General features: G+C 40.7%; 4 protein-coding genes across 9 annotated transcripts; 3 read left to right on the forward strand and 1 right to left on the reverse strand.

The window, feature by feature from the left end:
• Nucleotides 1–8,634: 8,634 nt before the first annotated feature.
• eed.L (embryonic ectoderm development L homeolog) lies at nt 8,635–29,614 on the forward strand. Of its 2 annotated transcripts, NM_001096048.1 has the most exons (12): nt 8,678–8,793; nt 14,249–14,401; nt 16,361–16,453; nt 18,897–18,962; nt 20,227–20,352; nt 21,442–21,523; nt 22,355–22,446; nt 22,862–22,995; nt 24,839–24,944; nt 26,441–26,599; nt 27,797–27,870; nt 28,994–29,614. In NM_001096048.1, exons 1-12 carry the CDS (start codon nt 8,689–8,691, stop codon nt 29,118–29,120), a joined length of 1,317 nt encoding a protein of 438 aa, NP_001089517.1. In that variant the 5' UTR covers nt 8,678–8,688; the 3' UTR covers nt 29,121–29,614. The 2 variants fall into 2 exon arrangements, with proteins under 2 accessions (XP_041437032.1, NP_001089517.1); XM_041581098.1 differs by lacking the exon at nt 27,797–27,870 and having other exon boundaries at nt 8,635–8,793; nt 28,994–29,602.
• A 5,165-nt stretch (nt 29,615–34,779) lies between these two features.
• Nucleotides 34,780–42,163, forward strand: hikeshi.L (heat shock protein nuclear import factor hikeshi L homeolog). The gene is given in 5 exon segments (NM_001093543.1): nt 34,780–34,887; nt 35,275–35,512; nt 37,257–37,408; nt 39,012–39,130; nt 40,771–42,163. Coding segments are annotated over 5 exon segments (594 nt in total). The 5' UTR covers nt 34,780–34,857; the 3' UTR covers nt 40,826–42,163.
• Nucleotides 42,164–44,949: 2,786 nt separating this feature from the next.
• ccdc81.L (coiled-coil domain containing 81 L homeolog) lies at nt 44,950–82,260 on the forward strand. 2 transcript variants are annotated; one of them, XM_041582712.1, is made up of 16 exons: nt 44,950–45,083; nt 46,267–46,355; nt 51,442–51,503; nt 51,686–51,842; nt 52,900–53,156; nt 55,426–55,511; nt 57,507–57,655; nt 59,659–59,770; nt 61,212–61,341; nt 63,575–63,721; nt 68,225–68,332; nt 70,284–70,453; nt 77,722–77,800; nt 78,825–79,063; nt 80,563–80,688; nt 81,991–82,259. In XM_041582712.1, the coding sequence occupies exons 2-16, from the start codon at nt 46,289–46,291 to the stop codon at nt 82,127–82,129; spliced, it is 2,028 nt and encodes a 675-aa protein (XP_041438646.1). In that variant the 5' UTR covers nt 44,950–45,083; nt 46,267–46,288; the 3' UTR covers nt 82,130–82,259. The 2 variants fall into 2 exon arrangements, with proteins under 2 accessions (XP_041438646.1, XP_041438647.1); XM_041582713.1 differs by lacking the exon at nt 68,225–68,332 and having other exon boundaries at nt 81,991–82,260.
• A 3,405-nt stretch (nt 82,261–85,665) lies between these two features.
• me3.L (malic enzyme 3, NADP(+)-dependent, mitochondrial L homeolog) lies at nt 85,666–213,019 on the reverse strand. Of its 4 annotated transcripts, none has more exons than XM_041581067.1 (15): nt 212,947–213,019; nt 191,850–192,066; nt 169,421–169,554; nt 166,952–167,101; nt 149,985–150,060; nt 146,042–146,203; nt 143,849–143,952; nt 133,975–134,084; nt 99,824–99,921; nt 98,552–98,665; nt 92,409–92,514; nt 91,269–91,411; nt 90,671–90,844; nt 89,367–89,465; nt 85,666–87,400 (listed from the first exon to the last, which is right to left on the reverse strand). In XM_041581067.1, exons 2-15 carry the CDS (start codon nt 192,057–192,059, stop codon nt 87,239–87,241), a joined length of 1,842 nt encoding a protein of 613 aa, XP_041437001.1. In that variant the 5' UTR covers nt 192,060–192,066; nt 212,947–213,019; the 3' UTR covers nt 85,666–87,238.
• Between the last annotated feature and the right edge of the window lie 75,339 nt (nt 213,020–288,358).

Consider the following 288,358-nt stretch of genomic DNA (forward strand, 5'->3'; position numbering starts at 1 on the left):
ATAACTTGCTTCCACTTCCAGTTTTTAACTTTATCAGACACTCCGGAGCAGTTTTCTTTTTAAAATCACAGTGACTGTCAGCAATCCTGACATGATTATTTCCTATAATTTTCCTGCTGAATTGTGCTTAGTACAGAGGAATACCTATGCTGCCATAGTTTTATGGGATCTCTCTGTACAGACTATGAGCAAACTTAGGGGACTGTTCCTGCTAAATTGTGCTCAGTACAAGGGAATACCTATGCTGTAATAGTTTTATGGTATCTCTCTGTACAGATTATAAGAAAACTTACAGGGCTGTTTCTGCTGAATTGTGCTTAGTACATTGAATACATAGTTTAATTCTACTGTACAGGGTATAAGCAAAGGGGGCTGTTCTTGCAGATTTGTAGTTGGTGCATAGCAGTAAGTTGCCATAGTTTTGATATCTCAGTCTATAACTAAACATAGAGATTTATCCCTGTGTTGAATGTGTTTTCATATCATCTCAAGTGCCAGTACCCCAGTAAAATAGCTTCTTTTAATGGAATCCAAAGATGAAAACTGACACTTACATACTACCAGGATGTAATATCAGTAACGATGACTAATGTGGCCATACACGACCATGTGAATTCATCCACAAACGTTATAGATTTCAGATGGGGGAGTTATTTGTCTTAATACCATGAAATAATTCAAAATGATCGAGGGCTTTAATCAAAGGTTCAATGGAAATATTGAAGAGTAGTGGAGATAATGGACAACCCATTTTGGTTCCTTTGTATATTTTAAATGGGTGCATTGTATAAAAATTTGACAAAGTTGCTAAATCCAATTTCAAAAATTTCTTATTAGTGCTTGACCAGAATGGAGAAACAATTAAGGATCTACATTTTCCCTTTAAATAGAGGTCTGTTGACCCCCTCTAAGACAGAAGTTATCAGAAAGAAGAGACATTTCAGATAAAGTAAAGATGACAATGAAGAATTAAGATTCAAACACCATGGTGCAGATTCACTAAAGGCAAAGTGGCTAATGCTAGCGACCTTTCCCCAGAAATCACATCTGCAGGGACATCACTAATTTACTAACCGGTGTAGGTGACAATTTGCTAGTGAACGGGACAGCTTCTAGCATTCGTTCGCACTGTATCTAAAGTCGACTTTTCGCTCTGGTGAACAGTCAATCCGAAAATTCAGTAAAGTGAAAATTTTACTGAACGTTACCTCTTTCGCCAGAGTTGACTTCACCACCTCAGACCAGGCAAACTGATAAAATGAAGCTACATCTTCCTCAATCTTATGTCCGTGACATTATATTCTGTCTGCTGGAAATGCAATTTAAGTTCTAAAAACGCTGACTACTTGTCCTTTTTTTAAACTGGATATCCTGCAAAAGTCCTAACTATTGAACTTTTTTGTGATAACATTTTTCCCCAGACATTTGAGGGGCATGGAACATTCATTTTAGGGCTCATGTGTAGGGCATTAGAGGATCTCATGTCTTTATTCAGGTTCCTTGGACGTTTGTAATAAAAAAGTGGCCACTTAAAGCATTTGCACCAACATCTCTAATAAAGACGTCCATACAACTTTAATGTACCCACCCTATTCAAATTGACCTAAGCATAAGAGGACTAACAAAGTTTCGCTAGGCAGAAGCGATTGCTAGCATCAATTTGCTTTGAAACACTCATACCGTTGAAGTAACGCTAGTGAAAGTCGCCAGCGTTCAGCGCCCAGGGCGCAAATTTGCATTTTAGTGAATTAGTGTAGTAGTGAAGTGTGGCGAATTGGATGCTGGTGTCAATTCGCTCTTTAGTGAATCTGCCCCATGTCATCTTCACTTAAAAGTGTTGGAGATACTACTAAGGATGAGAGAGGTGATCTGGATCTTTGCTTAAATTCATGGACTTGTCTAGACTCTTTGGCGGGTATTTGGGTTAATTGACATGACATTTCTCGCTTTCTTCCTCTCTGGGCGAAAGAATTTACACTATCCCGGGTTTTTGTTAGAACTAGTGTTTTGAACTTTTAAGGGGTTATTTATTACATCCAAAGGTAAAAAATTCGAAAATTTAGTTTTTTTTTTACTATAAAATCCAAATTTTTAGTGGAAAAAACCCTCGAAATTTTCAGTATTTATTAATTAAAGCCCAGTGCTGCACAATGTCCAAATCCGAAAATCCCGCATCTCAGACCTGCCGAGGTTGTATATAAGTCAATGGAAGAGTTTTTGGGGAAAAAGCCTGAAAAAATCGAGCAATTCGGCAAAAAAAAACATATGATTGCGATTTTTGCTTGAGTTTCCCAATCCAAAGAAATTGTGCTTTTTTTTTAATAATAATAATAATAATAATAAGGTCAAATCGTGGATTCTAGTTTGGTCTGACTTTTTTTAATGAAATACTCCACTTCAATTTGGAATTTGATAAATAAGGCCCTAGATATCCTGATTTTCCAGATGATCCACAAAATGGGTAGCCATTTTTTTTTTTCATTTAAATGGAAATTCCAGTGGGCAAAACTAAATCGGAGATTAGCTTTAGAAAATTCTTTCTTATTAGTGAAGAACTTATACCGTATATACTTGTGTATAAGCCGACCCGTGTATAAGCCGAGGTACCTAATTTACCTAAGAAAACTGGAAAAATGTATTGACTCGTGTATAAGCCTAGGGGCCCCATGTCAGATTTCAAAATGTGAATGTGACCTGGCCGCAACAATTGGGGGACACTGGGCAGGTACCTGTTAAAGGGTCCTCTGTCTACCCCTATTTCATGTTTGCTTCCCTCTGCCACTTCCCCCCCCTGCCCTCCCCATCTGTCGCTCTCCCCACCCCGGCCCTCACGTCTGCTGCTACCCACGTGGCGGCCATGGGCGCCGCCATTTTGGGAGCGAACGCCGGCAGGGAAGGACGCGCCGCCCGGAGCTCCTGGACCTGCTCCGGGCGGCGACACAGTCAGTCACAGACAGTCCTGCTGGGGCCGCGGAAGGAGGTATGACCCGCGTATAAGCCGAGTGAGTTTTTCAGCACATTTTGGGTGCTGAAAAACTCGGCTTATACGCGAGTATATACGGTAAGTATTGTAGTGAATGCTCCTGTAGAAAAATCAAGGAATTTAGCAATGACAAATCTAGGCTTGGTGTGATGAGAACCTTTTGAGTGATCCAATTCTATGGAATCTTTATAGTTTCATAGTATTAGATCTATTCTCAAGATCATCAACCTTCAAAAAAAGCTCTGGAGATCTTTTTTCCAAAAATTCTATTTTCCTGTGCACTATGCTAGATTTATTATTAATAGATGAAACAGTTGTTTCTTTTTCTACTTTAAATAAACTCATTTATGAAACAAATCAAGATATAAAGAACCCGATTGTATACAATCGTGGAAAAAACTGAAATACCTTGAAATTGTGAGTTTACCAGCTCAAAAATCTTGAATTTGTGAGAGTTTATAAATAGTGATGGGTGAATCTGATGCGTTTCACTTCGCTGAAAAATTGGCGAAATGCATTAGTCTTTGGATGACAACATTTTTTTTGACGCACTACATGTTTTTTTGACGCACTACAGGATTTAATAATCTCATCACTTCAGTTGCTATTAATGAGTATTCCTCACCAATAGCTGCTTTCCGTGATAACATTTTTTGGGGCTGTACAAAATGTAGTTGGGTTGTCTGTAACCATTCTCACAATCCTCCGCATATGCCGCTCCTGTATTTTTCTTGACCTGCCAGACCTGGGTTTTACAGCAACTGTGCCTGTGGCCTTCCATTTACTGATTACATTCCTTACAGCTAAAACTGACAGTTTAAACCTCTGAGATAGCTTTTTGTAGCCCTCCCCTAAACCATGATACTGAACAATCTTTGTTTTCAGATCTTTTGAGAGTTGCTTTGAGGATCCCATGCTGTCACTCTTCATAGGAGAGAACAGAAGCACAACTTGCAATTGGTCTTTTCTCATGATTTTTCACACAATAGACATAGCAGGGGACCTTTTTACCCATAAAGTGAATCACCGTACCAGAGGCCTCCCCTTTAGACTAGAAGAAAAGAACTTTCATTTGAAGCAACGTAGGGGGTTCTTCACAGTCAGGACAGTGAGGTTGTGGAATGCACTGCCGGGTGATGTTGTGATGCTGATTCAGTTAATGACTATAAGAGGGACTTGGATGATTTCTTGGACAGACATAATATCAAAGGCTATTGTGATACTAAACTCTATAGTTAGTATAGATATGGGTGTATAGAATTTATGTGAAAGTATGGAGGGGTGTGTGTATGGATGCTGGGTTTTCATTTGGAGGGGTTGAACTTGATGGACTTTGTCTTTTTTCAACCCAATTTAACTATGTAACTATATAAATTGCCTATGAAGTTCAAGTCTTAACGAGCTAATCCAACCAATTTGGTGTTGTCAGTAATCAGTATTGAGCAGTTACATGCATTCTAATTAGCAAAATTACAAGGGTACCCAGTTTTTCACATTTGATTTAATTTCATATAACTGAATTCTGCTTCACTAAAAATCTTTGTTCAGAAAACACCCCAGTACTCAGATGCAGCAGCGATTCTAAGATAAGGGCCACCTGAGGGGAGGGAAGGCAGGAACACTAATGCGGAGAGCGCCAGTGCTCTTAAAGGAAAATTCGGCTCTTAAAGGTACCATGAGCGGCTTTTTGCCGCCCCTGGAAACCTCTCCGGTGTTGCCGCCTGAGGCGAGTTTCTCAACTCGCCTCATTGGCGGCGCGCCCCTGCTCAGATGTTCCTGGGAAATGAAAGACATTCCACTGTTATCTTTTTTTGTTGAAAGCGGAGTAAATTTTTATGTAGGCTGAGAGGGGTTCCCAAACTTTTTCACATGACTGTACCTAACTAAGCTAGTCCTGCCATTTCCTTGCTGCCCCCAGTCAGTCCTTAAGCTGCAGTTTTGATAGAATTGAAAAGCGACAGTAAAAACAGATTTTCAGTAGTTGCAGATTCCAGGAACTCAATGCTGATGTCAACTTTCTTTTCTGCTTCACTTATATACAATAGAACCCACATTTTACGTTTTTCAGGGGAGCAGAAAAAAATTGTGTAAAATCAGGAAAATGTAAAATGAGGGAAATGTATTATGCATAATATATAGGTGGGACCACAAAACAATAATGTAAAATGAGGGAAAACATAAAATCAGAGGATGTAAAATTAAGGTTTCACTGTACACTGTTTTGTGCAGTTTTTCCTGCTTTTCAGCTGCACACATGTATATCTGTATGTAGAATTTTCTATAAGCTCAGTGTATCAAATATGGCATTCTTATTCCTATTAATTTTTAGGGTTTAGTATTTACCAGAAAGCATGGTAGGGATGTTACCAGTGGATGAACAGATTATTTTAGGAGGATTCTAGCAGCCGCCGCAATGGCATACAGGAAGATTTGTTGCACGCAATTTTTTAGACGATGCTGCAGGTGACAAATCTCCAGAAAATGCCTCTCTATTGGCAGTAATTGAAATCACTGGTGCTATGCCCAACTGATCGCTAAATCACCAGAAGATGCCTCCTGTCAAAACTTCGGGTGATTTAGCGATCATTGGACATACTGCCAGTGATTCCTATTCTGGCAATGGCATACCTCCCAACTGTCCCATTTTCAGCGGACAGTCACGCTTTTGACAGCTCAACCCATAGTCCTGCGTTTGTATTGAAAAGTCCCGTCTTTCTCTGTACTGAACAGCCAGAAAAAGAAACAAAGTTTGTAACTTAAAAGGGACCCGTCACCCAAAACAATAATTCAGAATCTTATTTTATCACATTCGTCAAGCAAAATTAACTATAATTACACTGTATAAATTATTTGAATCTTGTTTCCTTCAGTCTGGGAATTCATAATTATAACAAGCAGACAGGAGTCATTTTGTGGACACTGTTATTAAGCCAAGCCTTGTATCATCTCAGAATCTTGTTGTGCCCCAGAATGGGGGACCTGATGTCCATCCCCATGCCCTGGCTACCACCTCTATGCCTAAGAAATAGAGTAGAGGCAGAAAATATTTGACTGACAGCTGAGATTTTTTACAACAGCTAAGACTGCTTTAATAAAAAAATTGAAATTGGATTTCATGTTTAATTTGAAAAGGACTTTTATTATACAGCTTTTTGTGTCTGGTCCCCTTTAATTGGCTTTTGGCAGAGAGCCCAGAACAGCCACAGCTGCAGATAAGATACTTTGTAACAATTTTAACATAAGCAAATAAGTAATTGTAACAATATAAGATAACAGGTCCCTTGGGGAAAAGTTAGACTTGCAGCTTAAAGGGCAATTCACCTTCATTAGCAAAACTGTAAAAAAAAAAAAAGACAAAGAAATGTGTTCTTTTTATACTTTTATAACCTGCCAAATTTTGTAAAATGAACATGGTAAATAGGGGGTGTGGCCACAAAAATGGGCGCAAGGAGCGCCAAATGTTTTGTCCCTCTTTTTATTTCCAAATTATTGGGAGCTATGCAACAGAGAAAAGTTAAGTTCCAGGGGATGGGGGGCAGGCCGAGGGGTCTTTTTAACTAATTACAAATTTACTGGCAGCTACATTGCCGGTGAATTTGTAATACCGGCCCCGGCCTTAGCAGGTGTTTTACCGGCTAGGCCACTAAAATACCGGCCGGGTGGCAACCCTAACCCCACTATATTCAGCAGAGTTGCCAGGTTGGCAGTTTTCTAGCCAAATTGGGCTACTAATTTAAAGCCCAGGAGGGTTTTGAAACTACAAACTAGCCAAGGTATGGATTTGGGCTACTTTTTTGGGCCTTTGGCTGGTTTTTACTTTGGAAAGCAGTCAAAGTTTTTTTTCTTGCCCTAATGTGCCTAGGGTTGCCACCTTTTCTGGAAAAAAAATACTGGCCTTCCTATATATTTATCTTTATTTCCCTATTAATAACAATGGGACCGACCAGGTGGCAACCCTAAATGTGCCAAGCCCGTGTCTCCCAATACATGTTGGTTTTTGTTTAACAAATTGCCGACTGCCAAGGTTTAATGTAAGACTACAATACCCAGCATGCAGTGGATCAGGTGTAGGTAAATGGCCCTCTTTTTGTCCTTTCAATGTTAGGTTCTTCCAACAGAGTATGGGAGCCGCCACTTCTCCTTGTCTTCATAAATTAAATCACAACTCTGGAGAACCAGTATCATCAGTCAAGTGATATTTTTATTTGGTAGCACTACATGTTTCGGATCTCTCTGATCCTTCCTCAGGTGCCAGTGTTCACTGGCACCTGAGGAAGGATCAGAGAGATCCGAAACATGTAGTGCTACCAAATAAAAATATCACCAGCATGCAGTGGGACTGACTTGTGTAGAAGTCGGGAGTTATCAGATTTTTGGCTCTGTAACTCAGTCTCCCGTCCCTCTTAAGTATCCTTGCATTTTCTAGTGACTTTCCTCAATTTTAGACAATTTTGGGGCAAAAATCAGCTGGCCAGCAAAATGTCTAGAGGTTGAGCTGTTTTACCAATATTGATTGAAATTGTATTTGTATTAGGGCCTCATGGGGCCCCTATACCTCCTGGGCCCCCCTCTGTAGTTACTAGCATACCTCCCAACATTTTGGAAGTAAAAAGAGGGACAAAAAAATTTTTTCCGCACGTAGCGCAGCAATTTTTTGGACCACACCCCTTTCTGTGGCCACACCCCCTAATTACCATGTTTGTTTTACAAAATTTGGCAGGTTATGAAAGTTTGAAAATATTTCTCCTTATCTAAACTGTGTTTTTGTGTCTCAAAATTGTTACAAAGTATCTTATTTGCACCTGTTAGCTGTTCTGGGCTCTCTGCTAAAAGCCAATTCAGTGAGAAACTTTGTTTCTTTTTCTGGCTGTTCAGTGCAGAGAAAAGAGGGACTTTCCAGTACAAATGAGGGACTGCGGGTTGAGCTGTCAAAAGAGGGACTGTCCCTCTGAAAAAGGGACAGTTGTGAGGTATGGTTACTAGGGTTCCCACCTTTTCTGGGAATAAACACCGGCCTTCCTATAGTATTGCCATTTTTTCCTATTAATAACATTGGCACCAAGCATCATTTTTACAGGCCAGGCCGGTAAGTAGTAGTTACACCCCTGGTGACGGGCGAATGCTTCATGGAAAAATGTGCAAATCAGTGAGAATTAAAAAAGGCGTATTTTCACATATATTCATTTAATTATTAGACTTTTTTTCACTGCACATGTTGTGCTATTTTTGGGCTACTGTTGAAGGGTCTCTTGGCTGGTTTTGTAGCCGAATTTGTGTGGATTTGAAAATTAGACACCTGGCAAACCCTGATATTCAGTTCTATGGCGGCCCTCCAGCATCAACCCTGCTGCTACTCCCTGACGCACAAATACACAACTACAACTATAGCACGTGATTATTCTTCTCTCAACCCGGTCACGTGCCTCTCTCTCACACTCATTACGCTGCGCCATTGTGTCAGGACATTCTCTTCAGGGTATAATTACCCAGTCCTGGATTTTTTGTTATACACTTGGCACTAACACATTTCTGTATGTATATTTATGTATAAAGATCCCCTTGTGTATATTCGCCGACATTTCTGCACCCTAATCTTGTACAAGTAGAAGGCGGCATACGCATGCGTAACAAGCGCCGGATCACGTGTTCTCTCTTAATGCTTGGCAGCGTCGCGTATCTTTGACGTCACGTCTAGGCGGTGGAACATGTCGGAAGCTTCCGGTCGCGCGGCGGGAAACGAGATGCCGGCCAAGAAACAGAAGCTCAGCAGCGATGAGAACAGTAACCCGGAGTTGTCCGGAGATGAGAACGTAAGGAGGGGGACATAGTAAGGCACAAACTCATAGTAAATAGGAGGCAGGTTGCTGGAGGTGGGATCATGGGAGGAGTAGAAGTTGCTGGAGCAGATAACATCAAATGTGCTGCCAAGCGAGGCGGCAGGGCGAGTGTTGTTGAAAGGTTTGTGGATAAGTAGAAGGATTGAGTGAGGAGCCAGGGAGGCACAACTCACACGGCAGAACTATTTAAAGTTGGCCATAGACGCAAAGATCTGATCGTACGAATCGAGGATTCCTACGATTTTCGGACCGTGTGTGGAGAGTCCTGACATTTTTCGTGTGCCAGAGATCAGTCGATCAGACAGGTTAAAAGATTTCTGTCCGCTGCAGATAATATCTCTGCGTGTATTGCAGATCGTACGATATCAGTGGGAGACTGTCACCAGCTTTTGTCAGACATTTTTTTTGCTGTCAGGGGCAGAACATCGGCTGATCTGTTCTTTTACTACTTTATTTCATCTGAATGGTTAGTGGCAGGTCGGGAGATGGGGAAGTCCAATTGTACGATGATTCCTATGATCGGACCTTTGCGTCTGTGGCCAACTTTAAGGTGCTGGAGGTGGTGTTATTAAAGCTGGCACAGACGTGCAGATTTACCTGCAATATCGGACAATCGTTCTGTGCCATGTCCCGACCTGCCACTAACCTTTCAGATCAAATAAAGTAGTAAAAGAACAGATCAGACGATGTTCTGCCCCTGACGGCAATCGTAGCTAATTGTAGATTAAAAGGTGAAGTTTATTACATAATCTTTAAAAGTCAAACGCATGCCTCAAACATCCCGTTTTTATGGAATTCTTCAAGCAAAGACTGGGAAATAGGAAGTTTAGATGAACAGGGGGTGCTAGGGGCATATATATATATATATATATATAATTTTTTTTGTATTATCTATTTAACTATTTATATGTCTATCTTTATTATATTAACATGGCACAGTATCACTTTAACGTTTGGGTGTACCAATATGTTGATACTTTGCCCTCCTATGGTGTACCAATGTGGCTCCTAATTGGAGTCTAGGTGGTAATCTTTAACCACACCTATCTATATTGAACAGTAATTGGTGCACCGGGGTAAAGCTTCTCTGATTCTTCTTTTGTCTTAATTGGTGCATTGTTTTGATTGGTGTATTTTTGTTTAAAATATTTGTGACATGGCTCCGTAAAGTTAGCCTATGATTAAGTGTTTATCACGAAACACGTAAGGCAGTGGACGCAATCAACTTCACTTTGATATGTATCTGCCTGGTGGAAGATTGCCTTCATTGAGTGCCTGCTAAATAAAGTTATTTTAGGGGCAGCAGTAACCCAGAGTTGTCTGGGGATGAGAACATAACGAGAGGACTGGAGAGTTCTGGGGGGCAGGTTAAAGCTGCTGAAGGTATTGGGGTGAAGGCAGGAGTTACTGGAATACTGTCAGAGGGAACTGGCTGGATAAACTCAATGGGTGAGGAATCTGACAGTGTTGGGGAAGAAGATGGATTAGAGATTGTTGATCAGGAAGGATGAGCTGCAGGGGAAGGTGCTATTAGTTTTTACAAAAGTGGTGGGAGAACATAAACCAGTGAGGGGCAGGCAGATTGAATTATAGGAGCAAGTGTAACGGTGTAGATGAGCAGGGGTTGCAAAGGTGTTCATCACAAATCACTGCAGTCTGATGCTGAATAACAACTTTGCTTCAAAAGAAATTCATGTGCACAGCTGGCCTCTCCTCCAATGATACACCAGGTACTCTGAGTATAGGGGACGACACCCCCACAAGTACAAGCAATAGAAGACTCCAGCACACGAGTACCTTGCAAAATAGCCTCTGTTTACTGTGTCCAGCCAAACAATACAACATTTTGGGATTGTACCCTCCTTACGAAGGGGTATGCCCTTGAAATGTATTGTTTGGCTGGACACTGTAAACACAGGGGTTGTATGATATTATGGTATTGTTTAGTAGTTAGATCAGTGATCCCCAACCAGTAGCTCGCGAGCATGTTGCTCTCAGGGTCCTCAAAGGAGGTGCTTATTTTTGAATTCCGAGCTTGAAAGCAAGTTTTAATTGCATAAAAACTAAGTATAGGGCCAAGTAAAGCCTCTTGTAGGCTGCCAGTCCACCTAGGGGCTACCAAATAGCCAATCACAGCCTTTATTTGGCACCCTAAGGGACTTTTTCATGCTTGCGTTGCTCCCCAACTCTCTTTACATTTGAATGTGGCTCACAGGTAAAAAAGGTTGGGGACCCCCTGAGTTAGATGTATGGTATTTCCTTTACTCTCCTTGAAGTGGTACTGTGTATTGCACTCATGATTCAACTCTCTACTCTCCACATGCATGTACCCAATTATGGAAGCCATACATTAAATAAATCACTTTCAGTTGATTTTGCTGTTGGCCGGTTAATTCATTTCAGTTTTTATATATGTTGTGTTCCACATTTTTTTCTAAATGCTGTGGAATAGGTTAAAGCTTTACGTGATAATAATTATTGCAGATAAAGAGTGAGACGTAGATACGGAGTCTGGATTTGAGGTTCCTCTTTCGCAGTAGGACACAATTTAAGCTGGGCTTGAGGAATGGTTGCGAGACTCGTTAGCGTGTAGTCTTGGTAATTACCGCCAGCTAACATCAGGCCCTGAAATGAATCCGTGCAGTCATGCATGTTATACACTGAGCCGTCACTTTAATAGCTTATTATATAGTATTACTCATTGCTTTACTGAAAAGAGTTAAAGGGGTTATTCACCGTTCAGATAATTTTTTAGTATGATGTCGAGTGATATTCTGAGACAATTTGCAGTTGGTTGCTTTTATTATTATTTGTGGGTTTTGAGTTAAGATTGTTAACCAGTTTGTAATTTCAGCCATCTGGTTACTAGGGTCCAAATTACCCCAGCAACCATGCATTGATTTGAATAAGAGACTGGATCATGAATAGGAGAGGCCTGAATAGAAAGAAGAGTAATACATAGTAGCAAAACAAATAAATTTGCTACTTTTTATTTTATCTTTTTATGCAGGTTCTCCTATTCATGATCCAGTCTCTTATTCAAATTAATGTATGGTTGCTAGGGTAATTTGGACCCTAGCAACAAGATGGCTGAAATTGCAAGAGGCCTAGACCTGGTTAAGTAGTGGCAACCAGTGCTTTTCTAGTTTTTCTGCTTACCTGTAATGTGGAAAACTTTTATTCTATAACCTGAAACTGCCAAGACACATTCTGTTTGCAGTTGCTGCCGATTTAATTTTTGAGTTAAAAAAACTGGTTGGGAACATTTGCTTTTCTCTCTGTACCCTGTTTTCGAATGTCAGGAAGGCAGCGAACATCTCCAAATCGATCCGCGGACCTCTCCCATTGACTTAAACAGCAATTCGGCAGGTTTTAGGTCGCGAATAGTCGAATTCTTAAAGTGCCAGAGTATGATAAGTCTCTGAATCTAATTCTTAAAAAAAACTTTAATCGAGTTTGGATAACTTCCTATTTTAATTTGACAGTTTTTGACATTGAAAAAATATTGAATTTTTGATTCAAACCTTAATAAATCTGCCCCTCAGTGTTCAGGTGAGATGAGTTTTTTTTTTTACTACTCATTAACAAAAGTAGCCTTGTCTGTGCAGTCTTGTAGTTAATGACAGACTGCTAATGATGCCATAGTTCTCATAGGATTAATGTAGAGTTTCAGGTAAGAACAAATAAGCTTTTGAGTCCTAATCTGGTCCATGGTCAGCCTGCCCAGAAGCAATGGAACATTTAACTACATTTAATGGAAATAATCCTTTTATTTCCAACTATGAAGGGGTTATAGAGCAGTTATTGCGTGTGATGGTTGTTGCATGTGATGGTTATTGCATGTGATGGTTATTGCATGTGATGGTTATTGCATGTGATGGTTCTCGCATCTGATGGTTCTCGCATGTGATGGTTCTCGCATGTGATGGTTCTCGCATGTGATGGTTCTCGCATGTGATGGTTCTCGCATGTGATGGTTCTCGCATGTGATGGTTCTCGCATGTGATGGTTCTCGCATGTGATGGTTCTCGCATGTGATGGTTTCTCGCATCTGATGGTTCTCGCATCTGATGGTTCTCGCATCTGATGGTTCTCGCATCTGATGGTTCTCGCATCTGATGGTTCTCGCATCTGATGGTTCTCGCATCTGATGGTTCTCGCATCTGATGGTTCTCGCATCTGATGGTTCTCGCATCTGATGGTTCTCGCATCTGATGGTTCTCGCATCTGATGGTTTCTTGGCTCGCATCTGATGGTTCTCGCATCTGATGGTTCTCGCATCTGATGGTTCTCGCATCTGATGGTTCTCGCATCTGATGGTTCTCGCATCTGATGGTTGTCACTGTAGCAGCAGATAGTACATTTCCATGCATGTGCCGTACTTCCTATTTACAGATGCTTAGTTATTACAAGTATAGCTTGATAAGCCCCAGTGTGTGCTATGAGAGGGTGGAAAAAAGAAATGTAGATCAATCTGATATGCAAAAGATATAATCTATTTCAAAGGAGCAACACCCCAACCAAAACAACTCACCCCCCCCCCCGTGCGCGCTTCACGTGTAACCTGTCCCCCACAGGTGCATGTATACATTGGAAATATCAAAAAACACGGAGCACTAAGAGGCAGTAAATTGATAAAATTTCACCTTAAATAGTACACCTTTAAACGAGTCCAGTACATCCTATCGTTGAACCGTGGATCATACGTTTTGTGGCCTCTCGCCACTTTCCCAGAAGCGATCACACGATTCCCCCCCACACCAGAAAAAGTTAAATATCTCCAAGCCCCACCTCTAAAAACATTAACTTTTTAATCACCAAGATAAATGAAGCCACAAAATAGCAAAATTATCCTTATAACCCAAAGAATGGGTATCCAATTCATGCTTAGTCCCATTAAAAAATGCATATTAATTCAAAGAAGCCACAAAACACGTAAAGTATATGATCCACGGTTTATTGATATTATGTATTGGACTCGTTTAAAGATGAACTATTAAAGGTGAAATTTTATCAATTGTCTCCCTTTTAGTGCTCTGTTTTTTGATATTTCTAATGTTGACATGCAAAAGATGTTGGTGCAGAATAAATAAAGGATAATAATAAAAGGACAGTTCAGTTTCTGGCTTTTTCAGCAGGATTCGGATCTGCCTGAATCCTTCTGCTTGTCCGAACGTGATCGGACTCCTAATTTGCATATGTAAATTAGGGTGTGGGAGGGAAATCAGGTGACTTTTTGCCACAAAACGAGGAAGTAAAACATTTTTCCACCCCTAATTTGCATATACAAATTAGGAGTGGGGTTCGGTATTCGGCTGAATCTTTCGCAAAGGATTTGGTTGTTCGGCTGGATACGAAATAGTGGATTTGGTGCATCCCTACTTTTCAGCTTTAATTTTTTTTATTTTTTTTCATTTTAAATATTTAGGATGATTCTGTCAGCATAGAGAGTGGTACAAACACAGAGCGCCCAGACACCCCGACAAATGCAGCAAATGCCCCTGGAAGAAAGGCCTGGGGCAAAGGAAAATGGAAGTCCAAGAAATGCAAATATTCCTTCAAATGTGTAAATAGCCTTAAGGTGAGTGTACAATTGGTTTAACTGGGAAAGAATGGCGAGTTATAATAACTGCCCGTAGGATGAATTAGTTCACTTGAAAGCTTTGCTGCAAATACTCGGGCAATAGGAAAGCTACTGGGGTATTTATGATCACCATGGTCCACTCAGCTGCCAAAATCAATGGAACCCTCTACCAGTAACATGTGCTTGCTAATTAAAGGGCTTGTTCACCTTTGAGTTACCTTTTGGTTTGTTGTAGCGAGTGATATTCTGAGACAATTTGCAATTGGTTTTTATTTGTGTTTTATTTAGCTTTTTATTCAGCAGCTCTCCATTTTGCAGTTTCAGCAATGTGGTTGCTAGGGTCTAAATTGCCCTGGCAACCATGCATTGATTTGAATAAGACACTGGAATTTGAATAGGAGAGGGACTGAATAAAGAGGTGAGTAATAAAAAGTAGCAATAACAATACATTTGTAGCCTTACAGGAAATTTTTTTAGATGAGTTGGTGACCCCCCCCCATTTGAAACCTGTAAAGAGTCAAAGGAAGAAAGCAAATAATTCAAAAACTATAGAAAATAAATAGTAAAGACCAAATGAAAAGTTGGTTACAATTGGCTGTTCTATAATATACTTAAAGGTGTGAACCACCCCATTAAAGGGCACGTAAAGGCAAAAAAAAAATAAAATCCCATTTTTACTTTCTTTAATGAAAAAGAAACCTACCTCCAATATACTTTAGTTAAAAAATGTTTTCGCTTTTTATAAGAAACCTGACTGTATGAAAGTGAAATTCCCCCCTCATTTACTGCTGTGGATAGGAATTGTCAGACGGTCCCTAACTGCTCTGCAGGGAAACAATCGTACTTAGGAATATGGATGGGCGGTTTTTACCCGTTTCACCAAAAACTCACCGCCGGCGAAATGTTGCCGAAGCCCATTAAAGTCTATGGGCGTCAAAAAGATTGTCGAGCAGCAAGTCTTTTTGGCACACGTCTTTTTATTATGACGCACAACGCCATATAACATATGACGCCTATGGGCGTAATTTTTTCGCCAAAACAAAGTAAACATTCGCCCATCCCTACTATGAACAGCAGGGGGAGCCCCCATCTTCCCAGCCATGCAGAACTCAAGCAGCTTTGTTTGTTTCCCTGTAGAGCAGTCGGCGACTGTGTAGAGATTTGTATTGGATTTTATTTTGCCTTTACATCCCCTTTACTGATTCCAACTCCAGCTGCAGAGACAAAGATCATGGAGCCAGATTTAAACAGATAAACTTGGATTGTATTTGGAGGTTTATTTTGCTGCAGCCACTGGTTCTGCAGAGTTGGAGAAAGTTTGTATTAAACAATACAAAAACTATAAAATCCACATTAGATTACATGACAACACAGGACCCAGTGCAGTCTGTATATTCTGATTATTAATCAGTCTTGCTGTATCGGCTTCTGGCAGATATTATTTGACTTGTGCTGTTTTGATCATTTATGAAGATCCCTAAGCAGCCCAGACCACACTGAGCATGTGCACAGTCTTGGTCTTGCAAAGATGTATAACAAAGTTACAAGATGGTGACCCATTGTAGCCAACTTTGAATGTATAAATCATTTGTTTGATTAGGCTTGTGGTGCAGTAAGTTTATGTTTAGTATACAAAATACAGCCTTTCTAGCCTTATTCTATTTTAGACTTTAGTTGCCCTTTAAGGAGCTGCAAACACCTAATAGCAAAAGGTAGGCATGTGATCCAAAAAACATTTTTCACATGAATAAAAATAATTAGCTCAAAGGCCCTTTAAATTGAAGCGTGTTATTCGGCAAGCTGATAATTGTGCTATTTGTAGGGTATTCATTGCTGAAAGCAAAGGAAACAGAAGCAGCAGTAAAGTATTTGTCTGAAATGCACATTTGCAAGAAGCAGTTCATACATTTAATTTGTGTTCATTATACATTTTTTTTATTTGCTTTATCTCTGCAGGAAGATCACAATCAGCCACTGTTTGGGGTTCAGTTTAACTGGCACAGCAAGGAAGGAGACCCATTGGTTTTTGCTACTGTCGGGAGTAATCGAGTATGTATGAAATGATGAGTGAATACAAACAGACTACAGTGAAGGAGTAGCTGGTGCCCTGAAATTTTTCCTGTTCTCCTTAGTGTGTTTTGTTTGTGCTACACGCTTTGGAGCTGATCGTTTTCTGTTCTATATCCCTGCCTACAGTGAATACTCTTTATTACACACCTTAAAGGAATAGTTCAGTGTGAAAATAAAAACTGTGTAAATAGATAGGCTGTGCAAAATAAAAAATGTTTCTAATATAGTTAGTTAGCCAAAAGTGTAATGTATAAAGGCTGGAGTGAACAGATGTCTAATAAAACAGCCAGAATCCAACTTCCTGCTTTTCAGCTCTATAACTCTGAGTTAGTCAGTGACTTGAAGGGGGGCCACATGGTACATTTCTATTCAGTGAGTTTGTAATTGATCCTCAGCATTCAGCTCAGATTCAAAAGCAACAGATATGACCCATGTGGCCCCCCCTCAAGTCTCTGATTGGTTACTGCCTGGTAACCAGGGCAACCAGTCAGTGTAAACCAAGAGAGCTGAAAAGTAGTGCTCTGACTGACTTGTTATACATCAAATCACTCCAGCCTTTATACATTACATTTTTGGCTAACTAACTATATTAGAAACATTTTTTATTTTGCACAGCCTATCTATTTACCCAGTTTTTATTTTTACACTGAACAATTCCTTTAAAGGACATGTAACATGTAACCCCCCCCCCCCCACATACACACAAATTTAATCAGTGAACTGCCTCTTTGAAATCTAGGTTCCTGCCCCTCTGGTTGTTAAAAGGTTAACAGTAAGGCTGCAGCTTCCCCATAATCACTTAGAAATCCTTCTCCTCCTCTAACCCACTCTGCCCCCTCCCTCAGGAATTTCCTTTGACTGTTGGCTCATGAGCATGCTCAGTCCTACTCACCTCAGATTCCTAAACACACCCTCCAGTCTATTTTCTCCTAACCTTCTCTTCTGATTTCAGCTTAACCATTACATTGCTCAACCCCAGCAGAACTTTTTATCATGTATGTTGTGCCTGTGTAAATCTGCATTGCATGAACTTTATAGCATACATGTATCAATCTTACTGATGATGTGTCAGAGGGAAAATAGCTGCCTGGTGATCGCTACCAGTGAATAATTTAATTTACAGTACAAAAACTTTGTGCCTCTCTTTAATGCAGTCATATCAACTTGCTGCTATGCATAATGTTTTGATAGTTACTGATAAAAACACCCATTGTTTCAAAGTCCTGCGGGGATACCCTATTCAATGAAATAAATGAAAACGTCTGGACAGATGTTAGAGATACTGTCATTGAATTTTTTTTTTACGCATCATTTAAAGGCATGTAAAGACAAAAAATAAAATCCCATTTTTACTTTCTTTAAAGAAAAAGAAACCTATCTCCAATATACTTAATTAAAAATGTGTACTTTTTTAATAAGAAACCTGACTGTATGCAGTGAGATTCTCCCTTCATTTACTTCTGTGGATAGGAATTGTCAGACGGTCCCTAAATGCTCTGCAGGGAAACAATCATACTTATGAACAGCAGGGCAAGACCCATCTTCCCAGCCATGCAGAACTCAAGCAGCTTTGTTTGTTTCCCTGTAGAGCAGTCGGTGAGTGTGTAGAGATTTGTATTGGATTTTATTTTTGCCTTTACATCCCCTTTCCTGTTTCCAACTCCAGCTGCAGGGACAAAGATCATGAAGCCAGATTTAAACAGATAAACTGGGATTCTATTGGGAGGATTATTTTGCTGCAGCCACTGGTTCTGCAGAGTTGGAGAAAGTTTGTATTAAACAATACAAAAACTATAAAAGCCACATTAGATTACATGGCTTCTGGCAGATATTATTTGACTTGTGCTGTTTTGATAATTTATGACGATCCGTAAGCAGTCCAGACCACACTGAGCATGTGCACAGTCTTGGTCTTGCAAAGATGTTTAACAAATTTACAAGATTATGTACCCCTGTGGCCAACCTTGAAAGCATAAATCATGCAGTAAGTTTGTTTAGTATTCAAAATACAGCATTTCTAGCCTTATTCTATATTAGACTTTACTTCCCCTTTAATAGTGCTGATCCAGCAGTATTCTGCACGGAGATCCGTTTCTCAAAAGAGCAAACAGATTTTTTTATATTTAATTTTGAAATCTGACATGGGGCTAAACATCTTGTCAGTTTCCCAGGTGCTCCCAGTCATGTGACATTTGCTCTGATAAACTGCAGTCATGACTACCATGGTGCTATCCAGCAGTCATGTTTGCACCAAGGATCAGGCAAGTTAGTTTGCTGACGCCCTCAGGAAAATGTCCAACTGGAAGTTTTGGACATATTGAGCACTTCTTTATGTTTAGGAGATGTATGTTTAGGCTTTCTGTGAGTATATTTCTCCAAGATATTGCTGTGCATATTTTCTAATAATGTCATTCTCATGCAGGTAACACTATATGAATGCCACCCGCAGGGGGATATCAGACTGCTGCAATCATATGTTGATGCCGATGTATCCTTGACAAGTTTTGCTGAAAATATTTAAGGGGAACTATTGTAAAAATGATCATTTTAAATAATATAAGCTTCATCTCGCTGTAATAAGACTTTTTTATTTTTTTTTTAAATATAAGCAATTAAAAATTCTGTGCCGTTTGAAAAAAATTAAGTTTCTCTTCAGTATCTCGCACTCATCACTCTCAATACTCTCTTCATGATGAGCTCTGTGTCAGATTTTGATTAACAGGTAAGTCTAATATGTCTAATAACTCTTTCTTAGTTTTCTGAGGTTTTAGAGCTCACTTAAATAAATAACTTCAGCACAAACAAAAAGCTAATAAAATAATCGACTGCCACGCACCCTTCATGCAGCAAAACAATATTTCCATCAGAGACCGTTATTTTTAAAGACTGAGCTGTAATAAACTAGGCAAATGGGGCAACCCTCCCAAAGGATGTATTAGACTAAAGCTCCCCATAGACGCGACGATTCTTCTTGCCGAACGACCAATTCTAGAGAAGTCCGACCAATCCTTCGAAATTATCGTGCGGTTAGTGGGATTCGAACCATCATACATTTTACGATTTTTCGGCCGACATCTGTCAGGAAATTGATCGGCCAGGTCAAAAAATCTTTGTCGGTCCCAGTACAATCTATCTATGTTTGCAAGGCCAAGCAGGCAGCTCCCCTTTGTTTTCCTGGCAAATTGGTCTTTTTAGTTGATGGTCAATTCGTACGATTGTTCCGAGAAAATCGTGGTCTCACGATGAGGATCGGATCTTTTAAAAATCTCAACATTTATGGCCATCTTAACTGTCCATCAAAAACTGACTCCACCTACTGCATGAATAAAAAAGAAAGAGACTGGTTGTGGAGTGTGGGAAGGGAGTAACTTGGTTATTTCATGAACAGTACAGAATTTTTAATTGATTATATTTAGAAAGTTTATTTCAGTGAGATTAAGCTTATATTACATTTTTATCTTTGCAATCCCCTTTAAGTAGAATTGTTTTTTATACTTTGCTTTTATACTTGTGATTTACAGTTACACCTCCCATACCAGCATTCTCAAACTATGATGTGACTAGAACATGACTCCTAAAAAAATTAACAGTCAATGTGCTATTGACCAGTGCAAGCCGTTAATTACGTGGTACAGACCTAATTGTGTCTCTCCGTGGTTCTATTTTTGAAGAACTGGAGTATCTCCTTCCTTGAGTCTGGGTTGGCTAAACATTCCATGTAAACCATTTCTCTCCTTAATTCTTAAACTTAGGCAGATGAGAACTTTTACACTTGTGCTTGGACTTATGACAGCAACACAAGTCACCCGCTTCTAGCAGTGGCTGGTTCTAGAGGAATCATTAGGATAATTAATCCTATTACTATGCAGTGTATCAAGGTAAGAGAATTTTCCTTGCATTTGTCTGACATTGGTTGCCCAATTTTGGACTGAAGTCTTGCTGACTAAAGAGAACATTCATGAGCTGAGCTGATAATCTCATTTAGATGTGTTGTACGTTCAAGGCCGCCCCCATTGTTTGATAACCGTCTCTTTAACACTATTCTTGTATGATCAAGTTGAGTAGTCTTTACTTCATATACATTCATAAGTCTCTTACACTAAAGGTGGCCATACACGGGCCGATAAAAGCTGCCGACAGACCGAGTCAGCAGCTTATTGGCCCGTGTATGGGGCCCCCCGATGGCCAGATCTCGATTGGATGGGACAAAAAATCCCGTCGGATCGCGGCCGCATCTGTTCGTTGATGCGGTCCCGTGATCCGACCACCTGTTCCCATTCGTTAGGATCCGATCGTTGGGCCCTAGGGCCCACGATTGGATCAGCCCGATATTGCCCACCTCAAGGTGGGCATATCGGAGAGAGATCCGCTCGTTTGGCGACATCTCCAAACGAGCGGATCTCTCTGTATGGCCACCTTAAGTGTGGTCTTTGCTTGGCTCCATGTTAAATAACTGGGAAATCTCTTGCTTTTCAAATCATTCTCATTTTCAGTCCCGGATTTCCTTCTTGAGGGCCCTAGGCTGCCAGGTCCTAGCTCCCGTCTGCTTTCTCCCACACCCTTGTTTCATGAGTGTCTTTACAAGGACCTTTATTAATTCATAGCACATGGGTGTATATGGATAGATAGACTGACAGATAGATGATTGATTAATTGATAGATAATGATTGATAGACAGGCAGATGGATAGATGGTAAGACAGATAGACAGATAAAAAGATAGATACAGGGCCGGATTTACATAGCAGGTGCCCCTAGGCCCGCTGTCATTTGTCGCCAGGTCCCCTCCATTTTATTCAATCAAATTTTCATCATCGGGACCAGAGCAATGGTGACCTCTCCACAAATCTGGGCATTCTTATTTTATTACTTTGTTTGTTAAATGTAGAGTTGCAAAGAGCATTGTACTTGGATAACCATGTATAATATCTTTAAATTTGCAGTGTATTTCCTTCCACTCTCTTCTAGCACTATGTGGGTCACGGCAATGCTATCAATGAACTTAAATTTCATCCACGAGATCCAAACCTCCTCTTATCAGTAAGCAAAGGTAGGTGTAGAGTTGAACTGCATCTGAAAGGGGTGATGGAATTGTAGTGTCCAGTGGGTCATCTTATTTTTGTACTGATCAAACGATAATGTGCAGAACTGAATTAATATTATAACCAAATTTATGTACTGTGGTTAAAGGATCAGTAAACCTTAAAAAATAAATGAATGTAAAATTAATGAGGGTGCTGTTCTAAGCACTTTTGCAATGTACATTCATTATTTATAATTCCAAGATATTATAGGACACGTATTGTTAATATGAATGAATTTTGTTACAACAACGCCACCTGCTGGTCAGTTTCCCACCAGTCTGACCACCAAGTAGTCAAGGAAGTCAGGAGAAAGAAAGAGGCTGCTCTAATGTTCTTCTGCTTGAGATAAAAATAGAAACTTTTCTCAAAGAAGAACATCAGAGCAGCCTCTTTCTTTCTCCTGACAACCTCCTTGACTACTTGGTGGTCAGACTGGTGGGAAAATGACCAGTAGGTGGCGCTCTTGTAACAAAATTCATTCATATTAAGAGTACATGTATCCTTTAATATCTTGGAATTAAACATAAATAAATAATGAATGTTCATTGCAAAAGAGCTTAGAATAACTCCCTCATTAATTTTACATTCACTTATTTTTAAGGTTTACTTATCCTTTAAGCCTTGTGCAGTATCTGCAGACTAAAGGACAAAAGACTTGTGTTTGTAGTGTTCAAAAAGCAAAATCTATTCATTCTCAGAGATTTTCTTTTCCTGGACTGAAGCATGGCAGTGGGCACAGGAAGTAAAGGGTATGGCTGGATGTGTCATTTTTACACCATGTTTTATGCCTCCTACAGATCACGCTCTAAGACTGTGGAACATTCAGACAGACACGCTTGTAGCCATTTTTGGTGGAGTGGAAGGTCACCGAGATGAGGTGTTGAGTGCGGTATGTACACTACATTTGGAACTCGGGGTGGGGGTGCGTTAGTGATGTGGAGACCCGTTAAGAGAGGGTCCTGTGTTTCTTGCCTGACCAGATTTTCCACCTTTCCAGGTTAATATATAAATTCATCCCGGTCAGATATTGATTTGACTTGCTCAGAAGAAGTTCATATCACCCCATATACAACTTGCCTAATGGGGGTTTATTCGCACCAACAGTTCCCCTTTAATTTAGTTTAGGGCACACTGCTTTGTTGATTACTTTAGATGATACCCCAGTCTGTGGCTTTCTGTTTCTGGTATATGTTTGTGAAATAGATAAAGAGCATGTAGAATATATTTTCTATTAAATCATATTGTTTGACGTTGCTATAAACCAGCATTACATTGTAATCATGCTGCCTCTTGATTTGCCTTAGGACTATGATTTGCTCGGTGAGAAGATCATGTCATGCGGTATGGACCATTCCCTTAAACTCTGGAGAATTAACTCTTTAAGAATGAAAACCGCCATCAAAGAATCGTATGAGTACAACCCCAGTAAAACAAACAGGTAATGCAGTACTTGACTGAGCTTCATTCTGGACACAGGGCAGGATTTGATATCTAAGTTATATTGCCTATTATGGGCATACAATTAAAATGATGGCTTAAATGCAGCAATAGCTGCAGTGGGGCAAATACACTAACTTATCCTTGCAGCTGCACTTCTGGTTATTGAGTGTTTATAGCAGAAGTGCAGCTGCAAGGATCAGTTTGTGTATGTGCCCCACTGCAGCTATTTATTTATTGTATTTAATTAAAGGAGAACAAAAGCCTAACTAAAGAAGTAGCTAGAAATGTTGTAAATTGTTTTTTGCTTCTGTACCAGCCCAAGGCAACCACAGCCCTTTAGCAGTAAAGATCTGTGTCTCCAAAGATGCCCCAGTAGCTCCCCATCTTCTTTTCTGCTGATTCCCAACACATACTCACTTACTGAGCTTTGGGACTAACTCACAATATACAGAATAAAAATGTCACAATATAATGCTGATTATTACTTAAAGAGCAACTATCGCAAACATGAAATATTAATATGTTTCAGCAATATAAGAAGTTTTATAAATATAATCAATTAAATTCTGTACCGTTTCTGAAATAATTACATTTATGTTCACTATTCCTCTCTCAGCATCTGTTTCTCTTCATTCTGCCTTCATTCAGCAGTTGGGTGTCAGATATTCATTGACAGTTAGATCCAATATATCTTATAGGGGGGCTCCTTTTGCCTAGAAGATGTATTAGAGCTCACTCTATTAAAATCACCAGACATTATGTCTCTCTACATGCAGGATTTGTGCAAAAGGCAGTTATTTTGTTAGATTTTGTTTGTACTGAAATAGGTAAATTGAGTAAGCTCTAATTCATCTGCTAGGAAAGGATTTGGTTTATTGATTATTTCGGAAACAATGCAGAATATTTAATTGATTATATTTAGAAAATTTCTTTCAGTATGATGAATTATATTAATTTTTTGGATATTTCCCCTTTAATATAGATAATTACTACATGTCTGTTCAGAAACCAGTGTAGTCCTGTAGCATCAGCTTATATTATAGGAGAACCTCATTTTCTGCTTGATAATTAGTGACGAGCCCTAAGCTTCGCTTCTCAACAGCCAATCAGAGCCCACTGAGCATGTGAGTGTCACAGACACTTTCCAAGATGGTGACCCCCTGTGACAAGTTTGAAGTCCTGGATCATTGCTGCTATTGACAAGCTAAAACTTTAGGCTGGTGCAATAAGTTCACTATATAAAATATGGTATTTTTAACCATATACATTTTTAGTGTTTAGTTCTCCTTTAAGTCCTCTATTTCCCAATAGCCTACATGGGAGGAAGAAGTTATAGAAGTGGCTCCTAGTTTTGATACTACTTGAATATTTTTTTCTTCCCCTTTTGTATTACTAAATGGAAGTGAATTGATCTTTTAATTACCTTTATCTTCTCAAAGCGTATCTTCCTTTGGCATCCCAGTGTTCTAATCCTATTTGTTGAAAACAGGCACACTCACGTCAGAAACTTGTACAGAAGTGCCATATAACTATGCTGCACATATATTTCAAAGACCCCAGTTGCTTCCATGTTATATCCGACCCAGTCACAGTAGCTTGTAAATCCTAATCATCTACTGCTGGTCCAGAGCTGCAACACACTATCTGTTATGAGCTCTACATTTGGCCACCCCTAAGTGTGAACGCCTTTCCTTTTCCTTTATTAATGGGTCTTAAAACATTGGCTTTGTTAGTCCTTTAGGATCCCATATATTCATTTTTAGAATGAAACGTTGATTGTTTTACATTAGATTTGTGTTACAGATCAGTCAGAAAAATCCACATGTATTTTCTCATTGCAGGCCATTTGTCTCACAGAAGATCCATTTTCCTGATTTTTCTACAAGGGACATACATAGAAACTATGTTGACTGTGTAAGGTGGTTAGGAGACCTTATTTTGTCTAAGGTGAGTGTTACTTTCAAAAGGACATAAGGCTGAAACTTGTATTCTGTAAGTCATTTTAAGCCCACACTAGGGGTATTTTTTTGTTCCTTTAAAGTTGAATTTTAAAGAGAGAAAAAATTAGATTTTATTTTTTGCCTTTACATCCCCTTTAAGGCATAATAATAATCATATGTGGGTTAAAGGGGTTGTTCACCTTTGAGTTACTTTTAGTATGATGTAAAGAGTGATATTCTGAGACAATTTGCAATTGGTTTTTGTTTTTTATTATTTGTGGTTTTTGAGTTATTTAGCTTTTTATTCAGCAGCTCTCCAGTTTACAAATCCAGCAATCTAGCTTTTAAGGTGGAAATGACCCTAGCAACCATGCACTTTTAGAAAAAGAGACTGGAATATGATTAGGGGAGGGTCTGAATCGAAAGATGAGTAATAAAACAGCAATAACAATACATTTGAAGCTTTATATTTGAAAGCTGGAAAAAGTTAGAAGAAGGCAAATTATTAAAAAACTATAAATAAGAAACAATGAAGGCCAATTATGAATTTGCTTAGAATTAACATACTAAAAGTTAACTTAAAGGTGAACCACCCTTTTTAAAGGAGATCTAAAGCCTAACTAGAGTAGCTAGAAATGTTGTACATTGTTTTGTGCTTCTGTACCAGCCCAAGGCAACCACAGCCCTTTAGCAGTAAAGATCTGTGTCTCCAAAGATGCCCCAATAGCTCCCCATCTTCTTTTCTGCTGATTCACTGCACATGCTCTGTGCTGCTGTCACTTACTGAGCTTAGGGACCCACTCACATTATACAGTACACATAGAATAGAAATGTCACAATATAAGGCTGATTAGTAATTAATACAGATAATTACTACATGGCAGCACAGAAACCAGTGCAATTAGCATCAGAATTTAATAATCAGCAAACCTGTAGCATCAGCTTATATTACAGGGGAAGCTCATTTTCTGCTGGATAATTAGTGACGAGCCCTAAGCTTAGCTTCTCAACAGCCAATCAGAGCCCACTGAGCATGTGAGTGTCACAGACACTTTCCAAGATGGTGACCCCCTGTGACAAGTTTGAAGTCCTGGATCATTGCTGCTATTGACAAGCTGAAACTTTAGCCTCGTGCAAGAAGTTCACTATATAAAATATGCCATTTTTACCCATATTCATTATTAGGTTTTAGTTCTCCTTTAACACCAATGGGCTAGAAGTGGACCCCCTTATGTGTTTAATTATTATGTATAGGGTGGATCTGGAGGAGCCTGGAATGTAAGTGTACTTTGAAGAGGGAGTTCCTACCTAAGCAATCATCTCTGTTGTTATTATATATCTGTAACCATTTTATCTGTCAAAACCAAAATGTTGGAACACAGAGCGGTGGCTCTTTAAATGAAAAGGAATATTCTGTCTAGATCAAAATACCACTCCGAAATTGTGAACTGAGTAACAGATATCCGTGTAGAAACGCTTAATAAAACAACTCTGTAATTTCAGTCTTGTGAAAATGCGATTGTGTGCTGGAAACCTGGTAAAATGGAAGATGATATAGACAAGATCAAACCCAGCGAGTCCAATGTGACAATTCTTGGGAGATTTGATTACAGTCAGTGTGATATTTGGTATATGAGGTTTTCCATGGACTTTTGGCAAAAGGTAAGTTACATCGCATCTTTCTCATGAAAAAGCTCTCCTGTTATAAGGTTTTTTGGGTGTTTTTTTTTTTTTTTTGCTATTTTCTAAAAAAAAAAAATCAACAAATCCCTCCCAGCTGAAACAACTCTTAATCGCTTTCAATTAGTTGCTGATATTTCTCAGCACCAGAAATGCCTGCAGCTAATGTATAAAATTGTACAATTTGCTTTCATGGATTTCAGTAAAGCTTTAACTTGGGGAGCAGAGTCCTGGTCAGGTGCCTGCACACATTTTAGGATTTTGTGGGGAAAGGCCTGATTCCCTGACCATGCAAACATCCCACCTGTTTTACAGATAGCTAGAATCTCAGCCATAAAGCAGGACAGGACTGCTGCTAACAATGGGGATCAGATAGGATCTGTGCAGCCGCTGGGACAGAATGCTCTGTTATACAGATAGCTAGAATCTCAGCTGCCATAAAACAGGACAGGACTGCTGCTTACAATGGGGATCAGATAGGATCTGTGCAGCCACTGGGACAGAATGTTCGGTTATACAGATAGCTAGAATCTCAGCTGCCATAAAGCAGGACAGGACTGCTGCTTACAATGGGGATCAGATAGGATCTGTGCAGCCACTGGGACAGAATGCTCTGTTATACAGATAGCTAGAATCTCAGCTGCCATAAAGCAGGACAGGACTGCTGCTTACAATGGGGATCAGATAGGATCTGTGCAGCCACTGGGACAGAATGCTCTGTTATACAGATAGCTAGAATCTCAGCCATAAAGCAGGGCAGGACTGCTGCTTACAATGGGGATCAGATAGGATCTATGCAGCCACTGGGACAGAATGCTCTGTTATACAGATAGCTAGAATCTCAGCTGCCAAAAAGCAGGGCTGGACTGCTGCTTACAATGGGGATCAGATAGGATCTGTGCAGCCACTGGGACTGAATGCTGTTTCAGAATGCTACACAATCCTCTGCTTCAGTTCTGCCAGGTATGCAAGGAAACGGATACAATGCAGTTTTTATAAAAAAAAGAAAAGTAAAATTGATCAGTAATGCAAAAAGCGAATGCAAATGATGTAATATTCCTGTAATCTTTTCTGAATGGGGAGGGTTGTAGAAACTGTATGTGCAGCAGACCTGCAGTATAGTTCCACTGTGCCCTGCCCCTGGTATGTATCGTTGTACAATGTCTTTTTCTTGATAAGATGCTGGCCTTGGGTAACCAAGTAGGAAAGCTCTACGTTTGGGACTTGGAAGCAGAAGATCCACATAAGGCCAAGTATGTTTTTTCAATTTTATTGCAGTATGTTTTGTAGTTACTTTGTGCCTTAGGTGTGTGGCACCACGGCTATATTGTGCTATGCATGTCATTGTCATTAAATGTTATCTTCATATTGCCCTATTGCCAGGGATACAATTTGAGTGACATAACGCTGTATATTGTACAAATGGCAAAGTAAAAAGACCGGATTAAAGGAGGCAAAACGGGTAAAGTCTCTGTTATATGGAGTGTCCAAATAGTGCGGTACCTGAGGGTTCTTTAAAGGAACAGTTCAGTATAAAAACCGTGTAAATAAATAGGTTGTGCAAAATGAAAATGTTTCTAATATAGTTAGTTAGCCAAAAATGTAATATATATATATATATATATATATATATATATATAATATATATATATATATATATATATATATATATATATATATATATATATATATATATATATATATATATATATATATATATATATATATAAAAAGGCAATTGATCCTCCACATTCAGCTCAGATTCAAAAGCAACAGATATGACCCATGTTGGTCCCCCTCAAGTCTCTGATTGGTTACTGCCTGGTAACCAATCAGTGGAAGCCAAGAGAGCTGAAAAGCAGGAAGTAGTGTTCTGGCTACTATGTTACACATCCAGTCACTCCAGTCTTTATACATTACATTTTTGGCTAACTAACTATATTAGATACATTTTTATTTTGCACAGCCTCTCTATTTACCCAGTTTTTATTTTTATCCTGAACAATTCCTTTAAATTCAGTCCTTTTTGTTGGCAATTGTCAACTTAAATGCAACCAATCAGATGGCCAGTTTTAGATATTTTTTAAATGTCTTCCATATTTGTATGTCCTATATAAAACACAACCATCCTGCTTATGGTTATGTCCCTTTACAGAGACTCTTCCATTATAAACAATTGTAGTATTCATTGTGTACTTCTCCGAATACGCAAGACAAGCCTTGATATACAATTTGAGAGAAAGGAGTCTGCTAATGAGACAGCCTGTCTGTAGAGTGAGACAGAGAAAGAGACATATTTATTTATCATGGCTGAGTGTAGCACAAGGAAGAGTTGTCTAGATATGAGGTAACCATTCTTCATTATTCTTTTTGTAGGTGTACAACACTCACGTACCCCAAATGTGCATCGGCGGTGAGACAGACAAGTTTCAGCAGAGACAGCAGTATTCTCGTAGCAGTGTGTGATGACGCTACCATTTGGCGCTGGGACAGACTCCGGTGAATGTTCTTCCTGCGCGGGACACTCCCAATTCACCGTTTTGGTATAAAGCACCGTCGTGTTTGTGTTGACTGTAGCCGAGTGTAGTGTGCGCCTCTCTTTCGCCTTCTCCATACTGTTTATCCTGCTACAATTCAGCTGCTTTTAATAAAGATTTATTTTTGTACAGTTTTCTGTAATGTCTATGGATTTTAATGTATTTACTGTAAAATGTATATGACATTTGCTATGTTTCATACAGGCATGTCTGAAGCCAGAATAAGTGGATGTGTTTTGTAAATATCTTGCAGCATTTTTTTTTTTAAATAACGTAACTGTTTATTTAAATGAAAGTCTTATTGTGATGGTTATTTGCAATAACTGCCAAACTGACTGAGTGGACTAAATAAATGTGACGTCGTTGAAAATGCCCCTTTAGAACTGACCTGAAATACAATGTTGTGGCTTGTTCTGGAGAATTGGTTAAATAAATGAAGCAATGAAAACCTTCCTCTCTATCTTGTAGCAGAAGATGCTTCCAGCACACCTCCGTATCTGTTTGGGAAACTCAACTGTGTGTTAAAGGGGTGGTTTACCTTTCTGTTAACTTCTAGTATGTTCTCAAATGGTCCGTTTTAAACAACTTTTTAATTGGTCATCACTTTTTATAGTTTCTTAATTATTCGTCTTTTACTTTTCAGCTTTCATATGGGGGTCACTGACCCCATATAAATAACAAATGCTCTGTAAGGCTACAAATGTATTGTTATTGCTGCTTTTTATTACTTTCCTCTTCTTCGGGGCGAATAATCTCCGCAAACTGCCTTCCCGCCGGCTGGAATGTAAATCACCGGCGGGGTGGGCACATCGTTATCGACATTAGTCGCCCCACAAAGTGATTTGTCACAGGGCGACTAATCTCCCCGAATCTGATTGTCTCTGCCCTAAAACCACGAATGTCATCACATTTATTAGTTTTGAAAAGTATGCATTAAAAAAAAAAAAAGCTGAAAAAACGATCTGAAAAAAGAAATTCCAAAACCTCAGTCTGGATTGATTAAAAAACAATCCAATAGGATCAATGTAGCTCCCATTGACTTTTGTAGGACCTATACAACTTTTGTGGTTTTTACACATAACAAATCTCAATTTTTTTTGTTTTAGAAAAATAGGAAAACCACAAATTTAGTAAAAAAAAAAAAATAGAAATTTAGTAAATTGGCCCCTAAGACTGAACTTATATATTATTCACGGTTTTGTTTTCATTTTGGGAATGTGTCTGTGTCGGACTGGGGGGGGTGGTCTTGGCCCACCACGGCTGCCTTATTAGGGACCCGCAAGCGGTTCTCCTGGTCCCCAACTCCCCCCTCGCCAACTTCAGGGCCTCCACCCTGCCCAACGTGTACTTGCAATTTTTTTCTTTCCGTAGAGGAGGAGCAGTTGAGTGGCCCAGTCCGACCCTGCCAATAGTCCTAAAGGTTGACTCTTTCACTGGATCTTGAAACTACGGGTGTGCCACATGGTCACTGCTTCACTAGCCTATTCTTGGTTCCAATGTCTTCCTTGTAAATAACATTGGAACCAAGAATAGGCCTGCTATAGAAAGATTTTTTTTGTTTTGTTTTTTAGCAGGAAAGGTGCCAACCTTGCTCTCTTACTGTTGTTGGAAAATGCTGCAGAGGAGAATTCAACCCTACGTTAAAAAAAACCCTACTCTCCCCCCACCCTACATAGATCCCCTCCTCCCCCCCAGCCAAAGTGTTACCCCAGGCAAATGCTCCTAATGTTTAACTTAATTTAACTTCAGGCATTGGAGTTCACTGGCGCCATCTTCAGCCTCTTCAGTAATCTTCGGAATAAAACTGGCGCTTCGGCAATTTTCGCGAGTGTCGGTGCTACGCTGGTCTCATTCCGAAGAGAAGAAGATGGCGCCTGTGAACTCTGTCTGAATCTTAAGTAAAATGTTAGGGGCATTTGCCTGGGGTAACACTTAACGCTGGGGCGGGGAGGGGGTCTATGTAGGGTAGGGGGGGTTAGGGTTTTTTTTAACATTAGGGTTGAATTCTTCTTGAATAACAGTTGTGTTGAAAAATACCAGTAGTTACCAAACTGTGAGGGTACTCCCCATGTTAGGGTTGCCAGCTAACTAGTAAATAATGCTTGATGCTAAAGTTATTAATTGGCAAAAATTTACAAAGATCGGTACAGGAGGCAAGCTTATCCCCTTGGTGGGGCTTAGCCTGAAAGTCAGATGGGTAAACATATTTGATGGCCTAGATATTCTCGAAGCTATGGCTTATAGCAATTCATATATATTTATAATACACAAGCTATGAATGTCCTGTAAATGATATCCTTATAAACAGTGCTTAGTGATGTCATCGATAATCTGACCTTAGTGATGTCATTTTGATCACATGACTCACTGAAACTTGTGTATTATAATAAATAAAGTACCCCCTGTTGCAAAATACCCCCTTTTTCCAAAAAAAAAAAATAATTTTTTCCAGCACATTGCCTAATGATTTTTGCGCATTCGCGATGCACCACCGCCTAAGAGTTCTTAGCGGCGCCTTCACGTCACAGTAGGGGGGCCGGAAGGGGGCCCGGGACTGCAGTCCCGGTGGGCTTCGGGCCCCCCAGTCTGACCCTGCTGAAAACAGTGGGCCATCGGGCCAGTGAAAGTGATGCTTGATGCCAAGAAAAATACATTTCCAGAAAAGTTGGCAAGTTTAACAGTGGGTATTGAATTATGGACATTATACAAACTATTAAAACAATGTTTTGTGTGTTGCACAATGTACAGGGTAATGTGTTGTATTTACCGCACTCCTGTAATTCACTTCAGCTGCAATGGTGGTGCTGGTTCTCCATTGATCCGTCAAGGTCCCTTGGCAACAGCGATTTTTGAATACGGATCCGCACTTGCTCAATATTCTGCAGTATTTTTTTATTACATTATCACCAAAATAGTATCAACGTTTCGGAGAGGGTTCCTTCATCAGGATACAATCACATGTGCACCAATCACCTCTATAATCACAACCCCGCCTCTTGCCTCACATTCCAGTGTTCACAGTGAAAGGGAATTTTTTTTTAACCCTTGCATGACTCCAAATCCAAAACGAGTATAAGTCCATATGTAATTTTAAAGTCTTTCAAGAACATAAATCACATCTAGTTCACCAGAGTTGTATTAATAAATAGTAGAAAAATAGTTACATGCATAAATTACACAACGTGATTAAATATGGTTATAAAAGATTGAAAGCAGTTACTCACTACCAGTGCGGTTGTTATTTGTACCACAATCATTTGTATTCCCCCCAGTATTTCTCATCTGTGAAAAGACATACATAAAAGAGGTAAAGGTCAAAATACAAAATTTCTTAAAGGAGAATGAAAGGCTAAAACTAAGTAAGCTTTATCAGAAAGGTCTATATAAATACCAGTTAACACTCAAAGTAATGCTGCTCCTCTGTCAAAAGAAACACAGCATTTCTTTCCTTCTATTCTATTGTGTACTCATGGGCTTCTGTATCAGACATCCTGTTTTCATCTTAAAGCTCCAGGGCAGGGCTTGAGCATGCTCAGTTTGCTCCTCTCCCCCTCCCATCTCTGCTGTAATCTGAGCTCAGAGCTGTAAGTGACTCAGGCAGGAAGTGATGTCACACCAAGCTTAAATGGCAGTTTCTATCCTAAACAGAGACAGTGTCTAGAGTTGTTTACTCAGGTATGGTAAAGCATTCTGCTGAATAAATATAGCATTCTAGCTTGCACTATTGTGGCTAATCTATTGGCAATAAACTGTCTTGGAGCTTTCCTTCTTTAAAATACCAGTTACAAAAAGCAAGTTAGACTAAAATTCTCATTGAGGCCCTTTGGAAAAAGCGTTTTCAATTGCCATATCCAAAAGGCCTCACCTCTTAGTAAGTAAGGTTGAAAAAACACACACGGCTTTGAACTCTGTTTTAACCTGTCTTAACTGCCAGTTGATCCAGAGGAAGGCAAACAACAAACACACATTAGAAGCCTCTCCAATTTGCCTGAGAGGGGAAAAAATTCCTTCCTGACTCCAAAAGGGCAATGGGACCAGTCCCTGGATCAACTTGTACTATGAGCTATCTCCCATATCCCTGTCTTCCCTCACTTGCTAAACACATCCAACCCCTTCTTATACCTATCTAATGTATCAGCCTGTACCACTGATTCAGGGAGAGAATTCCACATCTTCACAGCTCTCACTGTAACAAACACCTTCCCAATATTTAGGCGGAACCTCTTTTCTTCTAATCGGAATGGGTGACCTTGTGTCAGATGGAAAGACCTACTGGTAAATAAAGCATTAGAGAGATTATTACATGATCCCCTTATATATTTATACATAGTTATCATATCACCCCTTAAGTGCCTCTTCTCCAGCGTGAACATCCCCAATTTGGCCAGTCTTTCCTCATAGCTAAGATTTTCCCTTTACCAGCTTAGTTGCCCTTCTCTGTACCCTCTCTAATACAATAATGTCCTGTTTGAGTGATGGAGACCAAAACTGTACGGCATATTCTAGATGGGGCCTTACCAGTGCTCTATACAGTGGAAGAATGACCCCCTCCTCCCGTGACTCTATGCCCCATTTAATACGGCTCAAGACCTTATTTGCCCTTGATGCTGCTGACTGGCATTGCTTGCTACAGACAAGTTTATTATCTACAAGGACTCCAAGGTCCTTTTCCATAATGGATTTGCCTAGTGCAGTCCCATTAAGGGTATAAGTGGATATTTTTACATCCCAGGTGCAGGACTTTACATTTATCAACATTGAATCTCATTTGCCACTTAGCTGCCCAGATTGCCAGTTTGTCAAGATCCTGTTGCAAGTGCCACATCCTGGATGGAATTAATTGGGCTGATAGTTTTGTGTCATCTGCAAACACTGATACATTACTTACAACACCCTCCCCTAAGTCATTAGTTGTTAATGAACAAGTTAAATAAAACGTGTTCATTAAACTGTGTTTTTGTGTCTCAAAATTGTTCCAAAGTATCTTATTTGCACCTGTTAGCTGTTCTGGGCTCTCTGCTAAAAGCCAATTCAGTGAGAAACTTTGTTTCTTTTTCTGGCTGTTCAGTGCAGAGAAAAGAGGGACTTTCCAGTACAAATGAGGGACTGCGGGTTGAGCTGTCAAAAGAGGGACTGTCCCTCCAAAAAAGGGACAGTTGGGAGGTATGTATATTTGTCTCACATCACATTATATAAGGTCTACACCTACAGCACAGGGAATGTCAGACATTTCTGCTTGAAGCCCACTTGTGAGGTGTAATAAATAGCTGAGCACTGCTGCACCTCTAAAATCAACATATGAATAACAGTAATCCCTTATGTGTCCCTCTCCCTATCTCATTTCTCACAATAAAGATGGCCGACACCAGGACGAATACAAGGCGTTTTCTGTTGCCTGCGAGACAAGCGAGCCACTATTTTGCCCAACTCAATCATGGCGGAGCCGCGTTAATGAATAGTTCGCCTTATTCCAGCGGGCGAAATCTTCTCATTTGATCTAGAGGACTGCCATTAACAAATATGGCGTCGAGGGGCATTGGCTGTGGGCGGTACGTGAAGGCTGTTGTGTGCTGTACGTTGTGATTTCATGTGTCCTAAAGCGACCGGAGCATTCTGGAAGTTTCTGTCTGGGTTTAAGTGTGCGCCAGCGATCTGGGAAGGGAATTAAGAAGCAGATATTAGTGCGGGCTCGTGGGAGCAGACATGTTCGGGTGCCTTGTGGCCGGGAGGCTGGTGAGTGACAGGAGGGAGCAGAGCCTACTGGGAAATATTGTAGGCCTTTTTCATTTGCATATATGTCATAATACCCAAGGCTTGGGCCCTAGATACTGTTGTGTTCCTGCAGTGTGTCAGGCCTTTACACAGTACATCAGAGATACTATTCGACCTGACCTGAGTCCCTTAGATTTTAGGGAAAGTAGAATAATTGGATATTTACAGTATATACTTTAGGGATGTCCAACATGTGTCCTTCCCTGTAGTCTAACAATAACTGGACATTCCCAGATTGGATAACCCTGATTGTCCTGTGGATAGTTCACCGGTCAAAATAGACCAACTGCACAGACGCACGATCATAACATCGTTCTCTCGACGGTTTCTTTGTGCGTTTCATCGCAGGTGCAGACGGACGCCCAGCAAGTAGCAGAAGATAAATTTGTGTTTAATTTGCCCGACTTCGAGAGCATCAATCACGTGGTGGTGTTCATGTTGGGCACGGTCCCTTTCCCAGAGCGCATGGGAGGATCCGTTTACTTCTCATTCCCTGACCAAACTGGCATGCCCGTCTGGACGTTACTTGGATTCATCACCAATGAAAAGCCCAGCGCCATATTCAAAATTTCTGGCCTAAAGTCTGGTAAGATGAAGAAGAAGAAACTGTAATGATGCTGCAATTGGACCAATGTTCCTCTCTCTAACAAAATACATTTCTATGGCCAATGTGTTATTTTCCAGTACACTCCTGTTGTTCCACGGACTTAGGGAGCTAGCACACGGGCAGATTCGGGGAGATTTAGTCGTCTGGCGACTAATTGCCTCTTCTGCGGGGCGACAATCTCCCCGAACTGCCTGCTATAATGTGAAAACGCCAGCGCCAATTCACTTGCGGCACTTTGATTTCCGAAGTCACCCGAAGTTTCCTTGTGAGGTGACTTCAGAAATCGAAGTGACGCGAGTTCACTCGATTCCTTCTCCCCTCCGTAATACCTATTTTGGCATAGTTTTATGGTATCTCTCTGCACAGGCTATCAGAAAAAGTAGGGGGATGTTCATGCTGAATTGTGCATAATACCATAAAACTACCGCAGCATAGGTATTCCCACACAATTACAGGAACAGCCCCTAAGTTTTAGGGATACACCGAATCCAGGATTCGGTTCGGGATTCGGCCAGGATTTGGCCTTTTTCAGCAGGATTCGGATTCAGCCAAATCCTTCTGCCCAGCCGAACCGAATCCGAATCAGGGTTCGGTTCGGTATTCGGCCGAATCTTTTGCAAAGGATTCGGGGGTTCGGCCGAATCCAAAATAGTGGATTCGGTGCATCCCTGCTAAGTTTGCTCATAGCCTGTACAGAGAGATCCCATACAACTATGGCAGCATAGGTATTCCCCTGTACTAAGCACAATTCAGCAGGAACAGCCCCCTACGTTGCACATAGTCTGTACAGAGAGATCCCATAAAACTATGGCAGCATAGGTATTCCTCTGTACTAAGCACAATTCAGCAGGAACAGCCCCCTAAGTTTGCGCATAGCCTGTACAGAGAGATCCCATAAAACTATGGCAACATAGGTATTCCCCTGTACTAAGCGCAATTCAGCAGTAACAGCCCCTAAGGTTACTCATAGTCTGTACAGAGAGATCCCATAAAACTATGGCAGCATAGGTATTCCCCTGTACTAAGCACAATTCAGCAGGAACAGCCCCCTAAGTTTGCTCATAGCCTGTACAGAGAGATCCCATAAAACTATGGCAACATAGGTATTCCTCTGTATTAAGCACAATTCAGCAGGAACAGCCCCCTAAGTTTGCTCATAGTCTGTACATAGAGACCCCATACAACTATGGCAGCATAGGTATTCCCCTGTACTAAGCACAATTCAGCAGGAACAGCCCCCTACGTTGCACATAGTCTGTACAGAGAGATGCCATAAAACTATGGCAGCATAGGTATTCCTCTGTACTAAGCACAATTCAGCAGGAACAGCCCCCTAAGTTTGCGCATAGCCTGTAAAGAGAGATCCCATAAAACTATGGCAGCATAGGTATTCCTCTGTATTAAGCACAATTCAGCAGGAACAGTCCCCTAAGTTTTCGCATAGTCTGTACAGAGAGACCCCATAAAACTATGGCAGCATAGGTATTCCCTGTACTAAGCACAATTCAGCAGGAACAGCCCCTACATTTGCTTATAGCTTATGCAGAAAGATAACCATTGCTGTATTTGGAAATGTTCAGCTATTGGCTTCTCTTAGATATGTATAAATGAAAATTGGGAGAGTATGATGTATTCTGTCCTCGTTTACAGTTTACTCAAGATAAAGATATGGCAGATGTAAAAATAGGTTGTATTTTCCTTTTAATGTGCTGTGGTTTTTTAGGCGAAGGCAGCCAGCACCCATTTGGAACTATGAATTTACCTCAGACGCCCTCCGTAGCTCAGATTGGAATTTCTGTGGAGCTTCTAGAACAAATGGCTCAGCAAACCCCTGTAGCCAATGCTGCTGTTTCCACTGTAGACTCATTCACCCAGGTAACTTGTGCTGCCTGCCAGAAAGTGGAGTGGAAGGTTATGTGTTGCAGAGGGTATCGGATACCTTATGTTTAACATATATGTGAAAAAATGTCATCCATCTATTATGTATTTGATATTAAGATGTTAAAGGGGAAGTTCACCTTCAAGTTAACTTTTAGTATGTTATAGAATGGCTCATTCTAAGCTATGTCCTAATTGGCTTTAATTTTTTGTTTTTTTTTATAGTTTTTGAAATATTTGCCTTCTTCTTCTGACTCTTTACAGATTTCAAATAGGGGTCACTGACCCCCTCTAAAAAACAAAGGCTCTGTAAGGCTATAAATGTATTGTTATTGTTACTTTTTATTACTCCTCTTTCTATTCAGCCCTCTCCTATTCATATTTCAGTCTCTTATTCAAATCAGTGCATGGTTGCTAGGGTAATTTGGACCCTAGCAACGAGATTACTGAAATTGCAAACTAGAGAGCTGCTGAATTAAAAGCTAAATAACTCAAAAACCACAAATAATAACAAATAAAAATCAATTGCAAATTGTCTCAGAATATCACTCTGTACATCATACTAAAAGTACATTTAAAGGTAAACAATCCCCTTTAACATCCTTTAAGGGGTTGATGTAGAGCTTGATATTCTGAGACAGTTTGCAATTGGTTTTTATTTGTGGTTTTTGAGCTATTTAGCTTTTTACACAGCTCTCCAGTTTGCAGTTGCAGCAATCTGATTACTAGGGTCCAAATTACCCTAGCAACCAGAGAAAGAGATTGGAATAGGAATAGGAGAGGCCTGAATAGAACGAGGAGTAAGACAAAGTAGCAATAACAATAAATTTGAAGCCTTTCAGAGCATTTGTTTCTTTCTAGATGGGGTCAGTGACCCCATTTAAAGGCTGGAAAGAGTTAAATGCTCAGTAAAGCTACAAATGTATTGTTATTGCTACATTTTATTACTCATATTTCTATTAAGGCCTCTCCTATTCATATTCCAGTCTCTATTTGGGCCCAAGCAAACAAATTGATGATATAAAATAAATAAAACAAAAAACACATCACTCTCTCTACATCATACTAAAAGTGAATTATGTGTACTGGCCCGAAACGTTGCATTTTTCCTGATCAAAAGCCATGTAATGCTAATAAAAGATTTTTAATATATTTAATAAATTGGTGCTATCTTCTACATTGTGACTTTAAAGGTAAACAACCCCTTCATATAAGCATTTATCCCAAATTTCACCATCCTACAGACTGGTCTCAACATACAGTTCTTTGTGCCTACCAAGTGTTGCAGTTCCTCTATGTTAGCTGGTCATCAAGCATTGGGGGTCTTTGTTTGTGCTTAGACCTTTTATCTGTCATATCCTGCACATTGTTTTTGTTCTAGACATTATTTGTCAGTGTAGAACTCAACTGGGACATCAGCAGTGAATCTTCTGGATTTATATACCGGACTACTCCTGGCACCAAAGCTACACTAGCTGTAACTAAATCTCTTTAATCAGGACCAGGCTGAAAGTGAAGTGTATTCTGAGCTCAAGGCAGCAGCTTGGCGGAGACCATTCCTTAACATTTGTCTTGTCTCTTTCCTTTGCTTCTTTCTCAGTTCACTCAGAAAATGCTGGATAATTTCTATAACTTTGCCACGTCGTTTGCTGTGTCGCAAGCTCAGATGATCCCCAACCCATCGGAAGTCTTTATACCTTCCAATGTTGTCCTTAAATGGTAAGTTCAACGGTTCACCCACTTCATGGTACAAAAATCACTGGGAAAGTCTGAGGGCTATTACCACAGGCAACAAGAGAAATAGCCCAGTCTGTGATCACGTGGTGATACAGTTCAGTCAGTATATTTTGCCTTAGGTAGGCAAGCAGTATGGCAACTGAAATTAAGAATGCAGTATATCATCCTTTCTACCTTATGTTGCTCAGCTGGGTAATACCACAGAGAGGTCTTTGACTTAAAGGCAGGCCCGGACTGGCAATCTGTGGGTTCTGGCAAATGCCAGAGGAGCTGCTATAAGGTGCCATAGAAAGTCAGTATTTAGTGGGCTGGTGGGAGATGTTTGGGCCTCTCTGTGGACTGATTGGGCCTCTGTGTACCTAAAATGCCAGGGCCTATTTTAATTCTCAGTCCGGACCTGCTTAAAGGGCACATGTTGGACAAAAATTATCTCCAACCAAAGGTGCGTGCTAATAGAGCCCGCACTCTGGTTGGGGGGAACAGTATTTTTTTTTAATTGCCCCTGGAAGCACTAGGCCACCCGGCCCAGGAAGTAGCTCCCAGTAAGAGCTGCCATGTTGGGGCACACGCATGCACATAATGAGTGAATGCTACGACTTGCTCATTATGCACGTGACATCAGAAGCGCATTGTGTACATTTGGGCTCCAAAGCTCCCCAAACTATGAGGCAGGGAGAATGAAAGTTTAATAGGAAAAGGATTTCACATTTTTTATGGTCAAAAATCTCAAATTCGAATTATTATCCGAAAGTTTTAATTCTAATTTGAGATTTATCATACTCTGGCCCTTTAAGAACTTGAATTCGACTATTATTTCAATGTGAGAGGTCCAGGGATCAATTTGGTGATGTTTGCAGCCTTCATGAAATTCGAGTTTTCTAATTCGAATCGAGTTTTTCTAATTCGAATCGAGTTTTTCTAATTCGAATCGAGTTTTTCTAATTCGAATCGAGTTTTTCTAATTCGAATCGAGTTTTTCTAATTCGAATCGAGTTTTTCTAATTCGAATCGAGTTTTTCTAATTCGAATCGAGTTTTTCTAATTCGAATCGAGTTTTTCTAATTCGAATCGAGTTTTTCTAATTCGAATCGAGTTTTTCTAATTCGAATCGAGTTTTTCTAATTCAAAGCAAGTTTTCGGGGTTGATTAAATTCGTCCGAGCTAAGAAAATTCAATTTCGAGTTGGGAGTTTTAAATAACACATGAATTCGAAATTCGACCCTTGATAAATCTACCCTAGTGTGTCTTTCCCTCCTCAATATTTTTGTATACACTTTTTACTACTCATCTTTCTACTCTGGCCCTCTCCTATTTATCTTCCAGTCTTATCAGTAACACCGCTGCCTGGTTACTAGGGAAAATTAATACTGGACCAGGCAGCCAGATAGTTGCTGAAATTTTAAACTGGACAGTAAAATAATTGAAAAACCATAAATCCCAATTAAAATCAGTTCGCCTAATAAAATAAATGTATTTTATTTTTGTTGCTTAGCATATGCCAAATTACTATCAAGGGCTAAAGCATGTTTAAAGCTGTAGTTGAGCAACAACAGGATGGGTAAAAAGCCAATCCTATTAAGCAATAGAATTTTATTGATAATAAACGTTATATTTCTCTTTAGGTACGAGAACTTTCAAAGACGTATGGCACAGAACCCATTCTTCTGGAAGACATAGACGGGACAAGAACTTTATCAAGCTGTGCTGCTTCGGCAAAAACTACATTGCGTGCCTCTTATTTTCTTTATTTGCTGAGCAGGTCTTCAGCTTGATTGGCTCCTTTTCATCCGAGCCGATTCATCTCTTGGCACACCAATATTGATGGCTGATCTGTCGGCTGAACTGGCAGCCTTTGCTTAACGTACAGGGCTGAAATCCTACTCTTAACAGTGGAATGGGTTAATTCAATAAAAGTTTTGCTATGACAGCCGCTTCAGCCAAGGGTTAAGGTTAACCTTTAAGATGTTTAAGTGTCTTTTTTCAGATTTAATTTTTTTATTAAACCTGTTTTAAGGTTACCTTTCTGGTATTAAGAGTCTTGGGTCAGTATAGTAGTCGCTTCTCATGGTTTTAATTGATAATGTGGCTTCTGCTTGTAGATTTTTGGAGTGCTTTTTATGCGTTTTTTGTACATGTATGGTCTCTTATAATCTAGTATAAGAAGGTATCTTACAGTATCTCATATTATATTTATATTCATTTATGGTACAGAGGTGACATTTACTTATTACAGACTTGGTTCTATAACAAGGTCTGGTCATGTCGTATGAAACCAGTGGCTTTACCTAGGTCCTGTATTAGAGTTGCAGACTATAAAACATGAATAAACATCAGAATCCAGTACTCTAGTGTTGGTTCATTATATAAAGGTCTGAGCAAAGCAAACCTGGTTCTTCACCAGACCAACAAAGCCTCTATGTGTACAGGAACAAAACTGCAAATATTTGCTATTTAAAGGGGTTGATTCACTTTGCCTCAGATCCATTGTTTTTAAAATATTCTACACTCTTGCAGGATAGGATTCATTCCCTGCCAATCTTTTTTTGTTCCTCATATCACCTGTAACTAGAGTAAATTTTGACAGAACTGTCTAACATTTTTAAACTAAAAGGGTCGGTTCACCTTTAAGTTAACTTTTAGTATGTTATAGAATGGCCAGATCTAAGCAACTTTTCAATTGGCCTTCAAAATGAAAATGTAATGTTTCCACTGACACATGAGGAGAGAGGGATAGTGCATTGTAACTTGATTATTTCACACAATACGGAATGTTTAACTGATTAAATATCATATTTTATTTCTTATTTCAATGAGAAGATACATACATTGTTATGATAATTCCCTTTTAAGTCAGCAGAGCTTACAGGTTTACTGACACCTAGAATGAAAAAGGTATTTTGCAGATGTCCATATTTAGCTATGAAAAAAACTAAAAATCTATGGAGCTTTACCTAATGTATTTATGTTTCCTATAAACAAATATTCACTGCCTAAATAAATTGTATTTGTGTGGGATGATTTGAGTCTTTTTTTTTTTTTATGCACGGTTTTGGGCATTTTGATGCCACATTGTTATCAAGAAAACCCTTGCAGGCAAATTGGCGGAAACCATGTAACCATATTATAAGGGTATAACAAATCATATAATATTGTATTGCTTATTGCACACAAACGCTCCTCTGTATAACTGTATTTATTAAGACTGTTTTGAAGATAAGCTCTCTTTTATTGAAGCGTTTCGGGGACAAGCCCCTTCATCAAGTTGTATCTATTTTTCTGAGTCTATGGTAAAAAGGGCTTTGGTTCGCCGTAGGGCCTGCATTTAGCACCTCCCAACAGGAAACAAACAAAAGAAAGTTTTTTTTCCACTAAAGACAGCAAGAAAGAAGTTAATTGTTTTGTGTTTTGAAGATAAAGGACAGTTAAAGGGTCTATTATCTGTAATACTTGGGACCTGGAGTTTTCTGGATTAGGGATTTTTCCATAATGGGAATCACCATACGTTAAGTCTGTTAAAAAATATTTAATTATATAAATATATTATGTAAAATTATTAATAATTTTATAAAGCAAATAGGATTATTTGGCCAACAATTTGGATTGATGCAGCTTAGTTACCATCAGTGGTGTAACTAGAGTGCGCCAGGCCCCCCTGCAAAATAAATCTTCAGAGGGGCCCGGCGCACTCCTATCCCCATCCACCCGCCTACTTCCTGTCCTGCCTCCGCCACTTCCCACTGTGCCTCCTCCCATATCCCAGCTTCTGCCCGTGTCTCACCCCGACTTAGGGTTGCCATCTTTTCTGGGGAAAAATACCGGCCTTCCTATATATTTATAATTTTTCCCTATTAATAACATTGGGATCAACCATCATTTTTACCTAGGGTTGCCACCTTTTCCTATTTTTTTTGCCGGCAGGTGGGGGGCAGGAACAAAAAGGGGTGGGTGTGATGTCAAAAGGGGCTGGCCATGTCATCAAAAGGGGCATGCCGCGACACGGATATTTGAACACAGGACAAAAGCTATGTTTGCAGGGGATTGGGGCCTGTAACTTTGTAATACCAGCCCCAGCCTTGGCAGTTGTTTTACCGGCCGGGTGGCAACAATACCCCAACTCCACCCACATGCTGCCCTGACTTGCGCCCAGGCCCGGACTGGCAATCTGTGGGTTGCTATAAGGTGCCATAGAAAATCAGTATTTAGTGGGCTGGTGGGGCCTGTTTGGGCCTCTGTATGGGCTGATTGGGCCTCTGTGTACCTGAAATGCCAGGGCCTGTTTTGACTCAGTCCAGCCCTGCTTGCGCCCACCTTTCTCGCAGGTAAGAGAGCGGCTGGGGAAAGGGAGTTTTCTTATTAGCTATAGAGGGAGCAGACCCCACAGTCCAAGCCCTCCTGTTCCCCAGGCCTTCCTGCGACTGCGGGATCTGCTTCATTAATAGTTACGCCATTGGTTACCATAAAGTAAGGATGCACCAAATCCATATTTTTAGGATTCGCTGAATCCTTCACATAGGAATCTGCCAAATGTGGACCCTAATTTAAATATGTGTGAGTCATTTTTTGCAAAATAAAATTTGACACATGCATCAGTTTCTCATAGGGTTCAAATTCAGTTTGGGCAGACTCGTGGATTTTCCTAAATCCAAGTCCTGCTAAAAAAATGCTTGGATCGTGGAGTCGGTGCATCCCTAACATCAAGTACATCAAGGCACTTTTGTATTATGTCTATTTATATATTCCTCTGAATTCACTTATATGTTTTAGATTATTGTTGATGCATGGGAAGAAAGATCTTTTTAAAAATTTGAATTATTTCATTCAAATAGAGCTCTCCAGATTTTCATTTAATGGCTCCCATACCTGTTCCATATTGTTTCCCTTAGACCAGAGATGTCTGCTGTAGGAACGCATGGTGAGATTATAATGGCCTCCCGTGTGCTCAAGATTTCCGTAGGCCTCTTTACATGACATCAGGGCAGCCATCAGGGGGGGGCAGTTGTAGGGGGCCGCGAGGGTAAGGGGGGCCCGGCCACGCCACACTTACTTGATTAGCCGGTCCCCCATCTTTCTGAGAGCTGCTGACTTCAGGAAGGCATGGACGTTTAAGGGGCCCTGGCCACCAATTTTCTTATAACGTGGGGGAGCCCTGGCCACCAATTTTTTTTTCTCATGTGGGAACCCTAGCCACCAATATTTTTTTGTTTTTTTTACTGTGTGGTGGGGGGCGGACCTGTGGGGTGCGCGGACCTGTAGGTGGGGCTTGCAGTGGCGCAGCCCAGGGGCCCCAGGAAATTTTGTCGTATGGGGCCCTGTGATTTCTGATGGCGGTCCTGCATGACATTATTGCTTTATAATAATCTGTCAATACAGGGGAAAGAGTAAGGCTTCTGTTATAGACGCCATATTGTTTCTCTTTAGGCAGAACTGTGTGAGTATAGGTGGCGGCCATTTTGTGTACTGCGAATGTTACGTTTTCCTTCTTTCATGTGTGTTAGCTAGTTTTGCCTTGATGTTCACTGTTCCCAAGCTTTTTAATAACTATTTGAAAGGGGTTGTTTGCCTTTAAATTAACTTTTAGTATGATGTAAAAAGTGTGATATTCTGAGACAATTTGGTCTTTATTATTTATTTATTTTAAATTTTTAGCTTTTTATTCAGTGGCTTTGCACACCGGTACCGCCAAGTAAGTGCCCATCGCTTGGCCCAGTGTTTATTAAGAGCGGACTAAACAGCCAATGTGCGCCTACAGACTGCAGCCACTTCTCTCAGTGCTTCGCCCCACCCACTCCATAGAGCGCGGGATCTAGATCAGGGGGTGGGACGAGTGCGCGCATGTGACGTCACGCACAGCAACCGGGAGCGACCTTGGCGCATCTTAGTTACAGGCGCGTCCCCGAAAGGAGAGGGAAGAAGACAGGAGCATACGGGCAACCGGGTGAGAGACGAGAGCAAAAGAGAAGGCAGGTGCGGGGTGATCCAGGGGTAGTAAGACTGGAAAGAGAGAGAATTGGGAAGGAGGAGAGAAAGTTGGGAATAAGAAGGGGAGAGAGAATAGGGAAGGGGGAGAGAGTTGGGAAAAAGAATGGGAGAGAGAATTGGGAAGGGGGAGAGAAAGTTGGGAATAAGAATGGGAGAGATAATTGGGAAGTGGGAGAGAAAGTTGGGAAAAAGAATGAGAGAGAGAATTGGGAAGGGGGAGAGAGTTGGGAAAAAGAATGGGAGAGAGAATTGGGAAGGGGGAGAGAAAGTTGGGAATAAGAATGGGAGAGAGAATTGGGAAGTGGGAGAGAACGTTGGGAAAAAGAATGAGAGAGAGAATTGGGAAGTGGGAGAGAACGTTGGGAAAAAGAATGAGAGAGAGAATTGGGAAGTGGGAGAGAACGTTGGGAAAAAGAATGAGAGAGAGAATTGGGAAGGCGGAGAGAGTTGGGAAAAAGAATGGGAGAGAGAATTGGGAAGGGGGAGAGAAAGTTGGGAATAAGAATGGGAGAGAGAATTGGGAAGGTGGAGGGAAAGTTGGGAATAAGAATGGGAGAGAGAATTGGGAAGGGGGAGAGAAAGTTGGGAATAAGAATGTGGGGGAACAGGGAAATATTTGGGAATAAGAATGAAAGAATTGAGAAAGGGAGAGAAATTTGGGAATAAGAATGAGGGAGAATTGGGAAGGGGAGAAATTTGAGAATAACAATGATATAGTGAACTGGGAAGGGGATAAAAAGCTTGAAATTCCAATGAAAAAGAATTGGGAGATGGAGAGAATAATGGAATTGGAATAAGAATGAGAGCATTGGGAAGGGGCATAGATATTTGGAATAAGAACATGAGAGAGAACTTGGGGGCAGATAATAATAGAGAGGCCGACAAAGGGCTGGGAAGAGGAGAAAGAAGAAGAAAAGAAGGCTAGGGAGGGGCAATGGAGAAGTAGATCAGGAGAGAGGAAGGGAAATCTGAAAGAAAGTTGGTGTTAAAGAAAGGGAAGTTTGGGCTACTCATGACTGTTTGTGAGAATGTTATTGCATAGAAATAATTCCACGAGATAAAGAACTGAGCACTAGCAGTTTAGTGCCACACTATAAATCTCACGCAACTGTTACATATGTTTTACATTTATGGTTAAGGTTCTCCACCCAAGTCTGAAAGATGCTGGATTTTTTGCTCGAGTCCAGCAGGAGCGGCTTTCCTACCCTCCCCAAACTCACAGAGGATGGTAAGTTTTACATTCTCTATATATAGAGTTTGGCAGTTACCATTTAAATTCATGCAAAGATGTAAAACATATTTTTCTTCTGCTGAAACATTAAGAAATGCTGATAAAATAACTGGGATGGGGTTTATTTTGCTAATTGTACTTCAGTAAGGGGTGGTTCATCTTTATGTTAACTTTTAGTATGTCATAAAATGGCTAATTCTAAGCAACTTTTCAATTGGCCTTCATTATTATTTTTTTTTTTTTTTATAGTTTTTTAATTATTTGCCTTCTTCTTCTGACTCTTTCCAGCTGTCAAATTGGGGTCACCGACCCCATCTAGAAACGAATGCTCTGTAAGGCTACAAATATATTGTTATTGCTACTTTATTACTCATCTTTTTTATTCAGGCCTCTCCTATTCATATTCCAGTCTCTTATTCAAATCAGTGCATGGTTGCTAAGGTAATTTGGAAACTGCAAACTGGAGAGGTGCTGAAAAAAAGCTAAATAACTACTATAGGTTTCTTCACTATTTAATAAGTGTTTAGTAATGGAACTATTATTTTAGGGGAACAACCATACTGCTTGGAATACTGAAGAATATTAAAATAGCCTGAGATCATTTGAGGAGAATAATGAAAATTTAGGGAAGCGTACATTCCCCCCAAATAGATGATATGCTGTATACATTCATATATAATTATAAGTAATCTAATGAGAAGGCTTTTGTTAATAGCCTCCCAAAACAAATATTTCAGCCTCCACCCCTGGCAGCCTCCTTTCACTTTACTACGACCCAGACAGAAAGTGATGTACATTTAAAGGGATTGTTCACCTTTAAATTAAATTTAAGTATGGTGTAGAGAGGAATGATAAAATTCAATGGCACTTTGGCAAGTTTCTATATGTTTGTTAATTAACATTGTGGTGTATTTAAAGGTATACTGTAAGGGCTCATTTACCAACATTATCCAAGTTGGGTTGCCAGTAGCAACCAATCAGGTCTTGACTTTCATTTTCTAACTTGCATCAAAACGTATTGCTGATTGGTTGCCTTTGGCAACTGCATGTTTATCAACTTTGTTCTTGAATCAGTTGCCTCTCCACTCAGAAGTCAGAAGAAGCTTTGAGGAAGCCAAAAGAAGCTTTGAGGAAGTCAGAACAAGCTTTGAGGAAGTCAGAAGAAACTTTGAGGAAGTCAGAAGAAGCTTTTAGGAAGTCAGAAAAGCTTTGAGGAAGTCAGAAGAAGCTTCGAGGAAGTCAGAAGAAGCTTTGAGGAGATTAGAAGAATCTTTGAGGAAGTCAGAAGAAGCTTTGAGGAGGTTAGAAGAATCTTTGAGGAAGTCAGAAGAAGCTTTGAGGAACTTAGAAGAATCTTTGAGGAAGTCAGAAGAAGCTTTGAGAAAGTCAGAAGAAGCTTTGAGAAAGTCAGAAGAAGCTAGGGAGGAAGGAAGCAAGAGACTAATCCTGAATCAGAATATCTCTGGCAGTGATTGACTTACTATTTGGGTTCAAGCTCCTCTTTGAGGTCTAGCGTTTCTTTGGAGCCACCTTTTGCTGATGTATGTGCAACTCAAAAGACTCTCAAGTTGGATTTCCAGAAGTATCTATGAGACTAAATAGCATTCTCGCTAAACTGCACCCTATCCGATCTGCAGGCTGGGACCCTCCAGACACAGCTCTGGTCTACCCAAGCAGGCCAGGCCCACAGTTTAATATTTGGGTGATCCAGTTTCATCTGTCCTTTTAAAGAATTCCATCTTCCTATCCTCTTCTTTACCCTGAATCTCATTTTGGTTGGCATATATGCACCACTCATGTCAAGTCAGAATATATATACGTAGTCCATAGATTTGTGACCCACTGGAACCAAGCCATAACCAAAGGGTTTTATTTATGATCCTAATTTTTTCTCAGCCATAGCAACTGTGTGTTCAGTAGAGTTCATTGTCTGTATTTCTGGGGCCTTTTATTCATATACATTGGACTTAGAAGTTGAAAGTAAATAAGTATCTTAGCCCCCTATGAAATGAAAGGCACAAAGTTTGCCAGGAGCAGTAACCCACAGCAACCAATCAGATGTTTGCTTTTAAACATGTGACCAGTGAATTCTATTTGCTGATTAGTTGCTATTAGTTATTGCTCCAGGACAAAGTAGTGCCTTTTATTACATAACCCTATTAGTTTGTGAGGCTTTTGATGAAATAGACCTTAAGCTGGCCATAGATGTAAAGATCCGATTGCTCGAATCCTCGAACGATCGGACTTCCCCATCTCCCGACCTGCCACTAACCATTCAGATCAAATAAAGTAGTAAAAGAACAGATCAACCGATGTTCTGCCCCTGACAGCAATCGTACAAAAGTTATGTCCGACAAAGCTGGTGACAGTCTCCCACCAGCAGCGTTCCTAGAGGGGGGCGGGCCCTGGTGCGTGACGCGCAGCCGGACCCTGCCCCCCTCCTTACGGCGCGCTGCTGGGGTGATTTCAGTGGCGTGCGGCGCTGCCGGGGGGCCCTGAGGGGGTGCGGGCCCTGGCCCGCTCGCACCCCCTGCTCACCCGGTAGTTCCGCCACTGTCTCCCACTGAAAATCGTACGATCGGCAATACATGCAGAGATATTATCAGCAGCCAACAGAAATCTTTTAACCTGTCTGATCGACCAATAGACCGATCTCCGTGGGGCGAAAAATGGCGGGACACTTCACACAGGGTCCGAAAATCGTATCGATTCATACGATCGGATCTTTGCGTCTATGGCCATCTTTAGTCTGTGAATCTGATAGGGAACTTAGTCTGTAAGCTCCACTGGAGCAGGGACTGATATGTAAGAGCACTGAGTAAATGTGTTGGTGCTGTATATATAACAATACAGTTATAGGATTTGTGTTCTGAAAACCCATTATCTAGCCGTCTCCCATAGACTCTGTGTCATCCAAATAATCCAAATTTTTAAAACTGATTTCCTTTTTCTGTGTAATAATAAAACAGTCGCTTGTACTTGATCCCAACTAAGATATAATTAATCCTTATTGGAAGCAAAACCAGCCTATTGGGTTTATTTAATGTTTACATGATTTTCTAGTAGACTTAAGGTATGAAGATCCAAATTATGGAAAGATCTGTTATCTGGAAAGCCCTAGGTCCCGAGCATTCTGGATAACAGGCCCCATACCTGTAGTTAAGAGAATCCTCTTTGGCTGCATTTGCTGATAGTAACAGCTCCGCTGTATCTGTTCCTTATTTCTGCTTGTGTCTGTTCATTATTCTCAGCAGCGCTCCTTTTGTTTACTAAATTGCCATATCACATTGCCGCCTGGTAATAAAGCTTCCTTGCATGACTTAAGCATTCAAAAGGGAGAAATGTAAAACCCATTAATTAAGCATTGGATGGAGCACACATGTTTGTGTTCTGCTGTGTAATCAGGTTATTCACAAACAGAAGATACTTGGGCAGGACACGGGTACACATAAGTACCATAGCCACTCACTGCCAACCCATCCGCTTCATCCTCTGAGTGTCCTACTCATACATTTATCTTTAATTATTTCAATAATTAAACACCATGTCAGCACTATAGAAATAAAAGATAATGAAACACACAAAAACAATGAACCATGTGTAAAACATGTTCTAATAATAATGATGTCTTCTATTTTAATCAATGCTTTCCCATGTCACTTTTCTTAGAGCAGGGGTGCCCAAAAGGTAGATTGGGATCTACCAGTACATGAGTGATACTCAGAGTTCCCTGTATAACTCACCCTGCAGCCTTGTGCCTTTATATGGTCACAGAACCATTCAGTGACTTCTAATATCCTTATCATTTACAGTAGGGGGTACATTATCCCTTATAATACATGAGTGATACTCAGAGTTCCCTGTATAACTCAGCCTGCAGCCTTGTGCCTTTATATGGTCACAGAACCATTCAGTGACTTCTAATATCCTTATCATTTACAGTAGGGGGTACATTATCCCTTATAATACGTGAGTAATACTCAGAGTTCCCTGTATAACTCATCCTGGAGCCTTGTGCCTTTATATGGTCACAGGACCCCTCAGTGACTTCTAATATCCTTATCATTTACAGTAGGGGGTATATTATACCTTATAATACATGAGTGATACTCAGAGTTCCCTGTATAACTCAGCCTGCAGCCTTGTGCCTTTATATGGTCACAGAACCCCTCAGTGACTTCTAATATCCTTATCATTTACAGTAGGAGGTACATTATCCCTTATAATACACGATTGATACTCAGAGTTCCCTGTATAACTCAGCCTGCAGCCTTGTGCCTTTAAATGGTCACAGAACAACCCCTCAGTGACTTCTAATATCCTTATCATTTACAGTACGGGGTACATTATTCCTTATAATACATGAGTGATACTCAGAGTTCCCTGTATAACTCAGCCTGCAGCCTTGTGCCTTTATATGGTCACAGAACCCTTCAGTGACTTCTAATATCCTTATCATTTACAGTAGGGGGTACATTATCCCTTATAATACGTGAGTAATACTCAGAGTTCCCTGTATAACTCATCCTGGAGCCTTGTGCCTTTATATGGTCACAGGACCCCTCAGTGACTTCTAATATCCTTATCATTTACAGTAGGGGGTATATTATACCTTATAATACATGAGTGATACTCAGAGTTCCCTGTATAACTCAGCCTGCAGCCTTGTGCCTTTATATGGTCACAGAACCCCTCAGTGACTTCTAATATCCTTATCATTTACAGTAGGAGGTACATTATCCCTTATAATACACGAGTGATACTCAGAGTTCCCTGTATAACTCAGCCTGCAGCCTTGTGCCTTTAAATGGTCACAGAACAACCCCTCAGTGACTTCTAATATCCTTATCATTTACAGTAGGGGGTACATTATTCCTTATAATACATGAGTGATACTCAGAGTTCCCTGTATAACTCAGCCTGCAGCCTTGTGTCTTTATATGGTCACAGAACCCCTCAGTTTCTTTGATAGTGGAATTCAAAAGCCAGTGGGATCTTTGGAAGTTAGATCTTTAAATGTGTTGAGTCAGACAATGCATTTTGTATTTTTATTGGATTGATTAAATCTGTTAATACATTTCAGAGGTCAGCTCCATATGGGCGAGTGTCTCCGAATTTATTTCACATCAAATGGCTCTGCAGAAGGTAAGAAATACATTTTTTTCACCACCCAATTGTGATCAATTTGAGAAAAATGCCTGATATTGATTGTGAGGTTGATTATTTTTGGGTGGCAGTGGGATGGGGGAAGATTAGTCAGGAGGCAATTTATAGTCACCTTTAGACTGACCCCCTCATGGCAAATACTAAGATTTCTATTTATTTAGGGAGTCCATATCTCGGGACTTGGAACATTTACTCTGTCGAGGCACACACTGAATGTGGGTAACAACAAATCCATTGTCATTCAGCGGCCCGTGTTTCTTTTGTCTGAAAAAGTTACTCAGCTTCATGGTCTCAAGTACAACAAAATATTCACAACTGGTAAGTACTAACACTGTATATTGTGTACCTGAGTCTGTACTGTCACTGTATATTGCGTCCCTGAGAGTAAGGGAGGTGGGAGTGGTTAACAGAAGGTTGCAGTATTCCAGGTGGGATAGATAAGGGCATGGATGAATGAGACATTGCATAGAAAAAAGGAACAGGTGTATAATATATAGTGGATGATGTACCCCCTACTGTAATTTATAAAGATATTACGTGACTTCTAATATCTTTATAAATTTCAGTAGGGGGTACATTATGCATTATAATCTACATTTTGTGTAAAATGCCGGGAGGGGGGTGGAGGGGTCGGCATCCAATTACGGTCGCCGGCATCCAATTCGGGCGCGCCGGCGTCCAATTTGGACGTGCGGCCTCAAATTTGGGCACACTGCGTCAAATTTGGTTGCGATATGTCAAATTCGCTGGCCGGGACCCCCTGTTATAAACGGCGCGTTCTGACGTCAGAACGTGACGTTTATAAGGATATAATTTACAGTCTGGTCCCATAGGGAAATGACCAGACTGTAGATTATATAGTGAATAAAGTACCCCCTCTTGTAAAATATAAGGATATTATAAGATACCGCGGAGTTTCATGACCTCATATTTTGGAACTGGGGGTACTTTATTTATTAAAATACACAAGTTTCAGTGAGTCATGTGACAGAAATGACATCAGAACTCACCGTTTATAACTGATGAAATCAGAACTCACCGTTTATAAGGATATAATTTACAGGATATTCATGGCTTTTGTGTATTATATACAAATATACAGTAGTCAAGTTTTATTGTCATACAAGTACACAGTTGAGAAATTATAATCACATTTGCTACACATTCCAACAGTTCCAAATAAAACACAAATACTGACTTTCTTCAATTGCTTTTTTAATATACTTTTTTTATATTTTATAAACTGTTTAAAAAATAAATTTGTTTTGTAAATAGGTAAATTAAGCTGGAGTAAAGGCTAATATACAGAGGAGGAAAGTTGTGTACAAACAACCAGCTTTACCGTCATATTTATAACCTTGTCTTTGTTTTTCAGGAGATATTCCCATCGGGCCACTGAACTTTATGACACTGTCGTTTGGCAGCTCCTTCAGCAGAGACATCATCGAGGGCTGTGTGAGAGAAACCCTTAGTGCTTTCTCACGCTCCATTGCTACCAAGCAAAATGTAGAGTTTAATTTGAAGGGAATAGGGGCCCTCGTTATCAGAGACCTCAAAGCCAAAATGAAGTTTTACAAGGACTTTATTAATTCTATGGATGGAACCGGAAATCTTGTCAAATCCCTTGCAAATGTAAGTGTGTGTCATGTATTCATATTATAGAACCTTTGCTTTGTTCCTGAGTAAATTCTTTACTAGATATTACTAACCCATTACTCTTGGCATCCAAACAACTAGTCAGCAAGTTGGAATCATGGGAGCTGTAGTTCTGCAACACAAAACTATGCCTCGGACGACATTAATTTTTTTAAAGGGGTTGTTGACCTTTAAATTAACTTTTTTTGTGTAGAGAGTGACATTCTGAGACAATTTGCAATTGGTTTTCATTTTTTATTATTTGTGGTTTTTGAGTTATTTAGTTTTTTATTCAGCAGCTCTCCAGTTTGCAATTTAAGCCATCTGGTTGCTAGGGTTCAAATTACCCTAGCAACCATGCATTGATTTGAATGAGAGACTGGAATATGAATAGGAGAGGCCTGAAAAGAAAGACGAGTAATAAAAACTAGCAATAACAACACATTTGTAGCCCTACAGAGCATTTGTTTTTTAGATGGGGTCCTCCCCATTGAAAGCTGGAAGGAGTCAGAAGAATAATGCAAATAATTCAGCTACTATAAAAATGAAGGCCAATTAAAAGGTTGCTTAGAATTGGCCATTCCATAACATACTAAAAATGATCTTAAAGGGCATGTAAAGGCAAAAAAATAAAATCCCATTTTTTTAATGAAAAAGAAATCTATCTCCAACATACTTTAATTTAAAATGTGTACCGTCTTTATAAGAAACCTGACTGTATGTAGTGAAATTCCCCCCTCATTTACTGCTGTGGATAGGAATTGTCAGACGGTCCCTAACTGCTCTGCAGGGAAACAATCATACTTATGAACAGCAGGGGGAGCCCCCACCTTACTTCCCAGCCATGTAGAACTCAAGCAACTTTGTTTGTTTCCCTGTAGAGCAGTCGGCGACTGTAGAGATTTGTATTGAATTTTATTTTGCCTTTACATCCCCTTTACTGTTTCCAACTCCAGCTGCAGGGACAAAGATCATGGAGCCAGATTTAAACAGATAAACTGAGATTCTATTTGGAGGATTTGCTGCAGCCACTGGTTCTGCAGAGTTGGAGAAAGTTTGTATTAAACAATACAAAAACTATAAAATCCACATTAGATTACATGACAACACAGGACCCAGTGCAGTCTGTATATTCTGATTATTAATCAGTCTTGCTGCATCGGCTTCTGGCAGATATTATTTGACTTGTGCTGTTTTGATCATTTATGACGATCCCTAAGCAGCCCAGACCACACTGAGCATGTGCACAGTCTTGGTCTTGCAAAGATGTATAACAAAGTTACAAGATGGTGACCCCCTGTGGCCAACTTTGAAAGCATAAATCATTTGTTTGATTAGACTTGTGGTGCAGTAAGTTCATGTTTAGTATACAAAATACAACATTTCTAGCCTTATTCTATTTTAGACTTTACTTCCCCTTTAAAGGTGAACCACCTTTAAGGTCAAGTTGTGAAATCTCGAAAAATTCAAGTTTTTTTCACTAGAAAATCTGAATTTTTCAAGGAAAAAAAACTTTTTAGAGATTTATTATATCCCGTTGCTGCAATAAGCCCGAATCCAAAAATCGACCATCTCAGATCTGTCCAGGTCCTGTATAAGTCAATGGGAGGGGCACTTATCTCAGTATGAAGTTATCATGGTCTGCTCTAGGTTTAGCACGAAAATCTGACTTTTCTGGGTTTTCTGGCAAAAACCCGTAGAAATTGAGCGATTCGGAAAAAAATCCTGAAATATTTGAGCGACTCGGGTTTTTACCCAATTTTATCGAGTTTTGCTGTGATCTGATTAATTCGGGTTATCTTATGACTAAATAAGTTCAAATTGAGTATGGGAGTTTGGTCGTGATTTTTTTAAAATAAAATATCAGATAAATTTCGGATTTTATTAAATAACCCCCTTAGACTGCACTGCGGTTCCGAATCTGTGGCTGGGGGCAGCCAAACCCCTGTGCTGAGGAAACCCAGGAAATAATGGCTCCTCAAGGCAGGTCCCATTTAAGCGAGTGGCCAATTTTTGTTCCTATATGAGAATTCTTCTTTTATCTCAAAGCTCAACATGATGACGGCCATTATAGCAAGGTTCAAAGATGACATTAGTTCCATTTGGTTTTAATTTTGCCAACTTTCCTCTTGGACCAGCCTAATTGTGTTCTACAACCACATACCTCACACTTGTAGTAGGGACTACTACAAATAGAAATAGCTAGAGTTTTGTTATCATTCGAGAACTTAATCATCTGGTTATTCTGTTTGTCGTTACTGAACAGAGACCTGGAACGTGTGATTCAGTCATGTCAGAAAGAGACAGTCCTGTTCATCGGCCCCGGACATGCAGCACTCTCCTCTTCCCGCAGTGAGTTGTACAGACATAAATGTGTATTGCGCAACATTACATTGGCTTATTTTGCTCTCCCGTGTAGAATCATTTAACTTATTATTAGGGATGCACTGAATCCAGGATTCAGTCCGGGATTCGGCCAGGATTCTGCCTTTTTAAGCAGGATTCAGAATCGGCCGAATCCTTCTGCCTGGCTGAACCGAATCCAAATCCTAATTTGCATATGTAAATTAGGGGTGGGGAGGGAAATCACGTGACTTTGGTCACAAAACAAGGAAGAAAAAAATGGTTTCACCTTCCCACCCCTAATTTGCATATGCAAATTAGGGTGGCATATGCAAAATTAGGGTTCGGATTCGGTTCGGTATTCAGCCGAATCTTTCGCAAAGGATTCGGGGGTTCGGCCGAATCCAAAAAAGTGGATTCGGTGCATCCCTACTTATTATTTAGCATATTAGCATATTAAAGGTGATCTGTCACCCAGACATAAAAAGCTGTGTAATAAAAGTCCTCTTCCAATTGAACATGAAATCCAAATTTTTATTAAAGCATTCATACAGTTTATTGAGCCTGTTGATTTGCTACTGAGTGCTGTGAAGACTGATTGCTGAAATTTAAAGGAACAGTAACACCAAAGAATCAATGAAATTGTAATATAATGTACTGTTGTCCTGCAGTGGTGTTTGCTTCAGATAACAGTAGATAACAGATAAGTACTACTATAGTTTATATAAACAAGCTGCTGTGTAGCCATGGGGGCAGCCGTTCAAGCACAGGATACACAAAAGATAACAGATAAGTACTACTATAGTTTATATAAACAAGCTGTTGTGTAGCCATGGGGGCAGCCATTCAAGCACAGGATACACAGTAGATAACAGATAAGTACTACTATAGTTTATATAAATAAGCTGCTTTGTAGCCATGGGGGCAGCCATTCAAGCACAGGATACACAGTAGATAACAGATAAGTACTACTATAGTTTATATAAACAAGCTGCTGTGTAGCCATGGGGGCAGCCATTCAAGCACAGGATACACAGTAGATAACAGATAAGTACTACTATAGTCTATATAAACAAGCTGTTGTGTAGCCATGGGGGCAGCCATTCAAGCACAGGATACACAGTAGATAACAGATAAGTACTACTATAGTTTATATAAATAAGCTGTTGTCTTGGGGGCAGCCACTCAAAGCTGAAAAATGAGAAAATGCACAGGATACACAGCAGATAACAGATAAGCTCTGTAGTATACAATGAGATTCTTCAGAACTTATCTGGCTACACAGCAGCTTGTTTATAAACTATAGTTGTGTTTCTGAAGCAAACACACAGCTTTTACCAGAGCAGGGCAACACTACATTATATTGTCATTCCTTTCAAACATTTTCATTTCTTGATGTTACTGAAGGAGTCCTTCTCTTGTAGAAGGCTGCAATCCTTTCTTCAGTACTAAAACAAACTAAAAACAAATACGAATCAGTCCTAAGGAAGTCAATTTAAAATACATTATAAACTCAGCATATAACCTTTAGCTTATACAGGTAAGGGACCTGTTATCCAGAATCCTTGGGGTTTTCCGGATAAGGGGTCATTCTGTGATTTGGATGACATCCTTAAGTCTACTAAAAAAATCATTCAAACATGAATTTGAGATTATTCTGCCCCCAGTAAGGCTTAATTATATCTTGGTTGGGATCTAATACAAATTACTGTTTTATTTATGAGAAAAAGCAACATTCTTTAAAAAAAATTGAATTATTTTATTAAAATTGAGTCTTTGGGAGACAGCCTTCTCTTAATTTGGAGCTTTCCGGATAACAGATTTCTTAAGAACGGATCCCATACGTGTACAACCAGCTGAATCTAGTAAAGCTCACTTGTCTTTGGTTGCAAGGAAAACTGAGCCTGGTCCAATCCAAGAGCATGAAAGAGGATATGGATATATGTAATACTCTTATACTGAGTTGTTCATTAACTGGGCAATATATGCTTCTGTCTTCTTTAGAATTGAAGGAAAGGGGGAAGGCCACACGACAACAATGGAAACAATTGCAGAGGAGAATGGAGACCCAGAATGCTTAGGAGTGATACCAAGCCCAAGAGAAGCAGCGGAGAAAGAACATGAGGGAGAAGAAGACAATACCAGCAGAAGAGGTTTGCCGTTTACTAAAAAGACCCAACATAAATGAAACATAAATCTATACTACAGATGTTCCTGTCTAGTATTTCTGTTTTCATTCATCCAGATCATGATATACACTTTATACAGTATCTAGTGGAGATAAGTCAAGAATACTCAAAGCCCAGTTGCTTTAGACTTATCTCCACTTGATACTGATCAAGTCTGGCTTAACTAAATGCCATTTATGTAACTTAACTCACAGAATGCTTGAAAATGTAAGCAGAATTGTGAAACAGATGCATCATTGCTATAACAGATTTCTCTGGACAAGTTGAATGTATTTCTTCAGATACAAAGAAATGGGCCACAGCTGTCAGTAAGAATTACGATTTTTTTGTTGTCATAGAATGTTGTCATAGAATACCCGTTAGAAACGTGAGACTGGCAGTAGAGACAGCTGTGGGATGATAATATCATTGCAGGACGGAACTGAGTTCAACGTTCGGTCATTGTATCTGTTTAAGCAGAGTGGGACAGATTAAAAAATAGATTATCAAGGGTTGAGTGTTTTTACCTCGAATGAACTTACAATTCGTATGGTATCTTATTTAAAGGAACAGTTCAGTGTAAAAATAAAAACTGTGTAAATGGATAGGCTGTGCAAAATAAATAATGTTTCTAATATAGTTAGTTAGCCAAAAATGTAATGTATAAAGGCTGGAGTGACTGGATGTGTAACATAATAGCCGAGTCTGCAGCTTATTGGCCCATGAGTGGGGCCAATCGGGCTAAGTTAATAAAAAATCGCATCACATGGGCCAGCTAATCACTGATTGGTTTCTGCCTAGTAACCAATCAGTGTAAACCAAAAGAGCTGAAAAGCAGGAAGTAGTGTTCTGGCTATTATGTTACACATCCAGTCACTCCAGCCTTTATACATTATATTTTTGGCTAACTAACTATATTAGAGACACTTTTTATTTTGCACAGCCTATCTATTTACCCAGTTTTTATTTTTACACTGAACAATTCCTTTAAAGGAGATTATTTATCAAAGGTCGAGTGTTAGAGTTGTTTTTACCTCGAATGACCTCGAATGAACTCGAAACTCAAATTTTATTTTATTTAAGAAAAAAATCAAACGGCAAAAACCTGGTTCTGTGAGTTTGAGTCCCGGAACCAACTCTAATTGATCGAGTTTTTAGTTCGGGCAAAACCCTCCTGAAAAAAACTCAAACATCAAACAGGCTGTTAACATCTAAAATATGGTTCAAGGTGGTGATGTGTGGGTCGGGCTTTTCCCAACCCGCCCTAGAACCACCCGCGCCTGACTTCCTGGTCTCTTTTAAAGACCCGGGAGAGGCACGTGTCTATAAAAACTGAACCCGGAAGTTGGAAGCTGACATTTGTAAGGTCGCATGCATGGTCAGCCCGAACCCGCGGGTGCCAAGGGGTCCCGCGGGTATCGGGTCGGCCTGCACATCACTAGTTCAAGGGACCTCTGCCATTGACCCCTACATGACCTCGAGAAATTTTTTGGATTTGAGCTATTTACAGGGTCGGGGTATAATCAATCTTGAATATTCCAGTTAAGAAAAAAAAAATAAACAATTCGAGTTTTTTTTTAACCAGAACATGTGAGTTTTGACCAATAAATGCAACTCGAAAACTCAAATTTTTGTGTATAAAGCAACTCGAACCTTAATAAATCTGCCCCTTCGATGTATTAGAGATGGGATCGTGGTCTATCTTGTGGGATAAGTAAACTGGGCACCTATACAAGAAAAAATGGAGTAAATATTATTCTATTTATGAAAACTGGCTTTTATAGGGTCAGATTATTTGGCTAATAAAACCTGACCATCTGGGTGTGTACAGTCAAGGGGCAGTTCCTGATGGATCAAGGATTATCTGTCCAGGAGGATAGTTTCCACTGCTTGGCTGATAGGAAATAAAAATGTGACGTCCAAGCAGCAACATCAAGTAATATTAATATAAGGTCTTTACAATTCACCATATTCTATCTAATTCACAGATGTTTCATCACCGAAGCGCCTAGTCAACAGACCGTGTATTGTGCCTGCTAAAGTGACCGGCATTAGTCTGGACATGGAGAGAATCATGAAACCAAAAACTGCTCCAGAAAGGTGTGTGAAGCAGGGATGGTTTTATGTTAGAAAGTGCATAAAAGGGGCTCTTGTGAGTTATTTAAATATGTCTAACCTGCATCCTATTTAGCCAAATAGGATCCAGAGGAAAGAACTACATTTTCTCGTCTAAATGTGATCCTTGTGAACCGGCCGTATTACGAGCAGCCTCCCATCTCCCTTTCATTCATAAACAATTAATGGGGACGGACAAAATGCTCTCCTAATGGGCTTAAATGTTTCAGCGGCCTGCCTGAGCTTTATTCAAAAGTATCAGTTGGCAGCGAGATGTTGAAAAGTGTATAAAGAGGATTCAGTCACAGGAGATTAAACATGCAGGCGGCTTTTGTATCAGCTCATAGAGGAGTTCCTGTTACTCAGTCAGAAGGATCCTCATCTCTATAACCCAAGTTTTTACATGAAGTACTTGCACATCACAGTCGCTGTGTATCCCGTCGTGTTGTGGTTTCCATACAGTAGGGCCCCCCCCCCCCTCAGTGAGCCCCAGAGCATTGATTGGGTGATATTTGAAGAGAATGCCGACTTGCTCTCTGTAATGCTTCTTAGGCCATAAAGGGACACGGTCATTGGAAAAAAATTTTTTCAAAACGCATCAGTTAATAGTGCTGCTCCAGCAGATTTCTGCACTGAAATCCAATTCTCAAAAGAACAAACAGTTTTTTGTTTTTTTTTAATCTGACATGGGGCTAGACATATTGTCAGTTTCCCAGCTGCCCCAGATATGTGACTTGTGCTCTGATAAACTTTAGTCACTCTTTACTGCTGTACTTCAAGTTGGAGTGATATCACCCCCTCCCTTTCCCCCCAGCAGCCTAACAAAAGAACAATGGGAAGGTAACCAGATAGCAGCTCCCTAACACAAGATAACAGCTGCCTGGTCGATCTAAGAACAACACTCAATAGTATAATCCAGGTCCCACTGAGACACATTCAGTTACATTGAGTAGGAGAAAGAACAGCCTGTCAGAAAGCAGTGTCATCCTAAAGTGCTGGCTCTTTCTGAAAGCACATGACCAGGCAAAATGACCTGAGATGCACCTACACACCAATATTACAACTAAATACACTTGCTGGTTCAGGAATGAAATTTTATATTGTAGAGTGAATTATTTGCAGTGTAAACAGTGTCATTTAGAAATAAAAACTACACCATAAAAATCATGACATAATCCATTCAGCTATGACTGGTTGACTGATAACAGCAAGGTGTTAATATCTTTGTTTTCTTGTTTTCTGCTAAGTGGGGGTCCTGACTAAATGTTGGACAGCAAAGTGAGCAATATTGTCTTTTAAATTAGGGTTAAGAAAGGAAAGCTTTTGTTTGCTGCTAGTGACTGCAGGGATCAGTCGTACCCCTGTTAATATCTGTCAGCTTTTGCAATGATTATTTCTATTTATGCTTACTATTTTTTTTATTCAGGCTGGGGACATCACTTTCTGCTAGTTTTCCAAAAGCTGTTACTGAAGGAGGCAACAACACAACTAGTTTGCTGGGAATAAGAGTTCCTCCACCTGGGACACCATGCCTGGATCACTGCCGAGCTGGGCAGGTAGAGAAATTGTCATTTTTTACTCATTATTTGTCTGTAACCACATAGCATTTACAAAGCAGCAATAGATATCACAACGGAATGCAGGAAAAGTAGGACATGTAAAAATACTAGGGATGCACCAAATCTAGGATTCGGTTCCGGAATCCGAATCCTTCGGCCGAATCCACGGTGAAAGATTCGGCCAAATACTGAACAGAATCCTAATTTGCATATGTAAATTAGGGGCGGGTATGGAAATCACGTGACTTTTCGTCACAAAAGAAGAATTTGTTCCACTTTTTTCTTTTCTGCCCCTAATTTGCATATGCAAATTAGGATTCGGTTCAGTATTAGGCTGAATCTTTCACCAAGGATTCGTGGATTCGGCCGAATCCAAAATAGTGGAATCGGTGCATCTCTAAAAAATACATACACATGTTAACCAGTATAAGGGCAAGGCCAGACATGGCGTTTTTGCAGCGTTTTTACGTTGCGTTTTTTAAAAAAGAACAGCCAGGCGTAAATAGGCACTACCACTGAAACTAATGGAAAACGCACTATGGCAATTCACAAAGGGCGCTTGCAAGCCGAAATCCGCCACAGGACGCCAGTATTGGCGTTTTTTAGCAGAAACGCCAATACGTCAAGAAACTACCAAATCAATAGATTCTATGGGATCTGCAAGTTTGAAACCACACTTTACGTAAATACGCAGCGTATTTTAAATATGGCGTCCAAATTCAATGAGAACAATGAGAAATGCATGTTGGGAAAAGAATCCTACGTGTTGAAAAACGTATTAAAAACGCATGTTGACGGTCGCATGTGGTTTCAGTGGCGTATTTACGCCTGGCTGTTCTTTTTTAAAAACGCAACGTAAAAACGCCGCAAAAACGCCACGTCTGGCCTTGCCCTAAGGTGTGAAGAGAGCTCATTTATAAACACTGGGTAAATTTGCACCTGGACAGTATCCCATAGCAACCAACCAGTGATTAGGTTTTTCCAGCCAGCTGGAAGGAAAACAATGAAAGCAAACATCTGATTGGTTGTTGTGGGTCACTGCCCAGTTACAACAATGTGAGTGGTAGCTGTACAAAGTGTACAGATTGGCATTCTCTGTTGAATTTGTGCTCCTCTACATACTTGATTATTACATAATCTTAAATGGTGCTTTTTTTAGATAATGTTTCTTTGTTTTTTTTGCAATGCGTACACCACCCAATACTGGTTTCTTGCACCTCTGTATCTTTATTGGGATTTACAAAAACAGTTAATAAAAACAGAGTGGGAACTGTTTAATTGGCAACATTAAGGGGATTATTTATTAAAATCTGAATGTTAAAATCTCAAAAAATTCTATTTTTTCACTAGAAAACTCAAAATTTTTGAGGAAAAAAAACCTTTTCTCTCAAGGTGGCCATACACGGGCCGATAAAAGCTGCCGACAGACCGTGTCGGCAGCTTATTGGCCCGTGTATGGGGGCCCCCGACGGGCTTCCCCGATCGAGATCTGGCCGAAAGTCGGCCAGATCTCGATCGGATGGGATTAAAAATCCCGTCGGATCGCGGCCGCATCTGTTCGTTGATGCGGTCCCGCGATCCGACCGCCCGTTTGGCGAACGCTAGGATCCGATCGTTGGGCCCTAGGGCCCACGATCGGATCAGCCCGATATTGCCCACCTCAAGGTGGGCATATCGGAGGGAGATCCGCTCGTATGGCGACATCGCCAAACGAGCGGATCTATCCGTGTATGGCCACCTTTAGACCTGTCGAGGTCCTGCATAAGTCAATGGGAGAGGCACCTATCTCAATTTGAAGTGTTCCTGGTCTGTGTTGGCTTTAGCACAAAAATCTGTCTTTTTCAGGGTTTTTGGGCAAAAACTCGAAACCGTTGAGCTATTCGGGAAAAAAGCAAGAAAAAACTGATTTTATTAAACTCCAATTAAATTGAGTTTTTTTAATTAATAAGTAAGTTAAAATCAGGCATGGGAGTTTTGGTTTTTTTTAAAAATAAAATATGAGATAAATTTGGATTTTAGTAAATAACCCCCTAATATTTAAACGGTAACTCTAAAAGCTAAAGAACAAAAGGCAAACAATAGCAGTTGTATTGTATATAGCTACAACGTAATCTAATTCTTGTTCACACCTGGATGGTGACAGTCCCTGTCCGTTTGCTAAGTGACCTTTAATGTGCAGAAACACTGATCCAGTTATTAATATGGACTCTATTCATTTCTGTTTCTGTAGGAACTTTGCTACCTGTGTATGCAACGAGCCCAAAAGAACATCCCCGTGTACTTTACAGAAGAGAGGAGACTGAAAGAGCAGGAGGAACAGCGAATACTGCAAGAGTACCAGCAAATGAAAGACCAGGAAGCTTTGCTCAAATTCCAGGTATTCTCTAAAGTTCACATATACATTTTTTATCCAGCCATTAATTGTTGGTTTGCATTATTTCCAGCCACCGTTTCCATTTACGTTTAGGTAAACAAGTATAAAATGGTATACAAAAAAAAATGATGCTTGCTTTATATTATGGATGCACCAAATCCACTATCCTGAATCCCTCATGAAATTGCAATTAATCCGAACTCTAATTTGCTTATGCATTTGTCTATGCAAATTAGGGACAGGAAAAAAGTGGAAAAAACAAAATTTTTACTTCCTCTATTTGGGACAAAAAGTTGTGATTTCACTTCCCGCCCCTAATTTGCAATTAGGATTTGGATTCGGTTTGACCCGGCACGAGGATTCATCTGAATTCGAATCCTGCTGAAAAAGGCCAAATCCAGAACCGAATCCTGGATTTGGTGCACCCTCAGGACCGCCATCAGAAATCGCAGGGCTCCGCGGACAAAATTTCCTTGGGCTGCACCCACCGCAAGCCCCACCTACAGGTCCGCCCTCCCCACCCCACAGGTCCGCCCCCCCCACCACACAGTAAAAAAACAAAAAAAATATTGGTGGCTAGGGTTCCCACATGTTAATAAAAAAATAAAAAGATATTGGTGGTCAGGGCCCCCCATAAAAAACATTTGTGGCCAGGGCCCCTCCATTAAAAAATATTGGTGGCTAGGACCCCACATGAGAAAAAAAAATTGGTGGCCAGGGCCCCCCCACACACATTATGAGAAAATTGGTTGCCAGGGCCCCTTAAACGTCCATGCCTTCCCGAAGTCAGCAGCTCTCAGAAACATGGGGGGCCCGACTAATCAAGTAAGTGTGGTGTGGCCAGGCCCCCCTTACCCTTGGGGCCCCCTACAACTCTCCCCCCCTGTCCCCCCCCTGATGGCTGCCCTGTGCACCCCTACTATATATAATTTCCCCTTCATTGTTGGAAGAATTTACATGGACACATTGGTTCACTAAAGATATGACCCTAATTTTTGCCTTGAAATTTAAAAAAAATCTATTATCGGTAAACAAAAAAAGTGGCGAATTCAGTTGTCCATACCCTTAAATACACAAATGTAAGGGTTTTGGATTTGGTTGGGCTGAACACGAAGAATTCCATGCATCCCTAGCGATAAATAAAGGCTGATCTGTAAAACAGAAGCAGAAGAGAAAAACCAGCGTATATTCCTGGAGACGCACATGTAACGGAGAGCAAATGACATGCCACTAGCAGTGAAATGAGAAGCTTTGTAATACTAGCAGCTCAATGAAAGGGATCAGGTTGGGTTTCCCCAGCCCTTACAGAAACATAATGCCAAAGGAGAAGTATCACTAGAATCATAAACTAGACTAATGAGCCATGGATAAAGAACAGGTAGAGTGCAGAATATACAGTATCTTATAGAGACAAGTACTTGAGAAATTGCTTTTGGGTGTGGGCTTAATATATCATTGCAGAGTTGCTCCCAAAATTGTGTTTTTAGGAGCTGTTGCATCAACTGGTACAATTTTAAATAAGTGATTGTGTTTAGACTTGATTAAATAATCCATCAATGGTATGATATTAAAGGAACAGGTCAGTGTGAAAATAAAATCTGGGTAAATAGATAGGCTGTGCAAAATAAAAATGTATCTAATATAGTTAGTTAGCCAAAAATGTAATGTATAAAGACTGGAGTGACTGGATGTGTAACGTAATAGCCAGAACACTACTTCCTGCTTTTCAGCTCTCTAACTCTGAGTTAGTCAGCGACATGGGACATATCTGTTCAGTGAGTTTGCAATTGATCCTCAGCATTCAGCTCAGATTCAAAAGCAACAGATATGACCCATGTGGTCCCCCCTCAATTCTCTGATTGGTTACTGCCTGGTAACCAATCAGTGTAAACCAAGAGAGCTGAAAAGCAGGAAGTAGTGTTCTGGCTATTATGTTACACATCCAGTCACTCCAGCCTTTATACATTACTTTTGGCTAACTAACTATATTAGACACAGTTTTTATTTTGCACAGCCTATTTATTTACCCAGTTTTTATTTTTACACTTAACAATTTCTTTAAAGAATATGAATTCATGCAGTGCACATATATGTATATCTTACCAGTGGCTTCCCATGCCTCTAGCACAGTTATAATTGAATTTGTCAAACACAAAACTGAAGTCAATCAGATCCTAATACAAAAAGAAAGAGAGGTCTCTGGGCCTCCAGCTAATCAGTTCAGATATCGTCGAGTCTCTATAAATAAAAAGTAACCTTTAATACCCATCACATAAACACAAACTCAAGATGCATTGCTCCTCGCACTTGGGAGCAGTGTGGCTGTGTCCCTAAAATACCCTCATGGATAACCCCAGGTACCCTCCCTTCCAATAGTGAAGGTGCCAAGATTATGGCCGCAAGAGCCGAAGACAAGACTCGCGCATGCACGCTATATCTATGGCGGAATAGTAAGCCTATTTAAAGATGGAGGAAACGCGCCAGCCACTTATGCCCCTGATGAAGCCGAGCGATCGGTGAAACATGTAGGGTGGTATAGGTGGATAGAGGATGACTAGCTCCCACTCGTTCCCCATGTATACAGGCAGGAAATCGTGGGTGGCACGATTGGAAGGGAGGGTACCTGGGGTTATCCATGAGGGTAGCTGAATATGCGACTTGCGCAAGAACTTTAACTCAGAAGTGATTGCTTATCATCACCACCATTCCACCTTTTGCTTCGATTTTAATATTTGTGGTTTTTATGGACACGGTCCCACACTGCTCCCTAAGTGCGAGGAGGAGTGCGTCTTGAGTTTGGGGCAGCGTGCTTTTTAGTTATGGCTATTGTTATGGCTATTAAAGGTTACGTTTTACTGATAGAGAATCGAAGATATCTGAACTGGTTAGCTGGAAGCCCAGAGGCTATACAAGCCCTCTCTTTCTTTTTGTATTAGCCTCTGATTGACTTCAGTTTTGTGTTTGATAAATTCAGTATATGAATACTAACCTGCGGATACAACATATAAAGCTTAGTTTGAGACTCACATTAAGGTTTAACAGTTATAACTTAGCATTATTTGAAGGAACAGTAACATCAAAAAATGAAAGTGTTTTAAAGTAATACAAATATAAAGCAGTGTTGCCCTGCACTAGTAAAGCTGGTGTGTTTGCTTCAGAAACACTTCTATTGTTTATATTAATTAACTGCTGTGTAACAATGGGGGCAGCCATTCAAAGGAGAAAAGGCTCAGGTTACACAGCAGATAAGCTCTGTAGAACATAATGGTGTTATCTGTTAGCCACTATTTAACCTGTGCCATATAGACTTTTTTCAATTTCCACCATTGCTACACAGCAGCTTGTTTATATGAACTATAGTAGTACTTATCTGTTATCTACTGTGTATCCTGTGCTTGAATGGCTGCCCCCATGGCTACACAGCAGCTTGTTTATATAAACTATAGTAGTACTTATCTGTTATTTACTCTGTATCCTGTGCTTGAATGGCTGCCCCCATGGCTACACAGCAGCTTGTTTATATAAACTATAGTAGTACTTATCTGTTATCTACTGTGTATCCTGTGCTTGAATGGCTGCCCCCATGGCTACACAGCAGCTTGTTTATATAAACTATAGTAGTACTTATCTCTTATCTACTGTGTATCCTGTGCTTGAATGGCTGCCCCCATGGCTACACAGCAGCTTGTTTATATAAACTATAGTAGTACTTATCTGTTATCTACTGTGTATCCTGTGCTTGAATGGCTGCCCCCATGGCTACACAGCAGCTTGTTTATATAAACTATAGTAGTACTTATCTCTTATCTACTGTGTATCCTGTGCTTGAATGGCTGCCCCCATGGCTACACAGCAGCTTGTTTATATAAACTATAGTAGTACTTATCTGTTATCTACTGTGTATCCTGTGCTTGAATGGCTGCCCCATGGCTACACAGCAGCTTGTTTATATAAACTATAGTAGTACTTTATCTGTTATCTACTGTGTATCCTGTGCTTGAATGGCTGCCTCCATGGCTACACAGCAGCTTGTTTATATAAACTATAGTAGTACTTATCTGTTATCTACTGTGTATCCTGTGCTTGAATGGCTGCCCCATGGCTACACAGCAGCTTGTTTATATAAACTATAGTAGTACTTATCTGTTATCTACTGTGTATCCTGTGCTTGAATGGCTGCCCCATGGCTACACAGCAGCTTGTTTATATAAACTATAGTAGTACTTATCTGTTATCTACTGTGTATCCTGTGCTTGAATGGCTGCCCCCATGGCTACACAGCAGCTTGTTTATATGAACTATAGTAGTGTTTCTGAAGCAAACACACCAGTTTTACCAGTGCAGCTCAACAGTACGTGATGTTTTCATTTTAATTTTTTAGTGTTACTGTTCCTTTAAGATACTGTAATTGGAACAAAACAATGTGTAAAACTAGCAACTTTAAAAAAAGATGATCTCATTTTATATTGTTGCATTATCTTCACATATTTCCTCTCTCTCGCTCAGCTGGCTTCCCTTGCAAACAGAAAAGAGTACGAGAAAGATGCCGCCTATAACATGGGAGTAGCCGAAGCTGTGAGAAATGAAAAGAATAAAAGAAACACTGATTTCTATGTAAGAACATTTGACTGTTCCCTGTAGCCGCTGCCAGTGGCATAATATGAAGTTATAGGGCCCCACAGCTAAAACCCCCAGGACCCCCCAGCAGTCACACTCTGCTTTCTCTATTGTTACATCCCTGGCTACTATTAGGCAGATGATCTGCTGTATGTTCTATATCCTTAAACGGGTTGTTCACCTTCCAAACACCTTATTCAGTTCAGTTGTTTTCAGATTGTTCCCCAGAAATAAAGACTTTTTTCAATTATTTTCCATTATTTATTTTTTGCTGCTTTTCCAAAATCTAAGTGTAAAGTTGAATGTTTGTGTCTCTGGTGTTTGAGTCTGGCAGCTCAGTAATTCAGGTGCAGATTCTAAGGGTAAGGGCAACGCTGCTATTTCAGGAGATTAGTCACCCAGCGACAAATCGGTTCTTCTTAGGGCGACTAATCTCCCCAAACTGCCTTCCCGCTGGCGATTTAGATTCTGGTCGGCGGGAAGGCAGTTTGGGGAGATTAGTTTCGTTTTCCGAAGTCGCCCGAATTTGCCTTCTGGTTCTTCTGGGACTAAGGTTGATCCAACTGCCATTCCGCCGTTGATTTACATTCTAGCCGGCGGTAGGCAGTTCGGGGAGATTAGTCGCCTGAAGAAAAACCGATTTGTCGCTGGGCGGCTAATCTTCCAAAATGGCAGCGTGTGCCCCGGTCCTAAACTGTTACAATTTTGCTACATTTCAGCTGCCTGTAATTAAACCCAGAGATTCTGCTCAGCAGGGGCAAAGATAAGAAATGGATCAACTAAATGTATCAATTTAGAACAGTTTACATGGTCGGCGACCCCCCCCTCCCAGAGCTGCTTTAGAAGGTGAAAAATGACGCTTTACACTTCAATATTAAAAAAACAATGACAAATAGAAAATAGAAAGTAATTGGAAAAAAATTATTAATGGTGATCAATTAGAAAACACCTAGTTGTTTGAAGATGAACAAACCCTTTAATTATAAAATTCAAATTTTTAGAGGGAAAAAAAACCTTGAACATTTAGAGATTTATTATACCCCCAAAGCTAAAAATCTCAATGTGAAAATGCTCCATCTAAAACCTGTCGAGGTCATGTAGAATTCAATGGCAGATGCCCCTGAAGTTGTTTCTTGACATTGTGATTGGCTCTGGATAATCCAATAAAGTCGGAAATTTCGTCCAATAATCTGATAAAGTCGAATTTTCGCGGTAACAATTTTATTAAGATGAATTTTTGAATCATACAATTTAAATTCATGCATGACTTTGTCACAATGTTTTTTCGCTCAGACTTTTTCGAGAAGAATTATTGATAAATCAGTTCAATTAGTGAATGGAAGTCTGGTCGACTTTGTTTTAATAAAAAAAATGCGATTAATTCGAGTTTTAGTAAATAACCCCCTAAGTCTCACATACAGAAAAGTCAGATTGTTGATTTCACGTAGGGGGTTATATATCGAAGGTCGAATGTTAGAGACTTTTTTTATACATCAAATGAACTTGAATGAACTCACAACTCGAATGTTTTCTTCTCTGCGAGTTCGAGTAACAAAACCCGAAAACTCAAATTAATCCGCTCGAATTATTTGAGTTTCCGGCAAAATCCTTAAAAAAAAAAAAACATCATGAAGGCTACAGCAATTCAATGACAACTTCATATGGTTCAAGGGACCTCTGCACTGACTCCTACAATTTTAGATGTATTTTCGGATTTAAGATATTTCCAGGGTCAGGGTATAATAAATTTCGAACAATTCGAGTTTTTTTGGAAAAAATTCAAGATTTTTTTAACCCTGAAAATGTTTCACCAAAAAAAATCAACTCGAAAACTTGAATTTTCATGGAAAACACAACTCGAACCTTAAAAAATAACCCCCATAATGTTTTCATTGATTATTTTCTACTTTCAATCTCTCACAATTTATCTCTATCTTTTTACTTTCAGAAATCCTACTTTTTTCAGAAAAGGCCTCTGACACCCCCAGCACTTCTCAAGCAAGGGCAATGCTACCAGTCATTGACAAAGCAAATAGCAGAGAAAAAATCCAAAGAGTTGACGTTAAAACAGGACAAGGATCTGCTGGACAGACTGGAACGAGTGCAGCTTTCAGAGGAGTAAGGACCTGACTTCTTATTCTTAAAGGGGTTGTTCACCTTCCAAACACTTTTTTCAGTTCAATTGTTTTCAGATTGTTCACCCGAAATAAATACTTATAAATACCCTTAATAAAGGGCAGATGGTCTGGCCGGTTGTGCACGAGGTGAGTAACTTCTATTAAGCATAACAGCTCACTTCGCTCCCTTGGTTGGCAGCTCTCCCCCCCCCCCCCGGGTCCTTCCTAATGCTTCACTGCCTGTTCCTCCGCTTCTTCTCTAGGCTATAGCGCCGTACACTTCTTACAAAGCTAAAGCCTCTCTCCCCCGACTCTTTCTCAACACAAGCAAAGTCTTTTGTTGACTGGACAGCCTTTTTTTCAATCAGTGCATCGGCGCTTACACCTTAAGGGCAAGAGAAAGCATGGGGGGAGACTTTGTGCACGCCGCAGTGGAACGCAGCATACTTCCGAGTTCCGGCGGCCATCTTGCGCACCTTTTCTTCACCTTGTGGCGCACCGGCTCACAGCACCGCTCCAGCGCACACGGGAGCAGAGATAGGAGCCCTGACTAGAGCCTTCTCCAGCTGAAAGCTCATGTGGCCACCACCCCTCACCCTCGCCTTCTACTTTCAAGCACATGACAGAAGGTAGACCAGCGGGGTTATTCACCAGGGCAGGGGGAGGGCTGCCAGAACAGCGCAGGCAACATTTTTTGCCTGCACTACATGCCAAATTAAGCTGCCCGGTGGACAGGGGGAGCCACTTTGCAGGTTTTGCTTAGTGGGGCAGGGAATAGCACCCACTCCAGGTGTTACCACAAGCCCAGCAGCAGCATTAACAGAGAACTCTGCTGTGGAATGTACTTCCCAGGAACAAGGGCCCAGTACTTTTTCTGACATACCAGCTCCACTGTGAGTAGGGTTGCCACCTGGCCTGGCCAGTAAAAATGATGGTTGATATTATTAATAGGAAAAAAAGATAAATATATAGGAAGGCCGGTATTTTTTTCCAGAAAAGGTGGCAACCCTAACTGTGGGCCATTCAACTAACTCACTCACTAGCTTCTCTGCAGGGACTTCCCTCCATCGCTGACAATCTGGGTAGGGTGTTGGCCAAACTAGACCACAAAACAAGGAGCAAACGCACGCGGGCAGACATCGCTAAAGCTGACACCGCTCCCGACGCCCTATCTGAGGAATCATCAGCTGAACAGGCCTCTTCTCACTCGGAGGGAGAGCTACCACCATCTGACATCTCATCAGGTGAAGAGGAGGAAAATTTAGAGGACCGCAGAGACTGTGATACTCAGCATGACGTGGAGGGTATTATTAAGGGTGTTAAAGAAGTGTTAAATATATCTCAAACACCCAAGTCGCAGGAGGATTCTGGCTTGTTCAAGAGAAAGCATAAGTCCAAAATCTGTTTTCCCTCTCACGAACATCTCCTTAGCATAATTCAGGAGGAGTGGAGTTCACCAGAACAAAAATTTCAGGCGACCAGGAAATTTTCCAAATCTTATCCCTTTCCGAAAGGAATTGGTGGACAAGTGGGCTAATCCCCCAGCAGTGGACGCACTGGTGGCCAAGTCCACTTGTTTGCCGGTCACAGATGTGGCGGCCTTCAAAGATCTGTCCTACAGATGAATGGAGGGATTCCTAAGGTCAATTTATTTTTCGTCTGGCTCATCCTTATGCCCATGCCTTGGCTCGGCCTGGGTGGCCAGAGCTATACAAGCTTGGTCAGAAATCCCTTATCAAAGACATTCAAGAGGGGGTTCCTAAAACCGACCTCTTACCATCAGCACAAGCAATAGCGAAAGCATCGGCCTACCTGTGTTGCGACACCGCACTAGACACATCACAAATTACAGCTTGCACTTCGGCTCTTTCCATTGCGGCATGCAGAACACTGCTTAAAAATTGGTCTGCAGACCTTAGTTCCAAGAAGTCCTTGACATCACTTCCTTTCAAAGGACAACACCTTTTTGGGGAGGAGCTCAAAAAGATTATTCCCCAGGCCACCGGAGGAAAAAGCATGTTTCTCCTACAAACCAAGAGTAGAGCTACTACATCCGCCAGATGCAGAAATTTTTTTCGTGGCACAAGTGGCCGTTACACACGAAGAAACAACTCACCACAGCGCTCACACTTTCGAGCCAAAGCAAATGACAAAAATCGCACACACTGGAAGTCCAACCGACCCAATAACAAACCCACTACAGACAAGTCTACGTCGGCTTGATGGGCCACCCCTTCCGGAGTCGTAGGAGCATATTGGGGGTAGGTTGCTTTGATTCCGGGAGGTGTGGAACAGCCATTGTTCAGATGTGTGGGTAAAAGAGATCATATCCGAGGGATACCACCTAGATTTTTCAGCCAAGCCCCCCAAAGATTCATCATGTCCAGAGTACGCTCAGACCCAACAAGGCAAGTGCCCTCTTAGAGTGCATCACCAGCATGGAACAAGCCAGGGTGATTCTTCCAGTACCATACTCGGAGAGATTCTCTGGATTCTATTCCAACATTTTCATAGTGCCAAAGAAAAACGGATCATTCAGACCTGTTCTGAATCTCAAGCAGCTAAACAAGTTTATCAGGTCCATCCAATTCAAAATGGAGACCTTGAGGTCGGTGATTCGGGGGATGGAGTAAGAACAACTGAGGATGTCTATCGATATCAAGGACGCATACCTCCATGTACTGATCTGGGCCCCGCTGCGCACCACTGTTTCCTTCAGTTTGCATTCATGAACCGCCACTACCAGTTTGTAGCACTACTGTTTGGACTCTTGTCAGCCCCCAGAGTGTTCACAAAACTAATGGCAGTTTCAGCAGCAGCCTTACGTCTGCAAGGAATTTCAGTCACACCTTATCTGGACGTTCTACTTTTGAAAGCCAGATTGGAGGAAAAGGCCAGGGAGGATTGGGAACTGGCAGTCAAGCTTCTACAAAGCTTCGGCTGGACCATAAACTGGTCAAAGTCCAATTTGCAACCCAGTCACCAAATGACATTTCTGGGCCTCGAATTCAACACCATCACTCAAATGGTGCACCTCCCCATAGACAAACAGAAATCAAGATCAGAAATCATGTTTGTCTACTTCTCCGCAACCGGAGACCAACAGTACATCTTGGAATGCAAGTTCTGGGGCTGATGGTTTCGGCCATAGAAGCCACCCCGTTTGCTCAAATTCACTCACGGCCTCTGCAAGCGAACATTCTAACTTCATGGAAAGGAGGAAATCTGACACGCAAACTCAATCTGTCCCAATCGACAAGAGTAGCCCTCCAGTGGTGGCTACGACCAACCAACCTCGCCAACGGGCAATACTGGGCAACGCCAAATTGGAATATGATCTCCACGGACACCAGCCTGAAGGGCTGGGGCGCAACATGGGACAACCACTTGGCCCAAGGGTGGTCTCCAGGGGAGTCCAGACTCTAATAAACATTCTAGAGTTGCGAGCGGTAAGGCTGGCCTTAGTCAAATGGACAGAACTACTGCAAACAAAACCAGTTTGAGTGCAAAGCGACTGCCACCGCAGTGGCGTACATAAACCGCCAGGGAGGTACTCGCAGCAAAGCTGCACTGACGGAAGAACAACAAATTCTGAGTTGTCAACGGAGTGAAACTATCTGTCATCCACATCTCGGGAGTGTTAAACACCAAAGCAGATTATCTAAGCAGAAATCACCTGGATTCGGGAGAATGGGAACTTCACCCAGACGCATTCTCAGAACTAGTAAACCAATGGGGACAGCCGCAGATCGATCTAATGGCATCCAGAGACAAGGCAAAGGTCCCTCGATTCTTCGCTCGTTACCGAGAAATGTAGGCGGAAGGGGTGGATGCCATGACGCAGCACTGCCAATTCAGTCTAGCTTACATATTTCCCCCACTTCCCATGTTACCACGAGTACTCAAAAAGATCAGACAATCCAACATCACAGTAATAGTCGTGGCCCCATACTGGCCTCGAAGAACCTGGTTTTACGACCTTCAGGAAATGTCAATAGCACAACTGATATGTCTTCATTACAGACCGGATCTTCTGTTGCAGGGACCCATCTCACATCACAACCCCGGACTGTTCGCTTCTACGGGATGTCTCTTGAAATGGCCATCTGGCGGAAGCAGGGCTTAGCAGAAGAAGTTATCCCTACAATGCTAAAAGCTCGCAAGCCAACATCCTCGAAATCCTACCACTGAGTTTGGCAATCCTACCGAAGTTGGTGTGAAGAATCCAATCTACCATTCCTTGATCTCAACATTCCTAGAGTTCTATCATTCCTGCAGCAGGGCCTCTGGTTGGGACTAAAGCTCAGTTCTCTGAAGGTACAAGTGTCAGCTCTGTCTGTCCTATTCCAGTCCCAATTAGCCCTAGAAGACACAGTTCGTACATTTCTACTTGATCCACTGGGATCTGTGTCAGACACGTGGCTCACCTGGAAAGTGGTGTTTCTAGTGGCAATATCATCAACCAGAAGGGTGTCTGAACTAAGTGCACTGTCATCTGATCCTTCTTTCCTGATATTCCACAAGGATAAGGCAATCCTACGCATGGTCCCTTCCTTCCTTCCTAAGGTGGTATCATCCTTCCACATCAACCAAGAGATTGTAGTTCCTTCTCTCTTTCCGGATCCGAAGAATGACAAAGAACGACGGCTAGACCACATAGATGTAGTTAGAGCATTACGATGGTACCTTGAAAGGTCAAAGTCTTTTTGACGATCTCAATCACTGTTCGTACTACCAAGTGGTCCCCGCCGGGGTCAGGCTGCATCAAAAGCCACCATTGCAAGATGGATCAGGGAGACCATCTCTCAGGCTTACCTATCCAAATGAAATGCCCCACCTGAAGGTGTTCAGGCTCATTCTACTAGAGCAGTGGGCGCTTCCTGGGCATGGCACAACTCTTCTTCACTGGACCAGATCTGCAGAGCGGCAACCTGGTCCTCCGTGCAGACCTTTATAAAATTCTATAGAGTTGATACGTTTTCTTCAGCTGAAGCATCACTTAGGCGCAAGGTGCTTCATTCAGTTCTTAAGTAATGGTCAATTCTACATTCATTCCCTCGGTGCTGTTCTGGGGCTGCTTTGTTAAGTCCCCATAGTCCATGTGTCCTCATATGATGATAGAGATAACAACATTTTTTATACTCACCGTTAAAATTGTTTTAATAGGGGGACACAGGGCTTCCCACCCTGAAATTAATGTTGACCATTGGTCGCAACGGGATAATTCCCTGATTTACCTACTACTTATATTTTTTAGTAGTAATTGTCCTGCCTTCTGGAGGGTGGAGCTTAACCCCATGGTCCCTGTGTCCCCCCTATTGATCACAGAGAAACAATTTTAACGGTGAGTATAAAAAATTTAGTTTTTTCAATTACTTTCCATTATTTATTTTTTACTGTTTTTAGTTGATCCATTTCTCAGCAGCATCTCTGGAGTATTAAGAACTATTGTATCAATTCTAACAGCTGCCTGTAATGAAACTGATAAGAAATGTATCAATGTAGAACAGTTTACAGGATCGGCGACCCCCCCTTCCAGAGCTGCTTTAGAACGTGAAAAATGACACTTTACACTTCAATATTAGAAAAACGGTGACACATAGAAAATGATTGGAAAAAGTCTTTATTTCTGGGGAACTATCTGAAACCAGCTAGGTGTTTGAAGATGAACAACCCCTTCAATGCTGACCTGCGTCTATTATTGGGAACAGTAAATGTTCTTAGTTTTTCAGGTTTTTTGTTAGAGGGTATATTTACAACTGCAATCATGGTTCTGCTTGTGCAAATTTCCCTGTAATCAGTTGTGTGAATTGATTCTCATTCATTTAAGATGCATAAAAATGCACTCTTTGCACTATAGTTGTGCTTAGCACTATTCAATTTCTCCCGAAATGGTCAAATTTTTCGAGTTTTTGACCGAAAACTTTTAAAAAGTCAGATTTTCAAGCTAAACCCAGCACAGACCATTAAAATTTCAAATTGATATAAGTGCTTCTCCAACTGACTTATACGGCACCTCGGTGGATTTTTGCAGCATCGGGGTATAATAAATTTTAAAAAAAATTTAGTTTATTTTTTCCTCATGGTGATTGCACTTGAAATTGCGCTACATTGTCAATTAACCCTTTGATGTGCATTATCCGGCAATTATGGCCAAAGTTTTTTTCCAGGAATCACCCTGTGATACAACGGTTTCATGGTAAATATATCAGAATAGTGATAAGCGAATCTGAGCTGTATCAGCTGATCAAAAAACTGTAAATTTGTGAAATGCATTGAAGTCAATGGTTATATTCTCATTGCGAGTTTTACAGCCTACAATTCATTGGGGTTTATGGTAAGTGACAGCAGCACAGAGCATGTGCAGCGAATCAGCAGAAAAGAAGATGGGGAGCTACTGGGGCATCTTCTGGGGCACAGATCTTCCCTGCTAAAGGGCTGTGGTTGCCTTGGTACAGAGGCCTTTTTGAATATTTTGATGTTTTTCAAACCAGTGCCTGGTTGTTTTGACCCCAATGTGAATGACAAAACAGCTGACAGCTGAAACAAAAGCTGAAACTTTATGAACTCTCAGAAATTGCAAATAATGTTTAGACTGTCGATGTTGACCATCTACTTTAAAGGACCAGTAACAGCAAAAATGTTTTGTTAAAAAATTCGTTAGTATGCTACGGAAAAAAGACACCAACACATATTAAACTTTAAAGTCGCTTTATTAAGAAATAACTTACTGAAACTCCACTTGCGCTCCTCTTCAGAAAAGGTGATCGGCGATCCATCGTGCGGCACTCGATTTCTCCTCCCTGCCTTCCTTATAGGAAATAGCCAGGCAGGAGAAATCGAGCGCCGCATGATGGATCGTCGCCGTTTCTGAAGAGGAGCGCAAGCGGAGTTTCGGTAAGTTATTTCTTAATAAAGACTTAAAAGTTTAATATGTTGTGGTGTCTTTTCTTCGTATACTAACAAATTTTTTTTTCTGTTACTGGCCCTTTAAAGAAGATGGTCAACATCTAAAATCGAAACATTATTTGCAATTTCTGAGAGTTCATATAGTTTCAGTTTTTAATGGAGAAATAAAACTGTACATTGTTTAAAAAAGTGTTCCATGCCAAACGATGTGAGTTGCTTCAGCCAGATTACAAATGAGTTAATAAACCGGCAATCTCCGCTTGCATTGCTGGTGGTGGGTTTAACCCTGTAAGACTGTAACATTTAATGTTTGTCTGATTATGACTCAATTAATGCAACTCTCACTGTCATTTTCTACAGGCTAGCTGCTCAGAGGGCTAAATTCCTCAAAGAGAAGAATGAACAAGTACAGAGCTATAAATCTGCATTGGATACTCAGGTAATAATACTGTTTTGCATCATGGGTCTTAAAGGAGAACCAAACCCTTGCTAATAAAAACCCCACCCCCCTACACAGACCTCCTTCCTGCTCCCCCCAGCCTAGGTGGTACCTTTGTTAAATGCCCCAAACTCTTTACTTACCCCTCCGTGCAGATTCAGGGCATCAGAGTTCATGGGCGCCATCTTCTCTGCGGTAATCTTCGGGAAGAGAGTGGCGTGATGGCGCATGCGCAGTTGGCACAATCTGTCGGTCCGGAGCAACTGCGCATGCGCCGAAAACCAAGGAAATTCCCGAAGCGACGGAAAAAGACCCAAAGATTACTGAAGAGAAGAAGATGGCGTCCGTGAACTCCGATGCCCTGAATCTGCACCGAGGGGTAAATAAAGAGTTTGGGGCATTTACCAAAGGTACCACCAAGGCTGGGGGGAGCAGGGAGGGGGGTCTATGTAGGGTAGGGGTTTTTATTAGCAAGAGTTTGGTTCTCTTTTAAGGTGGCCATGCATATGGAGATCCGCTCATATGGCGACCTCTCCCTGATATGCCCACCTTGATTGGCAATATCAGGCTGATCCGATCGTCGATCCTAGGGCCCAACGATTGGATCATAACGGGGGTCGGAGTGAGGACCTCATCAATGAACTGATACCGTACTCGATCTGCTGACCCAGCCAATCAACATCTGGCCAACTTTTGGCCCAATATCGAGCAGGGGAAGCCGTCGGAAGGCCCCATACACCAGGCTATAATCTGCCAATTTAATCTGTCAGTTTATATCTACCTGTTTATGGTGGCTTTTAGGTAATTAGACAAAAAATCATATTGTATTATTTCTTATATTCTAAACTTTTCATCCCCCTACTGGGATTTTGCCTTCCATTATGTTGGGAATATGTCAAATATGGCAGAAAAATGTTCTATATTAGAAGTTGTCTGCATTGGAGTCTCTTGGCAAACAAGGTTGAATGGCAGTTGCAGTTTCTGGGAGGCTGAATGTCAATTAATCAGACTTCTCTTTGTTCAGATAACAACACAAGGGAAAATGAAGCCGACTTTTTTACTGTCCTCTGAGCCTGACACAAGAGAACCAGTGTTTGGTAGGAATGACATGACCAACGAGAAACTGGCCGAGAAGAGGCAGAGAGCCCTGGAGGTGTCCAAGCAGCAGCTTCAAACATCAACAGAGAGTAAACGGCTGGTCGTACTGAATGAACTGCTGAAGCAGAGGCAGGAGGAGGACATGCTGCTCAAGTCAAAGCAACAGTAGGCACATTGCTACATTAATATGGGATCACTGGTATAGACTAATGGATTGACTAGGTGGTCAATCATGGGCAGATAGGACTGAGGCAGATCCAGTGGAATAACTATAGAGGAAGCAGAAAATGGAGTCGCAGGGAGGTCCCGGGAACAGCGGGGCATGGACTGCTTCCTCTATAGCTAATAAAGAAAACCCCTTCCTCCCCAGCCATTATCTTACTGGTGAGGAAGGGGACACAAGATGGGGTGGGACATGGTTGGAGTCGGGGCGGGAAGTGGGCAGGGCAGAGGCAGGATGTGGGCGGGGTGGGAGGATGGGGATCAGCACACTCTAGTTACACCACTAGTTACTAGTCAGCACACTCTAGTTACACCACTAGTTACTAGTCAGCACACTCTAGTTACACCACTAGTTACTAGTCAGCACACTCTAGTTACACCACTAGTTACTAGTCAGCACACTCTAGTTACACCACTAGTTACTAGTCAGCACACTCTAGTTACACCACTAGTTACTAGTCAGCACACTCTAGTTACACCACTAGTTACTAGTCAGCACACTCTAGTTACATCACTGCTGGGATCCAGATCATGAATCAGGGCTTCACACATGAGGAACCAATCAAACATTAGCTTCAGTCACACAGTAAACACTAACTGCTGATTGGTTGCTGTGGGGACTGCACTCTATTTCGGCACCTCGTTTATAGAATGAAGAAGGGGAGAGCACCGAAGGTAAGTGGAGGAAAGTAGGAGAAAGTTGAAAAGGTTTTAAATACCAGGGGGTGCAAAGATGAAGAAATTAATAAAAAAATAAAAACAGGAGGAATAGAAAACCAGTAGGACACTAGGCCTCATACACATCACCGGGACCATACAAAATATTTATACAATTTTTATTGGGTAACTTTAACCTAGTTCATACTTTCCTGGCACTACCCCCTTAATTAAAGAGGTGGTTCGCCTTTCAGATAACTGTTAGTATGACATAGAGAGTGATGTTCTGAGACAATTTGCAATTGGTTTTCATTTTTGAGTTATTTAGCTTTTTACTCAGCAGCTCTTCAATTTGCATTTTAAGCAATCTGGTTGCTAGGGTCCAAATTCCCCCAGCAACCATGCACTGATTTGAATAAGAGACTGGAATATGAATAGGAGAGAGACTGAATAGTAAGACGAGTAATAAAAAGTAGCAATAACAATACATTTGTAGCCTTACAGAGCATTGGTTTTTTAGAAGGGGTCAGCGACCCCCATTTGAAAGGCCGACCCCCATTTGAAAGCTGCAAAGAATCAGAAGAAAAAGTCAAATAACTATAAAAAATATATAATGAAAACCAATTGAAAAGTTGCTTAGCATTGGTCGTTCTATAACATACTAAAAGTTTCCTTAAAGGTGAACCATCCCTTTAAGGCTCAGGGGCAGGTATAAAAGTGATTGGGGCTTGGCTGGCCAGTATTCAGATCATGTTATCATGTCATATGGTGAATGTGTGTTGCAGAATGCTGTCTGATAGAGCAGAGCAGTATAACAAGATGTACCGTATACAAAAGACGCTACAAGATGAGTGGGCCAAGAGCGCCGAGCTGAAACGGCACAAGGACAACAAGGAGGAGAAGTTCATCCAGTAAGTATTTCAGAGATTAGGCACAAGTCAAATTTAAGGGGGTTATTTATTAAAATCTGAATGTTCAAATCGCGAAAAATTCTAGTTTTTTTCACTAGAAAACTCGACTATGTAGAGGGGAAAAAACCTAGAATTTTTGGAGATTTATTATTATTAAATTATGCTGCAAAAAGCCAGAATCTGAAAATCTGCCATCTCAGACCTGTCGAGGTCCTGTAAACGTCAATGGGAGAGGCACCTTCCTCAATCTGAAGTTTTTATGGTCTGCGCTGGGGTTCACACATAAAAATCTTGACTTTTTGGCCAAAAACTCCAAATGTTTGAGCAATTCAGGAATAAAGCTTGAGAAATTTGGGAAAAAGCCGGAAAAATTTGAGCAATTGGGGTTTACGTTGGATCTGAGTTTTTCCGCAATCCAATTAAAAACTTTTTTTTATTAATAAATAAGTTAAAAATTGGGCATGGGACTTTGCTCATGTTTTTTTTGAAAAAAATATATGAGATAAATTAGGATTTTAGTAAATAACCCCCTGAAAGGACATTATTGATGCAGATTTTGCCTTCCTTTAGCAAATACACCACCCACATGTGACCACTAGGTGGTGCCTTGTTTATAAACGCATTTCATCATCATTTTATCATGATTGAAATCAATACTGTGTGCAGCCAAGCAACTATGAATTATACTGTATTTTTTGGAAAAGAAGAATACAGTTTGTGCTTGCTGAGTTCATAGGAACATGAGCAAGTTCTTCAGCACCGCCATTCACATCCGCCTTACTGGCACTAGGAAACTTCAGCCCCATTTATCAAAGTCCGAATTTATCTCAATATTTTCTTCTAGAAACTCTGATCAAATCCGCTCGGGTCTTTTTACGCTTATTCATTATTAAATTTTCCCGAAAATTTGCTGTGTGGGGGAAAAAAAATAATCAGATTTTCACGATTTTTCTGGATTTTTGATCCGATTTTCATTATTTTTCAAAAAAATTTTGAAATTTTCACCCGAAAACTCCGGGGTATTGCACAAAACCCAGCGCACATCAAAAAATCATTGGGACTTCTCCCGTTGACTTATATGCAACCTGGACAGGTCTGAGATGCCAGATTTTCAGATTCTGACTTTTCCATCCTCGGGGTTTAATAAATTCCAAAAAAATCGTGATTTTTTAAAAGTCCGTTTTGATAAAAAAAAATCACACATTTTTCATGATTTTTGCATTGGGAGTTTAGTAAATAAGTGTTGCTGAACTATAATTGCAAACGCAATGACTGATGTACTAATATACTGACTCTTTGCAGAGCTGGAAGTCACCTGCTCCTGGATCAGTTTGACATGTATCGCCGATGCTTCCAGTGTAAGAGACGCACATCAAATCGCGGGGAATCCAATATATGGAGCGAGTCCCGATATATCCCAGGAGCCAGGATATTCATTTGAAAATGACCCAAACATTTTTGTCAGAATGTGCTAAATTATGGGGCAGATTTATCAAGAGTTGAACTGAAAATTCGAATTTCGAGTTATTTTTTGTGTACTTCGACTGGGGAATAGTCCAAATTTGATTAAAATTTGAAAATCGAAATTGTACTGTCTCTTTAAAATTTCGACCATTCGCTATCTAAAACCTGCCGAACTGCTGTTTTAGCCTATGGGGGACCTCCAAGAACCTATATGGAGTCAATTGTTGTATTTTAAAAAATCTAAGTTTTTTGGGGCAAATCCTTAGATTCGAATTCGATCGAATGAGCTAAAACTTCGATACGAACGATTCGAATACAGCCTATTCACCCGCACTTAAAAACGTTGATTTTTTCAATTAATTTCGATTGGTCTTTTTTTATTCTAATTTATAAGTTATGGGAGTTCAAAAAAACTCCCATTCGTTCGAAATTGGACCCTTGATAAATCTGCCCCTATCTGTTGCAATGTGATTTTGTGTTGCTTAGGGATGTGCGGAACTGTTAGGGCAGAGACACAGGCTCAGATTCGGGGAGATTTAGTCGCCTGGCGTCAAATCACCTCTTCTTCGGGCGACTAATCTCCCCGAACTGCCTCCCGATGGCTAGAATCTAAATCGCCAGCGGGAAGGCACTCGGAGCACTTCATTTTCCGAAGTCGACCGAAGTTTCTACGTGGGGCGACTTCTGAAAACGAAGCGCTCCAAGTGCCATCCCATTGGCGATTTAGATTGTAGCCGGTGGGAGACAGTCCGGGGAGATCAGTCGCCCGAAGAAGAGGTGATATGTTGCCAGGCAACTAAATCTCCCCAAATCTCTAAGTGTGTCTCTGCCCTAACAGTTGTAGGAGCTGATTAGCAGATAAAAGGTTTGTTCACCTTTAAATTAAATTTTAGTATAATGTAGAGAATGATCTTCTGAGACAATTTGCAATTGGTTTTCATCCATCTGGTTGCTAGGGTCCAAATTCCCCTAGCAACCAGGCATTAATTTGAATAAGAGACTGGAATATGAATAAGTGAAAGCTGGAAAGAATCAGAAGAAGAAGGCAAATAATTCTAAAACTATAAAAAAGAAAAAATGAAGGCCAATTGAAAAGTTGCTGAAAATTAGCCATTCTATAAGGTACTAAAATGTAATGTAAAGGTGAGCCACCCCTTTCTCTACACTTGCCAAATGAGCATATGTATTACAGAATAGCCTCATCTGCAGCCAACATTGTTATTCACTAATCCTTCCCAGCCCAAAAAAATGTTAAAATGTACTTTACTGTTGCCATGGACACAGGGGACTAGCAAAACACACAGGGGTCTTGGAATCTGGATTCTCCTAATCTTCTAATATAAAGAGGGGGACATAAGGAAATGAATAATGGGGATTCCTAATGGAAGGTGGTTGGAAGCCATAGTACTCATGTCATAAGAGGCTCCTCTCCACTGGACCTTCATTAAATTTAACAGATAACACTGGATGAAGGTAATCCCTCCCCCTCTTTGTTGTAAGGGAGGCCTTATTAAAGGATAAATAAACCTTTAAAATAAGTGAATGTAAAACTGATGAGGGGGCTATTCTAAGAACTTTTGTAATTTACATTCATTATTTATATTGTTTTAATTCCAAGATATTAAAGGATACATGTGCTGTTAATATGAATGAATTTTGTTACAACAGCATCACCTGCGGGTCATTTTCCCACCAGTCTGACCACTCAGTAGTCAAGGTAGAGTACTGCGCAGGTCCATGTTTTGGAACCTGTACCCGCAACCTACAATCTGCAACCCGGATCAGCAACCCGCATTCTTACCCACTTGGACCCGCTACCCGACCCACAAGTACCTTGTCCGCAACCCGGACCCACAACCCACTGACCATCAAGAATCAGGAAGTGATGTCATTGTAAACCAGAAGTGACATCATCAGAAGTAGGCGTGATCAGAAAAAAAGGATTAAAAATCAATATTGAGAAGACCCGCGGGTCCAACCCACAAACCCGCAGAACCACCGACCCGTGTCTGTACTCACACCCGAAACTTCTACTCGCAACCCACAGGGTACCGGAGGTTTTTACGGGTAACCCGGGGGTAACCGACCCGCTGCAGGACTCTAAGTCAAGGTTGTCAGGAGAAAGAAAGAGGCTGCTCTGATGTTCTTCTGCTTAGGAAAACAATTAGAAACTTTTCTCACATCTTTCCTAAGCAGAAGAACATCAGAGCAGCCTCTTTCTTTCTCCTGACAACTTCCTTGACTACTTGGTGGTCAGACTGGTCAGAAATTGACCAGCAGGTGGAGCTGTTGTAACAAAATTCATTCATATTAACAGTACATGTATCCCTTAATATCTTGGAATTACAAGAAAATAAATAATGACTGTAAATGACAAAAGTGTTTAGAATAGCCCCCTCGTCAATTTTACATTCACTTATTTTAAAGGTTTACTAATCCTTAAATTTCCAAGTGCTGGGATTCTATCAGGGAAACTTAGGCTGTGGGAACACGGGCTCAAGGGCTCTGCTGCTGTCAGCCTGCTCATTCTGTTGAGAGAAGCGGATCACCTATTCCTTTGTATGCGGCTGTGACTGGGGCCAGAGAGGGATGTCGAGACGGCAACAGAGCCAGGGAGGGAGGTAAGGAGAGTCGTGGTGTAGGGAGCGGGGCCCACCAGAGCCAGGGCCCACCAGATTTTTTCCCTGTATGAAGCCAATGTTGTTGCAAGTGATGTCAGCTTTGTACACAATTGCCAGTTGATTACATACTGCTTTAATAATCCTCAATGAGAAAAATCTTGAAAAAGTGCAACCTTTCTACCTCTCACCCTGTCCAGCTTGTAGAATTACCCCGTGAAACAAACTGGATGTGTTTCATTATAATGGGGGGAAAGCCCCATTTAGCAGCTTTGAATGTGCTTTGTCAAAAATGAAAATAAACCTTTGTCAAATGCCCTTGAAAAACTGATCGGATCCTTCTCACTTTGTTACTGCGGAGGCACCAGAACGAAACCGGGACTAAAATCATCATAACGGATCTCATGTGTAGACTGAATTTGTTGATGCTTTAAGAGCCGAATTTCTGGTTTTCAAACCGGAAATTCGGCTCCTCTAGCGCAGTTAGACTCTCTTCACTAGCATATTGACCCTCTCTGCCGCCCTCATGGACCCCCTCTGGCGCAAAAATGTAAGCGCAAGGGGGGGGCGGCAGCAACTGCTGCTGCCTCAGGCACTGGAGGGGCCAGGATCGCCCCTGGAAGTAGGCGTGATCAGAAAAAAAGGAGTAAAACTCGCTATTGAGAAGACCGCGACCAAACCGAGAACCGCCGACCCGCGTCTATACCCGACCCAGCGGTTCCAATCGGGTAAGTATGCAGGTCGGGTTTAACAAATCGGTTCCGCACAGGACTCCACCTTAAGTGACTTGCACTAATGAATCCAATGAACTTTTTGCTAATGAGCAGGTGTAAATAGCGTCAATGCACTTGATAAATAAGCCCTTTCAGCAGAAATCAAGAGATACACAAGCCAGTGAGACACAAGGAGATTTATAACTCAAAGGGAGAAAATAAAAAACATCTTTCCATAAAATCACTTGCACATTTTTTTTTCTTTACAATCTCGACAGCAATTTAATACGTAGAGAACAAAAGTTAAAAGTGGGAGAGATACAGTAGAAGATGGAGGAGTCATGATTAAGAGAAGAGACATAAAACAGCTCAGTGCAGATACAGGACACAAGTCCCCCCCCATCATCCACATTGATACGCCCCAAAAGGGGAGACTTTTCAAGGAAAAGGGCAGGACTTGTAGGTTGCGCTGGGGGGGAATATTAATATCATCTAATTTACTGGGGAACATAATCAAACAGCTTTTAAAAAAACGCTACAGGACGGCTTCTCGGCTTCTGTTGGATACAGGAGGCATTTATTTTAGGTTTATATTAAGGGAAAAATAAACTTCATTTAGAACGACTGATTAGCAGCTGCACAACAATATCCATATGATCCATGGAAAAATATATTAATGTCCACTTGCTGGTTCTGATTAAAAAAAACCCTTTACTCCAAATTTATCCCATTATTTTCTGAAATATACTCTGACCAAATCGCACGGGTTATTTCCCGTTATTTTCCCCAAAAATTCCAGTTCGGGGAAAAAAAAATAGGGATGCACTGAATCCAAGATTCGGTCCGGGATTCGGCCTTTTTCATGATTTGGATTTGGCTGAATCCTTGTGTGTGGGCGAAACTGAATCCGAATTTGCATATGTAAATTAGGCGTGGGAAGGTACATCACGTGACTTTTCGCCTCAAAACAAGGAAGTAAAGCATTATTTTTCCTTTCCTGCCTCTAATTTGCATATGCAAATTAGGATTGGGTTCAGTATTCAGGCGAATCTTTAACAAAGTATTCGGGGATTCAGGCAATTCCCAAATAGTGGATTCGGAGCGTCCCTAGAAAAAAAACATGAAAAAATTGTGAAAATCGTCCGAAAATTCTAATCGTGTGAATTTTTTCTGAATTTTCGCCCAAAAATTCAGGTTTTTAACTGAAAACCATGAAATCTTCGGATTTTGGCACGAAAACCAGCACAGATCAGGATATATTTGGGACTTCTCCCTTTGACTTAGATACAACCTCGTCAGGTCTGAGATGCCGTAATTTCGGATTCAGACTTTTCCCATTCTTGGGGTATAATAAATCATGAAAAATTCAAAGTTTTTGGCATTCAGACGTTAATAAATAGCCCCCTAAGAGTCATCACGTGTGGATCTGCATTCATTAGTATGCGTCTGAAGCTCTCGGAGTGTTGACTTTAATGTCGCACAAGGCAGTTTCCCCACCAGTGTATTTCCACCAACAGAAAAAAACCGCCGACCATTCAAGTTAATGGAGATCACCTGACCCCAGTGGTGCTTTATCATGTTGTAGAGCAAGTTGGGGCAGAACCACCATTAATGGCAGTGGGAAGCCACACGAGCAGTTTCGATTTTTTCCATCAGCAGAAATACAGCGGCGGAGAAACGTCTTTGTTGGACATTATCTTAATAGTGTGTCCTCAGAATGAAGAGAAAGAATAGAAAAGAAAAGTTTGCATAGAATTATACGTCTTGGATTTCCATCGCCTTAGTGGGCCAGTGGTAACTGTCGATGGTGAATGAGTCGTAATCGGGGCTGTAAATGAGGGAGCGGACAAAAGACTCCTTATCCGCCGGCTCGGGGTACCAGGAAGCCATGTTGTTTTTGTAGGCGTAATCTACAATCTAAACAGAAAGAAATGGTTATAGTGCGGCCATGTTGCTTTCCCATTGGTATTTGTTGCTTAGAGTAAAAGCCGGTGGATACAGAAGGAGAATAAACCCATAAAACAATGTTATGCCCGTGCTATGGACACGGTGTCACCGGGATTACAACATTAAACCATAAATATATTACAGTTACACATTTATTTGGAAGCTTTCTGTATAACAAATAGAATGCTAAAGGCCAAGCAATGGTCCGACTGATGGAGAAATGTTGGCTTGCTGTTGTTTATAAATGGAATCTCTTGCTAAGAATATGGTTTATAATGTTATCATAATACTGTCCTATACAGGAGCCATCAATAACCTGTAAAATATAAGGAGATTATAAATTACGGAGGCAACAAGTGCACACGTTTTTATACAGGTCATGGAACTCCCAGGTGACTTCTAATATCCTCATATTTTACAACTGGGGGTACTTTATTTATTATAATACACAAGTTTCAATGAGTCACATGACTGAAATGAGATCAGAACTCACCGTTTATAACTGATGACATCAAAATTCACCGTTTATAAGGATATCATTTACAAGATATTCATAGCTTTTGTGTATTATATCCTTATAATACACAAAAGCCATGAATATCTTGTAAATGATATCCTTATAAACGGTGAATTTTGATGTCATTTCAGTCACGTGACTCCGAGTTCCATGTCCTGTATAAAAACACTCGGCCTTCGGCCTCGTGTTTTTATATGGTTATGAAACTCCTCGGTAACTTATAATATCCTTATATTTTACAAGAGGGGGTACTTTATTCACAATATTAATAATGGACATGTTAGAAAATTTCCTTCCCACACCCCACCCTTTCCAACACGTTTCCAACTTACCGGTATTCCCAAAGTCCTCATTTTAACCCTCACTCAGCCTGACACCCTCTAATAAACCCACAAATGGGCAGAGTAGGCATGTGACTTCATGGGAGGGGGATGGGATGGTATACGTGAACGATGGATTTACCCAGAACTGTAATTTAAGTAGTCTGAAGATGAAGGGATCTCTCTGTACCCCCAAAGACAACGTTCTAAGAAGTTCTTTAAATCAGTGACGTAACTAGAGGGGGACGGGCCCTGGCGCGGGACGCGATGCCGGGCCCCCCGCCCCCCTCTGTACCCCCGGAAACGGCCCGGGAATTGTGGTGCGTGAGCTGCCGGGGGGCCCTGGCCCAATCGCACCCCCTGCTCCCCCGGTAGTTACGCCACTGCTTTAAATTGAGTATTTTGTGTAAATACATTACATGTTCTGCTTTTGTTTGTTGTGGGCTGTTGACTTGTAATACATGTGCGCTACTTATGTGCCTCCCCAACGTTTTTCACATTCAATGAAACACATGACACAACGAGACACATGACACAATGAGACACATGACACAATGAGACACATGACACAATGAGACACATGACACAATGAGACACATGACACAACGAGACACATGACACAACGAGACACATGACACAACGAGACACATGACACAACGAGACACATGACACAATGAGACACATGACACAATGAGACACATGACACAATGAGACACATGACACAATGAGACACATGACACAATGAGACACATGACACAATGAGACACATGACACAATGAGACACATGACAACGAGACACATGACACAACGAGACACATGACACAATGAGACACATGACACGAGACACATGACACAATGAGACACATGACACAATGAGACACATGACAACGAGACACATGACAACGAGACACATGACACAACGAGACACATGACACAACGAGACACATGACACATGACACAATGAGACACATGACACAATGAGACACATGACACAATGAGACACATGACACAATGAGACACATGACACAACGAGACACATGACACAACGAGACACATGGTCCATATAGTTCATGGGGTTGGGGTCGGCACAGCTACTCACTTTGACAGCAATTTTGAAGGACACGTCTCTGATGGAACTCAGGGGAGGATAAAGCCTTCCTTCTGCTAAATTTTCAGCTGTAACCATCTCTGCGATCATCTAGAAAGGATACAAAAAAGAGCATTTCAATTTGAAAAATGTAATGGAACGTGAACAAATCTTACTTTATTGGGCACATTGTAGCTGACGCGTTTCGTATCTACCGATTGGTGACCTATGACTACGTATCAGTGGATACGAAACGCGTCAGGGAACGGATGCTTTTAATATGTTGGAAATAAACATTTACTTCTTTTAATTCAACGGGTGAATGGAGTGTTGTCAAATTGTTTCTAGTGACATTGGAACACAAGAGTAACAGAGTGCAGCGTAAACAGGCAGAGTATCCATGGGCCCCTGTAGAGGCTCCGACATTAAATCATAGGGACAAGCAGGGAAAGGAAATTCTTGTATTTGCTAAAAAGGATTTTCAAACCTAGAGATTAGGGAAGCACCGAAACCAGGAATCGGCCTTTTTCAATAGGAATTGGCCAAATCCAAGTGCCTGATCGAATCCAAACAAAGAAGCCAAAAACCTTTTTAGCCGCATACATTTCTCTTTCCATCGTACTGACCCAATAAACATATGCAAATTAGGGTTCGGATTGAGCCACGTTTTTCACAAAGGATTTGGGATTCAGCCGAATCCTAAAAATATTGGATTCGGTGCATCGCTACTAGGGATAGTAGATCATCTTTGGCTGTTAGACTTGACCAAAAACGGCTGCAGATTGGACGGCACTGATATAAAGTTTTACTGTGCGGCCATTTTGCACCGCTGTCACCATTTTTGCCCAACTGTGCCTACTACTATTTTATTGTACAACGCTGCTGAATATGTTGGGGTTATACAGACATAATTAATAATAATAATTCTATCGCATACTCCTCTTGCCAATTGTTGGTGTTGTGTGGGGCCTTCACATTCAGGCCACTGGCAAGTCACACCTCTATGGGCCACTGTAGAAACAAGTAGTGCAAGGACACTCCCCATAGTGCTCATTCAGCCTGCACTTCCCTTCCCTTATGAATACAGCAATGGCAAATACAGATTTATATTCATTGGGGCAACTACTGGTCTCTGTGCCTCCGAAAAAGAGTTCAAAGTGCAAAAAATGTTAATTTTTGCACTTTGCATTCTGGCTCTGTTATGTAAATGACCCCTGGTTATTCATGCAGTGACATACACTAGTATTTCGTTTTCCAGCCAATCCGATGGCTTCTACCTTCTAGCTATATTTATATATACAGTAATGGCGACATACCTCAGCTGTTGTGAGGAACAAATCCTCTGAGATGTGACGGACTCCGCATGCAATGACGCCCAGCGCCACACCAGGGAATACGTAGGCGTTGTTACCCTGCCCAGGGTAAAATGTTTGGCCGTTTGCAAGAGTCACCTTAGAGAAAGGGCTTCCACTCGCGAATATTCCCCGACCCTGGAGAAAGATGGATAGGAGAACAACTGCTTTCAGAAACCAACAAAGCCAATGGGTTTTATAGCAACTGTGGTTGGATGAGAAATTTTACACCTCAATGTTTTCAGCAATACCTAATAACCTAAATAAGGTCAATAGAATTATTACAATGGTCATAATATGACCCTTAAGAGTTTCAAATCCGGGTACAACACCTTTACATGTGTTTAAAATGCTGGGGAATTCCCTACTGCTGCTGAACTGAAGAAGACCCTTGGATGAGGGTAAAACGGTTTCTAGGTTACTCATCAGTTGCTTCAGACTATTTACTACTACTAGATAAAGTCACAATACTGATTTTTACATCTGGTAAAGGTGAGAGACCCCAGTGTTTCTCTCCTACAAGAACCAAAGGAATACAAGACAAAAGGAACAAAGGAATCACCTCAGTCAGCTGGTAACACTGCTCTGCTGTACATTCGGCCTTACTCGTTGGGTTGCTAAGAGCGAATATTATTGGTCGTTCATTGAAAGCGGCCATGTCCTTTATGATCTTTTCTGTAAAGGCTCCGCTGATTGCAGCTACACCTGAAATAAAGATTAAGGTCTGTGGTGCTGAATGTGTTTTTCTAGTAGGCAGCATGAAACAAGGACTAGGGAGACACCGAATCCAGGATTCGGGTCGGGATTCAGCCATGATTCGGGATAACAGAATCGAACTCTGCATATGCAAATTAGGGGGGGAAATCGCGTGACTTTTTGTTCACAAAACAAGGAAGTAAAAAATGTTTTCCACTTCCCAGCCCTAATTTGCATATGCAAATTAGGATTTGGCATTCGGGCAAATCTTTCGCAAAGGATTCGGGGGTTCGGCCGAATCCAAAATAGTGGATTTGGTGCATCCCTAACAAGGACTGAATCCAAGTAAAGAACCCAAAGATTGTTTAGGCCCACATCTAACTAGCTATGAATTGTCTGCCTAACATAGGGGTTCAAGGCACAATATACTCCGATGAACATCTAATGAGTCAATGCAAACCAATCAATCAAGCTGTGAAAGTTGGCGTCATGCTGGAGCTTTGGCCACACCTCAATCTCGTCCCCATTTAGCTCTATGAAGTTGAAAAGTAGAAGGATCTCAACAGATGCAATTTTATTTTAGAATTGTGTCTGAAGGCAACATGCAAAACTTTTACTACGAAGGCCTATGACTAAGTGTTGTGAACACGAAACGCGTAAGGCTGTAATAATGACATAATACAGACATATTTTACTTTAATACTTTGCTCATTCGAGTGTCTGCTCTACATTTTTCCGGTTTTGAATCACTCCCTTTGCTGACGGCTCAGGGCGGTGCACCCGGGCCTCTCCCTTCATTTGGTGAGTTATGTTGATACTAAGGACTACCTGTATATGTAAGGCTACTATTAAGGCTGTATGTAATGTCTGTGGAATTGAATTTATTCACATTAGGGGTAGCCAAGCTGAAGACCACTAACTCATTTCTCAGTCTGCTTCGTAATAGATCTGATAGAGGAAGAGTTTCTTTACTGCATGTGACTACATACGGGCTACCTGCACTTACCTATGATAGCAGTTGGCTTCAGGATCTGCACAGCTTCCTCCAAGGTTTTTACTTGAGGGTGATCTTGGGCAAACACTTCTTTTTCATGGTTGAGATTGCCCCTTCCCTTTAAAAGAATAGAGAGTCCAAGAGTTAGGCATGTGGCAAACTGTATATGTTGTGGGGCTTGAGGAAAGAGAGGAAAGAGTGTTGTTAGTGGAGTAACACAGAGGTCTGTCCTTGGCCCTTTGCTTTTAAACTTTATTAATGGCCTTGAGGTGGGAATTGAAAACACTCCCTCTATATTTGCTGATGATTCAAAATTGTGCAAAACCATTGATTTGGCAGTGTATTGGGGGGTTTTGTGGATAACACGCTGTGTAGCTCTAGGCAGTGTCATTCAGTGGCTACTAAAGCAAATGAGGTCCTGTCTTGCATAAAAAAGGGCATTAACTTGAGGGTCCCTGGTAAGGCCTCACCTGCAATTTTGGATTCTAGTCCTTGAGAAGGATATTAATGAGCTGAAGAGAGTGTGGAGACATGCAACTAAACCGTTTAAAGGAGAACTAAAGCCTAACTTAAGAAGTAGCTAGAAATGTTGTCCATGATGTTTTGTGCTTCTGTACCAGCCCAAGGCAACCACAGCCCTTTAGCAGTAAAGATCTGTGTCTCCAAAGATGCCCCAGTAGCTCCCCATCTTCTTTTCTGCTGATTCACTGCACATGCTCTGTGCTGCTGTCACTTACTGAGCTTAGGGACCCACTCACAATATACAGTACACATAGAATAGAAATGTCACAATATAAGGCTGATTAGTAATTAATACAGATAATTACTACATGGCAGCACAGAAACCAGTGCAATTAGCATCAGAATTTAATAATCAGCCTTGTAGCATCAGCTTATATTACAGGGGAAGCTCATTTTCTGCTGGATAATAATTGCATTTTTTTATCGGTGCATCTATGGCACCTTAAGTCGGCAGCTTGTTGGGCAGTGTATGGGGCCCTCAGAAGTGCTTCCCTGATCGATATCTGTCCGAAAGTCTGGGAGATCTGGATCGGGCGGGTTTAAAAATTCCGTCAGAACAAAGAATGCATCGATTCGTCGCTCCAAGCACCCGTATTCTCCTCATTGTGATCCGATCGTTAGCCCTAGGGTTCACTACTGGATCAGCCCAATATCGTCCGTCTTAAGGTGAGCATATCGGGGAGAGTTTCACTCATTTGGCGACCTTGTCAAACAAGCAGATCTCTGTATGTATGTATGTATGTATGTATGTATGTATGTATGTATGTATGTACTGTATGTATGTATGTATGTATGTATGTATGTATGTATGGCCATCTTAAGTCTATTCCGGTATTGTTTAACAGAGTTTCAGAGGCATATGCTCAGATTTCCAGATGAAACAGCTGGAGAGCCACCTAGTTACTATTCCTGCAATGCAACTTGTAACCTACTCTACTGAGAAACAGGCAAGACAGACAGAAATCAGCCTTCCACTCTGTTCCTCCCTTAACCAAAACAATATGAATTTATTTGCTAAACTTGGTTATATGCCTGACTTTTAAAAACCAGTCCTACAGTGTCAGATGAATAAATGAGATTGTTCCCCTTTAAAGAGGATAATTGTGCCTACAAATGAATGAGTATTGCAATACATACAATACATTAGAGCAGAATATAGACTATAGCTCCAAGAATATCTGAGACACAACCCAGAGCAGATGTCAAGCTTATATCTAACCCACTTGGCTGGTCTGCCCTGGGTCTACGGTTTGGTAACTCCTCGGCTTCACCAAGAAAAGCTGCAAAGTGGTTGAAATAATTCTTTATTACTGTACAACAGGTCTGACATTCCTACGGGTGAGTCAGGAAGACCTGCCTTGGATTAGAGACAAAACTATCACTGCTATTGTTAATCGGTGGAGACATCCTCATATACAGTATTAGTAATGTTGGACTGATTGATCTAATATAGAGGTTAGCTCTAGTCTTTGGCTAACGGGTTACCTCTGACAATGCAGTTGGCCACAGTTTACCGAATGATGCTCCTTGAGAGAGAAACAAAAGCTATTAAAGCCCTTACCCACTGCAGTGCCCCAGAAGGTATATACTAATGGAACAGGGTGGGGAAAGGGTTGTTACTGAGATTAAAGTGATGGTTCACCTTTAAATGGATCTATAATGAAGAGAGTGATCTTCTGAGATAATTTGCAATTGGTTTTCATTTTTTATTATTTGTTGTTTTTGAGTTATTTAGCTTTTTATTCAGCAGCTCTCTAGTTTGCAATTTCAGCTACGTGGTTGCTAGGGTAATTACCCTAATAACCATGCATTGATTTGAATAAGAGACAGGAATATGAATAGGAGAGGCCTGAATAGAAAGATGAGTAATAAAAAGTAGCAATAACAATACATTTGTAGCCTTACAGAGCATTTGTTTTTAGATGGGGTCAGTGACTCCCATTTGAAAGCTGGAAAGAGTCAGAAGAAGGCGGCAAATAATTCAAAAACTATAAAAAAAAAAATAATGAAGATCAATAGAAAAGTTGCTTAGAATTAGCCATTCTATAAAAAACTAAAAGTTAACGTAAAGGTGAACCACCCCTTTAAAGAGGGTTGAAAAAAGAAAATGGGCATAAAGAAAAATTATAGATGAGGAGGAAACAAATGGAGAGGAAAAAAAAGAAGAAGAAGGAAGAAGGAGGAAGAAGAAGAAAACACAGATAAATCTATGGCAAAAGAAAATGAAGAAGATGGTGAAAATAAGGGACTAAATGGAAAAAGAAACAAAAAAGAAGATAATAAGAGTAGAGAAAAGAGTAAGGACTGACAGGAGAAAAAGTAAGTGAGATATTGGAAAGTACTAGCAAATGGGCCCCTGACTCTCCAACAATGATTTAATGTCCATATTAAACCAACAACACTGAGCTGTTATGATTTAGGGGCCGTGACCAGAATGGTTAGAGAGGTTGTCAAATGACAAAATATTCCACTCACATCTGGTTGCCTCCTTGTGTTGTGCGGCATTTCATTTTCATTCCATAATAAATGTGCCCTTTATATTTCATGTGCCGCACATGAAGCAGCTCAGTGGGTTAGGGGGTAAGAAGAAAAGTGCCTGGGATTGCTCTATAGGCTAAATAATACTAATATAAGCAGCTGTCATTATGCAGAGAGTAGCTGCACTGTATAATCTGTGTTCTGAAAGTCTAAGGGGCAAATTCACTAAGATTCGTAGTTGCGACAGCCAGGCGTATTTTCACCAGCGCTACACAAATTCACTAAAACCCGAAGTTGCGCACAGGGGAAGCGTAAGGTTGCGAAGTTGCGCTAGCATTAATTTACCAAGCAAAGTGAAGTTACACTAGCGATGCTTAATTTGCATACGGCGCCAAATTGAAGTTACAATGGAGTATGTATATAATAATATATGTAGCAGCACTACACAAGCCTGGGAAACCTTGAAAACAGCAAAAAAAATTGTTATTTTGCCCTACACATGTGCCCACTGTATAGTTAAGGTGCCACGAGTTAGGAAATGTAGGGGGGAAGGAGGGGAGCCCCACAAAAATGTTCGATCTTTTTCAGCCTATCACCCAGCGTTTTTTGGGACTTAGAAAATGTTTTAACTTTTTTTGAAGCAATCCCTATCTACTCTATTGCACTTCACCTGGTCTGAGGTGGCGAAGGAAGTCTGGCGTAAAAGGTAGCGTTCAGAAAAATGCACGCGTCAGTGAATTTGCGTAGTTACGTCCGTTACGCAAATTCGCCAGGCGTAAGGGTGCGAAGTAACACTAGCGAATGTACGCCAGTGTCCGTTAGTGAATCGGCGAATTAATGAAAATGCGATATGCTAGCGAATTAACGCTAGCGTTAGGCGCTTCGTCCTTTAGTGAATTTGCCCCTAAATGTCTGTGTCTTTACGTAATAAAGAATGAATGATGCTTCTGACTGCTTAAAGGGCATGTAAAGTCTAAAATAGAATAAGGTTAGAAATGCTGTATTTTGTATACTAAATATAAACATGAACTTACTGCACCACAAGCCTAATCAAACAAATGATTTATGCTTTCAAAGTTGGCCACAGGGGGTCACCATTTTGTAACTTTGTTAAACATCTTTGCAAGACTAAGACTGTGCACATGCTCAGTGTGGTCTGGACTGCTTAGGGATCGGCATAAACAAAGCTGCTTGAGTTCTGCATGGCTGGGAAGTAAGGCGGGGGCTCCCCCTGCTGTTCATAAGTATGATTGTTTCCCTGCTCAGCAGTTAGGGACCGTCTGATAATTCCTATCCACAGCAGTAAATGAAGGGAGAATTTCACTGCATACAGTCAGGTTTCTTATAAAAAAGGTACACATTTTTTAATTGAAGTATATTAGAGATAGGTTTCTTTTTCATTAAAGAAAGTAAAAATAGGATTATATATTTTTGCCTTTAGACGCCCTTTAAGAAAAAACTTGAATGGAAAAAACCTGAATCAGCGAGTTTTGGATTTACAAACGGAAAACTTGAGTTAATCGAGGTTTCCGCGGGAAAAAACTCTAATCGCTCAAATTATTCAAGTTTTCGAGCAAACCCTCTGAAAAAAACTGGAACATCATAAAAGCTATTAACATCTTCAAGTGGTTCAAGGGACAGGGACAAATGTGGATCCAACTGACACGCAGATTTGAGAAGCAGTGTGTTGTACAATGTCCATGGCAACACTCGGCATAGGAATAATTCATAAACACTGTATTTTGAGTCATATATATATGTATATATATATATATATATATATCCTGATGACGGTTCCAGGTGGACCGAAACGTTTCGATGTCTAACTTTGTTATAATGCAGTAAAGCATTGATTTTGCCACAATTATCATTTCTGCTGTGAGTACTTTCATCCTTCATATTTTGTACTGTTTTTTTTGTAAGCACCCGGCCTGTGCTATGAAGGAGAGGTGAGTGCTGGTATCGAACTTCTTATATATATATATAATTTATCAAAGACCTATGTTTAGTGCAAAAAAATCAGTATTTATTCATACTTGTGCATCCAACGTATCGGCCCGTATTTGGGCCTTTATCAAGGATCGAATTACATATATCAAATATATATATATATATAGGATTAATCAGCACTCACCAAGCACATAATTATTTGCCGGGTGCTAACCAAAGTCATTCACAGCAATCCACGTATGCACTCACAGCAGTCGCCATCAAGCTTTTATATTAATATGTCTTTATTCGTGCATGGTGCATCAACGCGTTTCGGCTCACATGGAGCCCAATTGAAAAGTTGCTCATAATTAGGCATTAGATAACATACTGAAAGTTAAGGGGTGAACCACCCATTAATAGATCAGACACCAACGTGTACCAGGCCCTAGTTTATTTATATACACCTATGGCCCAGTTCAGCCAGGGACTCTCTGAGAAATGTAATTGAACAACTGGGTGACAAGCTGTACGTTCCTGACTTAAATAGTAAAGAAAATCTAAATCTAAAAAAATTATTATAAAATTTAGCAATCTGTTGATTGTAGTTTTACCAAGGACATTATCTGCCCAATTGCCCCCCCTCTCTGACTGGCATTCCAAAGCAAATTCCCTCTGCGGATCTCTGCACCCCACTTTATTTGGGGTAATGTAATGAAACGTACCATGATTTGCCCACGGACAGCTACTCAAAGTGACCAATCTTATGTTTGCTTTCAAACACCAATCAGTTAATGGTAATTGGCTGCAATGGATTAGGTATGGGATCCCTTATCCGGAAACCCGTTATCCAGAAAGCTCCAAATTAAGGAAAGGCCATGTCCTATAGACTACATTTTATCCAAATAATCTGAATTTTTAAAAATGATTTCCTTTTTCTCTGTAATAATAAAACAGTATCTTGTACTTGATCCCAACTAAGTTATAATTAATCCTTATTGGGAGCAAAACCAGCCTATTGGGTTTATTTAATATTTACATGATTTTCTAGTAGACTTAAGGTATAAAGATCCAAATTACGGAAAGATCCATTATCCAGGAAACCCAGGTCCCAAGCATTCTGGATAACAGGTCCTGTACCTGTACTAGAATAGGAACAAACTGTGGACATTTTATTAGGGTACCCCAGTATTTATAGGACATGCAGCTTCCCACCCTGTACTTACCTTTACTATCAGTCCCTTTGAATCAACCATCCAGATCTTCTTTATAGCGTCTTCCCTGGAGGTTCCTTCTTTTTCCATAGCCATTGTAATAAGTGTTGCAATCCCCATAGCAGCCTAAAGCGGAGAAAGCGTAAAATATTTGAAATATTTGAAATTGGGATTGATGTGTAAAGCCCAGACTCACAGACCAGTTCAACTGAATCCATTTACAAATGGCCTACTAGGGAATGGGACAACTCCTCAACCCTCTTGACCAGGGAGGTTTGAGGAGTAGCTCCCAAATACGTCAGGATTGCGGCTGCTCATTTACCAGAGTCATGCAAAGGGCAGGCTTAGACTCATGTCTGACCACTGGAAAGAGAGCAGCACATAAGCAGGAAAGCACATAGAGTCATACTTCACAAACAGGCCAGAATTTTTAATTGACTATAACTGGAAAATTATTTTTTTTAGTACGATGAAGCTTATATTAAAGGAAAACTATACACCCAAAATGAACACTTAAGCAACAGATAGTTTATATCATATTAAGTGACATATTAAAGAATCTTACCAAACTGGTCTATATATTTAAGTAAAAACTGCTCTTTTACATCTCTTGCCTTGAACCACCATTCCGTGATGGTCTGTGTGCTGCCTCAGAGATCACCTGACCAGAAATACTGCAGCTCTAACTGTAACAGGAAGAGATCACCTGACCAGAAATACTGCAGCTCTAACTGTAACAGGAAGAGATCACCTGACCAGAAATACTGCAGCTCTAACTGTAACAGGAAGAAGTGTGGAAGCAAAAGTCACAACTCTGTCTGTTAATTGGTTCATGTGACCTAACATGTATGGTTTGTTGGTATGTTTGTGTGCACAGTGAATCGTACGATCCCAGGGGGCGGCCCTTATTTTTTAAAATGGCAGTTATCTATTCATGATTACCCAATGGCACATACTACTAGAACATTATATTATTATGAAAATGGTTTATTTACATGAATCAGGGTTTTAAATATGAGCTGTTTTATCCAATATCCTTTTATAGAGACCTACATTGTTTGAGGGGTATAGTTTTCCTTTAAGTAATAATTTTTACAATAGTTCCCCTTCGAGAATCTCAGGGAAGTCTACATTCTCTTTCCCAGCGAAGTTTCATCCCAACTGGATTATTGGATTTGACTCATAATGATAACGACTTTGGGAAAGCAAAGAATCCATTGCTAAAGGTTTCTCCAACAGCAAAACCACAGGAGAGATCACATGAAGACACAAAGCATCTCTTACCTCCCCAGCTCCTTGGAACACAAATTTATGATCAGAAAGCTTATTATTTGTGATGCGAAGTGCTGCCAGTATACCCGCAACTGCCACCGAGGCCGTCCCTGTAAAAGAGAGTGTTATATCCAGGAACGAGTTAAAGGGGACCTGTCACTCAGACATAAAAAGCTTTATAATAAAAGTCATTTTCAAATTAAACATGAAATGGAAATTCTTTTTTTTATTTTAGACACCCATAACTGTTATAAATGTATTTAAAAAATCTCAGCTGTCTCTCAGCTGTCAATTATATATTGCCTGCCCCACTCTATGCCTCAGGCATAGAGGCGGGGCATGCAATTATTTTCACTTTCATTTCTGCATTTCAAAAATATCACTGCACTCCTCTCATTCCTCTTCCCTCCTCACTGTCTATAACTGTGCAGCAAGTGCATAAACACAGACATCAGGTCCCCTATTCTGGTGCTTAAACAAGATTTTGGGATGATACAAAGCTTTGCCTTAATAACAGTGTCCACAAAATGGCAACAAAGATTTAAATAATTTACAGGTGTGGGACCTGTTATACAGAATGCTCAGGACCTGGGGTTTTCCGGATAACGGATCTTTTCATAATTTGTATCTCCATTCCTTAAAGGGATACAGTCATGGGAAAAAATTTTTTTTCAAAATGAATCAGTTAATAGTGCTAATCCAGCAGAATTCTGCACTGAAATCCATTTCTCAAAAGAGAAAACAGATTTTTTTGTATTTTATTTTGAAATCTGACATGGGGCTAGACATATTGTCAATTTCCCAGCTGCCCCAAGTCATGTGACTTGTGCTCTGATAAACTTCAATCACTCTTTACTGCTGTACTGCAAATTGGAGTGATATCACCCCCCTCCCTTCCCCCCCAGCAGCCAAACAAAAGAACAATGGGAAGGTAACCAGATAACAGCTCCCTAACACAAGATAACAGCTGCCTAGTAGATCTAAGAACAACACTCAATAGTAAAAACCCATGTCCCACTGAGACACATTCAGTTACATTGAGAAGGAAAAACAGCAGCCTGCCAGAAAGCATTTCTCTCCTAAAGTGCAGGCACAAGTCACATGACCAGGGGCAGCTGGGAAATTGACAAAATGTCTAGCCCCATGTCAGATTTCAAAACTGAATATAAAAAAAATCTGTTTGCTCTTTTGAAAAATGGATTTCAGTGCAGAATTCTGCTGGAGTAGCACTATTAACTAGTGCGTTTTGAAAAAAACATGTTTTCCGATGACAGGATCCCTTTAAGTCTACTAGAAAATCATTTAAACATTAAACAAACCCAATAGGCTGATTTTGCTTCCAATAAGTATTAATTATATCAAGTACAAGCTGCTGTTTTATTATTACACAGAAAAAGGAAATAACTTTTAAAAAAACTGGATTATTTGGATCAAATGGAGTTTATGGGAGACGGCCTTTCCGTAATTCAGAGCTTTCTATATAACGAGTTTCCGGATAACGGATTCCATACCTGTATATAGTGTAAATAAACTTTATACAGAATAGAAAAGAATTTGGAAATATATCAAATGGTGGCAGGTCTCCTTTTATATAGTCTTAGCCCCAGTGTATTCAGAGAACTTTAGTCAGTACAGAGAAATAACTTGGGACAGAAAACCCTACACATGGAAACATAAATCACGCCAAATAGTTCATGTATAAGTGCATACAAGCATGGTCACTGTTTAATGAAGCTCTTTAGGTAAATATAACATGTACTTTTAGGCTAGGGCCACATCATTAAGTTGACTAATTTGGGAGTCAGCGCAGGGATGGAACTACTGGGGGTACAATTGCACCAGGGTCCGTACCCCCTCAGGGCACATCGAGCAGGCGCAAAGCCCTAAAAAAAATGGAGGGGGGTGGGAGGCCCGGATGCATGGCCTGCACCCTGGCCCGGGAACTACTTGTTCCGTTCTGTCAGCAGAAAGCTCATGTCACCCCCATGTGCAGCCGCAGGGCCACCATCAGGGGGGGCACAAGACCCCAAGTCATGAAAACAGACAAAATTGAAGTCCTGAAGCGACGAAGACCCAAAGTCACAAAAACAGCTGAAATTGAAGTTCTGAAGCCACGAGTTCAAGTCTACTGAACTTTTATGGTGGGCCCTGGCACCAATGTTTTTTTTTTTTAACTTATAGGGGGGCACTGGTCACCAATTTTTTTTTTAATTTGTAAGGGGGGCCTGACCACCAATTTTATAAAAAAAAACTTTTATGAGGGGCCCTGGCTGCACAGGTTTTTTTTTCTTATAAGGGGGCCCTGACCATTAATAGCTTTTTATAACTTGTGTGTGTGGGGGTTACCTTTTTTAGCACTGATGTCTGTGTGGTCTTTTAACTGTGGTGTGGAGTGGGTGGGATATGGGGTGGGACTTGGGGCCAGGGTGGACGGGGCCCCCGAAAGTTTTGTTGTACGGGGCCCTGTGATTTCTGATGGTGGCCCTATGCAGCCCCCTAGCAAAAGCAGCACTGCATACTGGAGGGGCAGGAGTACCCCTGGAATCCCTCTACCCTGTACATCATTAAATAAGTGCAGGTAATTAGCATCAGACAATGCTCTACATCTATAAGAGAACCCAGAGGCACTTGCTATGACCTCTGAAGTGGGCAATTTTGCACCTCTTAGCACTCCAGCCCTCTGTCCATAGCAAATGAGCCCTTTTATGCAGAAAATAAGCAATGGGTCATTATTTTTGCTAAGAGCTGCTGAAAAATGACAGATAATGTAAGGAAAAAGGGGCAATTTTCTTTACAGTTACTGTGCTGCATTCATCTGAACATCCCCCAAAACTAGAAATAAATGGTTAGAGAAACGTTTACATGCTATTGGAAGCTATTCAGCTCAATGCAGCTGTTGAGTTTAATTTCCCTTAACAATCCACCAGCCATCAATCAGTAAATAACGGATCATTATCCAGTCCATTTGCCCTGTTTGTACAGTTCAGGGAACTCGCTCAGTCCCATCCATATACAAGGCTCCTGGCTGTTAGCAGAATTAGGCAACAGAAGGATGGAATTAGCGAGTTTCCCCAATAACTGGGTATTTCACTTAGCATCTTGTGTTGGTAATGGTGATGTGCGATCAGAAAAGGACATTATGGTCCGTCACATGGGTCAGCTCAAATACCATTATCTGAAGTATTTAAAGGCAAAGAAGATGGGTGGCCAAGAAAAGAGGCAGCCTGCAGAGGATCAGCTATGCAGTTGGTCTATTTTACCTATTTTACCAGTTGTAAATCTGTGATCTGCAAAGCCCTATTTCCGGCTACAATGTACTAAGTGATTTAGATTCTTTATCCAATTACTGACATCATGCCAACTGAACTAATGTCAGAAGCACATTGAAAGGAGAACTAAACCTTAAAAATGTATAATGACATATTTTATATAGTGAACTTATTGCACGAGGCTAAAGTTTGAGCTTGTCAATAGCAGCAATGATCCAGGACTTCAAACTTGTCACAGGGGGTCACCATCTTGGAAAGTGTCTGTGACACTCACATGCTCAGTGGGCTCTGATTGGCTGTTGAGAAGCTAAGCTTAGGGCTCGTCACTAATTATCCAGCAGAAAATGAGCTTCCCCTGTAATATAAGCTGATGCTACAGGTTTGCTGATTATTCAATTCTGATGCTAATTGCACTGGTTTCTGTGCTGCCATGTAGTAATTATGTGTATTAAAGAGGAAGTCAAATCTAATCTGTGCTGTTACTGACATTAAGGAGAGAGAACAGTTTCTACTCCAGTCAGAACACTGCCAGATGCTGAAGACACACAGTGTAATTGAGGCTCTGTTGTTACTGACACTGAAAGGATAAAAGAGTCTCTCCTCCAATCAGAGTGCTGCCAGAAGCTTAAAACACAATTTAAATCAGGTTCTGTGCTGTTACTGGTATTAAGTAGATAAAAGAGTTTCTCCTCCTATCAGAGCAATGCCCGGCGCCTAAGACGACACAATGTAATTCAGACTCTGTGTTGTTACCGACACTGAGCTGATAAAAGAGTTTCTCCTTCAATGACAACACTGTCAGAAGCGCAATAAAAACAACGCCATGTGAGTCAGTACTGTTACTGACACTGAGCTGATAGAAGAGTCCTCTAGAGTAGTGATTTTACAACCAGTGGCTCGTGAGCAACATGTTCCTCACCAGTCCCTCGGATGTTGCTCCCAGTGGCCTCAAAGCAGGAGCTTATTTTTGAATTCCAGGCTTGGAGGCAAGTTTTGGTTGTATAAAAACCATGTGTACTGCCAAACAGTCTCCTGTAGGCTGCCTGTGCATATAGGGCTACTGAATAACCAAGCAAAGCACTTATTTGCCACCCAGGAACTTTTTCACGCTTATGTTGCTCCCCAGCTCTTTTTATATTTCAGTGTGACTCATGGGTAAAAATGGCTGGGGACCACTGTCAATCACATTTAATGAATCAATATGAGATTAGGTTCAGTAAAAATTTGCATTTGGTTTTTATTTTTTATTTTTTGTTTTTTTTGGAGTTATTTACCTTTTTTATTCAACAGCTTTCCAGTTTGCAATTTCAGCCATCTGGTTGCTAGGGTCCAAATTACTAGGGATGCACAAAATCCAGGATTCGGTTCGGGATTCGGCCAGGATTTGGCCTTTTTCAACAGAATTCGGCCGAATCCTTCTGCCCGGCCGAACCGAATCCTAATTTGCATATGCAAATGAGGGGTGGGGAGATATCGCATGACTTTTCGTCACAAAACAAGGAAGTAAAACATTTTTCCCCCTTCCCACCCCTAAATTGCATATGCAAATTAGGTTTCGGATTCGGTTCGGTATTTGGCCGAATCTTTCAGAAAGGATTCGAGGGTTCGGCCGAATCCAAATAGTGGATTCGGTGCATCCCTACAAATTCCCCTAGCAACTACGCACTGATTTGAATAAGACACTGGGATATGAATAGGAGAGGCCTGCATAGAAAGAGGAGTAATAAAAAGCAGCAATAACAATAAATGTGTAGCCTTACAGAACAGTGACCCTTCAAAGACTATGAAAAAGAAAAATGAAGACCAATTGAAAAGTTGCTCAGAATGAGCCATTCTATAAAATACTAAACGTTAAATTAAAGGTGAACCACCTCTTTAAAATATCTGTGGATAAATACACATCTTCTATTTGCTTCATTCTATTCCCAATCACCCAACTGAACTGTGCAGCGTCTGTTATCTGCAGGGCTCCCAATGATCCGTTCTAATTCATTTCCAAAGATAAAGACGATTAATCTGACGGAATGTGTTGAGTACAATAAACACAACTACAATGTATGTCAGAGAAAGTGCCTGAGGGGGGTCTCCGCTAGCCAAACCTGGTTTATGTTAAAGGCAACAGATTGCATTATACACGTGATTAATTGGCAGCAGGACAATGCTTTGTTATGGCAACTGATAAATAATAAAGTTTTCAGAAGAGACAAATGAATCCCAGAGCACAACACCGAGCTTTCCCCCTTTTCCATGTGTAACGGCCAAAGAATGAATTGCATTTGTGGGACCATCTGCTGCCTCCCCTGGAACCAGATCTGATAGAGACAAGTCGCATTGTTCTGGCTATTATCTTGTAGATGGAAAAATACTGTAAAATATGGAAATGCCAAATCTTTGAGATTCCTTAAAAAGGGCACTTGGACTTCATAGTAAGAAAATGACTCAATAGAAATGAATTTGTATCTCTGTAACCTGGCAAAGTCCAGTAACAACTCATAGCAACAAGTTAGCTTGTAACCGGCCTGATGGTGGGTATATGATTTAAGTGCTGGAGGAACCTCTAAAAATCATGGGGTGAACTCAAAAGGGTCTTCAAGACATTGCCCTAAGGATTGAACCCTAGAACTATGAGGAGGGGAGTTTAACAGCAAATTATCTGTACTTTACTTTAAAAACAACTTCATTTGATGCCTCTCCAATTTGCCTCAGAGGGGGGAAAAATTCCTTCCTGACTCCAAGATGCAATCGGACCAGTCCCTGGATCAACTTGTACTATGAGCTATTTTCCAATACAGGGTTATAAGAGATAACTCAGAGTAGTTGATCCATCTTGGAGTCAGGAAGGAATTTTTCTCTAAGGCAAATTGGAGAGGCTTTCAAGGAGAAGTCAACCCTTTAAGAGAAAACCCCGTACCCCCACCCCACGGAGACCCCCCCTCCCTCCTCCCCCCAGCCTAACTGCCCCTCTGGGGGAAATGCCCCATACTTTATACTTACCCCTCGGCACCGATTGTGGTATTGGACTTCCGCGCAGCCATCTTCCGGGTGTCGTGTCTTCTTCCAGCGCTTCGGCAATTTTCGTGAGTTTCGGCGCATTCGCAGTTGTCACAAATCTGCAAATTGCTCTAACTGCGCATGCGCCAACATTCCGATCTCCCACTCAGCTTGCCGAAGACCCAGAAGATGGCTGCATAGAACTCCAATGCCACAATCTGTGCCAAGGGGTAAGGATAAAGTATGGGGCATTTCCTGGGGGGGGTGGGCAGTTAGCCTGGGGGGAGGAGGGAGGGGGTCTCCGTGGGGTGGGGTACGGGTTTTTTCTTAAAGGGTTGACTTCTCCTTTAAATGGGATTTTTGCCTTCCTCTGGATCAACTGGCAGTTAGGCAGGTTATAAACAGACTTAAGGTTAAACTTGATAGACGTGTGTCTTTTTTCAACCTAACTTACTATGTTACTGTATTATGCTATACTAAAATATGAGCAATTTAAAGTAGAACAAAATAATTTATAAAAAATTAATACCCCTGGAGACTCCTTCCTGAACCGCACCACTTACCTGTTCCATAAAAAAAGCACCGTGGGGTTGGTGGGCACCATCTTGAACCCCTTTATCTTCCCTTCGTTCCAGGTTCATGGACAGTTGAACTGACCTGGATGTGCATTTTCCATGTCAGCAATCACTTGGAATGGAAGATTAATCCATCTGTGCTAAGCTGCTATTTTTGAAACAGGTATGGCAAACGGGGCAGTGGTGAGGATTGAGAAGGGGGGAGGTCTCTCCAGCGGTACTAACATATAAAATACATTTGGTTCACCTTTAACAGCAGATGAAGCTGTGAAATATTCCTCTTTTTGAATTAAATCTACTGACCCTAAAGTCTTGGCACAATTTGTTAAGAGTATTTTGGTTCTTCAGTCTGCTCGTATACAACCAATTAAATGGTATTAGAATCTCAGCCATGGGGAAGGGGGTCCTCCAGTGGTTTAAGACGATAACTTCAAATAATGTCTGTTATTATTTACAGCTACTTGAAGGCTGAGCTCTGACCCAAAGACACTAGACACTTTATGGAGAATGGAGACTGAAAGGGTTGTTCCCCCTTGGAGTTAACTTTCATTATGATGTAGACGTGATATTCTACAACAATATGCAATTGGTTTTCATTTTTTATTATTTGTGGTTTTTGAATTATTTAGTTTTTTATTCAGCAGCTCTCCAGTTTGCAATTTCAGCCATCTGGTTGCTAGGATCCAAACTATGAATAAGAGACTGGAATATAAATAGGAGAGGCCTGAATAGAAAGATGAGTAATAAAAAGTAGCCATAACAATACATTTGTAGCCTTACAGGCTGACCCCCATTTAAAAGTTAGAAAGAGTCCGAAAAAGAAGGCAAATAATTAGTGATGTGCTGACTTATTTGGCAGACATGGATTTATGGCCGAAAATTTGCTGCAACAAAAAAATTGTGGCACGCTTAAAAATTGCTGCGCGTCAAAATTATTCTGACTGCCATTGACTTTAATGCATTTGGACAAAATAGTCGCGTGTATGAAAATTGCAAAATTGTTTGAATTAGCCACTCTAAAACCTCTTTAAGCCCAGCCCCATAACTCTAAAAAAAATGTCCCTTTAATTTCCTCATCATGAAAATGCCCAAGAAATCTTTCTAAGCAACCCCCAGCAAAGGGATTAGATTCTGCATAAATATCAGCACCTCGTGGCTCTAAAGTTGGCCACAGACTCAAAGATCCGATCGTAGGAATCAACGTACGATCGGACTTCCCCATCTCCCGACCTGCCACTAACCATTCAGATCAAATAAAGTAGTAAAAGAACAGATCAGCCGATGTTCTGCCCCTGACAGCAATCGTACGATATCTATGTCCGACAAAGCTGGTGACCGTCTTCCTCTGAAAATCGTATGATCGGCGATACACGCAGAGATATTATCGGCAGCCGACAGAAATCTTTTAACCTGTCCGATCGACCAAACGACCGATCTCCACCAGACGAAAAATGTCGGGACTCTCCACACACGGTCCGAAAATTGTACGAATCCTCGATTCGTACGATCAGATCTTTGCGTCTATGGCCAGCTTAATTGGGGAATAATGATTTTTAACATCCTTCAAAATTCTAAGCAGCTCGTTGTACTGATTAAAATGTATCTTATCACCACTAGGTGGCAGTATTATTTTAGCTACAGCCAAGAAAATACATGTTTCATGTTTTGAACCTGAAGGTTTACATTGTCCATTCCAATTAATAAAATAACATTATTACTATAATTATATATATAAACAAACTTATGGCAGTGCTTGCCTTAGAAAAAACTATGGTTGGTGCACAGCCTTACATATATAAAATATTTTTTTAAACAAGAAAAGGGGCCACTCAATTTTTTATACAGCAAAAAAGTATATTCAGTTCATCAAAGCACAATATACAGCAACCTGAATAGAACTGGGTTGACAGAATTGTGAGTGATCTACAGGTATGGGACTTGTTATCCAGAATGCTCATAAGGGATCTTTCCATAATTTGGATCTTCATACCTTAAGTCTACTAGAAAATCATGTAAACATTAAATAAACCCAATAGGCTGGTTTTGCTTCCAATAAGGATTAATTATATTTTAGTTGGAATCAAGTACAAGCTACTGTTTTATTATTATAGAGAAAAAGGAAATCATTTTAAAAATCTGGATTATTTGGATAAAATGGAGTCTATGGGAGACATCCTTTCTGTTATTTGGAGCATTGTGGAAAACGGAAAGACCAGGGTGTGATTCCCATTAAATAGAAGACAGGGTTCGAATCCCATTAAAGGAGAACATAACCCTATAAATGAATGTGGCTAAAAATGCCATATTTTATATAGTGAACTTATTGCACAAAGCTAAAGTTTCAGCTTGTCAATAGCAGCAATGATCCAGGACTTCAAACTTGTCACAGGGGGTCACCATCTTGGAAAGTGTCTGTGACACTCACATGCTCAGTGGGCTCTGAGCAGCTTTTGCGAAGCTAAGCTTAGGGGTCGTTGCAAATTATCAACCTGGTTTTATTCAATTCATTGCATGGTTGCTAGGGTAATTTGGACCCTAGCAACCAGATTGCTGAAATTACAAACTGGAGAGCTGATGAATAAAAAGCTAAATAAGTCAAAAACTACAAATAATAAAAAATGAAAACCTTTTGCAAATTGTCTCAGAATGTCACTCTCTTCATCATACTAGGGGCATGTTATCAGGAATGTTGGCCTGGAACATAGTATTTGTACCTGGATAGAGAACTGGCTAAAAGATAGACTACAAAGAGTGGTGGTAAATGGAACATTTTCTAATTGGACCAGTGTTGTTAGTGGAGTACCGCAGGGCTCTGTACTAGGTCCCTTGCTTTTCAACTTGTTTATTAATGACCTGGAGGTGGGCATTGAAAGTACTGTTTCTATTTTTGCAGATGATACTAAATTGTGCAGAACTATAGGTTCCATGCAGGATGCTGTCACTTTGCACAGTGATTTGTCTAAGTTGGGAAACTGGGCAGCAAACTGGAAAATGAGGTTCTGGCAGTGTGTTGGGAGTTTCCTTAAATGAGAAGGATCTTGGGGTTTTTGTAGATAACAAGTTGTCTAATTCTGGGCAGTGCCATTCTGTGACTACTAAAGCAAATAAAGTTCTGTCTTGTATAAAAAAGGGCATTAACTCAAGGGATGAAAACATAATTCTGCCTCTTTATAGGTCCCTGGTGAGGCCTCATCTGGAGTATGCAGTGCAGTTTTGGACTCCAGTCCTTAAGAGGGATATAAATGAGCTGGAGAGAGTGCAGAGACTAAGTGCAACTAAACTGGTTAGAGGGAGGGAAGACTTAAATTATGAGGGGAGACTGTCAAGGTTGGGGTTGTTTTCTCTGGAAAAAAGGCGCTTGCGAGGGGACATGATTAGACTTTACAAGTACATTAGAGGACATTATAGACAAATAGCAGGGGACCTTTTTACCCATAAAGTGGATCACCGTACCAGAGGCCTCCCCTTTAGACTAGAAGAAAAGAACTTTCATTTGAAGCAACGTAGGGGGTTCTTCACAGTCAGGACAGTGAGGTTGGGGAATGCACTGCCGGGTGATGTTGTGATGCTGATTCAGTTAATGACTATAAGAGGGACTTGGATGATTTCTTGGACAGACATAATATCAAAGGCTATTGTGATACTAAGCTCTATAGTTAGTATAGGTATGGGTATATAGAATTTAGTTAAAAGTAGGGATGGGTGTATGTATGGGGCTGGGTTTTCATTTGGAGGGGTTGAACTTGATGGACTTTGTCTTTTTTCAACCCAATTTAACTATGTAACTATGTAAATGTTTACTAACATTGGAGATAAATATCTGGAGCGATTGCTGGAGAAGTTGCCCATGGCAACCAAACAGCCACCAACAAGTTAATAAACAAAAGCAACGATCTTATTGTTGCTATAGGCAACAGCTCCAGAAATATCTCCAGATATTTATCTCCAATGTTAGTAAACATGCCCTTAACCCTTTCGCTGCCAGCCAATTTGGCCAAGTTGGAACTTCTATTGCCAGACCGTTTTTGAACATTTTTTGCTCTTTCACTTTAGGGGACTTTCCTGGGGGGGTCTTTTAGTTTACCCATGAAAACAAGATATTGTTTTTTTCAGGACAACCTAAGCTTTCAAAATATGCTAGAATTTAGTTGTCATTCCAGTCCTGTAAAAAGATATGGGCTTCTAAGTGTATAAAAAAACCAAAAAAAAACAGTTTCACATGATACAAACGCATATATCAGAAGCATAATTTATTTTATGCATGAGAACATGGCAGATTTGGAAAGTTCTGTGTCTCCCGAACAAACCAATACCAAATATATATAATTTTATGGAGATTTCTCACTTCGATAGTTGAAAACTCTGAAGCAGTAAACTACCAAATTTCCAAAGCACCGCTCCACAAAACAGCATACATCTGATTTCAAGGCCAAACATTCCACTTACAGTAGGTTTACCCTAAAAAACTACCCCTCATTGGAAAGAACAGATTCCAACGAGTTCAAAATGGGTAAATATATATTTGTACTCCAAACTACCAAGTTGCAATTCTTTCCTAAAGTTAGCAGTTTTTATAAAAATGTGTTACATTTTTGAAAAAATGACCTCAAAGTGTCCAGTCTACAGCATTGTATCTCCCACATATCATTATATACCAAGATACAACACCCCAAATATGAAAGCCCAGGGTCCGCTGAACAGTTTGATGCCCAATATGCATAGGTGCACCTAAATATGTGGAGTATAGGGGCCCCAGAACGAAGACACCCCATATGAGTTATCAGTTCTGGAATTCCAGATACTGCAAAATCCGCACATTTACATCATTTTTCAAGGGGCAAAAGTACAAAAAATGTATGTTCACCCCAGAAAACCATATGTTTTTGGAAAGTACACATTCTGACGAATCTAATATGGGTATGCACGTCTTTCTACTCCAAAGTACCAAGCCGCAAAGCTTTCCTACATTTGGCAATTTTTATGACATTACAGAAAATCACCTCAATATTGCAACTCTGAAGCATCGTATCTCCCACATATCATTACATACCAAGATAAAACTCCCTAAACATGAAAGCCCAGGGTCCGCTGAACAGTTTGATGCCCAATATGCATAGGTGCACCTAAGTATGTGGAGTATAGGGGCCCCAGAACGAAGACACCCCATACGAGTTATCAGTTCTGGAATTCCAGATACTGCAAAATAAGCACATTTACAGCATTTTTCAAGGGGCAAAAGTACAAAAATGTATGTTCACCCCAGAAAACCATATGTTTTTGGAAAGTACACATTCTGACGAATCTAATATGGGTATGCACGTCTTTCTACTCCAAAGTACCAAGCCGCAAAGCTTTCCTACATTTGGCAATTTTTATGACATTACAGAAAATCACCTCAATATTGCAACTCTGAAGCATCGTATCTCCCACATATCATTACATACCAAGATAAAACTCCCTAAACATGAAAGCCCAGGGTCCGCTGAACAGTTTGATGCCCAATATGCATAGGTGCACCTAAGTATGTGGAGTATAGGGGCCCCAGAACGAAGACACCCCATACGAGTTATCAGTTCTGGAATTCCAGATACTGCAAAATAAGCACATTTACAGCATTTTCAAGGGGCAAAAGTACAAAAATGTATGTTCACCCCAGAAAACCATATGTTTTGGAAAGTACACATTCTGACGAATCTAATATGGGTATGCACGTCTTTCTACTCCAAAGTACCAAGCCGCAAAGCTTTCCTACATTTGGCAATTTTATGACATTACAGAAAATCACCTCAATATTGCAACTCTGAAGCATCGTATCTCCCACATATCATTACATACCAAGATAAAACTCCCTAAACATGAAAGCCCAGGGTCCGCTGAACAGTTTGATGCCCAATATGCATAGGTGCACCTAAGTATGTGGAGTATAGGGGCCCCAGAACGAAGACACCCCATACGAGTTATCAGTTCTGGAATTCCAGATACTGCAAAATAAGCACATTTACAGCATTTTTCAAGGGGCAAAAGTACAAAAATGTATGTTCACCCCAGAAAACCATATGTTTTTGGAAAGTACACATTCTCACGAATCTAATATGGGTATGCACGTCTTTCTACTCCAAAGTACCAATCCACAAAGCTTTCCTACATTTCGAAATTTTTATGACATTGCCGAAAATCACATCAATATTGCAACTCTGAAGCATCGTATCTCCCACATATCATTATATACCAAGATAAAACTCCCTAAACATGAAAGCCCAGGGTCCGCTGAACAGTTTGATGCCCAATATGCATAGGTGCACCTAAGTATGTGGAGTATAGGGGCCCCAGAACGAAGACACCCCATACGAGTTATCAGTTCTGGAATTCCAGATACTGCAAAATAAGCACATTTACAGCATTTTTCAAGGGGCAAAAGTACAAAAATGTATGTTCACCCCAGAAAACCATATGTTTTTGGAAAGTACACATTCCGACGAATCTAATATGGGTATGCACATCTTTCTACTCCAAAGTACCAAGCCGTAAAGCTTTCCTACATTTGGCAATTTTTATGACATTACAGAAAATCACCTCAATATTGCAACCCTGAAGCATCGTATCTCACACATATCATTATATACCAAGATAAACCTCCCTAAACATGAAAGCCCAGGGTCCGCTGAACAGTTTGATGCCCAATATGCATAGGTGCACCTAAGTATGTGGCGTATAGGGGCCCCAGAACGAAGACACCCCATACGAGTTATCAGTTCTGGAATTCCAGATACTGCAAAATCACCACATTTACAGCATTTTTCAAGGGGCAAAAGTACAAAAATGTATGTTCACCCCAGAAAACCATATGTTTTTGGAAAGTACACATTCTGACGAATCTAATATGGGTATGCACGTCTTTCTACTCCAAAGTACCAAGCCGTAAAGCTTCCTACATTTGGCAATTTTTATGACATTACAGAAAATCACCTCAATATTGCAACTCTGAAGCATCGTATCTCCCACATATCATTATTATACCAAGAAAAAGCACCCTAAATATGAAAGCCAAGGGTCTGCTGAACAATTTGATGCCCAATATGCATAGGTACACATAAGTATATGGCATATAGGGGCCATAGAACGAAGACAGTTCTGTAATTCCAAATACTGCAAAATCAGCACATTTACAGCATTTTTCAAGGGGCAAAAGTACAAAAATTTATGTTCACCCCAGAAAACCATATGTTTTTGGAAAGTACACATTCTGACAAATCTAAAATGGGTAGGCACGATTTTCTACTCCAAAGTACCAAGCCGCAAAGCTTTCCTACATTTCGCAATTTTTATGACATATACAAAAATCTCCTCAATACTCCAACTCTAAAGCATTGTATCTCCTACATATCAATATATAGCAATATAAAACTCCCTAAACATGAAAGTCTGGGGTACGCTGAACAGTTTGATACCCAATATGCATAGGTACCCCTAAGTATGTGGCGTATAGGGGCCCCAGAAAGAAGACACCCCATACGAGTTCTGTAATTCCAGATACTGCATAACCAGCACATATACAGCATTTTGCAACAGGCAAAGGTACAAAAAACTAGGTTCACCCCAGAAAACCATATATTTTTGGAAAGTACACCTTCTGCCGAATAAAAATTTGCTAAAACTGTCTTTCTACTCCAAACGTACATACTGCAAAGCAACGCTAAAGGCAGTGGTTTTTATGATATTTCTGAAAATCTCCTAGAAATATTGCAGTTGGTCGCATTTATCTCACCCAATTTCTTATATACAATTAGAAAACACCATAAATATTGACGCTAAGGGTCTACTGAACAGTTTGATGCCCAATATGCATAAATATACCAAAGCAGGTGGGCACGTGCGGACCCCAAATGAAAATCGTGCTTAAGAATTTCCTCGCTGTCAATTCGCCTTCTGTGAAGATAGCACTCTGACTCCATATAATGTGCCGTAAGACCCCCTAACAGTACGAAGACCCCCCAAAACCATATATTTTTGGAAAGTACACCTTGTGCCGAATAAAAATTTGCTAAAACTATCTTTCTGCTCCAAATGTACATACTGCAAAGCAACGCTAAAGGCAGTGGTTTATATGATATTTCTGAAAATCACCAAAAAATATTGCAGTTGGTCGCATTTACCTCACCCAATTTCTTAGATACAATTAGAAAACACCCTAAATATTGACTCCAAGGGTCTACTGAACAGTTTGATGCCCAATATGCATAGATATACCAAAGCAGGTGGGCACGTGCGGACCCCAAATGAAAATAGTGCTTAAGAATTTTCTCGGCTGTCAATTCGCCTTCTGTGAAGATAGCACTCTGACTCCATGTAATGTGCCGTAAGACCCCCTAACAGTACGAAGACCCCCCAAAACCATATATTTTTGGAAAGTACACATTCTGCTAAATAAAAATTTGCTATAATTGTCTTTCTACTCCAAACTTACATACTACAATACTATGCTAAAGGCAGCGGTTTTTATGACATTTCTGAAAATCGCCTAAAAATATTGCAGTTGGTCACATTTATCTCACCCAATTTCTTACATACAATTAGAAAACACCATAAATATTGACACCAAGGGTCTACTGAACAGTTTGATGCCCAATATGCATAGATATACCAAAGCAGGTGGGCACGTGCGGACCCCAAATGAAAATAGTGCTTAAGAATTTTCTCGGCTGTCAATTCGCCTTCTGTGAAGATAGCACTCTGACTCCATGTAATGTGCCGTAAGACCCCCTAACAGTACGAAGACCCCCCAAAACCATATATTTTTGGAAAGTACACATTCTGCTAAATAAAAATTTGCTATAATTGTCTTTCTACTCCAAACTTACATACTGCAATACTATGCTAAAGGCAGCGGTTTTTATGACATTTCTGAAAATCGCCTAAAAATATTGCAGTTGGTCGCATTTATCTCACCCAATTTCTTACATACAATTAGGAAAACACCATAAATATTGACACTAAGGGTCTACTGAACAGTTTGATGCCCAATATGCATAGATAAACCAAAGCAGGTGGGCACGTGCGGACCCCAAATAAAAACAGTGCATAAGAATTTTCTCAGCCGTCAATTCGCCTCCTGTGAACATAGCACTCTGACTGAATATAATGTGCCGTAAGACCCCCTAACAGTACAAAGACCCCCCAAAACCATATATTTTTGGAAAGTACACATTCTGACGAACACAGAGTTGCTAAAAATATGTTTCTATCCCAAATTATCAAAGTGTAAATGAGGCTAAAACATTACATAAGGAAAAACAATGCAAGCATAAAACTGCAATAAAATCACAAAAAAGCAAATACAATTAGGAAAAATCAACGAAATAACAAAATAACTGATCCGACAGCGTGGTTAGAGGTCAGAATGCTTGATCCAGTAGTCATGCTGTGAAATCTAAAGTTTTTAGGGAAATAACATAAGGGAAACTTAGAAAATGAACTAAAAAAACAAAAAAAAAACCCCTATAAGTGTGTGTTTGTGTATGCATGGATGTACAGCTCTAAAAGTGTATAAATATTTGCATATATGTATTTGAGTATGTAATATATGTGCAAAAGTTTGAAAAATCAAAAAAATCAGAAAATCAAAAAAAAAAAAAAAACTACTTTTACTAGTATGTGTACTGTGTATATGTAAATGCCTGTAAATGCCTGTAAATACCTGTAAATACCTGTAAATAAGTAAAATAAGGGGCACTTACCAAATCTAGATGAAGAGGAGTCCTTTTCAGTGCTTTTCAGTTGAAACACGCTGAGTCACAGCACCAGGAAGTGCGTGGGCGGAGCAGGAACATGTGCTGTGCTGATGCTTGGGACATGGAAGCTGCTGAATCGGTTGCTGCTGTTGCTGCGTCTCTCTGCGACTCTGGAGTGGAGGATCGCCGATCTTTTTCAGGTAAGCTCGTTGCCTAGGGGGTTCTGCTGCTAGCTGCTCCTCTCTGCACGCTGATTTTGCAGTGTGTGCAGAGAGAGAGCTGTTTTAGTAAAGAACGTAGCTCCTACGTTCTTGGCACTTAAAGCCTTTTTTCAAAGAACGTAGGAGCTACGTTCTTGGCAGTTAAAGGGTTAAGGGCCTTATTTATCAAAATCTGAATTTTTCTGATTATTTTAATTAAAAAAGTCTGTCCAAACTAGAATCCACAATTGGACCTTAGTTATTATAAGAAAAAAGTCAAGTGACATTCCGAATTGTACCATTTTTCCCGAATCGGACGATTTTTTCGGGCTTTTTCCCGAAAAGCCAGAATTCTTCAGATTTCAGAAAATCCGACTATTTCGGGTTAATTCCAGTGCAAGACCACAGAAACTTCCAAATAGGATCGGGACTTCTCCCATTGACTCATATACAACCTCGGCATGTTTGAGATGGAGTGTCTTCGGATTTGGACTTTTTTCTCCCTCGGGGTATAATAAATATCGAAAAATGTTAAGGTTTTTTTTCCCACTAAAAATTTGGATTTTGTAGTAAAAAAAGACTCATATTTTTGGAGTTTTTGGCATTCAGACTTTAATAAATAACCCCTTTGACTTTCCCATGTGGAATTATATATGTAATGGTGACGACCCAGATAGTCAAGTCATCTCAACATAAATCCTCTATTTACCTACGGAATGCCAAGTTTCCAGTATCAAAACATTCTTTGGATATGGGTCATAAAGAAGACCAATGGAAATGATGGGTTTGGAAGGAATTCCAACCCTCAAATATGGAGGGAATCAGGGGCTTAGTTCAGAGAGAGGTTTGGTGGATACATAAAGTACAATCATAAGCACCAGAAGGATTAAACAGAGATTATGACCTGTATCTGTTTCTATGCATAGTGTGATTAGTTTTACAGCGCTCTGTGTTCACGTTTAAGATCTTAATCAAGCAACAGGGAGCTTGATGACAGAATATGGTGTAACATAGCGTTTATGTGTGTTGCTAAGATACCATGATGTCACTTCCTGCTGGAGACATGCATATCTATGTTGTTATAGAAAGCAGTTCTTTGTTTTACTGCCCCAATATATCTATTATAATTTTAACAAGGGGTAATCCAGGGATAAACACAGTGCCGTAACTAGATATTACTGGACCCCACAGCAAATTATTTTTCAGGCCCCCAAAATGTCTAGAGGTTGACCTGTTTTACCAATATTTATTGAAACTGTATATGAATTAGGGCCTCATGGGGCCCCGCAGGGTGTGCTTCATCTGTAGTTACACCCCTGGATAAACCAATGAATAAAGCAGACATTGTGTAATCTGCGTGATTGTGGGGTTCTAGTCCGATAAAGCAGCTCATGCCTCTAGGTTGTATTAGTTAGAGTTAACGTAGATTTGTTGTACAAGTTTCCAGGCCATGAAGGAGACCCTCCAACTGTTGGGGGGCCCAGGAGGTACACGGGGCCCAGTGGGGCACTGACACTAAGCAGTTTCAATATATGTACATGAAAAATCTCTTATACCCCAAGTTTAGAGGGGCTCTAGAATGATTTTGCTTTGGGACCCAGTAACATTTAGTTCCCCCACAGATTCCAGGACTGCCAAGGTAACCACAGAACTGTACAAGTTCTAGAACTAAAAGTTGATTCCCTTAAAGATTTATTAGTACGTGACTCATGGCTTTGCATAAGGAATCTTTTGGATTCATCCTTGAGTAGAAACATTATGACTCAGAATATTATGTGCTGGAAAGAGTAAGAAGGTATCCCCCGGGAGAGTCATTAGTCATGCACTTGTTTAGCCATTCACAGGGAAAGAGATTAGTCATACACAGCACAAGGTACGTTTGGTTCCAAGGCCAGATATATCAGACTCCGGTGACAGCAAGAAACAGAGACTAGAGAACTCTGGGCACAGAGCAGTATAAATTGATTGTGAACTGTCATACAAAAAGCCAGGGTTTGACTCCCATTACATAGAATACAGGGTTTGATTCCCATTAAAGGAGAACAAAACCTAAAAAAGAATATGGCTAAAAATGCCATATTTTATATACTAAATGTATTGAACCAAAGTGTAAAGTTTCAGCTTCTCAATAGCAGCAACGAACCAAAACCACAAAGGTTCACCATCTAGGAAAGTGTGTGCGACATTCACATGCTCAGTGGGCTCTGAGCAGCTGTTGAGAAGCTAAGCTTAGGGCTCGTCACTAATTATCCAGCAGAAAATGAGCTTCCCCTGTAATATAAGCTGATGCTACAGGTTTGCCGATTATTAAATTCTGATGCTAATTGCACTGGTTTCTGTGCTGCCATGTAGTGATTATCTGTATTAATTACTAATTAGACTTATATTGTGACATTTCTATTCTATGTGTACTGTATATTGTGAGTGGGTCCCTAAGCTCAGTAAGTGACAGCAGCACAGAGCATGTGCAGTGAATCAGCAGAAAAGAAGATGGGGAGCTACTGGGGCATCTTTGGAGACACAGATCTTTACTGCTAAAGGTCTGTGGTTGCCTTGGGCTGGTACAGAAGCACAAAACATAATGTACAACATTTCTAGCTACTTCTTTAGTTATTAGTTCCCTTAAATGGAAGCACAGGTCTGCTTCTCATTACATGGAAGCCAGGGAGACCAGGGTGTGATTACTATTACATGGAAGTCAGGGTTTGATTCCCACTACATGGAGGCCAGGATTTGCCTCCTATTTTACATGGAGACCAGGGTTTGCTTCCTATTACATGGAAGTCAAGGTTCACTTCCCATGACATTAAAGATAGGGTTCGGGGGGCGTGGCCTGACGCTAGATGTGAGCAGACGTGTCGCGAGTTGCTCCTCTCTCTGGGCCCGCATAATTCTGATCTGAACTTATCCTAATCCTTCCAAAACGGCTTCAGACGAATCGGACTGGTTGCAGTTACCCCAGAGGATACTAATGGGGCAGAACCGAGCCCAGAAAAGGGCCTCAGGGACAGCCAGTAAGCTTGAAAAATTTGCCCGTGGGGACAGGCAAGATGGCGCCCATGCCTCGACAAGGAGCCCTCCCTCCTCTCCCACGCTGCAGCCTGCGGCTGAACCTACGCTACAGGAGATATTACAAGAGATAAGGGAGTCCAAAGATGCATGCACTACCCTCATAAATGCTAAAACAGACGAAATAAAGCTGGACCTCTCGATAATAAAGCAGGACCTGCAGAAGGTTAGAGAGAGAACGGCGGCTGTGGAGCAGCGGGTGAGCACCCTAGAGGATGCATGTGCACCGATGCCGGAGCGCATAACTGAGGCACACCGACTGGCGACCAACAGCATCGCAAAAATCGATGACCTCGAGAATAGGCTCCGTCGCAACAACCTCCGCTTTGTTGGCTTCCCCGAGAAAGTTGAAGCGGATAAGCCAGAGAGCTTCATCGAGGAATGGCTGCGGGAGAAATTCGACAGTGCTAACCTCTCCACTACATTCGCAATAGAGAGGGCCCACAGGATCCCGACGCGGCCTGGACCACCTGGAGCCCCACCGCGGCCACTGATAGCCCGTTTGCTCAACTCACGCGACAGAGACGCCATTCTTGCGATGGCGCGAAAACAAGACGCCCTGTCCTTCCAAGCGGCTTCGATCTCTATCTATGCTGATTATTCCGCTGAAGTCCAGCGCCAACGCGCCAAGTTCCTTGAGGTTAAGCGGCGGATGAGAGCCGCAAAAATGATCTATGCTATGCTATACCCGGCTCGCTTGAGGATCATACAAAACGGGGCCTCGTACTTCTTCACGGTACCGCAAGAGGCGAGTAACTGGCTGGATGCCCAAAATGTTCCGGCTCTGTAAGCTGAGGATGCCTGAATGCTTCTGGACGGTAAAGGTAACCAACTACGGCTGCTGGACTGTCTTCTTTTTTTCTCTTTGCAAGTTGATACGTTTTCTCATTGCCATGTATCTGACAATCACTGAAATTGGAGGCCACCGTACTATAACAAGGATGTTTAGTATCCGTCCATGGCATTCAGTGCTGTCCGGGTGGAAGGGGCAATATCCTCTGGGCTGGAGAGAGGAGGCGACCTGAACTGAGCTGGACTATGTGTTTTCCAACAGCTCACGGCCTGTGTATAAGGTCAGGTGTCTCGGCCACCACCGTGCACACTATGTTTTTTTCAGGGATTAATTCTGCCCCCAGTTGGGGATGGGGTAGAAAGGGTGGGGTGGCGAGATGGGGAAGGTTTGGTACTGTTATTTGTGTTCTACTAAGGTTAATGCTCAAGCTGAATTCAGTTAGGATGTCCACTGTATATGCATGCAACTGCTACACCAAAGCAGAGGGTAAATGGATACCAAACTAGTTAGTTGGAATGTCAGAGGTCTTAATTGCCCTATAAAAAGGAGGCTGGTACTTGATCACCTCAAGCAGAATCAGGTTAAAATTGCATTTCTCCAAGAAACCCACCTAACGGGGGGAAAGGTCCTGGCCCTTAAAAAACCTTGGGTGGGCTGGGCCTACCACTCCACCTACTCCAACTACTCCGCTGGTGTGGCACTGTTAATACACAAAACTGTGCCATTTGTGCTGCATGAGCTTAAAACAGATGTTAAGGGTAGATACGTATTTGTTCACTGCCATTATTAGTAATAAGGAACTTATCCTAGCCAGCATATACATCCCCCCCTCCATTTGATAGGGAATCCCTATTGGCCCTGGCCCAGTTCATGGCACTATACCCCCATGCCAACACAATCGCCATGGGTGACTTTAACACTTTACTCGATGCTGACCTAGACAAAATGGTGAAGCCAGGTCAAATTGCACCATACAAAAAGAGGGACTTACAACTCCTCCTAGATGAGCTGGGCCTGGTGGAGAGCTGGAGATATATGCACCCAGGCATCAGGCAATATTCTTGCTTCTCATATTCCCACTCCTCCCTATCTAGAATTGATTTTGCCAATGCTGGCTAGTCCCCTGTTGCCGCTTATCAAGGAAGTGCGTTACCTCCCCAGGGGGATCTCTGACCACTCACCATTAGAGCTGAGGATCCAGATCCAAACCTCGAGCCAGCCCCCCAGGTGGTCCTTGAACCCGGTTTGGCTAAACATCTTAGATAATGAAAATACGCTGGAAGCCACAATACAAGAATTCTTTACTATCAATGTAGGGTCCGCTGATCCTCTGGTAGTGTGGGATGCCTTTAAGGCTTATCTCCGGGGACAGCTAGGGGCAGAAATTGCTGCATTTTAAAAGACAAAGTTTTGTGAGGCAAAATAGTTTGGAGAGCGAAGTAGTTGCAGCGGAACAGCTGGCGACTCTACAGCCTGTTGCGGAAAACCTTGCAGCCCTTAAACTCAAACAGCAGGAATATAATCATTTTATGACTCAAAAAGCGCAGAGGAAACAACTGTTTACGAAAGCTCACATATATGAACAGGGGGAGAGAGCTGGTAAAATGCTGGCCCATCTCTCTAGACAGCAGTCCACTCCACCAACCATAATAGCCCTAGCAGATAGTAGTGGTAACGTTGTAACAGATTCAGACGGAGTAAGCCGTACGCTGGTCCAGTTCTATACGGATCTATACTCATCCAAACTCACAAGGCCCATAAAAGACATAGATACATTCCTCGATGGGTTAACTATCCCCATCCTGCCCCCTCAATATAGTGCATACCTAGAGGATGCCATTACTAAAGAAGAAGTGATCGAGGCGATTGAGTCCTTCCCAATGGCAAGGCTCCGGGAGCCGATGGGCTGCCAATTGAGATATACAAGAGACATGCTAAAACTTTAGCCCCCCATCTTTTGACAGCTTTTAATGCCGCCCTAGAACAGGGAGTACTCCCAGTGTCAATGTATGAGGCGGCGATTGCCTTACTTCCCAAAGCGGGTAAAGACCCAAAGCTATGTGAGTCCTATAGGCCCATATCTCTCCTGACGGCGGATGTTAAGGTGCTAGCCAAACTACTTGCCAAAAGGCTTGCAAAAGTTGTTACATTGCTAGTCAACCCTGACCAGACAGGATTCATCCCAGGGAAATCAGTAGTGCTCAATACTAGAAGGCTGTTTGTTAACCTAACCACTGAACATGTGAATGCAGGGCAGAGGGCCATAGCAGCTCTTGACATAGCTAAGGCCTTCGATACAGTCGAGTGGCCTTATCTTTGGAGAGTGCTTGGAAAATTTGGGATAGGTCCCAGGTTTCAAAGCCTTGTCAAATTGTTATACCACTCCCCCCGTGCATCGCTCAGGGTTAACTCCACGCTTACTCCATCCTTCGGCCTCGCAAGGGGAACCAGGCAGGGGTGTCCCCTGTCCCCCCTCCTTTTCGCCTTAGCTATCGAGCCCTTTGCACAGGCTGTCCGGCAGTCTGATGGAATCGTAGGGTTCAGAACCCATGACCTCGAAGAAAAAATACAGCTGTATGCTGACGACACTCTAGTATACTTGGGGGACAGGGGGCCCCTCTTTGGGGCACTTACTGAAGATTACCAAACTGTTTGGGGAACTGTCTGGCCTTAGGGTTAGTCCTACGAAATCGGTGCTATTCCCAGTAGACCCTCTGGGAGTGGAGGAGCAGGTGGGCAACACTGCAATGCCCATCGTTGATAAATTCACATACCTAGGAATTGTGATAACCAGAGACTTGCACCAGTATTGTAATAATAATGTTGATAACCAGGTAAATTGGCTGGTCGGTAAAACCAAAATTTGGCAGCATCTACCCCTGGGCCCTGTTGGGCGGATACAGCTCATTAAAATGTTGGTCATGCCCAAGATCTTATATCCATTATGGCATTCCCCTGTGTGGGTGCCCTCCAGGACCTTTGAGTCTATCAATAGGCTGTTAAAGAAATTTATTTGGGGTAAATCCAGGCCAAGGCTGAACTTCCAGACTCTTACCAGACCAAGAGATGAAGGGGGAATGGCCCTGCCCAATATGCTACATTACTTCTTAGCTGCCCAACTTACTCATCTGGTTACAATGTTGCAGCCGAACCACTACCCACCGCTACACCAGTTGTGGAAGGGAGCATCCAATACCACTGTCTTCCCATGGGGAGCAATCCTGGGGGCTAAAGGCCAAGGGGGGAACCACATCCTGCTGACTCAGAGGAGGGCCTTGGAAAAAGTGCACGAGTTGATAGCCTTTGAGAAAGTTGACCCCCATGCACCTCTGTGGGATAACGTCAAATTCCCACATCTGGCCCGTATTGTTCCCTTTCAACTCTGGATTAGGAATGGTATTACAAGTATAGGGGATGTGTGGTCAGGTGACTCTCTGAAACCATTCGCTGAAATAAAATCTCAATTTAATATACCCAATTCCCAATGGCTTGCCTACCAACAAATCCGAAGTGCCTTGCTCAAACAGAACAAGGCAAAGCCTATTAAGTTGGCTACTTCTAGGCTCATAGCAACCCTCCAGAGGCCGAATCAGAGGGGTCTCCTCTCGGGGATGTATAAGTTAATACAGGAGTCCTTGGTTAAACGCAACCCGCTGCGGGCACGGGAGGGTTGGGACAGGGACCTACCCTATTTAACTGATGGTCAGTGGGTGGAGGCTCTTAGAGCTTCGAAACAGGTATCATTCAACTACAATGACAGGCTGCTGCAGGTATATATGTTACATAGAGCTTACTACACCAGAGTGAGGCTGCATAAGATCTACCCCAATGTCTCCCCTATTTGCTTGAGATGTGCATCACAGCAGGCCACCATGATGCATTCAGTGTGGCAGTGTGCGCAATTGCGGCCCTACTGGGAAGGAATCATAACCCACCTCTCCACCGTAGTGGGCTCGAAGTTGCCTCTTGACCCAAGCCTTTGCCTTTTGGGCATAGACATCGGGGAGTGTACCCCGAGTGCACATAAGCAGTTAATAGCTAGAGCATTGTTCCAGGCTAGGAGGCAAATTACACTAAACTGGAAGAGCAGCTCCCCACCATCTGTTATGCTCTGGCATCAGGCAGTTACCACAGTAGCTAATAAAGAAAAGATTATTCTGACCAGAAGCGGATTGCTGCCTAGGAGGTGGGGAAGCTGGCAGTTATGGCTAGACACTGAGTTAGCGTATAGTTAGGATGTGTGATCCTAGGCACTGGCATTGTACCTGGTAAATGTTGACTATGCTGATTTTACTTCATATGTACTTCTGGAAGTCTATTGTATTTTATGTTCTGCAATTTTTTGCTAACGTGGAAATGCTGATTGTATGTATCTGTGATTCCTAATAAACTTGGCTTGAGCAAAAAAAAAAAAAAAGATAGGGTTCAATTTCCATTACATGACATGTCAGACAAATAAGGCCCAGCATGTGATTACATTGTGCCCCTGGTAGTCAGTATTTAGGAGCAAGTAGTCAGGATCACACACACATAAAGTGCTGCAACACATTTAGTGTAAAACAACTGTGGAGTTGTCTGAATAATACACAACTGCGTTGGGTCCTGTAGAGCAGGGTCCTGTGTATGTAGGAAAAATGACAAGGGCATTTATATCACTTTATATCACCTGCCAGACCTGCTGCCCTTCAATTGTAGACCAATAACAGCTGATGGGCATAGGTTATCCATTATCCATCACTGTAACCAAGTACCAGCATTTAAAAAATACAACATTAGGCTCTGAAATGTTCCTTCAGATATCTGCTGAATATCACCATAAAAATGGCAGCTCAGAAATGGGGCTGTGATTACTGCTGATTTATAACAGGTCTCATTAAAGGGCTTTGAAGGAGCATTAAGCTTTGACATGTAAATATAAACAGACCCTAGTGCTTAGGGAAAACACACTAGGGACTGAGCAAAACTGAAAATGTCCAATATCATACAAAAAGAATTCAATAAATACAAATTACGGAGCAAAAGCAGCAGATAAAGAACAGATGTACACACACAGAGGGTCAGCGTTAATAGGAGAAGGCATTTATAGGGGATCTTCACCCAAAAACATAATTAAAGCAAAGGAATTGTCAGGATGTTTTCAATATCCATTCAATAATAATGCCCAGAGGTTTTCAAGTTCTTTGTAAATGTAATGCCCTTACCTGTAGGGTTGATAGGTCATACATATTTAGCATGGTGTGTATAAGTATAACATGGAAATAAGTGTTTCTTTTATCAACCAGCACATATGAATTTCATAAAAATATATTATCAGGTATTTTCAGATTCATACCATACATCAGATTTTTGTTGGACTTTAATATATAAAGCATACAGTCACTTTATTAACCCTTTGGCCAATTACAGGTGGCTGTCTCTATTATGGGTGCCAAAAGAAATGACTACTCACTCAATATCGGCTCCTCTTCCCTGCAAAATGTTTCTTCCTAACTGAACCAACAAGGGGATTTCTTCTTAAAGGGATTCTGTCGTGATTTTTTTATTTCTAAATTACACTGGCAAATAATTCACTCTACCATTTAAAAATGTATTTTTGGAACCAATAAATGCATTTTCTAGCTGTAATATTGGTGTGGAGGCGCCATCTCAGTGCATCGTGTCTGATCCTGAGCTTTCAGAAGGAGTCAGCACTTCAGGATGGAACTGCTTTGAGACAACTATTGTTTCTCTCCTTCTCATTATACCTCAATACGACCCAAGTGGAAAACATGAGAATAGCACCCAAGCAGGAAAAAGCAGGGTTTTAGCTTTTAGCAATGCAAAGGAATCTTTCTTCAGCAGAGGTGTCAGATAACTGCTAAGTGGTTAGCTGCCCATTGTTCTCTTGATAGGCTGCTGAAGTGATATCACTCCAACATACAGTACAGCAGTAAAGAACTGAAGTAAAGACTGAAGTTTATCAGAGAACAAGTCACATGGTTTGAGGCCCACGGAAATGGACATCATGTCTAGCCCCATGCCAAATTTCAAAATGAAATATAAAAAAAATCAGTTTGCTCATTTAAAAAAACGGATTTCAGTGCAGAATTCTGCTGGAGCAGCACTATTGTCAGGAGGGCTCTGTCACGGAGCGCTCCAGTTTGTGTCAAAGATGGAGTCACCCAGCACCAACGTTGTCATGCCAGATGCGTGATGCGCCGAAAATTGCATGAAAATGTATAATTTAAGGGCGCCAAGGTCACGGGTTCAATGCCCAATTATAGGTTGCAATCCTGGGTGCTGATAATTGTTATTCTATCGATTTCTGGAATTTTTACTCCTTGCTTTATTCCTGACTTCGATCCTGTGTTGCCTGCCTTTGAACTCTTGCCTGAATCCTGACCACGCTTATTCTTGCCCCTTTGGCTACCGCAAACTGGACTTTCTGCCAGGTGCGTCCTACTAGGTCCAGACTTCTCCGCAGTCGGAGCTGCAAGGCCCTTGACAACTATTAACTGATGCATTTTGAAAAAAAACTGTTTTCCCGTGACAGTATCCCTTTAAGGGGTTGGGCTGTTACCGCTAAAAGTTAATTAGAGCTGCCATACTTTTCACACCTGTGACTGGGCTGTTTTGTGCCTTTTTATAGGCATTGGAACAAATTAAGAGGAATGCTAATATCAGGAACGCCCGTTGGCGCTCCTGTCTCCTACAGTGTCGCATCCAAGATGGCGGCGTCCATGACCCACGTGGGCCAATGTCGGCGGGATGACTTTCAAAAATTTGAAAATAAAAGGATTCCAAGTCACAGGTTCAATGCCCGATTATAGGTATTGCTGAATCGTTTTCCTGGGTTTCTAAATTCCTAATTTACTGTTTCCTGACCCTCTGCTAGACCCTGATTCTTGCTGCCTGCCTTATTGAACTCTTGCCTGAACTTGACTTCGCTTACGCCTGATCCCTTTGGATACCGTGAACTTGGACTTTAACCCCTAAGCTTCCTCCTTGGTCCGAACTTCTCTGCTAGGAGCCGATAGGCCCCTGACACTAAATTAGCTATTGATCTTCTCCTCCTGTCCTGCTGCCTGCCAAAGTTTATACATATATATACAAATATATATATATATATATATATATATATACGTATACAGGAAAAAAACACACTGTCACTTAGATCCTGGAGACCTGAGGCCACGGGCTCACTCTCAAACCATAAAGTACATAACATACAAACAAATAGGAAGAGGATGGGGCCTGGGTTCCTTCCTGAAACCTTCTCTGGGGCTAGAGATGTCCTCATTTTCTGTGACATGCATGATTATGGTATGGAATCAAATAGCAGGGGAAGGTCAGTTCAAGACTCTTTAAGATAAGTAATAAGAAATGTCATTTCATTTAAAAAAATAAAAATACTAAAGAATTGGTAATCATCAGACCCTTGGGAAAGAACACAGGGTGTGAAAGTCTGGAATGGATGTGTGGAATCAATGTACAGAATGAATGAGCCCATCTGTATATTTGCTTGTTAAGCACAGCACAAACTTGGCAAGTAGGGTTTCCCCATTATTCAACAGTTTGGACCAAGAGCCAAATTTAATGAAATTTGTCCTACGCCTGTGGTTGTTTGTACATCCAGGAACTTCCCACCTATACTAATAAAGGCATCTGATTGGATCCCATCTTAGTCTCATACAATAATGCTTTAAGCCCCTATGATGGCGCAAAGGTAGACCAACTGGTGGAACTTGACCAAATGGTACATCTGTGGGTTTCAAGCAGACATAAAGGATAATTTAACAGGTTATGTTCAGAAGCAAAAATGGCAAATTATGTCATCTGATCTCTTCTTCAGCTTTTGTTGAAGTCCAAGTCTCTGCTGTATGGTTCCTACGGAAAAATACTCAGAACCATTTAGCAAGGCATGGGGGCCTAAATCCATTAAAGGTATTGTTCTGTATAAAAATAAATACTGGGTAAATAGATATAGACTGTGCAAAATTAAAAATGTATCTAATATAGTCAGTTAGCCAAAAATGTAATGTATAAAGGCTGGAGTGACTGGATGTGTAACATAATAGCCAGAACACTATCGCTTGTATGGCCTCCATTCTGATCTGACCATAGGGCCCACAATCGGATCAGCCCGATATCGCAAACTTCAATGTGGGCATAGTGAGGGGAGATCCTTTCATTTGGCAACATCGGCAAACGAGCAGATCTCCCTGTGTATGGCCACCTTAACTATATACTATAAATGGCTCAACAAAATGGAAACCAATTCATGCATCAGTGAAGGATAAATATATAATGGACAGAAGCCAGTGTGGGGTTCTATTAACACTGAATAAGCACTGCGGTGTAGAGTCTGGGGCCCATCATCTAGGGAACTATTTCCATAAGGAAAAGCTAAATCATTTTGTATATGAAAGGTCTTTCACAGAAGACACACGGTGCTTGAAGTAATCTGCCATCGCTCTGCACACTTGTTAGGTTCATTGTTCCCAGTTCCTCTAACCCCACTGTGTCAATGCCAAACTGGACAGGACACTAAAGACTCTCTGGCTCCAAACTCAAGCATCTAATATTGTACATTCCTGTGCCCTAAGCATTTCCCCTGAAACAATCCTTTGCACGGAACGATACGGAAGAGCGATGCTGAAAGGACTGCTATGTAGGGTTATTAATAAAGGCTCCTCTTGTAACACGCAGCAAGTGTTAATTGCTTATTGGCAGCCAATAGCACCGTTCTGCTCCAAGCTCTCAAGGCTCCAACCGGTCATTCTTCTATAATAAATATCCTTTCAGCTAAGTAAGAAATACCCATTGCACCAAAAGAGATCATTCTGATTTCCTTCTAATCGTCTATATCTGCTGCCACAATATTTTACCATAATTATTAATTACTTGTCTCTCAGCAGCGGCATACTTCCAACAATGATCCATTTCACTATAACTTTCAGATTACATTTTAATTAATGATAAATGTAGGGATGTTCTCGTTTGCTTTTTTTTGATATGCCTAGAGGTTATTTATTGCCAACAAAAAAGTATAGTGTTTTTAAAGGATTATTAGAACAGAGTTTCTTTGAGGCTGCACCCCCGAGGGAAGAGTTAAGGAGTGTAATTATAATCTTTTTAGGCATTTACAGTGAGATTTGGGGTGAGTGCTTATTTGTACTCTGGGTACCCCTGGAACTATAGCAGGGTGACTGTTACCCCAATGTTTCTACATATCTGTAACCTTGTTATGAGCTAAGGGGGCCCAGCATGAAGGCCAGTTAGGGGGAGATTTGGGGTGAGTGTTTATTTGTGCCCTGAGTACCCCTGGAACTATAGCAGGGTGACTGTTACCCCAATGTTTCTATATATCTGTAACCTTGTTATGAGCTAAGGGGGCCCAGTCTGAAGGCCAGTTAGGGGGAGATTTGGGGTGAGTGTTTATTTGTGCCCTGAGTACCCCTGGAACTATAGCAGGGTGACACCCCAATGTTTCTATATATCTGTAACCTTATTATGAGCTAAGGGGGCCCAGTCTGAAGGTCAGTTAGGGGGAGATTTGGGGTGAGTACTTATTTGTACCCTGGGTACCCCTGGAACTATAGCAGGGTGACGGTTACCCAAATGTTTCTATATATCTGTAACCTTGTTATGAGCTAAGGGGCCCAGCATGAAGGCCAGTTAGGGGGAGATTTGGGGTGAGTGCGTATTTGTGCCCTGGGTACCCCTGAAACTATAGCAGGGTGACTGTTACCCTAATGTTTCTATATATCTGTAACCTTGTTATGAGCTAAGGGGCCCAGCATGAAGGCCAGTTAGGGGGAGATTTGGGGTGAGTGCTTATTTGTGCCCTGGGTACCCCTGGAACTATAGCAGGGTGACTGTTACCCCAATGTTTCTATATATCTGTAACCTTGTTATGAGCTAAGGGGGCCCAGCCTGAAGGCCAGTTAGGGGGAGATTTGGCACGAGTGCTTATTTGTGCCCTGGGTACTCCGGAACTATAAAAGGGTGGCTGTTACCCCAATGTTTCTATATATCTGTAGAAGACTGAATTATCAATATGGACAAAAAGACTTCAATCTGTTAGGATCTTCAGTCAGCCTATCCAAACTATCTGTCTAGTTGCTTGCTTCTCTCTCAATATCTCTCTCCCTTGATGTTTCATTTAGGGTCTTTCTCCCTCTATCTGTAAATATTTAGTTATCCATTTATGTCAATAGTAACATAGTCGTTGAGGTAAAAAGACTTAATTGAGTTCAATCCTTATATATTACTGTAGAAAGCTGTTCTATATCCATCTACCTGCCCATCTATTCTTTATGTGTGTATACAAGACAATCTGTCTCTTTTCCCTCTGTCTGGCTGTATCTATGTATTAAGTCTGGCTGTACCTAGAATAACTCTATCTGACTTTCCCATTACACTGGATAAATGGCCAACAGCTGTATTTCTGCTGTACATAAATCATGGGATTTAAATCGGAACGTGTTGGACAGTAAGGGCTGTAGCGCACGGCTGATAGGTTGAGTTGGCATTGTATTCACTGAGCTATTGAGACTGTTAAGTCATAAATTAAATGTACACTGCAATCTCATTTGCTTTTATTTTCCATGCTGCATAATTCAGTGTCCAATCCCCTAATCTATTCCTGTGCTGGACATCTGCACGGAATATTAAATTTATAGCCGAGTCTGCTAACGGCGCATTATGTTCTCTTCCGTCCTGAAACTCAATTTTTCCTACCTTTCTATTACTTTCTATGCATGTTATTAAACGGTGTTTAACTCTGGTGAACTTGTGTTTTTGGCCAATGGAAGGAACATCAGTCAGTTTGGCTCTTTCCAGTTCTGTTCCACGCCATCGACAGCAATGGAGAAATGAGACCTTGTTGTATTTGCACATATCAGGCTAATAAAAGACAAATCTATCAAGTTCAGCACAATGCAGAGGAAGGCTGGTACAGAAATCCGTATGTGGCATAGCTAGTTTAATTCTGTCTTGAGCTTTAGTTGCCCTTTAATAATTTTAGGGGTCATTTAGTACACGGGTCCCCAACCACTAGGCCGCGGCCCAGAACCAGACTGCGGACAGTCCTGAACTGAGTAACCGAGCCTAGCCCGCAATTAAAGGCGGTGCGCCAAATTGGACGTCCGCGCACCCGAATTGGACGCACAGTTGCTGCTAACCCGCCGACCCCTCCTGACCCCCTCCCCCCCAGGTCCTTGCAAATATATTTTTCCTTTACACCGTTCCCTGGGCCAAAAAGGGTTGGGGGCCGCTGATTTATTATGACCCGGATACCAGTGCTAGAGCACTAAGGAGTATAAAGGTGTGTTCGGGGTCTGGCTGCACTCTCTGTCTAGGGTCAGATTAGGAATCGGGCACTAGGCGTAGAACATGGTACCAGCAGACATAAGGAGGCCCTGTCCTAAGGAAGCATAATAAGTCCAAGCAGTAAGTGCATCTGCAACTGTCAGCGCTAATTTAATTTATAACATTAAAATGCCACAATAACAATCCATAGCTCAATACTTGTATTGCCAAGTTTCTTAAGCTTTATTTCTCCTTTAATCATTCTAGACTTTCTAAAATGCAAGGGGTTATTTAGTGCTTATTCAAGAAGCACTTGAGGTCTGGCTGCACTCAATGGATTGGAAATTGCCAATAGGTGCAAAGCATGAATGTCCTAACTGCCTGCCAGGGACAATTCCTAACTGGCGTATCTTAATGAAGAGCATGTTAGGAGATGGGGAAGGAGTGGGAAGATGGATGCCTATTTGCCTCCCACCCCTGAATGTAGGCAGAGTCCTGTTTTATATTCATGGGGAAGGTCTATGAATTCAGAAAGGCGCAGGACAGGGAGCAAGTGTGCACAAAATATGGCAATTTGCACCTGAGTACCCTGTCCTTTATTTAGTAAATTCCAAATGCATTTATACCCTAAATTCTTCTCTTGGTGCTTGATGATAGAGCACAAAGGGGCACGTCCCCGAAATGTTGCACAACGGAATTAATAAAATTGCAAGGGCTTGCCCTGCTAACTCAAGTCTCGTGAGCTGGTGAATTCCTTTTCTACTCTGTATTTAGTAAATGACATATGCATTATTGGAATTATATAGTGTGGTGGGCCATGAAAAGAGACAACATTGCTGCAGGAATTGGCTGCAACAGTTACATACTGGGGAAGTTCAGAGCTGTCTTAGAACCCTGGAGGTGTATTAAAACTGTGAATCCAGATTTGACATGAATCCACTTCAATGACTCTCTGGACTCAATACAATATCCCTAATCTCCCAGACTTTGTGTATCTCAGAGCACATAATACCAGGCAAATCTGTTCCCATTGTTCCAAATGTGTTTTGTTAATCTGGAAATCCATCCCAATCCCCCCAGCCCCCTACAATGGAGAACTCGCCTGCGCTTAATGGGAAGCCCAGATGTCAGGAGAAAGGAGATGTAGTGGTGGTAACACAGAAAGTATGATCTGTTCTTCAGGTATTTGCATTTTATCCCTTGTTACCGTGACTCAGCCTGAATAGTTTAAATCCTTTTCTGACAGGTCTGTCCCAGTAGGTCCCATTAGTAAAGCAAATGCATAGCCGCCCTAAACACAAATGGCATGTACAGCTGTAAATTCTTCAGCTCCAATCCCATTGGAATGAGCGCTCATCCCCTAAGAATAATCTGTCGTGCTTAAATGATATCCCTTACTCAGGGGTCCCCAACCATGGCAAAAAGTTCCTGGGGTGCCAAATAAGGGCTGTGATTGGCTATTTGGTAGCTCCTATATGCACTGGCAGCCTACAGGAGACTCTGTTTGGCAGTACATCTGGTTTTTATACAACCAAAACTTGCCTCCAAGCCTGGAATGAAAAAATAAGCACCTGCTTTGAGGCCACTGGGAGCAACATCCAAGGGGTTGGGGAGCAACATGTTACGCATGAGCCACTAGTTGGGGATCACTGCCCTTATTGGTTATTTATGCCTCCTCTATGGCTCGTAGAGTCCTCACTGTAGGCCGAGGCTCCAGGCTATGTTCCCACTCCATTATGCCATGTGCCCTTTAGAAGAACTGCAGGGGTTACTTCCTGACCTTGACCTTTTGGGGGCAACACAAGTCAACACAATGTAGTAATAATTTAACGCTATAAGAACTATTAAAGCAAGGTATTCCTGAGGCAGTGGACTGGCAAAGACTGTGGTTCTGCAGGTGGCATCTTGGATACAGTAGATGCCAGGGCAGTGAGCTCTGTGGGTTAGGAGAAGGAATCGAAAAACAGTCCAATCTGTTTTGCCTTCCCAGATTTGTGAATTATTGTGAGCTGATAACAAACACACAGCTTTCAAAATAACTTCTGCCTACGCTGCACCCAAATAAACTGCCTGCAACTGAAGCTCCTTCCCATGTCCCCCCATAATAATCAGGGAGAACAGCTAGAAGAGCTGCACTGATTGCATTCACTCTATAAGCCTCGGACGTTGTGGGTTCAGTTACAACTTTATTATAAACATAGAAATCAAGATTTGTACCTTATTTGTGGCTGCTGGCTTGCACTTACCTTGAATATCATCATTGAAGGTGCAGTACTTGTTCCTATACTTGTTCAGCAGACGGAATGCATTGGAGTTGGCAAAGTCCTCAAACTGGATCAGGCAGTTCATCCCATACCTGGAAAAAGTTACATTCAGAGCTTCATTAGACAAGTGCTGTAATACAAAGTTAACTGTATACAAGGAAGACAGGGGGCAGAGAGGAGGGGTGGCATTTTCTAGCCAGGGAAATTCTTATCATTCTACAACAGAGCAAATACAGCAAATGAAATTAAAAAGTAAGAGCCACTAAAGAGGTTACTTTATCTTGGGCACAAAGGAGATCTACATAGAGCCCCATATCTCTGTATAGATGAATAAAAGTCAGTATTAGCTGAGCAGATCTCTGTTTGGTTCCTGCTAAGAGACAGTTAAATTAGGCACACACACCTTTAAGCAATTTGCCGGCTGTGAAGGGATTTAGGCTTATTTTCTAAAATGAAAATCATAAATCCCACCGGTGGGAAATGAGCAGAGATTTCCAAGGAAATGTAACGTGCGATTTTTCAGTTGAAGCGAGGCCTCGATATGTGCTCATTTAATAAGCCGGTCCCCGAAGCAATCTGCAAATCCACGCAGTCATGGAATCAGGCACATGTTGGCAGCCAGCGAGACAAGGGGATTAGTGGAAAGCAGGGAATGAAATATCTCTTCAACCCCCCCAAGTTGCTACAATGGAAATGCAAACGCGAGTATGTCATACACCTAGGGGCAAATTTATTAAGGGTCGAATTGGAAATTCAAATTAGAATTTTCACATTTTGTTATAGTCAAAACTGTCAAATTTAACTAAGGAATAATCCAAACTCGATTCCACCTAAAACCTGAGGAATTACTGTATAAGTCAATGGGAGAGGTCCAGGGTTAAATTTGGAGATGTTTGTAGTCTTCCTGACATTAGAGTTTTTTTTCGGAGAAAAAACTTGAATTGAGTTTGATCGAATTCTAATCAAATTCGATTTGAGTTTTCGGTTTATTTAAATTCGGCCCGAGTTTAAAAAATTCAATTTTATTAATAGATTTTCCCAAGTCAAATTTGAATTCTATTCAATTTAAGGGAGTTTTAAAAAACTCATATAAATTCAAAATTCGACCTTTGATAAATGTGCGTCCTATTGTCGCTGCTCATTTAATGCAGGAGGATTCCCATTTGGGTAGTAGTTGCCACCAAAACAAGACCCTCAGTCATTCCTGTCCCTGTGTACTCAGCTCAGTAACTGACACCTAACAGTTTGGGAGAATGCACCCTCCCTAAAGTCCCACAGTTAGCTTTTTCTGGCACACCCTGGATTTTGCATTGGCAAATTGTGTGCAAATTGGGGTTTGAGCTTTGTTGATGTCATCGGGAGTGCAAATTACGCCATGTTCTGGGTACAATAAACAGCCTATTAGTGTGCAGCATATGAGGTGAGAGCCAGCTGTGTGTAGACCAAACCCACAAAAGGAGCCCGGGCTTCATTGCATCCATGTGCCTCTACTTTGCACCTTGCACCCTATGCAGTGATGGGTGTACAATTAAATCCTTTGATTCATGGGTGCACTGTGCAAAGCAAACAAATGGATGCGAAGGTGAGCATGCATGCCAGGGTGAAACAGAGGAAGCAGACACTGCGGCTACAGGGGGCCCAGGAGATATAGGGGCCCCATGAGGTCCTAATTTATATACAATTTCAAAAAAATATTGGTAAAACCAGGTCAACCACTAGACATTCTGGGGGCCTGAAAAATAATTTGCTGTAGGGCGCTGTAATATCCAGTTACACCACTGCGTGCTTGGACACTATTCATAAAGGTCGATTTGAACAAACACGCTCCTTTAAACACGCACCAACATGTGCCAGGGTGCCCACCCATCCTGCACAGGTGAAATGCAAGCAAATAAACTTATGGAGCTATTATTTCCATTTGTCCAAAGTGATATGAGGAAGTCGAGTCCGTTTCGTTAAACTGCCACGCACGTTGCATTGGACACAATTCTGCTTTGTGCGTTAAACCTTTGTGCTGCCTTTGTAAATGAGGCTTCTGATGTTTTTCCGTGCGAAGCACAAGCACAGAGAACTGTATGCAATTTTGTGCTTTGCACTTATCTAGTAAATGAGTACTTAAAGAGTATTAATCCCAACAACTTCATCCTTTCTAATATGCTAAAAAGACATCCAACCATTCTTTGAAATGATCCACTATATCTGCCAGTTTAAGTGCTAGCCCAGCTGCACAAATCCCTTCCTACTCTTGAACATGAAGTTGTGTTTCTTCTAATCTGAAGGGTATTAAAGAACAGGGAATCTGCTGTATCGGTGGGTGGCCATGTCCCTTTATAACAAGCAGTTCAAGGAGGATTACTTGATAACAGATGAGAGTCTTTGCACTAAGCAAGAAACTTAACTTTAGTTACAGCCGCTGTGCAAGTTCTTAACAGTGAATTCACCAGCTGAGATGTTGCAGCTCCAAAGCTTGAACATCAAGAGTTCCTTGATTTACAACTCGGTGTCAATGCAACATTCCCAAACTAACCCTTAACAACAAGGCTTTGTTATGCAAAGTAAGCCACCAGCCTGGAATTGGATCACTTTATGTATAAAATAGGAATCATGGAGTTTGGTGCATTTTAGATTTTTTTTTCAGAAGTCTGACTCTTGCAGAGAAATTAAAAGAGCTGATATTGGCACTGGAAGAAGGATAAATTACTTCAAAGCCAGCGTTCTCGCCACGCAGCAAAAATCTGCATCTTTGATAAATTACCACCATATTGGGAAAGTTCAGACCGGTCTCGTGTCATTTATTTTAAATGTTTCATTTGGATCCCCGGCCAGCGAGAGTCCTGAAACCGGAGACGTGGCTTTGTTCGCTGATAAACATCAGAACAGATCTGGAGAGAGATTCAACAGTATTTGGGATATCTTTTTTTTGTAATTATTGGATATAATTTGACCTCTTTAATGTGGTTTTTATTTTTGCACAGAAATCTGTAAATCTGTTCCAAGATAATAATTTCTTGGTCGCTGAAATGTTTTCGGCATTCCAGAATGCATTTCCATGGACATTTTTCCATGGGGCCACACGTGGACCATACACGGGCCAGCCATAGGATAATTTGACCTTTCAGCCTTTCAGGATCTAAGAGAAATGAGCTAGAGGTAAAGCTCCTCATCTAATCCTGTACCCAAGAAACATCAACAAACAATATTTTTGTGATATTTTTATAGTGATCCAACAGGCTCAGAGTCAAAAGTATGGCTAACCAAACCTTTCAACCATGGTCAGCTTTATGGACACACCTAAGATCCATGATGTTATTTTTATATCTATAACAAACTGCATTTCAAAATTTTTCATTAACTATAGGTTAAGGAAAGAGTGCAGACACAGAACTGATTTCTAGACATAGGATCAATTCTTCTGGAAAGTTGGTCACATCTAAAGGAATACAGGGATATTTTTAGGTGCAAACATTACCAAGGACAGGGAGGGAAAATCAATAACTGTCTCTGAAAATGAGAGACAGTTGGTAATGTATTGGGACTTATTAGAGATACTGAACCATAATTCCATGAATCTCAGTCTTGCAGATGTCAGGTGTATCTAAAAAGCTTAGGTGCACCTGCAAGATGTCTCTTTTTTTAGGTGGAACCAACATTTCTGTTCTCGATCTTTGTAACATGGCATATGAAATTCTACATTGCTTGCGTCAAATCACTCTACAGGTTGATTTTTCATGAATGTGTATCACTATCTTCTGTTTTCTTAGATCACTTTCTGACTTGTAGCTTATGCTACCCCTAGCAATCACATATCAGATATCAAAGTGGAAATAACTAAAAATTACACACATATTAAAAGAAACTCAAGACCAATTTGTCCAAAATGTTAATGTTACAAATTCGATTGGGTTCAGGCTACTGGGAGCCAAATGAATGGATCAGCTTGAATTGGCCCACCACTTAAGTAGTCAAATTTGCCCATCTCACCAAATGGACAGACCTCATACTGACATTAAAATAAAGGTCCCCCCCCACTAATTTTCTTCTTCTTAATGTCAAAATATGCTTTGCTTAGTCTGCAGACAGCAAATGTACAAGAAATGACATTAGGAAAGAGCTATACAATGTTTATTACTGTACAGTATAATGCAATGTATATATACCGTACCAGTACCATTGTAAGATGTCATTATCCACACTGCCATTATTTCTATGCATTTTTTTCCTTTCTGTAAGTTATTGCAAAACAAATTCCAAATATTATTTAAAATAAATAAATAAATAAATAAAGGTCCCCATAGACGCAAAGATTTTTCTTTGGTGAACAACCGATTTTAGTGCAATCCAACCAATCCGTCAAATTATAGTGATGTTAGTGGGATTCGAACGATCGTGCCTCTTACAATTTTTCGTCCAACATCAGTCAGAAAATTGATCGGCCAGGTTAAAATATTTTCATCGGTCACAGTGAAAACTATCTATGTTTGCAGGGCCAAGCAGGCAGCTACCCTCAGTTTTCCTGGCTTCAACTAGACAATATCGCCTGAAATGGTCTTTTTAGTTGATGGACAAATCGTACATTTAAACGATCGTTTCAAGACAATTTTGGTCTCATGATAACGAAAAGATCTTTTAAAAATCTTTACATCTATGGCCAGCTTTAAGCTGGCCATAGATGCTGAGATTTTTAAAAGATCAGATCCTGATCGTGAGACCACGATTTTCTCGGAACGATCGTACAATCGTACGAATTGACCATCAACTAAAAAGACCAATTTGCCAAGAAAACAAAGGGGAGCTGCCTGCTTGGCCCTGCAAACATAGATAGATTGCACTGGGACCGACAAAGATTTTTTGACCTGGCCGATCAATTTCCTGACAGATGTCGGCCGAATCCCACTAACCGCACGATAATTTCGAAGGATTGGTCGGACTTCCCTAAAGTCGGCAAGAAGAATCGTTGCGTCTATGGGGAGCTTTACTCTACTATGCAAGAAAAGAATAGAATGCACCTCCAATTTTATCCTGATTGTCTTTCAGGCTGGAACCCAGAGGATGAAATGACTTGTTTCCAAAATTGCTATGCTAGTTTGAAGCGGTCAGCATTTTTAAGACCCTCTTACCCTCCTTGTCAAAGATAAACAGCAAGTACAGAATACCTATGTAGTCTCTAGTTCTGCAGCCCCACTGTTACACCTTGCTTGTTTAGCAATGTGGCTTTGGACATTGTGCCTGGTACTCTATTTTATGTTCTGATGCCTCCATAAGTTTTATCCTTTTAAAATGAGCAGTTTTGGTTCTTGCAGACAAAGCAAAAAAATCACAGTAAATGTCCATTAAATCCAATAGTTCCTTCTGTGCCAAGAACCAGTTAAATGCAATGTAAACTGTGATTTAGCGACACAGAGGAAATGATACTGCTGGCCAGTAACCCACTGGCAGGCCTTAGCGAGAGGGGAAGCAAGGATAGGTTCCCAGGATAACTGGGCTTCAAGCTAACCCACAGTTTATCAACATGCAAAGTTGTGTCTCTCTCTGCTGTTTATCATGTTTTGTATGGATAAACTCTGTACTCCTCAAGGTCTCATTACTGGAACCTTTCAGCTAATATTGCAGCAGGAACTGCGTGTGGGCAGGAGCCAACTTTTAGCACCTACAGACGTCCGCCACACACTGTAACCATTCACTTCTGGAAGACACGGTGTGTGGCTGGGGGATATTTGTAATCAGAGAATTTTTTCAAAAACACAAGCTAAAGAAAGGCATATAAAAATATTTAAATAGACTTTGAAACAATAGCCTTTCTTGCAAACCATTTCTGTAGGTATATGACAATGATCCACCCAAATCCTAGAAAAATCTTAGATCCAATTAACCAGCAGAGATTAAGCAATGGTGCCAATCCCCATTATATGGCAAGAGTTTTTCATTTCACACATCCCTGATCTGGCACGGATAGAATAGTTGGACACCGCACAAATGTAGAGTGAGTCTATGTGCATTAGGGAAAGGCTTAGCTGGTAGAATCATCTAAAATAATTTAATGCAGCAAAAAAAAAACATATTGTCTTATTAAGGGAGGTTGATTGGCTGAAAAGTATTCAAAAACTCCTATGGTGAAACGATGGAAAGAGCATCAGATGTATAAGAAGGTGAAACCTTTGTGCATTCACTGCAGGGGCACCTCTTAGATGATTGGTTTGATGGTCGGTTTGATGATTGGTTTGATGGTTGGTTAGATGATTGGTTAGATGGTTGGTTTGATGATTGGTTTGATGGTTGGTTAGATTGTTGGTTTGATGGCTCGTTAGATGGTTGGATTGATGGTTGGTTTGATGGTTGGTTAGATGGTTGATGATGGTGGTTTGATGGTTGCAAGCCCAAACCATTATAAGAGGCATACAACGAAACTGGAGCAGGAGAACCCATCAGACAGAACCAACAAACTAATTTAGAGCCCACTACTCAGTCAAATCAAGGCAGTAGGGAACCAGCAGCTGGTGGAGAGATGCCCCACAGGCAAGTACCTCCATCTGATAAAAACACCTGCCAAATTGGCTGGAAGCCCTGTGGACCATAGAGGCTGCAGGGAACATTGTTACATTGGAAAAGAATCGTAGTGGAACTTCAAGAATACTCTGCAGCATCCCACTGTTGGCTGCAGGTTATATACAATAGCTTATGTTTCTATTTGTCACCCCAAATGAACCAATTGGTGGCTACCCAATAAACCCAAAAACCTGTATTCTGTTACATGAAATTAATAAAGGGACAACTGGTGTTTATTCAGGCTACAGTAAAAAACCTCTCTAATTAATTATCTCACTGTAACCTAATTACACTCGTATTCTCTATAAACACAGAGTTCCTGTGTCCGGCTATAGTATTTTTGGACAGCGCCATTAAGAAACGGTATCAAGTATTTCCCAGGGGACAAGCTCAATAATGCGAGGATGCAGCTGTTTATGACCAGATGACTTGGATGTCAGTTCAGGATTTTTATTTTAATATTTTGTTGAACTCCCCAAGCAATGGGGGTGACGCAGCACATGTCTGTACCATGCATCAGATGTTTGCAATCTGACTCAGCCTAATTGGTAACAGGATTAAAAGAAAAGAAAAAATAAAGAATTCTGTGCAAGGCTGGGAAATCCCTGGAAGCCAGAAATAACAGTGGGAGATTCCCATACCCTGTGCTGCATTCCTGCCCTCCATTTGTCATACTTAGAATAATCAGGAGTTTGAGAATCCTGGGAACTGTAACAACCCGTCAGTTAGAAATGATAGAAATACTCACAAAAGTGAATTCTGCCAGAGCCAGGCCAATGTAGAAGGGTGCCCAAAAGCAAGCTCCTGACGGGACTCGTCCCTACTCAGCAACTCTCAACTGAGCCCCACCACCACCTCATTCGGCAACTTTCCTTCGACCATGACAGACCCTCATGCCCCTTTTTAATCTGAAAGTGAGCTGAAGTTAGAGGCAGCAGAGCTACATGCAGCTCTGGACTAGGATTCGAAATAGGCCCTGGCATTCCAAGTACACAGAGGCCCACACAGCCCCCACCGGCCCACTAAATAGTGACTTTTTATGGCTTCTACCTGCAGCCCCTCTGGAATTTGCCGAAACCCACACATTGCCAGTCTGGACCTGGGTACATGCCTAGGTATCGCCCAGTTACCACCACCATGGTTGCCTTGGCACATGCCTCTTCTGCCTACCCCTAGTTCCAGCACTGATACTTGCCACATCAAGTGAAACCTTTATTCACATATGAAAAACTTCATCATAACCATCTCACAACTTCAGAATGTTTGCAGTGGTCTTAGAAACAATTTCAAATCCTTATGGTGGATTATTGAAGATTGTGGCTCAGTTACACACCTATTTTACTTCCATAGGCATTATCATCCCCAAATCACCACCCAACTAATTAGTTCTACTTATCTACGATGGGACTGGAGGCAGGGTCAGACTGGGATGTGCAAGGCCCACTGAGGCTGTTACTCCAGGGGCCCCCCACAACTAGGGTTGCCACCTGACCGGTATTTTACCGGTTGATCCCAATGTTGTTAATAGGGAAAAAAGATAATTATATAGGAAGGCAGGTATTTTTTTCCAGAAAAGGTGGCAACCCTACCCACAACCCCTTGGGGCCCCGCTCCTGCTCCCCCACTGCCAACTGCCCAGCGCATATTATATTTACTTTTGCCATGATTGAAAAGAGGAAAGTGGGGGAGTGATCTAAATCTGCCCATACACCCCATGATGCTGAGCTATGCACCTCCCCCAGATTTAATAGGCTCACAGTGCAGTCAATGCCCCCAGAGGAAACCTAAATAACCCCTTATTTCAACTTTTATCTCTAAACCCACTTCCATCCCTGTTTTGACATAAATGCATTCCATTCAATCTGTTCTGTAGAAGCTCATGTTCATGGGTGGTGGGTACTCTAGTGGGTCTCTGCGCTCAGCGCACCCATCCTAGCTGTGGGACACCATGATAATTACTCAACATTTGTCTCTGTGGGCGCATGGAAATATTTTCTTTATTATAGGGATGGAAAAAGCTGGCAATCTATGACATATGAAGCATCATTAGATGGGGTGGGGGAAGCTATTACTTCCAAAGGTCAGGCTATTTTTCAAAAGCGGATCATTACGTATATATTTTACACTAGTCTCAGTAATGCACTTGGTACCTGCTATTTTCAGGGAGGAAAATATGAAAGGGGCAATTTCACTAGTTCCAAGCACAGTCAAGCCAAACGCTCCAAAGCTTGAAAATGCTCTGCTCGGAAAATGTCATTGAGAGCCCTTCTTCGTGCTGTAACCGTCCATAAATGTGTGTGACCTGGAACTGCTAATTCATGCCCAATTTCCTTTCAACAATATAATATTTATTTGTTACTTCCAGAACATATACGTCATGCTGAGCAGGATGCATATTTTACAATGAGGATAAATATATAAATTCTCCCTGGCTATCTAGTTCTGAAATTTTGCCTTTCCTCTCTCAGGTTTCATTTGTAGAATTAACTACAGATACTACAAAATTCTGGTGTTTATGCTTTTACAGACTGGACAATGCCTCGTTCCTGTAGCAGAGCTTACATGCAATAAACGATTGGTCCTACACTGGGGACTGCCTTGTGTCACATATATGGTGAGGTCCCACAGAGCACCACCTGTAGGGTAAGCTGGAGGATAAAGTGACACTTTATATCAATATTGTTCAGTCTGCTGGCCTTCGGCTGTGGTTCAAGACAGTTGCGTAACTAGATATTACTGGGCCCCACAGCAAATTATTTTTCAGGCCCCCAAAATGTTTAGAGGTTGACTTGTTTCTCCAATATTTATTGAAATTGTATATGAATTAGGGCCTCGTGGGGCCCCTATACCTCCTGGGCCCCCCTGCAGCCACAGGGTCTGCTTCCTCTATAGTTACGCCCCTGGTTCAAGAGCAATACTCATTACTCAGCTATATCCAAAGGCCAAAACCTTTGGCCTTGTTGAGTTGTTGCCACATAGAGAAGAAGGCAACTTTTACCCCTTTTGCTTCATCACAATAAAATTAAAACTTCGGCTTGCCCTGGATCAATCACCTGCCGGACATCCACTTGAAGATGAAGTATGAAAGTTTGACTGTACATATATTTAAAAGAACTGCTCATGCAGCCCAAAGGGCACTGCACCTTTAAAGTCACAGACCTGTATCCTGTTATACCTGAACAAGCTACATTGTGGGTAATTGAGGGTGAAGAAGAGATAATGGATATCATTCATGTAAAAGATCGCTGGTCACATGTACCAAAGTATTCAGAGGCTTCACACATTAGGTAGCAACCACTTGCAACCCACTTACTTGTTAGACACCGCTTGCATAAACTCATCAATCAGCTCATCGTACTCCTTCCCACGAACCCGCTTGTGCTTTAGCCCAATATATAGGGGATCATTCAAAAGAGCCTGCAAAAGGGAGAAAATGGGGCTTAAATATGCATCTGCTGTCCTACTGGAAGCCCAATTTAATGGGCCAGTTGACTTGGATATTGGCAACACTTATGTATCAGTCCACCTAACAATCTGGATGAATCAGTGGATAGAAACCATGAATGGGGCCCAAATAAGCATGTGTATGTGGTCATCATCCTACTATACTGTTTATAAGGGTGGGCCTTAAACAGCACTACCTATATGTACTTGCACAAAAGGAGAAGGTGTGCAGGATGGTAACTTTTACTGTAACCTTCTTAGTCCTACTATCCCCATTTTGTCTTGCTGTCACTTTCCAAACCAACTATATCAACTATCCCCAGGGTCGGATTGGTGGGTGCAGGGCCCACCAGGGCTACTGCCCCAGGGGACCACCAGGGCTACTGCCCCAGGAGCTTCCTGTAGGAAAGCTGGAGGGGTTCGGATCTGAGCCGAAGGGGCCCACCGGGTTTTTTCCCAGTGCCCCGTGGTCCATTCCGACCCTGACTATGCCCTTAACTTTCCTAAGTACAACTGCAGCTGTGTCAGGCCCATGTCCAGGGTCTGTTGTTGAACTGGAACAAGGTAAAGCTGAGCACACTCCCTCCTTTCCTCAGATGGCCTGGTGCACAATGTAAGAGGGTAGGGCAACCCCCAAACAGGACAATTGTATAGAAATACACTGGCACTCAAGGCGAATAAAGTGCAGGGTTACCCCTTGCTGTTTATTTCGTGCGAACGTGCAACGTTTCGGGGCAAGCCCCTGTTGTTCCAATTTGCAGCCCAATAAGGTCTGAACAGAAGACAAACATTTGATGACTGTATCCCTTTCACTGGTAATTGTTTTTTAATATTCAGAGAGGCTCTAAGTATCCCGACAAACAGAATTAAAATTCAATTAAGATTAAAGGGAGCAGGAATCCCAAGAACACAACCTGCCTCTCTCCTCACACGCTAGATAAGAATGATGTGCACTTAGGTGAGTTCAAAGAAAAACTTTATATCTTAAGGGCACATATGGCTGCAGTTTGCTCATATTACTGACTATACAACTGATTTGTTTTGTCCAGGGAGAGAGTAAAAACATGTTACGAAACAGTAGGATTGATTTATTATCGTCCATAAAATAAAAGATGGCCTCTATATATCTGATAACAATAAGAGAAAGTAATAGTAACTGACACAGTTAACTGGGACTGAATATTACCGGGACTACATGGAAAGAACCATGATTTTTTATTTTATTTTCTGAACTGACTTTAACTGGAAGGTTGAATGTTGGAAAATAATATTAGCCCTCTTCTGACCAGCCCAGGGTCACTGACCCCAACAAGACTCAAGTGTGAATCTAATGTTACAACATTCAATTTCTTTTTCAACATTGTGTTTATTTACAGTTACATGTGTTATAACACAAAGCAAATTTAAGAAAACAAATGTTAATTGCAAATCAAGGTAAAATTAAACAAAATGTTAAAGGAATTGTTCAGTGTAAAAATAAAAACTGGGTAAATAGATAGGCTGTGCAAAATAAAACATGTTTCTGATATAGTTAGTTATCCAAAAATGTAATGTATAAAGGCTGGAGTGACTGGATGTGTAACATAATAGCCAGAACACTACTTCCTGCTTTTCAGCTCTCTAACTCTGAGTTAGTCAGTGACTATAAGGGGGCCCACATGGGACATAACTTTTCAGTGAGTTTGTAATTGATCCTCAGCATTCAGCTCAGATTCAAAAGCAACAGTTATGACCCATGTGGCCCCCCATCAAGTCAGTGGAAAGCAAGAGAGCTGCAAAGCAGGAAGTAGTGTTCTGGCTATTATGTTAGACATCCAGTCACTTCAGCCTTTATACATTACATTTTTGGCTAACTAACTATATTAGAGACATTTTTTTTATTTTGCACAGTCTATCTATTTAACCAGTTTTTATTTTTATACTGAACAATTCCTTTAAAACATTAAATTTTTTGAAATGTAAATTTTAAAACCAAAAAAAAAAAAATTTATGTAAATTACTACACACTTTTGCTTTGTATATTTCATATCTATGAGTTCATCAGATAAAGTGGAAGCCATACCTCATTGTCAGTGCCTACGTCAAGAAGTACGGGAAGACACTGCTGCGGGTGGACGCCGCCGCAAGCCGTGTATAGCGCAAGCTTTCCAACAGGGATTCCCATGCCGTAGCCTCCTAGATCGCCAAGGCCGAGGATGCGCTCTCCATCTGTCACTACTATTGCCTGTACGGAACCGAAGAAGGAAACAGAGCTCATGAATACCAGAGGACTTCATGCATTTGAATATATTTTCCATGACGAACATCTTTATAGCATCAATCCAGATTTATATATGTCAGACCTCAAACACACACATATATATATATATATATATATATATATATATATATATATATATATATATATATATATATATATATATATATATATATATATATATATATATATATATATATATATATATATATATATATATATATATATATATATATATATATATATATATATATATATATATATATATATATATATATATATATATATATATATATATATATATATATATATATATATATATATATATAATACACAAAAGCCATGAATATCTTGTAAATTATATCCTTATAAACGGTAAGTAGTGATGTCATCAGTTATAAACGGTGAGTAGTGATGTAATTTCTGTCACATGATTCACTAAAATTTGTGTATTATAATTAATAAAGTACCCCCAGTAGTAAAATATGAGGATATTATAAGTTACCTCAGAGTTCCATGACGTGGATAAAAACACTCGGCCTTCGGCCTCGGTAACTTATAATATCATTATATTTCACAAGAGGGGGTACTTTATTCACTATATATATATATATATATATATATATATATATATATATATATATATATATATTATATAAAGGAGGATTTGGGGCCATCAGTCAACTAAACCAGTGGGCTTCACAGACAGGGCTATAGACAGCATAAAGCTGTTTTACTAAACAAGAATAGCCATAAAGGACACATATTGTATTAAATATGCCTTTAATTTTGGGTTTCTTGCATTCTCTCGGGCAGCATTGTTTTCACTTGCATCTGTTTCTTGTTGTGTACATGTTGTCTTGTTTTAATGCCTTTCTCCATTTGTTTCTGTTTGTCGCAATGGTCTAATCCAAGGGTGTTAACCTCGCAGCTATTGAGCTCTTGTGAAATACCACTCCAAACATCAGCAAGCCATCAGCTTTTGAAATATACGCTAGCATGAAATGAGGAGCCCCATGCTTGTTAAGGGAAAGCCACCCAGGATACACTCAACAGACCCCTCCTTTGTTACCAATGAGTCAACCAAGTGAAGGAGGCCTGTGTGTAAACAGGCAAATGAAATGGTACAGTCCTCCCCGGATGTTCTTCTTCTTCTTCCCAGCTACAGCTGCCAAAGATCAGGGCCAGAGAAAAAAAGCTGAAGGCCTATCGCCCATAACTTGGGTGGCTTGCGTGACCAATGCAACAAACATAAACAGAGAAAGAAATAAAGAATGGACATAAAAAAACCTGAGTCTGGAAGAGCCTTTATGAATGAGCTCACTCAACAAGGATAACTTCAAAACCATCTAGGGCAGGGGTCACCAACCTTTTTTTTTTTAACCAGCAAGCCACCTTCTGATGTAAAAAGAATTGGGGAGCAACCCCTCAGTGACTTCTAATATCCTTATCATTTACATTAACAATTTCCTGGGTGGTGCCAAATAAGTGCTGTGATTAGCCATTTGGTAGCTCCAATGTGGACTGGCAGCCTACAGGAGTCTGTTTGACAGTAAACCTTGTTTTTATACAACCAAAACGTTCCTCCAAGCTTGGAATTCAAAAATAAGCACCTGCTTTGAGGTCCAGTAGGAGCAATATCCAAGGGGTTGTGGGTAACATGCTACTCATGAGTCACTGCTTGGGGATCATGCCCTTCTGCTAAACAAGCATAATAATAAACCTAGGGTTAGGCACTCCAGCGGTAATAAAAAAATAGGATTTTTCTTATTTAATTTATTACTAATAGATGATGCCAGTGGTTGGACTGTGGATATATACAGCAGTTAGATCCTCCAGGTTAGTTGGCCGTGTAGCCTTAATTTTGCCTGCATGATTCTTGGAGCATTCTGAGTGCCTGGATTAAGTTCGGGTGCCTCTTGCCAAGCCATTTAGTAGAGAAACGGTCTACTTATGGTGCAGCCACATAGAAATTTTCCAATGGTGCGGTATTTAACAAAATAAATCTCTAGGAGCTAAAATTCTTTCTATAAATCACAATATTAGATATGGCATCGCTGCTTGCTTTTGATGGCTTGAAGTATAATGAATATGTAAGGAATTCTGACAAAGGAGATTGCTTTTCATGGAAGACTCACAGCAGAAAACCTTGGGGGAGGTACAAATAAAGAATAAAGTGAAAAGTAATGATCTACAGAAACACAGATGTATCTCATTACTTTCCTCCCCCAACGCGTTCTGTCATTCAGCAAAACACAAGTCTGCTGCCAACAAGGCCCTGACAGAGAGAGAAGCTTTGTGTCGGGCTCATACAGCACAAAAGTGGCCTCCACTGCACCACTTGCCATTGCCAATGTATATGACAATGTATAATCACAGGCTGCGAGAGAAATGACTGTGTGTTACTCCAGCCAAACATCCTACAAATGCCAAAGTTACGATTTTTATTCGGCAGACAAAAATCAACAGTGCATGCATCTGGGGAAAACAGGGATAAGAGGCTTTCTCTGTTATATTCTTCTTATATTCTTATCATAGGCACCTTTATCATAGTGGCACCAACAGAAACAACACCTGCCACCCTTGTTTGTCAAGATGGACAGTGTGACAGCTGAATACACAACACAGATACTACAGGGATATCCCTTATAATACATGAGTGATACTCAGAGTTCCCTGTATAACTCAGCCTGCAGCCTTGTGCCTTTATATGGTCACAGAACAACCCCTCAGTGACTTCTAATATCCTTATCATTTACAGTAGGGGGTACATTATCCCTTATAATACATGTGTGATACTCAGAGTTCCCTGTATAACTCAGCCTGCAGCCTCGTGCCTTTATATGGTCACAGAACAACCCCTCAGTGACTTCTAATATCCTTATCATTTACAGTAGGGGGTACATTATCCCTTATAATACATAAGTGATACTCAGAGTTCCCTGTATAACTCAGCCTGCAGCCTTGTGCCTTTATATGGTCACAGAACAACCCCTCAGTGACTTCTAATATCCTTATCATTTACAGTAGGGGATACATTATCCCTTATAATACATGAGTGATACTCAGAGTTCCCTGTATAACTCAGCCTGCAGCCTTGTGTCTTTATATGGTCACAGAACAACCCCTCCGTGACTTCTAATATCCTTATCATTTACAGTAGGGGGTACATTATCCCTTATAATACATGAGTGATACTCCGAGTTCCCTGTATAACTCAGCCTGCAGCCTTGTGCCTTTATATGGTCACAGAACAACCTCTCAGTGACTTCTAATATCCTTATCATTTACAGTAGGGGGTACATTATCCCTTATAATACATGAGTGATACTCAGAGTTCCCTGTATAACTCAGCCTGCAGCCTTGTGCCTTTATATGGTCACAGAACAACCTCTCAGTGACTTCTAATATCCTTATCATTTACAGTAGGGGGTACATTATCCCTTATAATACATGAGTGATACTCAGAGTTCCCTGTATAACTCAGTCTGAAGCCTTGTGCCTTTATATGGTCACAGAACAACCCCTCAGTGACTTCTAATATCCTTATCATTTACAGTAGGGGGTACATTATCCCTTATACTCGGAGTTCCCTGTATAACTCAGCCTGCAGCCTTGTGCCTTTTTATGGAGAGAGAGAGAGAGAGAGAGAGAGAGAGAGAGAGAGAGAGAGAGAGAGAGAGAGAGAGAGACTATATAAACACATAACAATGAATATTTGATTACAGAACCATAAAAACAACCTTACCTTAATATCTTCTTCTGGCCATGAGTTCAGCATGGTTGCAATGTGACCTTTGTCATGAATAGTAATAAATAAACCTCTGGGGAAGAAAAAAATTAAATTAACATTGGAATATTGTGCATTTTATTTAATAAAATAACACATTGCATGCCAAGCCTATAGAGAACACACAATATACAGATGGGGTAGATCAACTGGAGGCCCATGGGCTGGATGTGGCCCTTCAATGGATTATTATTCTTCCTGCTCAAGAGCTCTACTGCCTTTGAATGACATCATCATTGTAGTACAATCTGGCCTGTGAACATGGAGTATAATTAATAGAACGATTGGGTCACTATATGGAAACAGCTGGACTGCACTGGAGAAAACTTTTGTTTGATTTCTGGCATTCACTGCCTCACTTTTTTCCCACTGAAAGGAATATTGTGCTGAGAGCGGCGTGTGAGCCAAAACAAGTCTCTCCACCTGGTCCATTTAGTCGGTTAAATCCTTAAATTGTTTTGTTTTAACAATTAAAATTGCTTAATATCTATCAAGGGTGTGTTTGAATTCCTTCACCGAGTCCTCACATCGTCGGCATGAAAGCTATTCCATGTGTTTATGACTCTTCCTCTATTGGAATGTCTCCCTTTCTGCTCTAGATCTAGAGGGACCACCAAACTAAAAATGCCAATACATGGGAAGAAACTGTCCACTAACTTAGCAGAGAGCTGCTTTGGTCCATTTGTAAAGCCCTCTACTGTTTTTAGGCCAAGTTGACAAGCTGTGTATCAGCAGCTGAACTTTGCCCCCAGGTGCATTTCTACACTCCCAGTTGAATCTCACCAAGTAGTAGGTTATGGGATGGAGATGGACACTAAAATATTTACCATCTAACTTCCTTCCCAGCAGCTTAAATTACACCAGTATTAAAAGCAAATATCAGGCAACATCTCCTGCACTAGTGGAGTATAAAAAATAAATAAAAAAATATATATGTCAAAGGGTGACAAGGGCATTTCTCAACAAAAGAAATACAAAGAATAAATAGATTAGATGGATATGATATAGAGCTCCACCAGATGAATAAAATGAGGAGTCTACCGTTTCTGGGGGATACTTCAATCAAAAGTTATGCCAGACAAAGCTCTGATAGTGACCCCCCTGTTCTGCTCCAGTCTCCTTTTCTATGCCCACTTGGTCCTTCTCCAGTCTGTCCTATTCTATGCCTGCTTGGTAAATCGCCAAGCTGTCCTATTCTATATCCACTTGGTCTATTTCCAGTCAGACCTATTCTATGTACACTTGGTCCTTCTCCAGCCTGTCCCATTCTCAGGCCCGGATTTGTGGAGAGGCCACCAAGGCTCAGCCTAGGGCTGTAGGATTTTAGGGGGCGGCATGCTGCCCAACCACACCCACATTGGTTAAAAAACACTGAGGAGGCGCAGGAGATATGATAGTTTTTTAAACTTCCCGTATGCCAATACCCATTGCTCTGGAAGTTTGCATGAATAAGGGGGGAGATGGGGGTGACGGACAACAGCAGGCCTAGGGGTGCCCACTATGTAAATTCGGCCCTATATATTCTCGGTCCTTCTCCAGTCTGCCCTATATATTCTGTGTCCACTTGGTCCTTCCCCAGTCAGTCCTATTCTGTGTCCACTTGGTCATTCTCCCGTCTGTCCTATTCTATGCCCAACTGGTCCTTCTGCAGCCTTTCCTATTCTATGTGCACTTGGTCATTCTCCAGTCTGTCCTACTCTATGCCCAACTGGTCTTTCTCCAGCCTGTCCTATTCTATATCCACTTGGTCCTTCTCCAGCCTGTCCTATTCTATGTACACTTGGTCCTTCTCCAGTCTGTCCTATTCTATGTCAAAACTGGTCCTTTTCCAGTCTGTCGTATTCTATGTCCAACTGGTCCTTCTCCAGTCTGTCCTATTCTATGTCCACTTGGTCCTATTCTGTGTCTATGTCCTTTTCCAGTCTGTCCTATTCTATGTCCAACTGGTCCTTCTCCAGTCTGTCCTATTTATGTCCACTTAGTCCTTCTCCAGCCTGTCCTATTCTATGTACACGTGGTCCTTCTCCAGCCTTTCCTTCTCCAGCCTGTCCTATTCTGTGTCCACTTGGTCCTTCACCAGTCTGTCCTATTCTATGTCCATTTGGTCCTTCTCCAGCCTGTCCTATTCTGTGTCCACTTGGTAATTTTCCAGTCTGTCCTATTCTATGTCCAACTGGTCCTTCTCCAGTCTGTCCTATTCTATGTCCACTTGGTCCTATTCTGTGTCTATGTCCTTTTCCAGTCTGTCCTATTCTATGTCCAACTGGTCCTTCTCCAGTCTGTCCTATTTTATGTCCACTTAGTCCTTCTCCAGCCTGTCCTATTCTATGTACACGTGGTCCTTCTCCAGCCTTTCCTTCTCCAGCCTGTCCTATTCTGTGTCCACTTGGTCCTTCACCAGTCTGTCCTATTCTATGTCCATTTGGTCCTTCTCCAGCCTGTCCTGTTCTGTGTCCACTTGGTAATTTTCCAGTCTGTCATATTCTATGTCCAACTGGTCCTTCTCCAGTCTATCCTATTCTATGTCCAACTGGTCTTTCTCCGGTCTGTCCTATTCTATGTCCACTTGGTCCTTCTTCAGTCTGTCCTATTCTATGTCCAACTAGTCCTTCTCCAGTCTGTCCTATTCTATGTCCACTTGGTTCTTCCCTTTGGGCCCCTGCTGTCTCTTGCCTGAAAACCTACCACATTCCCCTTTAGGAATAACACGATCAGCAAACAAGTGAGACATTTATCAGTTTCTCATATTCTACCAACATATCACATTTATATTTTAATAACCCAAGACATTAATCAGGAGCAGATGAGGAATGACATAAAACAATGACAAGTAGATCAGACTGGGGAGTTTACAGGCTCTTAATAAGTTGTGCAAAAAGCAGCGTGAGAGCAGAAAAATAGCCAGTGGCAAGTGTCCAAAAAGCAGCAATAACTTGTCTCCATGCACCGGGAGTCTCCTGCCCAGTGAGTACATAAATAATGGGCTAAGAGTGGAGGAGCATGTTAATAAATCATCACAGCCAGATAATAAACAAACGATTCCTCCTGTTTCTACCCCAGCCATTAGAGAAATCAGCTTGGATAAATAATAAGGTTTAGCTAATGAGTCCAAACAAATGAGGCCAGACCTTTTGTAGCTTTCCTCTCAAGCCTCATTTGTTTTTCAAAAAAGGGAATTTTAGTAATTTTTTTTTTCAGATAAATTTTTTATCCAGCCGGCATTTGTCACTTTAAAGCAAAGTTCTAAAACTATGAAAGTGCATTTGGCTTTTATGTAGCAATTCCCCCTTTATCCAAAGAGCATAATATGGGCTGTAAGATATTTCCCCCCTATGGGGCATGTATGAAGCCAACTCTGCTCTAATGACAACGTTTTCCTTTGCATTTGTGCCTATTTATAGTGAGCCGGGCTCTGTCTGTGCCAGTGTGTATTCACAGGATAATCACGGCTCCGCCTGAAACCTCCATTAGCCCCCGCCATACAGAATCAAGTGGATGTGCTTTAAGTCTCAGAACTCGCTTATGTGTTTGTGCAACAGAAAACAGAATAATTACTTGGACAATATGCACTCATGAGCTCTAATTACATAACGTGTATAATGTTAAGGATGCAGTTGTAGGGCAATCTAGTGTTGGACTGGGCCCTGGTGACTCAGACCCGCTCCCCACCTGAGACCCTGAGTGCTGCTCCAAGAAAGAAAAAAAACAAGGTGAGGGGAAAGCTGGAGGAGGGGGAGTTGAAGCTGGATGGGGCCTGGGACCCCTAAGGTGGTGACACCAATAGGCCCTGATCCCATTAGCAGCTCTGTATACAGCAATGATGCAATATGCTTGGTAAATAGGGTTGTGCCACCATCCTGGGCCGGAACTAGGGGTAAAAGAAAGCGGTCAGTGGTCCTTAAATTATTTATAGGTGGTTTAAAAGATAGGGAGGTATTGAAGGTTAAAGGGATACTATAAGAATATAGGCATTATCTCCTTAACAAAGGGATTTTGGACCACTAATTTTTCCAAAAGAGTTAAAATCGCATGACTGGAAGATAGTAGACAGGACTATGTATGTATACAATGAAATGTGCTATCAGAAGTGTAGCTGAAGAATTTCAGTAGGCTGCTTGAGACAAATCCTGATTTAAGATGCAAGCTGTGCTTGTTTAAGCTGTTGCAATCCTTCTGTTGGTCATGGCACCAGCCAGACCCCACACTTAAGCCAATAAGATCTAAGATGTGAGGGTCTAAGTTGACAGCTAAGATTGTCCAGAGTATTGGCAACTTTAGACCCAAGAATGGAGTCCATTATTTTTAGAAGATTGTACCAATCTCATAGTAGAAGTTGACAACCTGTATAATATTCTAAGATGGGCTGAAGCTGTGCTTAAGGCAAGAACAACCCCAATCTGGTGCAATCTGCTGCATTGCATTGGTTGATGTTCCAAATGACTGGCCAAAAACCCTATGTTACCAAGTTTGGCAATGGCCAACATACCGGCCGTTGTCTCAGTCCCATGGGAAAGTAACAAGGAAACGTTCATTCTAAGCTCTAGTATAATCCTTCTCTCTTCTTTTCAGACATTTACGAAGCCTGTTTCCTGAGATAACATTTACAGTTTCATTCAGGGAAACAACAATAAAAATACTTTCCGTATGAAATCAGTCAATGAAGAGACTAGGCATTCATAGCATCCATCTGCCCGCTGTTCTGTTGATTCAACAATTTATTGCCAGCTCAGTATTGTAAACGTCTCGCTCTGAACCTAAACACATGGGAGGGGACTTGATGGCAAACGACTTCTCTATTAGAATAAATGTCAGACATGTTCTGGGAAAATAACGCTCCCTCTGGGAATATGTGTTAATAAAAGTGAATGTAAAGCCTGGTTTAATCATTGCAAACTTTATATTTTTAAAGTGCCATGCTTATATTGTTCTTAGGAATGCACCAAATTCAAGATTGGGGATTCTTAGGGATGCACCGAATTCAGGACTGCCTTTTTCAGCAGGTTTCGGATACGGCTGAATCCAATTGTCTGGCTGAACCGAATCCAAAAAATCAAGTGACTTTTCATCACACAAACCGTGCATGGTGCCTCTTTTCCCCCTAATTTATATATGCAAACTAGGGTTCGGATTCGGTTTGGTATTTCACAAAGGATCCTAAAATAGTGGATTCGATGCATCCCTAATTTTTCTAAATACAGGTATGGGATCTTTTATCTGGAAACCGGTTATCCAGAAAGCTATGAATATGGGCCCTCTCTTAAAGAGTCCATTGAATTAAAATAATTAAAATTTTTAAAAATGATTTCCTTTTTCTCTGTAATAATAATACAGTATATTGTACAGGTATCCGGAAACCCAATTACATAAAGGCCATCTCCCATAGACTCCATTTTATCCAAAGAGTCCATTTTTTAAAAATAATTTCCTTTTTCTCTGTAATAATATTACAGTATATTGTACAGGTATGGGATCCTTTATTTGGAAGTCCGTTATCCAGAAAGCTCTGAATTATCGAAAGCCCGTCTCCCATAGACTCCCTTTTATCCAAATAATCCACAATAATTTCCTTTTTCTGTGTAATAATAAAACAGTAGCTTGTACTTGATCCCAACTAAGATATAATTAATCCTTATTGGAAGCAAAACCAGCCTAATGGCTTTATTTAATGTTTACATGATTTTCTAGTAGACTAAAGGTATGAAGATCCGATTTACGAAAAGATCCATTATCCAGAAAACCCCAGGTCCTGAGCATTCTGGATAACAGGTCCCATACCTGTACTTGATTCTAACTAAGTCACTATTAATCCTTATTGGTGTCAAAACAATCTTACCGGGTGTATTTAATTTATTCATTAGTTTATTCATTTTTAGTAGACTTAAGGTATGGAACCCAAATCACTGAAAGACCCCTTATAGAGGAAAAACCCATGTTTCAAGCATCCTGGATAACAGGTAGCCCTAGCTACTAGCCCAAGCCCAGGTAGCCCTAACTATTAGCCCTAGCCCAGGTAGCCCTAGCCACTAGCCCTAGCCCAGAATAACAGAAAATGAAGAAGCACAGGGAAGAAGGGGCAATTTATTGGTCGACATAAGGAGAGTTTGGCCAATCAGAACCCGAAGCACTACAGGTACAAGGGCTTTATGTGGAGTATTTTGGGCTGAAAGAGAGGAACCAACTAATCTTTGAACCCCAAACACTCTATACAAAAAACTGCAGATCAAAAAAGAAAACCTGACTATTGGAAGCTATAGGTTACCTGAACAGCTGCCTGGTAGATCTAAGAACAGCACTCAATTGTAAAATCCAGGTCCCACTGAGACACATTCAGTTACATTAAGTAGGAGAAACAACATATGCCCGAAAGCAGTTCCATCCTAAAGTGCTGGCTCTTTCTGAAAGAGCATTTCCAGGCAAATTGACCTGAGATGCACCTACACACCAATATTATACATTTAAAAAGAAAATACATTTGCTGGTTCAAGGAATTACATTTTATAGAGTGAATTATTCTCGGTGTAAACAGTAATTTAGAAATAAATGCGACATAAAAATCATGACAGAATCCCTTTAAATGACTTGTTATTGATTTGTCCTGGTTGCGTCTGGGATCTGAACCAGGGTCTCTAGAATGAGAACTTATCAAAACCAATCTTTGAACAGAAAAAACTCCCAAATATCACTATTCCTGAGGGAACCTCCACAATACACAAACGGAAAGGAAAAACTGAGATATCACTTGTTTGGACGGGTCCAGTGTTCCATTTATCCTATTCCCTTGCCAAGTCAGAGCATTTATATAGTCATGTCATGCTCGCTTTACACGGGGACTCCCGGAGGAAAGCTAAAAGACAAGCTTTTTAACATTTTGTAAAAACCGTATCCGCATAATGGAATTACAAGGCAGGCCCTACAGCAGTGGATCATTAATTATTCAGTGGAAACACCATTACGGTCATGTGGGACTTGAACTGTTTTTCTACAGAGGTAGGAAACGGTTTTATGATACCTGTTTAAACAATCTCAGCAGCGGTTTAGGGAAATGAAAAATATACATGTACTAGAATAAGTTGATATATAATTCTTCTTCTCACATTCTAACACTACTCATTTGTGGCCTTAGTTTTGTCAGTGCAGCGCAGAGAGGTCTGGACACTTGGATAGAAGTGAGTTGACCTTATGGTCATGGTGTAGATGCAACAAGCAGGGAAGAGCATCACAAGTGACATTATTATTATTATTGCCAATTATTATAGTGCCAACATATTGTGCAGTGCTGTACACTTATCCACTCACTGAAGAAGATAAACCTGAGCAGCTGAAGGCTAAGCTGGTCAGACACTAGCCAACTTGGCCACCAAACTGTTTTGACCTTACACCACAACATGAAAAAAATGGAGGCACGTGTTATAGATACACACAGCAGGGAAGAGCATCACAGGAGATATTAACCACTGACTGGAGAAGATAAACCTGAGCAGCTGAAGTTGAGCTGGTCATACACTAGCCAATTTGTCCACCCAACTATGTTGACCTTACACCACAACATGAAAAAAATAGAGGCACGTGGTATAGATACACAGCAGGGAAGAGCATCACATGTCTGGACCATACACTGGCCACCTTTGAGTAGGTGTAAATTATTGCCCAATGTATGTGCCCACAATGACAGCCTACTGACCCATCAAACCAGATCTTGGTCAGGGAGGTAGAAAAACCCTATAGGGCAGGGCTCGCCCAAAGTTTCTACCCTGGACACCATTTTACCACTTCTTGTGTATGGTCAGCTTTAATCTATTAGAGTGCCATTCACTCTGCTGACAGATAATATATAGCTCAATAAAGATGGGAAGTAGTAAGAGATTTCTGGGGCACATGGACACCTGTGTAGCCATAAACCTTGAGTTGATTGCCCAAAGGAGAAAAAACAAATGGCTCCTTGTATACGGTTTATGTCTTATAAGAAATAAGATCAGGTCTCATTTTTGTAGTTATCTATATGTGGCCAATACACCCAACAGTCATTCAATCAACACAGACTACCTTTTAGCTTATTAAAATAAGGGGTTTTCTATTTCTATTTTTCTACTTTTACTGCCCAATAAATGGCTTTGTTTCTTCTTGCCTTGGTGTCAGGTTTTTGTTATTGGTGATTGCTCTATTTGACCTTGGGAACCACAGGATGGCAGTGGGAGGTTTCTCAGTAAGGGGCGTATCACCAATCAGGAGGTGCTTAGTATACCAAGGAAACACATGCAGATACAGGTATGGGATCAGTTATGCAGAAACCCGTAATCCAGAAAGCTCTATATTACAGGAAGGCCATATCCCATAGACTCCATTTTATCCAAATTATTATAGATGATTCCCTTTTTTCTCTGTACTTGATCCCAACTAAGATTTAATTAATCCTTATTGGAAGCAAAACCAGCCTAATTAATTAATGTTTACATGATTTTCTAGTAGACAAGGTATGAAGATCCTAATTACGGAAAGATCCATTATTCAGAAAAACCACAGGTCTTGAGCATTCTGGATAACAGGTCCTATACCTGTATAATAGTGGACAAGTGACAGGTCAAGTCAGGTCCTGTAACAAGTTCATATATCTTGGTCTGTTTACTCTTCAGTCACGTCATGTGAAATAATTAAAAATCCCTTTCTTTTGTGTTCAGTAAACAAAATAAACTTTACTTACACTATAAAAATTATTAAAATCTTGTTGCTTTGTTCTTTTGAAATCCACAATTACAGCACTTAGGAGAGCGCCATTTTGTGAACACTGTTTTTATCGCAAGCTTGTGTTGTCCAAAAATCTTGTGCCAGAATGGGGGGGACCGGGTGCCCGGGCCCCAGGGGTGCTTCGCCAATGAGGCAAGTTGAAGCTGTCGCCTCAGGCGGCAGCGCCCCACTAGGTACCAGGGGCAGCAAAAATGCTGCTCCTGGTACATTAAGAGCGAATTTCCGGGGGAGGGGGGGCAGCAGCAACTGCTGCTGCCTCAGGCGGCGAAGGGGCACTACCAGTTATAGACAGTGAGCAGTGAGGTGGAATGTGAGGAGGGCAGTGACATCTAGAAGTACAGAACAGAAAGTGAAAGTAATTGCCTGCCCTGCCTCTATGCAATATTTGTTGACAACTGAGATGTTTAAATACCTTTATAACAGGTATGGATGTGTTTATTAAAAAAAATAAATTGTGTTTCTATTGTGTTCTATTTGCAAAGGACTTTTATTATACAGCTTTAAATGGCTGGGTGATAAGTCCCCTTTAAGTCCTATAAGTAAATGGCGCCTACTTATTGAGTACACACAGACAGACAGCAATATAAGGGAAAACAGTATCCGTTAACACCGCTGCAAATGTGTTTTCATTGCAGACTTTAGAACAAGACAGTTCTATATACTTTGTTTTATGTTAATCCAGGTGGCTTCCTGTGCTCGGAAGTATTATAAACGGACAAGAATCTTTATAAATCCGACGCAAATTCACAAATGGTTCCCTACAGCGAGCGGCGGTATTTAATGCTATCAGGCGTGTGGGTGATGGATGGTGTTTGCAGACAAAGTTTATTCTTGTTTGTGTCAGAGCCGATAGGATCTCAGCGCAACACCAAAATGTTATCTCTCTGCAGAATAAACACTGGAATGATTTCAGGATGACAAATGATTTTTAATAGGAATATGCCTTAAATCAAAAGTACATGGACGTGCCAACATCTGCAGGCCATAGCACCGAATATGCACCGAATTTGCACATGGCCAGGAGGTAAAGCAAACAAACAGACAAGCCATCACCTTGGTAATAGCAGTGCAGGAAAGCATTAGATAAGCAATGAATTTTGGGATGTAATTTTGCTGTCAAAGACCAGAAGAAAAGGGATGGAATAATATAAATTTATCACTGACACGATTCCTCTAAAAAAAGCAAACAGTCTTTGACCAAATTGAACATAATTTTCATGTAGGAGCATTTTAACTGGAATAGTAAATATACACGGAATGGGAAAATGGGTGAAAGGCACCATTTATTACCCCTACTGTAATTTATAAGGATATTAGAAGCTACTGAGGGGTTCTGTGACCATATAAAGGCACAAGCTGCAGGCTGAGTTATACAGGGAACTCTGAGTATCACTCATGTATTATAAGGGATAATGTACCCCCTACTGTAAATGATAAGGATATTAGAAGTCACTGAGGGGTTGTTCTGTAACCATATAAAGGCACAAGGCTGCAGGCTGAGTTATACAGGGAACTCTGAGTATCACACATGTATTATAAGGGATAATGTACCCCCTACTGTAAATGATAAGGATATTAGAAGTCACTGAGGGGTTCTGTGACCATGTAAAAGCACAAGGCTGCAGGCTGAGTTATACAGGGAACTCTCCGTATCATTCATGTATTATAAGGATAATGTACCCCCTACTGTAAATGATAAGGATATTAGAAGTCACTGAGGGGTTGTTCTGTGACCATATAAAGGCACAAGCTGTAGGCTGAGTTATACAGGAAACTCTGAGTATCACTCATGTATTATAAGGGATAATGTACCCCCTACTGTAAATGATAAGGATATTAGAAGTCACTGAGGGGTTGTTCTGTGACCATATAAAGGCACAAGGCTGCAGGCTGAGTTATACAGGGAACTCTGATTATCACTCATGTATTATAAGGGATAATGTACCCCCTACTGTAAATGATAAGGATATTAGAAGTCACTAAGGGGTTGTTCTGTGACCATATCAAGGCACAAGGCTGCAGGCTGAGTTATACAGGGAACTCTGAGTATCACTCATGTATTATAAGGGATAATGTACCCCTACTGTAAATGATAAGGATATTAGAAGTCACTAAGGGGTTGCTCTGTGACCATATAAAGGCACAAGGTTGCAGGCTGAGTTATACAGGGAACTCTGAGTATCACTCATGTATTATAAGGGATAATGTACCCCCTACTGTAAATGATAAGGATATTAGAAGTCACTAAGGGGTTGCTCTGTGACCATATAAAGGCACAAGGTTGCAGGCTGAGTTATACAGGGAACTCTTCTGCTTGGCCCATTACTGGTTGACATCATCATTTCATTATAATATGAACTCTGAACATATATACATATAGTGAATAACTGGTAGACAGGCTTGGTTTATGATATAGACATTTAACTCCTCTGTGTACCATAAATATCTTCACAGCAGATTGCTATGACAAATAAGGCCACTGTATACACTGTTTTAACCTTATCTGAACTCTATATTGTCTCACAAGGAGGTCAACAATTGCCTAGGAAATCCAGGCCCAACTACATTATTGTTTTTGTTATTTTAAAGGCCTTCAATCTGGTCACACCTTCCTTTCCCTTCCTAAGGAAACTGCAGATCAATTAAGATAAAACTAAATTGTATAACTTGAAAGTTAACTGTAAATGAATATTTGTTGCCCTTAAACGGAGGGTTCAAGTAGAAGTGGTGGAAATAATCCTTTACAGGAAGCCTTTAGGGGTGGGAAGCAGCGACAGGGCCATTTGTACATGAATTATCTGTAATGCTTATTATCGCTGTCATTATGGGAATGTACCCGGCAAAAGAAATGCAATTCCTGAATTCATTACAATAATCTCTGTATTTCCTATTGACAATTACGGCTGTTTCTGAAGTTATTCTCCCTTTAACAGATTATGCATAGGAGTCATACAGTGCAAGAGACATCCAGAGGAAATTTAAACAATATTTACAATTTTTGTTCAATTACATTTTCTTCAATATATCTACCTGGAAAGGTAGAACCTGGAAATAACTACATAGATCATTAGGTCTCTTCTGTCTGCCCAAGCTATGGGATCGCTAACACCCTGGCTATGTATGGCCCTGTCTATGTCAGAATGATGCTACTAACGTTTGCTTTTCCGTGATCTGATTGGCTAATACAATTCAGCCAACTCGATCAATGACTAGCAGAAATAGCAAAAGAAGGGGCATGTGTACTAGCGAGCATTGCTGGCACCTCCCTGTGACGTAAGTTTGAAGCCCCTGGCTGGAAGAGTGAAGAAGCAGATATTAAAAGCGAACCTTTTTTAAATAAAAAAATTGCAAATATAGTTTAAATGGCCATATCTCTTTATTTTCGGAACCTGGAATATAGGTGAACATCCCCTTTAGGGTAATCGGGGAGATTAGTCGCCCGGCGACAAATCTCCTCCTCTTCGGGTGATTAATCTCCCCGAACTGCCTCCCCGCCAGCTAGAATGTAAATCACCGGCAGGATGGCACTCGGAGTGATTTGTTTTCTGAAGTCGCCCAAAGTTTCCTTGTGAGGCAACATCGGGGAACGAATTCAAGCTCCTATTTGAATGTAAATTTATCACACCTCGACCATGGAAACAGTCCTAATTCGAATACTCGCCATCTAAAACCTGCCGAGTTTATGTACAAGTCAATGGCAGAGGCACGTTGAGCGATTTGGAGATGATAATAGCCTTCCTCGAGTTTTTTTCGGAAGAAAAACTAGATTTGTACACATCGAATACAAATCGGATACAATTCAAATTTTCTGGTTGGATCGATTAGATCGAATATTAGACATTCAATGTTTTTCTTAAATAACCTCCCAGTCAAATTGTGAGTATATTCGAATTATAAAAAATTCACAGGAATTCGACCTTTGATAAATCCACTATTTTGGGATTCGGCCAAACTGCTCAACACAGAACAAAATCCGAACCCTAATTTACATATGCAAATCAGAGCAAGGAAGGGTAATTGAGAATTCACACGGGTAAAAAAATGTTTACTTTCTTGTTTGTGTGATAAAAAGTCCTGTGATTTTAAGGATTTGGATTCAGTTCAGCCAGGCACGTGGACTCGTGGAAAAGTGTGAATGCTGAAACCCTAATCACTCGAATTTTTCTGGCTTTTTTCCAGAATCGTTTGTTTTTTTCAGTTTTTTGCCTGAAAAAAAAAATTGGATTTTCAGGTGAAACCCACTGAAGACCCCGATAACTTTAATTTGGGATAGGTGCCTCTACCATTGACTTATAACCCCCTTAATATTATATAAGATATGTATTATGTAATATTATGAGACAATTTGCAATTGGTTTTTATTATTTGTGTTTTTTTGAGTTATTTGATCTTTTCATTCAGCAGCTCTCCAGTTTGCAGTTTCAGCAATCTGGTTGCTAGGGTCCAAATTCCCCTAGTAACCATGCATTGATTTGAATAAGAGACAGATATGAATAGGAGAGGCCTGAATAGAAAGATGAGTAATAAAAAGTAGCAATAACAATATATTTGTAGCCGTAAAGAGCATTTGTTTTTTAGATGGGGTCAGTGACCCCCCATTTGAAATCTTGAAAGAGGCAGAAGAAGAAGGCAAATAATCCAAAAACTACAAAAAATGAAGACCAATTTGCTAAGATTTGGCCATTCTATAACATATTAAACATTAACTTAAAGGTGAACCACTCATTTAAAGAGTTAAACTCTCTTTTCTCAGAGACTGATATTGTCCAATGTTGCCAGGTTTGAAGGAAGTCATTAGGTTAACCAATGGATTTGCTCCAACTTGAGTCAGATATCCTTGTGGGATGAACGAAACATTTTCGGGGTTTGTTCTGCCATTTGAGCTTTATTATCTTGTATCTTGCATGTGGAGCTGCTTGGATTATTTTCCATGAGGAAGAAATTAGAACTATAGGCAAAAGCAAAAACATATTCTGGGCCCCTTGCAAATGGTGGGAGAGCTCTGTATGCTTCTAGGCTCTGCTGAAGCCCCTGACAATAGAAATTTGAACTATTAACTGTGCAAGGAGCCCTTGGGCAATGCAGGAATGGTGGGGCCTGCTTCAAGGGAAGACAAACGTAAATCCTGGATATGCAACATCTAACCTTAGACAATCCAGCTGACAGTTGTATGCCGGGTGGTGGCTCCTAGTCAGGCTTCACTGATGTACATTGAAACCATATAGTCCTTGTTAGACAAGGACTAATGCCTTCTCTTACTCTAAAACTGACACTGAACAGTGCATCATATTCAAATATTCAATAAAGCATATAGCTTATATATGTCAATATGCATTTAGTAGAAAAAAAGCCACCAAAACGAAAGGGCAATTCCAGGCCTGGAGATATCTTGTGTTGTATTTGACACGATAGCATCAGCCATCTTGCTATTGCCCTTTCTACTATTGCTGGGGTGCCGCCACCCCTCCCGGGACCTGGGTTGAACAATAGGGGGCAGATGTATCAAGGTTCGAATTGAAAATGCGAAGTAAAAAAAAATTTGAATTTCGAGCTATTTTTTGTGTATTCGAATACCGAAATTTATCATGTACTGTCTCTTTAAAAATTCGACTTCGACCATTCACCTCCTAGAACCTATTTGGAGTCAATTGGTGGACTTTAAAAAAATAAAGTTTTTCTTTGAAAATACTTCGAACGATTGAATACCGCCTATTTACCCGCAAAAAAAGAAAAGAAAAAAAAAACTTCGATTTTTTAAATAAATTTCGGTTGGTCTTTTTTTATTCGAATTTCGAAGTTATCAGAGTTCAAAAAAACTAGGGATGCATCGAATCCAGGATTCGGCCTTTTTCAGCAGGATTTGGATTCGGCCGAATCCTTCTGCCTGGCCGAACCGAATCCTAATTTGCATATGCAAATTATGGGCAGGGAGGGAAATTGCGTGACTTTTTGTCAGAAAACAAGAAAGTAGAAAATGTTTTTCCCTTCAAAGCCCTAATTTGCATATGCAAATTAGGGTTCGGATCCGGTTCGGTATTCGCCCAAATTTTTCACGAAGGATTCGGGGGTTCGGCCGAATCCAATAAAGTGGATTCGGTGCATCCCTAAAATAACTCGGCCGATCTGTTCTTTTACTACTTTATTTGATCTGAATGGTTAGTGGCCGATATTGCAGGTAAATCTGCACGTCTATGGCCATCTTAAGGCAGATTTGCCGTCAGAGAATATACACCATAAGTGATCAATAAAACATCTTGAGAAAAAAACAACTATTTAGGAATGAGCTAAGATCAATAAAAACAACACATCAGTCACAACGGTAAAGGGATAAATACTAGAATGATTGATTCCAAATTAAGACCCCTGGGATGTGCTGTAATCATCCCTATTGATAAGGAATAAATGCCCACTCTTTCCTAAACTGTCAGCTAGGAGAGCCAAGTGCTCCTCCAGAGACATTGGTAGACTTGGAAACATAACAGCCCTTATTTGTTCTTGTATTTTGGATACGTGTTTGCTCTTGGTTTCTACTTGATTATATGGCTATTGGGAATATCAGGAGCAATTGTATTTCAATTAACAGAAATAAGTAGTATTTCAGCTCTTTAGTATAAACTGCTTTGCAAAAACAAATAAAGATGATAAGAGATAGACAAGCAGAGTATTCAGAGTACATGGCAATTACTGATGAAAGAATAAGAATATACGCAGACTCTTTCCTGCTCAAACTGTAACACCCGGCTTGGATTTGAACCAGGAACTCACTGCTTGCTGTCCTGTCTCCTTGTATCTCACCTATTGAGCAGACAGCTAGGATCCTGGTTCACTTTAATGATAACATTATTTTTTCGGGCAGGAACGATGGCTATAGGTGGTCTCTATTAACCCACACCTGTTCTATATCTCTAATTATACAGCCTATCTATACCTGCATCTCTGTTTCTTCCACACCCGTTATAGGTCTATCTAGAATAGTTCTTGGGAGTGATTCTCTTCTGCTAATCTGATTCTGACCCCCTGATTGTATCCTGACTTTGACTGAACTCTGCCTGGACCGACCTTCTTTGCCTGCTTGACTTCTCTTCTGGATTCCGATTTTGTACCTTGTTAACAATTGATTTTGACCTTGTCTGCCTGACCCTGATTCTTGTAAACTACCTCAATCCTCATTATAAAATCTGGTTCCCTTGCTTGCTCAGAACCTTTGCCCTGATCCTCTCACTTTAAGGGCAGACACACACAGTCCGATTCAGGGAGATTAGTCGCCCTTTGACAAATCTCCTCTTCTTCGGGGTGACTTATCTCCCCGAATTTAAGATTTTAATCAGGATTGTAGAACAAGAGCAAGACATAATAATTCTCACATAAATGGTCAATGGTCCACCCTCTCATATTCTTCTAATCCACTATGCCTAGATCCCTCCACCACCATAGATCTAAGGTTCATCAGCAAGACATAATTCTCCCATAAATAGTCAATGGTCCATCTCATATTCTTCTGATCCACTATGCCCAGATCACTCCACCACTATAGATCTAAGGTTCATCAGCAAGAAATAATAATTCTTCCATAAATGGTCAATGGTCCATCATCTCATACTTCTGATCCACAATGCCCAGATCCCTTCACCCCAATAGATCTAAGGTTCATCAGAGTGGTACACATCAGTTATTTTTATACTAAAGAGTTCTGATATTTTGAGAGTCTTAACCAACCCATCTGATAATGAATTTTTCTGGTCTGTCAGATACACTTGATGAACATATTCAGGAACAATATGTAAGCAATCTAGCCATGCAATTATCAAAGTAGTAAGGGAGCTACTCGCGAAACGCGTCAGATGATGTGGGTCAGTGACCTGTTGGAATAAACCAACCTTTTTATCTAACCGGAGTGCCACCTTTTCATCTTTTGAGCTACTATCAAAAGCAGTAGATACATTTTAATATACATTTTCTAAAAAAAAAAGTGGCGTGTGTGTGTGTGCATGCGTGCAGCTCTCTCTTATATATACACCTTGTGTCTAAATCACCCACAAAGACCTTAATTTCTTATCATGCACCCAGATTCTGCATGGGGTGTAACCTACCCCCGCCAACCCATACAAATGTTTTGGTGCCTTGTGTTACAGAGATCCCTGACTGCATGCATCACTTGCTAATGTAGAAGATATGCGTCTTACCGTGGTCTCCTGAAAGCAAGTCCATATTGTTGGCAAGCCAGTCCAACAGTTGGCGTGTACACAATGGGCATGAACCTCTCAATGTCAGAGGTAAGGACACGGTAGAAAAGCTTCTCGTTCCTGTCTTGTAAGGTCATCAGGATGATATATCTGTATGGGCAAAAAGATTGAACCAAGAAATGAAAGTCTTGTAATATCCAGTTGCTATTGCTAAACTATAGCTGCCAGCACCCTCAGTCAGGTCAGCAGCTGGGTAGAAATTGAAGCAGGTGATGGGAGATGTAGTAGAAATTGTTTCCTACATGGCATCAGTTTTTCACCCTGGAGCTCCGTCTTAAATTAGCACTGTATATTAGGCTAATGAACCCAAGTGACACTTATTGTTGTTGCTGTGACCAGCCCAATGCCCTTTCTGTCAAAATATAAATATGCGTATCTTGACAGCGCTATATAAATAAATGATGAAATATTCTGTGTAAAAAAGGGGGGTGAAGGTCAAAAAGCAACAGAATCCACCATGTTCACAGTCCTTTAATAAGTAACATTACAGTTACCCCAAAAAAATACAGGTTCAATCTCACTCCCCTTCCCCCATATGGGAACAGCAGTTTTTTGCCCTATATGACTTGTTTGCTACTGTACCCACTTTATCAGTATCTCTAATAGAATGTGTATTTCAGGAACCCTACATCTAAGTAGGGGTGTGCCTTATAGAGTAAATGCGTTTGTGGAGATGTATCTTTGTGGGTAAGACCTGTCTTACTCTATACAGGAATTCTATTTGCCACAATACAACAATGGCTAGGGTTGGGAGTAATAGGGGGCAATTGCAGGACCCTTTTGCTAATTAAAAACGTGTCCATGAGGTACTTGGTAATTTTATCTATTAAATGCCAAGAGCACCACAGGACACTGAATTCTACTTTATGCTTAGTTATGGGACTACATGGACATAGCCAAAGCATTACATTTTTGCCTCAAACTTTGGAATCATACATGCTTATAACCAAAGCTAGACTTGGTTTTAACTATTGTTACATGCCACTAGCCACCATGCTAAGGTGTTAAAGGAGAACTAAAGCCTTACTAAAGAAGTAGCTAGAAATCTTATACATTATGTTTTGTGCTTCTGTACCAGCCCAAGGCAACCACAGCCCTTTAGCAGTAAAGATCTGTGTCTCCAAAGATGCCCCAGTAGCTCCCCATCTTCTTTTCTGCTGATTCACTGCTCATGCTCTGTGCTGCTGTCACTTACTGAGCTTAGGGACCCACTCACAATATACAGTACACATAGAATAGAAATGTCACAATATAAGGCTGATTAGTAATTAATACACATAATTACTACATGGCAGCACAGAAACCAGTGCAATTAGCATCAGAATTTAATAATCAGCAAACCTGTAGCATCAGCTTATATTACAGGGGAAGCTCATTTTCTGATGGATAATTAGTGACGAGCCCTAAGCTTAGCTTCTCAACAGCCAATCAGAGCCCACTGAGCATGTGAGTGTCACAGACACTTTCCAAGATGGTGACCCCCTGTGACAAGTTTGAAGTCCTGGATCATTGCTGCTATTGACAAGCTGAAACTTTAGCCTCGTGCGATAAGGTCACTATATAAAATATGGTATTATTGGCCATATTTATTTTTAGGGTTTAGTTCTCCTTTAAGCATATAACTGAGTGGTGGAGTTCTTTGTGTGGAGGACTGGAGGTATACCCACAGCATCAAATATTTCTGGAGCCACTCTTTGCAGGCTTGAATCCTGAAACTACATGTTTTTCATTAATGAAGCTGCAGTACATTACAGTAAATATATAAAGATTAAATGCTGATTGTATGCAATGGGATAAAGGTAAAGTGCACATTATTCAGAGAGACTCGCTCATAAAATTTGCAATGAGCAAAACTTTGAGAATAAAAATTGCACGTCACAATGTAATATTCTTCATTAGGCTTTTATTGCATTATGAATCTTAATTGCGCATTGCGAACCTTAAACACCTGCTCTGGAGTTTCTTTAAATATTTTGTTGCAAAAAACGGTTTACGGTTGCGAAATTTAATTACATACACTATAGAATTCGCAAACGCTATCCTGCTGTTGTATGAGGGGCAAAGTATTCGCATAGGCATCATTTTTCAATTTGCGAACATTTATTCGCCCTGCGAACGAATTGCAAACTTGTTTTGCGTTTGCAACCGATATTACATTCCCCCATTAGGCTTTTACTGATCTACTTCAGTCACAGTTGAATAGTTAGATGGGTTTCTAGACCAGGGCAAAACATGGCCCCGTGTGGAATTCCCTACAAATAAGAATGGCTCCTACTTATACAAGGTGAGTGCTTCTTAGCAATCCAGTTCATTCTTAGCCTGTGTGTTGTAGACGCATCTTGGTTATACTAAGGATGAGTTTATAAGCAAAAAAGAGGAAACACAGCATGATCCTCCCATCTCACATACTTGTCTAGATCGCTGGACTTGGTTTCATAACTTTTCATAACTCGAAGGACTTGCACATCTTGGCTGAGGAAGCAGGGAGGGAGGAGGCCATGAATGCCCAGCTGGAGCCGCTCTTCAAGTGTAAATGCCATTCCCTGTGGATCAAAGAAACAGGCCATTACTTAATGAACAGCATACTGAGATTACAAAAGAAGCAGTCTAATTAATCTGAGTTGTATTAATAAAAAAGGAAACAAGGATGGAGGTAGGAAGAGTGTTTATATCACTAGATGCACACCTAGATTACAAGGGTGATCCATATAGATTCACAATGAGAAGATCACATTTTCAGACAAAAGCCTAATTGGATATTCCATCCTTATGATCACTAGAAGACTAAGCCCAGATCAAATATCGGTTGGGGAAATCATTTTGGTCCAATACGTGAATAAAGAGCTGCTAGACTGGTCAGGTTTGGATAGGTCAGCTGTCAATAGCGGGCCTTCTATGGAAGTTATAAAAAATATCATTCATTGTGCTGTGGCATCAGTTATAACATCACAGACCAGGTTGAATTGAAGACAAAGGTCAATTTATTCCAAATTCCTTCTGGTTATCAAAATAGTTCCCGATCTAATAATGGGTATTGCCCGCTTCTAAAGGGGCAGACTCAATAATCAGAAATCAGTCCATCTTCCATCGAACTTATCAAAGAAATGAAAATCACTTTTATTTAGCAGCTGGGAAAATTCCTATGCACGGAATCCAAAAGCTCATGAGTCTGAAATCCGTCTTTCCAAATACTTTTGATTCCCAGTATGGTTCAGAGAGGGGATTTCTGAGAAAAAGTCAATGTGGAATTTCTCACTCGTTCAAGGTGAGAGCTGAAAAGGAAATACAGTAGAAGTCCGAGTAAGGTCCATGTTTTTTTTCTTTTCTTAGAAATGTCAAGTTACTGGAACAGAAAGAAACTGTACCATTTGATTCAGGGGCTTTGCAGTATCAATGAGAGAGAGAAACAAAGCAACATTAGATATGAGTGTTGATATCAGAGAATGGCACAAATGGGTAGGAGCAGCAGGTGCCACCACTTGGCTTCAGAAAGATAATAAACGCTTTTCCTGCAAGGAGCACTAACAACGTTGCCTAAATATAATTACCAGGAATAATGCAAAGGTCACTTGCACTCTATACATATCGTTAGCTGTACTAATACTGACCAATAAGACACAAGGGGAATACATTGTGGCGCTACACTGATTCCAAAAAGATAGAAGAAATCAAATTATTTGTTGAGCAGCATATATGTAATTTCATCCTTAGACACCAAGAAGATAGTGTCTTCCGGTGACAAACCTGTGCAGATAAATACCAGACAGCTTGACTGGATTTAATCAAAAATGTTTAAACTAGTATCTCCTGAGATGGCTTGCATGGAGCAATATGGTAGCCTTTTTGTGAACTTCCCTCTATGGGGGAATTTGAGTGAAGAGTAGATGAGACAGGCAGCAGAAGCAGAGGCTGGCAGAGGAGGGGCACAAAAGTACAAGCTGTAGTCTGTACAAGCAGCTGGCAAAAACAAAGTGGGTCAATAAAAATAACTGGGGATATTTGGCCACCAAAACAATGGGCCAAGCTGGACCGAATAGGTTCATATAGGGGGTGGTACACTGTATCTGCTGCCTGATGCTCTATCCATTGGGATTTCCTAATCAATATCTAAACAAGCCCTGGTCAGACACTTAATGGAAAGTCAATTGTTTTGGCACCATTTATAAACCTACAGACCCAAAAGTGGTCAAGTCGGCAACCAAAATTTGTCCCTATATGGACAGTTTTACTTTAGGAGTCTCTTTCGTCTAAAACCTGAAGCACATGAAAGAGGAAATTACTGAACTGCTAACATATTCTGTGCATGGGGCTGCGTATAGCAGCTTTCTACCCTATCATACTCTATGGCAGTAATCCCGAACCAGTGGCTAGTGAGCAACATGTTGCTCTCCCACCCCTTGTATGTTGCTCCCAGTGGCCTCCAAGCAGATGCTTATTTTTAATTCTTGGTTTATAGGCAAGGTTTAGTTTCATAAAAACCACGTGCAATGCCAAACAGAGCCTCCTGTTGGTTGCAAGGCCACATAAAAGCTACCAATACCCAATCACAGCCCTCATTTGGAAACCCTAGGAAATTTTTGCATGCTTATGTTGCTCTCCAACATTATTTTACACTTGAAAGTGGCTCATGGGTAAAAAAGGTTGGGGACCCCTATGGTTTGACTTAAAGGCCCCTTCTTTAGAATAATGCAGGTGATACTATGGTCAACAAAGGCTGAAGACCTTAGGTTGCACATTCCTGAGTTACAGTATATAATAAAAATATGAAAGACTTTTCAGAAACATTCCCCCGTTCTGATGCTGTGGTCCCACTACTGCAGGTTCTACCCTAAAATCAGGCAGAAAACAACACCCAGTAGTGAGAATTTTCATAGATTTTTGAAATTACTATTTGGCAGCACATTCCATAATTGTAATAAATTCTGCTGTGTTTGCATATAATAAAGACTGGAAGGATCTTGCTGTGCAAAGCACATGACAATGACATGAAAGTCACAGGATGTCAGATGATTCACCGGTTTCCTGAGGAAATGGAAAGTGGGGAACATGGACATGTTATTAGCCAGCTGGTAATGGTTCTTTATATACAACGTACGAGGGGTTATAATAAGAGTTGATCTGCCATATGTCTTCTCTTTAATTAACAGGGCGCTATGAAGGTATGTATATTGTGTTCTCAGATATTGTATTTATGCGTCTGGTCTCGAGCATTCTGGATAACAGGTCCCATCCATAACTTTATATTAAAACCTCTGAGGGAGGAAAAAATTCCTTCCTGACTCCAAAATGGCAAAGGGACCAGTTCCTGGATCAACTTGTACTATGAGCTATCTCCCATAACCCTGTTGGCTGGCTAAAAACCACGAGAGAAAAGAGGGAAAAACAAAGCTTTGAATGTTATCAACTTTCATAATTTTTCACAGCACTTTCACACTCTACAGGTATGGCGTCTGCTATCCAGAAAGCTCAGAATTACGGAAAGGACGTCTCCCATAGACCCATATTGGGTTTATTTAATGTTTACATGATTTTCTAGTACACTCAAGGTATGGAGATCCAAATTCCAGATCCCTTATCTGGAAAACACCAGGTCCAGAGCATTCTGGAAAACAGGTCCCTACCAGTATCACCACACCAGTCACCCTAGGCCCTCTAATTGTAGCAAATCTAACTGTCAATGTCACAAAAGCAATCCAAATCTGTACTGTAACCAAAACTAAGTGCACCCAAAGGGATCCCACACAAACAAGTGGGGTACATACAAACTTCTCATAGACTCCAGTGCCAAAAAGCCAAGATCTAAGAGGTGCATGGCAGCAATACCAACCACTGCACCACTATACCATCCATTAGAATCTGGATTCTTGAGTAGGGAGCTTGTTGGCTAAGATCTCTTCAGAATCAGCAATGATATTGCACAAGGGTGAGTACTATTGGCAAGCTATGGCCTTCCTTATGTGTCTCTGGAAATGGCACCATTTATGAAGTATCATTTCTGCCTGCAGAGAGAATGAGGAAATCCAAAAACTCCTGTGTGCATGAAAAATGGACGTAAACTTCAAGCCTTGAAGGTGACGTGTCCTGTGCGTGGGACAAAAATAAATGTTTTGGGTCAACAAAATCAGAATTTGGAAGGTATCGGCCATACGTCAGTGGAAACACAACCGTTGATACAATGGAATGAATTCTGCAAGACATTTAATTAATTAAGAATATTCAGCCCACCCCTGTTGTTCCAACACTATATGATTTTGCAGTCAGATTCCAATTAATCCCTTATTTCCTTATGTTATTTCATATTTCATGCAGCAATCGAAAAATTTCACAAAATGATTCATAGTCAATTTATGTCCCTCCAAGGAAAAGTATGAACCCCTCCCCTTCCCCACTGAACTAATCTCAACATCATAAAATATAAACCATAACATATGCTCAATTGGTTATTCACTTTGTTTCCATTTTCTGATTAATAAAAGCCCCAGTCTCTGATGTTTTTGGAGTGAAACAAAAGATTTATCGGGGTTGCTCTCGGAGTGACAGACTCAAGTGTTGACCAGCACCAGAGGACACATCTGTTTGTAGGCAAGTGTAATCACAACACACTCACTCACTTATTACAACTGTATTCATGCAAAATTAAAAGGGAACAAGTCCCCTACTTTTAATTAACGTTAATATCATATATATTTTAACATATAAAAGACAATAATATTTATCAACATAGAGCATTCCTTCTTTCATCATTTGCAATTATACATGCAAATTGGAGCAGCCATGTTGGTTTCCAAAGCTTATGTCAGTTGTAGCAGTTCAATGGCCACAATAAGGAGGCTCCCATTCAAAAATAAAAGTGCAAATACAGTCACGGACAAAAATACTGGTTCCTTCGCATTCTCTTTCTATAATGAAAAGTTCTGCCAGAAAATTGTAGCATTTGTGGAATAAAATCTTGTCGTATTCCACCCAGAAATCCTAAAGTGGGCTGGACCTTTTAGGGCAGAGACAGAATTTTCGGGGAGATTAGTCGCCCGGCGACAAATCGCCTCTTCTTTGGGCGACTAATCTCCCCGAACTGTCTCACTGCTGCCTAGAATAAAAATCGCCGGCGAGATGGAACTCGGAGTGCTTCGCTTTCCAAAGTCGCCTGATGTTTCCTAGTGAAACTTCGGAAAACGAAGCGATCCGAGTGCCACCCCACCAGCGATTTCGATTCTAGCTAGCGGGGAGGCAGTTCGGGGAGATTAGTTGCTTCAAAGAAGAGGCGATTTGTCGTCGGGCGACTAAATCACCCAGAACCTTCTCATCTGTTTCTGCCTTAAGAAGGACATTTTCTTCCAGACTTCAAAAGGGAGAAGTTCTCAAATCTCAAGTGTTCGTGATCAGTTGAGACAAGTTCACGCGCAAGTTGTGATCATTTTGTGTTTGATCATTTCAGAAACCTATTAACCAATTTAAAGAATATTGGTAGATGCGGTTAAGCTAGGCATACTTCCACTAAAGCTGGCCATAGACGTGCAGATAAAACTTAAAAATCGGACGGACGATCGCGCGGTGCAATCTCCGACCTGCCATTAACCATTCAGATCAAATAAAGTAGTAAAAGAACAGATCAGCCGATGTTCTGCCCCTGACAGCAATCGTACGAAAGTTATGTCAGACCAAAGCTGGTGACAGTCTCCCACTGATATCATCAGATCGGCAATACATGCAGAGATATTATCTAAATAAACCTGTTCGATCTTATGATTAAGGGCAGCTGTGCCCGAAACGCGTCAAGCTACCATGCAGCGTGCTTTTAAAATGGATTAATAAAGATTGTTGGCTTTTACCCTACTATCCATTGTGTGGAGTTTCATCCTACCTTCTCCTTCACTAACCTGTTCGATCGTCATGGCACGAAAAATATTGGGAAACACTCCACACATGGTCCAAAAAACGTACAAAACGAAGATTCGGACAATCGCTTATTTGCATCTATGGCCAGCTTAAGTGGTTGAGCAAATCTTTGCAGAGAGGCCCAGGCCCCCACAGTTATACCCTTAGCTCAATACAGGAATGGGATCCGTTATCCGGAAACCCGTTATCCAGAAAGCTCAGAAATACGGAAAGGCCATCTCCTATAGACTCCATCCAAATAATCCACATTTTGACAAATGATTTCCTTTTTCTGTGTAATAATAAAACAGTAGCTTGTACTTGATCCCAACTAAGATATAATTAATCCTTATTGGAAGCAAAACCAGCCTATTGGGTTTATTTCATGTTTCATGATTTTCTAGTAGTTATTTACTAAACTACGGTTGGGCTTTTTGGGGCAAAACTAGAATTTTAATTTTTTTTTAATCTTTAAACTCGAATTTATCGATATTTATTAAAACAGAGGTCCCTGTCCTATTTTGAAGTTTCGAATAACAGATCCCATACCTGTTTCACAATCTATGTCACTGCAACAAATGAGTATTTGTTGCGTGTTTATGGGGCAACATGGCATCTGACAGCTGCAATGCAGGTATGGGACCTGTTATGCAGAATGCTTGGGACCTGGGGTTTTCCGGATAACGGATTTTTCTGTAATTTGGATCTTCATGCCCTACATCTACTAGATAATGATATAAACATTAAAAAAAACAATAGGCTGGTTTTGCATTGAATACGGATTTGTTTTATCTTAGTTGGGATCAAGTACAAGCTACTGTTTTATTATTACAGAGAAAAAGGAAATTATTTTGAAAAATTTGGATTATTTGGGTAAAATAGAGTTTATGGGAGATGGCCTTTCCATAATTCGGAGATAATGGGTTTCCGGATATAATAGATTTTATACCTGTATAGTGCATTTCCTTTACTATTTAAATCAAATAAAATGACAATTTACCCTTTACCCTCCAGTAGGGGTTATTTCTTTTACCCCTAACTCAGCAATGGAGTGTGCGTGTAACTAACGAGAGGATATGGCTGAGAGACAAGAACAATATTTCCAGACACACAGGTGTCAGTTCTGTGCAGCGGAACGCGTCGGGCAGCTGGCTGCAGTCTCGAATGTCTCTCTACTGAGTCACTTAAAGGAAATAAACGATTGCTGCGCAAATAAAGGCTAAATTGTAACTTTTGTCCAGGGAGCTGTTTGTAGTGGGAAATTGCCACAGAAGGGAAAACAACTACAGGCGTATCCATTGGGCAATCAAGAGGCGCTGATCAAAGGCAACCGCTATTTGTAGACTTGATTGCATTTACATTTTCAGCATTTCCTACAATCTCCTTCTTTCTCATTTCACTTTGTGGGCTTGTCCTTGGTTTCCTTTGTCAAAATAAAAGCCATAATTCATTTTTCATTCTTTGAATTAACCAAACACAGTGGAATGTGGAAGCCAGATGGCAAATTGCTGACAACAAATGTACAAATAGCTACAGATGCGCACGGCTCTATACTATATCCATCATGCCCGGGCCATCGCAACAACATTACTCCCTCAACTGCTGCCTATGGGAATTAGAGGCTCCTCTGTCAACGAATGGGAGTTGTTTTGTGAATGGGGGGGATGTAGAGTTGTAAAGATTGGATCTGTTATTCAGTACAATGCCCTGCAGAACATGGATACTGTTCAGCCGCAGGGGAGCGCAGGAGTAGACGCATTCAGTTTTTTTCAATGGGGCTGTACTCACACAGGCGCATGTAGGCGCCGAACGCAGGAAAAATGCAGCATGTTGCGTCTCAATCGGCGTTTGGCGCCTACATGTGCCTGTGTGAGTACAGCCCCATTGAAAAAAACTGAATGCGTCTACTCCTGCGCTCCCCTGCGGCTGAACGCATAAAAACGGAACACAGGGGAGTGCAGCTTCAAATGCTCGTCTGTAAGAGCCCTTAGAGCTTGGCTGGGGGGAGGGGCGATGCTTGACAAACCCAGAAAATTACTGGGGAGGGGGTAGTGGTTTATACAGAGGTCTGAGAATGTAGGATTTCTGTATTTTCCCTTAACTTTTCTGCAGATGTTTATCTGGCAGGTTCAGCTTTGCAAATGCTGCCGTTGTCTCTGGTTATTTGACTACTACCCATAGATCTTCTACCGCACCCCTCCCCCCACGGTGTCAAAATACACATATAGGCCTATTTATCATACCGCAAACACATCAAAATTTATAATGGCGTGTGTTTTATTTTGCATCGGCCCAATGCTGCATTTGACACCATTACATTACCACTCCTGACTGCAAGTTACCAATGTGTGGAGTATTTTATTTTACACAGTATGATGAATAGGCTCTTTACATTCAGCAGGAACAGCCCCTAAGTTTGCTCATAGTCTGTACAGACAGATCACATAAAACGATGGCAGCATAGGTATTCCCTGTACTAAGCACAATTCAGCAGGAACAGCCCCTAAGTTTGCTCATATTGGGGCTCATTTATGAACACTGGGCAAATTTGCCCATGGGCAGTTACCTATAGCAACCAATCAGTGATTAGCTCTTTAAAGTCAGCTGCAAGTAGAACAATGAATGCAGCAATTTGATTGGTTGCCATGGGTAACTGCCCATGGGCAAATTTGCCCAGTGTTGATAAATGACCCCCAGTCTGTACAGACAGATCACATAAAACTATGACAGCATAGGTATTCCCTGTACTAAGCACAATTCAGCACGAACGACCCCCTAGGTTTGCTCATAGTCTGTACAGAGAGATCCCATAAAACTATAGCAGCATAGGTATTCCCTCTACTAAGCACAATTCAGCAGGAACAGTCCCCTAAATTTGCTCATAGTCTGTACAGAGAGATCCCACAAAACAATGGCAGCATAGGTATTCCCCTGTACTAAGCACAATTCAGCAGGAATATTTGATGGTTCTGCAGATTTTCAAGTTAAGGAGGATAATACATAAATTTACATTTATAAGAAAACACCTGCACAATTCAACAAGTTCAACTCTAGTAATCATGACATTATGTAACTATCCTGCAAATCATTAGTTATTACATCATATCCCACATTAAAGGTGGCCATAGACACACGATCCTATCGTACGAATCGAGGATTCGTATGATTTTCGGATTGTGTGTGGGGAGTGACGACAGCTTTCGCCCGGCGGAGATCGGTCGTTTGCTCTACCGATCCCGCAGGAGCCCATTGCGCATCGTACATCGGATCGTTTGGCCATACGGCCGTACAATCAGATTACCCCCTGATATAGCCACTCATTAATGGCATATCGGGGAAAGATCCGCTCGTTTGGCGATGTCGCCAAACGAGCGAATCTTTGTGTCTATGGCCACCTTTAGAGGATACTATTATATTGTGATAAGCTAAGGATTCTGAGTTTATATGAACTATTAACACTAGAGGGGGCTAGAGAACCTGCACACTATCTACCTGTACCTTCCTATAATAGTTATATTCTGCTCTGATTGATAAAGGAGATCCATTAGAGCTTTACAGATAAACTGCGCCTGTACAATGAGCAGTGGAGTTACTGTGTTCTTTGGGGCTGAATGAGTTCTGGGCAACCCAGGGAATCCAGCTGATCAGTGGCATAACTACAGAGGAAGCAGACCCAGCAGCTGCAGGGGTACAAGGGGCCTGGCAGGGTCTGCTTCCTCACTAGTGACTCCAGAGCAACTGGCGGTTTTTTTCACATCATTAGTCACCAGTCACATGTGCAGAGGGGGCCCAGGCCCCTGAAGTTACACCCTTAAAACTGTTAAAATTTCCCTGCTGCTTCCTGCAAAAAGCATAAAGGGGTTGTTCACCTTTAAAGCATGATGTAGAGAATTATATTCGGAGACAATTTGCTATTGGTTTTAATTTTTTATTACTTGTGTTTTTTAAGTTATTTAGCTTTTTATTCAGCAGCTCTCCAGTTTGCAATTTCTGCCATCTTCCCCTAGCAATTTCTTCCCCTAGCAACCATGCATTGATTTGAATAAGAGACTGGAATATGAATAGGAGAGGCCTGAATAGAAAGATGAGTAATAAAAAGTAACAATAACAATACATTTGTAGCCTTACAGAGCATTTGTTTTTTTAGATGAGGTCAGTGACCCCCATTTGAAAGCTGGAAAGAGTCAGAAAAAAAGGAAAATAATTTAAAAACTGTTTAAAAAAAAAAAAAAGAGAGAAAAATCAAATTGAAAAATTCGCTTAGATTTGGTCATTCTATAACATAGTAAAAGTTAAATTAAAAGTGAACTACTCCTTTAAGTCTCATGTGGCCCAAAAAGTCCAGTATAACTGTGATCCAATCCATATATTAAAGGAAACCCCAAAAGCTGTTTTTTTGCACAATAATACAACATTCTAAGCATTTTTTTCAATATAGATATTTTTTAATTGGTTTTAAAGTTATTTATAAGGCTGGATTATGCGGAATGTCAAAAGATATAAGGCAGGCAGTGACTGTGTAAAGTGCAAAAGGCCATAATGCTGCAGAAATGAGCCCCATTGTGTGTGTGCGCCCCATTGTGTGTGTGCGCCCCATTGTGTGTGTGTGCCCCATTGTGTGTGTGTGCCCCATTGTGTGTGTGCGCCCCATTGTGTGTGTGTGCGCCCCATTGTGTGTGTGTGCGCCCCATTGTGTGTGTGCGTCCAATTGTGTGTGTGCGTCCAATTGTGTGTGTGTGCCCCATTGTCTGTGTGCCCTATTGTGTGTGTGTGCCCCATTGTCTGTGTGCCCTATTGTGTGTGTGTGCCCCATTGTGTGTGTGTGCCCCATTGTCTGTGCACCCTATTGTGTGTGTTTGTGCCCCATTGTCTGTGCGCCCTATTGTGTGTGTGTGCCCCATTGTGTGTGCGCCCCATTGTGTGTGTGCGCCCCATTGTGTGCGTGTGCCCCATTGTGTGCCAGGTCCATTCAGCAGATTAACATACTGAGCAATTATCCATTCAGACATGGGGCCCTCAAATAACTCACTGTCATTTCCGCAGCATTATGGCCTTTTGCACTTTACACAGTCACTCCCTACCTTATATCTTTTGACATTCAGCATAAACATAATCCAGCCTTATTATTTATAATTACATGTTATAAAATTACTCGCATTCCTTCAGTGAGCCCTGTACTTATGGCACGAAACCCTGCGCTCCAATAAAGCCCACACTGAGCCGAACAAAGCAAATCCCATTGAACAGAAGTTAAATTGGTGCCATAAGCCGACTTATTATTGGGCAGGTGGGGCTGATAACAGGCAATGTAAATATATACCTGCCCAACTATGTATGGGAGCTTTATGGTGGGCGGACAGATAGAAATCTAAAATAACATAATAAAGAGTTGTTCACCTTTAATTGATCTTTTAATGATGTAGAGAGTGATATTCTGAGACAATTTGCAATTGGTTTTCATTTTTCATTACTTGTGGTTTTTGGGTTATTCAGCAGCTCTCCAGTTTGCAATTTCAGCAATTTGGTTGCTAGGGTCCAAATTACCCTAGCAACCATGAACTGATTTTAATAAGAGACTGGAATATGAATAGGAAACACCTGAATAGAAAGATGAGCTCAGTGACCTCCACTTGAAAACTATAAAATATAAATAATGATAATGAATTAAAGTAAGGTTGCTTAGTATTGGCCATTCCATAACGTACTAAAAGTTAACTTAAAGGTATACTACTTCTTTAAACTCAAACGAAAGAAACTGCAATTCTAAGCAACTTTCCAATATACATTTACTATAAAATGTCAATAATTTTAAGGTTATTAGTCCATAAAACTGTTATTGCGACCAGTATCTGCTTGTGCATTGTTGTCTCTGCACTGCTGGTTTCAACATCTGACACTATGTAGCAGAAGGCAGTGGGAGGAATAGAAAGAAATGTCTTACTGGGCAAACCATATCAAGTTCTATAGAAAACTCTCAAACTTGTCAATGGACCATAAAAACTGCACCTTTTCTAAGTTCACTTGCCCCTCTTACCCTTCAAAGTCGTTTTATGATTGGGGTTTTTCCTACCTTAATCTTGCAAAAAACATGAATGCGGATCTTTAAAATTGTTCTAGTGCCATTCCAATATTGCCCAACAATTACTAGAGCCCAAAACTTTTATGCCATGCCAGTTCCTACACGCAGAGATTTTACACCATGCCAGTCCCTACACCCAGAGCTTTTACACCATGCCAGTCCCTACACCCAGAGCTTTTACACCATGCCAGTCCCTACACCCAGAGCTTTTACACCATGCCAGTCCCTACACCTGGAGCTTTTACACCATGCCAGTCCCTACACCCAGAGCTTTTACACCATGCCAGTCCCTACACCCAGAGCTTTTACACCATGCCAGTCCCTACACCCAGAGCTTTTACACCATGCCAGTCCCTACACCTGGAGCTTTTACACCATGCCAGTCCCTACACCCAGAGCTTTTACACCATGCCAGTCTCTACACCCAGAGCTTTTACACCATGCCAGTCTCTACACCCAGAGCTTTTACACCATGCCAGTCCCTACACCTGGAGCTTTTACACCATGCCAGTCTCTACACCCAGAGCTTTTACACCGTGCCAGTCTCTACACCCAGAGCTTTTACACCGTGCCAGTCTCTACACCCAGAGCTTTTACCCCATGCCAGTCCCTACACCTGGAGCTTTTACACCATGCCAGTCTCTACACCCAGAGATTTTACACCATGCCAGTCCCTACACCCACAGGTTTACACCATGCCAGTCCCTACACCTGGAGCTTTAGACCATGCCAGTCCCTACACCAAGAGCTTTTACACCATGCCAGTCCCTACACCTGGAGCTTTTACACCATGCCAGTATCTACACCCAGAGATTTTACACCATGCCAGTCCCTACACCCACAGGTTTACACCATGCCAGTCCCTACACCCAGAGCTTTTACCCCATGCCAGTCCCTACACCCAGAGCTTTTACACCATGCCAGTCCCTACACCCAGAGCTTTTACACCATGCCAGTCCCTACACCTGGAGCTTTTACACCATGCCAGTCCCTACACGCAGAGATTTTACACCATGCCAGTCCCTACACCTGGAGCTTTTACACCATGCCAGTCCCTACACGCTGAGATTTTACACCATGCCAGTCCCTACACCCAGAGCTTTTACACCATGCCAGTCCCTACACCCAGAGCTTTTACACCATGCCAGTCCCTACACCTGGAGCTTTTACACCATGCCAGTCCCTACACCCAGAGCTTTTACCCCATGCCAGTCCCTACACCCAGAGCTTTTACACCATGCCAGTCCCTACACCTGGAGCTTTTACACCATGCCAGTCTCTACACCCAGAGATTTTACACCATGCCAGTCCCTACACCCACCTAGAGCTTTTACACTATGCCAGTTCCTACACCTGGAGCTTTTACACCATGCCAGTCCCTAAACCCGGAGCTTTAATACTTCAGAAACAATGCAGAATTTTTAATTGATTGTATTTAGAAAGTTTCTTATTTCAGTATGATGAAGCTTATATTAAATTTTCATTTTTGCGATAGTTCCCCTTTAAGTAAGGACAAGTTCTAAATCATGGGCAAAGATTTCAAGAGCTTACCAGAAATGGCTAGGGTCTAGAAAGAATAGATGGCATGTTTTGGTAAGATGGGAAGAAACTAGCAAGAAGTGCAAGCTCACGTTCTCTTGCAAGTACAGATCCATACACTGTCAGTAGCAGTTACAGCAATATAAATGTATACAGCTAATAAAGAGACCTAAGTAATGCAATATATTGTGCTGACCCAATCACTTCTCATTTTTTTTATACAGACAATCAGCAAAAATATGAATTCCTTGTCAGCGGAATCAGAGCCGGATCCCTTATCAGCTGAGCTTGTTTGCCCCAGTTATCGAGTAGATTGCACAAGATTTATTAGGCAAACAGCACATGAAAGCAAACACAGCGACACTTGTCCTGAGTATACAACTTATTGCACTATTGCCTGCACTTTAATGGACTTGTGTCTATCGGCTGCTGTTTTATGCTGTCTCTGAGCAGCTAATGCCTAATACACTCATAGTGACATGTAATTATAACCCATACTGTCTGACAATAAGGACTCACAGAGAAAGCAGCAGCAGGGAAGCAGGCTACATCTACATTTATGTATTTCACTCCATGGTACAGAACATGTATATTTACAATGAGATAAGTTGCTGCTGAGCCTCCTGCCCAACTGCACAGTGAGAGGGGGGTGTAGGGAGCAAATACTGGGGCACCAAGGTGCAAATTGCAAAAAACATGAAGAAATAGCCCAGGTGTAGAAACACTGACTGTAGCCCTCAAAGGAAAATGATGCATATTTCACATGGATTTAAAATAATAAAAAAGACATATACATGTATGGCACCTGTTATCCTGGGATTCTCTGGATAAGAGACATTTCTGTTATTTGGATTCCCATACATTGTCTGTATACGTAAAATCATGTTAACATTAAATAAACCCAATAGGCTGGTTTTGCCTCCAACAAGGTTTCATTATATCTTAGTTGGGATCAAGTACAAGCTACTGTTTTATTATTACAGAGAAAAAGGGAATCATTTTTAAAATTTGGATTATTTGGATAAAATGGAATCTATGGTAGATTGCCTTTCCATAATTCGGGCATTCTGGATAAAGGGTTTTCAGAGAACGGATCCCATACCTATAATAGTAATCAGGGCCGCCATCAGGGGGGGACAGGGGGGACAAGCGTACCGGGCCCGGGCATGAAGGGGGGCCCGGCAGCGCTGCATTTTTTTGAAGATCCGGGCCCCCCTTACGAGCGCCCGAGCCGTACGTCTTGCCTCTTCAGTGCCGAATGCGGAAGTGCCGAAAAGCCGAAGCCGATGCGACGAAAAGACCCGAAGTCACGGAAAAAGCCGAAGTCACGAAGCGCCGAAAAGACCCGAAGTCATGAAAACAGCCGAAGCCGAAGTCCTGAAGCAGCGCAAAGACCCGAAGTCACGAAAACAGCCGAAGCCGAAGTCCTGAAGCGGTGAAAAGACCCGAAGTCACGAAAGGAGGCGAAGTTGAAGTACTGAAGCCATGAGTTCAATTCTACTGAACACCAGTTTGTGTTTTTTTTTTTTTTAATCCCCTGGCCACCAATGTATTATTTTAATATTCTATAGGCCCCTGCCACCAATCTTTTTTTTAAAACTTTTGTTTTTGGGGCCCCAATTTTTTTTTTAACTCGTAAGGGGCCCCTTGCCACCAGTTTTTTTTTGGGTTTTTTTTTTAAAAAAAAAATTAATTTTCTTTTTGGTGGCCCCAAATTTTTTTAACTTGTAAGGGGGGCCCTGCCACCAGTTTTTTTTTTTTTTCAAAAAAATTTTTTATTTTTTTTTAATTTTTTTTGGGGCCCCAATTTGTTTTTAACTTGTAAGGGGGCCCCTGCCACCATTTTTTTTTTTTCCAAAAAATTTTTTTTTCTCCAAATTTTTTTTTGGGGCCCCAATTTGTTTTTAACTTATAAGGGGGCCCCTGCCGCCAATGTTTTTTTTTTTTTTCAAAAAAAAATTAATTTTTTTTCAAATTTTTTTTTGGGGCCCCAATTTGTTTTTAACTTATAAGGGGGCCCCTGCCGCCAATGTTTTTTTTTTTTTTCAAAAAAAAATTAATTTTTTTTCAAATTTTTTTTTTGGGGCCCCAATTTGTTTTTAACTTATAAGGGGGCCCCTGCCACCAATGTTTGTTTATTTTTTAGTTTTTTTTACATTTTTTTTTGTTGGGGCCCCAAGTTTTTTTTAACAGGGGGCCCCTGCCACCAATGTTTTTAAAAAAAAAAAATTTTAATTTTTTTTTTTTTGGGGCCCCAATTTTTTTTATAAGGGGGCCCTGACCATCAATAGCTTTTTACAACTTGTGTGGGGGGGGGGGTTACTTTTTTAGCGCTGATGTCTGTGTGGTCTTTTAACTGCGATGTGGACGGGATATGGGGCGGAGCTTGGTCGTCAGTGTGGGCGGGGCCCAGGGGGCCCCAAAAATTTTGTTGTACGGGGCCCCGTGATTTCTAATGGCGGCCCTGATAGTAATGCTTGCAAGTACAGGTATGGGATGTGTTTTCCAGAATGCTCGGGACCCTGGGGTTTTTCCGGACAATGGATATTTCCGTAATTTGGATCTTTATACCTTAAGTCTACTAGAAAATCATGTAAACATTCAATAAACCCAATAGGCTGGTTTTGCTTCCAATAAGGATTAATTATATCTTAGTTGGGATCAAGTACAAGCTACTGTTTTATTATTACAGAGAAAAAGGAAATATTTTTTAAAGATTTGGATTATTTGGATAAAATGAAGGCGGCCTTTCTGTAATTCTGAGCTTTCTGGATAACGGGTCCCATATCATCATCATTTATTTATATAGCGCCAACAAAATGCGCAGTGCTTTACCTTAGTTATAACAAATAGGGAATAAATGGAGGATAACAAACAAGGGTTACAGAGTATTATAGGATTAGAGGGCTCTACAAATTAGAGTTTACAAAGTGAAGGTTAGGGTACAATTGAGACATTAGGATTTTAGAAACAATTTTGTGATATTTGATAAAGCAATGATTGATTAATTAAGGTACATTGAATAAGCATCTATAAACAAATGGGTCTTTAAAGGGGACCCGTCACCCAAAAACATTATTCAAAATCCTATTTTATCACATTAATCAAGCAATAAAAACTTTAATGACACTATATAAATTATTTGAATCTTGTTTCCTTCAGTCTGGGAATTCATAATTAAAGAAGCAAGAGGAGAAGCGAGGCGAAGATCAGAAGCAGAGCAAAGGTTGCGTGAAGGAGTGTATTTGGAGATCAGAGATGAAATATAGGGAGGGGCTTCATTATTAAGGGCCTTGAATGTAAGTGTAAGTAATTTGAATTTGATTCTAGAGGAAATTGGGAGCCAGTGAAGGGACATACATATGGGAGCAGCTGATGTTGAGCAGTGAGATAGATGAATGAGTCTAGCGGCCGCGTTTAGAACAGATTGGAGTTGTGAAAGGTGACTTGTTGGAATACCTGCGAGGAGTAGGTTGCAGTAATCAAGGCGGGAGATGATAAGAGACTGAATCAGTGTTTTAGTTGATTCTGAACTGAGATAAGTTCATATTCGGACAATGTTGCGCAGTTGAATATGACAAGATTTTGCAAGTGTTTGAATGTGTGGTGAAAAAGACAGATGTGAGTCTAGGATAACTCGACTCTGGTGTTGTTTACTGTGAGTGATATCCGAGGGACAGGAAAGATTCAGTTTCAGGTGGAACTGTGACATCCAGGAGGAGACAGCAGAGAGACAGTCTGTAACTTGGGAAAGGACAGAATTAGAAAGATCGGGAGAAGACAAGTAGAGTTGGGTGTCATCAGTATAAAGGTGATACTGAAGTCCAAACGACTGAATACGTTTTCCTAATGAAGTTGTATAAAGCGAGAACAGCAGAGGGCCTAGAACAGACCTTTGAGGAACTCCAACAGGGAGACGGAATGTAGTAGAAGTAAAGTTAGTAGAGAAGGCAACTTTAAAGGAACAGTCAGACAGATAAGATGTATACCATGAAAGAGCAGTGTCACGAGTAGCTGAGTATAGAGTGTCTAGGAGGAGTGTGTGGTTAATTGTGTCAAAGGCTGCAGAGAGATCTAGAAGGATGAGTATGGAATAATGACCTTTAGACTTTGCCAGTAGAAGATCATTGGTTTCGTTGGCAAGTGCAGTTTCAGTTGAGTGTGATGGGCGGAAGCCAGATTGCAGGGGGTCAAGAAGGGAGTTGTGAGTGAGATGCTGGATCAAGCCCTTGTAAACAAGACTTACCAGTAATTTGGATGGGAATGGAAGAAGCGAAATCGGACAATATTTAGCGGGAGAGCTGGGAACAAGGGAAGGTTTTTTGAGGATAGGAGTGATTAGTGCTTGTTTGTATAATGATGGAAAAGTACCAGTAGAGAGTGAAAGGTTAAATAAGTGGGTAAGTGCCGGAGAGAGTGTATCAGAGATTGGATAGAGAAGGCGAGAGGGTATGGGGTTAAGGGAACAGGTGGTGGGTTTTGAGCAGGCTAGAAGTTTGATAACTTCATCTAGTGTTGCAGGGATGAAGGAGTGCAAAGTGGATGTGAGTGGACTGCACGTGAGTCTGAGATTGTTGTCACATGGGATGATCAGTCTAATGAGATCAATTTTTTCATTAAAGAAATGAGCAAGATCTTGAGCAGTTACATTAATGGGTGGAGGGGATATAGGAGTGAGTTAAATGTGGCAAATAGTCGCTGCGGTTTAGAGGACAGAGTGGAGATTAAAGAAGAGAAGTTTTGTTCTTTAGCTAATGATAGAGCTCGATTGTAGCAGGAGAACATGAATCTGAAGTGGATGAAGTCAGGATCAGTTTGTGACTTTCAACACCGTCGATCAGCTGATCTACTACATCTTCTGAGGTACCGAGTTACACTAGTGTGTCATATCTGCAACAACAATGCTTGCAAGTACAGTCTGTGTGGGGCAGGGCACTCACAGTCACACACAGTGGAATATATAGGACATGCCAAGGGCATTTTTTCTCCTACAATTTGTAACCTGACTCTGCCCAGGAATGATTCCAGACTCCAGGCTTCTGTAATGAGCACATGAGAATATTACTGTTCTATTTGCTGCAGCCCAGGAATTCCATTAAGGGGCCTTATGTTTTCCACCAGGGAATCTTTACTTTCCATCTCCCTTTAATAACCATCTGAGGCCCAGGGGCTATTTATTACAACCCAGCACTCAGCCACGTTAATACATTACTACATTATATTAATACATTACTACATTATATTAATACACAAATACATAGAGAGAGTCTATCCACCAACAATGCATTACTGTGCCCTCTCTCAATTGAAATGAAACATTAAGTCATTAGAGACTCCAACTAAAGGCAAAAGTTGTATATTAAAAACAGAGGTCAGTAACAGCTGGGAGCTGTCTCTTTGTACATTATCCCTTATAATACATGAGTGATACTCAGAGTTCCCTGTATAACTCAGCCTGCAGCCTTGTGCCTTTATATGGTCACAGAACAACCCCTCAGTGACTTCTAATATCCTTATCATTTACAGTAGGGGGTACATTATCCCTTATAATACATGAGTGATACTCAGAGTTCCCTGTATAACTCGGCCTGCAGCCTTGTGCCTTTATATGGTCACAGAACAACCCCTCAGTGACTTCTAATATCCTTATCATTTACAGTAGGGGTATATTATCTCTTATAATACATGAGTGATACTCAGAGTTCCCTGTATAACTCAGCCTGCAGCCTTGTGCCTTTATATGGTCACAGAACAACCCCTCAGTGACTTCTAATATCCTTATCATTTACAGTAGGGGGTACATTATCCCTTATAATACATGAGTGATACTCAGAGTTCCCTGTATAACTCAGCCTGCAGCCTTGTGCCTTTATATGGTCACAGAACAACCCCTCAGTGACTTCTAATATCCTTATCATTTACAGTAGGGGGTACATTATCCCTTATAATACATGAGTGATACTCAGAGTTCCCTGTATAACTCGGCCTGCAGCCTTGTGCCTTTATATGGTCATAGAACCCCTCAGTGACTTCTAATATAATTATCATTTACAGTAGGGGGTACATTATCCCCTATAATACATGAGTGATACTCAGAGTTCCCTGTATAACTCAGCCTGCAGCCTTGTGCCTTTATATGGTCACAGAACAACCCCTCAGTGACTTCTAATATCCTTATCATTTACAGTAGGGGGTACATTATCCCTTATAATACATGAGTGATACTCAGAGTTCCCTGTATAACTCAGCCTGCAGCCTTGTGCCTTTATATATATCATTTACAGTAAGGAATACATTACAATTCACAAGGAAAGCATCTGTCAGCACTGAACTTACTGTGATACTGTCATCTTTGGAATGTGTATGATAGAGTTAGGATACTGGGCTCCAGTGTAAATACAAAAATTACAGAATATGGAATATAGATAATAATGCTTCCCCTACTGTAAATTAGAATGAGATTAGAAGTCACAGAGGAGTCATGTGACAGATATATAGGTCAGGGAAGCACATATGTTACATTTGTTCATATACACGGGGGAACAGCACTCTTCCTATATCAAGCACAAGGGGTTCAGTGCTGACAGTTGCATTCCCTGGGCATAAAGGGGAAGTGCAAATCAATGGCAGCTGGAACTTTCTGCAGAATTCTTTACAGTTTCATAATATAAACAGATAAGTGGATCCGGCAGAGGGTTGAGCTTTAGCCCATTGTTTTCACTGTCATCACATCAGGAATTCTTTCCATCTGAGCTGTCAAAATACCTGTCTGTCTGAGTGCACCACAAGCACACGCCCTGGCACACCTATGCCAATGAAAGGTGATAATGACAGTTGCAGCTGCCAGTACTGAGCTCAGCCTCCATCCAACTTGCATTCTTCCTGAACTGCCACTGATTTCTTAGCCTCTCAAGTCCCCCAAACACTGACATTTCTGCTTGTTTTCTCGGGTCACCAAACAATAACATATGTGTGTCGTTTTGTCCACCCAAGTGGTCCTGAGGCCAAAGAGAATCCCATTGGTTGGGTGAAGCACCAATCCCTTATATAATCTATATGAAAACCACCCCTTCAAAGGAAATTTGCATGAAGTGGAGGGGGACAAGCAGGGGCAGGCCTAGAGGTCATATAAATTGTATAGTGGTGCGTCACACAACCAATGGAATTCTGCATCTTACCCGGTAAGTATCAGAATGTCCCCAGTCAGATAGTGATTGGAAAATTGATGTTTTTGGGAACCAGTGTTAGGAAAACTTGACTCCGTACCACTACTTTATGATACAGTGCCCTAAAATTTGTGAGAGGGCAACAAAGGCCTGGGCCTAGGACAGCATACCACCCAGCTGCATCCACATTGGTTATGAAGCAGCGGTGAAGCTTAAAGGGGTTATCCATCTCTGAGGTAACTTTTAGTATGACATAGAGACTGATATTCCGAGACAATTTGCAATTGGTTTTCATTTTTTAGATTTGCAGTTTCAGCCATCTTGTTGCTGAGGTCCAAATTACCCTAGCAACCACTCGACTTGAATAAGAGACTGGAATATGAATAGGAGAGGCCTGAATAGAAAGTAGCTCGTTCACAGCATTTGTTTTTAGATGGGGTCTGTGACCCCCATTTGAAAGCTGGAGAGAGTCTGAAGAACAAGGCGTATAATTAAAAACTATAAAAAAATAAATAATGACGACCGTTTGAAAAGTTCCTTTGAATTGGCCATTATATAACATACTAAAAGTTAACTTAAATGCGAACCACCCCTTCAAAGGAAATGTGTGCATACTCACGTGTGAAGTGGCAGCGGCAGGCCTAGGGGCACCTGCCATGTAGATCCAACCCTGATGCTCAATCCTAAATCTAGAATCAATATCAGCACAAGAACTATTCTTTGGAATCTTAAAGTTATTCTGTCATGATTTTTATTATGTAGTTTTGTGTATAAATTACACTGTTTACACTGCAAATAATTCACTCTACAAAAAAAAAAAATCTAATTCCTGAACCAGCAAGTGTATTTTTTAGTTGTAATATTGGTGTGTAGGTGCATTTCAGGTCATTTTGCCTGGTCATGTGCTTTCAGAAAGAGCCAGCACTTTAGGATGGAACTGCTTTCTGACAGGCTATTGTTTTTCTGAATGGGGTCACAGTGGGACCTGGATTTTTACTATTGAGTGCTGTTCTTAGATCTACCAGGCAGCTGTTATCTTGTGTTAGGGAGCTGCTATCTGGTTACCTTCCCATTGTTCTGTTGTAAGGCTGCTGGGCAGGAAAGGGAGGGGTGATATCACTCCAACTTGCAGTACAGCAGTAAAAAGTGACTGAAGTTTGTCAGAGCAAGTCACACGACTGAGGGTACCCAGGAAACTGACAATATGTCTAGCCTCATGTCAGATTTCAAAACAAAATATAAAAAAATCAGTTTGCTCTTTTGAGAAATGGATTTCAGTGCAGAATTCTGCTGGAGCAGCACTATTAACTGATGTGTTTTGACAAAATAAAATTTTTCTCATGACAGTATCCCTTTAAAAGCATAGGCCTGAGCACCGGTGGGATGAATTAAAACACTGACTGCATTCTAAGCCTGATCCCCAACATCAGCTCTCAATCTCACTAATGTTCTTATGAATAAATGGAAGCAACTCCCAGCAGCAATGTTCCAGCTGTCTAGTGAGAACCTTCCCAGAGGTGTAGGGGCTGTTATAGCAGCAAAGGGAGGAGCAACATTAAATGAATCCCATTGGTTTAGGCATGAGATGTTGGACAGGCAAGAGTCTGGGTAGTTTTGGCCACACTGGGCATGTGGCATTTATCAATGCTGTAGCACATAAGGACTCTGAATAGCCCCATCACAATTATTAGCACAGGGCATCAGAACTATAACTCAACACTGCCTGGTACAGAGATTACTAGCTGCTCTGTTTCATAGGGGCATATTTATTAAAGAGTGAAGTTAAAGATCACCACAGTCCTCTAGAGTGAAATTCTGCTTCTCTCTCTATTCATTTCTACAGGAGTTTTAAAAGAGTATTTACTAATGGTTGAAAGCAAAAAGTAAATTCTTTGATAAATATGCCTTTCAAAATCCCATAGAAATGAATGGAGAGTGGTAGAATTTCAGACTAGCAGACTGGCGATCTCTAACTTCACTCTTTGATAAATATAGCCCTGTCATAGTTCTGGGGACAACAATAGTAATTGTATCACAGCTAAATGCATAGAGTCGCACATCATTACTGTATCATAGTGCTATAGTGCAATCCGGAACACCAAATCTAATTTTACCATCAATATGGAATCCAACACAAATTCCCAGTAGTTAAGGTACATAAAATTGTATTTCCCTTTACCTTGTTGAGATAGGGGTTCCTGGTGATGTCATAGCCCCTCTTCTTGATGGCCTGAGACTTGGCTGGGTGCCCGCCACCAGCAGCTGTGTGGCAGACCCTAATCAAGGGCTGGGGATGGCTGAGAACCGGCGCCCATAATCCCAACCTGGGGGCTCCGCTGGCTGCTCTGATTCCAAGAGACACGGCTTGTTTTCCAATCACACTGTTCATTGTGTATCTGAATGAGAGAAGAAACAGGTCACTCCGTGTTCCGTTAGTATGTACCCAAAATCATTAATATCCAGTCTAAGTAATATTGTCCACTTAAAGGAGAACTAAATCCTAAAAATAAATATGGCTAAAAATTTCATATTTTAAATAGTGAACTTATTGCACCAGCCTAAAGTTTCAGATTGTCAATAGCAGCAATGATCCAGGACTTCAAACTTGTCACAGGGGGTCACCATCTTGGAAAGTGTCTGTGACACTCACATGCTCAGTGGGCTCTGATTGGCTGTTGAGAAGCTAAGCTTAGGGCTCGTCACTAATTATCCAGCAGAAAATGAGCTTCCCCTGTAATATAAGCTGATGCTACAGGTTTGCTGATTATTAAATTCTGATGCTAATTGCACTGGTTTCTGTGCTGCCATGTAGTAATTATCTGTATTAATTACTAATCAGCCTTATATTGTGACATTTCTATTCTATGTGTACTGTATATTGTGAGTGGGTCCCTAAGCTCAGTAAGTGACAGCAGCACAGAGCATGTGCAGTGAATCAGCAGAAAAGAAGATGGGGAGCTACTGGGGCATTTTTGGAGACACAGATCTTTACTGCTAAAGGGCTGTGGTTGCCTTGGGCTGGTACAGAAGCACAAAGCATCATGTACAACATTTCTAACTACTTCTTTACTTAGGCATTAGTTCTCCTTTAAAGCGGTGGTTCACCTTTAAGCTAACTTTTAGTATGTTTTAGAATGACCGATTCTAAGTGAATTTTCAATTGGTCTTTATTTTTTCTTTTTAAAAGTTCTGCCTTTTTCTCCTTTCGACAGCTTTCAAATGGGGGTCATCGACCCCATGTAAGAAAACACATGCTCTGTAAGGCTACAAATGTATTGTTATTGCTACTTTTTATTACTCATCTTTCTATTCAGCCCCTCTCCTATTCATATTTCTCTTATTCAAATCAATGCATGGTTGCTAGGGTAATATGAAGCCTAGCAACCAGGTGGCTGAAACTGGAGAGCTGCTGATTAAAAAGCTAAATAACTCAAAAACCACAAACAATAAAAAGTGAAAACCATGGCAAACGGTCTCAGAATATCGCTCTCTACATCATACTAAAAGTTAAATTAAAGGTGAATAACCCCTTTAATGGCACAGTTCTAGGAGAAATATCAAAACATGTGATCCTGACTATAATGATAACAAATTCACATTTACTAAACACACACATTCATCTGTGCTCACTTGTTAATTTGTGTCCTGGCGCTTAAAGTTGAAAGGACATAAAGCATAAAGGTTACTTATTGGATTTGAGGGTTTTATTTGCTATAGCATGTGCCCAGCGATGACACAATGGAGATATCACAATGTACAGACTTTTCAACATGAGTAGTGTGAGTAGTAGAGCCGTGTGAGTCCCAGCGTGTTACCATGACTACATGCATGTGAGTGGCGGTGAGAAGACGAGTAGAGGCCTGTGTGCATGGAGATGTGAGCATGGAGTCACTATGAGCAGGACAGTGTGAGAATGGAGATGTCACAATAAGCAGGGCAATAGTTGATAGAGGGAATCGCTGAAGCAATAAATAAATTAATCATTTAACCTATCAATGGGACTCATTTATCAACACTGGGCAAATTTGCCCAAAGGCAGTTACCTATAGCAACCAATTAGTGATTAGCTATTTAAAGCCAGCTGCAAGTAGAACAATGAATGCAGCAATTTGATTGGTTGCCAAGGGTTAATGCCCATGGGCAAATTTGCCCAGTGTTGATAAATGACCCCCACTGAGTTACATTTCATGTTCATGTATTGCATTTCACATCTTGCTCTGTACAAGATATCATATATTAGCTGGGTCTGTTTTTGCAATTAATATCACAAGCCTGGATAAAGGGCAACTTTCCCTTCAGAGAGTACCTGTCGGACTCTCTGTATATGCTTTCTATATACAGGTACAGGACCTGTTATCCAGAATGCTCGGGACCTGGGGTTTTCCGGATAACAGATCTTTCCATAATTTGGATCTTCATACCTTAAGTCTACTAGAAAATTATGTAAACGTTAAACAAAGCCAATAGGCTGGTTTTGCTTCGAATAAGGATTAATTATATCTTAGTTGGGATCAAGTACAAGTTACTGTTTTATTATTACAGAGAAAAAGGAAATTATTTTTTAAAAATTTTGGATTATTTGGATAAAATGGAGCCTATGGGAAATGGTCTTCCAGTAATTCGGAGCTTTATGGATAACGGGTTTCTGCAAAATGGATCCCATACTTGTATACTTATAGCACCTGCAAATAGCATTTCATGGTAATTTATTCAAAACGATTAAATAAAGAAAGTAATGTGCATGCCTCCAAACATCAGCTGCTCCAGGAGCCTCACAGAACCGCGCAATGTGCAAACAGAGTAACCAGAATCAGAACAACTGAAGACTCGGAGAAAAAAAAACCACAATGTTTTCTCCTTGAAACAAATATCAACCTGTCCTTGAAAGCCAGAAGGGGCTCCTGATAATAACCAGTGGGTGTTACCCAAACCACATCATTTGCATGAGAACGTTGGGTAACACCCAATCAGAAATGATCCCCAACTACAAATTCTTACTATTGCTGGATACTGATTGTAACTTCATAAGATTTTTAAAAGCAGCTACTTTTATAAATGTATTTCCCCTTAAACTTATTCAATAAAATGTGTAAAGCACAAACTTTCCTTCTCTGTATATCTGTATTTACACAAAGGACTGAGAGCTGCCCTGTTGCTTCTATTGGAGGGTACAGTAAATACTCTAGATTATTTTGTACACAGATACTACAGGTATGGGATCCATTATCCAGAAACCCGTTATCCAGAAAGCCCCGAATTATGGAGTGGCCATCTCCCATAGACTCCATTTTATCCAAATAATCCAGATTTTTAAAAATGATTTCCTTTTTCTCTGTAATAATAAAACAGTAGCTTGTACTTGATCCGAACTAAGATATAATTAATCCTTATTGGAAGCAGAACCAGCCTATCGGGTTTATTTAATGTTTATATGATTTTCTAGTAGACTTAAGGAATGAAGATCCAAATTACGGAAAGATTCATTATCTGGAAAACCCAAGGTCCTGAGCATTCTGGATAACAGGTCCCATATCTGTACTTGCAAGTATTATTATTACTACAGGTGTGGAAACCCGTTATTCAGCAAGCTCCGAATTACAGAAAAGGCCTCCATTTTAATCAAATAATCCAATTTTTTTTTTAAAATGATTTCCTTTTTCTGTGTAATAATAAAACAGGAGCTTGTACTTGATCCCAACTAAGATATAATTAATCCTTATTGGAAGCAAAACCAGCCTATTGGGTTTGTTTAATGTTTACACGATTTTCTAGTAGACTTAAGGTATAAAGATCCATGATGGGAAGATCTGTTATTCGGAAAACCCCCGGTCCAGAGCATTTTGGATACCAGGTCCAATACCTGTATTTTGCTTTCCTTGGTACAACACTGTTTAGCATCTTAGCACCCTCTGCCCTAATACTAAAATACATGGGGCATATGTTGCCGCTATCATCACAGAAGCAGATAAAACGGCCCTAATACTAGTCAGTCGCTACAGTAAATGTGGTTTAGGTTTTGGCAGTACAGATAATTTTGTGTCTATATGTAAAGCAGATGAAAGAGAGCAGCAGTACAATGTAACATACACAGGAGCCCTATGCAACGGAAGCTTTGCCCCCATTCCAGGATCCTTCCCTATCCTGCTTTCCTCTCTCAGGCTGATACCCCCATGCATTTCTATCAGGCCACACGGGAGGTATATGAAACGGGCTCCATAAGTGGCCAGTCTTACTGTGCAGTCACTACAGGCTAGTGTGGGGTGGGCAGTGAATATGGAAGAGAGGAACACTCATGTTACAAGGCACGGAACCCCCAGCAAGTATTTATCTGGAGCACAGGACAGAGACACGTGGGGGGCACAGAGGGGATCAGGCAGGGCTGCCCTAATAAACAGATAAGGACACCATTATTCCAGTTCTTTACAGTTTAGGGTTTTCTGTATAGGAAGAAAGGGAATATAATAATAGTGAATAAAGTACCCCCTACTGTAAAATATAAGTCACCGAGGAGTTTCATGACCATATAAAAACATGAGGCCGAAGGCCCTGGTCTTGGAACTCCGAGGTGACTTCTAATTTCCTCATATTTTGCAACAGGGGGTACTTTAGTTATTATAATACACATGTTTCAGTGAGTCATGCGACAGAAATGACATCACTACTCACCGTTTATACCTGATGACATCAGAACTCACCGTTTATATAGTAAATAAAGTACCCCCTCTTGTAAGGATATTAGAAGTTACCGAGGTGTTTCATGACCATATAAAAACATGAGGCCGAAGGCCATGGTCATGGAACTCCGAGGTAACTTCTAATATCCTCATATTTTGCAACAGGGGGTACTTTATTTATTATAATACACACATTTCAGTGAGTCATGTGACAGAAATGACATCACTACTCACCGTTTATATAGTAAATAAAGTACCCCCTCTTGTAAATTATAAGGATATTAGAAGTTACCGAGGTGTTTCATGACCATATAAAAACACGAGGCCGAGTGTTTTTGTACAGGTCATGGAACTCTGAGGTCACTTCTAATATCCTCATATTTTACAACTGGGGGTACTTTATTTATTATAATACACAAGTTTCAATGAGTCATGTGACAGAAATGACATTAGAACTCGCCGTTTATAACTGATGACATCAGAACTCACCGTTTATAAGGATATAATTTACAAGACATTCATGGCTTTTGGGTATTATTATAATAATAATAAGACTACTATGCAACACAACCTGGATATTTCATTGTATTTAGCAGCCTTGCTGGAATTAATGGACCCGCTTGACTAAATAATCAGCCAGAATAAATAAAAGTCACACAGAGCAGCTGGGAAATAAACAACCCCCTTCCCTGCTGGAGTCTGACAGGGAGAAACACACTCTATAGGGAATGGAGAAGCACAGGAAAGCCAGACACACACACACACTCCATTCTACACCAGTCACTTATCTGCTGACGTACAACTACAACTCCCAGCATCCTCCTCGAGCAGTTGTTGGGATGCTGAGCTCTACTGTACCAGATCTGTTACACACCCTTCAGTTTCTCCTCCAAAGCTGAAACTCCGCCCTCCACTGATGCACAGTGAGGCCCAAACAGCAGGGGCTGCGAACTGAGCTCCGATTCTCTTCCAACTCCGCGCCCTGTTTATTTCCCCTGAGAGAGAGAGAGGCTGCGGCACAGCAGGAGTTAACTGGTTTGCGGTTCTCTTTTAGGGCAGAGCCGGGCGAGGCTTCTGCTACAGCTGTTTTTTTTTTTTCTTTCAACAACTTTATTGAGAGAAGCTGCGCGCTCGCAGGGACAATAGGACAAACATTTACAGTGGAACAATATTGTGAAGTGCTCAAGAAGGCAGCCAATCATATAATAATGTGAAGCTCTCGGCAGGGCAGCCAATCAGATAATAATGTGAAGCTCTCAGCAGGGCATCCAATCAGATAATAATGTGAAGCTCTCAGCAGGGCAGCCAATCAGATCAGCGCATGAGACTCTTCCATAACAACTGCCCCTTTAGTGCTGTTACATTGTCTCTATATATTTATATATATATATATATTTATAGCTTCTATGGCAGCCAATCAGATAATAATGTGAAGCTCTCAGCAGGGCAGCCAATCAGATCAGCCCATGAGACTCTTCCATAACAACTGCCCCTTTAGTGCTGTTACATTGTCTCTATATATTTATATATATATTTATAGCTTCTATGGCTGTGTAGCCATGGGGCAGCCATTTTAAGCACAGGATACACAGTAGATAACAGATAAGTAGTAGTACTACTATAGTTTATATAAACAAGCTGCTGTGTAGCCACGGGGGCAGCCATTCAAGCACAGGATATTCGGTAGATTACATATACGTTCTTAAGAATCCCATGGTATACTACAGACCTTATCTGTTATCTGCTGTGTATCCTGTGCCTTGTCTTCTTTTTCAGCTTTGAATGGCTGCCCTCATGTGGGTGCAGACCTGCTGGGAAGAATTAAAGCAGTAAACACATAGGGTACGGGGCAGTGCAAAGAATAAACATTGCTATGGAGAACGGCTTCTGGGTACCCCATGTATAGACAGTACAAGTCACATGAACTATAAAAGGGGGTAACTTTCACACACAGCAGGTTGCTACACCACCAATAGAAAATACTGTACAGGTTTGGGACCTGTTATCCAGAATGCTCAGGACCTGGGGTTTACTGGATAATAGATCTTTCCTTTATTTGGATCTTCATACCTTAGGGCTACTAGAACATCATGTAAACATTAAATAAACCCAATAGTCTGGTGTTGCCTCCAATAAGGATTAATTATATCTTAGTTGGGATCAAGTACAGGCTACTGTTTTATTATTACACAGAAAACGAAAATAGTTTTTAAAAATTTGGATTATTTGGATAAAATGTAGTCTATGGGTGATATAATTCAGATCTTTTTGGATAAAGGGTTTCCGTATAATGGATCCCATATCTGTACTAAATATATATTAATCTGTGTCTCTGGGCATGGGACATCATAAGTCAGTGACAACATCATACAGACCATCCCACTTCATTCCAATGCAAATATATATTTCTATAAAAAGCATTTACATATATATTTTGTTTTAAGATCAGGGCAGAGTGTTGTGATTGGGATCAAAGGAAGAATCACCTAGGTTATACAATATAGTCTAGTCTAGTTGAGAGCATGGGAGGTATAAGAAAGCTTAGCAAGAAAGGGCAAACAAAACCTCAGAACTTTAAAAAACACAAAGATAGGATATATACACTGTACTGCTTTCTCTGGATTCCCTTTAAATAGCATACTGTGCTTTCTCTAATCTAATCTAAACAAGTAAGTCTTTGCATTCGGGTCCCTGGAGATCTGCTCTGTTGGTCCTGCTAGCACACAGATATACTTTACCTTAGATGTGTCACCCAAAATATCATTCATTCAACCTGAGCCGCAGTCAGTACAGTGAGCAAAAGCTCCTCGGATGTGACTGACAGATTTCTCATGGACACCAGCCCTGGATGCCAACAGTGGCACTGACGCAACTAATGGAATCCCATTCCTCCAACTCTCACTCCCACCTGCCCCACCAATCACTTTGCAGGATCCAGGGGCTGCTACATATAGCCCGGCTCACATGTTCCTCATTTAACTTATGGCTTCCACATTCGGTGCAAACGTTCCCTTAGGTTAAAGGGAGACTGAAGATACAATGTATTGTGAGCGGGTATTTGGCATATAAATATTTATTTACATGATATAGGAAACATATGCGCTATTCTAATTTTGTGGGATGCAACACAAACCATTTGACCCAAGGTGCTGTGGGAACCCTGGGATGGTTTATCAGTGCAAATTTCCCCACATTGTGCTCAAATAAATCCCAGGTGTTTAAAAAAAGTGTTCATTTCCTTCCATTGTAGTTTTCACTCTGCACTGTTCGGTCTTTCATGCCTTCTGTTCCGAGCTGAGCATAGTGATCTTTATTGGGACATCACATTGGCCTTTTAAGAATTCTGTACCGATGCCATTGGGAGCATCCAGAAAATTTTCAGTTTAAATGGGTTGTTCACCTTTAAATAACTTTTAGTGAGACAAGTTGCAATTGATTTTAATTTTTTTAGCTTTTAATTCAGCAGCTCTCCAGTTTGCAATTTCAGCAATCTGGTTGCTAGGGTGCAAATTAGCAACCAGATTGCTGAAATTGCAAACTGGAGAGCTGCTGAATAAAAAGCTAAAAAAATGAAAATCAATTGCAAATTACCCTAGTAACCATACATTCATTTGAATAAGAGACTGGAATATGAATAGGAGAGGCCTGAATAGAAAGATGAGTAATAAAAAGTAGCAATAACAATACATGTAGCCTCACAGAGCATTTGGTTTTTAGATAGGGGCAAGTAATTAAAAAAACTATGAAAAATAAATAATGAAGATCAATTGAAATGTTTCTTAGAATTGGCCATTGTATAATATACTAAAAGTTAACCTAAAAATGAACCATCCCTTTTTAAACTTGTGTGTGCAGTTTTTAAAAACAGTAAGAAGTTTTCTTTGTGCACATCACAATTTGTTGTGTGCACTGGCCTCAACATTTTTGTTTGTGCTCACACCTTAGAGCAGGGCTGTCCAAATGGCGACACGCAGGCTGCATGCAGCCCCTGACCCCCCTTATGTGGCCCCCCACATGAAAGTCTGCCTGTTGTGTCTGTTTACCATGTGTATATTTTAAAACAGGAGCGCTCATACTTTACTATGATCTACATCCATAATATTACTGTTGGCATTCGGTTCCATGGAAAATATTGCTTAAATATTATATTGATTTATAAGAGAATTTATATTACTATATTTAAAAAACAACTATTTCTTATGTACCCTTAATCTGAATGAAAACAATAAAACAGTAGGTAGGTTGACAGTGTCTTGAGATCTACTGATCACAAACTAAAGGTCTACTGGTAGATCCCGATCTACCTTTTGGACACCCCTGGTTTAAAAGGTATCTCTACAGAGATAAACTGGCCCCTGAATTGTTTAAACCTCAAATTCAGACTGTAATCCCCTGTATTGTTCACACATGTAATCCCCCCTGCATTGTTCACACCTGTAAACCTCTATTGTTCACACCACTAAAGCCCTTTACTGTTCACACCTGAGACCCAGACTGAAAAAACTCCCTGTGTGTGCCATACTCTACCTGCCCTATGCTCTCTCTGTGTGCCATACTCTGCCTGCTCTATGCTCCCTGTGTGTGCCATACTCTACCTGCCCTATGCTCACTGTTTGTGCCATACTCTACCTGCCCTATGCTCTCTGTATGTGCCATACTCTACCTGCCCTAAGCTCACTGTGTGTGCCATACTCTACCTGCCCTATGCTCTCTGTGTGCCAAATTCTACCTGCCCTATGCCCCCTGTGTGTGCAATACTCTGCCTGCCCTATGCTCCCTGTGTGTGCCATACTCTACCTGCCCAATGCTCCATGTGTGTGCCATACTTTGCCTGCTCTATGCTCCCTCTGTATGCCATTCTCTGCCTGCCCTATGCTGCCTGTGTGTGCCATACTCTGCCTGTCCTGTGCTCCCTGTGTGTGCTATACTCTGCCTGTCCTATGCTCCCTGTGTGTGCCATACTCTGCCTGTCCTATTCTCCCTGTGTGTGCCATACTCTGCCTGCCCTATGCTCCCTGTGTGTGCCATACTCTGCCTGCCCTATGATCCCTGTGTGTGCCATACTCTGCCTGTGGCACATACACCTGTTAGGGTTTGCTCTGGGGGTTTGTTGGGGGCCCCTAAGGTGTTTAATCATGTCCTGGGGGGTGTTGTGTTATCCACACGGGGGGAGGAGACATATGGATTTAAGGGTATTTTTTAATATGACTTACATTTTTCACATATGAGAGGTGAGAGATATCCCTGCAGTGAGCACCAACCATCTTTTTAGGTGTGTTACCATTATTAATGTGGACATGGTCTTGTGGTGAAATGGGTGGTGTTTAATGTTGGTGTGGTTTAAAAACAGCAAGCGATCAACACTGGCTTCCGTCGGCCCTCTACCATGTAAGCCAAAAAAATGCCGGCTCTTGGTACAACAGAAGTTGGATAGCACTGCCTTAGAGTGAATGTTGGATGCTACCTGTCTGGTTTTGACCCGGACTGCCTGTTTTTCCAAATTAGGACATAGACACGGCAATCGGCCAATCGTCTATCACTACATCATAGCCCAGCCCCTGACGTTACTGGCCCTCCCCTGGAATGTCAGCGCCCCGCGGTAAAGGTATGTCACAGACCCACCCCTCTAGGTCATCAGCCCTCCCCCCACCCGGAGTCAGCAATACCAAAAGGTGACAATCCTAAATCGACCCCTCTCAACTGCAATTAATTGTGGCAAAAATTCTGCATTGCGGGAAAATAATTATAGAGATGCACTGAAATTCGCACTTTGCAGGGTCACATTGGGCCAGTGGAACACCGGGAAAAAACTGGTGGACCACTGCTAACCCAGACCTGCTTCCCGACCTCCCGTACTGGCCTAATGGTGTGGAGGGCTGGCAGGGTGAAGTTGCTGGTGGGTCAGGTGGGCCCCAGACCCCTATCTGATGCTGGCACTTTGTACATTGTCCTTGCAGTTGTAAATGACCCCTACTGCCACTTTCAGAAGTGTCCAGTGTTTGCCTACAGCAATGGGCGCAATGCAGTTCAGAACAGGAGGAATAATGGACTGCGCAGCACCGAGCACAACTATGTATACTGAAATATAAATACCTTTAATTAATGGGATTTATAAGTGGCCTCTGGGAACACTGGACAATACATGGCTGAATACATCAAACATACAGTAAAATACACAAAACAATCAATAACCAATACAAGCGGTAAGGAGGGCCCTGTCAAAAAGATCTTACAATCTGTTATGTTTTTTTACATGTAACGTGTTGTATATCTATGCATTTAATGCATGATCAAAATGTATTAAAATAGAGAAATGTATGTTGCACTCACATAATTAAAAATACACAGAAATGCAATATATAAACATTCCCCATGCCTTTCAATAGGCTCATTCTCAAATGCCTGCGTGTAAGGACCCTGAGGCAGGAATTTTATCAGCAGGCCCTGACACAGCACAAGTCATGATTTGGTGGTGGTGGTGTGATTAAAGGGGAAGTTCACCTTTATTTACCACCTTTAAAATTCTATTCAAATAGCTACGAAATGAAAAAAATGCAGACAATTCTAAAAACCCAAAACTATGAAACCTGAATACCAATTAACAGTAGTTGTGTGCCAGCCCACAGTGCCTCCTGCATTAGATCATGTGCCATGCACCTAGAATAACCTCTCGATCCGAGTGCCACCGAGAATCACACCCACACATTTTTATGGAACTTGTATTTATGGCACATGCAAAAGTGATACAAAAGTTGCAACACACACATCTACCTTCAGTTGTTCAACTACAACATCCAGTATATAATATTCTATTGGTCTATATGGAAATGTGTAATTGCTTTTAATTCTGATTAATTTATTCCCAAGGTTCTGGTGTTCTTGGAGAGAGAAATATTCCTAATTATTTCTCATACAGAAATGCTGCCGATGTGGAAACAATCATTACAGTCACACATGGGTTCCCCCATTTCATCTGAATGTTTTTTTTTTATTGTTTTAATTAATTTGGCCTTCTCCCAATAACATAAATGTTGTGTGGTCAATCATTTATCTAATTCTTAGATCATTTTTAAAGGTGAAATTACATTCTTAATGGGACTGGTGCTTCTCCAACTGTTATATAATACATTTCCCATAATCCTCAATTAGCCGGTGCTGTTGCTGTGACCAGTAATTCCTGATTCACTCTGACTGTATTACTGATGTTGGCAGATTAAGGACAAAGAGGATTATTGCTGCAGAACTTTGCCCTGAAAGCACAGAACTCCTATCATCCTCCATTTATTCTATGATGAAGATTATGAAGTTATGTTCCCTTATAAGGAAAATCAAACCTGTATTACAACTATAAACATAGACGCACAATAAAATGAGAGTGGGCTAAATATTTACTAAGGAATCACCAGGCCACCTGTAGCAGAAGATATCTTAAAGGAGAACTAAACGCTAAAAAATAATATGTCTAAAATGCCATATTTTATGTACTAAATGTATTGCACCAGCCTTAAGTTTCTGCTTGTCAATAGCAGCAATGATCCATGACTTCAAACTTGTCACAGGGGGTCACCATCTTGGTGGGCTCTGAGCAGCTGTTGAGAAGCTAAGCTTAGGGCTTGTCACTAATTATCCAGCAGAAAATGAGGTTGGTCTGTAATATAAGCTGATGCTACAGGGCTGATTATTAAATTCTGATGCTAATTGCACTGGTTTCTGGGCTGCCATGTAGTAATTATCTGTATTAATTACTAATCAGCCTCATATTGTGACATTTCTATTCTATGTGTACTGTATATTGTGAGTGGGTCCCTAAGCTCAGTAAGTGACAGCAGCACAGAGCATGTGCAGTGAATCAGCAGAAAAGAAGATGGGGAGCTACTGGGGCATCTTTGGAGACACCTATCTTTACTGCTAAAGGGATGTGGTTGCCTTGGGCTGGTACAGAAGCACAAAACATAATGTACAACATTTCTAGCTACTTCTTTAGTTAGGCTTTAGTTCTCCTTTAAAAGGGTGGTTCACCTTTAAGTTAACTTTTAGTATGTTACAGAATGGCTAATTCTAAGCAACTTTATAATTGGCCTTCATTGTTTCTTATTTATAGTTTTTCAATTATTTGCCTTCTTCTTCTGACTCTTCCCAGCTTTCAAATGTAATGCTCCAAATGTATTGTTATTGGTACTTTTTATTACGCATCTTTCTATTCAGACCCTCCCCTCAGTGTCAGACTGGCCTAGCGGGACACCAGGAAAAAACCCGTTGGGCCCCGACCCCCGCTGGGCCAGATCCCCTCCGGGGCCAGACCCTCTCTCCTGATGATCGTTTGTTTTTTTTAAAAAAAAACAATGTATCATTGGCGACGTGCAGCGTGCGTACACGCGCCGAGGGTGCGCCGGGCCCCCCAGTCCGACCCTGCCTCCCCTATTCTTATTCAAGTCTCTTATTCAAAATATGCATGGTTGCTAGGGTAATTTGGACCTTAAAAGCTGGATTGCTGAAATTGCAAACTGGAGAGCTGCTGAATAAAAAGCTAAATAACTCAAAAACCACAAATAATAAAAAATTAAAAGCAATTATAACTCTCTACATCATTCTAAAAGTAGAACTCTAAAAAAGGCGAACAACCCCTTAAAACTACGTATGATTATTATTGAATATAGTATGATTAAATATAGTATAATATAGTATAGTATAATGACATCATCATTAATCATATCAGAGTGATGATGTCACTTCCACATTGTTGCAGGACCATCACTGCATTATGGCAATGCCAACACCAGAGCCTTTCTGCAAGAGAACCAAGGAGCCAGTTGTTAAGCTTCTTTGCCAGTATTGCCCCTGGGGTGCCTCCCTTTGACCAATGTGCACCCTTGTGCTAATGGGCCACTTACATGGCAGGTGCACATTGTACTCATTACACCTCACTATTTACAACAGGATGCAAGTCTTTGTGCTCCATACAAGAGGCACAGAGGAAGATAAAAAGTTTGGCTCAAAACTGTTTTATGCACTATACCTTTCCCCACAATAGTAAATTAGCCGTATATCCATTATGTAATTCTCTTATTTGGAGCTGGGTTGCATAAATACAATTCAACGTTCTTCTGTAGCTCCAGTAGACAAGTTCACATGTCAAAATGATTTTTGAGAAGCCAAGTGGAATGATGCTAATTAGGATGCCTTGGTTTATTTTGGCAGAAAGCCTTAACATTTCCTACAGGGTTAGGACAAGTGTCACATATTTCCAGCTTTAAGAACCAGGGTGTTATCCATGTAATTTTCATCTCCACCTACAGTAGATATAGGGCAGGGAACCTTCCAGAATGGCCTCACTCTTATTAATGTGGCTAATGGGGACATTCCACAAAAATGAGTCTGCTACCAGTACAGACTGCCGACGTTTCCATTATATTTTATGCTTGGAAGGGCCTCTCCCCTATAGTTTCTGGACTTGTGGTCTTTCCATAATACATATGTTCTGTCTAATATTTAACCAGTTCCAGTATAATGGACATGGTCAGGCTGCTCCAAGGCAGATCATGGGTTAGATTGGCCACTTTACAGTCATTCAGGGTCCTCGCAATATGGTCTGGAGCTGGTTATGCTACTCAGATGCATGGACACATACACACTTTGGGTGCTAATAGTTCTTGAACAAACCAACTCCTTCTCATGGGGATCTAACATTTATGAGATTTAGATAATAAAGTGTTACATTAAATGTAGTGGATAGATTTGAGCATGCTAGTGTCTTGTAGAAGATGCACTAGGGTTCAGAGGCTGAAAGGGGCCTGTGGCATTTATTTTATGTGATTATTTTATTAATTGGCAGATTATGCACAAGGCTCCCTGGGCCCCTGTCTGGAATCGCAATCTAAGAGGCCCTACAATAGCATTCCTAGTCTAAACCATAGGGCTACATTGATAGTGCTTAGGGCCAAGACCAAAGGCCTTCTTCAACAGCAGCTGAAGACAGTAAAGATATAAATTGTTACTGTCTCCATCTTACATTACTGTTATCATAATCTACTGCCTCCACACTTCCTACCTCCATTTGCACAGTATTTTTGGAGGCACAGGGCAGTGGCAGTGGAAGGCTACAGACACGTCTTTATGTTTGGGAGAGACGCTTCATTAAAAGAGGAATGATGGGGTTTCAGATCGCTAGAAACCCATGTGATTTTTGAATATTTTAGACACTTGCATTGGTCAAACATCTCCTTACAGAAACAGCAACCCAACCTCCTAAGGAGTTGCAAAGTAAAGTGTAGTGATGAGTCTAGATCAGTGATCCTCCACCAATGACTCTCCAACCCCTTGGATGTAGCTCCCAGTGGCCTTTAAAGCAGATGCTTATTTTTGAATTCCAGGCTTGGAGGCGAGTTTTGGTTGTATAAAAAACAGGTGTACTGTCAGAGTCTCCTATAGGCTGCCAGTCCACATAGAGGCTACAAATAGCCACTCAGAGCACCCAGGAATATTTCTTTATGCTTGCATTGCTCCCCAACTCTTTTTTACATTTGAATTTGGCTCATGGGTAAAAAAAGTTTGGGGACCCCTGGTTTAGACCCAAAAAGTTGCTCACCTGCCAGTAGAAGCTTTACCCAGAGAGCTTCATCTGCCTGAGACGTTCCTATACTATTTATATATTTCTCTTTTTGGAGATTTGTATTAAGTTCATGTGGTTTCTTCAGAGCACAGCTGCACATCTCTGGGAACAGAAGAAACAGCAAGAGTCCAATTTATAAAATTTCTCAACCTGAGCCCAAATTTTCACCAGGGCTCCATCTATTCTCCATAAAGGGGACTTTTTCTGTTTGAAAGCAACAAATTATTTGAAAGCACCGTATTGCCGGGGAGATGGAACACATACAAGAAAGAGAGGAAAATGCGGTGTTAAGTTGTCACCTGCAGCACTTTAAAAGTTGCAACAAAAGATTCTGAACAGAATAGAAGGTTCATATACATCCCTCAAGTTCAGAACACAAAGTCAAGAAGACTGAATGTCACATTATTAAATAGCTTTTAAACCAGTGGCAACTTACTTCCATTCTTCCATCATGCTCAAACCAGTGTGCACTTTAAAGTTCTTCCTCTGTCTAAAACCTTTGATTAAGCAGAGTAGATGGGCAAAAAGCTTTTTTGGTGACGACACATCAATTGAGTTCAGCAGGGGGGAAGGAACCCTATCTACAGTCTAATCATTGTTTGTAATAGTTGGGTTCGAATTATGAGTCCCTGTTGGTTTGGCAAAAATGACACTGATCATTAACACAAAATACTTTTTTACTTTCGGTCTCTAGTTTATGTATCGATCATGTCCCGCTTGTTATTCATGTACTTTCATTCAGTTTAACAAAAACAAAATCTCTATTTTTCAAACAAAGGCAAAATGAAATGTCTAGATGAGTTTCAAGCAGGAAGAAGGCAGCAGTTTGAAACATTCGATATCTTTCAATGAGCAATTCAACTTCGAGGTAACAATAAAATCCCACTTAAGCAGATGAGAGTTTCAGAGGCTAATGTTTAAGTTAAAGTAAGGACTATGGATTCCCAATATAGATCAGAGGGGGCTTCATGCAGGCCACGAAACTTGAAAATTGAGTTTCCTGCTCTATCACTGAATGCATCTACTTCAAATAGTTATACTGTTTGGGGGTCTAACGTTGTGTTTCAGGTTATTTATGGCCAGGACCGCCATCAGAAATCGCAGGGCTCCATACGACAAAATTTCCTGGGCCCCCTGGGCTGCACCCACCGCAAGCCCCACCTACAGGTCCGCCCACCCCACAGGTCCACCCCCCACCACACAGTAAAAAAACAAAAAAAATATTGGTGGCTAGGGTTCCCACATGTTAATAAAAAATAATAAGATATTGGTGGTCAGGGCCCCCCATAAAAAAACATTTGTGGCCAGGGCCCCCCCATTAAAAAATATTGGTGGCTAGGACCCCACATGAGAAAAAAAAATTGGTGGTCAGGCCCCCCCCACATTATGAGAAAATTGGTGGCCAGGGCCTCTTAAAAGTCCATGCATCTCTCAGAAAGATGGAGGGCCTGACTAATCAAGTAAGTGTGGCGTGGCCGGCCCCCCTTACCCTCGGGGCCCCCTACAACTCTCTTCCCTGTCCCCCCCGATGGCTGCCCTGCTTATGGCACTGCTCTTTATCTTGCACTCCTGGCAAATGCTATAACAACAGCAATCAGATTTTTGTACATTTAATTTTGAAATCTGACATGGGTTTAGGCATTGGTTTCCCAGGTGCCCTCAGTCATATCATAAACTTCAGACACTCCCTCCCATCTCCCCTGCAGCCTATCAATAGAACAATGGGAATGTAACCAGATAACAGCTCTCTGACACCTGCAATGCTAAAAAAATGTTCCCATGCTCCACCTAGTGGTAGATGTGAGAACAGAACTCAATAGTAAAAATCCAAGTCCAGCTAACCCAAGTAACAGCTCCTTCCATTACATTGAGCAGGAAAAGCAATAGGTTATCTGAAAGCTGTTCCATTGTGAAGTACTGTTTCTTTCTGAAAACTCAAGACCAGGCACAATGACCTGAGATGGCTCCCCACACACCAATATTACAACTAAAAAAATACATTTATTGGTTGAAGAATAATATTTTAAATGGTAGAATGACTTACTTGCAATGGACACAATGTAATTTAGTAAAAATAGTTCTGCACAGCTATTGTGGTATGGTGATTACTGGCACAATCCTTGGGCATCATTCAGTCTTAAGAAGTCAGTGGGAAGAGTGCAAAAATGGGAAAATGCACTTTTTACACCTTGTACACTGCTTTCCTGCAGGTGCTGCTCCCCCTCCCATTAATACAATGGCACATTCTAGTGCTCTTGCACTTTTTGACCCACACCCAACCCTAACCCATCCACTCACCACACACAACCTGGCCTGAAATTTTATGATGAAACATCCTTGTAAGGATGGATTACACCATTGGTGTAATTTGGCTCACAACCATTGCATTGCTATTGATGGTTCATGGGTTCCAGTTCAACCTACACACCAGTAATACTTCCATATCTTCTGCAATATTAAACCTGGGATTGGCACTGTGTTTATCTGTATTATACATCAAGTTGGTACTGCAGTTATGTACAAATCAATGACTTAAATACAGGGTTCACGTTTAAATTAACTTTTGTTATGTTGTAGAATCGTTAGTTCTAAGCAACTTTTCAATTGGTCTTCATTATTTTTAATAGCTTTGTAAATTATTTGCCTTGTTCTTCTGACTCTTTCCAGATTTCAAATGGGGGTCACTGACCCCATTTAAAAAACAAATGCTCTGGAAGGCTACAAATGTATTGTTATACTTTTATATTACTCATCTTTCTATTCAGGCCTTTCCTATTCATATTCCAGTCTCAACCCTTTGACTATTGGTACAATGGGAATAAAATATTATATTAATAATATATTAGGAAGTAGTGATGGGTGAGTAAATTTGCCAGGCACGAATTCTCCAAGAATTTCCAGATGAAAAAAGGCATGGGTATAAAAATTGTTTGTTGCTACCCATTGACTTCAATGCGTTTTGCAAATTTTCCGCTGTTTCACAAATCCTTCCGTAAATTAGTGAATTTTTCGGCAAAACGTCACAGATTCACCCATCACTATAAGGAAGGCATTAGGTAGTTTGCAATGGATCCACCAACACTAACACAGATGCAAGTGCAATAGTCCAACGCTGGGAACATATTTGTGCATATTATTTTGTACATGTATTTTGGGTAAATAAGCCCTATTATATTTATTGTAGTTTTGTTACTCAAAACCCAGGAATACCCACCCCTTACTGTCGTTTTTATTTTGTCGCCACTGAACGTCTGTAAAATGTTAAATACAATGGGAAAGCCAACGTCATCATATGAATGGAGGAAATTATCCAACAGTTTTGGTATCTGTCCCAAAGCTCTGGGTATGTTGGTAATTGAATTACAGAATAACACAGTGGTGATATAATGTTCAGTTATGAGTAAATTCCACAATAGAGGGACTAATAAAGTTAAGTATTTTAAATCAGCACTCACAGAATAACGCAGAAATTAGAATCTTGCTTCTGCCAGGGGATTTCAACAGATATTATTTTTGGCTTTTCAGACTATATTCCCTTTTCTTCCACTGCTATTTTATGTACATAGATATGTACATCTTTAAATGACATGTTGCAGAGAGTGCTATTCTGCAGCAATTTGCAATTGGTCTTCATCTTTTATTATTTGTGGTCTTTATATTATCTTGTTCAGCAGCTCTCCAGTTTGTATTTTCAGCAGTTAACTAGTTGCTAGCGTCCAAATTATCCTAGCAACCAGGCAGTGGTTTGAATGAGAGACTGAACTATACATATGAGAGGGCCTGAATAGAACGATAGCTAATCAAAAGTTAAAGCAACAATACAATTGTGTCCTTACAGAGCAATGGTTTCTTGGCTGTCAGGGTCAGTGACCCCCTTTGAAATATGAAAAGGGTTAGAAGAGGAAATCAAATAATTTAAAAAAAATAAAAAAAATTAAAAAACGAAGAACAATGGAAAAGTTTGGACCAATCGGACTACCGCTGGACTAATGGACCCATTATGTAACTAAATGGCTTAATAAATAATAAAGTTATATTGCTAAGATATCATTTGTTTTATTAACTGTATCCTCTGCATACTGTTGAATATTAACACTAGTGGATTGTGTTAAAGATTATATATTTTTAAATTGCTGCTGTCTTCCTCACTGTCGTCCCTTTTTGCAGTTTGTTATTTCCACTACTACAACTACCAACATTCTGAAGCCCAAGTTGTCAGGGAGCATGCAAAGTTTCAGGAGCAGTGAGCAACCTAACTTCCTAAACTACTACTTAGTGAGTCGGCCATTGATTTCCAGACGACAGTAGCAATTTTAAAAAAAGCATGACAAAGAAGTAATTGTAGTGTCAGTATCCCTCATCCACAATGCTACAGGCATGATCTCATCCTATCCCACAACCACAGTTTTCCTAAAGGCAGGCCTGGATTTGGGGATAGGTCTCCTAGGCCCAGGCCTGATGTTTAGGGGCGGCATGCAGGCACCCCTAACATCTATGTCTTACAGTATCAGCCAAAAAACACCACTTGCTCAGCTCTGTGTTTAAATAGTGGGTCATTTATTTTTATAAAGCATTGTCACCCCCACGTAGCTAGGGTTGCCACCTGGCCGGTGTTTTACCGGCATGGCCAGTAAAAATTATGGTTGAGCCCAATGTTATTAATAGGGAAAAAAGTTAAATAAAAATAAAAAAAAATACTTTATTTGCTCACTTACAATTGGCAGGTCAAATGGTTGATTAAATACATATGCTGTGCTGACTAATTTATTGCGAATTTGCAAACTAAGTAGATTCAAATACTGCTGCCGAGATTGATAAAAAATATTTTTTTTATTCTATAATTAATATTTAACTGCCACTGGAGCACAAGGGCAAGCAAAGTTGGTAATTATCAAAACAGACCTTGTGGCTTCCTTTGTAGTATTAAAATCGGGGGTCAGGGTAACATACAACGGGCCCCTCAAATATTTTCCCGCCAGGGGCTGGCGCGGTCTTGTTTCAATCCGGCTAACAGCTATTAGCCCCACTGCTATAATAAGAATCATCTCTCCCTACTATACCTGCTATCCCACAGTCACACTCCCTTCCCAGAGACTATTATCCACTGTTACTATAGACACCATCTCTCACTACTATACCTGCTATCCCACAGTCACACTCCCTTCCCAGAGACTATTATCCACTGTTACTATAGGCACCATCTCTCCCTACTATACCTGCTATCCCACAGTCACACTCCCTTCCCAGAGACTATTATCCACTGTTACTATAGACACCATCTCTCCCTACTATACCTGCTATCCCACGGTCACACTCCCTTCCCAGAGACTATTATCCACTGTTACTATAGACACCATCTCTCCCTACTATACCTGCTATCCCACAGTCACACTCCCTTCCCAGAGACTAGTATCCACTGTTACTATAGGCACCATCTCTCCCTACTATACCTGCTATCCCACAGTCACACTCCCTTCCCAGAGACTATTATCCCACTGTTACTATAGGAACAATCTCTCCCTACTATACCTGCTATCCCACAGTCACACTCCCTTCCCAGAGACTATTATCCACTGTTACTATAGGCACCATCTCTCCCTACTATACCTGCTATCCCACAGTCACACTCCCTTCCCAGAGACTATTATCCCACTGTTACTATAGGCACAATCTCTCCCTACTATACCTGCTATCCCACAGTCACACTCCCTTCCCAGAGACTATTATCCCACTGTTACTTTAGGCACCATCTCTCCCTACTATACCTGCTATCCCACAGTCACACTCCCTTCCCAGAGACTATTATCCCACTGTTACTATAGGACACCATCTCTCCCTACTATACCTGCTATCCCACAGTCACACTCCCTTCCCAGAGACTATTATCCCACTGTTACTATAGGCACCATCTCTCCCTACTATACCTGCTACAATAGGCACTGCAGTGTTGCACAAACAAAACCATCCCAAATTAATTTTCGAGTGTGACTTACCAGAGAAAGGAGTGTGGCTTCCAGTGTGTCTGTAACTTTCACGACTAAAGATAAAATCTTGCCTATGCAAAATGCAAGCCTTGCACTGTAGTGAAAATAGCTAAATAAGCAGATCAGAAAGAGAATAATACTTTGACCTCACAAATCTGCTCTGATACATTATCTCAGAGCTTGAAGGAATAAGGAAATATGAAAAGGGAACGGGCCAAGATTATGCATCTTAATGAGATTAGATTGAAGAATTAGTTCAAGGGTTTTATCTTCCATCAAGAAATCAGTCTGCACTTCCATGACAGCAAATTACATAGTCCTAGTATTCCAGATCTTGTGTAATATCTTTACAGATAATAGTCTTGAACGAAAAGTATTCCATATTTTTCTACATGTAAATGTTGATTTGAGCAATTAGATAGAACACCCACCCTAGATATTTATTGGAGGTGTTTATTCATAGAATTCTAAACCTGACTTCAGGGACCTCAAACCCTGTCTATATTCTGTTGATCCTATATAAATATTCATAAATATATTGAAATATAGTGATTATAAGTGAATATAAGTGATTCCTTTGCATTCAACCCTGTATAATGCCAACTTACTGCCAGGTAATATCTTATAAAAAATGTGTGTAAAGTTCATTTAAGTGTCAGTCTTCTTATAATGTCAACTTATGGAGGGTAGACAATGGGGTGCGGCATTCATTACCTGGGTACAGGCATGTTCTGTGGAAAGCAGGAATTCCCCTTCGGCCAGTGATGACAGTTGTTGTCCCCAAATGATTTTTAAAGGGATCCTGTGTTTCAAAACACATCAGTTAATAGTGCTACTCCAGCAGAATTCTGCACTGAAATCCATTTCTCAAAAGAGCAAACAGATTTTTTTATATTCAATTTTAAAATCTGACATAGGGATAGACATTTTTGTCAATTTCCCAGCTGCCCCCAGTCATGTGACTTGTGCCTGCACTTTAGGAGAGAAATGCTTTCTGGCAGGCTGCTGTTTTTCCTTCTCAATGTAACTGAATGTGTCTCAGTGGGACATGGGTTTTTACTATTGAGTGTTGTTCTTAGATCTACCAGGCAGCTGTTATCTTGTGTTAGGGAGCTGCTATCTGGTTACCTTCCTATTGTTCTTTTGTTTGGCTGCTGGGGGGAAAAAGGGAGGGGGGCGATATCACTCTAACTTGCAGTACAGCAGTAAAGAGTGATCGAAGTTTATCAGAGCATGACTTGGGGCAGCTGGGAAATTGACAATATGTCTAGCCCCATGTCAGATTTCAAAATTGAATATAAAAAAATCTGTTTGCTCTTTTGAGAAATGAATTTCAGTGCAGAATTCTGCTGGAGCAGCACTGTTAACTGATTCATTTTGGAAAAAAAAATCTTCGTGAATTTGCGCAGCCTTGACGAATCTATGCCTAGGCAGCGCTAGCGGATTTTCAGAGGTAGGTTAATTTCCCCCATGGAGATTATTTCCTGTGTACCACCTGTGAGTAAGATCAGCTCTGCACTAGGTGTTATGCCCAGCAATAATCATTAAATGTCTAAGAACCATTGGTGTCCAAGTTATTGAAAAAAGTGAGAAGCAGCAAGACCCTGCCTCCATAACCCAGTTAGGGCTCACCCAAGCCAGAGTCCAGTTTAATGTGCACTTTGTTTGAGCAGCCAGGGCATCTGCTGGAATATGCACTTCATTGGCAGACCCTTGTGTGTTTCTCTCCAAAAGAGCAGGAAGTGACGTGGAGCAGCAGTGCCCCCCCCAGAAGGTCATTTTTAGCTGCAGAGGGACATCCCACAGCACACCAGCCCTATAACATATCAGTATAATTAATAGAACATTTACATTTTTCTATGGAAAGGAACAAAAGGCCAGTGGCTTTGCTGTGAGTGGTCACTCTACAATTATGGTCTGTGTTTCATGTTCAGTTCCCTGAGAAACCACAGAAAAATGAGGGTATGCTTATCTATACGGATAGGTTTTAAAGGGAAAATAAACCTTCACCCCTATGTAACTTGACTACAATTTCCAGTATTGTCTGGCATATTATCAAGTGTTAAGCATGATGAGGGCTCTAGTCCAGCAAGCAAAAAAACTTTTGAAACAACCCAACAATAAAGAAATGTTTCACAGTCGTGGCCCGATTAATGCAAGTGGATCCTCCTGTGAGAATATTTTATAGATCATCCCCAAAGGCATTAAAAAGCCAAATTTTGAACATCAAAGCAGCCTTATATCCAACTGAACTTCTGAAGGTTGATTATAGAATAATAATACACAAGAGCCATGAATATCCTGTAAATTATATCCTTATAAACGGTGCTTAGCGATGTCATCAGTTATAATTGGAGCTTGGTGATGTCATTTCTGTCACATGACTCACTGAAATTGTGTAATATAATAAATAAAGTACCCCCTTTTGCAAAATATGAGGCTATTAGAAGTCACCTTGGAGTTCCATATGGTAATGGAACTTGTCTGTAACTTATAATATCTAGGGATGCACCGAATCCACTATTTTGGATTCAGCTGAACCCCTGAATCCTTCGCGAAAGATTCTGCAGAATGCTGAACCAAATCCAAATCCTAATTTGCATATGCAAATTAGGGGTGGGAAGGGGAAAACATTTATTACTTCCTTGTTTTGTGACAAAAAGTCACGCAATTTCCCTGTCCCTAATTTACATATGCAAAATAGGATTCGGTTTGGCCAGGCAGAAGGATTCAGCCGAATTCAGAAACAAATCCTAGATTTGGTGCATCCCTAATAATATTCTTATATTTTACAAGAAGGGGTACTTAATTATCTATATATTGGCAAGCAGAAAAGCTGGTAGGGATGCCTATATTTCAGAGCTAGGGGGCACAAAAGAGTTAGTTTTAGGGAAGGGTTATGTCTTCTTTTAGAAACCACAATGGTTTAATTATTATTACAGACTGGAGTAAAAGAATGTTGGTGAAGGGGGTCATTTGCCCCTTGTATTAATGTACCTGCAGTTATCTAGATGTAAAATAATACTGTCAATCAGAATTGTACCTTTTTTACAACTTTTGACATATGAAGTTCAAGGTTAAACTGTTCCAGCGAACAACTGAGCACAATCATTCAGGATTTTACCCTAGAGAGGTAACAGAGGAGCACTATGGGGTGCACCAGTTAGAGCCCATACACAAAGCACGGGTAACTTTTCTTATTGCAAATGCCAACAGTAAAAGCTCAGTGGTGATGTGCACAAGGGAAACTCATACAAGCCTCATGTTTGCCTTTCTTGGAAGATGCATAAAGAAGGTACATGGACTACATCCCAAACTTGTGCCTTGTGGCATTGCATACACAGACTCTTTGTGCTCCAGTTTGAGACCAGCAGGTGATCTCCCAAGAGTAGAACAAAGGCCCAAGTTAATTTAACCCATGGAAATTTTGCATCTGGTTCTTTGCACTTTGCACCTTGACCTCCCACTCATAGGAACCAATCTCTAACATCTTCTGTCCATCCTGTATGGTACAGACTGCACTGATAAATCAGGGACACTTCTTCCCTAGTTGCACTTGTAAACTGATCACATTCAAATTAAATACACTTATTGCAGCTCTTCTGGATGGATTATGTAGATGTGATTTTCCCATAATCTGGCAATTATTACTGTAATGCAACACCTCCTGAATGGCATGAGCAGAATGAGAGAAAACACCTGTTATATGATCTTGCCTTTGATGCTGAAGGTGCATTGAGGCTTGATCCAGATGGGTTTAATCAGCATGACAGGTTCTTGCATTTGTAAAAGGTATTCCCTATTAACTCCCCTGATGTGGGAGCAGCATCAAAGATACATGAATTTCCCTAACAGGTACTGTAATATGTATATAACACATGTCAATACTGCACTCAAATATATGCTAAACCTCGTGCACCCAAATGAAGGACCGCCACTCCCAAGAGGATTCAATAAAGACAAACAGTTACAGAATAAAGCTTTTCTAAAAAACACTGCAAGTGCCCAATCGTCTCCTCATTTCATCAAGGTAGAAACACAACATAGAGAGGATAATAAAGGATCGATAATCATTATTTCTCCATCGAGGGCCAGGAAAGACCACAGGGCTGTTCAGCTGGAACCCTCTTGGTTGTTTTCATACCTCCACCCTGCCTAATGGATCCACAGACTTATTTTAAAGAATGATATTATAATGCTATTATAATCAATGAACTCATGGAATAAAAGATAATTGACCTACTACATGGAAATAGTTGGACAGAAGCTCAATGCTTAAAGAGTATTTGTACTTAGAACAGTGAAAATATTGGCAGAAATTAAAATTGTGAGTCATAGGCATATTGCAGGTGAATGAGGACACTCATAGGGGCAGATTTACTAAAGGGTGAAGTGGCTAACGCTAGCGACTATTCGCAACCACTGCAGGGACATAGAAAATTCACTAAAAGGCGCAAACTAGCATTCAGTCACACTCTATCGCCAATCGACTTTTCCCTCTGGCGAATGATCGTTATGCAAATTCACTAAAGTGCGGATTTTACTGAACGTTACCTCTTTCACCAGAGTTTGCCACCTCAGACCAGGTGAAGTGCTAAAAAGCAGTTAGATCTTCCTCAATCTTCTGTCACTTACATCATATCCTGTGTGCTGAAAATGCATCAAAGTTCCAAAAACGCTGGCGACTTTTCCTTTATTAAAGAGGAATTGCCTGCAAACTTGACCTTTTTTTTGGGTAACGGGTTTCCTCCAGACATTTCATAACATATGGAACATTAATTTTACAATGGGCTCATGTGTAGGGCATTATATTAATCCTCCTGTCTTTATTAAGGTTCCCTGGACATTTGTAAAAAAAAGTGGTAACTTCAAGCATTTGCACCAACATTTATAATAAAGACGTCCATACAACTTTAAATTACCTGCCTAATGCAAATTGACCTAAGCGCAAGATCACTAGCGAATTTTAACTAGGCACAAAAAACACTAGCACATCTTCACTATGAAATGCTCGCACTGCCGAAGTAACGGTAGCGAAAAGACGCCAGCGTTTGGCGCCCAGGGAGCAACTTCGCGTATTAGTGAATTAGCGTAGTGGTAGCGAATATAGGGGAATGTGAGATAGGGGTGGACATCAAAAGGAGGGCCCTATAGGTCAGTGGGACCTGAACACCCCAGCTCAATGCTGAATAATAGACTTGAAGTGACAAAATATTGCCAAAGCAATGATAACACACCAAATCGCTATCAAGTCTATGGCCCCATTTTGTGTCATTCTTTGCCCTATGAGTGCCTAATCAGGATTGATATCTTGCTGACACCTAACTTAGGGCTATTCACCCTTATGGAAAGAGTAAGCTCCTTTGCTGTTGACTTCTGCCAACGAGGCAAGAGACCTCATATAAAATGTGCATGCCCATTAATATTTCATTAACTGAATGATTAAAAGTTGAATTCTTATTATTGTTTCATATTTATAATTTGATGAATGTTTCACAATGACACATTCATGTTTGGCTTTTTCAACAAATGAAGGCTATGCAGAGCAAAGCAAGATGATTTAACAGTGGGAGTATTATAGAGACATCCTTAAAGTGATTCTGTCTTGATTTTTATGTAGTTTTATTTCTAAATTACACTGTTTACACTTCAAATAATTCACTCAATGAATAAAATTTAATTCTTGAACCAGCAAGTGTATTTAGTTGTAATATTGGTGTGTAGGTGCATCTCAGGTCATTGCCTGGTCATGTGCTTTCAGAAAGAGCCAACACTCTGTCTGTTGTTTCTCCTACTCAATGTAAGTGAATGTGTCGCAGCGGGACCTGGATTTTACTATTGAGTGCTGTTCTTAGATCTACCAGGCAGCTGTTATTTTGTGTTAGGGAGCTGTTATCTGGTTACCTTCCCATTGTTCTGTTGTTTGGCTGCTGGGGGGGAAAGGGAGGGGGGGATATCACTAAAACTTGCAGTACAGCAGTAAAGAGAGACTGAAGTTTATCAGAGCACAAATCACATGACTAGGGGCAGCTGGAAAACTGACAATATGTCTAGCCCCATGTCAGATTTGAACATTAAATATAAAAAAATCTGTTTGCTGTTTTGAGAAATGGATTTCAGTGCAGAATTCTGCTGGAGCAGCACTATTAACTGATCTGTTTTGAAAAAAAATTTTTTTCCAGATGACAGTATCACTCACATTCTCGTGGCAAAGTTGATTTCAGCAAAAAGGGTTTAGTGTTCATAAGATTTTCCTTCTTGCTGCATGCAGTCCTTCTCTGAAGAACATTTTACAAAAAAGAGAATCTGCGATGACACACCAGAACTGAACATTGCAAACCAGGAACAGTAGCTCCAATCAGCCGCCTCCGACCAAGCTGCGTTGTTCCTTGTTGGTGTATTTACATTGGCAGCCTTAAGTGTGTTTGTGCACTGACACACTGATAGGGAAATAAAAAGGCCAGGGAGAAGACATACGACCCACAGCAGCCACATACAGCCACAGCATGGAATCCCTTTCTGTTAGCAGCCCTAAATCCAACCTACCAGTCTTAATCCCAGCCACCATAATATTGCATGGAGGGACAAAGGACTTGGTCAATTATTTTCCATGCTGGAATGAAGGCTAAAAAGCAAACTGTTAAATGTAAAAGGCTCTGTAAAGTTTTACCTAGTCATAATAAGCCACCCTTCTTGTAACGGTCGTCACCCAACACCAGAACAACACCAGCAACAACAACAACCAGCACCCTGGTCTCGGCTCGAGCTTCACCTGTAGTGTGACCGCCTTTGGCCTCGGGAGGAGCCCTCAGCTACTTGGATGCCACCAGGACTTAAACGAGAGGTGCAAGGCTATAGGTTCTGGATAGGCAGAGGGGCACGACTGTAAAGCAGAAGGTCATAGTACAAGGCGTTTAGGCAAAAGAGTGGTCAGATCAGGCCGGGTCGGGGCAGGCAGAGAATAAACGTAGTCAGGGGGGCAAGGGTCAAACCAGGAAGTCAATCAGAGGGTTAATCAGAAGAGGTAGTCGGTATTCAGGCAGGGGTCAGGATCCAGAAGTCAGAATAGTCAAAAGCAAGGCAGGGGTCACAACAGGAATCAAAACAGGTTCAAAAAACAGAATAGCAAACGCTCAGAAGCACCAGGAACAAACTCCTATAACGGGCAATGGGTAAAAAGAAAATGTACCTTTAAGTACTTTTAAATTTCCCGCAATTGCGCGCTGACGTCATACGGCAGCGCGCCTCGCCTATAAGACACAAGGAGGCGTGCCGCGCGCGCCCTAGGAACTGGCCAGCATACCATCATGGCAGGTTTTCACGCTTGGAGTGCGGCGGGCGTCCCTGCCGACCCCCACGAACCCCACCAGGGTAAGATTTTGTTACACTACTGTTGCTACTTCTACAGGAATCTATAGCATGATGGGATCAAAGCAAATCAACGCATAATAGAAGCAGCTCTATTGTTATGCCTCACATCATCGTACTCCAAAACTTTTACACTAAGGTCTTTGAAAGCCAACACAACTCGGCCTCACAGAAGTAAGCACCACTGTAGTGTACTCATCAATCAGGAACCTTGAAGGCAGCTGGTACGCTCAGTCGCACAAGGGAAACCCTACAGATTCCAGTGTTCACTGACGCCCTTTTGGGGCCCTGGACTTTCTGCTGCGGAACCAACAAGGAATTGGTGCATTTGGTAGTAATAAGTCCGTAAAGAGGTACCGGCTAGGATTAGGCAAGGCGTAGTCTCAAACCAGGCAAAACGGTCGAGGCGGGCGGCAGGAATAGAAGTCAAAACAGGCAGAAGTCAAAAAACAGGAAATTCCAACAATAAATAACGCTTCAGCAGGGTCTGCAAACAGTAGCCAGCTTTGGCACTGTTAAAATGGAGGAAGGCTTTTTTAAAGGAGAATAGGCGCCATAAGTTTGCATCTCGCATCGAAAAATGTTGACCGACGCCATCGTCACTTGCGCACGACCAGAACATGTGACATTGCCGGAAGCGCACGCCTGCACCCCAGAAGCCGGGGAGAAAAGAGCCGGGAGGTAAGAGAAAGGAGAAATCTCCCGGCGCGTCTTGCAACCACAATGTAGTCAAGAGAAAACAAACCATCATTGTTTGGACTGGGAGGCCCATTCTATGTTAGCAGTTCTCAATGTTTTCACATAAAAAAACTGCTTTGTGTGGAGAGGAATTGTGTGGCTGTGTCAATGTGATCTCCATTGGAGCTGATGAATGGTATGACTTCAAACATCAGGAAAGAGTCAAGTGAGACACTTTATGAAGATGAAAGAAAGAAACTAAATAATGAACAGCGCAACTCAATGTAGACTAAAACAATGGATTCCAACTCTTTGACTAAGGTCGGTGTCACCAACTTGAACCTCGACAAAGTTCTCTTTTAAATGCTTGATTCCTTCATGTATAGACTCAATAGATGGTTTATGCAATATGTTCCAAATGTGATAAAATGTCTGGAGAAAACCGCTTACCCAAAAAAGTAAGTCAGGACTTTTGCAGGCAATCCTGCTTAAAAAAAGGAAACGTCGCCAGTGTTTTTTGAATTTTAACAATTGAGGAAGATCTCGCTGCTTTATAGCACTACAACTGGTCTGAGGTGGCGAAGGCAACTCTGGCGAAAGAGCTAACATTCAGCATGTTAGTAACGTCCGTTCGCCAGAGTGAAAAGTTGCCTGGCTATAAAGTGCATATGACTGCTAGCGACGGTCCCGAATTGTTAGCGAATTTGTGAAGTCCCTGCGGTGGCAACTCTGGTGAAAAGTCGCTAGCATTAGCCACTTCGCTCTTTAGTAAATCTGCCCCTTAAGATATTTCACCTTGTACAGTATTTAGACTTTGATAGGTACAAACCCACCAAAGAAGTAAAAAGCTTGGCAATCTGTGAATTCTGGTAAATGCCAGAGGGGTTGCTATAAGGTGCCATAGAAAGTCATTATTTTGTGGGCTGGTGGGGCTGTTTGGGCCTCTGTTTACTGGGAATACCAGGGCCTATTTTAAATCCCAGTTCAGACCTGGAGACCATGGAAAAGTCACATTCAGAGGCTGAAAGATACAGAGGACAGAGCAAGAGAGATCAGTGCAGAAGTGAGGATCGGTGGCAGAGTTGGAATTGAGTGGTAGGATTTCTGCACAGGACAGGCAGAAAAAGAAACATGGAGGTAGAGAGACTTTAGTGCTTGGTATCCTGTTCTAGATGGGAGCTTGAGAGACATGGATGTAGGGAGATGTAGAGTGTGGGACTTTCAAGTTGGGCACATAACTAAAGGCACATTGGGTGGTGGGAATCCAATGGAGAGACACATGTAAATGAAGAGATACTTGGTGACTGGATGCACATAAATAGTGGTAAGGAGCATATAAGGAGATACTGAAGTTGTGATGGTGGGTTTCCAATGTTCACCTTCAATACTGTTCCTCTATTAATTGCAAAGGATTGTGAGGGGACTATAATAATAATTTCATGTATTGTTCTTGGTGAAATTCTATCAGCCCTTGTTCTGTATATTTTGTTTCCATATCGGTGCAATTCAACAGTCCATCAAAAATTGTCCATCTGTCTGACCTGCATCTGGTAGCATCGCAAGGGAAAAACTAAAGTCGTTTTTCATGGCATAAGAGAAATAATCGAATGGCTATAAAAGGATATCAGAATCTTTTTGTTAATTTATATATTTACATCTTAGCCACAAGATGTCTCTGCTCCATGCTTGGCTGGTGAGGGAGGGAGGGCACACGCAGAGAGTAGCATTACATTAGTGCCAGGGAATGCCAGCATACCAGCCCGCACTCTGCCCGCATTATTCACCCATGTGAGTCAGGAGCATTAGATAAACATGCCCAAACTTCTCCTGCATGTGCGTCTGGGCACTTGATTTATGTTAAAGATTCCAGGTGGGGCTGTACTTTACTGACTGTACTTGGAATAACCTCTGCCAGTGAGAAGGTGTTGGAGAAAGTCGCAATGCTGAGTTTATTCAGGCCTGACACATTTCTATGCAGCTGCCAGGGATATTGTACAGTCTAGCAAGCTCATATACATCATTTGTTTATCCTGCGTGCCAGAGAGAATATTCTATAATGTGTTACCTTTAAATTACATATTATAGGTGGCAAGGCACACATTGCACTTGGCAACCGTTTAGGGTTGGTAGGGCTGTTACATGTCATGCCATCATTTGGTCTAATCTGAAATGGGCACAGTATACCACAAAGGGCCAAAGTTACAACAGATTGGAGGGGCACCGTCTGGTAGATTAGGATATGGTCCCAGAAGTGTCCCTAAAGCTGTTTTTGATATTGAAGATGTTGACAGGTAGGAATAGGTAAGTCCAGTTCCATGACAAGGTGAAAGTGTGGCTGGATGATGCAGAAGGTTCCCTAGCCTTCTAAGAAGCTTAGGGGCAAATTTACTAACGGTCGCTGGTGTAATTGCGCTAGCGAAGGAGATTGACTCTAGCATTACTTTGCTCCCTAATGCCTGGCGAATTTGCCCTCTGGCGAATGGACGTAACTACGCAAATTCACTAAGATGCGGATTTTACTGAACGTTACCCCTTGCGCCAGACTTGCCTTCGCCACCTCAGACCAGGCGAAGTGCAATAGAGTAGATAGACTTCCTCAAAAAATAGTTGAAAATTGGCATCTTTTCCTCTTTCAGGGTGATAGGCTGAAAAAGAGCATACATTTTTTTGGGGTACCCGGCTTGCCCCCTACATTTCCTAACATATGGCACCTAAACTATATAGTGGGCTCATGTGTAGGGCAATATAACAGCTTTATTTTATTAAGGTTTCGTGGGCTTGTTAATTGTAATGTATTTGCTGCAACATATACGTCCATTTAACTTTAACTTCCCTGCCGTATGCAAATTAGGCAATGTCAACGCAACTATGCTTTGCTTGGCGCAGTAACACTAGCGCGACTTCAACAGTGTTATTTGCAACTTCGGATTTTAGTGAATTAGCGTTGTCCTGGCGAATCTACGCCTGCCGAAGTGTCGCGCTCTGAGCAAAGCTGTCAACAAATTGTCGTTAGTAAATTTGCCCCCTAGTCTGTTCTAGAGGGCGCCACCAACTATTTGAGGCCAAGTCATGGGGGCAGATTTTGAAATATATTAAGGGGCAGATTTACTAAAGAGCGAAGTGGCTAACGCTAGCAACAATTCGCTAGCATTGTCACCCGCAGGGACATTGCCAATTCACTAACAGGCGCAAGTGACAATTCGCTAGTGAAAAAGACTGTCGCTAGCACAGTTTCGGACCAGGCGTATTTCACCAGACGTATTTTCGCCTCGGAGAAGGTGCGGATTTGACTGAACGTTACCTCTTTCGCCAGAGTTGACTTCGCCACCACCAGGCGAGGTGCTAAAAAGCAGCCAGATCTTCCTCAATCTTCTGTCACTTACATCATATCTTGTGTGCCGACAATGCATTAAAGTTCAAAAAAACGCTGACGACTTTTCTCTTTTTTTTTAGCGGACTTGCCTGCAAAAATCCAAACTTGGAATTTTTTGGAATAACCTGTTTTCTCCACACATTTATTACATATGGAACATTCATTTTACAGTGGGCTCATGTGTAGGGCATTATATTAACTCTCTTAATCTCTCATTTATATAAAGACGTCCATACAACTTTAATTTTCCGGCCGTATGCAAATTGACCTAAGCGCAAGATCACTAGCGAATTTTCGGTAGGCATAAATGAATGCAAGCGCATCTTCACTATGAAATGCTCGCACAGCCAAAGTACCGCTAGCGAAAAGTCGCCAGCGTTCGACACCCACAGAGTGAAACTTTACGTATTAGTGAATTAGCTTATTCGTAGTGCATTTGCGACTGGCAAAGTGGTGCGAGGGGTGCGAAGCTGACACTGGCGAAAAATCGCCCGTTAGTGAATCTGCCCCATGGAATCTTAACTGCAGGGCCATCTTTAGTGGTTGTGGAGCATTGGCCTGACTAATTCCTTTCAGCTGTTGTTGAATACAAAACTTCCAAACAACTGATGTCCTTCAATTGTAAGTGGTTGAGGGAAATTATACTTTAACATCGATTAAGGGCCACAGATTGGGCAGTGATACTGTATAAAGTTTTATCATCATTTCCACTACTAAAAAAGTACTTTTTTTGATAAAAATTGTAATACCTCCCTTGGCTCCATAAGGCTGGCATCAGTACCAGTCATCTTAACTTACTTGTCTGAAGACAATCCATATGGCAGCCCCCCTGCCCTCACATTGCCCATAATAACTTACTGTATATATTTATATCCAATAAGGTTTAACTGAGGCACCACATTACTTTATATGCAGAATATTCCTGCGCCCCAGCGACTGCCTTCATTCTGTGATTCGGCTAATAAACACCCAGGTCTGTTTTGACAATGTTAATCTTTTTCCGTAGCCTTTCCAATTACAAGACTTGCAGTTCTTTGTCAGGGAAAGTAAAAACATTGTGAATATTAATGAGAATTTGTATACGGGGTTGATCAGGCAGCCCTTTTTATTACAAACATCTGATGGCTCTTTGGCTGTAACTGATGATTCCTGGCATTCCCTTGCTTGGCCCAACACTGCTGAGCGGAATGCTAAATATGATTACAATAAGCGATCCACTTCCCTGCTTGTCTCTGCACAGACATTCACTGAATTGTTTCTGTTCTGCATGGTTACAAAAGAAAGAAATGCCTTCACCATCCATTTGTATCAAGTTGTGTTCGAAAAGACGCAGCAGAGAATTAAATTTAATAAGTAAACAATCTGTTCTACTATGAAAAACGAATTGTATTAAAGGAAATGTAAGCAGATTTAAAGTTAGAGGAATGTGGGACAGTAAAAGAAAGCAGGTAGGGACAACAGCAAAAGGCCTATGGCTAGGATACGAAACGCATCAGGATTTGATGTTTTTAATCTGCTGAAATAGAGTTGCCTTTTACCTAATGAGTGGCGTCCGGAGTGCTTAATACTTTTCTACAATTGCACAGACACCTCCTGCTACAGGTTCAGGGTGATGCACCCGAGCCACTCGATATATTGGGTAAGTGCTTTTCCCTTCAAGTTTTAGCTTGTTCAGAAGTTGTTTAATTCACGAGCGACCTTAGGTCACACTCCTAGGTCATAGTATTTATAGGATGAGCGTTTCAAAGTTTGGGGCTCAATAGGTACATTGAATTGATAGATTAAGTAGCAACCCATTTGTAAAAGAGGCATTTGGGACTGAGCCGCTTTCAAGTTTATATTGTATAACAATTTAAAGCTGCAATTCAAAAGGCAAACATAATACATAAAGAACTAATTGATTCATGTGCAAAGTCTAATTCCAAAAAAATTGCAGGTCTAGAGAGCGATTTCATAAAGGGATGGAGGTATTTTGATTACAGAGGACTCAAAAGCAAATGTGCTTAATCAGTTCTTTACCTTAATATGTACAATAAAGCAGTCTGAATTATAGGGAGCTCATAGCTCAGCACAATTAATTGTCTGCAGCTGACACAGGAAATGCTACTTAAACATTTAAGCAAAATCAATGTAAACAATGGCCCTGATGGAATACAAATACACAAGGGGGGTTGTGGGAGCACCCACATTGCTAAGTAAAAATATATAGAAGTATAGAAGTATTTTTACTTAGCAATGCGGGTGCTCCCACAACCCCCCTTGTGTATTTGCTCTTACAGCCTGTAGCTTTGGCTAAGCTTCTTGTGGCTTGTAGCACCCCCATACCCACCCCTATTAATTAATAGTGGCCCTATGCTTTTAACTGCACCATATTTATACATTTTTTTCAAAAATGGGCGTTGGTTTGGGCAATCACTCTCTCTTAAAAGCTGCAATTCAGCAGCGGGGGAGGATTTAGCCCTCCAGAAACCAAGGTTCAGCAGACTTTTACTTTTTACTTTACTATTGCTATTATGCAGAGAGACACAGGATCCTCAATACTATGACTGGTAGGTAAACAAGTTAGGGACCGCCATATGGGGTTTACCTTGACGTGGTATGGTGGCTTTTCAACTTTATGATCATAACTTTGTAACTAAAAACCCCTGTCTTTGTTAACACATGCATTTGCATATCTACTGAATTACTTAGACAGGGGCCCAGGGAATGTGCACTGACCTATTTGGATATGCCAGTAGCACTTCCCTTATACTTATATATATTTTTACTTAGCAATGCGGGTGCTCCCACAACCCCCCTTGTGTATTTCCTGATGGAATACACTCTTGAGTATTTAGAGAGATAAGTTCAGTTTTAGTCAGGCCACTTTAAATTTTCTCAGACTCCCTTTCATCTGTTATAGTGCCTTTGGATTGGAGGAAAGTTGATGTAATTCCAGTATTTAAAAAGGGATTTGTCACGATCAGTGCCCAAAATCCAGAACCAATGCTAGGCTCTCGGCTCTTGCTTCCGCCTTTAATGGTCGGCTTTCACCTCGGGAGGAGCCCTCGGCTAATTGGATGCCGCCGGGTCTTATTAAGGGAGGAGCCAAGCTAAGGGTTCTGGACGAGCAGAGGGGCACAATCGTTAGCAAAGTCTTTTTGGCCAGAAGGTCACAGTTCAAGGAGCAGACAGAAACCGTAGTCAAAACAGGCCAGGTCGGTGCGGGCAGAATACAAGCGGAGTCAAGCAGGCAGAGGTCAAAGCCATGAGATCAATCAAGGATTAGGGATGGGTGAATTTTATCCGTTTCACCAAAAATTAGCCGCTGGCGAAATGTCGCCGACGCCCATTAAAGTCTATGGGCGTCAAAAACATTTTGTCGCGAAATTTTTTTGACGTGTGTCTTTTTTTTTTTATAATCTTTTTTATTGCTTTTTCAAAACAAAATACAAAAGAAAAAGAAGGTTGATGGAGATACAATTCACAGTGATTGACATTCAGTTTTTAACATAAACATGACGCGCGTCTTTTTATTTTGACGCACAACACCATACAAGTCTATGGGCGTCAAACAAGGCGAAAAAATTCGCCCATCCCTATCAAGGATGGTCAAAAAGGCAAGGGTCGGAATACAGATATCAGAGTAGAAGGTTTACCAGGCAGGGGTCGGGTCACAGAAGTCAGCTTAGTCAGGCAGGCAGGGGTCAAAACAGGTATCAGATATCAGGAACTGACAAAATAGCACCCAGGAACTCTAAGAGATAAACCTATAATGGGCCAGGAATAAAACGCCAAGTCCCCTTTAAATAGTTTTGAATGTTTTGCCATTACGCCAGCGCCAATGAGCCTATAAAGCAAAGAGATGCAAGCTGTGCGCGCCCTAAGTAACCGGCATTTCAGCAGCAGCAGGACAACATGGCGGGCGTCCCCGCTGATGGCATGGCGGGCATCCCCGCCAGCCCACTAGACCACCAGGGTAAGTTGTTACAGGATTATTATCTCAGTCCGGCAATTTTTAACATCTGTGGTCAGGATTATGTCCTGGTGAATGGCATTATGAGCAGCAATCAGCATGGCTTTATGAAGGATAGGTCATGTCAAACAAATCTGATTTCTTTTTATTATAAGATTAGTAAGAAGCTGGACAGTGGTACTAAATGTGATCTACTCTATTTTGGAAAGTGTTTGATACAGTACCCCACAAAAGACTACATTGTTGTTCTTGATAATGTTATTTGCACATGGATAGGAACATGGCTGAAGGTTTGGGTACAAAGGGTGGTTTTCAATGATACAATCTCTGCTTGGAGTAATGTTCTTAGTGGAGTCTCAATGGGTTCTGTATTGGGTCCACTTAATTTGTTAAGGAAGGACTTTGGGAGCTTATTATAAGTAATGTATCAGTGTTTGCACGATGCAGCCCAATGAATTTAATTTTTTTTTGCATCTTGTATCCCAAGTTTAAAAACGTTTACCTGTTTTCCACACCTCACCTTTTCAATCAGTAGTGGGAGGACTATCTTTATATTCATCCCAGGCTGCCCATGGGCTCTTCTGACTCACCTTGCTTGCCTACATCATGTTACCAAATGGGCAGGGTTAAGCACAAGCAAATGGAATGCCTTCTGTTGCCCTGTCTCTGGTCAGCCAAATTAGCCTAATTTTATTAGCATGTGCAGATGAACCATAAGGGAATGACTGGCAGGGAAGAGCTTTGTAGCCTTGATGAAATGTTTAATGGCTTGAAAATGGAAAACAATATAAGATATGAACCAGAATGATTTAATAAAGAGCAGATACAGTATAATGTGCAGGTCTGTGAAACTGGCCAGTCATATAGACAGGTCTATAAGCAGGAAAGAGGTCAGTGCAGGCAGCAGGCGAAAGTACCCAGTCATCCCAGAATTCAGTAGACGGAAGATAAGGGAAGCAATACACACGTGTTAAGATAGCACACCAACAGATTAATTCAAGCCTAAAATCATTGGGTACTCACTGTTGGGGCTACCTAAAGGCCTCCATAGTAACTATAGATACTGTAAGTTCAAGAAACAGGGCATTCCTTGAAAAGTGTATAAAAATGTATCAGTGTCACACGTATTAAAAAACCAAAGTGTTTCGTCCCTCAGGACCAGGGGCATTTGTCAGGGGCACATTAAAAAAACTTGCTGAAAAACATCTGCACTTTTTTGATTACCCCTGACGAAGGATCCTGGTCTTGAGAACTGAAATAATTTGTTTTTTCTTTTTGCTTTAAATATGTGCCACTAATAAATTTTAATACATTTTTCAAGGAGTGCCCTGTTTCTTGAACTTACCGGAAGATAAGGGAAGGTCACAAACACACTCCCTTGTGTCAGGGCTAAATTGCTTGTACTGAACCAAAACAAATTGCAGGTATCAGCAAAGAAACTTTGAGGAAGGAAAAGTTGAGAATTACATTAATTGCTAATGGCCCCCAGTAGTCCATCAAAGTTTATCAAGAGCTCTGGGTCTTGGTAACTACCTGCATGTCCAACTGCCATATCCTTTTATTTCCACTCTACTTTTTAAGCTTCTTCCAAAGTTTATTATCATAAATATGGAGTGAACTAGACCTAGATAAACATGTTAAGGTCTTAGAGAGACACTGTCAGACTTGCTGGATATACATTATAAGATACGCTTGTTTGGCGAGGTCGCAATATTGAGGTTTGAAAAAATGGCCCTTGGCCAATGATCAGACCAAAATTGCTCCCATGCCAGTTGTTTGAGGACAACTAGCAGACGTAGACCTCAAACCGATGGGAAAATAAATTCTGCCTGATCTGGTTGATTTTCGGCCAGATATAGGTCAGGGAGGCTCCATGCACGGGCAAATAAGTTGCCGAATTGATTTAAAGCTGCCAATTTGAGAGCTTAAATTTACACCATTAGATGTACTGCTTTTGCCTAAAATGTACAGAAAACAATGTTAATGTTGTAAATGGTAATGTAGTTCTTACGGCTTCTATTTGTTTTCGCACGTGGATTGTTTTTCTTCGAACTCAAGAGACTGTCTGTTTTCTTCCTGCCTTGCTGTACAGCAGGGATTATTGATATACAGTCGTATAGCAAGAGTCTCACAAGACATAGAGCACCATCAATAACCCTTTATATATAAGGCTCAATTAGATTTATTGCATTTCTGCAGTGGTAAGGTCTATGATTTAGCATTTAGAAGAGAAGAACTCTCCATTGGAGAAGAAACAAAACTTCCAATGTGACAGTAAATAACATAACTACATAAATATATGGAATCTGAACCTCTAATGTGACCCAGAACTATTAAACACTGTTTACATAAATTGAATTATTGCAGAAGAGGGGTCGCTTTGTGCAGATAGTATCCGTTCAATGTCATGTTCTTGTTTTGGGTTGCCCTGAACCCAGTGTAATAGCAGTGCAGTATCATTATTTATGCTTTATTTTATTGTTAATTAAAAACATGTGCCAGTAAACAGATAATTACCTACCACCCTCCCTTCTGAATGCTCAGGGAGTGTTAGTGTAGAACAGCTTTAATGATATGTGTTTAATATTCTACATGTTCCACTTCTTCTGACGAAGGCCTCTAATTGCCCATATTAAATTAATGGCTCTACATCCAATATAATCTCTTATAATAAATGATTTCTTGGTTCCAGATGTTTGATTTGATTGCCAAGTAAATAACATTAGAGAAAGCACATTTTGCAGTCAAAGAAACCCCTTTATCATTATTGTACACAATCAACATGAAGCCTTTGATAGAATCCAACATACATGTATGTTATTATTCATTGTCAAATTATTTGAGCTAGTTTCTAAACAGCAACATTAACAGGAAAAGCCCTCCACAGTATTAATAAACGGGTTGACATAAATAATGAGGGCCCAGTGGATTTTGCAGCAGTTGGGTGGATAAAGGTTGATGATGAACTATAGGGGTTAAAGTAGATGACAGATCTAGAATGCACTTCAATAGCAAATAGACCACTGACAAATGTCTTACAGTATATTCCCTTAGTGAGTTAGGGTTATATTCAGTTCCCTACTTTTCCACAGTCTCGCTCTTCTCAGATTGAAGAAACCTTCAAAATCTTGTATAACAGTCTTAGATGTCTTCTCTTACCGTTTGTTTTTAATTAGGGCTCTCCACGTTTTTTTTTCTGTAAAGCCCTCTTGCATTATGACCTCTCATATGAATGAGAGGAGACATCTTATAGTTTGAGACTTCATGTTTAAGGGCAACTCAGTGATTATCCCATAATTTTGTTCTATTTTTGGTCAATTCTAGAGTAGGTCTTACCATTCCCAGGGTGTGCATTATTCTTTAAAAATATCTTTACCTTGTGAACTATTGAGTAACATACATCTGTATTTTGGAGTTTTACTAACTTACCATGTCAACCTTTTTCCATTTTAACAGTCCTTTCTATTAATTAAGGCAACCTTTTTTTTAAATTCCAAATGTGAGGCTTTTATTTTTGAAAAACAGATGCTAGAACACTTGGGGGGTTATTTACTAAACCACAAATCTATCTGGTGGTGAAAAAAAAAACTTTTTTGAGATATATTATGCTGTGATGCTGCAAAAAGCCAGAATCTGAAAATCTGCCATCAAGGTCATGTATAAGTCAATGGGAGCGGCACCTATGCCAATTGGAAGTTATTGTAGTTTGCACTGGGTTTAGCCACATAATCGATAGTTTTTGGGTGTTTGGCAAAAACCTGAAAAAAATTGAGTGATTTGGGAAAAAAGCCAGAAAAATTGTATGATTCTGGTTTTCGAACGATTTTATTGGTTTTTTCCCAACCCAATTTTTTCGAGTTGTTTTATTAATAATTAAGGCAAAAACAGGCCTGTGAGTTTGGCTTAGCTTTTTGTAATTTCAATTATGAGATAAATTTGTGGTTTAGTAAATAATCCCCTGGATCTCATTTGGTTGGACCCCTCTTGGGGCTTTGTGTCACAGAGAATGCCTCCCAAATCACTTGAGATCTCATCTCTGAAACATGAGGAGCCAATTAGAACCTGAGGTTTCTCAACATTTCTGGAAAGCATTGGAGCTTATTTTTCCCTTGAGTCACATTTCCAATCAGACATGTTTCCATTTCAGGTGCAAGGCTTTAGTAGAAAGTATTGGTTGATATAGTGGTTCTGGATAAAAAGGGAAACAGAGTGTTAGTTTGTAAGCGCAATGTGGTACTTCCAGAAGTGCTGCCCCTTTTTTTGGAGATCACCAGTACATTAGAGACTGCTACAATCAGGTTCCATGGCAGGTGCCGAAAATATGGAAACAAATGTAACATGAGCTCCATGAGCTACTGTAGCACAGAGCTCTACATCTTCGAAAAGGCCTTACTAGCTTTATACAGTGTTTCACCATAATAGAAATATCTTCAAAAATACCATATGGGCACCTACAGATCTTACAAAAACATGTATTGTTATTTAACTCATGAGCAATATGAATGTAAAGGAACCACTCTTACTTACCCTACTTCATTCAGACGAGTCTAGGTGCATATATTTGTAAGCATGTCATTTGTAAATGGCTTTTTCTTTACAGACAAGCTTTATGCACATGCAGATTCTTTATTTGGACATTAATCTGTAGAGAAGATGATTAAAATGGCAACATATTGCTCATAAAAAAGATGACCCTATGTCTTGCAGATAAACGGCTCCTTGGGCACTTGTATGAATCAACTACTAAGGCATCCTGCAAGGGCAAGTCACAACCAAACCTAAATATAGAAAGTGTGTCCTGATAGTTTGACACAAAGTAATGTTGAAAAGATAAAAAAAACACCTTGGCCATAGAAGAAAAATAAAATGGCAACTTAAAAAAGCAAGTAATCATGTATGTTTATAGAACTAAAGCAAATTTGCCTTCATACTTTTCCCTGGGTACTTTGTAAACTTGGCAACTTGGGTTTTAAGCTTTTTTTTTATTAGAAGCTTAAGCTATAATATGTAATGCCTTGGACAGTTTGGAATGGACCTTCTGGATGTCCTGGACCTTTGAGGTAAGGATGTGGATTTGAGACAATCAATTTAGAGAAAATGTCCGAACAAAATTTGAGAGGCTCTTTCTAATATCCCTGTGACCAGAACATGCAGCTGTCATGATCGAGTAACTAGCAACTGCTTCACCTGTGGAATAGTTCTTATGATGATGAGTGAGATAGATGGGTTATTATGCCTTAAGAGTGGATATGATGAACTGGTAATGAGCATCAGTATGTGGGTCCATCATGGATATGTCTTGCAGTGTGGAACACAAGTGAAACATATGCATCAAGTTCTGTAGGAAATGGGGTTATATTTTTACTAAAAATTGTCCCATTACTTCCCACATGGAGAGCTATCCTCCTTAGCTCATAGTGATACGAGGGCCAGACCGCCCACACATGGGACCCATGGGTTTACCTCAGGTCGGGTGGGTTCTGGCCAACCTTGCTGCTCCTCTTGCGTGTACCGAACAGGTTCGGGTTGAGCTCTTCGGTCTGCTCTCCCCTCCCGCGACCTTAGACTGCTGGCTTCCAACTTCCTGTTTTATAGGCTTGCGCCTGTCCTGTCCCTCCCCTTTTGTGACTTCATTGGTGGGGCAGGTCGGTGCAGGTCTATAAATAGAGGGGGAAGCTGAGTGCGGGTGGATACGGGTCGGCAGGTGCGGGTAGAGTTTTTTTCAACCCACACATCACTAATTGCTCATATAAAGAGACAGCAATGCTTCCTTTATATATGTGTTTCAAATATATTGTTTTCTTCCCACAACTTCATGTGCAAGTGGTGGGTACAATTACCCATGGGGATCCTATGGATTTTTCCCTCTCCCAAGAGTTTAACCATGAAGAACTACTCAAGGGTTTCCTGTTCTAGTGCCACAGACAAATGTTCACAATTTCCACAAGACTTTGACTAATTTCTGTTGGTTTCCCTTGAAGGCAAATATGAGGATACAGCCCTTTAAAGGAACAGAAACACCAAAAAAGTGTTTTAAAGGAATGGCAATATAATGCACTGTTGCCAGGATACACAGTAGATAACAGATAAGTACTACTATAGTTTATATAAACAAGCTGCTGTGTAGCCATGGGGGCAGCCATTCAAGCACATGATACACAGTAGATAACAGATAAGTACTACGATAATTTATATAAACAATCTGCTTTGTAGCCATGGGGACAGCCATTCAAGCACAGGATACACAGTAGATAACAGATAGGTACTACTATAGTTTATATAAACAAGCTGCTGTGTAGTAATGGGGGGCAGCCATTCAAGCACAGGATACACAGTAGATAACAGATAAGCACTACTATAGTTTATGTAAATAAGCTAATGTGTAGCCATGGGGACAGCCATTCAAGCACAAAATACACAGTAGATAACAGATAAGTACTACTATAGTTTATATAAACAATCTGCTGTGTAGCGATGGGGGCAGCCATTCAAGCACACGATAGACAGTTGATAACAGATAAGTACTACTATAGTTTATATAAACAAGCTGCTGTGTAGTCATGGGGGCAGCCATTCAAGCACAGGACACACAGTAGATTACATTGTATACAACATAGGTTATCTGTTATCTGCCGTATATCCTGTGCCTTTTCTCCTTTTTCAGCTTTGAATGGCTGCCCCCATAGCTACACAGCAGCTTGTATGTATCAAAGATAAACTATAGTAGTCTTTCTGAAGCAAACACACCATTTATACCATTGCTGGGCAACAGTACATTATATTCTCAGTACTTTAAAAATCTTTCATTATAACATTCTGCAGTGGAGTAGGGTTTTCCTGCTAAAACTCTAGAAGTCAAATATATATATATATACTTTCTAATGTATTTGTTTAAATTACAGTATTATCATATTATCATTATTAACATTTGAGATATTCAATAGCTCCTTTATAGTTTCAAAACATAACACTGCCTAAATTGTACCTTATTGGGAGCCACATTTCCTAATTTCCCAGGACTAGTGGCATGACTCACATTGTTAGTTTCCTGGCACCAAGGGCTGCTTGGCCAATCTTCTTATGCAAACCCAAGTCTTTAGAAAGCTTTAATAGGCACTTAATCGCCCTTAATAACTGCAGATTTGATTAATTATACAGCAAACACTGGAAATATTCAAAAGTGTAAGGATTACAAAGACTTTAATTTGCTAATTAGAATTTTTTAAATTCAAGGACATGTAACGCTAATCTGGACTAGCCAGACCATAGATAGTAAAGTGTCCAGCTAATGGTAATGAGAATGGTTTACATTGGACTCACACATCAGGATCAGGGCCTTCGCTAAGTGGAAGTTTTCCACAAAGGTGCAGCTGAACTACAACACTCAGGCTACTGTATAGAAAAAATAGGAAAGAGATTGGACGCCAGGAGGTTCTTATGGGGAAAAACAAATGGATGGTTTGTTTAGCACAAGCAAATGACCACAGGTTTAATCACGTATGAGGAGGTGTTAGCATATCACAATGATGAGAGTGGTTGATACAGCAAATGAAGGATGTGACTCCCATAAGGCAAATACCTGTAGTCAAGTGTACATCAATTCCCTCAGGCAGATATACCTCTAAGTGGTCCAGATCCCATCCAGTGGAATGTTTAGGGAGAAGAAGTCTAGCCTTACACCCTATCCGCTGTGGTCCCTTCACTAAAGGCATACAAGGAAGCCTTTTGGGAAGCTACTCCCTGCCACTGATCTATGATGGAGCACACAACTGCTCTTGCTATATAACCTGTCTATCTTACTCTCCTAGAGAGTCTATGAAATAATCTATCCTGTGCTTGCTAACCTCATTCACGGGGTTTCCTGGTCCCCGATTTAAACACTAAAGGTGCTGTCCCTTTAGGGTGGTGGCTTTACTGGGCCTTGGTGTACCCAGGCTCAATGGGAATAACCTAGCTGGAAGGACACCAGGAGCCAAAGAGGAAGATCCACCCCTTTCCACACACTATATTGAAGTGTGGCAGGAAGTGGTCATTACACCATTTGGCCAATAACTACTGGTTATGTAAAAAGAACTAGTAATTAGATACAAAGGCTTTTGCCTAGTTACTAAAGAAAAAGAAGGGTAGGGATTTAAAGCCATAGGGACATATTAAACCCTATGGGTCCCTACAGACATATCAAATCTAGGCTATACTGTCTAAGACTGTCAGAAATTCAAACAGAAGTCTAATATATGTGTCAGAGGCAGACGTTCCATGTCAGAGGGCACATGTAGAATGAAAAAAAACTAAGAATTTTTCGAGATTTATTAAAGTCCGATGGTCTAAAAACTCAGAATCCAAAACCCCTGCATCTAAAAGCTCTCGAGGTCCTGTATAAGTCAATGGGGAAGGTCCCAGTGTCTGCACTGATGTCTGTACCGATATTCGATGAATTTGGTGTTTCTGTGCAAAAAACTCTGAAAACTCCGAAAAAATCTTAGCATTTGCGGAAAACTTTGAACAATTTGGAGTTTTCAGGGAAAGCTCCGAATTTTGCCTGACCCTATTTTTTCTTCATAAATAAGGTCCATTCGGGAATTCGGAGTTTCTCGGATTTCTAACTTGGAAATACTGAGATAAATTCGGGCCTTGATAAATAACCCCTGAAGTGTATTGGACACAAAACTTGACGACCAGCCCAAATTATTTGTAGCTCTTTATATAATATAATCAGTTAGTTACAGAAATGGATGAAAGAAAATTGATATACTGTATCTATTGAGACCAAGGTGACCCTTTGTATTCTATGTTGAACATGAAAGTTCTAAGACTTCTCCTAGAATTGTTCTTTAGGGTTACAACACAGTCATCGGAATAAACTATAGAACACGGTTGTCTCTCTGGATGTCTAAAGGCTGGATATGGTCCTCCAAGTAATTTTTTCAACCTCTAGGCTCTCTGTGACTTCCAAGGACCTTCGTGTATAACTTGACTATTTTAATGGGACATTGGCCCAGAAACACATGAGTAAGAAAAAGAACTGTCCTAAATCTATTGGTCTGTGTCTTCATGCCACTAGAGGTTCACATAACATTACATAACATTACATAATCTGTCAGCAACATCAACAAAGTACTGTGGGTTATGCAACCAAAATTTCTACCTTTACACCTTAATGACGGTTACAGCAATATACTGTATATGATTTCAGACAGACTTACAGCTCCAAGGGGCAGATTTACTAAAGGGCGAAGTGGCCATCGTTAGCGAAAAATCACCAGATATCCAATTTGTAAGGAAGATCGCCAATTTACTAACAGGCGTATAGGACATTTCGCTAGCGTTAGAGTACATCACTAATGAATTTTCGGGCCCTTTCGCCATTCAAAATTTCGCTCAGGAGAAGGATCGTTACTCCTTAAATTCACTAAAGCCAGAGTTTCCTTTGCCAGCTTAGACCTGACAACTGAAAAGATGAAACTAAATTCTTCTCAATCTTTTGTCAGTGACATCATATCCTGTATGCTGAAAATTTCAAAAAATTACAAAAAAACAAAAACGCATATTTGAAAGCGGGATTGTCTTTAAAAGTTGTAAACTTTTTTGCTTTAACATTTTTTTTTACCATTTGAGGGGCATGCCACATTTAATTTAGGATGGTTTCATGTCTAGGACATGTCTTTTGTCTTTATTTTGCTTCCTTGGACATTTTTAAAAAATGTCACCCAAAAAAAATAATTCAAAATCCCACTTTATCACAATAGTCAAGCAAAATGAACTTTAATTACTCCATATAAATTATCTGAATCTTGTTTCCTTCAGTCTGGGAATTCATAATTATAACAAGCTGGCAGGAGCCATTTTGTGGACACTGTTATTAAGACAAGCCTTGTATCATCTCAGAATCTTGTTTGTGCACCAGAATGGGGGACCTGATGTCCATCCCCATGTCCTGGCTACACAATTAAATGGTAAAGAGAATGGGGGGAATGTGGGGAGAGCAGTGACTTCTAGGAAGTGCTGAATGGAAAGTGAAAGTAATTGTCTCCCCCGCCTCTATGCCCATGGCATAGAGGAGGGGCAGACAATATTTGATTGACAGCTGAGATGTTTAAATGTTAAATTATATTTCATGTTTGATTTAAAAAAGGACTTTTATTATACCGATTTATGTGTCTGGGTGACAGGTCCACTTTAATAATAAGTGGCCACTTCAAGCATTTGCACCAACATCTCTACTAAAGACATATATATGACTTATATGTACCCGCCCTATTCAAACTGACCTAAGTGTAAGAGTACTAACAAAGTTTCGCTAGGCAGAAATGAATGCTAATTAAAGTTCGATATGAAATGCGTGTGCTGATGAATTAACGCTAGCCAAACTTCGCCACAACTTTGCATTTTAGTGAATTAGCGTAGTGGTAGCGAATTTGCACCTGACGAAGTGGCACTTAGTGTGGAGAAGCCTTTGCAGGAGAAAATTCACCCTTTAGTGAATTTGCCGCTATGTATTTGTCAGTTTCAGTGGATTCTGAAAGCTGCGCCTCAGCAATAGCTAGAAAACTCTAATGCAGGGGTCCCCAACCTTTTAAACCCATGAGCAACATTTAAAAAGTAAAAGGAGTTGGCGAGAAACACTAGCATGAAAAATATTTCTGTGGTGCCAAATAAGGGCTGTTATTGGCCATTTAGTAGTCCCTATGTGGACTGGCAACCTACATTGAGGCTCTGTTTGGCAGTACACCTGGTTTTATACAACCAAAACTTGCTCCCAAGCCAGAAATTCAAAAATAAGCTCCTGCTTTGAGGCCACTGAGAGCAACATCCAAGGGGTTGTAAAATAACATGTTGCTCATGAGCTACTGGTTGGGGATCACTGCTCTAATGCATGTGTGGGATCTCTACTGTTCTTCAGCACTAACAAAGTGTCTATCTGCAGAAGTGAAGATGGATAGGAAGGCTCTCCCTAAAACGTTTATTGCATTGCGAGTTTTAATTGCGCATTGCGAATTTTAATTGTGCATTGTGACTTTTAAGAAGAGCTTGAAGGTGTCGTAACCTTTTGGAGCAAACCTAACAACTTTTTCAGTAAGAGGTTTTATTACATTTAGGTTCACATTTACTAAGGGTCGAATATCGAGGGTTAATTAACCCTCGAATTCGACCCTCAAAGTAAAATCCTACAAATTCGAATATCGAATTAGAAGGATTTACCGCAAATCCTACGATTGATCGAAGGAAAAATCGATTCAAAGGATTTTAATCGATCGAAGGATTTTTCTTCGATCAAAAAAACCTTAGAAAACTGATGGGGAAGGTCCCCATAGGCTAACATTGACCTCAGTAGGTTTAAACTGCCGAAGTATGTAGTCGAAGTTTTTTTTAAAGAGACAATACTTCGACTATCGAATGGTCGAATAGTCGAACGATTTTTAGTTTGAATCGTTCAAACCGAAGTCGTAGTCGAAGGTCGTAATAGCCTATTCGATGGTCGAAGTACCCAAAAAAAAAACTTTGAAATTCGAAGTTTTTTTACTTCGAATCCTTCACTCGAGCTTAGTAAATGTGCCCCTAACTGTGCACTGGCGCAAACTATGAAATTCTCAAACCTTCTTCCCCTGTCGGAAGTGGTTGCTAAACAGTTTCCGGCTTTGCAAAAGCTATATTAAATTCTTGCAAACGCAAATATTTTCGTACAGATGTAGAACTCTTCCCATTGTGAATATTTTTCCGTTACCGACTTTTATTATATTCCCCCTTAGGGCTGGGACACACTGGGCGATTTGGGGAGATTTAGTCGCCTGGCGACTAATCGCCGCGACTTTTCTCCCCGAATGCCTCCCCTCGCTCTGCGCCTGGCTAAAATGAAAAATCGCCTGCGCTAATCACACGCGGCGATTCGTTTTCCGAAGTCGCCCGAAGTTGCCTCACGAGGAAACTTCGGGCGACTTCGGAAAACGAATCACCGCGTGTGATTAGCGCAGGCGATTTTTCATTTTAGTCAGGCGCAGAGCGAGGGGAGGCATTCGGGGAAGATTGGTCGTGGAAAGATGCGGCGATTAGTCGCCAGGCGACTAAATCTCCCCAAATCGCCCAGTGTGTCCCAGCCCTTAAGTATCTGTTGGTTGAGAGTTAGAAAGAAGAGGGACAGTGTAATGAATTTAGAGTCCAAACCAGAAGCAGAAATGTGCAAAGTGCTTTGGGAGTTGGTCTGGAGACACCTCACCCTTTGTATGTGTCATTACACTTTCACTCCAATGACTTCAGCTTTCAGTGACAATAAAAATGGTGAAACTTTAACCCGAAAAGAAAACATTATAAATAATAAAGGAACGTTTACAAGGAAAAAGCATCCGAAGGCTTGCGATGCTCATAAATGACTTCATGGGAACACGGTAATTTTCCCCCCCAAAAAAGTCATGTCTATTAGGAAAAGTTGAACGCCACCATGGCAGTGATGTGTCATCGCTTCAAACACAGTAAAAACAAGACTTTTGTTGAATGTGTTCCTTTGTGCGTCCCTTGAAAGGATTGTTCACTCAGGGATAAATGTGCCCTTTGTTAAATACAATCCCGAAGTGTGGGAGTTTGGAAAACGTGAAGTTGCTGCCATTAAGCCTTTACGTTTGGTGCCAAAGGGTTATATCATGCAATTTATGGTCCTTTCAGGGTGGAGAGAGATTTAGAGATATTATTGGTAATTTCTATGCAGAAGGAAAGAGTATGAAAACTCTCCTGATGTGATGGGTATTATATTACCTTCCAATGGGTTCTTATAGCAGAAGTATGCTCACAATACAGCCAGCCATTTAGGGGCAGATGTCGATAGAGTCATATTGTTGTTTTGAATTATTATTTGCAGCCACAGAGACCTACAGTAGAGTTAGTTTCAATACGGCATTATCTATAATGAGTCTTGCATTTTATTACGCTGAAATGAGAGCATTTGAGGAGTAGTAGTGGTTGAGAATGGAGATAATCCACTCAGCATCTCACAATAGCCATTCGCAGCCGGGGATTGGGCTAGAAAGTCGTAAGCTAATTATTAAAGCGGTTGTTGAGCGCCATTTCACAGCTGGATAGATGTAGACGAGGAAGGCAAAGCATTCAACAACTATAAAAAAATAAATAATGGCGACCAATTGCAAAGTTGCCAGGAATAGGCCATTCTAAAACCTACTTAAGCCTTTAACTATAGGGTTCAAAAAACCTGGAAACATAGATTCTATGGTTACGATTATTTCCATGTCTGCGCTAGCGATTCAGGATTTGTGACACTTAGGGGGTTATTTACTAAAATCTGAATTCAACTCATATTTATTAAAAAAAAAAAAAAAAAGACCAAACTCACATGCTCGATTTGATCTTATTTATTAATAAAATAACGCAAATTAATTAGATCGCAGAAAAACTCAATAAAATCAAGGGAAAACCCAAATCGTTTTGCTGAATCATTTGATTGTTGGTAGGGATGGGTGAATTTGACCCCTTTCGTTTTGGCAAAAATTTGCCGCCAGCGAAATCTCACCGACACCCATTAAAGTCTATGGGCGTCAAACAATTTTTGTCACTCGGCGCGTCTTTTTTTTTGTCGCACAACGGCATACAAGTCTATGGGTGTCATTTCTGTGTTGAAACGAGGCAAAAAAAGACCCCCCTAACTTGAGATAGGCTTCTCTCCCATTGACTTATACAGGACCTCGACAGGTGTGAGATGACGGATTTTCAGATTCTGGCTTTTTGTACTAAATTTAGAAGTTTTCTAGTGAAAAAAACTTGAATTTTCTTTGAGATTTTACTGATTAGAATAAGTAACCCCCATAAAGGGTTAAAGCACCAGTAACAGCAAGAAGGAAAAATTAATAACTGGACCTGACTTTAGTATTTAGTTCTATCCGGTATATGGAGCAGATATTTTTGATTTCAGCTACTACTTCCATGGTGCTTCCTTTATTTGGATGGTGCAACACACTCATAAAGGGGAGATTTGCTGCCAATTTAAATATGTCCTACTGTGGGTGACAATACAGTGATGGGCAAATCTGACCTGTTTTGCTTCAGCAAAAATTCCAACATTCCAACATTTTTTTTATTACTATCCATTTTAGCCTATGGGCGGTTTTTCTTGCTTTTTATTGCGCTCAACCCTAGTGACAAATCTCTTCCTGAAACACTTTCCCATTGGCATTAAAGTAAATTGCTGAATTGCTGAAAACATAAGCGACATTTAGGGGCAGATTTATCAAAGGTCGAGGTGAATCTTCGAATTAAAAAAATTCGAATTTCGAGCTATTTTTGTGTACCTCGACTAGGGAATAGTCCAAATTCGATTAGAATTAGAAAAAAAAAATTTGAAAACTTGAATATCAAAATTTATCTCTTTAAAAATTCGACGTCGACCATTTACCATAGAAAATATGCAAAAATTGCTGTATTAGCCTACGGGGGCCCTCCTAGAACCTATTTGGAACCCATTTGAGACAATTGGTGGACTAAGTTTTTTTTGGGAAAAACTTCAATTTGAATTTGATCGAAAGCGCTATTACTTAGATTTGTTAGATCAAAAACGGACCTGTTCGGCAAAAAAAAAAAATTTCGGTTGGTCTTTTTGAACTCGAAAGTTCAAAGTTTTTCAAATTCGAAATTCGACCCTTGATAAATATGCCCAAAAGCCAAAAAAGCCCTGTTTTGTTATCTCTCATTTAATCCATGGCAGCTGATAACAGCACTCAGTAAATCCTTGTTATTCTACCACCCTTATAACCTTTTCCTCTGCTATGAAAAGAGCTTTGTATTCAGCAGGCTCGGATATCCCCAAAACATGGCCAGTTTCTATTTGTTTGGGCAAAATGTTGCCATAGTGTTAGTGTTAGCTGACGTATTTGCCATTAGAGAAACAAAAATCCTATTGACTCCGAGCCCCTGTCAGTCATACAGAAATTCCATAACGACAGCAGGGATCACAATCTTATTTTTCCTGCAACCCACACAGTGTATGTGACAGCTGCGTATCCCAGGCCCCGGAAACAGGGGCACCTCGGGGTTATGGGCAGGGGAACTGTAGGATATTGTTGGCAGGCAATTGGATTTATAAAGGGTTCTACTGTAAAAAGGAATTAATGCAAAATAATGGTTAGAAGCTTACTTCATTTAATAGTTAATTAAGAATGGTCAGATACTTACTTAATTTCCCAAAAAAATACATGTTCTCCAAGTTCAACCTTTTGCCTATATCAAATGATTCAAAGAATGGTGACCCCCCCCATGTAAAGTTGCGTCCAAAATGCCACAGAAGAAGAACTAATTCCTTCCTTATTCCAAAAGGGAAACAAGAGCAGTTCTTGGATCAACTTTGTGTTGAGTATTTATATTAGTATCCTTTTATTTTTCTCATTTACTAAAAAGCCTAGGATCCTTTCTTGAAGATCTCTAATGTATCTGCCAGTACAATGGCTGCAGGGAACGAATTCCAGTAAAAGTTACCACTGAAAAACTCTCTGACACCAGTTTGACATTGGCCCTTTTCAGTACTTAGGACCAACCCTCCACTATGTAATCCATATGGAGTCTTAAATGGGGTGGGGATGACATTCAACATATATGGATCATGGTGGGCAAGTATTTCCATGAAAACCTAATCCATGCCCCAATATGAGTTATAATGATATGTGTGTTGCATTTAAAGCAAACACGTGGTCAGCCCACTGGTTTGTTAATGGAGTGTGGTAGGAAACCAGAGATCCTGAAGGAAACCCACTAGGGTTGCCACCTATCAAGTTTTGACCTGGACAGTCCAGTTTTCGGGAGGTCCAGCTCGAAACTGCCTGCCTGGTTTTCCTAATATGGAAAACCAGGCAGGATTCCCTAAAACTGATCGCCCCTCGTCATAGCTCCGCTCAGGCCTGGATTTGTGGAAAGGCCATTAAGGTCCGGGTCTAGGGCGGTAGGATTATAGGGGACGGCATGCTGCCCAACCACATCCACGTCAGTTCAAAAACAATGAGGATGCGCAGGAGATAAAATAATTTTGAACATTTTCTGTGTGCCAATCCCCATTTCTCCAGTCCAGATTATGTAAATTTACAAATTTGAATAAAGGGGAGAGGGAAGGGATGACAAATGGCAGTGGGCCTAGGGGTGCCCGCTATATAAATCCAGCCCTGGCTCTGCCCACAGACCCACCCATGTGACATCACTGCCCCAATCACAATGTTACCACCCCACCCCCATGACATCATTGGCAGCTGCCCGCCCAGAGTTCCCAGCAGGAAAAGGTGGCAACCCTAAAACCCACACATACAACATACAAACACCATAAAGATGGAGCATCAAATCCATGACGTAAGTGCTGCAATGGCACAATACTTAACACTACACCACTTTTCTACCCACCAGAGAAACATCAGTTTTGACTCTCACTGGGGCTACTGCATCAGGGCCCCACAACTCCCACTTCGCTAGTCCCATGGGCCCCCCACCGCAGCTGCAACCCCCCTGCCCCCGCTGCCAGTGGTACCTTCTCTTTATGCAGCTGCTGCAATTGGGGCTGGGGATCCGGAAGTCCTGGCCGGCGGGGCCCACAAGGGCCAGGGGCCTACCAGGTTTTTTCCCAGTGTCCCACCAGCCCAGTCCGACCCTCCTCTTACTGAAATATGGCAGATGTACCTATTACAGTTACTGACCCCAATGTTCTAATAATACATATCACTTAAAGGGATAATGACTTATCTGTAAAGGTTAACTGAAAAAAAAGCTGAGCTGTTGGCACTAGAATTTTATTGCAGAATCCGATCAATAAATCTGCAATAGCAAAGTAAATTTTCATTCCCCGTTGCGGTTTCCATGGTTTTTACTGTACATGAGTTCTGGCACACACACCCTAAGGTTACTGACTCACTGTAATTTGGCGCAGCTCTACCAATTCCCTGGGCTGGGCTTTTTTATTGAATACTTCAGACTTAATTATAGTTCCCAAGGCCAAGGGTGGAGACACGACATCAAAATCCTTCAGGTTATTCTTTACATGGCAGGAAATTTCTCTCCATGGAAAGATTTGTATAAAATATAAGAATAAAGGAATGAGGAACTTCAATATTTCCATCAGGGCCTCAAAAGAGCCTTTGTGGGGGGCTCAAGCACATCATTTATACAGACAACACATATATAGTGCACTGTGGTATATGTTTGTTATTGTACAATTACAAAATGTATAATATAAGGATGATTAGCAATTAATTCAGGTTCATGTTGCATGGCAGCATAATAACCAGTAATAACCCTAAACTTAAAAAAACCTTACCCCCCTACCTTACATAGACCTCCCTCTACCACCCAGCCTAAGTGTTACCCCGGGCAAATGCCCCTAACGTTTTACTTACCCCTCGGTGCAGATTCAGGCATCGGAGTTTATGAGCACCATCTTCTTCTCTTCGGAAATCTTCCCAATGAGACCGGCATGTCGGCGCATGAGCAGTTGGAACAATTTTCTGTTTTGCAAAACTCACGAAAATTGCTGAAACGTCTCATTCTGAAGATTACCGAAGCAGCTGAAGATGGCGCCCTTGAACTCCAATGCCTGAATCTGCACCGAGGGTGCAGTAAAATGCTAGGGGCATTTGCCCAGGGTAACACTAAGGCTGGGGGAGGAGGGAAGGGGGTCTATGTAGTGTAGGAGGGTAGGGTTTTTTTAAGTTTTGGGTTGAATTCTCCTTTAAGAGCAGCTGGAAAATGGTAACCCCAAATATCTATAGTGCTGCATAAGCTTAGGTCCTCAGCAGAAGTCCAGAGCACACTGAGCATGTGCAGTGCCACTGGCACACTAAAGGTGATGTCTGATGAAGGGACGTGGCCCTGAAACATTACACTTTTGGATATCTCGCTTGTTCTCTCTATTTATCTCTCTCTCTAATTCTTGTGTGACTGTATTTTTTACATTTGACACTGAAGATGGGACCAGAAGTTCAAACAATGGAGATCTGCTGAGGACACCTCTCAGCTAGTACAATAAAGTTGATTATATAATATAGAGCATTTTGTTTTTACAATACAGCAAATTTTTTGTTAGTTTTTACTTTGCCTTTAAATTAAACATAAACATGATCAAGAAAAGCCGCTCTCTGCTCGGTGCCCCTTGGGATCAATTTTGAGAAAATGCCTGGAAGGAACAGAAGAGTTCAGCCTATTTCTGTCTTCCTTTTAACAAATGATTGAATTCACCACAAAGTTCCATAACGTGATGATGACTGGTTGTCACGCATTTCAAATCCATTCTAAACATGAACCGATGCCCTCGTCGGAATGGTGATAAGTAGAGTATGATAAGGCTTTGCTATATATAAACTTTTTTATGGTGTGTTCAATCTTGTCAAATTTCTACTTTTTTCATGAATCATATTTGTGTTTTTTTCTAAAAAATGTGAGATTTACAGTATAAAATGTAAAAAACACAAAAAACAAAACATTTTCTAAACCGGCAAGTAAATGCAGTTGAAGTCCTATAGAAGTCAATGGGAGCTGTGCTGATCCTAGTGGACATTTTTTTAACCATTCAGACTTTTAGAGGTTTTTGGATTTTTTTGTCCCACTAGTAATTGTCCAAAAAACGACAAAAAAACCACTAAAATGACAATGTTGATAAATGGACCTCTGTGTTTTCATAATGTAATACCATTTACTGTAGACTGGAGCTGAGCCCTTATACACACCTCCCAACATTTTGGAAACAAAAAGAGGGATAAAAAGATTTGCTGTGCGGAGCGCAGTGACATTTTCTGACCAAGCCTGTTTTGAGGCCACACCCCCTAATTACCACATCCATTTTAAACAATTTGGCAGGTTATGAAAATTAACAAATTTCTATGATTTTTATATGTTATTGCACTTTTGCTAATGAAGGTCAATTGGCCTTTAAGCTGCAAATCAGTTTCCCAAGAGACCTGCTTATCTTAAATTGTTACAATTGTACCTTTGCTTATCTTAAATAGTTACAATTGTTTCTTTGCTTATTTTATATTGCTACAAAAGTATCTGTTCTGGGCTCTCTGCCAAAAGCAAATTATGTTTGAAACTTTTTCTCTTTTTCAGACTGTTCAGTGCAGAAGATCAAAAAGAAAGTCAGGACATTTCAGTAACAAACGCGGGACTGCTGGTTGAGCTGTCAAAATCGGGACTGTCCTGTGAAAAACAGGACAGTTGGGAGGTATGCTCATAATTTCCATTTAACATTTTTTTTTTTTTTTTAAATTTCTTTCTTTATTATTTTTTTTCCACACAAAAAAGAAAACAAAAACAAATTAAACATTACACAAACAAAAAAAAAGGGAAAAAGGGGTACAGAAAATAAATACAGGGGGGGGGCATTGGGAGGGTGATGTATTAATCTTAAATCCCACAGTTCATAACCACTTGAACATTTGTCCCATATTTGTTCTCCCAACATAGTTTCTTTTGCTTACTGCTACTTTATTCCCCTCCTATTTTTCCATTTTGGTCTAGTGAATCTCTGAATCTGTGCCATGGGGTCCAAATCTTCCAATAAGTTGCACTATTACTGTGGTATATATATGTTAACTCCTCTAGCTGTCTTAATTCTTCCACTGATCTCATCCATTCATTGAATGAAGGAGGTTTCTTGGATTTCCAATGTTTTGGGATTAAAGATTTGGCTACTTGGATAAGGTAAAAAGTAAGTATATCATCTAATATCTTGTGGTTCTCCAGATTTACATTTAGTAACAGTGTTACGTGATCTTCTATCTGTACATTGACTGATGTGATTATTTTTATGCTTTCTAAGATTTGTTCCCAATAGTCCTTCAGTTTTGGGCAGGTTAACCACATATGTAGATGATTTCCCACTTTATCATTGCATCTCCAACACCCGTATTGCTTTTGCGGGTATATTTTATTTAACCTTGCTGGGGTTAAATGCCACCTTGTAATTATTTTATAGATTGCTTCTTTCATTTTTGAAGCCCTGGCCTTTTTGTTTCCATTTAACATTTTTTAATTATTTAAGTTTTAATTCTGCAGCTTGTGCTCAGAATTTAAATTGTTTCAGATTGGTAAGGGTAAATCACCCTAGCAACCAAGAAGCAGTTTTGAATTGAGATTAAAAGATGTATTAACCCTGTGTAACTATAACCCTAGCCTGAAATAAAAAAAACAAGCAATAATAAAATAATAATCGCAATTAAAACCAAAGCCTCACAGTCAATCTGTTGTTTGGTTGCCAGGGTCATTGACCCCGCGGTGACCAGCCAGCATTTGCCACTGAAGACTGCGAAAAGCCAGAGCAGAATGGAAAACAATTAAAAAAAATATATATATACACATGATATAAAAATTGAAGACCAGTTTAAAAGCTAATTAAAGTAGGCCCGTCTATAACATAATGAGGGTTTATGTAAAAGTGAACTTCCCCTTTAACTGTAGCCTTTGGTTATGTGCATGCACATTTGTTTCCTGACATCGTACAGTAGCTTATTGTTTGCAAAGAACATTTATGCTCTGTAAGAACAGAATAAAACCAGAAGTCAATAGACAGTGCCATTAGTAAGAAATATCTTAAATATATTGTGCTATGCACAGGACTTCTGGATCTTAATAACAAAATATTTTTATGGGTCTCACCGCCAGCCCAGGTTTCCAATCAGGTCAGCTCAGATGAAAGCAGCTCAGCTGCATCAGAGCTGAAGTCTTGGCTCCTAGTGGGCAGGTCCTAATGTTATAGGCTGCACAATAGTTAACTCATTTGTAGGGATGGGCGAATAAATTCGCCAGGCACGAATTCGTGGCGAATTCCCGCGTTTCTCCGCCGGCGAATACATTTGCGAATCTCTTGTGAAAATTTCTAATTTTCACGATTTTTTTGTGAAAACATTCGAAATGCTCGATTTTTTTTTCGTGAAAAGGTTACATTTTCTCGATTTTGCGTGAAAACGTCAGAATTTCACAATTTTTTGTGCAAACGTCAGAATTTTACGAATTTTTCGTGAACTTTCCAGTTCCACGAAATTTCAGGGAATTTTCGCAGTTTTGCGAATTTTGTGGGAAATTCGAGAATTTTTCGGCGAAACGGGAGAGATTCGCCCATCACTACTCATTTGCTCTATAATATCAAGCTTTCCCATGATTTTAGGTTCATACAGTTGAACAGCACAGAACAGATTTTTTTTAAATGTCCACAATAAACTACCCGACCTGCAGTAAGTCAAGAGGAACAGTGGCCCCTCTTCACTTCTTCATCCGCCAATGATCTCTTCAGATAACATTTATCAAACCAACTAATGTCAATGGTACACAGATATAATTAATATTCCGCAGGCAGCATGCATGTAAAAAATAAAATGAAACTTTGGCTCATATGATATTATGTAGCAAATTATGTAGCCATTGTATGACCAGGCATTGCAGTGCCAGGCCTAGCTGACCGGGTGCTATAGACTACTCGCAAACGAGCATGCATGCATGATGATGGAGCAACTGGGAGGGTCAGATGAAGGATTATGAGATGAGCAGGCAGCTGGGAGATCAGCTGGCAACCAGGAAATGAGTGCCCAGACTAGGGGTAGGCAAAAAAAAGTGGTACATCCCTAGAACCCCCCACCATTGTGCCCTAGGCATGTACCCCTAGTTCTGGCCCCTCGGTGCAGATTCAGGGATCCGAGGTCACGACATCCATCTTCCGTGTCTTTGGTAATCTGAGAATGAGAGTGCTGGAGCGGCGCATGCGTAGTTGGAGCAATTTTCCGGCTTACGACAACTGCGCATGAGCCTAAATTGACGGAAATTGCCAAAACATTTGAAGAAGACACGAAGACCTGAAACATGGCTGCCATGAACTCCCATACCTGAATCTGTACAGAGGGGTAAGTAAAATTTAGGGGCAGTTGCACGGGTTAGCAGCTAGGGTGGGGGGGGGAGGAGAGAGGGTTTTTTTTAATAAGGGGTTTGTTTCTCCTTTAATGGCACAGAATAGCTCTTGATGCCCACAGCTCAAACGACCAGTACAGCAGTAAGTGAAGAGAAACTGTGGCTCCTCTTCATGTCCCCATCTGTCAATACGTCACATGCCAGCCAACAGTTAACATTTTGAAACGCACCCAATCAACAAACCAACCAGTGTCAATGGCATATACATTAGCAGCATACATTAGAACTGAAGTCTAGGCTCCTAGTGGGCTGGTCCTAATATGGTATGGTCTCAAATCATGGCTACATGATTTGTTGTATAATAAGAAACACAATTTTATATGCTGCCGGTACAATACAAAATGATATCTATGTACTGACCAGTGTATGACACATTGATAGGGTCATTAAGAGGAGCCACAATTTCTCTCTGTTCCAATTCTCTGAGCAGTGGGCATGAACAAACAAAGCAATAGAAATAATGGTATCTTTCATTTCAGCCCATGGGCTAATTAGTCAGATAGCATACAAAATTGGTTGGTGTATGGCCGCAGGTCTATCCAACTTCCTGTGGCCCTCCATAGAATATTTCGTATAAATATTCATTGTTTTACCATATTTCACACCTATTTTACTGAACAAAATGAGTCTGATCTAAAACAAAATATTGTTTTTCTTTGGTGTAAAACTGATGCACAGTGTCAGAGGTGACCGGAATCCCAAGGCAGGGCTGTGTAATGTTTATTAGATGAATTCAAACACTGGCGGAACTATTCAAATGGAACTGATTAAAACTCATTGGAAAAATAAATGAAATGCTGTCTCCTCGAAAGCACCACCGTGCGTAGCTCTAAATGAGAATTCTAGCAATCAGAAATCAGCTCAAACAGACGAGCAGCTCCGCTAATTATTCACATTAGAATGTTTTACACCATCCAGGGACAACTGATCAGAAAGAAATAGTAAATGTGTACACAGGGGATTTCTCTCATCCAAGGTTTTTAAAATACATCTACATTTTAAAGAACCCTTACATCTTCATTTTTATTTTCCATTTCCCTTTTTAGCTTCTCTCTCTGCATTTTTTCCTGTTCACATTGCTCCTCAACCTTTAGCTGCCACCTTGTGTCTTGTTTTTCTCTTCTGGGCTGGATTCTCCCATCTCCTTTCTCTTGTATTTTCACATTTCTCCGTTCCCATTTTCTAACTTCTTCATCATTCTGCTCATTCTTATTCTTCTCTTCGGTTGTTTTTGTTTTCCCATTTCCATTCTAATTTTTCATGACCTCCTTTCTTCTTTGTCTCTACCCTATACTTTATTTTGCTCTTCCTGTTTGTCAGAGTTTAGAGTTTTGTTTTTCACCTCTTTCTTTGCCATTCTACTTGTATCTTGCCAGGAAATGAACTTGCTCGCGATCAAGATGGATGTGTCCTTGGCTCCAGGCTGTCAATATCTACCAGCAGTAAGCGACACTCTGAATGTCAATTATTAGTAGAAGATCAGGCAACGTACTGCACATATTATAGAAAAGATGGTGGAGTTTGCTGATATTGCAGATGAAACTTGCATTTTGTCTTCTGTTTCCGTCTTACATTTTTTTGTTGCTCTCTTTCACATTTTATGAATATATTAGTGTTTGAAATCTTCACAAGCCTCACAAATTTCTATTGGTGAACCATCAGACTAGGAGGCACTAAGTCATGTTCTAAAGTAGTGATCCCCAACCAGTAGCTCCTGAGCAACATGTTGCTCTCCAACCCCTTGGATGTTGCTCCCAGTGGCCTCAAAGCAGGAGCTTATTTTTGAATTCCAGTTTTGGCGGCAAGTTTTGGTTGTATAAAAACCAGGTGTACTGCCAAACAGAGCCTCAGTGTAGGTTGACAGTCCACAAAGGGCTTACTAAATGGCCAATCACAGCACTTATTTGGCACCCCAAGAACATTTTTTATGCTAGTGTTGCTCCCCATTTTACTTCTGAATGTTGCTCACAGGTTCAAACGGTTGGGGATCCCTGTTCTAAAGCCTCCCAACATTCAGAGAACAACTTTTGCCTGGCCATTAGGAGTTCATGCATCATATACAGAATGTTGTTAGTAGACTCAGCTACTGTACTTAACAGTTATTACATAATTACCAGTGCTGCTTTAGCCAATGCCTTGCTCTCCTAAACAGATGCTCAAGGTAGACTATGTGACCAAAATAATGAGCACCTACCTGTCCATCATCAAGTTCACAAACCAGGGGTTTTAAGATAAAGTCAGTCCTCCCTCTCCTCTTCTGGGAAGGTTTCCATTAGATATTGGAACATTGTTGGTGGGATTTACTTCCATGCCCCTACAAGAGCATTAGTGAAGTTGGGCACTGATGCTGGGGATCAGGTCTGGCTCCCAGTGGGGGTTCCAATTCAGAGGTGTTCAACTGAGGTGCAGGCCAGGCAGGCTCTTCCCCTCCCAACAGCAAATAGAATAGAGTAGAGAATACAGAATGGTCAAGAATTCATTGTATGATATAGTGACACCGGTGTCTGCACTAATAGTTGTAGCTTAAATAGCCAATTCCAAAAAATTAGGAGGGGGGTCCGTATATTTTTGCCATATAGCATGTCCAGTGTAGCCAGTATACTGTATGTCAGCTGGCAAGATTATGACTTCTTTTACTCTATAACTTATAGGGGATTCTTGCCTAGGAAATACATGTTCTCTGATGTACAGTAATTACCCATGACTGGAAACAGTTCCTGTCACTTTAAAGGTAAGTAATTGAAGGCTTTTCCTTTAAAGCATGTGATGATATGTCTGTTGTTTTTGACCCTTGTATGCTTGTTTCTATATGGGCTACCAATTCATTGGGATCACTGTTCCATACCTTGGGAATGTTCTATTGAATGGAAGAGAACAATTAAAAAAAATAGTACATCTCCTCATGCATGGAAGAATGAAGTGGAAGTGCTGAAAAATAACATATTATTTTGCTCTCTGAATGCTCGGATGAACTCGTTTAGGATGTCATGCTACCTGCACGTGCTCCTGTCTAAACAAATGTCCCACTCTGTCGGTGAATATATGTGAGGAACAAAAAATTATCATCTTGCATAATTACATAACAGTTGAGGTTAAAAGCAGGTAAGAGTTAAATTCAACCTTGTATTTTACTAATTTCTATTTTCTTTTTGGAGATGACAGCAAAAAACAGCAAAAAAACATTTTCCAAAATACTTAAAATCTAGTTGACTGAGAAGATAAAAAATACAATCTGAAGTTGTCTCCAGTTTGTCTGAAAAAGGGAAAAAATTCTTTGCATGATTTTTGCATGTATGACCAGAAATAACTCCCAAATTCCAACTGGATTGGTTCCTGGATCCGCCTTGCACTATGTGTTAGACCCAGTTCTAGTTATTGAAGCTATCTCCTGTATTTGCCAAACACAACCAGTGAGAATTCCAGAACTTTACAGTTCTCCATGTAAAACAAAATCATTCTTCAGCTTGAGATACCCCCCATCTAAGGGGTGCCAATCATGCCCCTGTGACCTCAGGGAAGATTTCCTGGTAAAGATACTAGGCATTTAGTCATCTATTTATGTATATAATTCTGGGATGGCAGTGGATGTGATTTACTTTGCTAAAGCATTTGATACAGTGCCACACAAAAGGTTACTGGTTAAATTAAGGAATGTTGGCCTGGAACATAGTATTTGTACCTGGATAGAGAACTGGCTAAAAGATAGACTACAAAGAGTGGTGGTAAATGGAACATTTTCTAATTGGACCAGTGTTATTAGTGGAGTACCACAGGGCTCTGTACTAGGTCCCTTGCTTTTCAACTTGTTTAATAATGACCTGGAGGTGGGCATTGAAAGTACTGTTTCTATTTTTGCAGATGATACTAAATTGTGCAGAACTATAGGTTCCATGCAGGATGCTGCCACTTTGCACAGTGATTTGTCTAAGTTGGGAAACTGGGCAGCAAACTGGAAAATGAGGTTCAATGTTGATAAATGCAGGTTATGCACTTTGGCAAAAATAATATAAATGCAAGTTATACACTAAATGGCAGTGTGTTGGGAGTTTCCTTAAATGAGAAGGATCTAGGGGTCTTTGTAGATAACACGTTGTCTAATTCTGGGCAGTGTCATTCTGTGGCTACTAAAGCAAATAAAGTTCTGTCTTGCATAAAAAAGGGCATTAACTCAAGGGATGAAAACATAATTCTGCCTCTTTATAGGTCCCTGGTAAGGCCTCATCTGGAGTATGCGGTGCAGTTCTGGACTCCAGTCCTTAAGAGGGATATAAATGAGCTGGAGAGAGTGCAGAGACTAAGTGCAACTAAACTGGTTAGAGGGAGGGAAGACTTAAATTATGAGGGGAGACTGTCAAGGTTGGGGTTGTTTTCTCTGGAAAAAAGGCGCTTGTGAGGGGACATGATTACACTTTACAAGTACATTAGAGGACATTATAGACAAATAGCAGGGGACCTTTTTACCCATAAAGTGGATCACCGTACCAGAGGCCTCCCCTTTAGACTAGAAGAAAAGAACTTTCATTTGAAGCAACGTAGGGGGTTCTTCACAGTCAGGACAGTGAGGTTGTGGAATGCACTGCCGGGTGATGTTGTGATGCTGATTCAGTTAATGCCTTTAAGAATGGCTTGGATGATTTTTTGGACAGACATAATATCAAAGGCTATTGTGATACTAAGCTCTGTAGTTAGTATAGGTATGGGTATATAGAATTTAATTAAAAGTAGGGAGGGGTGTGTGTATGTTTGCTGGGTTTTCATTTGGAGGGGTTGAACTTGATGGACTTTGTCTTTTTTCAACCCAATCTAACTATCTTACTAACTATGTAACTATAAGTCTAGAGATTGCATGTGATCAGGGTTGGAGCTAAGGTTAGTCAGCAGAGGAACTTGCTTTAGGTGGGAGATACTAGGATCCTTGGTACATACCTTTGCTACCTTCTCCATCCAGAGCAGGTAAATGGGGTTAGCAGTGGTGGAGAGGGGGTGCAGTGACAGCTGGTTCCTTGCCTTGGACACCCTTAGCTTTTGGCCTGGCTCAGAATGTGACATTTACTAATGCAATAACAATGCTGATTTCCAAATAATTGCCTAGTTAAAGGGGAAGCTTATCTTTAACGTTAAGTAGACTGTATGTTCCACGGCAATTAATGACATTGACATCAACTGTTATTTTTGCGAGCCAGAACAGTAAAATGCCAGCCAACTGGCAACCCTAGCAGTAACCTAGCTGTATGTAAACACAGCAACTAGAGTGCTCTATTTTATAAGCAGCGTCAACTGCAGTCATACTAAAACTGTTGGCCGGGTTGAAGCAATTCATCAAAGATTCAGGCATCCAAAGACACTCCTTTTACTTCCCTATAGTTGTGCACCAGTGAATCCATCCATCCAGCCTCCTCTTCGGAATCACTCACAAGTGCCCCTATTGATGCTGGAGAACCCAGGAGCCACTGCTACCTTTAAGCTGGTGATAATTCCATTGATCCCTTGTGGCACTGCAGATCTGAGCCTAGTGAATCACATCCAAATGTCATTATGACACCGAGAGGTCAAAAAAGATGTAATGTCCATTCTTATAAACTTTGGATGTAACTGCATCTGATTTGTCAAGAATGTAGAAGCTTTTAATAAAGATGTTATGTTATGATGTTATTTAATAAAGATGTTTCAAATTTATAGAGAACAGATCAATGAAAGAACTGGCCGTGCCCCTTTAACTGCAATAACACGTTATTCTTCTACTTTCTGGTAAAATTGGATTGTGGTGATTTTTATTGTGACTAGTTCAGTGTTTTCTTCTGTCTGTTCTCCATGATTATCATTCTTCATGACATGGCAGAACAGTTGTTAACAAAATTCAAAACAGGCATTTTTCTAAGTAAGAGTAATTCCATTTCACATATATACAAATATTGAGGTGGGGGGTAGAGCTGGCACTATTGGGAGCTGCTGTCGGCTGTTATGTAAGGTGTACCAACCCCATTATTCACTTTCTGAATAAAATTAAAATACATGAGTTTATACTTTCCTTAGTGGCAGTGTGTGTTTATTTCTTTATTAGCTAAACTGGGGGAGTGGAGGGGTGAGGGAAATTAATGAAATGAATTGGAAAGGTGGAAATAAACTGGAAGAAGGGAGACTGACTGGAGAAGAAATATGGAGAATGGACTGTAAGAGAAATGGGTGAACTTGGCTGAATAAATAAAAGATGAAGTGGGAATAGATCTGTTGGGTTGTTAGAGATAATGGGACAGATTCAATTCAGTTAAAAAAAGGTTATCTCCTGGTTTATCACGTGAAAACTCACGGATGAGATTCAATTCAATTCTCCAAATTTGTTCCAGTTTTTTCCCCAGAGACTTCAATGGAGTTTTAACAAGATACAGTAAACTGTGAGATATGTTTTTCTGAATTGAACTGCATCTGAAATTGAATCTCGTCCATGAGTTTTCACGTGATAAACCTTTTTCTCACTGAATCGAATCTGGCACAAAGACTGAACTATGGAGAGGGATGGGGGAACGTGGCAGGGGGAAGACGATGGATGGACTCAAGAGAGCAGGTTTCATACAGAGGGAGGAGATGAACTGGAGGGAAAAGGTTCTTGATAAACTTAGAAAAAAGGAAAGTAGGATGGGATCTAGAAGTTTTTCAATCTCATATACTATGTAACGTTATGTAAGTGAATATTCGGCCACCTTCAGGCATGTCTTAAAATTGTGCAATGCAAAATTAAAATTTTCATTGTGATAAAAGACCAACAAGGAATATTAAATTGTCAATTTTTGCATCTCATTTTTGCAAATTTGTATTCTCTTTGACTATTTTATTACATCCTCCCACCCATAAAAGTGAGAAGTTCAGCTGAGAATTCTCTTGATTACAGTAGAACCCACAATGCAATGTGAAATTAAAATTTGCAATGCAATAAAAGACTAACGAAGAATATTAAATTGTGAATTTTTGTATCTAATTTTTGAAAATTTGTATTCCCTTTGACAATTTTACTACATCCCCCCATAAAAGTGATACGTTCAGCTGAGAATCCCCTTGATTACAGTAGAACCCACAATGCAATGCGAAATTAAAATTTGCAACACAATAAAAGACTAACGAAGAATATTAAATTGTGAAATTTGGATCTCATTTTTGCAAATTTGTATTCCCTTTGATAATTTTATTACATCCTCCACCCATAAAAGTGAGAAGTTCAGCTGAGAATCCCCTTGATTACAGTAGAGCCCATAGTGCAATGCAAAATTAAAATTTGCAACACAATAAAAGACCAACGAAGAATATTAAATTGTGAATTTTTGCAAAGTTGTATTCCCTTTGATAATATTATTACATCCCCTTCCTATAAAAGTCAAAAGTTCAACTGAGAATTCCCTTGATTACAGTAGAACCCACAATGCAATGTGAAATTAAAATTTGCAACACAATAAAAATCTAACAAAGAATATTAAATTGTGATTTTTTATCTCATTTTTGCAAATTTGTATTCCCTTTTGCAAATTTTATTACATTCCCCCCATAAAAGTGAAAAGTTCTGCTGAGAATCCCCTTGATTACTGTAGAACCCACATTTTACATTTTTCATTGGTACTAAAAAAGCGGCGCAAAATGAATGTATTATTTATAATATATAGGCCACAAAAAAATTATTTCAAAGTGAGAAAACTCAAAATCAAGGGATGCAAAATTGAGGATGCAAAATTTTTTCTAAATAGTAGGGTTGCCCAACCTCAGAACATTATTATCTTGGCCCACTATCCTGCTGTTTCTCAGACACAACCAAATCTGGTATAAAATTAAACATTTTGGCAAGTTGTGCCAATTTTGTTTGCATGTTAATAAAAGAGGTCCATTATATTATGTAAGAATTTTTACACCAAATTGTTGAGTGGTTTGGGTTGGTCTGAAACTCAAATGGCCAAACCAGTTTCAGTCAATAGTATTGGGCCACTATTGGGCTTTGGGACAGTTGTCCTGCATGGACCTGCTCTGTTGGTCATCTTCAATGGTGTATACACCACGTCCCTGCCCATCTCTGACATTACCAGCTGGGGTGGGTTGGGTGCATGTCTATAAAATATAAACATTTTGGGCCATGTTGGGAAGAGTAGTGTAAAGGTCCGGTGCACATCACTACTCCAAATAAAGGCAGGTGCTTGTCTTTGAATAAATATATAGATAGATTAAGATAACCATGCAAGTTTGCCAAACAAGTGGATCTTTGCCCAATTTTGCTGCCTTTGCACTGGGCCAAATTGGGTTGGGTCCTTTTACGGGCAGCTGAAATCATTTGTTGCTAAGGGGTAGCTCAAGGGTTCATGTACTCCATTCTTTTGAAAATGAGCATTCTAGTTTCCATCTTTGATTTAAAGAAGAACTAAACCCTAAAAAGGCATGAGCTTAAAAATGCCATATTTTATATAGTGAACTTATTGCACGGGGCTAAAGTTTCAGCTTGTCAATAGCAGCAATGATCCAGGACTTCAAACTTGTCACAGGGGGTCACCATCTTGGAAAGTGTCTGTGACACTCACATGCTCAGTGGGCTCTGATTGGCTGTTGAGAAGCTAAGCTTAGGGCTCGTCACTAATTATCCAGCAGAAAATGAGCTTCCCCTGTAATATAAGCTGATGCTACAGGTTTGCTGATTATTAAATTCTGGTGCTAATTGCACTGGTTTCTGTGCTGCCATGTAGTAATTATCTGTATTAATTACTAATCAGCCTTATATTGTGACATTTCTATTCTATGAGTACTGTATATACAGTAATTTTCAGGAGTTTGCCATTCATTACGTCTTTAAGATCAGAGAAATATTTGAGGCGTAAGCCAACCTCAGGAACTGGACCCAAATTCCCAGACAACATGTTTTTGGTAAAGGGAGTCATGCAAAGTTTATTTACTGGCCCCGAGGCAAACACCTTAATCCTGGCACAGCTCTAAGCTACTTACAGTCCCATTTTCAAAGCTCTGGTGCTAATGGGCTTTGGCCGCTGTTGTTTTATTATCCTTCTGCGGGAGCTAACCCGGCAGCAAGGTTTTACTAGTCTCCTTGCTTGTGTTCTGGATTAGCCCGAAGCTGCTCACAATGAAAGAAATAATAAATGGAAATTATGTAGCAGAATTGCAGTATATTTGAATTTTCCTGAAAGTCCAGAATCTGAGGGTTTCACACTGTTTCCTCTTAAAGACATATCTAATGTTGGGTGCCTGGGGGAAGCTGAACTATGTGAGAGAGGTCGTAAAGAGTTTAGGAATCTGTGATGGGGTCAGGGAAACGACATGACGTCTGTCTGTCTGTCTATGCTTTCCTCTGAAATCTGTCTATACCTATTATATTGCTCGGTGCTCTCACTCAGTTTGTATAACAAGATACACAGGATCACTATCAAGTAGTTCCAGGTTCCGACAGTACGTTATGGTGTAAACTTGTAGTGATCCCCAACCAGTGGCTCGTGAGCAACGTTACCCACCAACCCCTTGGATGTTGCTCCCAGTAACCTCGAAGCAGCGGCTTATTTTTGAATTTCTGGTTCGGAGACAAGTTTTGGTTGGCGCAAATGAGATTTTGTCAACACACAAAACCAAAGATGCGACTAAAGAATTCAAATTTGGCCACAGGGGTGACTGTTTTATTACTATATTTGCAAATGTTACCTTGTTGTCATAGCAATCATGACTGTTCCCATTCGTATACACAGAGTAGGACTGGTGGGGGGGGATCTGGGCCTACCGGGGCTGCCACATCAGTGGCCCGGGCCACTAGCATTGCTCACATGGGCCCCCAACTCCCCCTCTGCCACACTGCCACCCGCACAAGCACCCGCCACAAACTTGAGCATTCTGTCCCCCTTCCCACCCCTGCCTGAAATCACACTGCAAGATGATGTCACTTCCACTCCTTCTGCACCAGGTACCCTTTACCCCCCTCCTCTGAACTTGGTATTTAGAGGGTGTGGCCTCAAAATGGGAGTGGCTAAAAAATGCTCACTGCGCTGCGCACAGCAGAGCTTTGTGTCCCTCTTTCCAGCGCCATTTCTGGCGAAGGAGCCGCCTGTCAGGAGGGGAGGCAGGAACACTATTGCCGGAAATTCGGCTTTTAAAGGTGCAGTAGCGGCTTTTTGCCGCCCCTGGAATCCTCTCTGGCGCTGCCACCTGAGGCGAGCGGCTTAGCTCGCCTCATTGGCGGAGCGCCCCTGTCTCTTTCCAATTTTGGAAGGTATGATGGAGAACAGGAAGGAAGAGGAAAATAAAGGGCAGAGAACAGTAGCAGTTTGAAAATGGTGAGAAAACTATATATATGCAGGGTCGGAATGGGCAGTTGGGGGACCAAGGAAAAACCCGGTGGGCAAGATCCGTGATTCGAAGGTCTTGTAATGGAAAACGTAATGCCACATGCATGTGTATGTGTACTGCACCGGGGGGGGGGCAGAGGGGGGGCCTTGGGACAGTAGCCCCGGTGGGCCCTGAGCCCCCCAATCTGACCCTGTATATATGAAATAATGTGGGGTACTAGAATAAGCTGGGGCAGGCAGGGTGCTGTGTTTGTAGAAGCTGAATTGGCAGACAAAGTCATATGCACAGATTTAATTTTGGGGTACCTACAGGCCAAATAGTTAGGTTTATTTGTGTATACTGGGCATCAAACTGTTCATTAGAAGGAAATACCACAATGGTTTTGAATTAAAGTGGGTGAAACTACAGTTTCAAAGTGTTCGTGGGCGAGGCTTATTATAACGACGGGTGTGGCTTATAATTGTGGGAGGGGCTTGTTTTAGCACTATACGTGGCGCACATACAGTAGCATTACTCCCATTTTTTCACTCCAATTCAAGCTGCTTCCCGTCATTTTGATGGATTTAAATTCAACCACTGCACTGGTTAAAAAAAAAACTTTTAGTAAAATGTATTAGAATTCTTTCAGCAGCTCCTGAGGGTTTAAACCAGTTCCTATTCTTCTATTTGATTGTTTCCTATTCTTGTTGACTTTTCTATTGTTGCAATAATTCTCACTCCCTATTCTTCTTGGTTTATGGGTGCAACATGCCAAAGGGCAGGGCAATTCTTCTTCTTTCACTTGGAAAGTGACTCTCCCTTTTCAGCAGTTTCTTTCTCATTGTTTCACCCCAAAATTATCCAACTAACAAACCACCCCCCCATTTGAAAGTTTATATTATTGAAGGAAAATTACAATGAAACTGGGTCTTATTTTTCTATTCTGGTGCATATGAAGAAGAGGTAAGGCACAATGGCATTGGTTGTGTTAGTAGAAGTACAGGTATGGGATCCGTTATCTAGAAACCCATTATCCAGAAAGCTCTGAATTTACGGCAAAGCTGTCTCCCATCGATCAAATTTTATCAAAATAATCCAGATTTTTAAAAAACGATTCCCTTTTTCTCTGTTATAGTAAACAGTCACTTGTACTTGATCCCAACTAAGATATAATTAATCCTTATTGGAGGCAAAACCAGCCTATTGGGTTTATTTAATTTTTTAAATAATTTTTCAGTAGACACAGGGGATTATTTAGTAAAATCCGAATTTGTCTCTTTATTTAAATAAAAAAAAAAACACGAACAAACTCCCATTCCAGATTTTACCTTATTTATTATTTAAAAAGCTAGATTTAATCCGTTCTGGTAAAAACTCTATAAAATCGAGCAAAATCCCGAATTGTACGTATTTTCTGGATTTTTTCCCAGAATCGCCTAATTTTTCATATTTTTGCCTGAAATGGTAGATTTTTGGGCTAATTCCAGCGCAGACCCCAGTATCTTCAAAATAGGATAGGGACCTCTGCCATTGACTTATATACAACCTTGCAGGTCTGAAATGATGGATTTTTCTGATTCTGGCTTTTTGCAGCATCGGGCTTTAATAAATATTGAAAACTGTGTTTTTAAAAACCACGAAAATTTTGAGTTTTACCCCAAAAAGCCCGAACACAGTTTAGTAAATAACCCCCTTAAAGTATAGAGATCCAAATTACAAAAATACCCCTTATCCAGAAAACTCTAGAGCATTCTGGATAACAGGTCCTATACCTGAATAGAAAAAAAGTCACACATTCATCATTCATGTAACCATAATTCCTACCGTCTATAATGAAATACCTTACAAGGAAGGATCACCCTTTTGCTTTCTGGGGTTCCAACATGATGGTCACCAATTCTTCGTAAATTGCTGCAACGGGCAGACTTGCAAGTATTTCGCTTTTAAGATCCAGCGGCCACATATTAGAGCCTGGGGTAGAGCCTTGTAGGTGCAGCTGAGCTGGGGTGGGAGAGGTGCTGATGGAAATCATTCCCCAGAAGATGATGTATTGTAGATCCCTTTGCTTTTCTGTGTTGTCTTGCTAATGACATTTGTCTGGGTGCAGACTGTTATGTCTAGGCTTTAAATGGTCTAGTCTCTTTACAAATGTTTTATATATATATTTATGTATAAATATATATCTCTCTATATGAAAGAATAAGGTCTATCTTGGCATTAGGAAGCTGCCACTCATTGACTTAATGTACTGTTTTCCCTTTTCTTTTAATACATTGTTTGTTGTTTTTAGCTAAGTTATGGGGGCCTCCTCTTGTTTTTATTTTAATTCCATTAATTACAGTGGCAGACAGATGATTTCAACATCAATACATTGTATGTGGAAAATTTTTCCTGGTGCATATACAGTTGAGTCCAGATTCCCAGCAGGAAACGGTATATGGAGAAGAAAATAACAATACTAGAACGTCTTTCTGTTTGGGGTATAAGAAAGGAAAATCGAATAAAAAAAACAAAGTATCTAGACTACAATAAAATAGAAAAATCTAAAACCTAGAAAGGAAATTAGTAGACTGCTCGACCCCCTGTGCTAAGAACTCTGCATATTCTGACTTCTTTTTATTAGTTTGTTGTGTATCTTGGACGAAGGTTTCAGTATCAGGCTCAAAATAAACCCATTACTGCAGGTCCCTATTATTCCACCAGCTCCAACTCCTCTATACAGGTATGGGATCCGTAATTCGGAAACTGTTATCCAGAAAGCTCTGAATTATAGAAAGGATGTGTCCCATGGATTTTATCCAAATAATTACAAACTTTAAAAATAATTTCCTTTTCTCTGTAATAATAAAACAGTAGCTTGTACTTGATCCCAACTAAGATATAATTATTCCTTACTGGAAGCAAAACCAGCCAATTGGGTTTATTTAATATTTAAATGCTTTTTTGGTAGACTTAAGGTGTAAAGATCCAAAATACCGAAAGATCTGTTATCCAGAAATCCCCAAGTCCCGAGCATTCTGGATAACAGGTCCTATACCTGTATTGTATCACTGTATAGGATCTGTTATCCAGAAAGGTCCCCATAGAGCCCATTTTAAGCAAGCAATTCAAATTTGTCAATATGATTTCCCTTTTCTCAGTAAGGCTGGTGACACACGGTAAGATTTGGGGGAGATAAGTCGCCCAGCGACCGGGGGGATGGCATATGTAGCACTTCGGTTTTCCGAAGTCCCCCTATGTTTCCTCATGAGGCACTGGTTGTTTTAGATTGCTTTGCATGGCAAACGGATGAACTCAACTTTAGACAAATCCAGAATGGGAATTCAGAGCCCTTGATATCTATATTTTGCCTAACTGGAAAGAACAGGAGAGCATGGTGGGTGCGGACTAAAGGCCAGAAGATTAAAAATGAAAGACAAAAGAAATAAAGACTGTGGGGCAAATTCACACTTCGCCGCACTTCGCCAGGGTACCACTAATTCACTAAAATCCGTAGTTGCGCTCAGGGAGGCAAACGGTAGCGAAGTTGCGCTAGCGTTAATTCGTTAAATGCCTAATTTGCATACGGCGCCAAGTTAAAGTACAATGGACATATATGTAGCAGCAAATACATTCCACTACACAATCCTGGGAAAACTTCATAAAATAAAATAGAGGTGTTATATTGCCCTACACATGTGCCCACTGTATAGTTTAGGTGCCATATGTTAGGAAATGTAGGGGGGAAGGAGGGTACCCCAAAAAAATTATGATCTTTTTCAGACTATCACTCTTAAAAAAGGATAAGACGCCAGCATTTTTTGGGACTTAGAAAAAATTTCAACTTTTTTTGAAGCAAGCCCTATCTACTCTATTGCACTTCGCCTGGTCTGAGGTGGCGAAGGCAAGTCTGGCGCAAGAGGTAACGTTCAGTAAAACGTCCCTTCTCCATAGCGCAACTTTGCCTGGGGTAAGGGTGCGAAGTAGCACTAGAGTAGGTCCACTTCGCTAGCGAATTTCCGCCAGCACCCGTTTGTAAATCGGCGGAGTAACGAAATGACGTCACGCTGGTGAATTTGCACTAGCATTAGGCGCTTCGCACTTTAGTGAATTTGCCCCATAAACTGCTCTCAATCGACCTCGCAAGAAAAGTCATTTACTGGTTCAGTGTGAGCTTTAGACAAAGAGGGGTGGACTGTCTATGAACGACAGGTGTTGGTGCCTGTGGCATAACCTTTCTTTCCCAACGACGGTTATTTCTGGAACTGTGTTACCAATGACCCAAAATATACCATAATATACCCCTGCACCCATCTCCAGACACAAGCTTGAAGAAGAGGGGTCCTTAGGACTTTGATACTGAAATAAACTGAAAAACCCCAGTTTCAGTATTATTACAGTCATTTCCGAAGTTAAACTTCTCATTAAACTTTCAGTGAATAAAGGCTAGCTGCAAGTGTCTACAGAGACATATATAATCCCTCACTCAATTAAGTTTGATTTAAAGGGAAAATATACCCCCTTTTTAACATGAACTTGTTCAGTTGGGGTTATGTAGATAAGGTGCATAAACACTAAATCTAAACTTCCAGAAATAACTATAAATGCATTTGCTTACATACGTCATTCCATAGATTGAGTATGTGAGACCATTTCCCCAGCACTCCATTTAGACTCACAGTGTAATGCAACCCCTCCATCATCACTACCCTCTCTTTGTTCCATTGTGAGGTGGTGTATTCTGGGACTTGAAGTCCCTCTGCTTTCCAGAGAATCTGTGTACCGCACACTATAAAAAAAGAGAGGGACTTCAAGTCCCAAAATCCATCGCTTTACAATGGATCAAGGTGAGGGAGGGGTTGCATTACACTGTGAGCCTAAGGGATGTAGTATTGTGGTTTCCTATCGGTGGACTTAGGTATGTCTGTATATAGGAGAGTTCAGAAATAACAAGAGGTCCCTTTGTTTCCGTGAAACTTCCTAGGAAACTCAATTCTGAACATGATCATGCTTTGAGAAGTAATTATGTACTAGACAAGGCATCTGTCCGACTTTCATGCCTTCGAGAGATTTGCATATCCCACTCCTTTCCCTGAAGACATCCAGAAAACACTAATGAAAATCTCTTGATGGATAAGATTACAGTTTAATGTGCCGTGTAAAAACACCGCCTCACATCAAAGCACGTCGGCTTCAGTAAAGGTAACCAACAAAAGAGAGGGAGAGCGAACAAGATGTGAGCCTTTCATGCGTATCATCTGTCTTTTAAGTTTTATTCGGGCCTGAGCCTCAGGCAGAACAAGGTCCAGATAAAAGACTTCTTACATCTCTTTTGTTATTCTCTAGGATCAGGTTCATGTTGATGTGCCTGGAGGAAATAAACATCTACACATCTGTACTTTTGTTCTGTACAAGGAGGCACCTTCACCTCTTCAGAATTGTTGTGGGCTACAGCTCAGGTGTCTGAATTTTCAGCAAAGTAAAGTTTACTTGGGATCTCTAGCACAACTTAAACACCATATATCACCAGGGCAGCCATCAGGGGGGTACAGGGGAGAGAGTTGTAGGGGGTCCCGAGAGCTGCTGACTTCAGGAAGGCATGGACGTTTAAGGGGCCCTGGCCACCAATTTTCTTATAATGTGTGGAGGGGGGGCCTGGCCACCAATTTTTTTTTCTCATGTGGGGTCCTAGCCACTGATATTTTTAAGGGGGGGCCCTGGCCACAAATGTTTTTTTATGGGGGGCCCTGACCACCAATATCTTTTTATTTTTTATTAACATGTGGGAACCCTAGCCAGCAATATTTTTTTTGTTTTTTTACTGTGTGGTGGGGAGGGCGGACCTGTAGGTGGGGCTTGCGGTGGGCGCAGCCCAGGGGGCCCAGGAAATTTTGTCGTATGGGGCCCTGTGATTTCTGATGGCGGTCCTGTATATCACAGACTGATTGCTTTAAATACTTATATCTCATTTTCACTTAGCACCTGCTTCTTTTATTCATTCTATGCATGTTCTTTTGATATGGGTGTGTCCATGACATCTGGTAGGTACCTGTAAAGTTCCAAAGCCAAGCAGTCTGCTTAAGCCACCTCTCAATGATGGTGATCTCCATTGAGCAGAACTTAGGCCAATCAGTATTCTTATCTTCCTCCCCTGCTAAAGACAAGCTGTAATGAGTCAGATCCTGACTTTCTGAAATATTCTGATGCCTACAGACATTAAGGGCAATGACAAATGAGGAGATAAGTCACCCAGTGATTTTCTCTAGTGTGGTCAACTAATCTTCTCCAAATACTTCCGCAGTGGCCAACATGCAAATCCCCACTGGGTAAAACAAATGCAGCAGAAGTTTCCTTGTTGGTCAACTAATTCCACATTTGTCATTGCCCCTATATTGCTGTGCATAATTGCCCTTAAGCTAAAACAGTTGTCCCAAACCTTTTTTGCTGAGCCACACACAGATATAAAAAAAGTTGGAGAGCGAAACAAGCATGCTAAAAGTTCCAGGGGGTACCAAATATGGGCTGTGATTGGCTATTGGTAGCCTCTATGTGGACTGGCAGGAGACTCTGTTTGGCAGTTCATCTGGTTTTTGTGCAACCTGGAATTCAAAAACAAGTACGTGCGTTAAGGCCACTGGTAGCAACATCCAAGGGGTCAGAGAGCAACATGTTGATCATGAGTTACTGGTTAGGGATCACTGAGTTAAAATATCTATCATGGGGTACCCATGTGTATTAAACAACCCAGCTGCCCTACAACTGTGCTCACTCTCTTTCCTCCAGCTTGCTTCTTATAGGAAGAAACAGAACCATTTAGGGCCACAGATGACCACATATTTTTCAATATGCTGACCTTTAGCTCAGTTGTCTTGAGACCCAGATCCCGAAAACCTGGTGTGTGATGTTACCTACCAGTTACCCCCAGCAAAGTTATTGTTGGACCTGCTTCAAGGATTCAAGGGCCTGGCAGTGAGCATGTGTGGAGGACTGCAACTCTATAGGTAGACCCCCCTGAGTTCACTGTGTTACTTTAGGCAAGTGGTTCCCAAACTATGCAACTGGCCCTGCAGTGGGGAGCAGTCATGGGGGGAAGCAGCCTGAAGACCAGTAGAGATGATATTTGAGGAGAATGACAATTTGTCGCCCTTGATACTCCTCAAAGCTCATCCTGAAGGTCAATAATGGTGAGATTTGAGGTGATGTCCTAGATATTTTTGGAACTACAGGTATAGCAGTGTTACATAGTTACATAGGCACAGCAGGGGCCCTGGGCCCCCAGTCCGACCCTGTCCCAACCTCATTGTCTTTACTGTGAAGAACCACCTCAGTTACTTCAAATGAAAGTTCTTTTCCTCTAGTCTAAAGGGCCGTCCTCTGGTGCGTTGATCCTCTTTATGCTATTTTGCTATAACATCCTTTAATGTACTTGTAAAGTGTAATAATGTCCCCTCATAAGTGTCTTTTTTGTAGAGAAAACAACCCCAACCTTGACAGTCTACCTTCATAATTCCATCCCCTTAACCAGTTTAGTTGCATTAAGTCTCTGCACTCCCTCCAGCTCATTTTTAAGGAGCCCAAAACTGCACTACATACTCCATACTCACCTTTGTTATGAACTAAGGGAACCCTAACCAATAGTAGGAGCTGCAAGGAGGGCTTCAACTGAAAAAGTCATGCAACAACTGTTTTCCAACAATGTAACAAAGGGACACCCTACAGAAATCCCTAAACAATTTACTGAAGCATGCTAATCATATGGGAAAACTTGCAAGGATTTATGAAAACTGGGAGAATTTTTACATTGATTTGCTATGTTAAAGGTTTTTGAGAAGTAGCACCCCCCACAGACAGTGTAGCCTTGTTTTACTCAGCGATTTCCTTTGCTTTCAAAAACCACAATAATGTAACTATAGAAAAATGTATACCCACATACATATATATACGTATATACAGAATCCAGTCCAGACTAAGACAAGAAATATGAAAGTAAAGTACAAAAGCTTAGAGAACCTTCATTTTACGAATCAAGGGAGAGCGCTGACACCACAATAAAAGCCTTAAACTTTGTATAACCTTCCCGCAATTCCCATTGCCTCCATCTGCATTGTATTTCCTCTCACCATGAAAACTGGTATCCAACACTGAAACTACTAATATACTACTCTCACTTGGGTCGGCCAGTTGTTCCATTAAATTATTACAAGCATTATTCTTTTGTAGAGAAATTTTACTTCACCGCTATCTGGAGAAGATTCAGCTGGAATTGGAAATATTTTGGCTTTGAATATGTTTTTTTTCCTACTATCTGCACGTCCGGATGTGTGATTCTTCCCACAAGAGCAACTGGTGGTGGGTGTGGGATTCATTAGAGAAGTCAATTAGACAGAGGAGAGACAAATTAGACACAAAAGTAAAATACAAGAGAATGTTAGAAGTCGTGTTTGTGCAATTACAGTGAATGTTTATGAACACAATCGTTGCCAAGAATCGCTCTGCGGAACACTTCCAGGCTGCAGTGGGAATTTCGGGTTTAGGGTAAGTAAAAGGACATGGACATCTCATGAGTCATTGGAGATTAATATCTTGCCTGCATAAAAAAAAAAAAGAAATGTGAATGTAGCTGGTCACATCACATTGATAGGGATAATGCATCCATAATAAGTCTACAACATCTACAAACTCTAAAAATCTACCAAAATGCAGAAAAATAAATTATTTTTCACTAACTGCTATAATTATTTGAAGTCCCTTGATAAAGCTGCCTCAGGGTCAGCATAAGATCAGTTGCAGAGATGTAGGGCCTACATGCAGAAATAATGTGAGGGCCCCCTTGACATTGACCAGGATCTTCTATAGTTGCCTCCTGTTTGAGGAGCAGGGGCTTGACTCAGCAGGGGGAAGTTCTGGGGTGCCACAGTGTTGAAAGATTGTTCTCAGTGGAAAGAATTAAGGGCTGCCTAAATTAGGGCACAGGCTAGATGTCCACCCTTGATCTGTGTAGGGCCCTCCTTTCTCCTGTCTCATAACACCTGGTCTGTGATACTTTTAAGCTTTTACACTATGGACATTCACCCTTGTTCCTCAGTATCCCAATATTGAGGTTAGCCTCTTTCTCAGTCCTGGGAGGGGAATTGTAAGATTCAGGATCAGGTGACCTGGAAACTGGTTAATAGTTTTTGGAAGGCAAGGCCTTGCAACTTGTAGAAAGGTCTCTATGAAGGACTTCAAAAATGTAAACAAATGCAAGAGGTTCATGATGACGAGAATAAAGTGATCATTTACACATGCCCCAAACACAAGTGCTAGACCACTAAGGGCCACAAAATTGCTCCTCCTTTGTTCTCAATCAGAAGGCCCTTGCATCTGGTGCACAGATCCAGCACACAGTGCTTAGTGCATAACTGGCTGTTGCAAGAATACCTGCTATAAGTCAATCTATAAGTACCGGGTTCCTTTGCACTCTACACCCTCTGGCACTCCCTAATGTCCTCTAAATGACGCACAAGTTAAGGAAATGGTGAACGATAGGAAGGGGGTCGACTACATGACTCCACCCACCATGCATATGGCACACGCAGGGAGCATAGGGCAGGCAGAGTATAGCACACACAGGGAGCATAGGGAGGGCAGAGTATGGCACACACAGGGAGCATAGGGAGGGCAGAGTATGGCACACACAGGGAGCATAGGGCAGGCAGAGTATAGCACACACAGGGAGCATAGGGAGGGCAGAGTATGGCACACACAGGGAGCATAGGGCAGGCAGAGTATGACACACACAGGGAGCATAGGGCAGGCAGAGTATAGCACACACAGGGAGCATAGGGCAGGCAGAGTATGACACACAGGGAGCATAGGGAGGGCAGAGTATGGCAGACACAGGGAGCATAGGGCATGCAGAATATGGCACAGCCAGGGAGCATAGGGCAGGCAGAGTATGGCACACACAGGGAGCATAGGGCAGGCAGAGTATGACACACACAGGGAGCATAGGGCAGGCAGAGTATAGCACACACAGGGAGCATAGGGCAGGCAGAGTATGACACACAGGGAGCATAGGGAGGGCAGAGTATGGCACACACAGGGAGCATAGGGCATGCAGAATATGGCACAGCCAGGGAGCATAGGGCAGACAGAGTATGGCACAGCCAGAGAGCATAGGGCAGGCAGAGTATGGCACACACAGGCACAACCAGTTGGACGGAACTGCTATACAATAAAGTTGGGGGCACATGGCTTTATATTTATTATGCTCTGCTTGTTATAACAATACAATCCCCTGTACTTGCTAAGTAACAGGCTTTAAAGCCAGCTCTCAATAGCTCCTCTATGATATTTAGTTGAAACCCCCTTAGAGTTAAATGTGTGCAGTCTTTTGTGTTTCGGTATTTCGGTTTTACAGACTGCAAGAAAAAAACCTTAGAAAAGAAGTTTGATAGATTACAGTAGGTCTTTGTAACGTTCTCAAAAATACAATTAGGGGTTGGCAAGACAAAACTCGGGATCAGCAAAGCTTCTAGTCTGCAGCAGGTCAGGCAAAGCAAAGGCATTTCTGTGTTTCCTGCCAGAACCTGACTCTGTATAACTGGCACAGATGGAGCCGTATGGGGGGCAAACTCATATTTATTTACCAGGCCACCATGGCAAACGAGCTGTGCAATCAGATCTTTGGGCTGAGTATAAAATGCCCCCATTGCTTTGCTTATTTTAATTTGATGTTGTTACTTTTCCAGCCTGTATTGCGTGTTCTCATAACAGAAGCTTTAAATTAGGATTATGGCTCCTAAATTCAGCCCACCCCATCACCAAAAAATACACACTTGCCAGCCAAGCCTGCTCTGCTGATTATTAGAAAAATGTCCTGACGGTAGAACTGCAGAACACAAAATTCCTAAAAATAGCTGAAAATTAAACCCAATGAATAACATTTAAATAAATGAATCATTTTCATTTTCAAAAAAGGTTGATTCCTAATTTCCATGTAGGGGAAATAGCTACAGAGATAACAGGTCATTTTGGTGAAATGAAATGTACAAAGAGCATAATAATGGGTTTGTTATCACACAACAGCCCAGTAGATGCTTCCTGCTGATTGCTTGTTATGAGGTTATTAGACGGTTATTAGACGGTTATTAGAGGTTATTAGACCTGAGCTAACTGCACCTACTGCCACTTTGTCTAAACATACAGGTATAGAATCCGTTATCCAGAAAGCTCTGAATTATGCAAAGGCCATTCCCATAAATTCCATTTTATCCAAATAATCTAAATTTTTAAAAAATGATTTCCTTTTTCTCTGTAATAATAAAACAGTAGCTTTTCAAAAACTATAAAAGAAAAAAAGGGCCATTTGAAAAGTATCTTAGAATTAGCCATTCTATAAGATACTAAAGATTACGGAACGGTAAACCACCCCTTTAAGGTATGAAGATCCAGATTATGGAAGGATCTGTTATCTGGAAAACCCCAGGTCCCAATCATTGATGGCATACTGGTACTACAGTGTATGAGCACAAAGCTTACAACCCCTTTAACAACTGACATAAACATCTACAGTAAGTGCACAGTGTGAGCATTAAACCTCTCCTCCCTTGTCCTTGTAGATGACACTTATAGGGTTATTAACGTCAGGTCCACTGACCTTGTCTAATAGGAATAAAATAGAAGCCTATGACTGGAGGGAAGTAGAGGGAAATACACGTGCTTGTGAAACTGCAAAAATTGTCTCTTTCCTTTGATCTGGAAATAAAAGAGTTTTCATTGGATGGTAGAATCATTTCATCATAACCGATAAACAAAAACTTCACACATTTGACCCAGTACTATGCCTTGTGGGGCCAAGGGATCTGAAAAAAAATCATGGAGGATGTCAACTGGCTGTCTTAGTGTTGGAATGCACTACCTCTACCCTGGTCAGGTGGTAAAATGATAGGTTTCCCTTTCCTTCATCCATGGGGAACAGACACTCTTGTATTACAACTAGAGGTTTGTAGCATAGTTCAGAGATAGATAAGATTGTTTATTAAGTACAAAATTTCTCGGAATTTAGTCTTTCATTGTCAGTAAAATAACAACTATTTCTCTTATGACTTTATTTGTATAAAGTAGAAACTTCCTGACCTCTTATTAAATAGGAGAAGGGCAAGAAAGACCCATAATAGCTGCACCTTCCACCATTGTACATATGTCTCTGAACGGCACTTAAAACTTAACTTTTATTATACTCATATAAAATAATTATATCCAGAGAGAAAAGTTAAAACTGATTAGAGAGGAAGCCCATTCTGGGATACACGCGGTTAACAGCTAACATGTCAGCTGAGGTATAACATGGTGCTACATATGCTAAAGCGGTGGCAACACCATTAGACCTGTTACAAACGATCGTTTCAGGTTTCCCCCTCCCACCCTTACCAGCCCAGTACCCTTCCGCCCACCAGTTTTCCTGTTTAAAGTCGTTTTCACGCCTTGCCTTATAATTCTAAAAAATTGAAGATAGCCCCTGATGCGCGTTTCGCTTGGAAAACCCAAGCTTTATCAAAGGCCTTTGATAAAGCTTGAGTATTCAAAGTGAAATGCGTGTCACGCGCTATCTTTAATATTTTAAAATTATTAAGCAGTTGATTCTAAATTCCTAACCATTGACCAATTTAAACAACTGACTAACTAGCAAACTATTCAATGGTTTAGATACTTTCAACAAAGGGGGAAAGTGTTCCGAACACAATTTGCTTTGCTAGCAATTACATATACCACCCCTAGATTGAGGAGACACTATGGGACCCAAGGAACAACACACTGGTCTTACGGTTTAATAAACCTGTAATTGTGTGCCTTCCTGCTCCCTTAGATAGTGACCATCAGAAGTGGCTGGAGCACATTCCATGACTAGAGCTGGATGGTTGGGAGGTGACAACAGAAGCCTATCTCTACCAGACAAATTCAATTTAAATTCATTCACCAATCAAAACATGGTCTGGGAATTTCCAGTGATGTCCAAATATTGGACGGAAGTGGTTGATTTGAAGGAACACTAGGGGGCATATTTATAAACATTGGAGACAACTGGTGATGTTTGTCTCCAATGTTAATAAATGTGCCCCTTGACCTTCCTTGGGGCCTAGGGGTGGTGGAAGACAAACTCCCACTAGTTAAATCCTTATCATATATATAGTATATACAAGTTTGATAGTGTCTATAGCTGAAATGAAATTAACATATGAAGCTAGAGGATGCCTAGCCATATTTAAAAGGTCTGGTCCCCATGGCTAAAAGCACACCCAGAATGTGATTCCTGAATAATGATTGGATGCAACTCCTAAAACATGTAAACATTGACTACAGACAACATTGTGATTCCGGTACATTTTGTAATTGCCAAAAACTTGCTAAAACAGTCTCATGATTTTGCATCTCAAGAGCGTAGAATCTTTGCAGCACAGATCATTGGCCAATGGTAGGTTTTAAGTAAAGGGCTCCCTTGCTTCCCCTGTGTAGAGAGTTTCACACTTGACAACTACTGAGTATATTATGTGCCTAGCAGTTAAACCTATAATAGCAAATAAGGCCTAGAGATGTGTTATGGCTTGCCTCTTTCTAAAGTCTATCCCAGTAGCAGAAAAGAGCTATTGAAGGGCTCAAGGCTTTATTCTTCTTATATATGTCCACATTCAGGTTTAGTTGGTGCAGCACAGAAACATCTGCTAAATATTTCATATGCATGTGTTTTTTGGGAAGTAACTGTTGATTTTGGGTCTGTGGTTAAATCTCTTATTATTATTAAAACAGTGCACATGTATTGAGTGGATAAATTCCTACTAGCTTTGCACAATCCCCAGTTCATTATTTGCTGATCTCCATGTTGTTTTTATATATTAAAGTGTTCATTCAGGAAGCTGAGAAGAGAAGCCAATGGATTTAAAGAATTTGCTGGGGGTAGGTTTATTTGTTTTGTTTAGAGGGTATACTGTATGTAGGTTGAAATTTAGAAAGCATATTTTGCTGACAACATATCAGAGTGATTTATGGGTTTTTCTAACAAGACCAGTTTTTGTCATAAACAACAACTTCATTTGTTTACATGTCTGAGTGGAACCTCAATAGATTTCCACCATGTAACAAAAGAACACATATACATTGCAAAAATGTGGAAATTAGTAAATAGGGCCCTATCAGCAAGGCAGGGACTTCCAGGTAGGGTCCTGCATCGGGTTGGGTGCCCACGGAATACTCGCAACGTAATCGGTTTTGGGTAGAAAGTTTAGATTCTATAATCAGGCGGGTATTCCATGGATGACCCACCTGGGTCCCCAGAAGGTCCGCACTGAGAATTAAAATAGGCCCTGGCATTTCAGGTACACAGAGGCCCAATCAGCCCACATAGAGGCCCAAACAGCTCCCATCAGCCCACTAAACACTGATTTTCTATGGCACCTTATAGCAGCCCCTCTGGCATTTGCCAGAACCCACAGATTGCCAGTCCGGGCCTGCCCAGCTAAGGTCCTGGATTGAGCCCTCCAACCATACCAGAGGTGTGCGCAAAATGTGTCTCTTTACCAATCTGTTTCGGCTACAGTGTGACGTGAATGACTTCACTTCCAGTTTCACGGGTCCCGGCTTGGAAGTTAAAAGACCAGTAAGATAATTTAAAAAAAAACATAAAACTAGTTTCTATTTAACGAAAAAAAAGGGCAACGATCCATTGTGCGGCGCTCGATTTCTCCTCCCTGCCTTTCATAGGAGAGAGCCAGGGAGGAGAAATCGAGCGCCGCACGATGGATCGTCGCCCTGACGCTGACGCAGAGAATCGGTAAGTAATTTCTTAATAAAGACTTTGTAAATTTAAAGTTAAAACTGTGTTGGTATTTTTTTTTCGTTAAGTAGAAACTAATTTTTTTTCAATTTTTTTTTTATTTTACTGGTCCTTTAAGTGAACTATATGTGGCCTTTCTGACCGGTCCAAATTTAGGAGCTTATGCGCCTTTGCATCCCTCCCCCATTGCCCCTAACGTGTGTGTTATTCAGATGCAGACTGCAATGGAGCCCTGTACTTGTCTCCTGTCTTGTGGGACTCTGTACCTAGAGCCAGTTTTTAAATAACTGGGAAGAATGAAGCCAGGCCTGGAACACAAGTGTTTTTAGAAGAAACACTAAAGATTCAAATTCGATTCAAGTTTGCGGGTCGATCCTATTCACCCGAATTTGAAAATAATTTTTTTTTTTTAATAAAAATTTCAATTGCCCGTTTTTTTCTTCTGAATTTCGAGTTCGTGGGAGTTTATGGGAGTTTTTACAAACTCCCATGAACTCGAAATTCGCCCCCCTTGATAAATCTGCAACATATGTATAACATTTCGACCTACTTCTTTAGTTTTAGGCTTTAGTTCTCCTTTATTAACATTTTGAGGAAAACCATTTACTGGCTTCCATCAGTGCTTGCCCCAGTCAAGCTTACAAACAAATCTCCCTATCACATGTACCAAAAATACACGTGCAATAGGGTCTGTTTAATCAGCATGAGAGGAAGGAAAATGACTTGGAGGAAACCCCTATAAACATATGGAGAACCTACCAATTGCTTGTTGATAGTGCCTCAGTCTTAGCCATAATTTTCTTCCATACTATTGCCTCAAGATCAGTTAACTGTAATTAACATGTTTATTATTTTTTTTAAATTTGGGCTCATGGGCTTCTTACATTGCTTCAGGCCATCATCTTCTTAACACCTTCCCTGCACATCCCTTGCAGCTCTATGATTTACCTTTGGAAAGGGATTATAGATGTGTATTATCAAGAGCAGATTATATTTATATCATGGGATTTAAGAAATATCTAAGATATGTTCATGTTTGCCAGTATTTATACACAACTATAAATCATACAATAAATGATGTGTGTTTCCTGAGTTGACATTTTTCTCAACGGTTTATGATAGAATTTTCGGGGAGGCTCGAAGTCTTTTGTGCTGATTTGTTTGTGTGCGATGCTGTTATACAAGTGAGTCAAAGAGAAGGGTTTTTTCACTGTGTCCAACACATTAACACTGGGTTGAGATTCCATGAAATCAGTCAGGGATGTGGTAAGGAAGGTGGTTTGTCTCGCCTGGGCTTGTTCTGAGGACGGGCTTTGTTGATTTAATCATTAAGGCACATCTGGAGAGTCAAATTTTCATTTCACAGCCTTTACATCCTGGAACAATAAAAATGCCCATATAAAATGGATTTTTATAGAAGGAAGAATATGTGATGTTTAATTAGTGGAGAAACTATTCAAATGCACTAGTAAGACTTGTCCTCCCCCAACTACTTACCAACCCACAACTATATGAAATACCCAGGCCAGGGAAATAAATGTGTGTCGTAATGTTCTGGGAAATCAGAAAAATGTGATATTTACAGTACATGGCTCAACCTGTCCATACGGCAGTATTATATTAACTAAGGTTGCAAGGTGTTTGATACAGAGGCAGAGATTCATAGAGCACAAAAACATGTTGGAAGGGATAATATCTAAGGGGAGTCATGTTCTCTAATGGTTCTGTGTAGCACAAGCTATAGAGGCTTTTTGGCTCATTGTGCTACCTGTAGGAATAGCAGAGGAGGACAATAGAGTCAGCCAATAACACATTGACACTTAGGGGGTTATTTATCAAGGTCCAAATTTATCTCAATATCGGCTGCTACAAACTCCGATCTAACCCGCTCGGGTTTTTAATGCTTATTTATTATTACCTTTTCCCAAAAATTACCTTTGCGGGAAAAGCTCAGATTTTCAAGATTTTTTCGTGAATTTTCCCTGAAAGCTCCTAAAAACATCGAGAAATTGCCCGAAACCCCCGACACAACCAAAAATCAATGGGACTGTTTCCATTGACTTTTATGCAACCTTGACAGGTTTGAGATGCCGTGTTTTTATATTCGGGCGTTTTAGCTCTAGGGGTTTAATAGGCTTTTAAATAGATTTTTTTAAAAGCCTATAATAGCAAAAAAAAAAATCACAAAGTTTTCGGATTTCGGGGAATTTCAGATATTCGGAGCTTAGTAAATAACCTATTTATCAAAGGTCAAATTTTAGCACTATGTGAGCTTTTTTAAACCCCCCGGGGATCTTACCTCAGGGGCCCCCCATTTACCAGTCAGCCAGCCTTAGTCTATTAAAAGAGACTTCAAGCAGGGGGCTTTGTAGATCAATCATTTTAGATTCAAATGTGTGTTAAAAAGGGAGGGATAGTAGTCAAATAGGCTGCCCAACTTGTGTGCGGTGTTTCCTGCTGCCATAGCGCTTTCCAAAGAGCTGCTCAGTCTCAAAGTTATTGGTGCGCATTCGCTGGGGGAAGGTGCATTAGGTGCAAACTCCCAGGCCAGCCGTCGGTTTCAATGAGAGATGAAGCGTCTCATTCTAGCTCATTCTAGGTCCACCCTGGCCTGGTCCATTGCCTCACTCAGTAAGTAACATCTGGACAGGGCCTGTCGGACCTGTTGGCTGACTTGCAAATTCCTGCACTTATCTCACCGCCCGATCACTTAATTGTGTCGCAGCATCGCATCAATATTACTAGAGAACATGGGGCCCACCAAGGCTGCAGCCCACTGGGATTTTACCCGGAGCCCCGGCAGGCCAGTCCGACCCTGGAAGTCATAGCTTGAATGTTTTCTTATTTAAGAAAAAACACGTTTGTAAAAAACGCAAATTAGCGAGTTTAAGTCGTGAAACCCAAAAACTAGAATTGATTGAATTTTCAGAGATGGCTGAAATTGCAAAACTTGTGAGCTCCTGAATAAAAAGCCAAATAACTCAAAAACCACAAATAATAAAAAATTAAAACCAATTGCAAATTGTCTCAGAATATTACTCTTTACATCATACTAAATGTTCATTTAAAGGTTAATAACCCCATTGAGTAAATATTGATCTTTTACATCTCTTAACTTGAGCCACAATTTTGTGATTTGTGCTCCCTCACAGATCACCTGACCAGAAATAATGCAGCTGTAACAGGAAGAAGTGTGGGAGCAAAAGACAGAACTTTGTCCCTTAATTGGCTCATGTGACCTAACAAGTATCTGTGCCCTTGGTTTGTTTGTATGCACCGTGAATCATAGGATCCCAGGGGGTGGTCTTTAGTTATTAAAATGGCAATTTTCTATTTCCTCCTACTACTACTAAAAAAAGTATATATTTATAAAAATGGTTTCTTTACATGAAACATGAGCTGTTTTATGCAATTGTATGTATTTTTATAGAGACCTACATTTTTCCTTTAAGAGTACCCCTTTTACATCTTGTGTGTATAAGCAATAAATTCACCCCTGGAACCCAGTAAAATCCATCACACACGTCATGTGACAATGTTTCAGGCGTTATACATTTATTTAGGTCCTAACACCCCCATTACATTGTCACAATTGGCATTCTAATGTTGTGTATAAATATATATATATATAAGACAAAAATACACAATTTACCATCACTTATTGGTGGCTTCATAACCATTAACAGGCTTTAATCGGATAGGTTTAATAGAGTGTGGCACAAAAGACAAAGCTGGCAAGAGCAGACACAGTAAAGAGTATTGTTTTTGTTCTTGATCATTCACAGTAAGTAGATTCAATTGCTATTATTAATTCATTTTTAAACCCAATGACTGAAGCTACTGTTGTTTCACTGAGCAACTTGGAAGATTCCGGAACATTCCAACATCTCTTGGCACGGCCTCACTCTATCACTGCTCAACTCCCGATTCTCAGTAACATTAATCCTCTGCCATTTGCTGTTGGCAGGACACATGAATCCTGCAGCTTTTGATTCCCGTGGAGTTTCAATTTGGGCCGAAATTTTCAGATCTATAAGATTTAGGATATTAGAGATCTCCTCTGAATTACGCTATATGAAAATGCAGTATAATATCCACAAAAGACGGGAGATGCCTTGCATCAATGTAGTACAGATATGGTACACTTTATACAGAATGCTCGGGACCTGCCGTTTTCTGGATAATAGATCTTTCAGTAATTTCAATCTTCATACCTTAAAGTCATACTGACACTAAAAAACGACCTTTTAAAATACGATTGTACATTAAGGGGCACATTTACTATGGGTCGATATTCGACCATTGAAGTTAAATCCTTCGACTTCGAATATCGAAGTCGAAGGATTTACTGAAAAATTTGTTCGATCGAACGATCGAAGGAAAAATCATTCGATCAAATGATTAAATCCGTTGAAACGAACGATTTTCCTTCAATCCCAAATTGATTAGAAAGCCTATGGGGACCTTCCCCATAGGCTAACATTGGTGCTCGGTAGCTTTTAGGTGGCGAAGTAGGTGGTCAAAGTCTTTTTTAAAGAGACATTACTTCGACTTTCGAATGGTCGAATATTCGAACGATTTTTACTTCGAAACGTTCGTTTCGAAGTCAAAGTAGCCAATTAGATGGTCGAAGTAGCCAAAAAAAAAACTTCGAAATTCGAAGTATTTTTTATTCTAATCCTTCACTCAAACTTAGTAAATGTGCCCCTAAAAGTTACCTATAGGTCATGGAGATAATTTTTTTGCTGAGAGGTTTGTTTATCTAAGTTATTGTTAGTTGAAGTTTCTAAACCTGACTGTTTTGCCAACCTGACTGTCCCATCTCAGCCTGTTAGTTAAAGGACCAGTAACATCAAAATGTTTTTTTTTTAAAATTCGTTAGCAAACCACGAAATAAAAAGCACCAAGATAAATTAAACGTTAAAATCGCACAGCCTTTATTAAGATATAACTAATGAAACTCCGCTAGTGCTCCTCTTCAGAAAGGTCGACATGGGGACGATCCATCGCACGGTGCTCGATTTCTCCTCCCTGGCTATCTTCTATAAGGAAGGCAGGGAGGAGAAATCGAGCACCACACAATGGATAGCCTTTTCTGAAGAGGCGCGCAAACGGAGTTTAGTTAAGTTATTTCTTAATAAAGGTGGTGCGATTTTAAAGTTTCATTTGTCTTGATAGGTTTTTTTCATGGTATACTAACAAATTTTTTAAAAAAATGTAAAAGCATCCTGCAAATACTTTATGGCAAACTTATAAGTAGCTTTCAAAGCCAATATTATGATAGGTGTAAAAAAGAGTTTCATTTCTGGTTTCAGTATCTCTTTAAGTCTACTAGAAAATCATATAAAGATTAAATAAACCCAATAAGCTGGTTTTGCTTCCAATAAGGATTAATTATATCTTAGTTTGGACCAAGTACAAGTTACTATTTTAAAAATTATTTTACAAAATTTGGATAAAATGGAGACGGCCTTCCATTATTTGGAGCTTTCTGGATAATGGGCTTCTGGATATCGGATGTCATACCTGTACAGCTATAGTAGCTAAGGTTGCCCCAGTGTTTCATTTAACTTTCTATCTCTTACCCTCATATTGAGCAAAATGCTTTGTGCCAATCATTGGGACCATTGGAGATTTGAGATTTTTTTTCCTGCCTTATTACTCCATTTAACAGCAGAATATATGCTTATTTTCTTTTTTGCTTTTTCTATAAATGCTATACTGTAACTTAAGTAGCTTCTATAAGCCTCATGGGTCATACTCTTGATATACACCAATAAACAGTAAAAGACGCACACCTAGCAATTAATAATACGCAAAGGTTTTTGGTAATGCCACGTCCTAGGCACCTGGGCCATTACCAATTTATTCATTTATTACAAGTGAGCAAGAAGGTGTGGCTGAAGATGTCCAATAATGGAAATATACTGAATGGGGAACAATCCTATTGTTTCTCTGAATTCTCAGAACAATTCTGAAAGCCAATTTTAGATTTATAACCTTTTTATAATTTATCACTTAGGGGCAGATTTATCAAGGGTCGAATTTCGAGGTGATGGGAGTTTTTTTCAAACTCGAAATTCATATAAAAAAAGACCAATTAAATTTTTTTTTTTTTTTAAATTCGAGTGAATAGAGTATTTGATCGATCAAATTCGATTTGATTTATTTTAAAATAAACTTTGATTTTTCAAATTCCGCCAAATAGGTTCTAGCAATTCATCAGCTTTTTGATGGCGAAAAGTCAAAGTTGAATTTTTAAATTTCGATATTTGAATTTTTTTCAAATTCAAATCGAATTTGGACTATTCCCTAGTCGAAGTACACTAAAATTAACTTAGAATTCGAATTTAAAAATTAAATTTTTCAATTCGACCCTTGATAAATCTTCCCCTTAATGACCCTAGCAATGGAATAATGAGAATTTTGTGGATGCATCATATGTATGTACCGTATGTGTTTCAAAGAGGAAATGTGCCAGTATAATGTTTCCTCGTCTGGGTTATTATTGGTACAGGTATGGGATCCGTTATCCGGAAACCCGTTATCTAGAAAGCTCCAAATAACGGGAAGGCCATCTCCCATAGACTCCATTATAATCAAATAATCCAAATTTCTAAAAATGATTTCCTTTTTCTGTGTAAAAATAAAACAGCAGCTTGTACTTGATCCCAATCTAAAATATAATTAATCCTTATTGGAAGCAAAACCAGCCCATTGGGTTTATTTAGGGGCAGATTTACTAAGGGTCGAATATCGAGGGTTAATTAACCCTCGATATTCGACTAGGAACTAAAATCGTTCGACTTCGAATATCGAAGTCGAACGATTTAGCGCTAATCCTACGATCGAACGATCTAAGGATTATTCGTTCGATTTAACGATTAAATCCTTCGAATCGAACGATTCGAAGGATTTTAATCCAACGATCGAAGGAATATCCTTCGATCAAAAAACCTCAGGCAAGCCTATGGGGACCTTCCCCATAGGCTAACATTGAGTTCGGTAGCTTTTAGCTGCCGAACTAGGGGGTCGAAGTATTTCTTAAAGAGACAGTACTTCGATTATCGAATGGTCGAATAGTCGAACGATTTTTAGTTCGAATCGTTCGATTCGTAGTCGTAGTCGTAGTCGAAGGTCTAAGTAGCCCATTCGATGGTCGAAGTAGCCCAAAAAACACTTCGAAATTCGAAGTTTTTTTAATTCGAATCCTTCACTCGAGCTTTGTAAATGTGCCCCTTAATGTTTACATGTTTTCTAATAGCCTTAAGGTATGATGATCCAAATTATGGAAAGATCCGTTATCTGGAAAGCACCAGGTCCCGAGCATTCTGGATAACAGGTCCCATACCTGTACCACAGTAGTTTTGCCATGCAGCATGGCATTATTATTATTATTATTATACTACTGGAAATCATTTTATCAATAGCCACATTTCAGCACCATGAGAAATGTGTTTCCTCTGCTTCATGCTATTGATGCAATGTTTATTTAGCTGTGAACTGGCTGTTTAGTAGGGAACACTGAGTCATACGAAAATATTGAGGCCTGCTTAATATCATCATAAATATGACATTCTGGAGTCGGGCCATTGGCTGCAATTAACAAACCTTCTACTGTTGTAGCCTTGTCACATCCACCCCAGAGAAGCTCACCAGCTCAAGATGCTTCACGGTTTCCTATATTTTAGGAAGCTTTTATTGTATATGCCAAATATCATCATCATTGATTTACTAAATCTACTAAGTTATCCACATAGACTAAAATAGCAGCGTGCACTCTTCCATTTATAAAGGGTAATACAGTAGCACATAGTGGGGCTCATTTATAAACTTCACGCAGGGCAGATTGGTTCGCACAGTGAATATAATTGCCCTGCACATAGTTACATTTATAAAGCTGAAAAAGAGAATTCTTGTTCATAATGCGAATGTCTATAAGAGCTTTTTAAATATATCAAAAATCTCAAATTGCGAATATTTATGTGCACCCTTTGCTTTTGAATTACGCCACAACCTTGGTGGCAGAGAAAATTTTCGCAAAACAGTTTTGGAAAATTGCAAATTTAAGTTGCTGCCGAAGCTATTTTCGCGCACAACAACCTCGCACAGTGGGCGCAGCCACGCAAACACTCGTCTCATTTGCGAAAATGTATTCACAATGCAAATTCACAAAAAACAGAAAGATGGGCAGAGCAGTGCGATATATTAGCGTTCAGGAAAAATCATGGGCAAAACAACTATTTGAGAGTAAATATGCTCTGGGTGAACTTCAAGGCAATGTATTCTGAGGGTTTACTGTATCTGAGTTAGATTTTCATAGTGGACTGACACAAAACGGACCTCACTCCAATGCTTAATGCAGTCAAAAGTAGGGATGCACCGAATCCAGGATTCGGTTCAGGATTCGACCAGGATTCTGCCTTTTTCAGCAGGATTCCAATTCGGCCAAATCCTTCTGCCCGGCCGAACAGAATCCAAATCCTAATTTGCATATTCAAAGTAGGGGCGGGGAAGGACATCACGTGAATTTTTGTCACAAGACAAGGAAGTAAAAAATGTTTCCCCTTCCCATCCCCAATTTACATATGCAAATTCGGATTTGGTTCGGTATTTGGCCGAATCTTTCGTGAAGTATTTGGGGGATCGGCCTAATCCAAAATAGTGTATTTGGTGCTTCCCTAGTTAAAAGTATATTTTATTTAGCAAAAAAACATCTCAAATGATATAGTCTTACACAAGAGCCTATGATTAACTGCCCATAAGGCAAGAAAACGCCCAAGGCTATATCATTTGAGATGTTTTTTTGCTAAATAAAATATACTTTTAACTGCATCAAGCATTGGAGTGAGGTCCAGTTTGTGCCAGTCCACGCGGAATATCTAATTGCATCTAATTTCTCCCTAAAGCTGAAGGTTTGGGGCTTGTGCACCTTGACCCCCCATCATTATTGGTAAGTCAGCCCTGCTGTATAATACTATTAACACTGGATACCCATTTAAAATGAGTTATTACCGTATCTGAGGTCTTTAAATACTTAAGGCTCCTTTCTTCTTTTTTCATGACTTCATGTTCCACCCTGGAAATCCTATATTCTGGACCCAGTCAGAACTGACCTCCTCTGTAATTAAAAGAGCTGTCCTAATTATATTTAAGCAGGTGTACCTTATTCCCTACTCCTGTAATGCAAAACACCTGTCCATTGCCTTCTAGATATCAGTTCCCTGTGTCCTTTATCTGATGCCAGAGCCTTTTTTTCTACAAGTTCCCACAAAAATCATTCTTTGTTTCGCCTTTATTAATCCTAAAGTTTCATTATCATATGGTTATTAGTTTTACCATGATTTCCAGGAACCTCTAAGGACCTATTGCTGGCTGAGGTGCAAGGGAGTTTAGTGATATAGTTCACCAGTAGCTTGTCTGATATTTTGCTCTGTCTCCTGTTATAAAAGGGTGTATATCTTTCTTGGCATGAAAGAAAATATTGCAAGAAATAAAGGCAAAAAAATATACACATTTTAAGATATGGAAAACATGGATTCGATAAAAAGAAGCAATAGGTCACTATGTTAAAAAGATGAGAGCGTAATAGCAGGATAAAGGATATAAAGAACTATTAGAACAACAAAAAACACTAGTGGAATTAATATACTAAACAATAACTACACCAGCTGGATAAATATAACCATCTTTTTTGAAGCTTCTTTTTTTCCATTTATATTTGTTGTTGTGTTAAAAATAATGACTTCAAGTGATTTTTGTGATCCCTAACCCTTTTTCTTTTTTGTACCCCTATTTTTGGAAAAACTCAATAAAAAGAGATTTATGCCATACCTGTACATCTGGTACTTTGTTGACTCGTCTGATCTCTCATATGGAATTTGCCATGCCTGCATCTGATTTTTAAAGTGTACACTCTGGGGTTGATTTATTAATATAGGTGCTAGATTACTCCAGTGCACCCATATTAAGCAATTTCCCTTCTTCTTTTTCTTCTTTTTGTACAAATAAGAAAATGAAACCAACAATCGAAATGGTTGATATGAACTACACTGGTGTATTTAAGATTCTATATGAGTAAATAAGCCTTTCTGTTGGAAAAGTATTTTGGTTTCCAGTTAGTCTTTAAGATGACACTCAGATAACCTACTGTAGCTCCTCTATGCCTGTTATAGCTTGTGTCCAACAGTCTTGCCATTGTATCATTCTGGATACCTTCTTGAGCAAATTCAGCGGAACAAGATCAGGATTCATCATATTCCTCTACACTAGGGGTCATCACCCTTTTTTACCTGTGAGCCACATTCAAATTTAAAAAGAGTTGGAGAGCAACACAATCATGAAAGCATGGCCAAATAAGGACCGTGATTGGCTATTAGGTAGCCCCTATGTGGACTGGCAGTCTACAGGAGACTCTTTTTGGCAGTACATCTGGTTTTTATCAACTAAAGCTTACTTTCAAGCCTGGAATTCAAAAAGAAGCACCTGATAATATGAGCCTGACTTCACTCTGGGCTAAAAATAATAATTATCTTTAAAAACGACCCCATTATTTTCAGCCTATGCCCTAAGTGGAACCCAGGGGAAATCCTACCATCCCTAAGTCTATGCACTTAGTCCCTACTAAGATGTGCCTGTCAATATTATGTGAGGGTGCCTAAATGATCACATCCCTACATTTGTTTGTGGTTCACTGTGGTGGGCTTATCCTAACAGTCCTTGCTTCATGTACAGCAGTAGGCGGGTAGCCAATCACAGCAAATATAGTTTAGTATTCTTGTTGGCCTTGCTAATGTTAAACCAGGAGAATTACATAGCTGGCTATATCTGAAAGGTCACTTTTATAATGAAGCCAGAATTAATATATTTGCAACTAGGCCATGCTCTTGTTACCTTCTTGTAAGGAGAATATAACACAATAGGAGGCCTAAGGGAGGTGATAAGAAGAGGCTGTGGTCGGCCAGCCAAGCAGCCAGAGGAAATGCGTAGGCAAAACTAAAACTTTAAGCTGAGGTAGTAACCCCTTTATAGAATTAGGTCCTATAGTGCCAGATTCCAGCTTTCCAGTTGGCTGTTTGAACAAAGCCAGTGTCTACATGGCAACACACAGAGTGGCAGATCATAGACCCTCTGCACTAACAGGGTTAAACCACACAATATATAAAGCCAGTAAAACAACTAAAAAGGCTCTTTCTCTTTCCTTCCAGACATAGGAAACAAAGTCAAAATATAACGCAGATGTGAAAACACAGGATTGAACCCAAAATCTGTACCAGGAAAATATTTCCCCTGACAGCCAAAAAAATAAAAGACAAAAAGGATGCATTACGCCCAAATAAATCTAAGTAGTGATTTCAAGTAACACTGATACTTTCCTATGGTTTATTGATAAGTGCAAGTAAAACTTTAAAGGATAGTCTGTAGGTTCTGATGGATTCTGGATTCCAGGTCTCCTGCTGGTCCTACATCTATGCTTGCAGTCTCCATGCAAGGTTGGGGGTAACGTGAGGATTTGATAGGCTAGACATGCATTTACTACAGAAGACAAATGTAACCAGTATATGGGAGGCTATGGGAACCTGGAGCTCAATACATCCAAAGAGGACCAGATTCTAGGGGTTCTGAGTTATATAAAATAGTATACAAAATAGGAAAGTGTTGTTTTCAATGTAAAAAGTATGGAAGGCAGGGTTAAAAAATGGCAGTTTCCACTCTGTCTTCCACTTTGTAAATGACCCATGTTAGTTCTGTGTGTAAAACTCAATTAAGCAACATTTATATTTTCCATTCAAGTCTTTAAATGAGACGGTGACGCCTACTAAACCAATGAAAAATGATGACCTTATTCTGGCGTTATATTGAATATCCAATTTGAGACAATATTGTTTTATGTCAGCCAGTTGGCTAAGAAATAAGGAAATTGGCCCATTCACAAAGCCTAAAATAAAATAGAGTATGATTGTTTATCTTCTACAGGGAATAAGTTGATATATAAGCAATACAGAGCACTGTAGAACAAGGAAAGCTGTTTAATGATCATAGTGTATTTTAGCAAAGATTAACATGGCTAATTGGACATAAAGACTTGGATATTTTTTAGTTCATTGATCGTGTTGACCAGAAAATTTTCATTGGGCGCCTATAAAGGCACCTGAACATCAGTCACTGTAAGTGCTGAATCTTCAGATACAAGTAGAATTCTATTGTTTCTACCTGTTTATCTGACGATTCAGCTCTATCAATGTCTGTATTGAAAACTAATGGTCACAGGAAGGATCGTAATTATTACATCTATGGCCACGTTGAAGCTGGCCGTACACGAGCAGATTTAAGCTGCTGGTTTTGGGTCCCTTTAGACCAAGTTGATCTTGCCTGTGTATGAGCTCTCCCCAACAATTATCTATCAGACATGTGTTAGTAAGTTAGTTGATAAAAAGACACGCCCATCAAGTTTAACCTTTCATGTCTATGTATAACCTGCCTAACTGCCAGTTGATCCAGAGGAAGGCAAAAAAAAACATTTGAAGCCTCTCCAATTTGCCTCAGAGGGAGAAAAGTGCCTTCCTGACTCCAAAATGGCAATGGGACCAGTCCCTGGATCAACTTGTACTATGAGCTATCTCCCATAACCCTGTATTCCCTCACTTGCTAAACACCATCCAACCCCTTCTTATACCTATCTAATGTATCAGCCTGTACCACTGATTCAGGGAGACAATTCCACATCTTCACAGCTCTCACTGTAACAAACCCCTTCCAAATATTTAGCTGGAACCTCTTTTCTTCTAATCTGACCTCGGCTGGAAAGACCTACTGGTAAAAAAATCATTAGAGAGATTATTATATGGTCCCCTTATATATTTATACATAGTCATCATATCACCCCTTAAGTGCCTCTTCTCCAGCGTGAACATCCCCAACTTTCCTGATAGATAAGATTTCCCATACCTTTTACCAGCTTAGTTGCCCTTCTCTGTACCCTCTCTAATTCAATAATAGCAAAAGCTTGTTAATATGGTCCTCTCCTGGTGGCCTGCATTGGCTTCCA

The sequence above is a fragment of the Xenopus laevis genome, chromosome 2L (genome assembly GCF_017654675.1).
Source record: "Xenopus laevis strain J_2021 chromosome 2L, Xenopus_laevis_v10.1, whole genome shotgun sequence".
In the NCBI taxonomy this organism is placed as follows: domain Eukaryota; kingdom Metazoa; phylum Chordata; class Amphibia; order Anura; family Pipidae; genus Xenopus; species Xenopus laevis.

Bases quoted from the DNA above. Each gene is read 5' to 3' on its own strand.
- me3.L (XM_041581067.1), bottom strand. From the start codon at position 192,059: ATGAACAGTGTGATTGGAAAACAAGCCGTGTCTCTTGGAATCAGAGCA. The intron at 169,555-191,849 runs GTAAAGGGAAAT...TTTGATCCACAG, and splicing joins GGAACCCCTATCTCAACAAG to GGAATGGCATTTACACTTGA. The intron at 89,466-90,670 runs GTATGTCGCCAT...TATCCTTTCTAG, and splicing joins TGTTCCTCACAACAGCTGAG to ATGATCGCAGAGATGGTTAC.
- ccdc81.L (XM_041582712.1), top strand. From the start codon at position 46,289: ATGCTGGATTTTTTGCTCGAGTCCAGCAGGAGCGGCTTTCCTACCCTC. The intron at 77,801-78,824 runs GTAATAATACTG...CTCTTTGTTCAG, and splicing joins AATCTGCATTGGATACTCAG to ATAACAACACAAGGGAAAAT. The intron at 80,689-81,990 runs GTAAGTATTTCA...GACTCTTTGCAG, and splicing joins AAGGAGGAGAAGTTCATCCA to AGCTGGAAGTCACCTGCTCC.
- eed.L (NM_001096048.1), top strand. From the start codon at position 8,689: ATGTCGGAAGCTTCCGGTCGCGCGGCGGGAAACGAGATGCCGGCCAAG. The intron at 8,794-14,248 runs GTAAGGAGGGGG...TTAAATATTTAG, and splicing joins AGTTGTCCGGAGATGAGAAC to GATGATTCTGTCAGCATAGA. The intron at 27,871-28,993 runs GTATGTTTTTTC...TTCTTTTTGTAG, and splicing joins GAAGATCCACATAAGGCCAA to GTGTACAACACTCACGTACC.